At 56.1% G+C, this 282,681-nt stretch overlaps 4 protein-coding genes across 12 annotated transcripts; 2 read left to right on the top strand and 2 right to left on the bottom strand.

Annotated features, from left to right (window-relative positions):
* Positions 1-59,662: 59,662 nt before the first annotated feature.
* LOC309664208 (ficolin-1) lies at positions 59,663-78,874 on the top strand. 7 transcript variants are annotated; one of them, XR_014265678.1, is made up of 9 exons: positions 59,663-64,191; positions 65,543-65,656; positions 67,139-67,201; positions 67,668-67,703; positions 68,481-68,513; positions 68,860-69,080; positions 69,565-69,694; positions 70,248-70,463; positions 70,578-70,620. XR_014265678.1 is itself a non-coding variant. In XM_082469279.1 (9 exons), exons 1-9 carry the CDS (start codon positions 64,089-64,091, stop codon positions 72,037-72,039), a joined length of 981 nt encoding a protein of 326 aa, XP_082325405.1. In that variant the 5' UTR covers positions 59,663-64,088; the 3' UTR covers positions 72,040-78,874. The 7 variants fall into 7 exon arrangements, 6 of the variants coding, with proteins under 6 accessions (XP_082325405.1, XP_082325404.1, XP_082325402.1 ...); XM_082469279.1 differs by lacking the exon at positions 70,248-70,463 and adding an exon at positions 71,792-78,874 and having other exon boundaries at positions 67,139-67,192; positions 68,953-69,080; positions 70,578-70,712; XM_082469278.1 differs by lacking the exon at positions 70,248-70,463 and adding an exon at positions 71,792-78,874 and having other exon boundaries at positions 68,953-69,080; positions 70,578-70,712.
* Positions 78,875-82,458: 3,584 nt separating this feature from the next.
* Positions 82,459-92,548, bottom strand: LOC309664287 (ficolin-1-like). The gene is made up of 9 exons (XM_082469486.1): positions 92,291-92,548; positions 91,693-91,806; positions 90,149-90,202; positions 89,648-89,683; positions 88,839-88,871; positions 88,271-88,398; positions 87,657-87,786; positions 86,639-86,773; positions 82,459-86,072 (listed from the first exon to the last, which is right to left on the bottom strand). The coding sequence occupies exons 1-9, from the start codon at positions 92,382-92,384 to the stop codon at positions 85,825-85,827; spliced, it is 972 nt and encodes a 323-aa protein (XP_082325612.1). The 5' UTR covers positions 92,385-92,548; the 3' UTR covers positions 82,459-85,824.
* A 13,689-nt stretch (positions 92,549-106,237) lies between these two features.
* Positions 106,238-265,480, bottom strand: COL5A1 (collagen type V alpha 1 chain). 3 transcript variants are annotated; one of them, XM_082470134.1, is made up of 66 exons: positions 264,962-265,480; positions 225,281-225,448; positions 219,247-219,460; positions 218,140-218,302; positions 197,157-197,288; positions 195,817-195,954; positions 194,909-195,148; positions 193,756-193,923; positions 193,570-193,623; positions 188,965-189,006; positions 188,711-188,773; positions 183,004-183,078; positions 182,045-182,137; positions 180,517-180,573; positions 179,621-179,674; positions 179,227-179,280; positions 176,780-176,833; positions 175,398-175,451; positions 174,167-174,220; positions 172,487-172,531; positions 171,172-171,225; positions 170,523-170,567; positions 169,867-169,920; positions 169,572-169,616; positions 168,407-168,460; positions 164,232-164,276; positions 163,831-163,884; positions 160,488-160,532; positions 159,736-159,789; positions 157,453-157,560; positions 156,718-156,771; positions 154,244-154,297; positions 148,634-148,678; positions 148,441-148,494; positions 147,321-147,365; positions 146,750-146,803; positions 145,665-145,718; positions 143,005-143,058; positions 142,085-142,192; positions 140,712-140,801; positions 140,561-140,614; positions 139,145-139,252; positions 136,852-136,959; positions 135,838-135,891; positions 134,733-134,786; positions 134,544-134,651; positions 133,627-133,680; positions 133,419-133,526; positions 132,046-132,099; positions 131,168-131,275; positions 130,500-130,553; positions 130,201-130,254; positions 129,298-129,351; positions 128,699-128,752; positions 127,824-127,931; positions 127,654-127,707; positions 127,516-127,569; positions 127,082-127,189; positions 125,594-125,647; positions 124,688-124,723; positions 124,243-124,296; positions 123,461-123,716; positions 122,394-122,506; positions 119,552-119,620; positions 115,755-115,988; positions 106,238-108,584 (listed from the first exon to the last, which is right to left on the bottom strand). In XM_082470134.1, exons 1-66 carry the CDS (start codon positions 265,077-265,079, stop codon positions 108,438-108,440), a joined length of 5,523 nt encoding a protein of 1,840 aa, XP_082326260.1. In that variant the 5' UTR covers positions 265,080-265,480; the 3' UTR covers positions 106,238-108,437. The 3 variants fall into 3 exon arrangements, with proteins under 3 accessions (XP_082326260.1, XP_082326261.1, XP_082326262.1); XM_082470135.1 differs by lacking the exon at positions 119,552-119,620 and adding an exon at positions 119,422-119,490; XM_082470136.1 differs by having other exon boundaries at positions 195,826-195,954.
* On the top strand, positions 198,527-218,127 carry LOC309664298 (uncharacterized protein; the record flags this gene model as incomplete). Its single annotated transcript, XM_082469490.1, has 7 exons — positions 198,527-198,531; positions 198,742-198,882; positions 199,367-199,468; positions 203,051-203,192; positions 204,384-204,419; positions 205,231-210,488; positions 211,272-218,127. 6 exons carry the CDS (start codon positions 198,527-198,529, stop codon positions 206,149-206,151), a joined length of 1,347 nt encoding a protein of 448 aa, XP_082325616.1. The 3' UTR covers positions 206,152-210,488; positions 211,272-218,127.
* Positions 265,481-282,681: the final 17,201 nt, after the last annotated feature.

Below are 282,681 nucleotides of genomic sequence, written 5' to 3'. Positions count from 1 at the left end.
CGTCCCTCGTCCCCCATGCTCGATGCCAAAGTCCTTGGCCAGCCTTTAGCAGGAACCCTGTTGGGCCAGGATAGCAGAATCCCCCACTTGGTACCAAGTTCCTCTGAGTGACCTCCATCCACTGACACCCTCCCCCCCATACGCCCCCCGTCCTTGAGTGTCCATCCCCGGACGTCTTGCTTTGTTTGGAACTGAGTTCATTTCTACACTGGAGTCTCTCTTGCCTACTACAGTGGCTTGAATAAAGTCTGTCTTGCTATTTTTAATATGTGCCTGGTGCACATTTTTTCTTTAACAACAGACATCTGGGCTGTTTCCACCTTTAGGTTATGTTTCCACCTGCCGTTCTGAACATTCATGTATAGGATTCTGTGTGGACATGTTTCCATCTTTCTTAAATAGGAGCATAGGAGTGGAATTTCTGGGTCTTACGGCTGAAATTCAGATTTAACAGAACATCCTATATTTTATCTGGCAACCCCAGGTCCCACCCACGCACAGGTCTTACGGTGGGTGGGGGAATGACCCCTTCCGCTGTGCCCTCGTGGGCTTAAGTTTAGGATTAGGGTTAGGGTTCCAGCTCCCCAGAACTGGAAAGAGGCACATGCCAGGGGTGGTAAGTCATGGCTCTCGGTCTCTGGCTGGCAGCCTGCGTGCAGGCCCTCAACTTCAGGCAAGGTGCCCAGCATGAGGATGAGACCTCCGCCCACTCCTGGTGTCCCAGGGACCCCAGAGGACCCAGGCAAACCCCGCAAATCGGAGAGGAAACGTGCTTTCAAACATCCACCCTGGGTCCCCACACCCGAGGGCGGCTGGGCGAGCGTATGAATAGAAACAGAGACCAAGTTTCCCAGACGCCCTCGTGGTGGGTGGGATGCCTGCCCAGGCAGCCACAGCACAGCATCCCAGACGGGCTTCAGCACCAGAAGCGGATTCTCTCCCTGTTCAGAGGCTGGACGCCTCCAGCAACGTGTTGGCAGGGCTGGTTTCTCCCGGCCTCCCTCCCTCGGGGGGCTTGCAGACAGCTCCTCCCTCCTTGCTGTGTCCTCACACGGCCTCCGTCTGTCTCTGCACATTTCTGGTCTCTCTCTTTGTGTCCAAATCTCTTCTTATAAGGACACCAGTCAGATGGGTTTAGGGCCTGCTCTAAAAACCTCATTTTAACTTAACCACCTCTTGAAAGACTTTATCTCCAAATCCGGTTACATACTGAGATCCTGGGGTTAGGACTTCAGTACAGGAATTTGGGGGACACAAGTCATCCTGTAGCATGAACCAAACCTGAAAGCGGTGCTGGGTGTGTATCTGGGAGTGGGCCGTCTTTCTGAGAAGGGAGAGGATTCTTCTGGTAAAGACCCATTTAGGCACAGGAGGAAGATGAGGAGAGAGATGGAGGGAGGGAGACAGACAGGAAGGCGGTGGCAAGGATATCGCTGGGCATGGCCCACAGCCAGGCCCCGGGCTTCCCAGGGAGGAAGAAGTGGCCAGCCTGCTCCCCAGCTGCGGCCCTGGCTCCGGGGGCCCTGGTGAACCTGCTATGCGGCTCTAAATCAAGATGTAACAAGGGCAGCCCACCCCCTCTTCTCTAATTAAGGCTGTAGGGAAACAGAACTTTCCCCCCTGTAATTCAGCCCCAGCCCCCTTCTTTGTCATCTTAATTAAGGTTAGGGGTACCTCGGTTTAGGCAGTTGCCATCATTAGCACTAAATCAAGTGCCATTTTAGGATATAGTCCCCTTGAAAGTGAAGAATGGCAGGGCTGAGAAATAAATACTTGAAAAGGGCAGAGAAGCTATGAAATTGCCTGCCTCAGCCTCATTAGCATACATCTAGGCTTTGTTGTCTGCAGCCCTCGCTCTGCAGACTCCTGTGGCGGAGCTGGTGCCAGGTTGAGGCCCCATACAAGGGAGGTCAGTGCCCAGGGGGCAGGCTGGCCGGCGACAGCCCCTGGGGAGAAGAGGGGAATGGCCACCAGGCAGAGAAGCTGCCGTGAGCAGGCTCATGGACCCTCAAACACTGGCGTCCTTGTTTTTAATTGTTATTTCTTTTTAGTGTGGAGGTCATAGGCCCTTCTTGGGTCCCCTGAAAGTGGTGGCCCTCACATGCACACCAGCATTCTCATGAATAGATGGTAGGTGCCAAGTGCACTGCACATGGCATTTCAGGGGACTCTGGGCCCAGGGGAAAGGCCCCTTGCCTGGTGAGTCTACAGGAAACACTAATAATAAAATAGGTCCCTTTTGGGAAACTATAAGTAACTTGGAGAAACCCGATGAGTCCCACCTCAGCCAGGTGGTCAAGGTCAACATCAAGGGTGATGAGTTATGTTGACAGCAGGTGCCCCAGATAGGACGAGATGAAGGGGAACCTCACTTCTGTGGTTTTTCTCCCCAGAACCACCACCCCAGTCTAAACTGGAGACAGAGAAATCTGGAACAGTAACTGGAGTAACATTTTCCCAAAGCCACTGACATGAGAAAAGATCAGACAAATCCCAACTGAGGGACATCCTACAAGATCCCCATCCAGCCCTCTTGAAAACTTGTCAAGGTTATTACCAAAAACAAGGAAAGTCTGAGAAACCAAGCCAGCCCAGAGGAGCCCACGGAGACGTGGGGACTAAATGTCCTGTGGGTCTCAGGGGGGATGGCGGGTCCTGGGACAGTGGAGGACATTAGGGAAACACTAGTGAAACCTTTTTAAATTGAAGTGTAGCTGATGTACAATATAAGTTACAGGTGTACAGTATAGTGATTCACAATTTTTCAAGGTTATACTCCATTTGTAGTTATTATACAATATTGGCTATATTCCCTGTACTGTACAATATATCCTTGTAGTCGATTTTATACATAAGTTTGTACCACTTAATCTGCTTCCCTTATATTGCCCCTCCTCTTTCCCTCTCCCCACTGGTAACCACTAATTTTTTCTCTATATCTGTGAGTCTATTTCTTTTTTGTTATATTCACTAGTTTTATTTTTTAGATTCCATGCATAAGTGATATCATACAGTATTTGTTTTTCTCTGTCTGACTTATTTCACCAAACATAATACCCTCCAAGTGCATTCATGTTGTTGCAAATGGCAAAATTTCATTCTTTTTTTAATGACTGACCAGTATTCCATATGTATACCTTCTTTATCCATTCATCTGTTGATGGACATTTAGGTTGCTTCCATATCTTGGTACTTGTAAATAATGCTGCTGTGAACATTGGGGTGCATGTGTCTTTTTGAACAATGCACTATCAGAAAGAGAAATTAAGGAAACAATACCATTTACCATCACATCAAAAAGAATAAAACACCTAGGAATAAACCTACCTAAGGAGGTAATAAACCTGTATTAGGAAAACTATAAGACACTGACGAAAAAAATTGAAGATGACACAAACAGATGGAAAGATATACCCAGGTCTTGGATTGGAAAAATTAATATTGTTAAAATGACCATACTACCCAAGACAATCTACAGATTCAGTGCAATCCCTATCAAAATACCAATGGCATTTCCCACAGAACTAGAACAAATAATGTTAGAATTTGTATGGAAACACAAAAGACCCTGAACAGCCAAAACAATCTTGAGAAAGAAGAACAGAGCTGGAGGAATCATGGTTCCTGACTTCAGAATATACTCCAAAGCTACAGTAATCAAAACAGTATGGTACTGGCATAAAAACAGACACATAGATCAATGGAACAGAATAGAGAGCCCAGAAATAAACCCACACACTTATGGTCAATTAATCTATGACAAAGGAGGCAAGAATATACAAAGGAGAAAAGACAGTCTCTTCAATAGATGGTGCTGGGAAAACTAGACAGCTACATGTAAAAGAATGAAATTAGAACATTCTCTAACACCATACACAAAAATAAACTCAAAATGGATTAAAGATCTAAATGTAAGATCGGAGAGTATAAAACTCCTAGAGGAAAACAAAGGCAGAACACTTTTTGGCATAAATCACAGCAATATTTTTTTTGATCCACCTCCTAGAGTAATGTAAATAAAAGCAAAAATAAGCAAATGGGACCTAATTCAACTTAAAAAAAAAAAACTTAAAAGCTTTTGCACAGCAAAGGAAACCAGGAACAGAGGAAAAGACAACCTACTGGATGGGAAAAAATATTTGCAAGTGATATGACCCCATAAGGGGTTAATATCCAAAATATATAAACAGCTCATTCAACTCAACATCAAAAAAATAAACAACCCAATTAAAAACTGGGCAGAAGACCTGAATAGATATTTTTCCAAAGAGGACGTGCAGATGGCCAACAGGCACATGAAAAGACGCTCAACATGGCTAATCATCAGGGAAATGCAAATCAAAACCGCAATGAGATATCACCTCACACCTGTCAGAATGGCCATCACCAAAAAGAACACAAACAACAAATGCTGGCGAGGATGTGGAAAAAAGGGAACCCTTGTGCACTCTTGGTGGGAATGTAAATTGTTGCAGCCACTGTGGAAAACAGCATGAAGGTTCCTCAAAAAATTAAAAATAGAGCTACCCTATGATCCAGAAATTCCACTCCTGGGTATAAGTCACTCATCATCTTCCTCCAGAGTTGAAGGAGCCTGAGAAATGTTCCCAAAGCCACTGACATGAGTTCTACAATTGAGATCTAAAATCATCATTTATCATCCCCAACTTTTCCTATTTTTTAAAGACACGCTTCACTTTCTGACAGAGATTTGCTTCTTGTCACATCCTGGGTGTTTCATCAACTGCAAGTACAGGACCCACTAACCAGCCAGGTGTGCTCTGGTGTACACTCCGTGCAGCTGCAGGCACTCTGCCCACGGCTCATCTGATTCTCACCGTGACGTCCAGAGGCAGGTACTGTTGTTCCCCTTTAATACCCTATGAAACTGAGGCCTGGGCTGAGGGACTTGCCCCAGGGGGAGCCGTGGGAGCCTCAACCCGTGCGTGGTTTTGCCCCGGGGCCGAGACCTGTAGACGGAAAGGCCACCAGGGGCGGGTGGGAGAAGCCAGGTTCTCAGCTTCTGGAGGAGTCGGAGGGAACGAAGACACAAGACCACACATCAAACATGCAGACTCCTAGGCCACCCAGCCCTTCTGAACTGGAGTCTGGGACCCAGGAATCTGCATGTTTAGGGAGCTCCCGAGGGATCCGCACACCGGCCAACACCAGGCTGTGGGCACCAGCCGAGTGGATTCCAACCCAGTTGGCTGCTGGGGACACTTCCATCCAGCTTCGGTGCCTTAGGTGGACATCGCTCTCCAATTTCCCTCCACCCACCCGCCCCGCGTGCTCCTCCTGCTACAGGACCATTGCTGCCTGCACGGGGTGGGCAGGACCTTGGGGGACGAGAGGTTGGATGCACGTGCGCCCTGGAGAGATCCCAGAGTTCCCTGCCTGGAGAGACCACCACCAGCAGCCCTGCCAGGGAGAAACTGCCCTGCCCCTTGTCCCTCTGGGAGGGCTTGCTGCGCCCCCGTCTCTCAGTTGTCCACATCTGCCAGACTTCAGACGCACCAGTTACAAGCAGGGGAACTTGGGGACCCCAGCTAGGACCACCCCTAATGCCGTCGCCCAGAAGCACCACTTGCCTCGGAGCTCTCGCAGACACGAGGCCCCTTCCCTCCACTGTTCCCTTCAGGCCTCTCAGTAACCCTGTGCTCACACAGCCTCCCCGCCAACCATACAGATGGAGAAAGCGCGACTAAGAGGGGACGGGACCTGCCGGCAAAATGGCCGCAGTTGGAAGGTGGGCATCCCAATCAGAGCCTGGTCGTCGGGATGCTGATGGCTCTCTCTGCTGAAACCTCTCCGGCCACGTTGAGCGGACACAGAAGTGAGGGGATCTGCGTCTGGTCAGGAAGAGAGCTGTGTCTTTTGCTGCCGGAGGGATGTTAGTCACCGACCCTAGGGGAGGGACCACAGTCGAGGCTGCCCAGAGAGACAGGATATGCCCACATTCCATGGCTGCCGTGACAAATGAACACAAGCTGGGGGCTCAACGTGACAGAAATCTCCCCTCTCGCAGTCTGGAGTCTGGAAATCCCAAGTCAAAGTGTCGGCAGGGCTGGTTCTTTCCAGAGGCTCCAGGGGAGGGTCTGCCCCGTTCCTCTTCCAGCTTCTGGCTGTGGACGCATCACTCCAATGCCTGGCTCCGTCATCACACGGCCGTCCTCCCTCTGCGAGTCTGTTGTCATCCTAAGGCCTCCTTCTGTGTCCCATCTTCTTACAAGGACGCTGGTCATGTTGCATCAGGGCCCACCCTGCTGCAAAGTGACCTTGTTTTAACTAATTACATCTCTAAAGACCCAATGTCAAATAAGGCCATATTCTGAGGTACTGGGGGTTAGGACATCAACATGTGAATTTGGGGAGGGGGGTACAATTCCCCACAACGCTGGAGGGATCGGGTTTGAGTCTCCTCCCTGCTGAAATACTTCCCCGCAATTTGTCAAAGATAATTCATCTTTCCTTTTCGTTCCATCTTGGCAACCAGCAAGGGCTGATTTTAATTTCCTTTGTTAACACCTCAGTTCTGTGGTTCTGGCTCAGCTTCGGGCCGGGGGAGGGAAGCATGGCCGTGGTGGGTCCTCCTCTGCTCCCCAGTCAGGCATCCTGACTCCTCAGCCTCCCAGCACTCACCTCATTTCCATCCCATGGAAGCCTGTCCTTGTCACATAAACCTTCCCGACATGACATGGCCAGTCAAGACCGTGAAGCCCAGTCTCCATGCTCAGTGGAGGATATCTTCAGGTAAGAGAGAACAAAAATCTTTGTGAGAAGGAATTTTTAAGATCCCAAAGAAAAATAATAATTGCATACCGCACTGTTATTAAGTCTATTTTTGGAGAACTTTTCTGGGGCTATTCCTCCTCCTTTAACTACCGGTTATAAAAAGTGATGCGTATTTGCACCCGCAAAGCTCAAACACCAGCAAGATCCCGGGTTTGATTTATCTACTCAGGGCAAGTGGACCTTCAACGTCAGCTTCGCTTGCCGTTACCTGCAACTCAGCAGAGAAAGACCATTAAGTCCCGGAACTGGAGGGTGGAGTTCAATCCACACTGAGGGCAACAGCTGCTTTCGCTGCTCTGAGCACTGAAGACAGGTTGGGGGCATCGCAGGGACCGGACCCCAGCAGTGAGGGGCTGCATCCTGGGTTTGGGCGGCCTGGAGGGCGGGTCACCCTGGCTGGTGCAGACCACAGCCGAGAGGAGGTCCAGGGCACGACCAGGGAGATGCATGTCACTTACCATTTCTCTGTGAGCCTGAGGAAGGGCCAGGCTGTCTGCCGGCATCTGTGTGGTCGTGGTTTGCCTGTGGATGACCCTCGGTGGTCCACCTGCATCAGTGTTCCCCACCCCGGCCTGACGCTGCAATTACTTGGAGCTGGGAGTCACCTAAAGGTGTGGCCTGGCACTGGGGTCTCTTAAAGCCCCGGGTTGAAAGCCTGGGTGGGGTTGGGGGGGCGACATCCTCCACTATCTGGACGGTCCCTCTGGATGCCCCACTGGTATCTCAGAACCACCACGTCCGGAATATTTCTCCTGAGTGCTGCCCTCCTCAGACTCCTGTAATCCGGGGAATGGCTCCCCCAGCACAGAAATCAGGGGCTCACCTCTCCCTCCGCCTCCCCCACCCCCAACCCCACAGGGCAGGGTCAGCTTCTCCACGCTGCAAGCTTCCGTCTCCTCCAAGCACCCCGCGGGCTGGTCCCGCTGCAGCTCTGACATCCGCCCCCTCCCTGCCCCCTGGACGCTTTTCAGGACCCAACTTAGAAGCCACCTCCTGGGGGAAGCCCCCCGACCCTCTAAGGCTGAATCCCGCTCCGGTCCACCCTGGAGTGCTGTTCTGGCTCCCGAGGGTCAAGGGCCAGGAGAAGGTGTCTCCCAGCATCTGACATGGGGTGGGACCTCCAGAAGTATTTACTGAACAGACAGGTAATGGGTGAGAGCTGGTAAAATTTTGATCCCAGAAATTCAGGGGCTTCCCTGGGGTCTTGGGGTCTCAGGTGGGGTGAACAGGCATGAAGACTCAGGCAGGAGGGTTATTCTGTCCTCCGCTCCCCGCCGATGACAGCCTCGGGCTGAGTCCCTCCCGCTGGCCGGGTCCGAGTCCTCGGGCAGCCCAGCCATCTCTTTGCTAAACTTAGGCCACTTTCCTATGCCGCCTGCCCCGCCCCCCGCCAACACCCCCTTTCTGGAACTTTCCACGGGGCCAATGATTTCTCCAAACCTTTCACTGTCGGTTCCCCAGGCCGTGTACAAATCCACAAACAAACATGAGTTTGCAATGGCTTCTTGCTGTTTGTCTTGCAGATAATTACTTTATCTGTCATCTCAAAGCAGAGCTGGGACCGACTGCAGGGAAGGGGGATTGGAATTGTCCACAAAAGGCCCAGACAAAGGGAGGGCTGGAGATCTAGCCTGACAGTGAAAGGGGACCTTGAAACAGGACAGCGCAGGGCAGGGCGGGCGGGCCGGGAGCGCAGCTTCCCTGCTGCTGTGTGTCCTGCCCAGGCTGTCTGGGGCCTGAGGGATACACAGGCCCTCTGCCAGCCTCCCAAGACCCCGGGGGATGCCACAGAGCCCTTAAAGTCTTTTCTGCCAGCGGTGTCCAAACTCTGCATCAGAACCTCACAGAGTTCGTGAAAGAGAAAAACACACACCTTCCCTCACAGCCAGGGTCCCCAAATAAAAATACAAATAAAGATGCAGGATGCCCAGTTAAATTTGAATTCCAGATAAACAACAAATATTTTTTTTAGTGTGTGTCCTATAACATCTAAGATATACTTACATTAAAAAAATTAAGTTTATTTATCTGATCAAAAAAAATCTAATTTAATTAGGAGTCCTGTATTTTATCTGGCAACCCTTCCCTCAGGTCTCCAGCGTGTTCCCTAGGGCAGCCCTGAGGCCACCTCCACAGAGCTCTCGGGACCTCACAGCACCGCTTGGAAAGAAACCCCTGCCCTCTCCAGACCAACTATTCATTTCTGCAGAGTCTAATTGACCTTTCAAGAGTCAAATAGCCAGTTGGTGGCAGACAAAGGACAACAGCCAGGCCTCCTGACTTACCTACTGCTCATCCGTCCATTCATCTATCCACTATCCATCTATCCATCCACCCATCCATCCATCCACACCATCCACCCATCCATCCATCCACTATCCACCCCATCCATCCATACATTCATCCACCATATACTCATTCATCCATCCACCATCCGCCCCCTCCATCCATCCATCCACCCATTGATCCATCCATCCATCAATCCATCCATTCACCCATCCATCCATCCACTATCCACCCCATCCATCCATCCATTCATCCACCATATACCCATCCATCCATCCATTCATCCACCATATACCCATCCATCCACCCATCCATCCATCCATCCATCCACCCATCCATCCATCCATCCATCCATCCACCCATCAATCCATCCATCCATCCATCCAGCCACCCATCCATCCATCCATCCATCCATCCACCATACACCCATCCATCGATTCATCCATTCACCCATCCATTCATCCATCCATCCATCCATTCATCCATCCATCCATCCATTCATCCACCATCCAGCCATCCAGCCAGCCATCCATACAACCATCCACCATCCACCCATCCATCCATCCATCCATCCATCCACCCATCCAACCATCCATCCATCCACCCATCCATCCATCCATCCATCCACCATACACCCATCCATCGATCCATCCATTCACCCATCCATTCATCCACCATCCAGCCATCCATCCAGCCATTCACCATACACCCATTTATCCATCCATCTATCCATCCACCATCCACTCATCCAACCAGCCAGCCAGCCAGCCAGCCAGCTAACAAGCAAACATTTATTCAGAGCAAACTAGGCTCTGGGTCTTGTATAGCTGCTGGGAAAACAGAAATAACAAGGTGGAGTTTATATGTCCAGTGGGATTCATGAGCCATTGGGGAAGCAGACTCCAGTCTAACCAGCAAGTGTTCTGGGATTAGAACACTTGCTAAGGAAGAAGGGAAGTGGGGGAGGCGCTCCAGGCAGCAGGAGCAGCAGATGTCTGGAGCTGAGAAAAGTCGTAACTCAAGCGTTGTGTTTCATTCCTGAAACACGGACTGAGTTTTCTGCAGCCTTAGACCCGGGTTTCTCCTTTAGCACTGTTGACATTTTTGGACAAGCCAATTCTTTGTTTAGCTACATCTCTGGCCTCTACCCACTAGATGCCAGCAGAAGTGGTGACAACCAAAAATACCACCAGACATTGCCAAATGTCCCCTGGGGGGCCAAGTCCCCCCCAGTTGAGAACCCCTGTGTTAGAGGCTAGAGAGTCAAAGAGTGAAACAAGTGCAGTCTTTTTTGAGGGGCTTATGGTCTTCCCAGAAATGTGGTGGCACAGAAGTTGGTGGGGGAGTGATGAAAAGAAAACCTGTTACAACAAACCCTCAATTGCAATGGCGTCTGAAAGTCTCTAAACCACAAGGAAAGCCCTGGAAAGTGTACAACTATTTATGAGGGGTTAACAATATGAAGTAGATTGCTACTCTTAAATATATATCAATAATATATATGTGTGTGTGTGTATATAAACAGTCAATAGCATATTGAATTTTTTCACACTGATTATCTAGCATAATTTGCAGTTGGTCTGTATTTGATTAAATACCATCATCTTTTATGTAGGAGTTATATAAGTAAATAGAAAAATCATTTACAGCCCAGTGCCCCATGAAAAATTCATCTCAGGTCTGTCCCGCACGCCCATTCTGAGTTGAGGCTGTGTGGCTAATTGAACATGGGGAAGGGAGAGGGTGTCATCCGAGGTGCTCTGTGAACTCCATTTCTCCATCTTAATAAGCTGGAAGCTTCAAGAATGTTCTTCGAATGTGTGGATTCAAAACTGTAGTAGATGGTTTTTAATCAAATAAATCTTGCAGAAGTTTCAAAACAACAAATTACTTAATGCACTGCTAGACGGGAAGCTCATCTTGGGAAATCATTTCCTTAGTCGTAACATTACCAGTGTTTGAAAGCAAATCCTCTGCGTTGATGGCTGGCCCACCCCCATGGGCTCCTGTTACGCATCTGGGAAGGGATGCTTTGGCCTCTGTCTCTGGGAAGAGAGGGGGTGACTGTTTCCCTCCGAGCCTCGGCCCGGCTCTCAGGCCAGGAGCACGCTCTGTGCTTGCCCTGTGCCCTGGTCTCCACGCACACCTGGCTGGTGAGCCCCAGACCCGCCCCCCAATCAGCAGAGCCCATGCCTGGAGCCACACAGGACAGGCAGAGTGGTGAATGCGGCGAGAAATCAAGCTGGTCCTCTTTGCAGGAGCTTATGGAATTGTAGAGATGTTAGAAGATGCCATTACTGCCTCCAGCTTTGGCTTCCTGGGGAGCTTACTTTGCCCCTTACCCCCCATGTCAGTGGCCTGTGGCTGCCCTAAAAAAAGGCCCACAAACTGGGTGACTTACAACAACAAAAATTTATTATCTCCAAATTCCGGAGGCCAGACGTCCCAAATCAAGGTGTTGCAGGGCCGTGCTCTCCCCGGAGTCTCCCTGCAAAGCTCCCCACTCCTGCTTCCTCTTTAGGGACCCCACCATCCAAAGTCACCCCCCACCCAGCTAGCCGTTTCCATGTCAACCTGACACATTGTCTTCTAGACTCTTAATACCCTGGGAGATGACCTTCTTTACCCATTGTCGTTGTCTCTTTCCCCTCCCACCATTCTTTCCTGCCCACCCCTCCCATCTCCATCCCTCCCATCCCCCACCCTTTCCACTGCCATCCCCCCAAAGCACCACCATAGTCTCTCCCGCCTGGCACAAAGCAGGGATCCAGTAAATACTCATTATACTTCGGAGTCAGTTAAGGACAAAACTGAGAATGCAATGTGCTGAATGTCCCAGGAAAAGGCCACCGGGAGACCCTCTGAACCCACGCCCGGGATGTGCTCGTTGATCTCCCCGGGAGGTGGGTGCACCCCGGCCGTGTCCCCGCAGCCCCGCCGAGGGGACACCTGGGCAAGCTCCCCTGCTCGTCTGCTCCCCAGAGCTGCCGAGGAAAGGAACGGGCTTTGATTTGCTAAAAATTGATTGATTTGGCTCGGTTCATAGCAGCGTAAGTCATTTTAATTAGCAAAGTCTAATACTGTTTGAAACGAATTCTGCAAATGTTAGCAGCTCCATTTTTTTTTTTTTTTCTCTCCAAAGTCACTGCAATGAAGAAGCAGAAGCAGCCCAGCCAGAACCCTGGAGTGACCCCGTGGAGAGCCCGGTCCGCTGCGTGCCCTTGGAGAGTTACACAGACCCTGGCTGTGCTCAGAGGAAGGAGGGACGCTGCCTTGAGGAGCTGTCCTGGGGTGTGGCCGGCCTCACGTCAGGCTGCCAGGAAGACACTGTATCGATGGCTGCTCAGGACACCTGGCTTGGCCAGTACAGGTTCGACATGCCCGGCACTGGGTCCTGTCAGCCTGGATTTCAATCAGCACACACAGCAGCCCAGGGACCCTTGCAGCGTCCCCTCCCACCTGTGAGTTGGGGACGGGGGTGAAGGTCTAGTGCACACCGCCCCTCCTGCGGGGCTGGTTCCAAAGCACCGTGGGACCAGACATCAGCCATCTTTGCCTGTATTTTGTTCTGACTTGACCTCCTGCTCATCCTGACGTGAGCCCCACTCTGACTCAGACACCCAAACACGGCCTTGGTTGGATTTGTACTTGTCGATATTTGTGTCCTTACTGTTGGCCTCGTGCCCATGAGAGCAGGACCCTTACTCCCTTGGCACAGTGCCTGGGCCTCGGGGGGCATCTGTAAAATAAATGAACAAGAGGATTAATTCATGGGGTGATACTAAGGATTGAGTCTGATACCGACCAGGGTTCTTGGTCCCCGATCAATAGAAATTGATCAGAGGCCAGTCAAGAAATTCAGGCAAGACTTTATTGGGGGCCCTGCTGCTGCAGTGGGGAACATGAACGAGTAACAGGTTCCCTTGCTCATTCGCTGAGTGGTGGGGGCAGCTGGTTCCTTCTATGGGGTGAGGGTAGGGGTGTGTCCAGGGGTCGGGCAGGAGGGGTGGCTTAGGAGGTTTGCCCACCCCCTTGGTGGCGGTGCGTGCAGGGGGCATGCGCAGGACCCTGCTTTTGCTCCCGGCTCTTCAGAAGTGGCAGTAGGGCTTTTTGGTCTCTTTGTATCTTGCTGTCCATAGTTTGCCCCAACTGCGCATGCACGCAGTTATTTTCAGTCCGATAAGGTTTCTTTGCATTTTGTCACTCAAGGAGACATGTGTCCGGGGGCAAGCACTGCAGCAAAGGGTCCCAGGTCCCAGGTCCCAGCCTGTCTCAAGTCCAGGCTTCTACAGCCTGGCCTCCCCTTGATGCTTGACAGATACTCAGTAAGTGTTTGTTGTAAGAAAGAGGAAGGAAGGAGGGAGGGAGGGAGGGAGGGGAGGTTCTTTTCAGATGCCGTATCACACTCACCAGGGTTGCATCACACCACGTCCACTTAGCCCCACCCAAGTGCACCTGTGCTGCAAAGCTTGGGCCGCGCCTGGTTCCTGAGGTCCAGCTAAGACACCGCGTGATGCCAGCTGGCTTCTCCTCCAAAGCCACACTCCAAGCCCTGACAGGTGGTCTTTAACGGCTGAGCTCTGGAGTGGGTCACATCTTCTCCCGCCTCTCAATCCCCTCCACCCCTGCGTGGTCCACAGTGAAGGGCCAGAATGCCACCCCTGCGTGAGTGTCCCTGGAATGAGAGCGGTGCCCTGAGGCCAATGCTGGAGATGTCCTCCCCACCGACACTCCTCCTCCCCAGGGCAGACCCACGGCCCAGGCTCAGCGGGGCGGGGGAATCTGTGCAGCATTTTTCTAGAAGTCACTGAAGGCGCTCACCAGGCAGACACTCACATTCAGCACATAAAGCCCACCGTGAGGAAACCCTCTGCCCACCCCGTCCCCAGTCACGCCCTCAGCTCCGCATCCCACTGGCGGCCCCAGGAGGAGAAGAGCGCAGCCGGGGAAGCTGATCTGGCCCGGGCCCTGCCCACTGTGTTTCACCTCCATCAGCGCTGGCCCCTCGGGAGGAGGCTGGCTCTCTCTCCTCTGTTCCACTGGTTCCCCTTCAGTTCCTGGTTTCTCCCAAAGACACACGTGGTAAGTCCCCAAGAAGGGCCAGGTCCTCTGTGTTGTGCCCTCAGGCAGGTGTTACAAAGTCCAGGCACCAGTGTTAAGAAAAGAAGAAAAAAGCATTCCAAGGCTCTTGGCCAGCAGCCGGGCTGCCACGGCTCTGCTCGGCTGTCCCATCACCGAGCTCGATGGGCGAAAATCCTTCGTGATGGTCAAGGCTGTTTCTATGCTGAACGTAAAAATACACTGCCAGGGCTTAATAAGTCTATTTAATTAAGCAGTAAGTCTTAAAATTATTACGATGAAATCCATAAATCCCTTTGTACCAATGTAAATGAGGACGGCGGCTGAAGTCACTTGGACTGAAGTCCAAGTGACTTCAGCCGCCGTCCTCATTTACACTATCCAAGGCACCCCTCCATCTCCCCAGACTCCTCTAAGTGGTAGACGTGGTGCCGTCAGCCCACGGCGCTGCCCGAGACTGGGGACCACAGTCAGAAAAGCCCGCGTTTCTGCAGTGGAAGCTGAAAAGCAAGGAAATCGGTGAGAGGGGGCACTGGCCACGCCCCCAGGGCTCACAGCCCACCACCTTGTGGGGCAGGTCATCTTACCCCCGCCGAGCACGTGAGAAACCCGAGGCTCAGGGCAGTGGAATAACGCTGCAACCCTGTGTCCCAGACCCAATCCAGACCCGGGCGACGCCTCCATCTTCTTCCCACAGTTGCAGCAAGGCATCTCTGTTTCTCTAACGTGGTCGGAAAAGACAAGACTGCTCTGGCCTCAATGACCAAATCTGTTTTGCCAGATCAAAACACGGCTGGAAATGAGGAGTAATTGTTTTTCCCTAATTCTGCTCCGTCTCTAACCTCTTGTCCCAATTCTAAAAGCACCCACCCTGTTGGCGGCCTGAAAAATGTGGCAGCTGCAGTAGTAGGTGCTACAGATTAGCCACGGGCACCCCCTGTGCAGGCTGGAACCCGTGAGCAGAAGGGCAGAGCGTGCCGAGTCCCTGGCCCCCAAGAAAACCAGTACCCAAACTCCAGGGGAAGTAGGCAGCCCCGTTGCACCCCGATTTCTGAAGCAGACGGAAGGGGACCTGCGTGGGTCCCAGGTGTCCTACAGTGGAGTCTGGGAAAGCCAGCCGCACAGCTCCTGGAGGCTGGGGTCCTGGGAGTGCAGCCCCTCCTGCTGGGGAGCTGGGGGCCACCAGTTCCAGGGGAAGTCAGGTTTGAGTGCAGACCCTCTCAGTGGAGTGAGGGCTCGGCCCCATCTCAGCCAGCTCATGACTCCATCCACATACCTGAAACCAGAGACTGGAGCTAAATCACAGAAAACCCAAATTTCCAGGCTGAAAAATTGTGGCTTTATTCTGCGTGCAGTTGGCCCGGACCCTGTGAGGCTCACAGGGAGCTCCATTGCCAGTCAACACTAACAGTCAATATTCTGGGCTTTGGCGTGGAAGAGGGTGGGAAAAGCTGAGGGAGGCATCCGCAGCAGCTAATGGGCACTTGCCGTGAAGGGCAAGGTTAATGCTGCCCAGGCTTCTCAGAGCCTCCCCTGGCTGCAATGGAGGAAGAGGCTAGTACATTCCAGGCTCCCTCCCTGCATGGCCCGCTGTGCACCATGTCCCCCCCACCCATGGCCTCCCATGCCTCTGCTCTCCTGCGACCTTCACAGGCCATTTCTAGTGTGGGCATCTCACCACTCCTTCGACACTGCACCTGCGGGTGACCCCTCTCCTCTGGCAGAGAGAGCTGGGACCCTCCAGGGACTCCCCCTGTTCTAAGTCAGGGGGCTCTCTGCCTGAGATCATCTCGTTCTGTTTCTGGGAGCCTCACTCTGTCATTTCTTTTCTAACATTTTGCAATTGCTCTGCCAGCAAGGGCTGTACTCACTGAAGCTCTTCAGGCATAATTTGATTAAGATGTTGAAACGCTATTGTAGAAGCAAAGTCCTGGAATAATCCATGTTGACAGGTGGTAGAATCATGAGCTGGGGCCCCTCACACCCAGGAAGCTTGAAGCAAAAGACAAGGACACCCCCTTCCTCCTACTGCATGGCTGGGTTCCCTCCACACTGACCTCACATGCAAAGGCACTGTGGTTAGCGGCACTTCACCACTGAGGATGGTGACCCCTGAATTCCTATAACAAAAACGTGTCCAACCCTTTCCCTTCACAGCTGAGGTCTCTGTATTACTCATAAGAAAGGTGAGTGAGAGCAAACAGCTACTGATTGAGTTCCAGCTGTGCATAAATTCTCAATCCTGGATTATTCACAGTCTGGTTGCGGAGATTAGATGTATGCCCGTTAAACAACAATAAAGACAACACAGATGAGAAGGAATTAACTGGTAAACAGTGTGGCTCTTACTAGGAAGCAGAGAAGCTTAGAGAGAGGGAGACCCGTGAGTGTGTGGAGGGGGAGAGTCAAGGGATTTTCCTGGGAGGGGCAGTTTTACACCTGGCTTTGAATCAGCCACCGTTTTACTTGCCCTGGATTCTGTAGAGCAGCAGTCTGGACCAGCCTCACCTGGGTGACTCCAGCTGCAGACATCTGGCAGTTGGTAGTGCCGGATGGTCCCAGACAGCCTCATCCACGTGCCGGCTGGCTGGGACCGACTGTCAGCTGGGCCTCTCTCCCCTCCAAGTCCGGGCTCCTTCGTGTGTTGTCTCAGGGCAACTAGTTGAATGTGAGACGCTCCCCCCCCTCCAACCAGTTCCCACAGCCTTGTCTACCACTGTCTACTTGTCACAGCAGGCCTAGGGGTCAGCCCAGGTGCAAGGGGCAGGAAAACATAAGAGCTGCACAAAGCTCCACAAAGGAGCTGCCGAATCACGTTGGAAAGGGGCCTGTGCTCAGGGATGGGAGGAATTGTGTGCTCAGGGATGGGAGGAATCGTGTCCCACTGTGCAAACAATTTAATATCCTTGGGAAAACCTCAGTGTTGCAAACCACTAGTGTCAGATGGACCTTCCTGAGACTCTGACCAGATCATTACTGTCAGGGAATGGAGCGAATATCTACAGGAAGATGTATGGCACCTGTGCTATAGGATGATAAGCCACAAGTCAGCAGGGCTCAGAAAGTAAAATTCCTGGTCGACACATGGTGGTCCCAAGAGAGCACTTGGGCACCAGTTTGAGTGGAAAGCAGACAGCAGCGGGAATCACATCTAGTGTGTCATTAGTTGGTACCAAAGGGCACGTGTGATCCCCAGAGATAACTTGAAGAGCTGTCCAGGGTCTGACTCAGAGTGGAAGGGACCTCACACCTATCTGTCCCCAGCATGATGTTTAGAGTAAATGAACAAGAGAAAGAAATGAGACAAGGTCTTTTTGGCCCTCACACAAGTAAGTCCACCACTTATGGGGCATTTTATGTATATGATTTTGTGATTTTGTTGCATCATCACAACATCCTTCAATGCAGTTATTATTATCTTCTTATCGAACGCCCAGTCAAGAGCTGCTTCTCCAACCTGTGACGTCGCAACAGATAACCCCTTCTTGCACACTCCTCACCCCCTGAGGAGACAGCCTTCAGGGGTCTAGGACTCCAGTAGATCTGGGTGGGCCCATGCTTCAAAAACCAGCACATTTAAAGCTTGAAATAAGCAACAACATGTAGCAGGGAAGCCCAGCCCTACTGCTCCCTCACCCCATCTTGTCCTTGCTCAATCCCAGGACAAATGGCCAGAGGCCCTTCTGTCCCCAATCTAGGTGGACTCAAAGGACTCCAGGACCCAGTGATGGACACAGAGATGCACCAGCTAGACCCCCTTCAGGATGGCCTGGCTGCCCAGCTTTGGGGAGAGGTCAGCACACAACCTCCAGCCATCAGCTCCCTTACAGTTCTATCAGCTTTGGCTTTGTGTGTTTTTGAAGTTCTGTTATTAGGTGCATAATAGTTTAAGATTATTATGCCCCCTTATGAATTAATTTTGTTATTATTATGAAAAGATTTTCTTTATCCCTGGTGGTATCTTTGCTCTGAAATATTCTTTGTCTTATATTAGTATAGCCAAACCATCTTTGTTTCAATTAGCATTGGCATAATGTATCTTTTCTGATCTGTTTTCTTTTAGCCTGTTTCTGCCTTTATATTAATATGGGTTTCTTATAAGTCAGATATACCTGGGTCTTGCTTATTTACTTACTCTGTCAATCTCTGCCTTTTAATTGGTGGTTTTTAGATCATTTACATTTAATGTGATTATTGATAAGATTGGTTTTTGATCTACCACCTTGATATTTTTTCCTATTTATTCTCTATATTTTTGTTCTCTTTGTCCTCTTTTTAAGCTTTTTAAAGAATCAGTTGTGATTTTAATGAAAATTTTATTAAACCCCTTTGTTGGCTAATTAGCTATAAACCCTTGTTGTAGTATTTTATTGGTTGCTTTGGTATTTATAGTACACACATTTAGCTTATCAATGTCTACCTCCAAGAAACATGTCACTTGATCTGCAGTAGAAGAACCTTACAAGGGTCCTTCAGTTTCTCCCTCAGCAGCCTTTGTGTTACTGCTATCATACATTTTACTCCTACGTATGTTATAAACCACATAATACTTTTTTTTTTTTTTCTTTTTTTTTGCTTTAATAGATTTCTGCATGGTCTCATTCTCCTTATGCTTGAAAGGCTCCCTTTAACAGATATTGTAGTGCAGGTCTATTGGTGGTGAATTATTTCTGGTGTTGCATGTCTGAAAAATTCTTTATTTCACCTTCATTTTTTAAAGATATTTTTCCTGGTAAAAGAGTTCCTGCTTGACAGTTTTGCTTTTCTTTAAGACTTCAAAGATGTCACTCCACTCTCCAATACTTTGAATGGTTTCAGGCAAAAGATCTGCTGCTGTCCTTTGTTATCTGGTATGTAATGTGTCCTTTTTGCTCTGACTGCCTTTAAGATTTTCTCTTTATTGCAGGTTTAAAGAAATCTGGTTATTTTATGCCTTGGTTTAGTTGTGCTTGGGGTTTCTTGTGCTTGAAATTCATTGAGATTCTTGGATATGTGGATTTATAGTTTTCACCAAATTTAGAAAATGTTTGTATTTTATTTCTTTCAATATTTTTTTCCTGACCACTTTCTCTTTTCTCTCCATTAGGGACTTCAATTCCATATTTATCAGGATGCTTGAAGTGGTCCCACAATTCACTGACACTTTTATTTACTTTTTCAGTCTTTTTCTTTCTCTGTGTTTTATTTTGTGATGTTTCTATTGCTATGTCTTAAATTTCACTAATCTTTTATTCTTCAAGGTCAATACTGCTATTCACTCTATCTAATGTATAGTTCTTCTTAGATATTATAATTTTCATGGCTACAAGTTTGATTTGGCTCTTTTTGTATCTTCGATGTATCTATTTAATATGTTTATTTTTTCCTGTAACATCTTTTTAAAATTTAATTAATTAATTAATTAATTTATCTTTGGCTGCACTGGGTCTTTGTTGCTGTGTGCAGGCTTTCTCTAGTTGCAGCGAGCGGGGGCTACTCTTTGTTGCGGTGTGTGGGGTTCTCATTGCAGTGGCTTCTCTTGTTGTGGAGCATGGGCTCTACAACAAGAGAAGTGGGTTCAGTCATTGTGGCTCATGGGCTCTAGAGCGCAGGCTCAGTAGCTGTGGCGCACGGGCTTAGTTGCTCCACGGCATGTGGGATCTTCCCAGACCAGGGCTCAAACCCATGTCCCCTGCATTGGCAGGCGGATTCCTAAGCACTATGCCCCCAGGGCAGCCCCTGTAACATCTTGAATGTGTGGAATTCAATTAGACTATTTACTCCTTGTCCACTAATTCTATTATGTGTGTCATTTCTGGGTCACTTTCAATTGACTTATTTTCCTCCTCAGTGTGGGTTGTATTTTCTTGCTTTTTGCATATCTAGGAAGTTTTGGTTAGATGCTAGATATCATGAATTTTACCTTGTTAATAGTAAGATTATATATAATCCTATACAGAGTTTCGAGCTCACTCTGGGACATTAAGTTCCTTGGAAACATTTTATCCTTTTGGTGAGCTTTTTCAGATGAAAACAGAGCAGCATTTAGTCTAAGGCTATTTTTTCTCAACACGCTTTTGAGTATGCCACTTGATGCCCTGTGACTTATGATGTCTTATACTCTGGTTGTGGAAACAGGCATCGTTCCTAGTCCTGCATGAGTCCCCAGGGCTGTTCCCTGCAATCCCTTTGGGTGGTTTTCCCCCCGTCCTCAGGTCTTTTCCTCACATATATGTGTTGACTTGCTGAAAGCTCGTGGGCCCCTCTGCTGATGTCTGGGTTCTCTGCAGCTCTCTCCCCTGCAGACTTCCAGCTGCCTTGGCCTCCCTGAATTCCTAGCTCCAGCTCCTCCACTTTGAGAGACCTTGGGGTCTCCTGAGCTCCCTTCCTGCCTACATCCTGGACATTCTCCATGGGTAGCAAGCTGGAACAATCACAGGGCTTACTTCCTTTGTTTCACATCTTTCAGGGTGTTTTTTGTTTTGTTTTGTTTTGTCTGATGTCCAAATTCTTTAGGACCATCGTTTGATGTAGTTCGTCCAGTGTTTTCATTTTTGTTTTCAGTTTGGGGTTTTTTGTGTGTTGTTGTTTCAAGAGGGAGAATAGTTTGGTTTTTGTTACTCCATCTTGGCTGGAAGCTATGTTTATTTTTTAAATTGCTCCTTCCAAGAGGTTTTTCTCAACACATTCATTCAATAAGTATTTATTTGCTGAATGTAAATATGCCAGGCAGAGTATTAGACAAGGGGAGATGAAGCAGTGAATAGACAGGCAGGATGGCTGCCCTTAGATGTGAGAGAGAGCATTAAATGAATCTCACAATTAGCTATTTAATTATGGTGTGATCCCCGAGGGTTATGAAAGCTGACAGTGCCCAAGCAGATGTGATCAAGTCAGTGTGATCATTCATGAAATGTATTTTTAGATAATGAGTTATGATGAGTTCCCTTGCAGAACCAGGCAGAGAGAATAGAAGTGGGTCCAGATGGCCACTGGATTTACCACGTGGGAAGCAAGGGAGTCCTGGCTAAAGGGTGTGGGGCGGGGGAAGGAGAAGGTGCCTCTAGAACACCTATCCCACCTGCACAGATGCCCCAGGGACACACTGTTTTCCTGTAGCTTGTAGCTGCAGCCACTTCGTTTCCACAGTCAAACAGCAGCAGGATTCACTCACCTCACATGTGCCCAGCCTGGTGCTGGGGGCTGAGGGTTAAAAAAAAAAGGGACCAACAAAATTCTTTCATGGGGGAGGAAAAGTATGAAAGTGCTAATAAGGAAAATACAAGGTGATGAGAGTTTAGGAGATGGGTGGAGGATGTGATGGGCTCAAAAGGTCACATCAAACTGTGTGGGTGGGTGGTGGTGGAGATGGTTACAGGGGAGGGGGAGAGAGAGAGGGTGGAGGCGGCGCTCCGACTAGCATGGGGCAGGAAGGCGGGCCCAAGGGAGGGCAGCACGTGCCCTGGAGGGGCTGAGAGCTGGGCTCGGGTAGCCACGATGCCCTGAGTCTGCCTTCACTTGGAACTCAGACAAATACCCACTGAAGAGTCACGTCTAAGAGGAACCATGTGGGTGTCTCGGCTGAATGGAATGCTGGTTTGGGGCAAGGGGTGGGTCCAATGAAACTGGGATTAAGTGGATGAAACCCCCTCATTTTTTCTAGGTCAACTCTCAAAACTGGAGCACAGCTGGAGAAGCCATTTCAATGGGCTGCGTGGAGATCCTCTGCCCAGGAGACGTCTGCGGAGGGTCTTCCCTGGAGCGCCCACAGAGCTCCCACCCCTTCCAGCACTGGGCATCACCTGCCCCATCCCGGGAAGCTCACAGCCGAGGGAAGAGGCCAGAGGGTACACCTCCTGCCGTGCTGGGGAAGATGCTGACAAGGGCAGCGAGGAGCTTGGGGGCTGAGGGACGGGGAGGAGCGACTCCCCACTGTGAACAGGGGCAAGACGCAGATGCGGGACTTGGCCTGTTCAGTAGAAACCTACTGCCGCTGTTGCTTTGACCTCCCCACACCTCCCACGCCTCCGTCTCAGCAGGACGAACAGAGCAGAGAAAACTGAGATTTCGGGGACTCTGAGACTGAAATGTGGCACTCGGGGGGCGCCCGTCCCTTGGCTGTGCCCCCTAGTCGACCAGGTGGAGGATCAGGTCCCAGGACAGCACTCCCTCCCAAGGAGCAGAGAGCAGCCCTCCGGACCCTCCACCTCCAGGGTCTGCCGGCCCCACCCTCTGCCCTGGAGCTGAGCTTTATTCCTCAGGAGGGCCCAGGACCTTTGCACGGAGAAGATCGATTCTGCTGTGCCAAACTGTGCCAGACAGCTTTGAGTTGGGGCTGCTGGTGTCCAGGGAAAGTGCCTGGGGTGTGAAGATGCCTCAGCAGACACACGTGGTCTGGGCCATGTCTTTTGTTCTTCCCTCCCTCCTGCAGAGGCCAGATGCTCAATCAGAGAGAAACCAACCCTGGGATCTCGCCTTCCTCACCCTGACCTTTCAGATGGGAAACGGGCTCAGAGATGGGGAGTAGGGATGTTTCGACTGAGGTTGTATTGATATAAGAAGGTAAAGATGTAGCTGGAATTCGACACCTAAATCCCCTGATGTCCCATCCCTGTGCCTCCCTACCTGGCCCACATGGCCAGAGCGGTCCTAAGACTGGGTGTCTGTCCGGGGGGATGTAGCCCCTTCCGACCACCATGCTGGGCTGGGCGGGCAGGGGCACAGACTCACGGGCCCAGCCTTCCCCAGAAGCTGTGATGTTCCTGCCCCAAAGTACCTTGAAAAGCACCCACCCACGAACTCGGCTCTGCCAAGTGGCCCCGGCAGAGCCCACAGCCATTTATTATTCATACCAAGGTTTTAGGAGAGGCTGGGCGCTCATCGACTAGGAAGCACAGTTATTGTTTCATTAAAGGTGGATTACACGTGTGGCTGGTCATTTAAATAATGACTCTGCTGACACCATTACACATGTGTCTGGTCACTTAAATGATGACTCTGCTGACACCATTAATTGGAGGATAAACGATTCCACCCTTGCTCCTCTGGGTCAATACCAGAGCTGCTCCAAGAAACGCCGCAGGGCCTTCTCCCCGACCTGAAGGTCAGGAGAGAGTCAGGGAAGGGCAGGCAGTGCTCAGGCTACACACAAGGTCAGCTTGGGGTCAAAGGCGCCAGGCCAGACATTTCAGCCTAGTCCAGCGTCCGGGGGCATGCCCACAGCTGCCAAGAACTCAGTCCACCTTAACTGTCTCCGTGAGGAGCTTAATTTCAATTTAATAAGACAGATACTGTGTGTGGTTTACTGTCACTTTATTATTAAAAGCAGATTGATGCAGGCTGAAGGCATGAGACAGCCCTACCGGCTATGGTGATATCGGTGTCATCCTGCTAGAATTCAATGAACACCCCAGCCTGTCGGAGCCCGAGGGAGGCATCCGTCAAGGCATCCGTTCACTCATTCATTCATTCATTCATTCACATGCGGTCAGTGGATGAATGTGGAAAGAGACACAGCCTGCACCCTCCCTGGCTCTCAGTCAAGTAGGAAAAGAGGACGATGAAACGAGAACAGCCGTGTGGGGAGACCTGGGCCCCCTAGGAGAGCCCAGGTGCCGTGAGCTGTGGGAGGGCCAGCCCCTGCTCTGGGATCCGGGTGTCACCAGAGCTCCAGACCTTGAGCTGTTGGAGAGAGTGGGGAATTCCAGCCAGGGTTGTCGAGGATCATGGACCCACCTGCCTAAAATGTTGGAAGGAGGAAGGCAAAGACTGGGACTCCCGTTGGGATGCTTCTCTGCAGGTGGGGTCACGGCCTGGGATGCAGGAGTCCCGACAGGCTCCCTGGAGGAGGTGGCCCTCGGGCAGGCAGGCCAGGCAGTCAGCATGTTTTGAGGGGCACATGTCTGCTCCGCCCTCTCCCACACTCACGAGGGATGCCCTCCCCCTGAATCTCTTCTCAAGTTTAGTCTTAGGCCAGACTGTCTTCCCACTCACTGCTGCCTATTCCCATGGGAGGTTTCAGCACAGACACATGGCCTCCCAGGTCCCAGTGGCTGTCTCTACCACGAAACCCAGGGATGCTGCCCGAGCCCCCCACCTGGCCCTCCTGGCCTTCTTGCTCTGCACGGTTTTGCTTTGGGCCCTTCCCAGGGCTGACACCAATGTGCATCCACAGGGGTGAAGAGACGGGGGTGCTGCAAGCCTGTACCCCTCTATCCTGGCCTGAGATCAGAGCTGTGGGTGGCAGAGGCCACATTTACACCCAGGAGAGCTGTGCTGGAGCTTCGCCACACTCAGAATCGTGAGGATTTAGTATTTGTCAGCCGTGCTGGCTTGCCAAGCATTTCCACATTTCATGCCACGCTCCCGACCACCAGGCTCCCCTCTTATAGATGCAGACGCAGGGCTCCGGGAAGCAAGTGAAGGTCACAGCCATCAGCAGAGGTGCCGAGACCCGACTTTTCACAGGTCCTGCAGACAAGACAGGACTTGGAGGCCTCTGGGGACTGTCCTAGATCCCAGGGATGCCTTTACTCTCTGCATCCAACCCAGAGGGCCTTTTGGGGGACTGACTGGGAGACCCTGAGAAATTCTGCGGAGATCGGGGTGGGGGTCTAGCAACAGGGTGGGCTTCCGCCTCTGCTGCTCAGCTGCTGTGTGACCTTGAACAGCTTGCGTTACTTCTCTGGGCTGCACTGGGATATGTCAGTGAGAGACTGAGTCCCAGATATTGAATGTTCAGACCCGGCCTGGCCCAGAGGGGCCCTGAAATGCTCGTTTCCCACCACCTTCCTAGACGGGGTTGGGAAGAAACCTGTTCCCCGCGCCAGACATGCTCCAGGCCCAGGAGGCTCACTGGACTTCCCTCCAGCCTTCCTGGAGGTCTTGCTTCCTGCAGCTCCCCTCCACGAGGTCTTCATTTCCCTTCAGTACAGAAGGCGAGTGTCTGATTTGTTACAATTGACGAGTGGAAGCCAGTAGGAAGACCCACTTTCCGCCAGTTAGGCCAGTAGGATTCTAGCGGGTTTTGTGTAGCGCCAGCAAACGCGGCAATCAACTCCAGGGCGGCCTTGCGTTGCATTTGAGCTGGGGCGGGAGGCCGGGCCAGGCCCCACACAGGGCAGGGCGCTGCTCTGAAGTTAGGACCTGCATCGTCCCTCTACTGTGAGGACACGGGAGAAGTTGGAGACAAGTCAGGCCACCGATGTTTTGCTGAAATCCAGGCCTTATTTTCCCCTTTCTAATCATCGAGGTCTTGTCCAAAAACATTTTGCTTTTCTGGAAGTACACCTTTGAGGTCGAATAAGAGGGAATGTATATAAACAGAGAATTGTCCCAATGTGTTTCCTTGTTTTTGTTTTAAGGAAAAGGAAGCAGAATTCAGCACTGTGAAAAATTCAGATATTGAGAAAGCAGCAAAATAATTTTAGAAAATTATTATAGAAAAAATAATAGAAAAATTATAGAAAGAAATAATTTTGCCTTCCCAGCAGCCCTTCCTCCCTTGATTAATCAAATGACAGGAGGATCTGAGCAGCCTGGATGGGCTGAGGCGGCAAATCGGGGGTGGCATGAACGCGTGTCCAGCGGGTGGGCCGCACGGCCTCCAGGTCCTCGTTCTCCAGGCTGTCAGCAGCTGCCCACGCCAGGCCGCCTCCTGCCCACAGGCACGCTTTTTATGAACAGAAGGAGATGTTCTCTTTCTCTTCGTGGGGGAGAAATCCTGAGACGAGAAGACGGGCGCCTGGATGTAATCCTATTTCTCCAGCAGGGATGCGTTCGTAGGGATGAGCTCGGGGCCAAGTCGCTCCTTCAAGGTCGCGGGGCAGGGTCGGCATGGCTGAGGAACACTTTAGCCTCTTTCAAAATTGATGACGAAACGAAGTCTTACTGTATAGAGGGCGTGTGGAGCTGCGTTGGGGGGAGGCTGGAAGCCCTGCCCTCCCACCGGCTCCGAGCTGGGGTGCTGTGCTGTGTTACATTTCCCCTCCTCCCATCCTCAGGCAGCTCTGAGGGAGGCTGTGTGGCCCCCAGTCTTCTAGTTGAGGGACCCGAGACTCAGGACATCCATCAGGTGCCCAACTCTCCCCGATCTCGAGGAGGCTCGCTCGTGGGGGCTGCGTGGCTGCACTTTCCTCCCAAAGTCACTGTTCTCCCTGGGCTGAGCTTTCCTTCACTGTGACCCTTTCCGCCCCATCCAGGGCTGGGAGGCACCCAGGGGAGAATTTTTTGCTTTCCCATTGGTGTCTCTGGCTCCCAAGCCGTCCCCTGGACCATCCCTCACAGGGCATCTCCAGAGCTCACAGGTTCGCCCACAGCCTCACATCACAGAGGATGAAATGGGTCAGGATGTGAAAGGAGGACCCGGGGTCCCCCAGGCGGTGACCAGCCCAGACCTCTGGTGCCACTGCCCACCTAGCCCTAAGCCCTCGGGCAGGTAAGTGCAGGGCAGGCGGACCAGGCTCCAGGCCATTAGGAGTCCGCTGGTGCCTCCGTTCACCTCCTCCTCCCTCCGACCCCTGGACCAGGCGAGGCACAGGCCACCCTTGCACACGCTAGGCCCGCAAGGGAAATGAGTTTGGGAAGGTGGTTCTTATATACTCTGTGGCCTCAGACTGTTCAGCAGGGGCTCAGCCCGTCACAGAGCGTGGGGACCAGCCCTGAGTGGCCTTTCCAGGAAGGCCCATTAGCAGGCGGGGACCGTCCAGGGGCAGGATGGACTCCCCGTCCAGCTCTGTTAACCGCGTTTTCGCGGTTCCCAGTCCGTTTGGACTAGCTCTTCTTACCAAGCAGCAAGCCCATTTCTGCCCGCTAATGGCTCCGGGAAAACAGCCTCTGCATCCTGGGAATTAACAGGGGAGGGGGGAGAGGGTGACATGGGCAGAGCCCTGGCACAGGGACGTTGCCCAGCACCCCAGACGGCTTCCCGGGAGCCAGCATGTGGAGCTGTCACGTCACTGATTCTCTTCCTGCTCCAGAGGAATCCTTGCATCAACCCACTTGCTTTTAGATAGTTTATTCTCCCCAGTTTCAAAGATCATACACGTTAACCTTAGAAGGTTTTCTCTGCATTTCTCTGCTTGTCCCGCAAGGACGTGTTGAGGGCTCTCACTGTGCTTGGTGTAGACGTGGTACGGGGTTCCGAGAAGCAGTGGTTATGATGACTCACTTAGGCTTGTGTCCAGACTGAGGGCCATGGAATGGGACGGCTGGAGAATTGGGGGGGACCCTGCGGCAGGACAGTGAGGCAGGCCTGGGGCCACAGTTCTGCCCTGAGTGGTCCTGAGAGACCTTGGTTGGGGTTTTACACCCAGGTGGTCAGTTACTACGTCAGGCCACCTGGCCTCAGCTGACTTCCTGAGTCCAGCCAGGGGGCGCTCAGAATTCTTCTGAGTGGACACAGAGGGGAGAGAGGGGAAGGCAGGGTCAGAGTCTTGGCCCTTCACTTTGCAAAGATGGCGTGTTAGTCATCTACTGCTGCGTAATATATTACCCCCAAAGGTAGAGCCTTCATTGACAGATGTCTCTCATCTCACAGTTTTGGAGGGTCAGGAATTCAAGAGCAGCTCAGAGGAGAGCTTCTGCCTCCGGCCTCTCCAGAGGCTGCAGAAGCCACCGCCAAGATGGCACGCCACATGGCATGGGCCTCTCCTAGGGCTGTTTAGGTGAACTTGCGGCAAGGCTGCTGTCTTCCCCAGGCACAGACGGTCCAGGGGAGGAAGCAGGGAGGAGGCTGCAACTCCACGTACAACCAAGTATCTGCAGTCACTCCCCATCTCCTCTTTCACACTCTACTCATTAGAAACGAGCCCAGCCCACGTTCACGGGGAGGCGAAACCAGCTCCATCTCTTGAGGGGACGCTTGCCAACAAAACTGTAGATATCTTTTTCAATTTTTGTGAAGATCTTTCCATAATTCTCTATGTTTATGTATACCAATGGATATAAATATTTGAATTGTAAAAATCTGGATTATACTATATAATCTGTATTGAATCCTGATCTTGTCATTCAACCAATATCCGTGAACATTGATTCGTGCCATTATTTTTCTGGGCTGCATAATATGTATTTCACACAGCGTGATGTCCCAGGAAGTGTTTATGGAATAATGGATGTTGGATAAATGCCTGGTGCCACCATTAAATGTATTTAGCTCTGTTCACAGGTCACTCAAGCTGGAGTTAATGTTTAATTATTTTAGACAGACGTTGGGCGAATATTGCGTCAGATACAGCTAGTGCTCTACCTGTGTTCTCTTCTTCCAGGGCACACGCAGCCGTGCGTCCCAGGCATTCTTGGGTTGGGGGCGACCACGTGCAGGAGTCCGGCCAGTTGAACACAGGGGTGGGGGTGGGGAAGTGATGCACTCCCCTGCCCGGTGGGCCATAGACCTTCCCGAGTGCAGCCCTCACTCTCCCTTCCTCTACTGGCTGAACCGAGGAGGCTGGAGTCCTGAGGGAGGGGAGCCTGGATCCCTGAGTGACTGCGTGGATTTCCTGTTGGGAGAAGCCCCTGGAATTTGGGGGCCATCTGGTGGAGCCCATCCCACTCCTGTGCCCTTTTCCAGTTACCTCCGGAGACGTCCTCCAATGGGCTGGGTGCTAGGTCAAAGGACACGTGCGTTTTAAATGTTGGTACACGCCGTAGCCGCCCTCCACGTGTGGCACCCATCCTCCAGAGGGCTCTCTGTGGCCCAGCCTCCAGTCCCCGCCAGCTCCACCACGAGGCTGGGTGGCCACCAGATGTGCTCACTAGGGCTCAGGACCTACCTTGTTCTCAGGCCTTGGTGCCACCCCTCCATTCTGGACGGTGAACTGCCCAAGTGGGCAGAGTGGCTCAGCTCAGCATCCGCACGGGGATGTGGTTTTGAAGAAATGAATATTCAAGAGCCTGCTCTGTGCACGTCCTGGTGGGGGTGGGCATCCCGGGGGCTGCACTGCAGACGGGGCCCAGGCTGGCTCCGACCCTGCCGTGCCACCACCATTCTCCGTCCTGATGTCCACCGGATGCTGGGCTCCTGAGGGCTTTCTGTCTTGGTCCAGCCAAGCACAAAGTAGGCACAGGTGAATGAGTGAAAACCATAAGGAGTGAAGAAAGGCAGGGTGAGGGAAGTGTTAGGGGCTGAACTGTGTCTCCCAAAGTTTATGTGCTGCAGCCCTGACCCCCAGGACCTCAGAGTGTGGCTGTATTAGGAAACGAGGTCTTTACAGAGGTCATCAAGTTAAAATGAGGCCATTAGAGCGGCCCTGATCCAGTACGACCTGTGTCCTCATAAAAAGGGGAGATGTGGACACAGGCAGGCACAGAAGGAAGTCCACGTGAGGACACAGGGAGAGCACGGCCTCAAAGGGAGCCAGCCCTGCCAACACCTTGATCTTGGGCGTCCAGCCTCCAGAATGTGAGACAGTAACTGTCTGTTGTTTAAGCCGCCCCGTCTATGGTGCTTTGTTACAGCAGCCGAGCAAACCAACACAGAGGGCTTTGTGGAAAGTGCTGGCTGGGAGCCTGGCTGAGGTGGGTCTAACGCCTCAAAGCAGGATGAGGCCAGATGTCTCCGAGGGTCCGAGGAGGTCCCTCTTACAAGTTCTGGTAAACCCGCCCCCTGGGGCTGACCCCACACCCCATGCTCGAGCCCCCCCGTCGTGCTGTGTGGGCCGCCCCGGGCTGCAGCTACAGACACACGATTGTATTTCGTTTCTAAAACCTGCTGATTTGTCCTCATTACCTGCTCCGGGTCTCATATTCGGTAGTTTTATTTCTGCTCCTCTGACACGTGAGCACATTTCATTTCAAAGGCAAGAACTGGACCCTGGACAGCCAATTACGCCCCATTTGGAATCGTTCTCTTCAGCACAAAGAGCCTCACATGGAAAGTTCTTCATTTTATTTCAGGCAACTCAGAGAGCAGTTATGCCCCATGATGAGTTATCGGGAAGAGGTGCAAGCAGATGTAAGTGTGTGTGTGTGTGTGTGTGTGTGTGTGTCCCCTGTTCTCAGGGCACCCTCTCCTGTTCACTGTCACAGTAACTGTCACACTTTGGAGCTAAAGAGACCAGACTGTGGGCTGAATCTTAGCCCAGCCACCTCTGCAGAACCAAGGGTAAGTGCCTTAACTTCTCTGAGCCTCGGTTTCCCCATCCGTGTATGGGAACAATGGTGACCACATCTCAGATGTAGAAAGTGATGTGCACAGGGCCCAGGTGACAGTGGCCAGCAACGTTGTCATGATCAGCCCCGGCTGGCTTGTTCCTCTCAATAAGCCCATGAAGTCAATGGGAGATATCTAGCTAATGGACACATTATACAGAGGAGAAAAGTGCGGTTCAGAAATGTCGAGGGCTGTGCTGAGCTGGCACTCAAATGCAGTCTTCTGATTTCAAACACGCTTCCCTCAGGGCATGCAGGGGGCAGGAGAAGGCCCTCAGGGTGCAGAGGTGAGTGGGACCCAGGCATCAGGCGTCAGGCCTCCATGTTCTTGGGACGACGTCTGGCAAGAGTTCCACTCACCTCCCTGTCCTGAGAGTGGGTCCGCCAAGAGTGCCAGAGGCATTACAGGCCTCCATCTGCTTTCTTTAACAATTTTAGCTTTAGTGAGGTGTAATTGATATCCAAACACGTGCACATTTAATGTATACAGCCTTTTTCTCCCCTGTGTAATTTTTAAAATTTTTTGATCTTTCAGTTTTATTGGAGTATAGTTGATTTACATTGTTGTGTTAGTTTCAGGTGTACAGCAGAGTGATTCAGTTATACATATATTCATTCCTTTTTCAGGTACTTTTCCCATATAGGTTATTACAGAGTATGGAGCAGAGTTCACTGTGCTCAGAGCAGGTCATTGTTGGTTATATATAGTAGTGTGTGTGTGTGAATTACATCTTGATGAGTTTGGACGTATACAGACACCCGTGATACCATCACAACCGAAGCGCTAAACACACCCATTACCTCCCAAAACTTCCTTGTCATCTTCTGTTCGTTTTGTAAGAACACAACCTGAGATCTGTCCTTTTCACACATTTTAAAGTGCGTGATACCCTATAGTGAAGTGGGTACTATATCGTACAGCAAAGCTCTAGAACTCACCTCGCATACAGAAAGCTTGTACCAGTGGACCTCTATTTCCCCTGGCACCGACCAGTACCTGCAGCTCCTATAAAATGGACAAGAGCTAACAGGGTCCCTCCTGTGGGCTGAGCGTCTGGGAAATGGAGAAAAACAACAGCCCACGACCTGCCCTCGGGTGCTCGCAGCCTGGCTAGGAAGGGTAGTGCCCCGTGCATGGCCTTAACTACCCAGGAATTGCATGTCCCACTTACCGGTGCTGGGGTGGAGGGAGGTGGTGGGAAGCCGAGGTCTGGGCAGCCAGCCGGGGAGGGGGCACTGGGGGTCTGCGGGCCCAGCAGGAGCTGAGAGGTGAGCCTCTGGGGTGGAGACTTGGGGGCCATGGCTGAGGTGAGAGCTGCACCCTCAGGAGACCAGAGCCAGCATCGTCTAGATGGGGTTCCAGGGCGTCGTGACTTTGGGCTTTTTCAAAGCCACAGAAGAAGTCCTCTTGGAGAAACTCACTCCATGTCTTTGTCAGTAAGTGCTCGTGACTGTCAGCGTCTTATGTGAGCTTCAGGAAGAGCTCAGAGAACCAGAAGCCCCGGACCCTTGGTCCCGGCTTGGCCACCAGCCTCTGGGCACAGCTGCCCTTGGCCTCAGCTACCCTTTTTGGGAAGCAGGAGGTTGGGGGAGTTGGTCTCCAGGGTGGGCCAGCTGGAAAGTTCTGTGATTTGATGACACAGGGTGGTTTAGACAGAACAGGGCAGCTCGGCTGTGGGGTCCTAGATGCCCAGCATGGGGGCCGATGGCCCACTTCCCTGGAGTCTGATGTGGGTGGCTACTGGCTGCTCTTTCCCCAACTCTTTCATCTTGTGGAGCCAGGGGGGTCTGTGCAATGCTCCACGCACCTTCCAGGCAGCTTGTCCCTGTATTGGCTGTGCACTTGCCCCAGAAAAGCCACTAAATCTGCCATTGCAGGCTCTGGGTGGATTCGGGATCTGAGTCTTCAGTGGCCGGTGCCCAGGAGCAGAGACCTGCACCCTCCTTCTGGCCGAGCTTCTCGCCAGTGTCCCTTCATCCAATCAGCTGTGACAGAAGCCATTGGTGTTTCCACAAAACAGACAGGCTGTGTCACCATCCCTCTGGGGACTAAGGTCACGGCGCCCTTGTCTGTTTAGCACGGCTCTGCAGAAAGGGCCTAATTACTAATTAAAACCCAGGCTTCCCGGGTTGGATCACTAATCCTGCAGCTGCACAGGCCTTAATTACGCTTCTCCCTGTGCATCCCGAAGATCAGGGCCTGGGTGGGGACCACTGTTGGTTCTTAATCGGCTTCACAGGAGCAGCCCAGAGCGGCCCCTCTCCTCAGCCTCTCAAAGCCACTGCAAAACAACGGGGGCTTTTCCTGCTCTCTGCACGGGGTCACGTCCAGAAACGGGGTTGTCCAAGTGTCAGGGCCCCTTCCCTCAGATTGGCTCTTCACTTCTTCCCAAGGAAGCGGCTCCAGCCTGGCTGGGAGGGCACACATTCCCTCTCAAGGGTCCCGCAGTCTTTGCCCAGGTGTCCGCACCGGCAGCTTTGGGCCGTCTGCCTTGCTGGTCACGCAGCGGGTCCCCAGGCCCCACGCAGTCAGCCCTGGTGAATGAGCATCTCAGAGGATCAGAAAAGGGAATTTCGCGGGCTCAGATGTGAGCAGTGAAGTGGACACCCTCCCTCCTGGGATGGCCGAGAGAGAAAGTGGTGTGCCCCGCCCTGTGATGTCCCCACTGTCTGGATGCTTCCAGGCCTACAGGAACCCGGTCATTCCCGGCCCTCCCCACCTCCACATGGTCCATTCCAGCTGCTGGAATGCAGGCCTGGGGCAGCTCATCCCCACTTTCAGGTCCTACCCTCGTCCCCACCTCGGAGACCATCTCCCTGACGCCCATCAGAAGGGCCCTCCCTCTCGTGAGGCCTTGCCCTCTGGACTGTGTCCACGCCTTTGCTGCCCACGAAGTGGACTTACGCCCTAAATCATTTAGGGTGCATCGACCTCCCCATGGACTTGGCTCCATCATGCAGCCTCCCCTCCTGTCTTGTTCTCACTTGGCATTCGAGAACTCAGCACCGGATCCGTAATGGCTCAAGGAATGGATGAAGGATGGAGGGAACATCTGGACGGATCCCTGCCCACGGTGCGGAAGCCATTGGGGGTGGCTGGTGCTGCACGGGGCCGGGACAAGCAGCCACAGCCTCTGCCTGGAGCCGGAGCTGCTCCCCAGGGGGGAAACTTCCCGAGATGACCCCTGCCAAGAGGAGCTGGAAGGAAGGTGGCCGTGGGTCAGATCCCTTCTGCAGACCCAGCTGCAGATCCCCCGGGGCAGCCTGGGCTCCATCCATCTGGGAGGACCCAGGGCTCTAGAAACTCAATTACCCAGCTCCGAGGCATCTGCCTTCTTGAGATGCTCAAGACACCACAACTAAAACAGAAAACAACAACAGGCTAACACAGGGGCAATTTTAATGGTTCAGACACTTCGGGAAAGAAGATTTGGGTCATGCATCAGGCAAGGAACCCTGCCAGCTAAGGGGAGGGCAGAGGGATGAGGGATGGTGTGGGCGAGGCGGTTATGAATACGCACTCTGGCCACATAACCAGTGCAGGTAAGGAGGTGTAATTGTCACAGTATTTATTGCATATCTAGATATGCACGTGTTGTATACATATTAACCAAATGTTCTCCCACCTCCCGGCTCCCATGTCCCCACTTCTAACCTAAGTTGTGTTAACAGCAGTTAATTGTCTGTCTCAGACAGGGGTGGGCAGCCTCAAAGATGATCCCCTTTTCTCCATATTCATGGTCTTATGTAACCCCCTCTCCTTGAGCGAGGGCTCACGAGTGACTCACTTCCAACGAATGGATAGAATCTGGCAAAAGGGATGGGTTGTCACTTCTGAGATTCCACTTACAAGAAGATGTGGCCTCCACCTTTTTGGCCCCTCACTCTTTTGGAGCCCTCGCTCCGAGGGATGCAAACTGCTCTTTGGAGAAGCTCATGTGGCAAGGACCTGACCACTCAAGCCAACAGCCATGCAAGTGAGTGTGGGAGTGTAACTGAGCAGGACCCTCTGGGCCCTTCCTAGAACAGACCCCCTCCCCTATATCCTCTGTCGTATCTCCTCTGAAGTACCCAGCTAATAGTATCTGAGGCACATTTCCTGAGTTGTTTTACAGATGCTAAAGCCACACCAGATGGAAGAAGTTAACGACCAGATGACCATGAGCACGTAGCCCCCAGACTTACTGGAGCCTAAGGACTGATAATGTTAAGCCCTGTGACACCACCCTGTGACCTCACCATCAACTAATCAAGATTTGTGCACGAGCTGATCAGACACCCTGGGCCCCCCCTACCTTACCTGTCCTTTAAAAATGTTTTGCTGAAACACTTCTGGGAACTTGGGGTTTTTGAGCACAAGCCACCCACTCTCCTTGTCTGGCACCTTTACAATAAATGCTGCACTTTCCTTTACCACAACCCAGTGTCAGTAGATTGGCTTTACTGTATGCAGGCGAGTGGAGCCAAGTTTGGTTTGGTAACAGAAGGCCCTCCCCCAGTCCAACCTCCAGAACAGACAGCACTTGCTGGCCGCTGACTGCAGCTCTGTGGGACCACAGCCAAGCCACCCCAGATTCCTGTCCTCAGGGGTATCGGTGACGCCTCCAAGTTTCGGGGAATGTGTCACGCAGCCATAGTCAAGTAATACACTCAGTGTTTAAGTCACAGGAGACAAAAGGGTCATGTGACTCAGCAGGAAGAGGAATGAACAACCCCAGAGGGGACGAAAGGGCCCCTGTACCCACTCTAGGGAGAAGCTTAGTGTGTTTTCAATTTTACGGAGGTTGGTGGCAGCACATGAGTTCGTCAGGATGGATCTTGCTGACGAACTCAGCAAGATGGATCTTGATTCAGGCACTAAGTCTGTTTTGATGAACTTGCTACAGATGCCAGGTTGACAGGGTGGGTGGCAGTGGATTTCTGCTGTGTCATCTGCCTGAGCTGCGTTACTGCCCTTTTCTGCACATCCTTGGGTTGGCTTGATCCCTAAGAGAAATCATGGCCAGGATCGGAAGGCTTCAGTGGAAGGTTGGCACCAGGCACAGGCTGTCTCTGATCTGCTGGCGCACCTCGAGGGCGTGGGCGGTCAATTCAGCACCTGCCAACTCCTCCCCAGGCTCCGACTCCTGGGCCAGGTGTGTGTTCAGCTCCTGAGGAAGGCCTCCAGCATCTCCCGCAGGGCACCTGGCGTTGAAGCTGGAGGCCATGGCTGTGAGATCACCCTTGAGGTTCCCAGCAGTTTTCCAGGTGTCGTGCTTCTCCACTCAATGTCCATCTCTCCTTCCCGACAGGCCGCCTGCTGACCTCAGGCGCCACCAGTAGACACAGAAGCCAGAGCCTCCCGTAGACTGTGTCACCAGCTCCCACGATTGCATCAGGGCAAATTCTTATAATAAATCCTTTAAATACATCTCCCGGTGGCTCTGCCTCTTTGATCAAAGCCTCACACAGGCCTCATCCCTATACAGTGAAGCCCTATTCCCCTAGTCCCAAAGGAGAAGAAAGGTGCTCTCTGTGGTGTGCAGCCATCACCAGCACAATGGTGACAATGTCTGAGGTCAGCCAGACTTTCCGCTAAAAGAATCACACAAGGACACCCCATGAAATTCATAGAAATTGGCTCTGCCTTTTAGAATGCACAGACTAAGGCCCCTGAACCAGGGGAGAAGATGCTCTGTTGTCACTCTGCTCATAAAATCAAGACGGCAAGGGCTGGGCTTGGTGACTAGAGAACACGTGTGCAGGCACGCACACACACATGCATGAACACACACAGACGCACACATACAGAGACACACCAAGACACACACGTACATAAAGATAAAAAAGGTTACTGCAACCCCATTTTAACCCAATGCCAGGAAAATGACACCTCGAGGGGATCCTGGTGGACGCTTGTCATTCTTGTTGATTTTTTGAGACTTCAGGAGGAGAAAAGGATCTCAGAAAATATTATTTCTTGCTGCCATTGACAGACAGTGAAGGTGAGACCAGAATGGGGAAGGTCTTAGTCGGGTGGTGTGTGCCACGTGCTGGAGCATGGGGTTTCATGGGTGTGGTCTTTCCTCCTGGGGCCCACAGCGCGGGCCCACACCTCCGGGGACCCATCTGGGTTGCCTTCTCTGCCCCCCAGCTTCCTGCCCAGGACATGGATGGATGTTCCAAACCACGATGGTACAGATGTCCCTGGCTTGGGCCGTCACTCCATCCCAGCAGCTCCTTCCAGGGCACAGGCCACATGGAGACAAGGGAGGCTGGCCCAGAAGCATATGGTGGCCCCGTCTGGCTGGGCGCGGCTGTCACATTTCAGCGGCCGGCTGGCCCAGAGGGATGGGGAGGCTGCAACCCAGCACTGTGGCCGTGGCCATGGAGAGAGCACAGAGCCGGGATCCGGGATGTCCCGGGGTCGCCAGGGGTCATTCTGCAGGTGCCACACCTGTCAGTCAGCCCTGCTTCCCACGTGGGCCCTGGGCACCAGGAAACCTCACTTATCACCGCATCCAGAATCAATTTCCCTCATAATTTATCAGCGTGCGTGCACCTCCATTATCATGCTCCACGTGAAACCCTGTAGCTAGTAGTACAGTGTGAATCCGGAGGCTTGTTTAAAGACCAGATGGACAGAGCAAAATATGTGTTTACAGTTAAGGAACCATGGTTAATCTTCACCTTCTTCTGACACCATCTCTTCCAGGTGACAGAGGCCAGAGCTTGGACCCGTGGCTCTCGGGCCTCAGCTCTGGTGTCCACCAGCCTTTGTTCCAGCAAAGACCCCACTCCAGCCCCAGGCCCAGGGTCACGTCAGAGTGTAGATGAGACAGAGCATGGATTCTCCTGCTTTTCTTACTCTGCCAGCTGCCCTTCCCAAGGTCAGTGTCCAGGGCACACTAAGGCACAGACACATAGCAGGTCCCTCGTAATGCAAGTCCTCTGGCAAACCTGGCTCAGCCGGGGGAAGCCAGCCCTGCCTGGCCCAGATGACTAGTACAGAAGGTGCTGTGTCCTCAGATAACAGGCCCTGACGGGGCCGATGGATGCAAATCTCTCAACCCATGAGGTTTATGTGCCAGAGGCAAGTCTTCTGTCCGTCTCCTTCACTCCTGTTTCCCCAGTGCCTGGCATGTGATTGGTGTGTAATAGATATTCATTGAATAAATGAACTTGCATGAATTTTAATAAAAACTCTGCCAGAGTCAGTGTTGCTCCCAGATTCCGTTTCTCCTCCTGACACTTGATGGTGGTTCAGTCAGAACACATGCCCCACCTGTTTTTCATCCGTCCGTCTAGCAACGCACTCCTAAAGAATTTATACAGCCACAAGTCCAAAAGGAGGGGACATCTGAATGCCTGTTGTCGGCTTTTGCATGGTGCTCTTTCGATCCCCCAAGGAGAACCCCAATTAGTAGACTGGAGGTCCTTCTGCCTTGAGGTCTTAGGCACTAAGCACTCAGGTTGGTCCTGAGGTCGTAACTTTAGCTGAAGGATTGAGAGCAATGTAGGAAGTAGCTGGTGGGTTTCCTTTGAAATCTTGAGGAGGTAAGGACAGAGGAGGGTAGTGGGGGAGGATGAGGAAGCACAGGAAGAACAAGGGGCTCTGGAGACTCGTGGTTGCTGAAAGACTTGTTCACAGAGTGAAGGAAGACTTTGCTTTGGCACCATATAAAAATAACCACAGGGCTTCCCTGGTGGCGCAGTGGTTGAGAATCTGCCTGCTAATGCAGGGGACACGGGTTCGAGCCCTGGTCTGGGAAGATCCCACATGCCGCAGAGCAACTAGGCCCGTGAGCCACAACTACTGAGCCTGCGTGTCTGGAGCCTGTGCTCTGCAACGAAAGGCTACGATAGTGAGGCCCGTGCACCGCGATGAAGAGTGGCCCCCACTTGCCACAGCTAGAGGAAGCCCTCACACAGAAACGAAGACCCAACACAGCCAAAAATAAATAAATAAATAAATAAATAATAATTAAAAAAAGAAAAAAACTTTGAAAAAAAAAAATAACCACAGTGCCTACCGAGAATATTATACTTAAAGCAGAAAGACTGGATGCTTTTCCCCTAAAATAAAGAACAAGACAAGGATGTCCGCTCTCACCACTTGTATCCAGTGTTGCACTGAAGGTTCTAGCCAAAGCGATTAGGTAAGAAAAAGAAATAAAAGGCATCCAGAAAGGAAAGGAAAAAGTAAACTATCTCTATTTGCAGATGACATGATCTCGTACATAGAAAATCCCAAGGAACCCACTACTAAAAAAACTGGTAGAACTAATAAAGAGTTCAGCAATGCGGCAGGATACCAGATCAATATATATCAATTATATTTCCATACACTTGTAATGTACAATCCAGAAGTGAAAATAATTCCATTTATAATAGCAGTAAAAGGAATAAAATACCTAGGGATAAACTTAGGAAAAGAAGTGCAAGACTTGTACCTTGAAAACATTGTCGACGGAAGTTAAAATTAAATAAATGGAAAGACATTCCATGTTCTTGACATGAAAGACTTACTGTTGTTCAGATGACAGTACTCCTCAAGTTTACCTGCAGAGGCAATGTAATCCCTATCGAAATCTTAGCTGGCTTTGTGTGTGTGTGTGGAAACAGACAACCTGATCCTAAAATTCACGTGGAAATGCAAGGAATCCAGAATAGCCAAAACAATCTTTAAAAAGAAGAACCAAGTTTCAGGACTCACACATCCTGGTTTGAAAACCTACCGTAAAGCTACAATAAAGACGGTGTGGTTCAAGCATAAGGATAGACATATAGGTCAATGGAATAGAATGGAGAGTCTGGAGACAAACCCACACGTTTGTGGTCAATTGATTTTCTATCAAGGGTACCAAGGAAATTCAATGGGAAAGAATAGTCTTTTCAACAAACGGCCCTGGGTATCCACATCTGTGCACAAAAATTATCCATATGTTAAAAATTATCTCAAAATGTACTGAGACCTAAATGTCTATGAAACGCTTGGAAGAAAACATAGGCATACATCTTTGTCAGCTCAGACCAGGCAATAGTTCCTTTGATATGACACCAAAAACACAAGAAACAAAAGGAAAAATACTTAATTTGGACTTCAAATTAAAAACTTTTATACGTCAAAGGACCCAAGAAAGTGAAAAGACAACTGACAGAATGGGAGAAAATATTTGCAAATCATATATCTGACAAGGGGCTTGTATCTAGAATATATAAATAACTCTTACTACCCAAAAATAGTAAAAAAAAAGAAATAATCCAATTTTTTTAAAGAGCAAAGGACATTTCTCTAAGGAGTATATACAAATGGCCAATAAGCACATGAAAAGATGCTCAGTATCATCAGCTGTCAGGAAAATGCAAGTCAACACCACAGAGTGGTACCATGTGATCCCACAATTCCACTCCTGGAGATATACCCAAGAGATGCAAAAACACGTGTCTGGTGGGTCAGGACAGACGTGAGGGGCCCCAACCAAAGGCCCCAGGTCATGGACTCTGGGGTCAGGGTGGGGGGCTAGGAGTGGAGGGAGGGGTTCTGGTTCAGGGTCAGAGTCGGGGGTGGGATGCATTCAGGCTCCCCTTCCCGGACGGGGAAGTCTGGGCAGAGAGGCCTGAAGAGGACACCTGCCCAAGGCCTCAGATGACAGGACTAAGGACTAGGGTGTCAGGCTAGGGGTGCAGATACGAGTGAGCAGGGTGACTGGGGGCCTGAGCCCCTGATGGCAGCTCCCCAGAGACTGCGGTACACAGCCGTCACCAACTGTGGGACGGGCGGTGCCTCCCCTGTGAGACCCCCCAGGCAGAGCCTCTGTAATCAGCCACGCTTGGGCTCCAAGAATCACACAAGAGGCTTTAAAGCAGGAGCTGAGGTCCTCAGTACATAAATATTCACAGCAGCAGTATCCACAATTGCCAAAAAGTGGAAACAACTCAAATTCCATCAACAGACGGATAAACAAAATGTGGTAAATGCGTACAATGGAATATTATCCTGCAAGAAAAAGGAACAAAGTACTGACACACACTACAATGTGATGGACCTTGAAACCTTTATGCTGAGTAGAAGCAGCCAATCACAAACTCACATGTTGTGTGATTCTGTGTATGTGGTGTGTCCAGAACAGGCAAATCTGTGGAGACAGTGAGCAGATGGGCCATTGCCTGGGGCTCGGGAATGATGGCCAAGGGTACAGGGCTTCTTTTGGGGGTGATGAAAATGTTGTAAAACTAGATTGTGCTGATGGTTGCACCGCTCTGTGAATATAGAAAAACCATTGAATTGTACACTTTCAGTGGGTGAATTTTATGGTATGTGAATTATATCTTAATAAAGCAGTTTTTAAATGACAATGACCAAAAAAGACTCGACACTTACCCAGGGCCAGAATCTCAAATGACCAGCGGAATATAAAAGTGAATGTGCCGGTCAAAGCAAGCTCTCTCCATAAGCAAGATCCTGCCGTGGGTGACCAAGGTTGATAATTATGTTAAGTGTGCTCTGTTTTCCCTTTTTTTTTTTGCCATTTCTTTAGCTTTTTAATGACAAATAATATAGAACAGAGAAGTTAGCATAGGTGTACAACTCACTGCAAATTCATAAAATGGACAGTGTATTTCACATGTAGATCAAGAAACAAAAAATTGCCAGGAACACAGAAGTTCCTCTCATGTTTCTTTTCCAGGCACCACTCCCTCAAAGGTAGCCACTGTCCCTGATTTCTTTCTTTCTTTTTTTTTTTTTATTCAAACAGAAAGTCACAAAAATTATAATCATCCTCATCAGTTCACTCAGTCCCATGTAATTATTTTTTTTTTCATCTTGATCTTCTGTTAGCACTTTTATGAATTCATCAGTTTTCCATTAGAGTTCTGAAAATGCTTATTCATTCAGTTCAGCAGTATAGTCAGTTACCAGAAACCTGTACTTGTCAGAGTCTTTTCCATGAATTCCTTGAAGATGAAATGCTTTTATAGGAACATTTTTGCAAAAGCATCAGAGTACACCCAGAACTGTCTGTAAATGACAAAAAACTTAAAAATGACCACGGTTAAAGATGTGATGAAAGTTCATAATAATGCAATTGACAAGGAAATTTAATTATTTCTGAGATATACATTAAAAAAAAAATTGAGGAAAAGTTTACATACCAAAAGAAGCACAGATTTTGATTGAATAAATTTTGACAATCATAGACACCCATGTGAACACCACCCCAAATTATGGAATATTCCCATCACCCCAGAAAGTTCCCTGGAGCATCTTTCCAGTATCCACCCCCTGCCCCCCACCCCAGGGATACCCTCTTTCATTGACGGCTGTCATCATCATCATCAGCTGCTCCTGTGCTTAGCAATCACAGCAGGGGCATCACACGGGAATTCACATCGGGCATATTTTGCTCCTCATACAGTTTGGGAGTTCATCTCTGTTGCTGGGTGTTCCTTCTGTTTGTTGAGGAATATCCCACAGTATGACCGTATCCCAATTTGCTTATCTGCTCTTTGTGGATGGACACTCAGGTTTCTCCCATTTGGGGTGATCACGAACAGAGTCGCTGTGACTATTCCTGCCCGTGTCTTCCCACCGCCCTGGTTCTCATCTCCTGGGTGGATGTCTGAGTGTTCCCCCCACAGTGAGCGCCTCAAGGGTGGGCCCTCTCTGGATCTGTATCTCTAGAGCCTTCTTGTGCATTTCCTCATCCCATGAACTTCTGTGCGATGCTTTCCAAGGACCAGGAACTGTGTAGACCAGACCCTGCGCTCACTCTCGCGGGTCGGGGAGGCAGTGAACAAGGAAGAAACAAACACGTAATAAACATGAGTCTGTGGGGAAAATGCACAGGGATTGGGGCAGAGAGAAGCTGGGGGTAGAGTGGGGATTGTCGCATGGTAAGTCCCAGGGAGGCGAGTCCACCTGTCCCCACACCCGGTCCAGGACCCCAGGGTCGGCACCACCGTGTCCCTGCTTGGTGATCTGCCCCCTGTGCTGACTCGGGGCTGAGGAAACGGTATTGGAGGCTGCACCCCGGTCCCTGGAGGGCAGTCTGTGCATCTATGGGTTGCCGCCCTGTGACCCCAGCGTCCATCATCAGGCCCACCCAATGGGAATTTGGGGATGTCACAGAGCGCGAGAGAAAGAAAGGGAGCCCTGTGTCTAGCCCAGATGTCGATCGGTGAGAAAAAGAAACAGCCACCTACCCGGAGAGCTATCGATGGCAGAAGAAGAGAAAACCCGTCAAGTGGGGGACGGGCAGCTGGCCCAGGGCTCCCACAGCCCCTCAGGTGACCGTTTCCTGTCTCTCCTTGTCCTCGGCCATCGTTTCAGCCCTCAGTCCTGGAAGGTGAGGAGGGAGAGAGAGGACAGCCCCCATCAACTCCGGACACACAGGAAAACAGCCTCAGAAAGCTGTGCACCTGCTCGCCCAGATGTCTGAGCACCTCCTCCCGCCCAGGGGCCACGGATGGGGTCGGCGCAGGAGGCCCAGACCCCAGCCCTCGCGCCTGGCCGCCCGCGGGAGCCTCACCAGCCACATTCCCCCAGCTACAGCCTCTCTACCACCGTGAGGCTGTGCCCCTCCTCAGCAGGGCCTTTAACTCCAGGGCTGTCTGCAGAAATGAGATTTTTGTTGTTGCTTCAGCCATCTTCCCATACAGTTTGGTGCAGGGCCTCCAAAAGGCACACCGCAAATAGGTGGATTTCTAGGGAAACCTGTCACCGCAGAACACGGCATCAGCCACAGTGGCAGTGGAGGTGGCAGGTAGGGTGGCCGAGAGGTGCCATCTCCTCTGGTGATGCCATTTGCTTCCCTTATTCACGGATGCCCTGAACACGTCGTCCTCACTCAAGGGCAAGGCCAGTAGCAGCTTCACGTGGCTGTGTGGAGTGGTGCGGGGACGCCCCTGGGCACCGACAGCCAAAGTCAGACCCTGGTCTCACTCGCCCCACCTGAGCAGCCGCTCCTGGACTCGAGGAAGAAGCTTCCTCCCCAAGCGATGCCCACAGCTCACCCAGCATTTACCATCCCCTGGGCCCCAGGCGGGGAAGGCCCTACAATCCGAGGTGTTAGAGCCCAGCCTCCAAAATCAGCAGAAGGTTCGGTCACAGCTCGACAGGTGGGACGTGACCTTGGACAAGGTGTCAAGGGTGAGCTCGGGTCTCTGCCCGTACAAAGGTGCTAACGGTCGGCCCTTGCAAGGGTACCCTCAACAACGCAGGGGAGGGGTGGCAGGTGCGGGGCCCCGGGCGCCACCAGCTGTGCAGGGAAGCAGCAGGAGACACAGTCTGTGCCAGAGCCTGGCCAAGGAGGAGAGGGTGGTCAGGCGAAGGCTCTGCTCTAATGTTCTAGAACCGAGACCGCATGCTGGCAGCCAGCCCGGGGAATGAGACTGGGAAGGAGTGTGGGAACATTAACAGTGCTAGTTTCTGGCTAGTTCTCATTGTTTTCTTTGATTTTCCTGCATTTATCCAAACTTCCTATAAGGACCATGCATGGCTTATCAAAACAGAAAACTTGGCTTCCCTGGTGGCGCAGTGGTTGAGAATCTGCCTGCTAATGCAGGGGACACGGGTTCGAGCCCTGGTCTGGGAAGATCCCACATGCCACGGAGCAGCTGGGCCCGTGAGCCACAACTACTGAGCCTGCGCGTCTGGAGCCTGTGCTCCGCAACAAGAGAGGCCGCGATAGTGAGAGGCCCGCGCACCGTGATGAAGAGTGGCCCCCGCTCGCCGCAACTAGAGAAAGACCCCGCTTGCCACAACTAGAGAAAGCCCTCGCACAGAAACGAAGACCCAACAGAGCCATAAATAAATAAATAAATAAATAAATAATAATTAAAAAAAAAAAAAAAAACAGAAAACTTTAAGCAAATCCCCGTGATCAAGCCACGGGCTTCAGAGAGGACCCCATCGAGATCTGCCTGGTGCCGGGCTGCTCTGGGTTCTGCACGTGTGACAGCGTCTGTCCCCGTGCTCCATCGTACAGGGGAGGCGGGGCTCTGGTCAGGAATGCTGTCCCGTCACGCAGCTGGTCACCATTAACTTTTTTTTTTTTAAACTTTTTTAAATTTTTGGCTGTGTTGGATCTTCGTTGCTGCGCGCGGACTTTCTCTAGTTGTGGCGAGCGGGGGCAGCTCTTCGTTGCTGTGTGTGGGCCTCTCATTGCGGTGGCTTCTCTTGTTGTGGAGCACAGGCTCTAGGCAAGTGGGCTTCAGTAGTTGTGGCACGCGGGCTCAGTAGTTGTGGCTCACGGGCTCCAGAGCACAGGCTCAGTAGTTGTGGCACACGGGCTTAGTTGCTCAGTGGCATGTGGGATCTTCCCGGACCAGGGCTCGAACCCATGTCCCCCGCATTGGCAGGCGGATTCTTAACCACTGCGCCACCAGGGAAGCCCACCATTAGCTTTTAATGTGACCTCGGTGAACTGCACCCGGCTGCTTACAAGACCCCTCGGCCAGGACCGACGCTGTGCGTGGGCCCGAGTGGATTCAGAGGGTGAGCGGGACCCGGCAGGCGGGTGCTGCCCTGGGAGATACCCTCCAGGGGGCCTGTCTGCGGTTGGTGATGGGCCCCTTGAGGTCCCAGGGCCCACACTGGGGACACCAAAGCAGGTGATGGAGGCGAGGAAGCCCTCAGGGGGCACTCGGGGCTGGGATGCGACCCTCAAGGCCACCTTCCTGGGGAGGGCTCAGGCCCGACGTGGCGGAGAGGGCAGCCGACTGACCAGAGACCCCGCTGTGACTCCGTGGCCCCTGTCCATGGCCTTCGTGAGTGCCACGCTATTTTTCCAACAGCTGCCCGAGAATGCAGGTCAGCTGCAGGTGACAGTGTGGCAGGAACAGTCTGCCAGCACATTCCAAGAAGTCAAAGCCCCCTGCCCTGCTGAGCGTGCCCAGAGACTCCAGGTTCCGGGCGGGTCTCTGGCATCTGAATTGAAGAAATCTGCCGGGGATTCTGACCCACGCAGGCAGCTGACCAGCACTCCAAGCGCTGGTTCTGGTTCTCGGTCTGCGACCCGCAGCCTGCTCCCCCGCGGGGCTGTTGGCGGGGGAGGCGGTGCGGCACGTGGTAGAACTTTCTGAAAGCTGCAGGCAGGTGGGTGGTTACCCGCCCGCCCCCAGCGTCCTGGGAGGCAGATGGCGGAGCCTGTGCTGAGCGAGGGGGTAGGCTCTCCATCCCGCCTGGAGCCCGGCCTCCGGGGCCCACTGAGCCTGTGTCCCCACCAGGCACAGGCCGCTCCTGGGCACGTGGCAGCGCTGCGGGAAGGAGCCTGGGCCTCACGCTGGGTCTGCCCGGCCTAGACAGGAGGCTCCTGCTAGCGCCTTGGGCCCGGGGGTGTGCGTGTGTGTGAGCACGTGTGTCTGTGCCCGTGAGTGTGCGCATGTGTGTGTGTGCAAGATCTCCCTCCAAGGAGGGTGGCAGGGTTGGCAGACGTGCACAGCCAGGTGTGAGGGGGCCCTCCCCCCATCCCTGCTCCAGCCCTCGGGGTGCTGGTGCAGCCGCGCCAACCTCACCAGGGTGAGCTCTCCGAAGGGACTATCAGTTCAGGACTGGAAGCTAAGTTTATTTCCCTTTCCGACCCATCAGCACCCAGCACTTGCGCTGTTGTTGAACTGACAAAACCAAGCCCAAGAGTTAGAGGCAGGAGTTCCAGACCGTCCTTTCATTCACCAAGGACATCTTAATGCCGAAAACGTGGCCGTTAGAACAAAGGGCTGTCTTAGAACAAAGGGCTGTCTTCAGATCAGGTCAGGAAGGGCCCATCCTGCTGCAGACCTGGAGGAGGGTCCCGAGGACCGGCTGCCGTTCGGGGACCCCCGGGAGACCCTGGGGTGGGACGTGATGGTGCCCCCCAGCCTGACCCGGTGCTGGTTCCCGAGCCACGTCAGAAGTCATACACCACAAGTCACCTACCACCTGCCCAGCTATGGCCACCAAACAGTGGCTCCTGTCCCCAGAAGTGGTCCAGCCACGCTTCACGGACCCCAGACCATGATGTTTGGGATGACTAAGCAGTGGGACCCCAGAAGTGCCCCCACCCCCAGGCCCCCAGCACGCGTCAGCGGCTCTGCCTCTCCCCAGACAGCGGTCCAGGCCGGGGTGGGCGGGAGGTTTTGCGCTGGGGCCTGAGGCAGGCCTGGAGGTCATGCCTCCTGCAGTGGCCTATTTGGGGAGCGGGAGACTCCTATTTGGGGAGTGGAGAGAGGCAAGCAGAGGTGAGCCTGCACATACACCGGACCCCTCAACAGAGCCACACCCCCTCCCCATCCCACCAAGCGCCCACCTTCCGGCCACGAGGCCACATCTCCTGAACCCGGTTGCTTCTGAGGCATCTGTGACCTGGGCCCCAGGCCTGGCTCAGTGTGGACGCCTCATTAGAGTGTGTCGTGGGTCAGAGCCCAGCCGGGTCTCTGGCAGCCCATGGAGGTGGGGCGCTGGGGCAGAGGGGAGGGTAGGAGCTCCCCCGACCTGCATCCTGCTCCCGGGGCCCTCGACAGCTTTCCCCAGGACCAGGCTCAGCCCCGCCCCCAGGCGGGGTGAATGGAGGGACCCCTGGCCGAAATCAGGAGCCACTGCGTCCAGCCAGCCAGCCTGGGTCAATTATCCCTTTCTCACCTGTGCCTCGGTTCCCCCGTTTGTGGAATGAGGGTTTCCGTGTTCCCTGACGTCCAGGATCAGATCTTATAAGTACGAGGGCAGGGCCAGGCCACTAGTACCAGAAGCTGGGCCAGGTGTGGCCTCCTTGACCTGCCTGGCTTTCAGGTTCCCCTCCCCCTTCCCAAGCCCCACCTCCCACCGCTGCCCGCGCCCACCCACCTCCTGCACAGCGGGCTCCCAGGCACCCCCGCGCCACGTGCCAGGTAGGGGGCCTGAGACACTCATGCTCAGTGGGGCGTGCCTCCTGCGAGGGGGGCTGGAAGGGCAGTGCTGGATCAGGGCTGGGGCCTGGGCCCCCGCAGGGGCGCGCTCTGCGTCCACAGATGGCGGGCAGCAAGCAGAAGCGGGTGAGCTCAGCCTCGGGCCGGGCGGCGCTGGGCTCCATTCTGCCTGGGCCTCTGTCCACCTCACATCTCTCATGACGCTGGGCCTCAATTTCCTCATCTCGACCCACAGGGTTGTTGGGTTGGGTGAGGTGAACAGGCCCACGATTGTGTTCGTGTCTCTGCCCCATCCCTACCTGCACACCGGGCCTGGGGCTGGGGACCCGGCGTCCAGCACATTCCTCCGGAGAGCCGGGCAGCGGGTGTGGGGAAGCTCTGAAATGAATCCGTCCATCAGTCCCAGAGAGAGGCTGAGCCAGAAGTCCTGGGGACTCACTTCTGAAATCAAACAGCTGGACGGCTCATGGCCCTCTTGGCAAAGGCAGCGTGTGTGCCCTGGGGGCGGCGGGCGGCCCCGTCCCGCGCCAGGCTGCCCGCAGCGCTCCTCCCCTCCTTTCCCGTTCAGTCCCGCTAGCAGGGGAAGCAACGCTGGGGTCAGGCTGGGGCTGGGAGAGGCAGCGGCGGGGGGCCGTGTCGGCGGGAGGCCAGGCTGAGCTCGCAGAGACAGAACGGCTCCAAAGGCAGGAGCCCTGCCACGCGCTCGGTTTATTCCTTTTGTCAAGAGTCCTGTCCCTCCGCATCCGTCCCCAGTGCTGCCATGGAAACAGGGTCTCCATGGGACACCTTATTCCCACCTCCCTCGGGAGGGGCTGTGGGCTGGCGGGGGAGTGGGGAGAGTCGCAGCCCCAGGCCCGGCCCCTGGAGCCCCAGAGCCTCATGTTGAGAGCTCCGCTTCCCTGGCTCCCTCCCCGGCCTTGGCGAACCACAGAGCCTCAGCAATCCCAGCTCTTTTCCCATTGGGAAGGGTCGTCTGGGAGCCCAGGCCCAGGTAGGATCCGAGCAGGGGTCTCATTCCTTCCGGGTGGCAGGGGGATGTGAGCACAGGACAGGTCCTCCACCCATCTGGCCATCGCCCACCTGGGCAAGTCCAGGCCAGAAGGCAGAGGCAGGACAGACCTGGGTGTGAGTCCCCTGCCAGCGCTGCCCGCTCGAAGGCCAAGGTCACTCCTCCCTGGGCCCCAGCTTCTCGATGGTCCCCACGGGGACGATTTGGGACCGTGACACGAGAAATGTCCCCCCAGGCTTGAGGTGGGGCTGGGCCCTCAACGCCGTCCGTGTCTCAGCTGCCTTCAACAGGTAGCTGCCCACCGGGTCAGCTGCCGCAGGAGCAGGGGTGGCCGTCAGGCAGAGCTGCTCCCGCCGTGACGCGGCACGCGCCGGGTACCTCACTTACCTACCCCTCCGCCCCGGGCCTGGTGAGATCCGGCTGCTGTCATCCTCACTTCCAGGCCAGGAAACCGAGACTCAGGGAAGTTGCTCAAGATCCCACAGAGGGATGTGAGCCGGGCCAGCGGGGTCTGTCTACCCGAGATGCCCACGGCCTCCATTTCCTCCAGAAAGGACCCGGGACCGCGGTGCTCCCACCTCCCTGAGCCGTGCCCAGCACCCCCGGGAGAAACACTGCTTCCCAGGATCTGGGCGAGGCCGCCTGTGGGGTTGTCGGGTCGGATCCTGAGCGGATTGTGGTCGGAAACAGCGTATTTGGAAAAGAAACTCCAGAAATCTGCTCTCCACTTTAGTTTCTCTCTGTGTAAAAGGTCCAGCTTGGGCCAACAACTTCTGAGCTCTGAGGATGAGCTCCTTCCTCTTGGAAGGTTGCCCAGAGAAAACATCGACGAGAAGCCCTGATTCAGAGAGGCCTTCCCCCCACCTGCACACTCAGAACGCCCCCCGCTCTGCCCAGCACTGGCTCTGGTCTGGCTTCTGTCCCGGCCTCCGCACGGGCCCCTTTCATCCACGGCAGGTGCAGAACCACCGCTCCGTGCTCTATGTCAGCTATGGGCGGGGCTGGGGAGCATAAGAAATGTTTAATTTATCCCTCCTTCCAAGAACTGGGGAAAAAAATAACGATAATAATTCTGCCTTGAGCACTGAGAGAGTATTATTTACAGCCTCAAACTTTCACAACAGTTTGAATGCAAAGCAGGATGTGCTATATTTACAGCAGTTTGTCCCAATTGGAAAGGAAGGCATTTGAGAGCAAAACTGTGCTTTCCTTTAAACTGCTCGCTACGAAAATGGTAAGGCTGTCAGTGTTCCAAGGGAGGCTGCGAGCTGGAAATGCAGGTACCAGAGAAAAATAAGAACAAAGGCACACGCGAAGAACCCTCGATGACAGCCGTGCGAGCAGAGCCCGGAGCTGGGTGGCTTTCTTTTTATGTAAAGTAATGTCTGAATTGATTCGCACAGTCCTGCCCCGGCGAGGCTGGAGAAGCTAGCAGATGCTCCCTGGACCAGAAGCCCCCAGAGCGTGGCCCCTTGGGGCTATTTCCACTGGGTACCCAGGGGGCGTGGTGGGCACGGCTGACTCAGTTTCCCTGCTCTCGGGAAGAGAACCAGCCTTTCTCTCCCCGGGGCTGAGATGATTAATGAACAGCAGGAGGGGAGCTTTGAAGATGAAAAATACCTTCGCCTTCCTGGGGATTAATCATCATATAATGCGTGTTCCATAACTGTGCGGCGACTTAATTACCCGCAGTTGACAAAATGATTTTCCTTGTGCTCCTCTCCGGAGGGAAGGCTCCCACCTGCGGTACAGGTTCTCGGCAGAGAATCAAAGCTCTCTCTGCAGCCGCAGAAAAGCTCCAGGAGCCTTTTTATACGATGCAGACTCAGAGGGAAATGGGCCTCGAAGGCTCCGAGAGGGCAGATGGGGAAGAGGCAGGAATGGCTCTTCGTAGGTGATGAAAACAGGATTGATCCTGTGTCCTCCCGAGCCGGCTGAAAAGTATCCTTGGCCCCTCAGAGAGGCTGTCCCAAATTGGGTGGCGGGGGTGTCAGCGTGGAAGCCTCCAGATTTGTTCCCTGCGTCGAGTCCTAGTTAAGTCCCTCCGGCTAGAAGGGTCCATCCTTAGTGGATATCCTTAACACCTGCTAACACTTCCAGGGACCTCTTTCCCTCTCCAAAGTGTCCTGTCCTCTAGTTTATTGAAAAGAGGCATTCGTACTCGTCTTAAGATCAGATGGGACTTGAGGACTTGAGACCAAGGGAAGCAAGAGGGCCCCCTCAAGGGCAGGTTACATAACCGGGCTCCAGCTTGGGGTCCAGGAGCCTGGTGGAGTCTCCATTTCTGATGGTGATGGGCAAGCAACCTCCCCCGACAGAGCCTCACTTTTGCCACCTGGAAAGTGGGGATAATCACAGGGTCCTCCTGACAGGTGAGCGATCCCCTCTGCAGGGAGCTCCCAAAGCGCCCCTTCCTCCTCCTCACCTGCCTGTGACAAAGCCCAGCGCCCAGTACCACCCTCTGTGAGCAGGACGAGGCCCCCAAGCCCTGAGAAGCCGCTGGGGCCTCCCTGGGCCCGTGCAGACAGACATCTGACAGCTGGAGAAGCCCAAGGTCTGGATTTGCAGCCAGGGAGCAGCGCAGGGAGATGCTGAACTGACCGGCATGGGAACCTCAGCTCGTCCCTGTCTGGTTCCCGATCCGACCACATCTGTCACTGTCAACTCCAGGGTAGTACGGTGCGGCCCACACTCCCGCTGACAGCAGCCCGCCCTAGCGAGAGCATGAGACCTCGGAGGGACCACACGCACCCCAAACCGGCTCTCTTTAGAGGAGGGGGCCTGACAACATTCCAGAACCCCAAATGTACCCTGCAGACTGCTCTCCTCCAAACTGTGGGGTCGGGGGAGGTAGAAGGGAAGGGGGTATTGGCCTAGGGTCGGGGAGCTGCCCTGATTTAATCAGTTACCTCCCCAATTCGACCGTCTAGTTAGTGGTAGATGTATGCTCAAAGTGGGGGGGGGGCAACACCTCCCTGGAATGTTCCGTTTATTACGGAGAGTGTGGAGATTATTTTAATCGGGTAATCTTTGGGGTCCTTCCAACTAAGCTAAACCAGAGAGATTTGATTGGAGGAAGCAGAACTAACTTGAAATCTGAGCCTCACAGGATGCTAGTGATGGCAGGGCATCAGGGAACAGCAGCTGCATCCTGGAAAGGGTAAGACCCTTCCTCCTCGCAAAGCCACAGTTCAACGCCATCCAGCGCCCATCCTCTCCACCTCGGCTACCTCTGTGACCTCCACCAGGTTTGCCTCTGGCTCCTCAAATGTTAAATACAGAAGGAACTCCCCACCCCCTGCCAGGCTACAAAGATAAAGAACAACCATAGGGTCATTGGAGCCCTCCCAGCCAGCACACAATGAATGTCACCTACGATGGTGATGTCACCGTGGATTTTCTTCACATCAAAGATGGTGGAGACTTGCCCGTGGATAGTGCTACCAGCTGTGTGCCATCCACCCTGCAGTGCCCCCTCTGTGTCCTCAGTGTGCCCAGGGCCACTCCTGCCATCAGCGAGCTCACAGGGACCAGGGTGGCCCAAATGTCCTCTCCTTGCTGTCTGTGCAGGTCATGCAGTGATCAGGGGGCCACTCAGGCCTTGGTCCTCTTGCTTGAAGGAAACTTAAAATATCTAGATGTCTAGACTGTCCTGGGATCCAGGACCTTCTCCATCAGGAATGGGAGTTGTTATGACCATGTCACTGATGTTTCTTTCAGGAGGACTTGTAGGTAGGGATTGAGGAAACTGTTGTGTCCGATACCCAGGTGTGACTGACCCCGAATGTTACCTGAGCAGCTCCAGGTTGGCAACTTTTGAAAGAGGAATCTGCCTCCCTGAGAGGCTGGGGATCAGCAGGGGTTCCCAAACTGTGGTTTTGGTTTAACCACGAGATGGCACAGGGACCAAACTGTGGCACATTCTACCAAACTAAAAATCATGAGACCCACACTGACCTGGTTTCAGTTCTCATTTGTTGTCCCTTTTGAAACAATTTGTGGGGAAATTGCTCAAATAGAATGCTCGCAAAACAGGTTACAACATGCTCACAGAACTTGCTAATTGGGTTTGGAAATTTCTAGGTGGATTCTTGAGCTTAGAGTGACCTGCCATCTGGCTTGCCCAGGACCGAAGTGTTTCTGGGACCTGGAACTTTCACTGCTGAAACTGGGATACTCCTAGGCAGATGGGACTGGTTAGTCAAGGTACCCTATGGTGGCCACAGCTGTCTGTGCCCAGAAGCTCCATCGTGATGATTGGCCAGTGGCCAGCCAATCAGAGGCTTCCCTGGGATTCTTCGCTTGGAGTTGCTGGGTCATGCTTTCTCTTGCCTCCCTGGTCACAGGCTAGGATGGTGGTGACTTATTTGTGACTGTGGCCATGTTCTCTCTGCCTCTGGAGGAGGAGAGAAAGAGCCCAGGCAGAGACTACGTGGGTGTAGGTGCGCTCGTTTGAGTCTGCAAACCCACCCACCTGCCCACAGCCATCACTGAGATGACTAGGATCAGGGATGCTGGGAGGATGTAAGGCAGAGTGGCGTGTCCAGGCCTAAGCCTGGGGCCCTGTGTTCCACTCCACTGGGCAGAGAACTTGCTACCCGAGGTGACTGCATGGGAAGAGGGAAGCTGAGGAGATGGTATTTACGTGCAATAAATGTTGAATTGCACCCAGTGCTTCTCCCATGGCAACGTGTATCCAGGATTAATTTTATCCATTTCACCCACATCTCAATACCCTTCAGCAAGGTTAATCCTGTCCTAATGCAAGTTTAAACATTAAATCCACTGCGATGGACAAATGTCTTGGGCAGCCTCATCACATTCTTTTATGCAGAGTAAATATGTTTGCACAACGGCTCCGGGAACAGAGCTCCAGAGCAGGTAACGCATGCGCTCAACACGGCTTCAGGCTCTCTGCTGCTCTTTTCATGCATTATATATGACCATCCCCATCCATCTCACCAGCCTTCAAATCAAGAGCAAAGCAGATTGTGTTCTTGTTCTCGGAAACAGGGAGCCATGAAAGGATTTGGGATTTTAAGAATGAGTTTAACTTAGGTGAGAACCGGTTCCTAGATTTTTCTTGTCTTTTCACAAGCTTTAAAAATACACGCAAGGAGTAAACAACAGCCACAAACAAACAAAACAAAACAACTCCTGCTTCCTGATTTGTTTTCTCTGAGTGTCCGGAAGGTGAAATTGACCTCTATCCCTTGCAAATCAGGAGGAGGACACTGAGAGATCTGCCTTCCCCACAGTGTTCTCGGGCTTGTAGACTCAGTTAAGACATTAAACAGGACACGGGCGAGCAGGGGTCTCCCGTGGAGCTGCCTCTGCTGGCATCCTCAGCCAGCAGCGCGGTGCACACTCCTCTGATCCCGGGACGCCGAGGGTTCTCAGGGGATGGTCTGCCTTCTGAGATACAAATTCCAATTTACTCTGACATAAATGATCACCCTGTAAACTCTGGTCATCCGTCTTCAGGTTCCGGTTGGTACTCTGGCTGGTGTCGTTATCTCTGGGAAATTAAAACGCCCGAAGGTGAGGATTGCTCCCTGCCAGAGCCTGGGTATCCTGTCTCTCCCGTCCAACCTCCAGGCGCTGGGAGTGGGCAGCTGAGCTCCTCGGGATCTTGGGTCACTGGAGGCGGGGCCCGCGGAAAGCCCAGTATGGCTGCCAGGCTGGGGAGCAGGCAGAGAAGAGGCTGACAGAGCTGCAAGGGAGACAAGTAGAGAGAAGGGCAGGGGGGGATGAGTGGAGAAGAGGCCCCCGTGCAGAGCAGAAGGCCAGGGTCTCTCCCCAGCCGGCCCCACTGGGCGGAAGGGTCCCCCCGCCCCCGTCTAGGTCTTCAGGGCCCATCCCGCATGCTAAGGACCTATGTGCCAGTGTCCCCGGTCCATCCTTCACCTTCCTCCCAGAACTAACCATTTTTATGTTTTAACAGCTTTATTGAGATCTAATTCACATCGCATAACATTCACCCATTTTTTTAAAAATAAATTTATTTATTTATTTATTTATTTATGGCTGTGTTGGGTCTTCGTTGCTGCGCGCGGGCTTTCTCTAGTTGTGGCAAGCGGGGGCTACTCTTTGTTGCGGTGTGCGGGCTTCTCATTGCGGTGGCTTCTCTTGTTGTGGAGCACGGGCTCTAGGCACGCGGGCTTCAGGAGTTGTGGCACGTGGGCTCAGTAGTTGTGGCTCGCAGGTTCTAGAGCACAGGATCAGTAGTTGTGGTGCACGGGCTTAGTTGCTCCGCGGCATGTGGGATCTTCACGGACCAGAGCTCGAACCCGCGTCCCCGGCATTGGCAGGCGGATTCTTAACCACTGCGCCACCAGGGAAGTCCCCATTCACCCATTTTAAGTGCACAATTCAATGTTTTCTGTATATTCGCAGAGTTGTGCAACCTTCACCACGTTCCAGTTTTAGAATGTGGTGAATATTCTATAGTCTAGAATATTCTAGAATATTTTCATCACCTGCAAAGAAAGCCTGTACCCCTTTGCTGTCTCCCCTCTGTGCCCCCACCCCCACCCCTGGCAACCCCTGGCCAGTCTCCACGGACTCGCCTCTTCTGGACACTTTGTATCAGTGGAGTCGGGTAGTACGCGGTTTTGTGACCGGCTTCGCCACTCAGCGTGTTTTGAAGGCTCATCCGTGCTGTATCAAGTCAGCACCTCGTCCCTCTCTCTGCTCAACTAATGTCCCATTGCATGGATAGATCACAATTTATTTGTTCATTTACCAACTGATGGACGTTTGGGCTCTCTCCACCCTTTGGCCATTGTGAGGAGGGCTGCTGTGGACAGCAGGGTCACGTTTTCGTGTGGACATCCATTGTCATTTCCCCTGGGACACACCTGGGAGTGGAATCGCCGGGTCGTGTGGTGGCCCTGAGCTCTGGGAGCTGCGGGCGGTTTCCCCGGCGGCTGCCCCGCTTCCCATCCCGGCCTCCTGAGCTTTCTCTTCCCACTTTGTCTCCCACCCTCATGGGGACGAGCCACCCGTGGGCTGGACCCAATTCCTGCAGAATTTAGGATCTTTTACCCCAAGCAGAGTCCACATACAAGAGCTGGGAGACTCCTGCCTGTTCCGTGCGGCTCAAGCAGTGAAAGTATAACTGGGAGAAGGGCTGGACTCTGCTGGAGGTGGTCCAGGGATGCTGGCGTCAGCTGCAGCAGCCGGATGGGCCGGGGTGAGGGGCGGCTTCCAGCTTCAGCACAGAAGTGTCAGAAAGCACGTTCAGTCCAAACACCCCCTGGCAAACAGGGAAACTGAGGTTCTGCGAGGGCGGGGGTGTCCCTGAGGCTACAGACCAGCCTGAAGCCTCGTCCTTTCCTGGACCAGGCTGCCTCGGATGCCACGGCCAGGAGGACCTGGAGTGGGAGTGTTCATCTGGCAGAGGCATTTGCCATCAAGATCTTGCCTTTCATACCTACGAGGGTAGGTCCCCACCCTCGCCTCCCCAGGAGGAGAAACAAGGTGATGGCCGCTGAGGCTGGAAAAAGGTAAGGCAGAGTTTCTTCCTTTGCTGCCCTGACTCTTTGAACACGTGTTGCGTTTCCCCAGCCAGAGCTGAGCTGCAGGGCAGGAACTACCACCTGTGTCCCAGCATGTGCCGCCAACAGAGCATGTGCCCTGGTGCCAAGCAGGACCCAGAGGACTGTGCAGGAGAGAAGAGAGATTGGCTATTTTTGCATGCGTGCCTGCGTCTGTGTGCACATGCGTGCATGGGTATACACGTGCATGATGTGTGTGCATGGGTGTGTATGAGCAAGTGTGTGTGCATGCATGCTTGTGTGCATGGAAGTATGTGTGTGTGTGTGAGAGAACGAGTTCTCATTCTAGAAAAAAAGGGAACTGGTTTTTCTCAGCTCCATTTTTAGTGAGTCATTACAGTTCTTCCTCATTAAATCATCTCTCTAGAAAAAAAGCCAACAGAACCAGCAGTTATATTGGGTATGTCTGTTGGACATACTGAACCGACAAAAGTCAATAACGTCTATTTTCACCGGTAATGATCAATTAGAAAATATAATTTTTCCAAAGGTGCCATTCACACAATAGGAACAGAAACCATAAAGAATCTAGGAATTAACCTAACCCAAATGTGACCTGATATGACCCTAATAAACAGAAAGACACCACACGCTCTGATGGGAAGACCTAATGTTATAAAGATGCCAGCTGTCTTCAAATTAACCTATAAATCCAATGCAATCCCAATCAAATTTTTTTTTTTTTGCAGAACTCAAATGTGATCTAAGATTTATGTGGGGGTATTAAGGCCCACAGATAGCTACTCCAACTTCATAAAAGAAGAGTAGAGTATGGACTGTCCTGTGAGATAGTAAAGCATCCTGCAAAGATGCAGAAATAAATCCCACGTGGTCTTGGCACAGAGCTGTTGGCTGGAATCCAAAGTTCAGGGACGCAGCCCACCAGCCGTATGGGGGATCTTACTTCACCACAAAGGTGGCCCCACAAATCCAATAGTAAAGGACAGTGGTTTGGTAGATGGTTCCAGAAACTGGCCCATGAGATGGAGGATAATAATGAATCCCTGTGGGGGGGTGGTGGGGGGAGGTTACCTAGAGACTAGGAGGACCGCAGGGAATAAAGAACCAGATGGGAGAAACAGAAGAATAAAGTTAGAAAATGAAATGCAGGAGATTATCTTTGGGACTTCTGGGGCGGGAAAGACTTCGTAAACAAAACTTTAAAAGCAAAAACGATAAGCTCAGAAAACTTATCAAGGGCAAAGCTACTTTGATAAGCTTTGCTAAGGGGAGCTGATGGAAAGGGAGCAGATATTTGCAGCATCTTAAACCAACACGTGATTCATGTCTGGAAAGTACAATGAGAAGGCAATAACCTCAAGGCGATGGAAGAACAGGTTATGTAAGAGGAAAGCCTTGAAGCTAAAGCGTGGGCAAGCTGTTCAGGACCCCAGGCAACTGTCAGAGTGCTGGGGAGTGCAGAGGTGTGGGGAGTGGAGTGGCCAGCGTGGACCCCGCCGGGGGCACGTCCATTCTGAAGAACAGTCCCGTGTTGTGTAGTCGAATGAAGGCTCCACAGACCACAGGACCTGAAAATTCCACTCTTGGTGTGAGCACAGGACCCTGGGAGATTGCACAGTGGCCTTGGTGGCAGTGGTGGAGGGCGGGCTTAGAGGTCACCTGGGTGATCGCCTTGGGAACGTGGGCAGGTCCAAGATGATGAAGACTTGGCAGTTGAAAGCAGTGGACTAAATGCAGATAAATATATCAAGATGCATGTTCCTGAAAGTCACACAAACACACACATGCACGCACACGCAATGCCCACACAGCTGAGTGGAGAAAGTAGAATTCAGAATGAGCCCCAATAAATGCCATTTACCTATGTTAAAAAATACACACACACAAATACACTTTCCAAGAGCATCGCTAAAATCAAAAGATACCCCTGCTGGTACCTGAGGAGGAGAATGGGGAAAGGGCGTGGGAAGGTGCGCTCCTCGGGGGTTGGCCAAGAAATCAGGTCGTCTTTAGGACTTGTGACACTGAAGAGGTGGTGATTCCAAAATTACGGGGCCTGGGGTGATTCTCCCTCCTGCCCCAGAAGGGATGTTTGGCAGAAATGTCTGCTGACATTTCTAGTTGTTACGACTCAGGGAGGGGATGTTATTGGCATCTAGCAGGTAAGAGGCCAGGACGCCATGCAAGGATGGTCCCCACGGCAAGGACGGTCTGAGCCAAAATGTCACTAATGCTGAGGCTGAGTCAGCCTGCTGTAGGGGCCTTGTTCATGGTGGGGAAGGGGCTGTTTCAGGCCTGTGAGGGGTGGGAAAGAGAAAAACTTCCTTCTGAGAGCTGATAGCCTGCCTGCAGTGCCGACTCCTCCCCCACCCCCAGCTTTTCAAGGATGCTCCAGGAGGGTCCCTGGGAGGATCTCCCCTTGGGGGACCCTGGGCACTTCTGCCTTGCTAGGCCCCTTCCTCCATAGAAAATATTAAAAATTATATACAACGATGGAGGTTCAAAGATGAAGATAATCTGGGCTGAATTTTATTCATTTGTTTTCTTCTGATTTTAAAAGAATTCGTAATCATTTTTGTGGGCACCTAAAACTGTCAATGGGCTGTAGGCGCTGTGCCCAAACGCCCTCACGGACCAGCGGGGGCCACGAGTCCACATAGCCCTGCCCACCTGAGGGGCGCCGCCCTCCTGTCCTGGGTCTGTGCGCACAGCAGGGCCGGGGCCCCAGGGACACAGCTCCCGACACCCTCAACGGAGCATCCGTGGCCCAGCTCGGCTGCCGGAGGGGCAGGGAGGGAAACTGTGGGTGAGGGGTGGAGGTTCCAACAGCCACCAGCCAGCGGGCTCCACCTCCCAGGTTGTGAAACACCCACCGGAAACTGAGGCTTGGCACAGGTGGGGGGGTGGGCAGGCCCTGGAGGGCAGCCCTGGAGCAGGCAGAGATGTGGCTGGGAGGAAGTCACGGCCAGCTGCGTGGGGAAATGCAGGTGATGCCCACGTCCCTGGTCACTGACCCCTCGGTCCGTCCCAGACCCCACAATGCTCACTTATGATCCTCTTTCCACAGGGTCCTCAAACCCACTCTTATCCCGAGTCACGTGACAAAGAAGACGCAGAGAGGTCAAGTGACTGGCCCAAGGTCACACCGCTTGGGTCAGGAGAACCCAGGCTTGTGTGGTACTGCCTGGGGCATGGTTCAAGGCAAGCCCTGCGTTCTCTTCCCCCCAAATAGAAAATCCCCAGACAGGTTGGGAGGGTCCCTTTCCTGGGCTCTGGGCTGGACTGAGGTTGGCAAGCAGCCTCTCCCCCAGCCGAGGGGCTCCAGGTGTAGATGGTCCTCACAGCCAAACAAAGGTGCCTCAGGGGGATCTCAGGTGTACTGTGTGCAGGACCCTGCCAGGTCTGGCCGGCATGTGGCCCCCTTTCCTGCAGCCCTCCAGACACGAGTCCTTCCAGGAGCAGGAAGGAAGGGGGACCGGCTGAGAGACAGGGGACAGCCCAGCCCTGGGAACACGCCCTACTCCTGGGAGGGAGGGGGACACCCTGAGGCTGGCTCTGGTGGCCTGGAGTAGCCAGTTCTCTGTAGGGGCGGTGGGGGGGGCGGTTTACACCTGTTCTCCCAGGTGTCCTGCTATTCCTGGAGACTCTTGCTCAGAAAGATGGACGCTGCAAATGCCGTTGTTACTCATTGCATTTCCCCCAAAGACCCATCAACTCATCAACAGAAATCAACAGTTTGTTGGAACCCCGTTGACTCAAAGTCCTTTCTCTGCTGCATCCACCGGTCCTAAACAATGAGGTGGCACCCCCTGCCCCAGGCCCCACTGGAAGACCCACCCTAAATCAGACCCACCCTTCCTGCTCTGGAGCTCCTGAAGCTCTGGCGGCTGGTGTGGTCCTTACCCCGCAAGCCAGGACCTGGGTGGAGAGACAGCATCACCGGGTGGGCTCTGACATCCCTCCTGAATCCGTGGAGTCACGTGCAAAGCCCTCAGGAGAGGTCCACCGTGCAGCCCCTTGTCCCGGGATGGAGGGCAGGTGTGCGGAAGTCCCCGGCCCCCCGGGACCACCTCCCCTTAAATGCAGTGTAGCGAGCAGCACCTGTGCAGTGACAGCCGGCATCCCAGGAGCTAGGCAGGACAAGGGGCCCTTGCAAAATCTCTGTGCTTCCTGGGGACGGTTGCACTGCTGCAGGAAGCAATGCAGAATGACCGCGGCCTCTGCACGCTCCATTTCATTTTATTTAAACTTCCTTTTTGAAGTGAAAGACAACACCTTCTCACCAGAGTGCATGAAACGACCCAGATGAAGCCAGAGCCCAGCACCAGCCTCCGAGCCCCTTCCCAATGCCAAGGCCCCCCCTCCCGAGGGGGCTGCCATCCTGATTGGGGGCATCTTTGCCCTTCTCTGCACATTCCACTCAGCACACATCCCCCAACAGGGCTGTGCAGAGTTGCCCGCTTTTGAAATTTACTTACAAATGCGATCAAATAATGTTTCCTCCCTCGTGTGGCTTCCTCTGCTCAGTGCTGTGTTTGTGAATTTCCACGATGGATGGTTTGCAGGAAGCGGAGATTTGTCCGGGTTACCCTGTGCAGGTTTCTCCAGCCTGAACACCCCTCAGGCCAGGGGTCCATCCTGCTTTGGATGGACATTTCGGTTGTTGTAGTTTGGAGTGGGACATTGTTCTATGTGTGTCTCCTCTGCCTGGACATGCACTGCCGTGGAGCAGGACTGAGCTCCAGGTTGTGGGTCATCGAGCAGGTACACGCAGGCATTTCTCTGATTACTAATAAAGTCGAGCACCTTTTCATGTTTCTATAAGCCATTGAAATATTCTCTTTTGGAAGTGTGTGTATAAGGTACTTTCCCACTCTCTGCAGGAGTATTGATTTACAGCAATTCCTTATTTATCCTGGATACAACACTTTGTCACTTCTGTGTGTTGCAAATACCTCTTCCCTCCCCCGCCCCAGCATGTCTTTTCACTCTCTTGGGGTTATCATTTGAAAACCCAAAGTTCTTAATTTCAACGTCAATTTTCAGACTTTTCCATTACGTTTAGCGTTTTTCATTCCTGCATAAGATATCACCAAGGTTATTTGATATCTGACAATGTGGTCTCAAACTATTCCCATTTGGGTCTATAATTCTGCCAACACTGATTTTTTTTTATGATTAGGGTCAGGTTTCATTTCTGGTTTTCCCACGTGAATACCCAGTAGCTCACAGTGTTTATTGTAAGTTTATTCAAGAAGGAGAGGGTTGGAGGAGGGATAGAGTGGGAGGTTGGTGTTAGCAGATGTAAGCTATTATATATAGAATGGATAAACAACAAGGTTCTACCGTATGGCACAGAGAACCATGTTCAATATCCTATGATAACCCTAATGGAAAAGAATTTTTAAAAGAATATATACATATATATAGATATAGATATATATAACCATATCACTTTGCTGTACAGCAAAAATTAACACAACATTGTAAATCAACTATGTTTCAATTTTAAAAAGTTTATTCTTTCCCCATTCCTCTGCAGAGCCACCACTGTCATGCACCAAGGGTCTGTTTTTGTTTGCCTGAATTTGTTTCTAGACGCTTTATTCAGTTCTGCTGGTTTAGTCTGGATCCTGGAGCTGGTACCACACCATCTCAGTGACTATCTTCACGACAATTATTGACCTCAAGCAGAGCAAGTCATCCTTCCTTGTTCTAGCTCAAAACATCCTAATTATAGACCTTTAAACTTTTAAACAAATTTCAAATTCACCTTGTCAAGTTTCCCAATAAAATGGGCATTTAATTGATAATGCAGTGAATCTGCAGATCAAATAGAGAGAAACTAAGATTTTTCCAATATTGAGCATTTGAATCTATGAACGGAGAATATTCTTCCAATTGTTCTAATCTTTTTAAACATCACTCATTCACATCTGACAGTTTTCTACTGCCAGATGGAGGACTAGCATGTATTTTGCTGGAATTATTCACAGTTACTTGATTTTGGTGTCACTATTGTAAATGTTTAAAATTTAATTTTGTAATTCTTTCTGGCTAGCATTTAGGAACATAATTGGTTTTTGCTAAGCTTATTCATTCTAAAAAATTTAATTTTAGATTCTCTTGAATTTTCTACATAAATCGTATCTTCTGAAAATAATAACGGCCTTGTACCTGCCTTTCCAATTCTTTTACATCATATTTGTTTATTCTGCCTTACTGCATTGACAGTGACACAATGTTGACCAGAAGTGCTGATTTATGAGCATCCTTGTTTGTTTTCAATCTCTGAGGATGCTTTTCAATTTTCACCATTAACTATGTTGTCATTTCAGTGTATGTAGCTTCTGGGGATCTGTTTCTATACTCTGTTGTTTCTATTTGTTCTTGTACATGTTGTCTTTTATCCTCATGAACCTGGTTATCTTTTATTGTGTTCTAACATTTAATTTGGAAAATACATATATTTGCAGAAATCATTTAAGTCCTGGGGTCATACTGTTCTCCTTCCAACAAGATTTGTGTTGGTTTCAGCTCGGAGCAAGCGGATACTAGTGATCTAGGAAGATCTTATTAGAATTTCAGGAGTTGAGATTTTTTTCCTGGGACACCTAGATGTCTCAAAACCAGTTTGCAGTCCACATTAGGGCTGCCTATTGATGATTCATTCTTACTTCTAGGAAGAAATGCTTCTGGATCCCACCCCAAATCCACTCCTTTGACAGAACATAGACCCCAAACTTTGACCTTCAATGCTGCAAAATTGTCGAGGTAACTGACCAGCTTCTCAGCTATCTTTGGGGGAGTGGCAAAAAGAGACCCCACATGCTGGTTTCCCCTCTCCAGATCTCTGTTGCGCTCAAGAACATAGCAAAGTAACCCATTCCCATGTGGTTCACTTGACTATGCCTTCAGGCAAATCTCTTTTTTAATGTTTTGTCTGTTTGTCTTTATGAGGATAGATGGCCCCAAATACCTAACCTGCCATTGTCAGAAGTCAAATGACCTTGACTGATCCCACTTTAAGATATCTGAACTTGACAGAGTCTTGCATTCTTTTGTATTCTTAGGCCCACATACTCTTAGGAACATTAAAGTGACACCTGATTGTGTTGTCAACATCTCACCTGCATTCGTTCTATTGGCAGTGTGAAGAAGAGGAAGCACCCTGGGATCGGGGGCCGGGGATTGTCACTGGCAGATGGGGTTGAAGGACAAAGACCGGCTGCCTCTCTCCCTGTCCTGACTAAGGCCAGGTGAACATCCCTGAACTGGCCCCTCTCCAACAGACGAAATCCAGGCCCATGCTGGGGACAGGCTGCCCCGTCCAGTAGCTCAGGGAGGCTGAGCGGTGCCTGAGGCAATGCAACGCCTGAGGCAACGCGACCTCTTTGTTCCTTCCGTCTCCATGGGCTGGAGCCACTGCACAAAAATTTGCAAAGTCTAGTGTCATTCCAGTGCCCATAGAGATGGACCTGAACTCCTTTTGCTAAACCTCTGGTCTGGCCATCCCCTGCTTCTTTCCTAGTTGGACAGTAGGTGTGGTTGGGACACCAGCCCACGAACACTGGCCCTGAGAAATATCAAACCACAGAAGAGTGGTTTGCTCAGCTCCTCCCCTCTTGTCCTCATCCTACTCTCCTTAGTGACATTCTACACATCTGCAGAAGCCCTTTACAGAATGCCCACCACATGTCCTGGTTAAGGGTGATCATAGTACAAGATGTGGAGGATGGCCTCTGGGATTTGGGGGGAGATAAGACATAGCCTCGCCTTCTGGTGTAATGACCGGACCCAGTGGTCCTTGGAGCATTAGACAGACTCGAGGTAATGTCAGGCTCTTACTAGCTGTGTGACTTCAGTTTCTCCACCTGTGAAATTTAGATAATAGTGTCTTCCGAATGGGGCTGGCGTAAGTAGTATTTGGCACAAAAGAAGTGTTCGGGATTTTTTTCTCTTCCGCTGTGTTAAGTGCTCAAGGACTGCCTCAGTCATTAGAATATTCTGGAAATCAGGCGAGGGAAGGAGCATCTCTAGCCAACTCCTCCTTATACCGCAGTCAAGGTCTCAGAGTGTTGTTTGGGTGTAGTTGGGTAATGAGGAGGGGGTCTGGGGACTCGGCTTTCCTTAAGCCACAAAGAAGGCAGACCCTTTCTAACAGAGGGGTCCTGGGAGCTCTCTCGGCTGGGAATGGAGTATCCTGCCAAGGGAAGTGAGCCTGATTCAGCGGGTAGCATGGTGGGGTCCAGCAGGAAGGAAACACCCTTTGCCATCACTGGTACCTCCTGTTGGTGTAACCAAAGAGGCTGCAGGAAGTGGGTGTCCCTGTGGGAGCTGAGAAACCACAGGCCCAGGCAAGGGCTGGCTTCCCCTGCTCACAAGAGCAAAGTCAAAGACCAGAGGATATGGAGCTGAGCGGAGTAGCCGTGGCCCTGGGGCCCACCGGCCAGCTGCTCTTATTCCTGTGCTTCAAGACCCTGGCTGCCCAGACTGCAGACACCTGCCCAGGTGAGATGGACCTGAATTTCCGGTCCCTGAAAGCTGGTAACTACCCACTCATTGACCACAAATAGTGTCTAGGGTTAAACCCTCCATGTGCATCTTCTTCTGAAGACTCAACGGCTCAACTTCATCTTCAGACTAGGACACGACAGGCCCAAGGTCACACAGGTCAGAGGGGGAGGAGCAGGAATTTAAGCCCAGGTCTGTCCAACTCTCAAGCCTGTGATTCGCCCCACAAGCTTCCCAGCCAGGTCTCGACTCTGCCACCGAGGAGAAGGACCATGCCCATCACTTTCTCCGTCTTCTCCTGGACTTTCCAGAAAGATGTTCTAAGATGTTCTAATCCAAGGGCTCCCACACTTACTTGGGGTTTGTTAGGGCAGATTTCTGGCTTTTACCCCAGAGAGTGCGATTCAGCAGATTCGGGTCTAAGAGGCGGTTGTGGTCTCCCTCCCGATCCCACGCAGGTGGATGGGCCCCACACCCGGCAAGAGGTTGGCCCTGAGGACAGACCAGCCTCCCCCTGAGTTGAGGACGTATTTATGGGGGAAGCATAAGGCTGCTCCCGTGAGAGAGTCCCAGCTGGAGACAGACCCCAAAACGACAGCTGCCCGTGTCTCCAGTGAGAGCACAGCTGATTCCCACATCCTCTAAGTTGTCTCTCGTGAGGATATTTCAGTTTTGAAATCAACAAAATTATTTTTTTCTGAGAAGGAAATGAATCTCTGGTTCCAGTTCTACTGGAGTTTGCTCTGTGTCCTTAGATCAAGTGTGTCCCCTCTCCAGGAGACCTACACAGACCCCTTCCAGCTCAGGAATTCTATGGTCAAAAGTCCAAGGTCTGGGGGTGAAAATGTTACTTTGACCCAGATTCCCCAAGTCTTTTAAATATTTATTGTTATTATTTAGTGAAAGTACCCACTGCTTATGAGGTTCTTTTAAAATGCCATGAATTATACTAAGAAGTTTAAAATCTGCGTTATCTAATCTAATCCTCCCCACAGCCCTATTCCTGTCTCCTCTTGGGCACCGAAGGGACAAAGCTCAGAGGGGTTGAGTGACTTGCCCAAGGACACACAGCACTGAGGCTGGGGGGAGGGTGGCTCAGGCAGGGGGCACTACAAGGCCAGGGCTCGGCCCTGCATCACCTCCACGCCTGACCAGTGCCCACCAGAGGCGGGAAACTCACTGCCAGGCTGACCCTTCATCTGAGACGGGCGACTCTGGCCACAGCCAAGGGCCCAGGCCGAGGTCACCACGTGGCAGATCGCCGTGGCTCAGGTGTCCCGTCGCCGGCTCTGCAGGGCTCTCAGGCCCAGGACGAGCTCCCTGACTGGCGCTCTGTGTCTCTCTGCAGAGGTGAAGCTGGTGGGTCTGGAGGGCTCCGACAAGCTCTCCATCCTTCGAGGCTGCCCGGGGCTGCCCGGACAGGCAGGGCCCAAGGGAGAGGCAGGCGCCAGTGGACAGAAGGGTACGTGCTCTGGCTCGGGGGTGGGGGGTCACTGAGCACCGGCTCTTCTCAAATTAGACCCAGGGTGGGCAGTGCCCCCTGCGGGTCTCAGGTTGGGGGCTTTGGTCACGACCCTGCTCAGAGCTGGCGTCAGGAGCGACCCCTGAGGCCCACCGGGATCTGTCATTCCCTGAGGAGGGGGCTGGTCTCAGCTAGTCTGTGAGCTCACATTTGGGTATATTTTCATAGAACACCCGCTTCCTGGTCCTCGATCCAGCCCTAGCTTTACGTGGCCGTGGGCAACAGTTCCAAGCCTTACGTACCTCGGTATTCTCACCTGAAAACTGAGTCCCCAGCTTTTTCTGTCTGTACCGCAGATGAGAAAACTGGGGCTCAGAGCACTCAGCCATCACCAGGGAGGGTGGAGCTGCACCCCAACTCAGAATGAAGGCCCCCGAGCGCTCCACACCTCTCCCGTCGACGTGCAGGCCCCCTTGTGGGGTTTTGGGCCCCGAGCCTGGTATGAAGGGCAGGTGTGCACCCAGCTCAAGGGATGAGTGCCCCGGGCCTGGGTGTGAGTGGACTCCAAGGGCTCCGGAGACAGGGTGAGCTCGGAGGTCCCCAGCCTCTCACGTCCTAGGAGGTATCCAGCTCAGGGGCCGTGGGCACCCAGGTCAGGACCTAGGGATGGAGGGAGGCATGTGCTCACCACGATGGGCTCCAGGCTGGGGATCCTGCGCGGGGGACACTGGGAGGAGGAGCAAATCTGGGGCGCTGCCCACCAGTGGGTGTGGTTAGTCCGCCCCAAGCGGAGCCGGCGCCCCCTCTGCCCCACACCCCCACACCCACACTCCCCGGGGAGGGCAGCCTGCCGGCAGATGGTCCTGCTGCCTCGGCTGAGCCTGGGGCCGCCTCTCCTGACCCTCCCCTCAGTGCTCAGGAGGAGGGGCAAGGGCCCTGGGTGGTCCTAGCCCCCTGCTAACATCAATAATGCAGACCTGGGAGGCCTCGTGGCTCCTGACCCCTCCTCGCTGGAGGTGGAGAGAGAACCACCACGGAGGGATGCATAATTGCGCCTGACCGCGCCTGCGTCCAGGGCTGAGCACAGGGCAGGGCCCCTCCTCCCTCCCAGAACCAACGGGCCGGAGGCTCCTGTGTGACAGGGTCTCTGAGGACGTGCTCTTGGTCCCAGGCCCCCAAGTAGACGGTGGGGCTCTGTGACGGTGGCCTGGCCCTGGGCTGCTACACTGAGGTGGTCGGGAGCCAGAACGCTGGTGGTTCCCTGGGGCCCGGGCTTGGCGTGCCGGCCGGTCAGCACCAGGTGGCTGTGAGTGCTTTGTCCCCGCTGTCTGCTGTCACCCTCGGGCTGAGTCCCAGGGCAGTGATCCTGAGGATACCGCAGCTGGGATGGGAGGGTCAGGACTGTTTTCCTTAGGGCAGAGACGCTCAAGTGGAATTCTTCAGGTTGCCTTTTCCTCAAAGATGTATCTTTGGAATTTACAGGGGAACGAGGTTCTCCCGGAGTCCCTGGGAAGGCAGGACCGACCGGGCCCAAAGGTACCAAAGGTGATGAAGAGCTAGGACTCCTGAGCAGGACCCCGGGGCCAGTCTACAGAGACAGGAGACATGGAGACAGACAGAGAGAGAGAGGGAGGAGGCGAAGAGAGAGATGGGAGAGAGACAGAGAGAGGGAGGGAGGCCAAGTGACAGAGAGGGACCTGTCCTGCTTCCTGTTTCCAAAGAGCTTCGAGACAGCGTGTGAACTGGGTCCCGGGTCCAGGGCCCCAGGCCCAGAACAGCCTCTCATAACCCAGGGAAGAATCAGGCCTCTGAGTGCCCCCCGCACTCCCCTGGCTGAGACCCAGGCATTGGAAAGCCGTGTGGGCCACGGAGCACGCGTGTGCGGTGCCCAGAGCCCCAGCCTTGTCCCCCACGCCCCAGCTCCCGAAGAACTGAGCCCTTGGGTGGTTTCTCGAGCGGAGGGTCGATGTCCACTGACCAGACGTCCTGTGCATCTCCTGTCTCTCCCCAGGAGACCGAGGGGAAAAGGGCGCGGGCGGAGAGAAAGGTGAGCCCCTCCGCCTCCCTGGGGTCATTGGGCAGGCTTTGCAATGGGCTGGGGGGTCCCAGGGGCCTCGGTCACTCCCAGCACCATCCGGGAGAGGATCTCAGACCACACCCCGGGCCCTGTCCGTCCAACCGATGGGTGCGGGACGAGGGGCCTCTGAGCCCGGCTTGCTTTGTCAGCGGCCGGTGAGCGCTCAAAACTCAGCGGCTCCAGAGCTGGACCCCGGTGACTGGCAATACTGCCTTACTACATAATTGTGGACATTTTGCTCATAATTTTCTGATTTATGCTCATTTTTAAAAAAATTTGTAAAAGCAAGAAAAGGCAAAACTCCAAGACACAGTCACATGCTCTGGCTACAAATACAAAGTGCAAGGTTGGGGCCCAGACTCACATCCCAAATGCTCCCCAATACTGTCCACAACCAGAGGCTCTGGTGGAGACACGGGCTGTGGAAAGTGATAGGCCTGGGGGCGCTGAGCCTCCACCGCCGTGAGCCGTGAAGCCCAGGTGAGGTGGCCGGCACGGCGGTCCAGCCAGCGCCCCGTGCGACAGTGCTGGCCGCCAGCCCCCGGGCAGTCTGGATGCAGTGGGGGCCAAGCAAGCCCAGTGATGCTTAGTCTAGGAACTTGTCCTCAGGGCTGGAGGCTGAGAGTCCTGCAAAGAGCTGGATAACGGTTTCCATTCTCCCCGCTGTGTTCACGGAGCAACGGGGCTGAGGGGCACAGGGCGCTGTTTCCAGACGTGTGACGTGCATGTCCTCTCTCCCCACAACAGGAGAGCCGGGGCAGCTTCATTCCTGTGCCACAGGTGACCACGCACACGCTGACCCCCGGACCTCCGCCTGGACCTGCTCCTGCTGGGGGCGGGGGACGGGGGGGTCGACCAGAAGGCCAGCTGCACAGACTCAGGTTCCAACTTCCAAGGACAAAACCCTCTCTGCGCATATCCTACTCCCCAATTACCCGAGTGATAGGCAGCCATTGCCTGGATAACTCGAGTATATTCCTGGAGGAGGGCCGGTGCCCAGGAGACTAGGCGGGGGCAGCCCTGGGAGGTGGGGATGGCCAGGTAGACGGGGCCTGGCCGTCACAGCTGGGTGGCCTTGGGGGCTGCATCTCTGTCCCAGGACGCAGAGCCCCCCTCCCCCAGGCAGGTGTCCCTGCCTCTCCCTCTTCCCCCCTCCTCCTCCCCCCTGCCCTGCCCAGAGCTCCTGCCCTGGCATCTATTCCCGGGCTTCCCCTCCCAGGACCTCGGACCTGTAAGGAGCTGCTCACCAGGGGGCACTTTCTGAGTGGCTGGCACACCATCTACCTGCCCGACTGCCGGCCCCTGACCGTGCTGTGTGACATGGACGTGGACGGCGGGGGGTGGACCGTGAGTTGGGGGGACCCAGTGATGGCCGTGGGGTTCCTGGGCAGGGGCGGGCGTGCCTGGGAGACCCACCTGGTGGCAGATCACTCTTTAGTGGCCTTTGTGAGACCGTCCATCCCTCCAGGCTGAGGCTGACCCCATCCTTTCACTGAGGTCGGGAGAATCAGAAATGTCGGGGGAGGGGGGTGTGGACCCGTATGGGAAGGAGTCCCGTGGCTCAGGGCGGGGGGCTCAGGCCCGGAGGTGCCCACTCCTCTCCAGCTGTGTGGCTTTGGGCTTGTCGCCTGCCCTCTCTGAACCTCCATTTCCTCCTTGGTCCCATGTGGGTGTCCCTGACTGCCCCTGGGCTCTTTGATGAGACCCACGTTCTGGTCCTCAGCCTGTGATGCGTGTGAACTACCAGTGCTGCTCCCACGTGTGGCCGGGGTGCCCTGTGGGGGGGACGGCAGTGGGGCCCCGTCTCCCCAGCCCTCCCTATCGTGTGCAGGTTTTCCAGCGAAGGAGTGACGGCTCCGTGGACTTCTACCGGGACTGGACCGCGTACAAGCAGGGCTTCGGCAGTCAACTGGGAGAGTTCTGGCTGGGGAATGACAACATCCACGCCCTGACCGCCCAGGGTAGGCCCACGGCCGGGGGCTCTGTGGTGGGGTGCCTGAAATCCACATGCCCCTGACCTTAGCGCTGGGCCACATGAACCAGAAGACCCCACTCCTCCTCGCCCCAGGGGTGGTCACGTCTGACAGCAGGAAGGGTTATTACTCTGAGAACCTAGGACATGTATTCTCTTACACTCTCTGAGTGTTCAAATCGGAGGAGGTGGATTATTGGAGTGAAGACGACTTCTGGTCTCAGGACCGATCGTATCTAGAACCCGAGAGTCGGAAGTGAGGAGGAGGCCATCTGGATTGGGGTGGCCCTTCTCCCACTTCCAACTGTTGGTCCTTCCTTGAAACTGGGATCTTAGGCCCTTAGAGCCCCCTCCCTTGCCTCTCCTGCTCAGTGCATGTGGCGGTCCCCATGCAGGCCCCCTCACCCCACTTCTCCGTTTCACAGAATCAGCTTCACAGCTGGTCCTGAGGTCAACGGCAAACCTGTAAATCCGTTCTTAATTCTTCCACTCCCTCATGGCAACCTTGACGGTGTCCACTCATATGCCTGAAATTCTTGCAGAAGAAACTATACATACAAAGGTTTCCTGCCGTGGCATTCACAGCTATTTGCAGGAGAATTTAGGGTTTCAAACTAGAGCGAGGCTTCATTCCATCCGAGGAACACCGACCTGGAATTTCAGGCACGGCTGATGGAACAGCAGGGGAGCTATTTGAAAACAGGGAGCCATCCCTGAGGTCCTCCCACCGCACCAGCCCAGCCTCTCACACCTTCCCGGTGAATTGTCCCCAATGCCAAGTTCAGACGTCCCCTAAAACCCAAATTCCCATCCCCCCGTGCCTGGAGGCAGAGGGTCCCTTCTGCTGGGACCTGAGCTCCCACCTCCAACAGGAAGCAGCGAGCTCCGGGTAGACCTCATGGACTTTGAGGGCAACCACCGATTTGCCAAGTACCAGTCATTCAAGATGGCGGGTGAGGCAGAGAAGTACAAGCTGGTCCTGGGAGCCTTTGTCGAGGGCAGCGCAGGTGAGAGTCCGCGTGGGGCACAGCAGTGGCCTGGGCTTCAGCGCGGGGTTTGGGGAAGCAGAGAGGACCTGCTGAGCGTCCTGGCTCTGTCTCCCCTGAGTGACCCTGGGCTGGGGCTCCCCTCCCTGGGTCCAGTTTCTCCATCTTTGAATGCAGACACGATGGTACCTGAGTCCCTGTGTAGCACGGGGACCAGTGACGCCATTAGTTACCGCTCCCAAGGCTGTGTCTGCAGAGCAGTGTGCTGTTCTGAGTGGGGCTTGAGGTCACTGACCCCTTTCCCTGCTACCACCTGAAAGAGGATGGTCATTTCATATGAGCCCTTAGAGCCATATTCCCAAACTGGGCTCCACGGAACAAAAACCCTGTGGGATGTTCTTTGCCAAAAAGACCCCCCGGTCGCAGGATGTGGGGAGGCATCTCTTATGGTGCATCCTCTTGAGAATTCCCAGTGTGCACTCTTTCAGGAAAGGTGCTAGGAGCCTGTCTGCTTGTGCTGAACCAGAGCTGCAGAGAGCAAGGCCCTCCCGGGGTGTGGGGGGGGTGGGGGTGAATGCTAATGGGAGCCTTCAAACACACGCCTCCTCTGAGCCTCCAGGGAAGGAGCAGGGCAGGGACCCTCCTCTCCATGTTGCAGGTGGTACAGCTGAGGGTCTGGCAGGGGTGAGGAGGGCGGTGGGGTGCTACAGGAGCTGGGGTCAGTTGCACACCCAGGGCTGAAGATGGAGCAGGGGGCCCTGGGATGAGGCCATGCTGTCCCTCTGGGATGACCGTGCCACCCAGGGAGTGGGTATGAAGCCCGGAAAAGCGATGCGGGCTCGGGGAAGGGAGGGCCCCTCAGGGGAGAGGATGGCGCGGGTCCTGGTGGTCTTGGGGGAGCCGGGAGGAAACAGGTGAGGCTGGAGGAGGGAGGCACGCGCCCTGGGGCAGAGCTCCTGGACCAGGAGGCTCCATCTGCCCCAGGGTGAGGCAGTATCTTGACGCCCTGGGGGTCGCCTCTCTAGAGGGAGGTGGCGCTGGGCAGGTGGCAGGGCGGGCTCCCTCTAGCCCGAGCAACACCCACACTCCCTCCCGAGCAGGTGATTCCCTGACGCCCCACAAAGACCATTTCTTCTCCACCAAAGACCAAGACAACGACCAGAGTTCCTCTAACTGTGCGGTGCAGTACCAGGGGGCCTGGTGGTACAAGAGTTGTCACTCGTCCAACCTGAACGGCCGCTACCTCGGGGGGCCACACACGACCTATGCCAGTGGTGTCAACTGGAGGTCGTGGAGAGGGTACAACTACAGCTACAAGGCATCCACGATGAAGGTGCGGCTCACCTAGGTGGGCGGGGCCGGCAGCCCTACCCGACGCCTCCCCGCCCCACTGCCTGCGGCCTCCCAAAGCCTCGCTCAGTCCCCAGCGAAGGCCAGCACACATGCTCCCGCCGCCCCTTTGCTGGACAAGACCTGCTCGTCCAGCCCCTTCTCTCCCATCAGAGGGTCCGAACCCTCTTGCCCCACAGCCTCACCAGAAGAAGAATCATGTTTTAAAACCGTTTGCTTTCTGGCAGATATTTCTCCTCCCAGTTTTCATTTGCGTCCTCAAACATCAGCTGTTTTGAGTATTTTTCCCAGAGCCCATCCACAGCAGGGACTGTGGCCGAGGCAGGGAGAGTTAGGGAGCCCATTTAGCAGATGCAACCACTGATATTCCTAGAGGGCAAGTGGCTGTTCCACAGAGCATCAGCCCCCAGCCTTAAGCTCCCACTTAATTTCATCGATGGGGTTGCAGGGGAATGTCCCCTCCCTCATCCAAAGTCACCTGCCTCTTCCTGATATTGATCACAGCATCTTCACACATCTTTAAACAGGTCACTTTGAGACTAGAAAACTCTCATTAAAAAGGGGGGGGGAGGAGTTAAATAGGGACCTTTCTGCTTTCAATCAATGCAGTGGGTGCTCTGGGCCAGCTTCCCTGGAGAGCAGCTGAAACACCAAACACAGATCCACAGGGAGGGCTGCGTCCGCCCAGCGGGACAAGGGCAGCTGGCTTTCCACATACATACAAAACCCTGAGGGGCCCGGCCTCACACCGCACCATCCTCGGCTTCGGGGCGATGGTAGACCTCAGTGTGCAAAGCCGAACAGCCTGACGGGAGATGGTAAAGGAGAGTTTTCTCAATCTCTCGGGCCAGGGAGAGGTTTCTTAACTGGGACTTCAGAAGCACCAGGCATAAAGGAAAAGATTGATGGATTCAACCACATTAAATCAAAAGCTTCTGTTTATCAAAGGACAGCGTAGGAAATGAAAGGAAAGTCACAGAGGGATAGAATCCCTTGGTAACATGTAGGTTATTAGTTTTCTACTGCTGTCTCTGTTCATTACCAGCAATTTAGTGGCTTAAAAACAAAGGAAACGTGTTATCACAAAGTTCTGCTGGTTAGACGTCCGACGTGGGTATGACCGGGCTAGAAGCAAGTTGTCAGCAGCGCTGGTTCCTTCTGGAGGCTCCAGGGGAGGGTCTGTTTTCTGGCCTTTTCCAGCTTCTGGAGGTCCCTGGCATTCCTTGGCTCGTGGCCCCTTCTCCATCTTCAAAGCAGCAAGAGCACATCACCCCGATCCTGCTTTCATGGTCCCATCTCCCTCTGGGTATAGCCAGAACAGGTTCTCTGAAGGCCTCATGTGATTCGACTGGGCCCACCTGGGTATCCCAGGACCATCTCTCCATCACAAGATCCTTAGTTTAACCACATCTGCCAAGTCCCTTTTGCCACGTAAGGTGACATCTTCACCAGTTCTGGGGATTAGGGCAGGAAACCTTTAGCAGGGGAAACATTACTCTGCCTACCACAACCTATTAAAAAAAAATCATGGTCTCATACCCAGAATATTTAAAGAACTCCTACCAATCAGTAAAAAAATTTTAATAGCTCAGTAAGAAGTGGTTAAGAGATTTGAACAGACACTCCACAAAAAGTGATATCCATAGGACCAATACATTTATAAAAAGCTTCTCTATTTTGTTGGTTCTCAGCAAAATGCAAATTATAACCAAAACGAGATGCTATTACACATCCATCGGGATCGCTAAAATTTGAAAAACTGACAACACTAAATGTCAGAGATGCTGCAGGGTAAGGGGGGTTTCATATACTGCTGGTAGCAATGCAAATTGATGCCACTAACTTGGAAAAGTGTATGACATCCACTGTTAGAGTAGAAGACACGCATTCCCATAACCTGACAATTCCACTGCCTGACGTGGAAATAACTGTTGTGTGCCCCAGGGGCCATGCCAGGAATATCTATAGCCAAACTCTTCACAACAGCCATACCCTGGCATCCCCCCAAAGGCCCATCAGGAAGAAGGCAGAGAGCAATGCAGAGATAGTCACGCACTAGAATGCCACACAGCAGTGCTAATTGGACAGCTACGACCACACACAGGACGGACAGAGCACAACGCAGCAGCTGGCGGAGGAAGCTGGATTCAAGAGAATATATATTGTTGGCTTCACCTCGTACAAAACTGTTTCCAAGGTAAAAATGACCTGCCGTGTTTCGGATGCCTACTTAGGTGGTAAATGTATACCAGGAAAACAAGAAAGTGGTTGCACTTGGAGTGGGATGGGGTGGTCACTGGGAAGGGACACAGATGGCCTTTGGGGTTCTGGGCTGTGATGACAAGCATGTGGGCCACATGGTAATAAAAATACACCCATGATCCAGGGATGTGGGCGACATGCACATCTTTTCCTGACGCCCACGGTCATTGACTCAGTCACTGAGGAGAGGTCCCTGCAGCCCACCTGGGATTGACCAGACCCCACCAGGTCCTGGCCACAATCTCTCCACAGAAGTAAAGTCTGCTAGTTGAAACTGCACTTTTCTTCTTCAGTAGGTAAGCATCTTATAAACCCAGGAAGACTTGTAAGTCTAGAAATGATTAATATACTAAAAGCCATAGAATTATGACTTTCATAATTCTAAAAAGAAATCTGGGTAGATTTGGTATCTCATAGTCTCATAATGTTTAAAGAAGTTGGCCTATTGTAAAGAAGGTCTCATAAATCCAAAGTTAAATATGTCATTAACTAATTGACTTAGTCTTGTAATGTTATCTGAAAAGCTTGGTGCATTTATACACAGTATTGGAATATGTAAGAAACTCTGGGCTCCTTGTATTTCTAAGTGAAATCATTAGATTTCTAAAAATTAATTAGTACTAAGAAGGTTTTGTCCACTAGGCAATTGAAATGCCCAAGAAGGAATTGAATATATTACACTTATTATCACCATTCAAAGTTTTGAAAGTTTAATGAATTAGATTTGTCGTATTCAAAGACCCTTAAGAGTGACTGTTAAGATTTGCAGGTCTTAAGAATAGAAAAACAAGATCTGTATGCCAAACGTAAAATATTAGGCTAAGTTTTTGAATCTGTAGCTTTCAGAAACCAAACCTTAATTTTAAAAAGCAGAGTCTTTCCTAAACACAAATGCCTCTCAAACTCAAATCATCAAAACTCAGTGATGTTTCGAACAGCTCCATGCTGGTACCTGGGGGAGGATCAAATAAGCGAAATCCCCCAAGTCTCGTTCCCAGCACCCTCTCCTGAGCAGGAGGGGAGGTGGGGCCCCACCAGCAAGGTTTCAGCGCGTGTGGGGTCATTCCCCCAGCCTTGTTCTCATCACCTTTTCTCTTATTAGTGAATATTTTTATTACCCAAACTTCCCCTCTACCAGCTTATGCTGTGGACGCTCTTTCCCTACTCTTGTGGTGTCCGTGTTCAAGATGCCCTGCCCACTCCTGCCCTCTTACGGCCCAAGACAAACGAGTCCCTCTACCACTGACCTTGAGGGTCTTTCAGCCCCTGTCAGCTCATCGTCCCTCCTGCCTTCTGTGTCACCGTGTCCGGCACACACTTTATCTCTTTATTTAACACCCCGCCAGACGTTGCTCTTACAAGGTTGCACAGCCCATATTCCTCTTGACGTATCTGCATTCTTGCTTTTCTTTTTTTTTTTTGATTATATATAAGTTTTTTATATTTATTTTTTAACTTAAGTATAGTTGATTTACAATGTTCTGTTAGTTTCAGGTGTACAACAAAGTGATTCATATATATATATATTCTTTTTCAGATTCTTTTCCCTCGTAGGTTATTACAAGATATTTAGAGTTCCCTATGCTATACTGGTCCTGCTGGTTGTCTATTTTATATATAGTAGTGTGTATCTGTTAATCCCAAACACCTAATTTATCCCTCCCCCACCCCCTTTCCCCTTTGGTAGCCATAAGTTTGTTTTCTATGCCTGTGAGTCTGTTTCTGTTTTGTAAATAAGTTCGTTTGTATCATTTTTTTTTAGATTCCTCATATTAGCGATTTCATATGATATTTGTCTTTCTCTTTCTGACTTCCTTCACTTAGGATGATAATCTCTAGGTCTGCCCATGTTGCTGCAAATGGCATTATTTCATTCTTTTTTATGGCTGAGTAATATTCCATTGATATATGTACCACATCTTCTTTATCCATTCATCTGTTGATGTACATTTGGGTGGTTTCCATGTCTAGGCTATTGTAAATAGTGCTGCTATGAACACTGAAGTGCATGTATCTTTTTGAATTAGAGTTTTGTCTGGATATATGCTCAGGAGTGGGATTGCTGGATCATATGGTAATTCTATTTTTAGTTTTTTAAGGACCCTCCATACTCTTCTCCATAGTCACCCATTATGTGGCTCTTACCCCATCTTCCAACTCTTTTTCAGTCTTTCTTGCTGTCCAACAAACTCCCTTTCATTTCATATATATATATTTTTTTGACATAGGTCTGCCGGTGATGAATGCTGTCCTTTTTTGTTTTCTGAAAACGTCTTTATTTTGCCTCATGTTCAAAGAGTATTTTCACTGGGTGTAAAACCCCAGGTTGGCAGGCATTTTCTTCCAGCACTTTAAACATGTATTTCCAGAGATTCCATTCTTTCTGCTGAAAGTCTGTTGCTCCTCTGAAGGGAAAGTGACTTTTTTCCTCTGGCCGTTTACAAGGTTTTCTCTTGGCCTCGATGGTTTTGCCACGATGTGCCTGGGTGGATTTTCTTTGAATTTGTCCATTCTCTCCACTCTTTCAAAGACTTCAATTACACATATGAGCATTTTTTCCCCCCGTGTTCCATGTCTCTCATGCTATTTTCTGTATTTTTATTCTTTTTTTCCCCTCCACATTCAGTCTGGATATTTTCTGTTGACCTCTATTCCAGTTCAATAATAAAACCCTTTCCTCTGCTAAGCTGCCAAAACACCTGCCCAGTCTCCCGGGATTGGCAAATGACCCCAGGCGAAGATACCCACAAATACAGCCACCTGATTTTTATTTCCGCTAGACTTTATTCTGGGAATTCCTTGCAATTAGCCGTCTTTAATGCTTAGGAAGAGTACCTCTGAACTTCGTCCAGCTTTTTATTTATTTTCAAAGGAAGTGTGGTGCTTATTATCTAATCCATCATTCCTGGAAATGAGAGCCTGAATGTACAGTTTTATCTTCTGATGTGAGTTATTTTCTCATGGCCTTAGAGTTTGCTTGTTTAGCATTTTTTAAATCGTCACCGAACATTCATTTGAGGAAATGGTCATCAATCCTATGGTTGAATACTTCTATTCTAGCTGGTGTTTCAAGGCCACAATTTTGAATGAACACATCTAAGTACACAGCTTTCTCTCATCTGTGGGGTTTTCTAGAAGTAAGTTCCTGGTGAGCGTACTGATTCAAAGTGTGTGCACTTTTCTTTAGGACATGACACTGTATGTGAAAGACTAAAATCATAAACCACTTCACCATAAAATGATCTATTTAAGCCATGTAAAAAGTCACTGTAATAACTAGATCTTAATTCAGCATTTTTTTTGGACACTTGACTTCCCTTTTCATCTGGGTCACTCCTGTGCTCTGAGGATTGACTGAGAAACTGGGGACATGTGGCTCCACGGAGCCTGGACATGGTTTGGGGACACGCTTGGTTGTCACCTCTGTCCACTTGACATGCTGCCACGCAATTCCTACCATGGCTTATCTTCAGAATCAACAGGAAACTGCAAAAAATACAGGCTCCAGGAATCACCACTGAGATTTTGGTTTCGCAGGTCAGAGATGGGCCTCCTGAATCTGTATTTTTTAAAATTTATTTTATTGAAGTATAGTTGATTTACAATGTTGTGTTAATTTCTGCTGTACAGCAAAGTGATTCAGATACACACACACACACACATATACATTCTTTTTATGGTCTTTTCCAATATGGTTTATCACAGGATATTGAATATAGTTCCTTGTGCTGCACAGTGGGACCTTGTTGTTTATCCATTCTATATATAATAGTTTGCATCTGCTAGCCCCAAACTCCCACTCCAACCCTCCCCCAACCCTTGGCAACCACAGGTCTGTTCTCTATGTCCTGAGTCTGTTTCTGTTTCGTAGATCAGTTCATTTGTGTCATATCTTAGATTCCGCATATAAGCGATATCATATCTGTCTTTGTCTGACTTAACTTCACTTAGTATGATCATCTCTAGGTGCATCCATGTTGCTGCAAATGGCATTATTTCATTTTTGATGGCTGAGTAATATTCCATTTTATAAATATACCACATCTTCTTTATCCATTCACCTGTTGATGGGCATTTAGGTTGTTTCCATGTCTGAATCCATATTTTAAGAGCCTCCCCAGATAGCTCTGAGGGACAGCTGGGCTTAGGACCCACTAATATGCTAGTTTCAGGGCTAAGTGTGCTGTTGGATGATTTCAGGGCAAGCAAATGAAAGTCCTGGGCCCTCTGGCCCATCAGAGCAGAGCTTGTGTGACAGGAGACAGTGGTGCTACAGGGGATCAGAGCTGAGCTAGTTAAGAGGAAGACATTTGGGTTAGAATCCCAGGGACACAGGAGTGGTGGAGCCAGACGGGTTACCGGCTGAGTGACCAGGAGACACCCAGGCCGCTCACAACACTCAAGCTTGTCAGACCCAGAAAGTCCTGCTTAGTTACTCGGCCACTGCACCGAGAGCCTCCCAACCTGCCGGATAGTCGCAGTTTTTGTTTTGTTTTCTGGAGATGCGTTCTGCCCTTGGCTCCCACGCCTCGGCCACCAGCTGATAAGGCCTTTCTGAGATGGGTGGGGAAACAACTTGGACATCCTGCTGCCCAGGGCACCCGGCCCCCTCCAAGGAAGGGCTCTACGGAGAAGAAGGGCCAAATCCACAGGAGGAGGGGCTCCCGGGGTCGCGACAGCTGCCCCTGGCCTCACTGCACGAGTTGTCCAAGGCGACGGCGAGCTTCCCACACCCGCAGGTGTTTAGGACCAGATGAAACGGGCATCCATCAGGGGCTGCAGAGGCGCTGGTTCTTGCCCCACGTGAAAGCGTGGACCGGAGCAGCTGCGCCTCACTTCCAGTGCCAAGATTTGATGATTTCTATTTCCACCCCAATTAGAATTTAGGACACCCCTCTTGCAGGCGCAGGACTCTGGGAGGGCCGTGTTCGCTCCCTTGGGACAGATGGACGTTTCCAGATGGTGCCTGGTTCTCCCAGCTTCCTGGCTGGGACTTGTGCCACATATTGGGGTGGGCGGGTGGAACTTGCAGCCTCCCGCGAAGCTCCAGGAATCAGATAATTGGCCGCCCCCCACCCATATGGCTGATGAGTCACCGTGACAATGACAACCAAGTTGAGTAGCTCAAGGGTGGCGGAAGAAATGGATAGGAAATTGACGGGAGGCAAAGTCGGCTCAAAGCCCAGAGTGGGATTCAGGATGAGGATGAGATTGCGGGTTCCCCCTCTCCCCTCCCTGCACCCCATCCCTCACCTAGGCCACCTCTTTGTAAAGGAAAGTGACAGCTGACTATTTAATACACAACTTCATATCTCAGGGCTGTAATGCAATGCAAACTTGTCTTGGTCGCACAGGGCGTGGGGGGGCGGGTCAGCCCTGCAGTGATCGAGACACCCCCTCCCCCGGACTGCAGCTGCTCCTTCCTGAGGCACGTCTCAGGTTGCATTTCTTGCTACCTCACCTCCACGCCTCCCTGTACCTCTCATCTTAGGGAGGCTTGCTCAGAGCTTCCAGGCTTGGGCAGAAAGGCTCTTACTCCCAAGGCTGAGTAGCTCTATTCCGAAAAAAAATACTTCACCGCTCGTTGGAACTCAAGGACTTTCAAAAAGTCCATCTCTTATTGTCTGGGGTCTAGAGCTGTTCGGGGATTTTCCAACTCAGTAAGACCCCAAATTCCTGGACACTTTATTTTTTGCTGCTTGCAAATGGCTCAGGTCTTCCCTAAGCTCTTTTCTTGTAACGCCTCCTCAGACAGCCAATACAGAAACACACGCCACTGAAGTTCTGGATTTGCAGGATCTTTCCTCGGAGCACCAGAGGACGCTCCATGGAACTGCTTTCCAAGTTTTCAGAAACAGCACTTACATCAAAAAAAAAATGTTCGCCCTCTACCCCCTGCTCTGGCTGCCAGGCTAATGCCACCAGTTGAGACTTTGTCGCAGACGCACTGCTCTTCTGATGCAACTTCTGTTCAAGACTTCTGGGTTGACAGCTGCTGTAACAAGCAGCCCTCACACTGCAGTGCAGGGCACACGCAGGTGGGCTGAGGGTCTTGGGCTTCTCGACTGGGAGACGGCCCGGGGGTCCCTAGGGCTGGTCCAGCCAGAGGCTGCATGACGTCTGTCAACATTCCATCTGTAGCTGTTATAAATGTGGAAGTCCAGCCAGGCCGGGCAGGCAGTGAGGAGGTGATGGAAGCCTGACTCCTGTAAGGACTCAGAGCTTCAGGCTGGGCCTGGAAGAAAGAAACACAGACGTCCCTTGCGTGTCACCCACTGCCTGAGTCTTTAATTTATGACGTTTGTAGGATGCCCCCTCTAGACCAGGAGCTCCTTCAGAGGGCAGATGGCCTCACCTGCCCGCCAAAGGGGGCTTTGTGGTCGGCAGACACCTCCTGACGGGTGGCGAGGTGGGGGCTTGATTTTGTCTTTCTTCGTTAAGCAATTAGAACTGCTCTAGTGGAGAAAAGAGAAGGCCTTCCCTGGCCTTGAGGGAAGGGGGTCCAGGTTTGGGGTTTTTCCTCTGTTGCTAGTGCCTGGGCTGCAGTTTTAATGGCCACTGAGCCTCCTCTCAGGATGACCAGCCCTCCTGGTTTGTCCAGCTCTGAGGGGTTTCCCAGGATGTGGGAAGTTCGGTCACCGGGAAGACCCAGGGTGACCAGGACAAGGTGGTCACCTCACTCTTCCTGATCAGAGGCTACGGGGAGAGGACAGAAGCCACAGGGCAAAGGGCACTTTGGGTGCAGGGGGAGGAAGGGATGGGAGAGGGGCTTGTGAGCCCCAGGGGTCCAGGGTAGTGATATTCCTCTGGGGATGGGGTCACGCTCCCACAATGCACAGCTCTTGCTTGGTGGCAGGCCGTCCTCTTCTCCCCCGCTTTCAACCGTTTCTAAGAATGTCGTTCCCAGCTCTTCGATCCCATCCTAGGTGATACCCCCTCCTTGGTTGCTTTAAGGTGCAAAACTCAGACCCCAGGGCACAGGTGTGGACAAACCTGTGCAGAGGGAAGCCCGGCTCTCTCCTCCCTGGTTCCGGACGCTATGGCTTCGTGAACGCAGCCCCAGCAGCACCCCATCTGTGGTGAGTAGTATCGCGCTCCGTCAGGACCCAGCCGAGCCTGAAATTCACCAGATGGCCCCTTGCAAGGCCTTTTCTTGTAAACAGCTCTTAAGGTGTGGGATTGTTGGAAAAGCTTGTAACCTCAGGGTGAAGGGAAGGCGAAGGGGCCCGAGACCAGTGGATTCCAGTGGCCAGGGCAAGAGTGTCAGGCTGGTTTCGGGGTTTGGGGCCAGTCCCAGCTCCCAAAGTTCAGCTCTGCTGGAGGGAGGGGGTGATGCCCCGGACGCCAGGAGGGAGGGGGAGGAAGCCAGTTCTCCCTAGAGGATTCTGATGGCAGAGAAGGCAGACAGCATGGCTTCAGTGCTGACCCCGCAGAACACACCCTGGGCGAGCGTGAGCAGAGGCGACAGAGGGACAGAGCCTTTGCCAGAGCCCTGCCCGCCGAGGGGCGCTGCCCTCCGGTCCTGGGTCTGTGCGCACGGCAGAGCGGGGCCCCAGGGACACAGCATCCGTGGCCCAGCCCGGCTGCCCGAGGGGCAGGGAGGGAAAGTGTGGGTGGGGGGTGGAAGTTCCAACAGCCACCAGCCAGCGGGCTCCACCCCCCAGGTTGTGAAACACCCACCGGAAACTGAGACCTGGCATAGGCTGTGGGGGTGGGCAGGCCCTGGAGGGCAGCCCTGGAGCGGGCAGAGACGTGGCGGGGAGGGTGTCACGGCCAGCTGGGGAAGCGTGGGGGATGCCCACGCCCCCGGTCACTGACCCTTCGGTCCGTCCCAGACCCCACGCTTCTCACTTATGATCCTCACTCCACGGGGTCCTCACACCCACCCTGTTATCCTGAGTTACGTGACAGAGAAGACTCAGAGAAGTCAAGTGACTGGCCCACTGTCACACCGTCTGGACCTGGCAGAGCCCAGGGAGTCCAGGTCTGTGTGGACACAAAGGCCTTGCCCTTCACTAGCTGAAACAGAAACTTACCAGTTCTTGAGATCGGCCAGGTCTATTCCGGGACCCCTCACCTTGGGAGTCCCGAACCCCAGAGCCCACAGACAGTAGTGGGTGGCCAACATGGGCCCTGTAAACCCGTGTTGACAACTGGCCAGGGCAGGGAGCCCAAGGTGCCAGGTGGGCACCAGTGCCAAGGCCAGGGAGCCTGCAGAGCCCCGGGCTCGGCCCCCCAGCCTGGCCTGGACTGGAGCGGAAACTGGGTGGGGGCCAGGCAACAGCAACAATTGAGTCAAGAGCCCCAGAGCCACTGGGTGCGGGGATGGGGGTTCCTAAGGGTTCTATCCATAGGGCCACCCCCGCGGGACGGGAGAAGGGGTCTTCTTCCCGGGGGAGAGTGTAAGGTAGACAGAACCAGAAATCAGACTGGAGTCTGGGAGGAATTGTCAAGGGACAGAGTAGAAAGGGGAGGGGACAGGGGTGTATGACGCTGTGCGGAATGGAAATCCAGGGGAGGGGGTGCACCCTGTCCTGGAGGCGCTCTCACTTCAAGGGAGGGGGGCGTCTCTTGGAGATGGAGGCCAGCCTCGCTCACCTGCATCTGGACGACCGCCCTCCCCCTTGCAGCCGGGATTTCTGGGTGGGCTGTCAGGAACTTCCAGATAAACGGTGTCTCGGTGGAGCGCATTTCTCTACCAATCACCAGGGGTCCCTGCCACCAGAGCAAGGTCCCCCCCAGGCTGGGCCTGGGCCCTCCCAGACCACAGAGGTCATGGCCACAGTGAAGAATCTGAGGCCTTTGCTCAGGACTCCCCAGTCCTATGCCTCCCTTTCTGCCAGCACAGACACCAAGCCCTTGGAGGAGCAGGAGGGCAGGGCAGGGCCAGTAGAGGGATGGGGAGAGCCCAGCCCAGGGGACACGCCTGGCCTGGGTCCAGGCTCCAATCTTGCCCCAAACCCCTGCTTCCAGGGGGCAGCCTGTGGCCCTGAGACAGCTCTGGTGGCCTGCAGGAGCCAGCTCTCACAGGAAGCCAGAGGAAGCAGGACCAGAAGCTTCTCTCCCCAGGGCCACCCAGAGCCAGCCGGTCCTACAGTGGCCTACGCAGCCTCATTCCTCAGGTGCCCACCAGCCGGTTACACCTTCCCATGGTCCCACATGTACAAGCACGCACTGCATACAAGACGGATGCACATAAAATGCAAGTGAATTATTACATGAGGTCAGTTCCCTAAGCCCCCTTGCTCTCCCGAATCCCTTTGACCTCATTTTCATAAGTACTTAAAAAAAAAAGTCTTATCAAGTCCCAAAAGCAAAAGAGTATTTGTAAATAAATTACAGCAATGGTCAAATTAAATGTTTCTAAAAATTGTCTTTTTTAACTCTTAGCCCATCTCTCAATTAAGCAGATTTTAAACATAACACTTTAAAAAAAATTCTGGTTTGCCAAGCAAAGCCTGTTTCTGTATTTAATAGTTATATTTTTGCCTTCCGCAACAATGACAGGGCACTTAAGAAATTAAGTTTTTTCTCAAGAGGAATTTCTCAAGATTTAATTTCACAACATGAGTTATAACTTCAAAGTTAGGACTTCTGGAAGGGAGGGTCCTTTCCGGTAAAATCTTGGTTCTAGGACTGAAAGGCTGAGATACAAGATCAAATGGCCTGTCCTGCCTTTTCCAGCTGAGCCAGTGGGCACTTCTCCACTGCTGAAGGCTTAGTCCCTGTGAAACGGAGTTAGTAGGGGCAAGTCAAGGTGCAGAGTGCCTAGGAGAGTTCCCAACACCAGATCACGATCCTGACCGTGGCTCCTGGGGCGTGTAGGTGAGGTCTTTGCTGCTCTCGAAGATTGGGCAGCAAAGCCTAGGGCTGACGTATGAAGAGTTGCATTATGTGTTCCCTGGCAAAGAGACCGCACCCGTCCAGGAACTGTCATCCTGCCAAGACGTCAAGGAACCAGGTCTTCAAGAAAAGAAAGAGATGATTGGGTATAATTTTATAGCAGCAGAATCCTGGATCTAATATTAACCATTGTATTTGACAGTTTGACAGTTTCTGTCCTGGGGACCAATCGGGGCCCCTGGGTGAGAGGGTGTGGCCCCATCCTCGGGCTCGGGGGGAAGGAAGGGCCACGCCCTCTCTCCTGAGCCCACTCCCCAGGCCCGTCCCTCTCTGTCCTGCACTGGCTCGTCTCAGGCCTCTGGGCCAGCATGAGGAAGGAGCAAGGGTGGGGATGGATTCCAGGAGCAGTGGCTCCTGGTCCTCAGGACACAGCACCTCCAGGCAAGGCGAGACAACCATGGGCCCTCTCCCAGAAAAAACCCAGACATGCCACGTTCTATGTGGCTTTGCACCGTTCTTAGACCAGCTAGGACCCATCTAAGGGACCCTTGGGGAGCAAGGATGGTAGTAACCACCTTGCACCTTTCTAGATTCTCTCCAAGTAGATGATGCTGCCAGAAGAGACACAAGAGGGCTTATGAAGACCCAGATAGTCAGGCAAGGGTTAGGGACCGGCCAGCGCCAGGACAGGCTGGCCACCTGAGGATGGGTGGCTTCTTGGTGTATGGCGGTGGAGGCAGCAGGAGGAGAGAGTGGGACCCTCTTCAGCAGATACAAGTACAGGTGCTGAGGGCACTGGCATATCTCTCAGAGATGGCTGCCTGGAAAGCTGGAGTCTCCCCGCCTGCAGGTCTGTGCCGGCTCAGCTGTGGGGCGCTTTGCACTGAAATCACTCTCTCCTCTCCTGGAGCGCTCCAGTCAGCCACAGCGGCTCCTGTTCCGTTTCCTTCTTTATTGGTGGTGAGGGATTCCCAGGCCACCATCACCCTTTATGGGTAATGGGGACCCAGGAGCCTGGGTGGTGTGGATTAGCGGGGACAGCTGGGGCCAGGAGGCTGGGACTGCACTTCACCTCTGAGCCCGGGGTCAGAGGACACTTTCTTGAAGGGCTAAGAGTAAAGACTTTAAGATGTGTGGTCACACGGCTCGGCCTCTGGCCCTCTACTCAGCCCGAGCTTGAAAACTGCCTGGAGGCAGACAGCTGCCCGGCCCGGCAGGGAGAGCGACACTTGACTGGCACGCAGCCCCACGTGCGGGCCGCGCTCTGTGACTCTGGCCTCAGACCATCGGAAACACCTTCAGCCCAAAGGGCACCTGCAGAGCTAGGTCACGGGGACAGATGGACAGACAGGGGCACAGGTCAGAGCATGGCAGTGATGAAGGAGTCCCATGTCTGCTGTCGGGTAAGCAAGCATCTTTATTGCGAATATGTGTGTCTGGCAAGATCTGGAATAGCATTTTCTCTTATCCTCGTGAGTGGGACAGAAGGGTTGGAAGTCAGTGGAGGCACAGAGCGAGAGCCTCCTGCCCAGGGCACAGGATGCGGCTCTTCTGCTCCCATGAGGATAGTGACGTGGAGGTCCGCAGCCCCTTCCTGGGGAGGGCTCTGGACCAGCTGCCCCGCCGGGCTGCGTGCAGAGGGAGCTGCTCCCAGACGCTCTGGCCGGCCGGCCCCGCCCTAGGTGGCCCGCACCTTCATCTCCGACACCTTGTAGCTGTAGTTGTACCCCTTCCCTGACCTCCAGTTGATGCCGTTTGCAAAGCTCTCGTGGGGCCCCCCAAGGTAGCGACCGTTCAGGTTTGACACATGACAATTGTTGTACCACCAGGCCCCCTGGTACCGCACCGCACAATTTGCAGTATTTTTGTCGTTGTCTTGGTCTTTGGTGGAGAAGGCGTGGTTGTTGTGGGACGTCAGGGAATCACCTGCTCAGAAGGAAAGGTCGCCTAATTGGCACACAGGGCTAGGAGGTCCCCGACGCTGGTCCAGGTCAAAGCTGCTGTGTCCGGGTGTGCAGGTTGCACACTGTGCAACTCCAAGGGTTGCCACTCACATGACCCCAGGAAGCATCCCTCTGCTGATGCAGTGGCCTTGGTATCCCCTCATCTGGTCTGCTCCTGCCAGCCAACAGGCATCCTCTCACTTAGGGGGAGAACTCTTTCATCCTCAGGGGAGAATTCCAGTAACAAGAGTGGGAATGGAGCCTTCAGGGAAATGGGCTAAATTATCATCCTTCCCCGTTTTTCATCAGTAATGGTAGTTAATAATAATGCCATAGCTTGTTGGACTTTGTCATGGGTCACATCAGCCTTGTGGGTACACTTAGGTGTGTGTAGTATTACCTCACTGTGTGGATAAGAAACTGGTGAGGTTAAGTCCCCAGGAACATCACACAGAGTAGGCAGAGCCAGGACGCTCAGCAGGTCCTCTCTGCTTCCCCAAACCCCGCGCTGAAGCCCAGGCCACTGCTGTGCCCCACGCGGACTCTCACCTGCGCTGCCCTCGACAAAGGCTCCCAGGACCAGCTTGTACTTCTCTGCCTCACCCGCCATCTTGAATGACTGGTACTTGGCAAATTGGTGGTTGCCTTCAAAGTCCATGAGGTCTACCCGAAGCTCGCTGCTTCCTGTTGGAGGTGGGAGCTCAGGTCCCAGCAGAAGGGACCCTCTGCCTCCAGGCACGGGGGGATGGGAATTTGGGTTTTAGGGGACGTCTGAACTTGGCATCGGGGACAATTCACCGGGAAGGTGTGAGAGGCTGGGCTGGTGTGGTGGGAGGACCTCAGGGATGGCTCCCTGTTTTCAAATAGCTCCCCTGCTGTTCCATCAGCCGTGCCTGAAATTCCAGGTCGGTGTTCCTCGGATGAAATGAAGCCTCGCTCTAGTTTGAAACCCTAAATTCTCCTGCAAATAGCTGTGAATGCCACGGCAGGAAACCTTTGTATGTGCAGTTTCTTCTGCAAGAATTTCAGGCACGTGACTGGACACCCTCAAGGTTGTCATGAGGGAGTGGAAGAATTAAGAACGGATTTACAGGTTTGCCGTTGACCTCAGGACCAGCTGTGAAGCTGATTCTGTGAAACGGAGAAGTGGGGTGAGGGGGCCTGCGTGGGGACCGCCACATGCACTGAGCAGGAGAGGCAAGGGAGGGGGCCTTGAGCACCTAAGATCCCAGTTTCAAGGAAGGACCAACAGTTGGAAGTGGGAGAAGGGCCACCCCAATCCAGATGGCCTCCTCCTCACTTCCGACTCTCGGGTTCTAGATACGATCGGTCCTGAGACCAGAAGTCGTCTTCACTCCAATAATCCACCTCCTCTGATTTGAACACTCAGAGAGTGTAAGAGAATACATGTCCTAGGTTCTCAGAGTAATAACCCTTCCTGCTGTCAGACGTGACCACCCCTGGGGCGAGGAGGAGTGGGGTCTTCTGGTTCACGTGGCCCAGGGCTAAGGTCAGGGGCATGTGGATTTCAGGCACCCCACCACAAAGCCGCCGGCCGTGGGCCTACCCTGGGCGGTCAGGGCGTGGATGTTGTCATTCCCCAGCCAGAACTCTCCTAGCTGACTGCCGAAGCCCTGCTTGTACGCGGTCCAGTCCCGGTAGAAGTCCACGGAGCCGTCACTCCTTCGCTGGAAAACCTGCACACGATGGGGAGGGCTGAGGAGACGGGGCCCCACTGCCATCCCCCCCACAGGGCACCCCGGCCACACGTGGGAGCAGCACTGGTAGTTCACACGCATCACAGGCTGAGGACCAGAACGTGGGTCTCATCAAAGAGCCCAGGGGCAGTCAGGGACACCCACATGGGACCAAGGAGGAAATGGAGGCTCAGAGAGGGCAGGCAACGAGCCCAAAGCCACACAGCTGGAGAGGAATGGGCACCTCCGGGCCTGAGCCCCCCGCCCTGAGCCACGGGACTCCTTCCCATACGGGTCCACACACCCCTCCCCTGACATTTCTGATTCTCCCGACCTCAGTGAAAGGACGGGGTCAGCCTGAGCCTGGAGGGATGGACGGTCTCACAAAGGCCACTAAAGAGTGATCTGCCACCAGGTGGGCCTTCCAGGCACGCCCGCCCCTGCCCAGGAACCCCACGGCCATCACTGGGTCCCCCCCACTCACGGTCCATCCCCCGCTGTCCATGTCCATGTCACACAGCACGGTCAGGGGCCGGCAGTCGGGCAGGTAGATGGTGTGCCAGCCACTCAGAAAGTGCCCCATGGTGAGCAGCTCCTTACAGGTCCGAGGTCCTGGGAGGGGAAGCCGGGGAATAGACGCCAGGACAGGAGCTCTGGGCAGGGCAGGGGGGAGGAGGAGGGGGGAGGAGGGAGAGGCAGGGACACCTGCCTGGGGGAAGGGGGCTCTGAGTCCTGGGACAGAGATGCAGCCCCCAAGGCCACCCAGCTGTGATGGCCAGGCCCCGTCTACCTGGCCATCCCTACCTCCCAGGGCTGCCCCCGCCTAGTCTCCTGGGCACCGGCCCTCCTCCAGGAATATACTTGAGTTATCCAGGCAATGGCTGCCTATCACTCGGGTAATTGGGGAGTAGGATATGCGCAGAGAGGGTTTTGTCCTTGGAAGTTGGAACCTGAGTCTGTGCAGCTGGCCTTCTGGTCGACCCCCCCACTCCCCCGCCCCCAGCAGGAGCAGGTCCAGGCGGAGGTCCGGGGGTCAGCGTGTGCGTGGTCACCTGTGGCACAGGAATGAAGCTGCCCTGGCTCTCCTGTTGTGGGGAGAGAGGACATGCACGTCACACGTCTGGAAACAGCGCCCTGTGCCCCTCAGCCCCGTTGCTCCGTGAACACAGCGGGGAGAATGGAAACCGTTATCCAGCTCTTTGCAGGACTCTCAGCCTCCAGCCCTGAGGACCAGTTCCTAGACTCAGCATCACTGGGCTTGCTTGGCCCCCACTGCATCCGGCCTGCCCGGGGGCTGGCGGCCAGCACTGTCGCGCGGGGCGCTGGCTGGACCGCCGTGCCGGCCACCTCGCCTGGGCTTCACGGCTCACGGCGGTGGAGGCTCAGCGCCCCCAGGCCTATCGCTTTCCACAGCCCGTGTCTCCACCAGAGCCTCTGCTTGTGGAAAGTATTGGGGAGCATTTGGGATGTGAGTCTGGGCCCCAACCTTGCACTTTGTATTTGTAGCTGGAGCATGTGACTGTGTCTTGGAGTTTTGCCTTTTCTTGCTTTTACAAAATTTTTTAAAAATGAGCATAAATCAGAAAATTATAGCAAAATATCCACAATTATGTAGTAAGGCAGTATTGCCAGTCACCGGGGTCCAGCTCTGGAGCCGCTGAGCTTTGAGCACTCACCGGCCGCTGACAAAGCAAGCCGGGCTCAGAGGCCCCTCGTCCCGCACCCATCGGTTGGACGGACAGGGCCCGGGGTGTGGTCTGAGATCCTCTCCCAGATGGTGCTGGGAGTGACCGAGGCCCCTGGGACCCCCCAGCCCATTGCAAAGCCTGCCCAATGACCCCAGGGAGGCGGAGGGGCTCACCTTTCTCTCCGCCCGTGCCCTTTTCCCCTCGGTCTCCTGGGGAGAGACAGGAGATGCACAGGACGTCTGGTCAGTGGACATTGACCCTCCGCTCAGGAAACCACCCAAGGGCTCAGTTCTTCGGGAGCTGGGGCGTGGGGGACAAGGCTGGGGCTCTGGGCACCACACACGCAAGCTCCGCGGCCCACACGGCTTTCCAATGCCTGGGTCTCAGCCAGGGGAGTGCGGGGGGCGGACTCAGAGGCCTGGATTCTTCCCTGGGTTATGAGAGGCTGTTCTGGGCCTGGGGCCCCGGACCCGGGACCCAGTTCACACGCTGTCTCGAAGCTCTTTGGAAACAGGAAGCAGGACAGGTCCCTCTCTGTCACTTGGCCTCCCTCCCTCTCTCTGTCTCTCTCCCATCTCTCTCTTCGCCTCCTCCCTCTCTCTCTCTGTCTGTCTCCATGTCTCCTGTCTCTGTAGACTGGCCCCGGGGTCCTAGCTCTTCATCACCTTTGGTACCTTTGGGCCCAGTCGGTCCTGCCTTCCCAGGGACTCCGGGAGAACCTCGTTCCCCTGTAAATTCCAAAGATACATCTTTGAGGAAAAGGCAACCTGAAGAATTCCACTTGAGCGTCTCTGCCCTAAGGAAAACAGTCCTGACCCTCCCATCCCAGCTGCGGTATCCTCAGGATCACTGCTCTGGGACTCAGCCCGCGGGTGACAGCAGACAGCGGGGACAAAGCACTCACAGCCACCTGGTGCTGACCGGCCGGCACGCCAAGCCCGGGCCCCAGGGAATCACCAGCGTTCTGGCTCCCGACCACCTCAGTGTAGCAGCCCCGGGCCAGGCCACCGTCACAGAGCCCCACCGTCTCCTTGGGGGCCTGGGACCAAGAGCACGTCCTCAGAGACCCTGTCACACAGGAGCCTCTGGCCCGTTGGTTCTGGGAGGGAGGAGGGGCCCTGCCCTGTGCTCAGCCCTGGATGCAGAGGCGGTTAGGCGCAATTATGCATCCCTCTGCGGTGATTCTCTTTCCACCTCCATAGAGGAGGGGTCAGGAGCCACGAGGCCTCCCAGGTCTGCGTTACTGATGTTAGCAGGGGGCTAGGACCACCCAGGGCCCCTGCCCCTCCTCCTGAGCACTGAGGGGAGGGTCAGGAGAGGCGGCCCCAGGCTCAGCCGAGGCAGCAGGACCATCTGCCGGCAGGCTGCCCTCCCCGGGGAGTGTGGGTGTGGGGGTGTGGGGGTGTGGGGCAGAGGGGGCGCCGGCTCAGCTTGGGGCGGACTAACCACACCCACTGGTGGGCAGCGCCCCAGATTTGCTCCTCCTCCCAGTGTGCCCCCCTCAGGATCCCCAGCCTGGAGCCCATCATGGTGAGCACATGCCGCCCTCCATCCCTAGGTCCTGACCTGGGTGCCAACGGCCCCTGAGCTGGATACCTCCTAGGACGTGAGAGGCTGGGGACCTCCGAGCTCACCCTGTCTCCGGAGCCCTTGGAGTCCACTCACACCCAGGCCCGGGGCACTCACCCCTTGAGCTGGGTGCACACCTGCCCTTCATACCAGGCTCGGGGCCCAAAACCCCACAAGGGGGCCACCACGTCGACGGGAGAGGTGTGGAGCGCTCGGGGGCCTTCATTCTGAGTTGGGGTGCAGCTCCACCCTCCCTGGTGATGGCCGACTGCTCTGAGCCCCAGTTTTCTCATCTGCGGTACAGACAGCAAAGGCTGGGGCCTCAGTTTTCAGGTGAGAATACCGAGGTACGTAAGGCTTGGAACTCTTGCCCACGGCCACGTAAAGCCAGGGCTGGATCGAGGACCAGGAAGCGGGTGTTCTATGAAAATATACCCAAATGTGAGCTCACAGACTAGCTGAGACCAGCCCCCTCCTCAGGGAATGACAGATCCCGGTGGGCCTCGGGGGTCACTCCTGACGCCAGCTCTGAGCAGGGTCGTGACCCAAGCCCCCAACCTGAGACCCGCAGGGGCCACTGCCCACCCAGGGTCTAATTTGAGAAGAGCTGGTGCTCAGTGACCCCCCACCCCCGAGCCAGAGCACGTACCCTTCTGTCCACTGGCGCCTGCCTCTCCCTTGGGCCCTGCGTGTCCGGGCAGCCCCGGGCAGCCTCGGAGGATGGAGAGCTTGTCAGAGCCCTCCAGACCCACCAGCTTCACCTCTGCAGAGAGACACAGAGCGCCAGTCAGGGCACCCGTCCTGGGCCTGAGAGCCCTGCAGAGCCGGCGACAGGACACCCGAGCCACGGCGATCTGCCACGCGGCGACCACGGCCTGGGCTCTTGGCTGTGGCCAGAGTCGCCCGTCTCACATGAAGGGTCAGCCTGGCAGTGAGTTTCCCGCCTCTGGTGGGCACTGGTCAGGCGTGGAGGTGATGCAGGGCCGAGCCCTGGCCTTGTAGTGCCCCCTGCCTGAGCCACCCTCCCGCAGCCTCAGTGCTGGAGGGTCAGCTCGGCAGTGAGGCGTTCAAAAATGTGCAGTGTCCGCTTTTGAGAAGTGATGACTGCAACTCGCTATCATGAGGAATATGGAAATTGTCCAGAAGGGCTTAGCTCGGGGCCCAGCACAGTTGGCTGTTAGCGCACGGGGCCTGCGGCTTTCAGACCCGACCGCTGTCATGTCCTACTCACCTGGTGTCTGACTCACCTGGACAGGTGTCGGGGGCGGAGGCTACGGCACCCAGGAAGGCGATGGCCAGCACTGCGGGCCCGATGGCCATGGCCACTCCACGCTGCTCCATCGCTCTGCTCCTTGCTGCCCGAGGAGCCCCGTGCTCTTATAGGGCTGTGGCCACGCACTGTCACCTCTGGCCCTGTTTCTCCTCCCGGTGGGGACAGCCAGCTCCTCCCCCGGCTTGTGGCGCCAGCTGGAGGTGGAAGCAGCCTCAGCTGGTTCTCTTCCAGGGCCCAGATCTTCCTTACTGAGCATCTGACTTCCGTGCTCCCTGTGGACCGGCCCCGCTTCCCCTCGGCAGGGACACTTCCCTCCAGCCACCAGGCCCCCTAGGCCCTGCACAGGGAAGGGCCAGCCCCCCGGCCCCCCCCCAAATCACCCAGCTCTGCCCAGGCCACACCTGAGGCCTTCTCAGGGGGCAGGGTTTGAGGAATTCATTTGTATTTTATGGGCTTCAAGTCTACAGAACTTTAGAAAGTTCTCCTGGAGTCTAGGGTGGTTAGAGGGGAGGGGCGAGGAGAGCAGGATGTGTGCGGTGGAGATTTCCCGGGGCCGGTGTGCCGTGGGCTTCCGACTGCAGTGGACACGCAGCGGGAGAGAAGCAGGGGCGGCCAGGCCGGGAGCATCGCAAAGCGTGGCCCTGGGGCCTTGACAGAGGCGGGACGAGCACCTGACTGCAGCAGTTCCAGCCTGGGGGGCGTGGAAGCGGGGCCAGGCGTGGGCCGGGGTGGGGGAGGGCATGAAATTGCTGGGGCGGGGTGGGGGGGCATTCGGCACCCGCCCCAGGAGGGAGCAGGCCAGATGCTTTTCCCACGCCTCCCAGGGAAGCGCCACACGCTGAGGCTAGCTGTCACCGGGACTCCCGTCAGAGACGGAGGTGGCAAGTCTGTGCCCCCAACCCCATCCCAACAGCCCCTGTCCAGGTGGGGTGCTGGGATCACGACCCCAAGTCAGACAAACTCACGTGAGTCTCGAGGGTCCATCGGAGACAACGTCAATGTCCATGGGGGGTGTGGCCTGAGTCTCTGACCACTGCTCAAAGACCTCCACTCTGCAGGGGAGGAAAAGTAACGTTCTCCCCACCCTCTGTGCTCTCAGCCGAGACCCCTGTAATGCAAGACAGAGTAACAAGAGAAAAGCACAGAGAAGGTTCTTAGCACAGGTACTCTGTCCATATGCGAGACACCCCCGGGGAATGAGTAATTCCCTCAGGTGGCTTAGAATTCAGGACACAGTACCATCTCAGGAGGGGAAGGGGAGGGGGGCAGGCATCTTAGACAAGAGGAAATGGTTTTAGGGAAGGGGTCTGGGCCTCGCAGGGCAGGCGGAGGTAGGCTAGTTTGTGACAGTTTGAGTGTGGTGTCCACCTCTGGTCTCCTCTCCTGTAAGGAATCAAGGGTCAGTCTTCTCGGTTGATGAAATCCCCCGGGAGGGGCTGACAGCTGAGTTTCTTGTGGAGGCTCTGTCTTTAGGCAGAAAGAAGGAGTGCACAGAAAGCTCGCCCTGTATTTGCTGGTTTTCAAGCACCCACAGCTCAAAATAATCAATACACCAAAGTGTCGTGTCGTGCGGCAGGTTGACGGGGGTGTGTTCTGCTGCTGGGATGTAAACTTCACAAGAGCAGGAGATGCCAGACCCCATCCATCGTGGGGCAGACTTGGCCGGCAGAGGTGGGCTCCCTGGGGATGTGCAGGCAGAATGCGAGAGAGAGACCCCCCCGAGCTGGGGCAGGAACAAAGCCCCTCAGCACCTGTGCCATGTGGGTGAGGGCTGCCCTCCTAGCCGGGGCTGCGCTTCTCACCGAGTGTAGACGGGGCAAGAGGCTGACGTTCACAGTGTTCATACTGTAGCGTCAAGAAACTGACGTCCATTTGGCATTTGGAGTGTTGGCTTTATTTAAGAGAATCTGGCCTGTTACAGTAACAGCCTGATAATCCAGTTGAAAATGCCACCTTGAATAATGGAACGAGTTAGTGATTTTATGTGGAAATCTTGCTGTGTTTATAGTTGATCGTTGAGACCCCTAAATTCATCACATTCGTATGTTTACATTAGCAGATTTCTAAAAATTAGCTTCTACTCAGAAGGTTTTTTTTTTTTTTTTTAAATCCTAAGTCAAATGGTAGTAAGTTGGAGACTGTCAGTAGTAACTCATTTTTTTTTTTTTCAAATTTATTTATTTATTTATTTTTGGCTGTGTTGGGTCTTCGTTTCTGTGCGAGGGCTTTCTCTAGTTGCGGCGAGCGGGGGCCACTCTTCATCGCGGTGCGCGGGCCTCTCACTATCGCGGCCTCTCTTGTTGCTGAGCACAGGCTCCAAACGCGCAGGCTCAGTAATTGTGGCTCACGGGCCCAGTTGCTCCGCGGCATGTGGGATCTTCCCAGACCAGGGCTCGAACCCGTGTCCCCTGCATTAGCAGGCAGACTCTCAACCACTGCGCCACCAGGGAAGCCCCTACTCAGAAGGTTTTGTTAAAGGCAGACAGCTGAAACGTGAAAGCACAAATGTGAATATATTCATTTTGAAAATGCAATTAAAACGTTGAAAGCTGTTAACTTAGTGAGTGGAACAAGAATTACTCATAGGCCCCTTAAAGGAAGTAATTCAAATGGGCCTGTTATATATAGAATAAGGTTTAAAAGTCCAACTTAAAAGCTTAAGGAATCACTGGACTTTTGAATTTATAATTTTAATAAATTGAACAAATTGCATTTGAATTAATTGAAAAAGACAGAAACACACTGAGAAATCTTCTCTGTGCCAGAAAGGAAACAAAAGTTAGCGATGAAGCACCACAGAGGAGAGAAAGACCCACACGGCGAAGATCGGGCACTGCTCAGCTGCAGTGCCTTTGAGGGCATCTCTTGTTAGAGATGGAATACTGAGACGCAGAGAAGGAAAGATGCTGTCTGGGGGCCACACAGCCTGCTAGTGGTGAGCCAGGATTAGAACTCTGTTCCCCAGAGGTCCATGGGACGCTCATGTCCTGCCCCCCACCCCCTCCCATCCTCCTCCTCCTCCCCCATCCTGACTCCCCAGCACCTGCCTTCTGGCTCCCGGTGCACATCTCCACCCCCCACGGTGAGGGGCTTAGGAACCTGTGCTCAGGTCACTGGTCCAGGGCACCTTTTCCTGCTCAACCCTCATCTTTAAGGGCCCCCGCACAGGAATTAGACATTCCCAGCATCCCTGCGAGGCTCCCTGCTGGAGCTGAAAGGCTGCTCACACAGCAAGCGAAGGATTAATCCAGGATGATCCGAAAGGAAAGTCCTGTCATTGGCTGCCTTGCACTTGGGCTATTCCTGCTCCAGAATTTCAGAACTCGGATGCCGCTGGCGCTCCATGAGCATCCCCTGGGCCAGCGCACAGGGATTTGCCTTCCCGTTCAATTGGCCTCACCAGCAAGAGAGAAAGGGATGTTTAGTGAACACCTGCTAGGAGCCCGGTGCTCCTCTGGGCCCCGTGACACAGGGGGAAACAGAGCAGACGGTCCCTGCACGCTTGGAGGGGATTGTGTGCTATTGAGGGGAGACAGAAAAGAATCAAAGAGACAAACAATTACATAACACGAATACAATATGAACTATGATGTAATTTGAAAGCAACGTGCAGTACAAGGAAATACATGCAGAGCGTCTCGTTAGTGGTTAATCAGACTGAAGCAGATAAAACCTGAAATCTCTGTGACCTCGCATACAGTGGTCCTAACAGCTCAACGAGTTGGGGGCTCCTGGTCGGCACCCCGCTCCTAGCGGTGACTTCAAGACCCACATTCCTCCGGCACGTGGTCTGCCACCTTCCAAAGACGGCTGCTGTCCTGAGGGTCACCTTCATCCCAGCCAGGAGGCTGGGAAAGAACACGGAGGGCCCCACGGGGGCAACTTTGGGCCTGGGGGGAGGCACCTCCCTTCCACCTTCCTTCCTTCCGCTGGCTCTGGACCACGGCCCCATCTGGCCACCAGGGTCCTGGGGAAGCAGTCTGGTTGTGTGACCAGGGAGTCTCTTCCGGCATTTGCTGCCGAGAACACGGGACAATGGACTAAGACTCCGGAGGGTGCATTTTTCAAGGTCACTGTTTGCTTAGCGTGTGTTTTTCATTCATCAGCTTCCGCCCTGCTGTCCCTTTGCAGTGCGTTTCCCGCAAGCAGTGCATCGCAGATTGCTGCTGTTCTTAACCGCGCTCATGGGACTGACACTTGTGTGATTGCTGATGTCCCTGTGTTGGGTCTACCCATGTCCTCTTCCATTTACATCCCGTCTTTTTTCCCTTGTGCTTTGCTTCCTTTGTGTTGGTCAAGCATTTTTAGTATTTCATTCTATATCTGCCTTAACTTTGGGGTTCTTCCTCTGTGTTACACTGAGCGGTTGCCCAGGGAATACATTATAAATGAGTAGTGCCCCCCTCAAGGGACTTCACCCATCACGTACCAACCCTTCCACAATCCTTTTTACTACTGTTGTTGTAGAATTTGCTTCTACCTATAGCTTAACCACACAATGCGTTTTCATTATTTTGGTCTTAAAAATTCAATAGTCTTTTTAACAACATTTTTAACTGAAAAAAAGAGTACTTTACACCTATCCTCGTATTGACTTTCTGTCACCCTTTGCCTCTTCCTAAGAATTTGCTTTTTCAACTGGGATCATTTCCCATCAGCCTGAAGAACTTCCTTCCTCGTTCCTGGTTACGTGGATCTGCTTGCAACAAATAATCTTTTTATTTTTTTTAAAATAGTTTTTTGAAGTATAGTTGATTTACAATGTTGTGTTAGTTTCTGGTGTACAGCAAAGTGATTCAGTTATGCGTAAATATTCTTTTTCTTATTCTTTTCCATTATAGGTTATTATAAGATATTGAATATCATTCCCTGTGCTATACAGTAGGACCTAGTTGTTCATCTATTTTATATATAATAGTTTGTATCTGCTAATCCCGAACTCCTAATTTATCCCTCCCCCCGCTTCCCCTTTGGTAACCATAAGTTTGTTTTCTGTGTCTGTGAGTCTGTTTCTCTTTTGTAAATAAGTTAATTTGTATCATTTTTTTAGCTTCCACATATAAGTGATATCATGGTATTTGTTTTTCTCTGTTTGACTTACTTCACTTAGTATGATAATCTCTAGGTCCGTCCACATTGCTGCAAATGGCATTATTTCATTCTTTTTTATGGCTGAGTAGTATTCCGTTGCATATATGTACCACATCTTCTTTATCCATTCCTCTGTCGATGGACATTTAGGTTGCTTCCGTGTCTTGGCTATTGTAAATAGTGCTGCTATGAATGCATGTATCTTTTCGAATTAGAGTTTTCCGTAGATATATGCCCAAGAGTGGGATTGCTGGATCATATGGTAACTCTATTTTTAGTTTTTTGAGGAACCTCCATAGTGTTTTCCATAGTGGCTGCACCAATTTACATCCCCACCAACAGTGTAGGAGGGTCCCCTTCTCTCCACATCCACTCCAGCATTTATTATTTGTAGACTTTTTAATGATGGCCATTCTGACCAGTGTGAGGTGATACCTCATTGTAGTTTTGATTTACATTTCTCTGATAATTAGCGATAATGAGCATCTTTTCATGTGCCTATTGGCCATCTGTATGTCCTCTTTATCCAATGAATTTTTTATTTCAGATACTGCAATTTTTATTTCTAATATTTACAATTGGTTCATTTTTTAGCTTTCTTATCTCTCTTGAAACCCCCGTTTCTTTACTCATTATATCCATCTTTTCTCATATATTATTGAATATATTTATCCTACTTATTTTGAAGTCCTTTTCTGTAAATTCCAACATCTGAGGCAACCATTCATTTGTTTCTATTGACTTTTCCCCTCTTGATTATGGGTCATGTTTTTCTTCTTTTGTGTGTCTAGTGAATCTTGATTCTGTGTCAGACATTGTGGATACTGTGTTACAGAGACTCTGAATTCTGAGCTCTTCCTCAGAAGAGAGATGAACTTGGTGCTGGCAGGCAGGTGGGTGGGATCACTTTGAGCCTGGGGGTCTTGGCTCTAGACTTGTTATAGTGGCTCTATTTTGTCCTTAATCCCAGGGGAGAAACTTCAGCCCTGGGATACTGTCCTTCTACTTAAGGGTTGGGCTCCCTGGGGGAAAGCCTGAGGTGTTTATCAAATCCATCCAAAATGATGGGACTTGAACTCAAACTATACCCTGACACTGGGCCGTGCTGAAATCTCCACTCAGCTGTGTCGGCCTCCCAGCCGGTTCCCCCAGTGCATCATGGGCATCTCACCTCACACGTGTTCAGATCAGCCATCAGCCAAGGACAGGAGAGGGTTTGTAGCAGGCTTAGGGGCTTTCCTGACGTGGCTTCCTCTTTTTTAGGATTTCCACCCCACTCCTCCTCACCCGGTAGCCTGGATCTCTTACCCAAGTCCCCAGCCCAATGAGACAGCCTCATCTGCTTGAATGATGGTATCCCTGCATCCCATGGACCGGGAGGGCCCTCAGGAGAAGGTCAGAGTAACTGTCGATCTTACCCTGCATCCAGTTTCTATCTGCTTTTAGTCCCTCTCCACTGCCCTCTAATAGTTGTATTTTCATAGATACTCTAGACTTTATTGTTTTATTGGCAGGAGGGTTAATACAATGTATGCCATCTTCCAATGATTAGACCCTAGAAGTCTGGAGGGTAAGTTGTTTTAAGCTCTTAGTTCCACAAAGCCTCTCGGAAGAGGTGGCATTTGAGCAGGGAACTGAGAGGCATGGGTCGGATATGCAATGTTTCAGGTGAGAGTCTTACAGCAAGAGGAAGAGATCTTGGTGGATTTGAGAAAAAGCAAGGAGGCTGGGGTGTCCGAGACAGTAAAGAGGAGATCACTGGTAGGAGATGGCGCAGTAAGACTGACATCACCCCTGCCGCAAGCAGGACGTTGGTGCAGGGCATGGGCATCCCCTCCCTCAGTCACGTTCTTTCCTCCCCACTGCACTGCTGAAGGACCTTGAACCAGGCCTCTGTGCCTTCCAGGCCTCCCTCCACACCGAAATATCAGGTCCACATCTCTACCGCTCAGCCCTGATCACGTCCATCTCCTGCTCCCCAAACCTTTCCCTGGACGTCCATCCTTGACTCCAGGACAGACTGTCCGCCCCAGAAAGTGTTCAGAGCCTCCATCACATCTGGGCCAGGCCCGTATCCTTGTCACCTTCGTTATCCTTCTGTCCCCTGGCCAACCTGGGGATGCTCTCTTCACAACACACGGCACATGTGTCCCTGTCCCGTGACTCTTCTCACGGTGACTGCTCAGTTGCAGTGCCCCTTCCTCCCTCCCTCACCTGTAAACCTCTTCTCACTGGGTCATTTCATTCTCTTCTGCTTGAGCCCCATTCATGTCATCCCAGAGGGAACGTGAGGTCAACCAGGGTGGAACAAACACCATGTGCGGCCCTGATGTTCCCCATCCATGGTCATGTCCACTGGGGTCTCAGGCAGGAGAGAAATACACCCTCGTCCTCTGACAAGCAGTTTAAAGAGGTGAAATCGACCCCACACTTATCACCTCCACCCGTCAGAAGGGTCCTGCATCCTTTCCTTTCCTCCTTAAACTCTGTCTTTCTGCACCAAATTCCACTCTAAATCAGGTTGTCAAACTGATTTCTATCGAAGGATCACTAATAAGAAGAAATACCGCTCAAGTCTTTGAAAGACTTGCATTTTAAAGAGATGCACTTTATACAAAAGGAACAAATTTCTTTACAGTGGAATTTTAGAATCGGGGGAGCCAGGGCTGGAGGGGATCTGGGTATATGCTCGAGCCTTTGTAAAATCCAGTATGCAGGAGGCACCTGCCTTTTCTGTGGCCAGACTGGGTTGGGATCAAGACCGGAAGACTACAGATGATACTAATTCTTGTGTGTTTCCAAGCAGCAGCAGGATGCCTGGGAAATTTTGGGAATTACAACTTCTAAGCACCATCCAGAGCTGCTGAATCACCAGGGGAGGGAGGGGCCCAGGAACCTATGTTTTAACAAACCTTCCAGGTGGCCTAGATGCAGGCTTCTGCCAGCACTTTCCAGTGCCTTCCAGGCCCTGAGCTCTGACTACACAGGCTTTCTGTGCGCATGGCGAGGAAGCACCGCCTCCCTCCCATGACAAACCTCTCTTCCTTCATTCTGAAGCTCTCATATTGCCTGGTCCCAGAAGCCCCAGGCATGGAGCCCTGGATTGACACCGTCTGTGCCACCAGGAGCCTGGCTATGGAGCCCTGACGGACAGTCCACTCCAATCCCAGCCAACTGTCACCAGAAGCAAAGCCTGGGCCAAGCTGAACTCTCGCTGACAATATTACCAGCCTCTGCCTCTAAAGAGTGTGCAGTCCGGGGTGATCACAGCACACTCACTGTACAGCCTTTGTGACGTGCCAGGCACCACACTGAGCGATTCCCAGCCCATCGTGAGGGCTGGTGAGCAAGACCGCAGGACCTGACCCAGAGCCCCAGCCTGGGTGGGGGGAGACCCGCGTGGGGGAGCACGTGGTGGGATTCGTGTGTTGCCCATGCAGAGATGAAGCAGCAGGATTGAGAGAAGCCTGAGCCCCAGGGCTCCAGGGATGGAGTGGATGTGGTGGGGGTGAGCTGGGATGTTTGCCAGCCGCCCCAGCTGGCTCCGCGTACACTCCTCCAGGCCCAGGAAGCCCCTCGGAGGGAGGGACCCAGCCCAGGCGGGGCTTCCCCTGAGCCGAGCGGGGACAGGCAGGATCCCGGGAGTCAGATCCAGCTCATCGTCCCGACCTGGCCCCAGTCCTCTTCACCGTGAAGTCTCCTGCTGATGGGGGTTCGTGGGGACCCCACCCTTCTCCATGTCTGGCCCCCTTTTCTCAGCTTGCTGGTGCCTTCCAGGCAGCGCGGCTCAGGAGACGAGCAGTGAGCACCTGAGGTCCATGTGCGTGTGGACCTCCGCCTGCATGGGAACACCCGAGGTCAGGGCCTGCATCTCCTCCGTATTCACAGCCCTGTGGCCTTTGCTGCGGGCCAAGGAGGCAGCTGGATCAAGGTGGGCTGGTGGTATGCGCCCCAAGCCCCCCACACAGGCTGCTTGGGCTCCAGTGGTGGAAAGTGGGGTTCCTTCTGCCAAGCCATGGACCCTGTCTCTCTGCACTTTTCTCCCTCATCTTCTGGAATGTCAGTTGCAGAGGATCAGCTCCAGTATCCAGCCTTCAAGTGCAAAGGGCCCTCTCTATCAACGAGCATTCCAACGTCTTTTGACAGACAGACAGACAGACAGACAGACATCACAGAGGTACACACAAGGAAATCCAAAGGCATCTTCTGCACGTCTCCAAATTCCACCTACTGTCCAAGGCTCGGTCACACCTCCTCCTGCTCACTCCAGTCGACTCTCAGCGGACCCATCCCTCAGCCTGTGGATCTGATCACCTCTGGATGGTTCTCTGGAGTGGCGGCCGTTGAGTCTGGTGTCTTCAGATGCACTTAAGCTCACGGGAAGCAGGATGTCCTTCTCTTCCCTCTATCTGCTCACTTGCCAGCCCAGGGCTGCACACCCCGCAGGTGCTGGGCACTTAGAGATTGGTCAATGATAAACGTCAGAGGCGTGCTGCCCTGTATCCTGAGATCACTGGGCTTATGCACAGTGAGCGCACAGGTGGGGTGGGTGCTGGGAGTGCAGAGCTATCACACGACGTGGATGCTGAGGCCCCAGGACGAAGCGCTTCTCATGCATGATCACATTTGACTCCACAGCCTGGCAAAGCATTTTACAGGTGAGGAACACCTGGACACCTCACTTCTGACCTGTCCCCACGCATCACGGTTGGAAACATGCCTGAGGCCTCAAAGTCGACGAGGAGCACACCCAGGACGTGCACACACATCTCACAAACACACATCTCATGGGATCTTTCCCCAGTCGGGTCTCCAGATGAGACCTTAGTCACATGATACCTTGCTTGTAGATTTGTTAGAGACCCTGACGTGAGGACCAGACAGCTATGTCCAGGTTCCTGACCCACAGAAATGTCAGACGATGCCTGTGTTTTATTTTCAGCTACGTTGTTATGTGGCAATAATCGATACAAATGCTGAAAGTGGTGTCCCTAGTCCATCTCCCACAATTAGAGTCTTTTAGATCGTCCTAACCATTGAGGTTTCTAGTTTTAAAATGAATTTGAGAAAGTCCCTAGTGAAGCAAAATTCTTGCACCATCAAACCCGTCAGCTCCCAACAGAGGCCTGGGAATTGGACTTCTCTCAAATCTACGTGATCTCCATTTGTCAGTTTGGAAAAATAAAAATAAAAAAAGAAAGCAGGATGTTTTGTGCATGTAGCTTTTGTTGACGTCTTGACTCCTGGGGGATTACTGGAAAGTGATTATTTTCCTGGCTGAGGCACAAGCTGAGTCCTGCCTTCCCTTCTCCCTGGACTACTTCTCAGAGGAAATCCAGGCAGATGTGTACCACTTCCACGTGGGCATGCCTCCCTCCTGCATCCTCCCCAGGCGCTGGGTAGGCCTTGCACCCTGAGTCCTGACACATCATCATCAGGCTCTGTTTCCCCTTGTTCTGTGTTTCCATGTTACTCTGTTTTCAGGTCAGTATGTCTACACTGTATCCATTTGAGGTCCTTGTCATCCCTCTTTTGGGTACTAGTGCCTGGCACAGAGCAGGCACTCAATAAAGCGTCATTGAATGAATGAATGAATGCCTCGTAGCAGAACTTTTGGGGGGGGGGAGGGGTAGGTTGGGGCAAGGAAGGCAGGTGGGGAGCACGCTTTCTGCAGGAGTCCTTCCCCGAGGGAAAGCACCGAGAGCTGAGGCTGCCCCTCCTCCCTCCCTCCTTTCCTCTAAGAAGATGTAGGGCACTCTAGGCAGGGGGTGAGGAGCCGGATCTCCCAGACTCGGCCACTTATCAGCCGCCAGCCTATCCAGGACCCAGAAATCAGTAGGATCCCGGCCCTCCTGGGCCCCAGTCAGGCAGGTCGGCTGAGACAGACGGATGTCTCCACACCTATCTACTATCCAAATGGAGGCGCTGCCCGAGGCAGGCTCAGCTCTTGGAGGCCAAGAGCCCTGGCAGATACGAAAGGACTCGTGCCCCAAGATCTGGAGCCCAGGAGCCCCAGCTCTGCAGCAGCAGAAGCCTCTTAGCAAAGCCCCCGCCCTCATGCCAAATGGGTGTGCACACACTTTCCTCCCTCCCTCCCTCCCTCCATCCCTTCCTGCCACTCCAAGGGCACCCTAGGACATGGGGCAGCAGTGCTAAGATAAGGGGCACTAAGGACATCTTTTCCAACATGGGAAGCTTGGATTAATTCCAGCTCCAAATGGTGAACAATGGCCTGCTTTCTCCTTTGTGGGGACAGGTGTTTCCCCTCATCCAGCAAGAACTAATGCAGCCCCATGGGAATGCTAAAAACCAACGGCCAGCCATTACCTAGCTCCTGTGGGGGTTCTAGGCACAATCTCTCCAGGGCTCCTGAGACAGATGCTGTGAGCTGCAGATACTCAGCCGCTCTGCAGCCAAGACCCGGGCTGGCACCCTCATTTCCACGGATCTCACCTCTCCCAAGATGGGCAGCAAAGTCCCGGTGTGAGGTCTCCATTCACTTCTCCAGAAGACCCAGCCCAGGCATGAGTGGCTGCAGGGGCTTGATGAGCTCTTGCGGACCAGTCGCTGGGGCGTGATGGACGGTGCAGGGGCGGGGGTGGGCCCTGGGGCTGGGAGAGCGGTACCCGAGTGAGTCTAGCTTCACTGCTCCCATTCCCGGGGATGGAGAGGTGGGAGTGCTCGGTGGGTTCTAGGCTCCAGCCATACCAGCACCTGCAGGCTCTCATCCTCTGGCCCAGCCTACGGGCAGGTGCTTTCATCTGCAAAGTCTCCAGGATGAGGAAGGAGGTGCAGGGTAGTGGGGGCTCTGCAGGGCCTTGCCCCAGATGGGTCTCACTCAGGACACTACGATCTTAAACGTTAGTCTCCTCCCTCTCCTCTCCGAGGCTAAGCATGCTTACCTTTGAGCACCTGCCTCCAGTGCGGAGAGGCCGCCCCTGGTATTCCCAGGCCCCGTCACCCAGCCCCGCGGGGCACCTGTGGGCCAGTGCAACCCCTGGAGGCCTGAGGGTCACTCTAAGTCTCGGTCATGGACTCCTCAGGCCAGGCTGGCGGCTCCCCCTGCAGGACACCTCTCGACCAGGTCATCAGCTTCCGGCCCTTTGGATCTCATTCGGCTCCAAGGACCGGCGCCCAGGCCCGTAGCTCCTACACTCCCCGCCTGCCCCGCTCCCTGTCTTGACGTCGGTGCAGCAGCTTCCAACCTGTCCGGCTCTGATGGGAGGGCCACGCTGTTTCCTGAGTCACTTATCAGGCGCCACTGCAATCCAGGCCGAGGTTTCAGACAACAAATGTGTTGCTCAGACCTGTGATGAACGAGCTTTAATTGGCGTTTGTCCCCCAGAGTGTTTCTCGATTTCATCTTTAACCGCTGATGCCGAGAAACGGTTGCCTCTTCCAGCCCTGAAAACCCTCGAATCTGCGGACTCTCTTTCCTTTCGTGCCAAGTGCAGCCGAGAGCAAGCGGCCTGCACCACCGTCCTGGTTCCGACCTCTTCCCAGGTCACGCGCTACTGCTCGTGATCGGCCTGTGCGCTCGTCCAGGTAGCCAAGAGCGATCTGACCGCACGTTCTGCCCCTGGAGACAGGGAGCCTTCCATCTTCTGACAATGGTTCCCGCCTCCACGGCCTGGCAGGGGGACCTGCCAACTCGCATCGGTGTGGTAAAAGGAATTGCCCGCTTCGGGTTTCACTTTCCCATCCGCTCCGGTTTGTCCAGCCCGGTGGATCTCAAACCCGAGCAAACCCTAGAATCACCTGCGGGCCTTGTCAAAACGCAGATGACGGGGCCTCCCCCAATGTGTCTGAGTCAGCAGGTCTGCCGCAGGGCCCAGGAATCTGCATTCCTAACAAGGCGCAGATGCTCGTGCCAATGGTCCGTAGACCACACTCTGAGAGCCACTGGGTCTAGGTTCTGCTGCAGTAACAACAAGCCCTGACATCAGTGTTGGCTGAAAGCAACATGTTTCTCGCTCATGCTGTAAGCTCATCCCTGGAGGGTTGGCTAGGGACTCCCTCCGGGAACCCACTCACTGGGGACGCAGCCACTCTGGGAACGTGGCTGGTGACACGCAAGAGGGAACCAGTATGTCAGACTGGAAGAGCCACGTGCTACTTCCGCTCAGGGTCACTGGCCAGGACGAGCCAGGGGGCCGGGTACTCTCATCCCGCTCTGTAGCTGGACAGCAGAGGGGGAGCCTGGGGACCTGCCACCTCCGCAGGGCGAGAGTGAGGCCCGCACACTGCCAAGGTCGGGATGCCCCAGGATTGTGGAAACTCCCCCAGGAAGCCTGGAGGGCTGGTGCCTGACCACAACTCAAGGGCACCCCAAGGCACAGCTCTGTCTCCGGACGCCCACTGCCACTTCCTCCGAGGAAGAGCTCCCTTGGCGCATGGCTTGGGCAGTGGCTTCCTTCCACTTTCTGTGACCTTGGCCAGGATTTTGAGAGTTTCTCCTGTCCTGAGACTGGGGTCACACACTGGTTTAATGCAGGGGAAGGCCCTGGTCACACTTAAGAAGACAGCCGATCACATCTGTTTACGGTGGAAACATTAATCTTGATTTATTGAAAAACGATTACAATTATTCCTCTGTTACACAGGTTTAAAATATTTTAAAACACCCTTTCCTGGACTTTACAGTTAAAACGTATGAACACGTCTACTGGATTTTTAGGAAATGTACAACGTGTCACTCAACATTCTAGTTTTAAAGGGCCTAATGTCCTAGAACCTTTACCATAGGCTTTCTTTGAACCGTTTTTTCTTTTCGCCAACATGTGTCCAATTATGTAGATGAGGGGGAAAAAATAAAATTACGCCAAAAGAATTTCTGCAAATATAAGAAGTAATTTTATTGCAATATACCATAGCTAAGTGGTCTGGGGAAAACGGGACACATTTTGACTTCAGTACAAATTACAACAGCTTTGAAGGGTCCAATGGAGGAAAAGATCGACAGAATAAAAGGAGAACTCGGGCAGGATGAGAAATCAAAATGGAATCACATGACCTAGACAAAACCCACAGGGCGCCCTACGGCAATGCTCCGATATGGCTTTTCTTTTGACGAGATGAAGGAGAGGGTCGTTGGCAGATGCTGGCATCCTGGGTTCGGAAGAATCTCGAAGCCAGACTTTTCTTTGACCAGAGCAAGACTCAGTTTCCGGGGGAATTCCGGAAAGCCTCGTGGGCGGCGTGTTGTCACCCTTGGCTTTGCTCCGCAGTGGTTTCCTAAGCTGGAACCACAGTCCAATGAGGCGGGGTGGGCGGAGAACAGCACCAGAGCTGGGACCTGTCACAGCTCCTCCAGAGGAGGCAGCGCAGGGCCCCGGGGCCTGTCTTGCTTCTCCCATTGTGGAAGGAAAGGGCATTGCACAAGGGCAGCTTTTCACAGTAAAGGGATCGCCTTTCCTCGCTGGCCCTGACAGTCCTCATCTCGCTCAGGGAGGAGGACCAGTCTCAGATGGAACCTGGCCGGTCCCGAGCGCCCGCGCGGCTGAGACCCGCACCCAGCACATTTGCAGATGGAAATCCAAATCACTTTCACGGGGAAAAGGCACCGCTGGCAACCCCGGAGGGGCTCACAGAGTTCATTGCACATTTGTCTGTCTGCTGAGGCCGCACCCAAGGCAGCCCAGCTGAGAGGCCACAGGCTGCTTCAATTCAGTTCTTGCAACAAACGCAGAAATTAGCACCACAAACATTCGGCAACAGAATACAATCTGCCATCGTTACACCGTGGGCCATGCAGAAAGCGACCATGTGTTTTGTGTGTGTGTGTGTGTTTTCAGATCACAGATGCACAGCCTAAGATTGGTACCCGGACTGGGGCGGCTTCACTGCTGTCTGGGAGGAGAACGGGGCCGTGGGAGGGAAGGTGACCCGCATTTACCTTAATGTCCTTGGCAAAAACCCAGATGGTGGAGGCAATAGCCAGGATGGAGAAAGATGGGAGAACGAGGCCCGGCAGCTATCCCCAGTGTCACCTTCAAGGAGATCTTAACAGATAGCACCACGAAAGAGAAGTGTAAAAATAAGCACCAATTTTCATTTAATTATCATCTAGAGAAAATGTGGTTTCCCTGCCCTGGACATCCTCCCATCAGGCTCTGCAGGAAGAAACATGGAAAAAGGAAGCAATTAAAATTAATTTAAGCCTGCGTTTTCATCTAAGTGCATGTGGAGAAGGCAAAGTATAAAATCCTTTTTTCTTTTTCTCCCTGTTAAAAAATAAAATCCAGAGCTAATCAAAGACTTGTCTGAAAGGGGCACTGGCACCTGCTTTTTAAATGGTGGGGTGAATTCTTGCTGCCCTTGGCAAACTTCTAATTTCTCACACGTCCTTGAGCGGGCAAGGGTGCGGACTGCATCCCACAGTGGACACCCCACCTGTTTTTTCAATTCTCCCAGTGGGACCGAAGCGGGGTTGACAGGCATGATTGAAAGTCAGGGACACTGAACATTTATGACAATACAATACAAATATTTACTTAAAACTCACAAAAACAAAAGCACCTTTAATCCATCGGAAAGGCACATGCAGGATGACATTTGGCCTGTGAATGGATCTTGTAAAAACAGAGGCTCTGGAGGGTGAGGTGACCTTTACAAGGCTTGCCTCGGAACAATTTTTGAAGGTCAGGGGAAATACACATCTTCAAGTTGAATTTTTTCCAAAAAAACCCAAAAAACAAAACATGATCTCCAAATACTGCAGCCACACCCGGGCCCCTGTGGACTCTCCGTGAACGAGATCCACGGGCTCGGGGGCAAGACGCGTGGGCCCCGTTCCCTTCCCTGGGGAGTGTGGTGTAGACGGAACGGAGCTGGAGGAGGCGGGCGGCTGCGGGGCATCTAGGTCATGTGATTCGTCTCCGGGGCGGGGACTCGGCTCTTTCCCTTTGCTCTCTCTGGGTGTGGGGTGGGCCCCGCGTGGTGGGGAGGGACGAGGGGCCTTCACCGTCCAGGACACCCACGGGCGGTGCGCTGAGGTCACGAGGTTGCTCTTGGGGCCGGGCTCGCGGCTCCTAGCCCAGGAAGCAAGCCGGCCCCACTTCAAATCCGAATTTCTGTGACGCTTCACCAAAGTCGTTGAACATGATGTCCACAATGGGCACTTGCTCCACCTTGGGGGTGTCGATTTCCAGAACGGTCTTCTGATACCCTTTCTTTGTCTGGGGGAGGGGAGGGAGGGGGATGCGGGTCAGCGGGGGCTCTGAGATGAGCCAGCCATCCACGCCCGCCACGCCCACCGCGGCTCCGAAAACCCACCCACAGCAGGACGAGCTGTGGGGAGCAGGCAGCGCACCCCAAGACGTCCGCCTCACCCCCCCATCATCCGGGAGGGGCACGGGCGCCCGCGTAAGGAGGCTGTGCAAGGGTCCCCTCCCCGCCAGGGGGCACATCCACACCAGGGAGCACATCCACACCAGGGACTCCTTGTTCAGAGATGAAGAAGTCTGAGAATTCCAAGACAGCGACAGCTGACCGCAGGCCCTCCCTGGGGCCACCAGCAGGCTGGGTCATGCTCGGAAGTGAGAGGGATCTGCGTTCCCAAGTTCGAGGAGAGGGAACCTTACCCCCGCCCTCAGAGGAGTACTGGGTAAACTGAGGTACGGAGGGACAGGGCGAGCTTGGGGAAGGAGCACCTGCTGGGATGAGTCAGGCCCTCCCTTGCTCCGGCCACCTGTTGCATCCCCGTGAGCATCTGAGTTCATGCTCAGCACCACCCTGGGGGACGTGAGCCCCACGTTTCCGATTAGGAGAGTGAGCCCCAGGAAAGGGACAGAACTGCTCCAGGAGTGGTGTCACCCCTCCCAGAATACAGGGGGTGAAGGTGCAAGTCCACCCTGGTCAGACAGCACCTACACCCAACCCTGAGCATCAGGACACTTGTCAGGGATGCACTGGCCCCATCCCCCGGCAATTCCCCCAAGACGAGGGTCCCGGATCCTCGTAGACACGGTCTGCCCACCTGTCTGGGACCAGCAGCCTTCTCCACCTCGCACTGGACCAGGCACATCCTCAGCTGGATCTGGCCCCGGGGAGGCCCTCCCTCCTGTCTGATCCCCAGCGAGGCATGTCCAGCTGAGGGAGAACGCAGTGCCTCCCGGGGCCTCGTTCCCCTCCCGTGGGACAGCGTGGGTCCGTCCCTCTGGGGGAGGCCGTGACCATCACCCGGGTGACCACATAAAGCCCCTGGAGTCCTGCATGGCCCTGGAGAGGCGCTCAGTAAGTCCAGCTGCTATGAGGTGGCCTTCACTCTCCGGGTGGCAGCGTCCACGACGGCCCCAGCCCCCATCTTCCCCATGGATCCCTCCCCAGGGGGAGCCCACTTGGTGAGGAACAGCCCGCACGAGGGCACCTTCACGTGACAGCAGCTCAGCAACCTCACGGCACCATTAGGGACAGACTGTGTGTGGCCCCCAGATCCAGGTGGGGAAGGCTTAGCTTAGTGTGACCGAGTTGGGAGGCGGAGCCACTGGGAGCCAATTAGGTCACACTGGAGCCTCATGAATGGGATTCGTGCCCCTTTAAGAAACAGCCGGAAAGCTAGCTCTTAACGCCACGTGAGGACACGGCGAGAAGGCGGCTGTCTGTAACCCGGGGGGAGGGCCCCCACCAGCGCCCTGCAGCTGGCTCCCAGCTCAGACGTGCAGCCTCCAGAACCGTGAGAAACAACTGCCTGTTCTTGGTAAGTCCCTGGTCTGCAGTGATTTGTGACAGCAGCTCAAGCAGACCGGCAGAGATGCTGGGCCACAGCCATTCAGCTAAGCTGCCCCCAGAGTCCTGGCCCTCGGAAACTGAGTCAAATGACAAATATTTGTTGCTTTAGGTGCTAACTTTGGGAGGTAATTTGTTACAAGCCATGGATAACTAATATGCTCTCTGCGGCTCATCTTTCTCAACTGGAGCTCCACGGAGGTGGAGAGGATGGAAGGAAGCCTCATGGGGGCAGGACTCCTGGCCAGGCCTCCACGAACGCACCGAGCCCGGGAGGGACCTGCTCTGTGAGTTTCTAGACGTCGCCTCCTGAAGAGTCTCCCTGACCCCGCGAACTTGTCCTCCCCACAGCCCTGCCTTAACGAGAGCACTCACTCCTGCCCGCAGCAGGCCGGGCTGGAAATACTTTAAAGCCAGGACTCGCACTTACGAGCCAATGTGCGTCCCCTCGGGAGCTCGTTAGCACCGCGGGCTCTGGCCCATCCCAGAGACGGGATTCAGGAGGCCTAGGGCGGATGCAGCGTCTGCATGGTTTAGACGCATCTTGGGCAATTCGGACACACGTGGGTCACGGCCATCCCCTGAGCGACACTGTCTGAAGGACCTGCTCCGGCGGCCAGGAGCTCAAGGGCACAGATGCTACGAGCTTCCAACACAGGGGCCGCGGCCCGGCCTGGGGGAGCACGGCCAACTGAGCTGCCAGGGAAGGGGCTAAGGACCACTGCGGCCTTGTAGCCGCTGGGAAGCACTGGGCGGGCAGCAGGGCTGGACGCAGGGTCCCCAGAGAGGATGCCCACCCGTGCCCCTTCAGGATGGAGCCCTGGGAGGAAGCTGAGCCCTCGCCCTCCCTCGGCCAGTCCAGCGAGGAGGGGCCAGAGTCCACCCTGCCTGCCCCAGCTCTACCCCCTCACCGGTCCCAGCAGGGACCGCCACCCAGCAGGGACTCAAGTGAGACGTCTGGCCTGGCCTCCCCTGGGCCACTGCTGTCATGGGGAGCTGTGCGGCTTCGGCCACAGGCGGCCTGAGCCTCGCAGGCCAGTGGGCTGGGCAGCCCGGCCTTCTCCTTCCCCACAGGGAATGGGGCAAATAGGCCTTGGCAGGGCCAGCGCCCGTCTCTTCCGCCCACAAGGGACGGCGGCACGTGCTCAGCTGGCAGGGTGATTTCTCCCGGATTGATGGGGCCCCAGCGCTCCGATGATCAGAGCGCTTAGAGGGGGCATCTGTAAGCTGTAAGCCGCCGTGTGCACACCGCTCCATTACCCCGTTATTCCTGAGGCATAAATAACCATTATGGGCTGGCAACGGCCCCCGGGGGTGCGCAGAGCTGCACGAACAAGGGGATTTATGTGGCGTGGCTCCTTGGGCCTCCTGCCCGGTGATCTGTGCTCCTCCACAGGGCCGGCCCTTCTCGGTGGCCCACCCATCAGGCGACAGAGCCGCACCATGCCAGTGTCCAAATCCCAGTGTCTCTGGCCCTTATTTTTTATTTAATAGATTTATATTATTTATTTATTTTTGGCTGCGTTGGGTCTTCGTTGCTGCGCGCGGGCTTTCTCTAGTTGCGGCGAGCGGGGGCTACTCTTCGTTGCGGTGCGTGGCCTTCTCATTGCGGTGGCTTCTCTTGTTGCGAAGCACAGGCTCTAGGCGCGCGGGCTCAGTAGTTGTGGCACATGGGCTCAGTAGTTGTGGCACACGGGCTCAGTAGTTGTGGCATGTGAGCTCTAGAGCTCACGCTCAGTAGTTGCGGTGCACGAGCTTAGCTGCTCCGCGGCATGTGGGATCTTCCCGGACCAGGGCTCGAACCCGTGTCCTCTGTATTGGCAGGCGGATCCTTAACCACTGCGCCACCAGGGACGCCCTGGCCCTTATCACCATGTGAATCAAGCAGGCCCCCCCCCCACCCCGGGGGAGGCAGCTAGCATGCATTCCTTCTGGCCTCCTGCAGGATTACCTGGGAGGGGTGTGACTTTTCAAACCGTGGCTGAACTTCTGGTGGGCAGTGGAGTTGGGTGGGGTGAGCAGAGCGCTGACTGCTCCAGGCCGTTCTGCAGAGGCGCCCCTACGCCCCACCTCCATGCTCTGCTCAGCCCAACCCTCCCCCGAATCCCGTCTCCTGCCTGCCTGCTGGGCCCATGTTCTCCATCAACAGGATTATTCTGTTTAGAGCCATGATCTCTCCACCTCCTCAAAGGTAGCATCGTTTCCAGAAGTAAAAATGTCAAGCGCCAAATCCAGATATTCCCATGATGCTAAGTCTTGCCTCTGCATTGGAGATGCCCAGAGGACCACTACAGAGCTCAGAAATGACTGCCAGGATTCCTGGCGTCGGGGCAGAAAATTGGATCTGTGTGGTTGATTTTCTCAAGGAGAAGCTCACGGTCGGGATGTCACATGGATCTCAGCTTCGGGGCTCCTGGGCAGCAGGGCTGGCTTCTTTGGGTGGAGGCGAAGGAGCCCGGTCCTTCCAGCCTTCTGAGCGATCCCCAAATCTTTGACTGTCCTTCCTGTAGACTGGCAATTTTGTTCCCCGGGGCGCATGTGCCAATGTCCGGAGGAACTTCTGGTTGTCACAACTGAGCGGGTGGAGGCTCTAGCTGGTCAAGTCCAGGAATTCTGCTCAACATCCTACAATGCACAGGACTCTTCTACTCCCCTGCCACACCCACACACAACAAAGAATCATCCGGCCCCAAAGGCTGAGAAACTCTGGTCTAGAACCAGGTTTTCTCTGCATGCCTTAAGGGAGCAGAACAGGAACGACAGGTGGAAATAATGGGCAAGCGGGTGCCAGCTCATTTCTCAGAAGAGCTTCCTAACACTGAGACTTCAGAACCGTGGCCTGGGCTGACTCAGGAGGTAGTGAGCTCCCTGTTGATGGAGGCATTCAAGGTGCAGCTATGCCAGGAAGGGACTGCGGTGGGAGGAATGCTGGAGTGGGAATTAGGAGACTCAGCTCCGCCATACCCTGAGGGTCTTGGCAAGTCACTCACAAAATAAAGCGAAGACCCTGATCAGCGGTTCTCGCCCAGGAGTGGGGAGTGCCCCTCGCGCCTTGGGTGCATGGATGCTGGTGATGTCCTGAAAGGCCCAAGCAACGGGCAGCTGCCCCAGATGCTGACAGCACACCCACGTCATCAGGAGACGTCGGGCCAGAGGGAGAGGACTTTGGATTGTAGGATTAAGGAAGGTCTGAGCTTGCCCTGTACTGGGAGCCTGCAGAGCTGGGAGGTCGGGTTCTGAGTTAGACAGCAGCGCTGGAAACTTCTGGGCGGGGAGCTTCGAGAGGAAGAGGCATGGGGGCACTTGAATCTTCCCAGGAAGCTCTCAAGAGGGCAGGAGCCTTCTGAGCTGCATTAGGGGGCCGGGGGCATCTGCCTTTTCACCCCAGTCGGTTCTTCACAAGATACATTTTCCCAGCATCCCTTCCAGGGAATGGTCTCTCTTCCAGAAAACCAGTCTGCACCCTTTACCAGATGACACGTATGGGGCCACCCAGAGTGTTTCCCTTTCTGCCCTGGAAGCCAAGGAGCTCCAAGCCCCGCCCCAGGCTCTGTCTCTGCTCTACGAGAGTCCCTGTTTCTCCTCACATCTCCACCTTGACTGCCCTGTGCTGTGAGCCCGTGTTGCCTAAAACCATCACAGGAACAGGGATTCTTCTGGGGCTCATGGCAGCTGAGCACGGCTCTGAGCTCTTTTTAGGCACGTTCCCGCTGGAACAGCCCTGTGACGTGGTGCTGTTATTACCTTCGTTTGTAGGAGACAGACATGAGGGATGATTTTACTTGGTGCCTCACGACCTTCTGGGAGCAGCCTGGGGTTTGCGTCAGGAACGTGAACAAATGCTGGATGGCTGAGGCTTCCGGAGGCTTCTGGATCCCTTTCCACAGGGAACTGCATCCCTATCTGACCTTAAAAAGGGACCAGTTCTGCACATTCCATGGACAGGTCTGAAGGACTGACCCTCACCAGTCCCGGGGGCCAGGGCAGCACGGAGGGGAGGCCCAGCTTGCCGAGGAGGTTGCCCTTCCGGGCACCCTGGCCTCATGCCTGCCCTGCACTCGCCTCTAGCCCCGAGGAATCCCTTGGGGGTTACAACTAGATCCTTTTGTAGGGAGAAGGACTGGAGCTTCCCACAGCTGAAGGGTCCATCCCAGTCCCGGCGGGGCAGCCAGGGGAGGAGGCAAGACGTGAACTGGGTCCACCCGAGTCCTGCTCTCAGCGGCTACGAGCGACCCAGTGGGCCAGCACTGCCCCCCCGCTTTCCCGCCTGGCCGAGCCTGCCCTGCAGGACCATCCAGACACTCTGGCTTGGCCAAGTAGCCAGACCACCTGAGCAGGGAACCCTCAGATCCCACGCACGCCCCGAAAGCACAGGACAGGAACGCGCAGCAGGGGAGACGGACCCACAGGCAGGAGCACTGGCTGCTCACAAGCACGCAGAGACAGCTCAGTGCCCGGGACGCCTGCCCCTGGCTGCGGACACCTGTGACCAGCTCTGACACATGCCCTGGCCACTCTGTACGACAAGGGTGTTGGAGCCAAGTGGTGAAACCTTCTGGAACCAGGAAGAACCAGAAGGGACTGCAGATGGTTCACTCAATGTGGAAATCCACGGGAAGGGCCCTGACCGGAACTGGGGCCTGGGAATTAGGGAAGAGCTTCCCGACCTCGAGACCAGAGGCACAGTGCCTTCCAGAGGAGGGTGTCCACAGGCACCGGCACCGCGAAACTGGCCCTGGACACTAAGTGGGGTGGACCCCCGACTAGCCCTGTCCCCCAAGGGAGCCGGGCTGGGTGGGGGCCTCGGGCAGGGTTTCTGGGGAGCAGGTGGTGAGAGGCCGGGGGTCTGATGTCAGATGTGACGCTAAGACCCGCAGAGGCGGTGCTTCCTGCTGATACCCCCATCTCCAGTCCTGGAAAGGCCACAGGAGGGACACGTCCGAGGGTTTCACCAGGGCTGGGCCCCGTGCACGGCCCAGGACAGGAGAATGCAGCTCAGACCCGGGCTGCCCAGGGCAGACGCAGCCCCGGCAGGCACAGTCGAGGGGCTGACCCTGGCAAGCACAGGGGCCAGGGGCCAAAGAGTGAAGCAACCCCAGGCCTGACTGGCTCCTCGGGCCTGAGCAGAACGTCCCTCCCAGAGGGCGGCACAGGGTCCAGGGAGGTGACCCAGCGAGGGCTGGGGGTGCCACAAGGGTTGACACTGTCACCGCCCTCTGAGCCTGCAGGACACCTCCCAGCATGGCCACACTCTCCGGAGAGAACTCAGACTCAGCTCCGGCCACTCCCCAAAAAGTGGAGGCGTCTCAACTTCCGAATCGGACCAAGAACGCTCCATGTCACACCAGGCACGGGGTCAGGGACCCAGGCTCGGCCTTTGCCACCAGGTCTCAGCGTGGCCTTCCCGACGCCAGCTCCGCGGGAAGGTCCCCACCGCTGGCCCGGGGATTCCACGTCCGCCAGCCACGGTCAGCGGCACCGTGCCTGGGCCCTCGCTGCACCCAGGGCCCGGCACACGGTAGGCGCCCGGGAAGTTCGCGGTGACCGAATGAACTGCGTGAGGCACTGACAGACGCCGCCCCCCGTCCCCACCCCCAGGCGGGGCTGCGGGCAACACTCACAGCACAGCCGTCCACCAGGGCGCGAATGTAGGGGCTGTTATCGTAGGACATCTCCTCATCGTTGGAGCCCAGGAAGCGCATGGCCTTGTCGTAGCTGCCTGTGGCGGCGTCCTGCCAGGCGACCGACTGGTAGCAGTTATAGGTGATGTTTTGGTGGGCGGAGGCGCTGAGCAGCCGCAGGAAGGTCATCTGGACCACGCCCACGGGGTTGCCCTCAGTGTCCACATAGGAGAGCTGCAGGGGGACAGGAAGGGGCGCTCAGCAGGGAGGGGACCCACGGCCGCGCAAAGCCCCTCGTCCACACGGCCGGGGCTCCCAGAGCTCCAGCCACTCGCTGTCTCCTCTGGAGCGTGCTGGGGCCAAGAGCCCCACCTGGAAACCTGCTGCACGCCCGGGCCCCAGGGCCCAGGCCAGCGTGCACTGGCCTCTCTGGGGGGTTCCCTGGAACACTGTGAACCACGCCTCATTCCTTTCAGGGACCTAGATAACCCACCCACTCCACTTTACCTGGTTGGTCCCTACTCAGCCTCCAGGGTTCAGCTCATGTGCCTCTGCCTCCAGGAAGCCTGCCGGGGTTATCCCGGCAGTGTCCATCTTTCCTACCGGCTGTAAGGCCCTCCACACCAGCACTGGACTCCTGTGTCAGAGGCACCTGGGGCCTGGTCTGCAGCCCTCCCTGGACCGTGAGGACCGTGAGGACCCTGAGGGCACGGGCTTGGCATGTGCATCCCCGTTACTGTGCCCCGATGCCGGAGAAAAGAAGGTGCTCATTAGATCATGCTAATACATGAAAACCACTGGCTGATCTCTGTGACGTACAAGGACCTGGCCCGGGCCATGAGAATTGGAGACAGAACAGGCAGGTGGCTTTAGGGAGGAATGGGCCTGAGGCATGGGGTCTTGGCCAGAAAACAGGAAGGCCGGCCTGTGAGAGGGTCACAGGACATATGGCCAAGAGCCAGAAGCCTGGAGGGACCAGGCACCATCGTGGAGGCACCGGGGAGGGGCCCTTCTTGCCCCTTCCCGGGCGTGGAATCCAGGGGAAAGCAGAGTGGGCCGTGCTGTGGCCCGGGGTGGTCAGCCTTGCCCACACTGAGCGAGCAGCCCAGGGCGCTCTGGTGGCAGGAGCCTCGCTGAAAGCCCCGCTCTCTGCCAGCAAACCCAGGGCAGCACCCGGGAGAGAGTGCTGGTTCTCAAGTGGCTTCTCAGCGTCATAGGTCGGATGCACGCTGGGCTGAGAGCTCAGCCGGGCGCGGGCCAGTGCCAGGCGTCCCGAGAGACAGATCAGTTTCTGCGTCTTCTGAACTGCAGCTTTCTGAGCTGCTGGACACAGCAGGGGCGGGGACAGTCCTTAGCCCCTGGGACGAGGCGGGTCTCTCCTCTCCCTGAAGGCCCTCAGCGTGAGAGGCCAGGCTCTCCTCACACACCCAGCAGAGCAGGCTTGGCCCATCACGTCTCCCCGTCAGACGATGCACAGACGGACGTCAGGATCTGAGACCCGCGTTTCTCCTCCCTGCACACGGCCGCTCCCCCGCTGCTCTGTCTCGGACCCTAGCCCCCAGCCTACCCTAAAAGAGCCGTGCTGAACACACGAGGGAGAATTTAAGTTGATGTTGTGCACGTATGTATAGAGATATCCATGTAATTAGAGCTGAAGGCGGTGAGCCAGGCCTGGGATCCTGCCCTTCCCACCGGAGCGGGGAGAGCGCAGAGCTGCTGGCCAGCTCCCCACACAGCCACCAGACACCGACTTCCAGCCGGACCTTGAGGAGAGAGAGTGAGTACCAACCGCAGCCTGGGCCGTCAGGTGCTCCTCCTGGACGGAAGGTGACTGACTGGAGGAAAGACGCATGCACAGACAGAGGTGGGGCAGCGCTGGACGCAGAAGGACCTGAAGCCCCCAGTGCCAGGCAGGCGGAGGAGGACCAGGCACGGCCGAGCCCCGCCCCACGATGGAGTCCCAGAGCCCCGTCGTGAGGCCCCGCCCTCCTGCGGGAAAGCAGCTCTGCAGTAGCACCTTCACGTGGGATGCCCAGGGCAGCCAGCCCAGAAAAGCACCTACTTCTTCGGGGAGGGACCTGTATTTACGCCCGGTCCACTCTGATGGTCACAGGCTGCTAGAAATGATGCAGCAGGAAAGTGCCGAAGACGAGCTGATGCTTCCCCTAGACTGTCCCTTCACCTCCATCCTTGGTCAACTGTCTGCGAAACAGGACCCAAGCAGCAGGCAGGCTCTGGGCTGGCGGCTGAAAGTGGGTGTTCTCTACCCGCTTCCACAGAGCAAGGGGGTGGGGGTGCGGGGCCCTGTCTGGAGAAGGCCGCCAGCACGGCTGCAGAAAGGACCACGGCCCCGGCTCCTCCTGACCCCCGTTGCCCACCGCCCCGTCTATCCACCTGGCTCAAGTGCCCTGGGCACTGCCCCCCCGAGTGGGCGTCCACTTCAGGTCCTTCTGCCTGCCAGCGGCTCCTTCCCGAGGACAGCACCGAGGAGGTGAAGGAGAGGAGAAACAGCAGGAGAAAAAGGGGGCGAGGGTGCCGGAGGTCCCCACACAGAGACGAGAGGAAGTCCCCGGACGTGGCAAGGTGAGCGCAAACCTTCAGTGTCTGGAAAGAGCCGCGGTGACTGGGAATCAAGGACACAGGGCGTGAGATATTAATTGTGAGCACGGAGCCCCTCCGGGCCTAGCAACGGGGGTCTCCAAGTGCAGTGGGCAGAGGCCGCTGGAAGGCCCTACTCTGAGTCCTGGGGGAATGTGGCCCTGGGACCCCCGGGGAGCCAACTGAGGGCAGAGGGTCGGGCCCGAAGTCGTGGACCCGAGAGCTGGCTTCTGAGTGAGAAGGACGTCCTTCAAGGATGGCCCAGGTGGGACACTAGCCGAAGAGTGAACGCAGGAAGCAAAGGGAGCTCTCGTGGCACCTGCAACGCGGCCACATCTGGAACCTAGTCCTTGAACTTGCCGGGAGGGAGCACAGAACTCTGCACTTGATTCCAGAAACGGGCGCAAATCAAACTCCCGAGATGTTCAGGGAAAACACCCTGCCGCATGGAAGCAGTCGCTGGCCCCATACGATCGGGTCCAAATGGCCTCGGCCTCTATACCGGCTAGAAAAGCATCACATCCAGATCTTTAGAGGGATGCCAGTTGCCTTTCACCTCCGGGATGGCCTATTTAAGACTGGCTCCCCAGAAGTTAACACAGGGACCAGCATGGTCGTGTGCGATGCAACGGAGAAGCCCAGAGTCCCGTCGGCAACCGGAATGGCCCCTCGGCCCCCAGCCACAGCAGGGGCGGGGCACAAGTAGGACGGATCCTGGAAAGAATTGGACGGTTTAATGGTCCAGGACCCACTTCATCCAAGCTGCCCGCTAGGACTTAGCAAAATAAACCCTCCACTCCTGGTGTCTCTGGTCTCAATTCCTGGCGGCACCCAGCGGGGGCTCTGAATGCCACCTTCGTGTCCTCCAGCTGAACAGACAACCATCCAGCTGCTCCCGGCTAAAGTGAACCCTCGTCAGGGCGGCAGGAGGGGCCGGCCTGAGTCTGGCGGTCACGGCCGTGGAGCAGTTTGGCCGAAGGGCAAGAGCAGGTGCGGCGCTGGGGGCGATTAGTCCCATGCAGAGCCGAGCCAGGCCGTGCCGCAAGCAGGCAGCCCCGTGGCCACTTACCAGGGACCCTCGCTTGTACTGACTGTACCAGGTGGAGGGCTGCTCTTTGGGCCAGCGGGCCATTTTACTCTGCAAGATACGAAACGGGTGGGTTTAACCGACACTGCACACAAGTCGGAGGCCGTCTTACCAGTTTGCCACGCTTGAATTCACTGAACCAGGAACCCGGGTTTTCTTTGGGCCAAGAAGTGATTCTGGCCTAAACATCGAGGCGGGAGGTGGGGAGGGAGAGAAACAGAGAGAACGACAGTGTTACTTCTGCCTTCACGAGAAATGCTCCCACGTCCTGCAAACACGCCTTCTCCCCGCCCAAGCGGGCCTGCGTCCTGCCCTCACGGAGATGCAAGACGGCCGGCTGGGAGAAGATCCCTTAGGTGCACCTAACTCCCCCAGAGACGGGCACTCGCTCCAGGACGGACCCATGACCGCGATGGGGATGGGGGAGCCCTGATGCTTTCCAGGCGCGAGCACCTGCTTCACGTGCAGGGTCAGAAAAGTCTGCATCTGATCAGTTCTGTGTATCCAGCACCTAGGACAGAGCCTGGCAGTTGGTGACTGCAGAAAAATGCTCGTGGAGTGAATTAATGACAGGGTGAACGGCTGATTCTCACTCATCTCGCCCAGATGACGACAGTAATGATAATAAGACCATTTACTACTGATAGGCTGAGAGCAGACAGGTGGGCATTCTCTGATTGGATCCCCTGATCTGGGGGCGTGGCTCCATCTCCAAGGCCTCTACCTGGGGACAGAGTGGGCAGGAGACCCTACTGAGGTCCAGCTGGGGGTGAGCTGTGCGTGTGTGTTTCTGCGTATGATGCGTGCATATGTGGTGGTGCGTATGTGGTGTGTGCGAGTGTGGTGTACAATGGTGTGTGTGTAGTGTGCGTGCCGAGTGTGTGGTGGGGCTTTCTCTCTGGGGAGAGTGCCCATGGCTCCAGTCTGTTCCCAGCTGTCCCTCCGGTGCTCTGCCTGGGCCCCAGGTCCTGGTCCCCATCCCCTGACTTCTCCTCTGAGCTGGCCTCGTGCAGGGGAGCCTGAGAAGCGGCCCCATTGGAGGAAGAGCAAGTCCAGCCTGCCCCCCGCCCCTCGGGACTCTCCCCTCTGGTTCCAAACCCGCCGCTGTCAGCGCTGTGCTCGAAAAGCACGAAGGCCGCCTCCTGCCAGAGCAGGACCAGAGACGTGGGCAGGTTGGCGCCTCGCCCAGACTTCTGCCCTCCATCCCCACCCCTTCGCCACCAAGGGGGCCCTGCAACCCGGGAGACGGGGCAGAATGCCTCAACCCGCCCGAGGCTCCCAGCCCGTGGGGCCCTGGCGGTCAGCACACGTGCAGAGGAAAGGTGAGGAGCAGCGGGGGTCACTCAGCGCCCCAAGCCCACCGTCCGCCTGGCTCCACCACCAGCGAGGGCTCCTGGGGGGCGTCCTACTGGTTCTCCAGCAGCGAGGCCGTTTGCAGAGCACAGACAGCAACAAAAGAATGTGAGCCAGCATTTTTCCACTTGAATTTCCTCCTGGGCCTCTGCCAGATGCAAGGGTCCTGAGATTTGAATTTCCTTGTGAACCACAGGGGTCTTGTTGCCAGGAGTGTGGTTTCCCAAGGATTTAAAATCCCAGGTAGGGAGAGCGTGAACATGAAACAGGGGTCCCCAAGGCATCCACGTCAGTGCAGAGCCCCTGTTCCTGCCGGCCCACAGGAGTGCCGGAGCTCCCCTCAGTGACAGAGAGATTTAGGGACAGGGCACCTCTCCCTCCAGAGGAAGTGGCTCTGGGCGCTGAGGCAGCTGGGAAGCCGAGGACCACAGGCTGCCCGACTCCTGCTGTGCCCGACCCTGAACCTGCACAGGTACCATGGCTGCGGCTCCAGGAAACCACTGCCCTCGGTGTGCGGCACGGGATGGGGAGCCGTCTGGGCGGGACCTTATGGAGGAGAGTTTGTCCAGGCAGATGCAAAGGGCACTGCAGCCAAAGTCTCCACCATCTTCCCAGGTAGAGACCTCACCCCACTTCCTCACCTGTCCTGGGCCACAGTGGGCCTGGCCTCCAACGCATGCTTGAGAGAAAGCAGCACACGCCTGCCACACACGCCTGTCCCTGCACACCACCCACACGTCACCCACACGCCACCCACACGCCATCCACATGCCACCTGCACACCATCCACACGCCACCTACACGCCATCCACACGCCATCCACCTGCCATCCACACGCCACCTACATGCCATCCACACGCCACCTACATGCCATCCACACACCACCCACGTGCCATCCGCATGCCACCCACACGCCATCCACGTGCCATCCATCAGCCATCCACACACCATCCATACGCCACCTACACGCCATCCACACGCCATCCACCTGCCATCCACACACCATCCGCACACCACCTGCACACCCATCCACACACACTGGTTCACACCCTTCCGCACACGCAGAGACCCCACCACAGAGGCGAGGACACTGATGACTCAGATCGACGCCCCACAAAATCTCCATGGATCAGACCATCGCTAAACAGACTGTAAAGGAACGCAGGGCACTCAGGAGCGACTACCCAGGAAGCTGACACTACGAATTTCAGCCAACGCCAGCTTCTAAAAGTCGTATTTGGGTCACTTTCGCTCCCAAAAGTCCTTCCATGGGTTTCGGGTTGCCCTGAGGTCAGAACTGTAGAGTCATCTTAGGAAGGATCTGACCAACTGGTGGTGGAAACCCCAGCCCCGGAGGTGGTGGTGGGAAGATAGCCACGAGCCAACCACCCCTTCGACTTCCACAAATGAGGCTGCACTAAGCCCGTCCCATCGCTACGAATTTCTTCCTAAGGCAAATTCAAGTCTGCTTCTGGAGGAAAAGCCTTGATTTTAGATCTGGCCAGTTTCTGGGTTTCATTCTTAAGGCTGCATGCACGTGAAATATCTGGAGCCCTGGCCCGGCCCCACCGGGAGAGGAGGCGATGGAGGCGGGTACTCACCCCCTCGGACTTCTTGTCGGGGAAGACGCACGTCGACCCCCCGGCTGTGAAGTTGCAGTAGACTTTGAAGGAGTCCCTGGAGCAGCCTTGGTTCGGATCCACCCAGTATTCACCTGGATCGCAGGGTTAGGGTTGGGGTTAGGGAGGGAGGCGGGTCGTGAGAGCTGCTCCTTGGACAGTTCCAGAAGCAGCTGCCACATCTCAGTCCAGCAGTGACAGCACACAGCCCAGGCACGTGCCGCAGCACAGCCCTTTCCGGGCTTTGCCCAACGGCGTCCTGCTGTCCCTGCTGGGCCCACGGAGTGACAGGGACAGACGTATCACCAAGAGCACAGCTGGAGCGTGAGGCCCACGGGGTCCAAGCTCTGGGGACCCGGGAGGGTGGCTCTGCCTGCTGGCGGGTGGATGGGAACCCAGAGGTGCTCCAGGAAAACTCCTAGAAGTTCACGTACTTAGGATCAGAGTCAACTGGAACCACAGGCACCCCTTAAGTCTTGCAGAAGAGTTCATCCTTCCCAGAGCAAGCCAGCCAGTGTGGTCTTATTTTCTAGTAGGTAGGTAGTGCTTGGTTATTAATGGTGACAACGGGACTGATTTGCATTTTTATCATATTCTGGAGTCTAAACAGTGCTTTCCCAAGTACAACATCAAATACCAGCACGAGGACTCGTGTTAACACTGACAGCAGCTGCGGCCAACATCACGTCAGGCCCAAAGCATCTCATACATCATATACACGTCCTCTGATAGGTACGTGTTCTAATTCCCATTTTATAGATGGGGATCATGGGACTCCGGGTAGAGCAGGTTACCTGCCAGACGGTGGCTAAGATTAGACTCGACCCCGGCTGTGTGTGACCTCGCAGCCTTGACCTCTCTCCCCGGCCTCCCAGGACGGCTTCCCCTCCTACTAGGATGCCTCGTCAGGTGACAAGGGGGAGATGCCCCTGCATCCGGGGACCTGAGGCCGAGCGAGGCGCGTGCCCGCCCAGGCCTGGGTCCCTCCCGCCACACCGGCTGCTCAGCCCCAACCCCTCCGTGTGTCCCCGGGCCCCCAGGTGCCCTACCGTCGGGGAAGTCAGGGTGGCAGAGCTGAAGGTCTTTGCAGGTGCGCGCGGGGTTCTGCTGCGTGCCCAGGGGCCGCTTCATCTGCTCGATCTCCAGCTTCAGCGAGTTGAGGGAGCCAAAGATCTCCTCCATGCCGTCCGCGTAGTCCATATAATGCTCGCCCTCTCCGTCGCCCATCAGCTGGCTGGCGTCGATGTTCCGCCGGGTCCTGGACGCCTGGATCGGCAGCGGCTGGATGACCTCGCCCGGGGGACCCTGGGTGCCGAAGGGGGACGGCGGTGGGTGGGAGAGGACGAGGCGGCCCCCGGTGGGGGCAGGGCCGGGACCGCCAGGGCCGCGCCTGCAGGGTCCTGGGCTGCAGACACCGGCCCCCTCTTAGTAGTACAGTCTTCTTCCCTCTTCTCTGTCTCTGAACATTCCACACCCATCCCTCGGGGCCTTGTCTAGGGCTGCCTGCTCCTGCCACACACACGCATGCGTGCACACATGCTCACACACACGCATGCATGCACACGTGCGCACACAGAGGCACCTGGGCATACACACACGCGCACGTGCACGCACGCACACACACAACCCTCCCCCTTCCTCTCCCTTCAACCAGATTTCCAAGGCAGAGGCGCCCTGGGCTGACCTGTGTCCCGGGGAAGGGGACAGGCCCCGCCCCGCCACACACGTTTCATAACGTTTTGGGATTGAACCACACAAACAGATGCTTCCACGATTCCCTCGGTGTTAGGAGAACCCCCATCTGGCTCCCAAGTCCTCAAGGGCTACTCACCGGCAGGCCAGGGGGTCCTGGCTGGCCTGCTTCACCCTTCGGGCCAGTTGGACCCTGGGGAAAAAGAAAAGAGAAGCAACCTTGGTCACTGTGGCCTGATGTGACTTGAGTCCACCTTGAGGTCTAGAATGATCCCCGGAAACACGTGGAGAAGGTGGAGGGACAGACCTAACATGCTGGGGCCCCTTCCCAGTCCCAGATGTGGGAACTGGACACCCCAAGGAGGGGACTTAGGGGGACAGAGCCCTTTCTGCAAGGCAGGGAGCCTCGGTCTGAGATTACTCAGGGTAGAGATGAGCTCAGGGCAGCCCAGCCACAGAGGAGGGGTGTGAACGACCGGCCCCATGAGTCAAGGGGGAAGGGGGACCCCAGGGTGGTTCTCATCCAAGGGGATGCACATCCCTCCCCCGGGTGGCGTGGGCCGGTCAGGGGCAACACCACTTACTGAGGATCCCTTAGCACCTTTTGGACCAGGAGGGCCCTGCGGAGAGAGGGGCAGAGCGTCAGCTGGTGGGCGGTCCCTTCCCCTCCCGGCACCAGCCTGCTCTTCACGCCCTCCTTGCGCCCGTGTCCCCCCTCCAAGAGTCTACGCTTGTACCTGCTTGACAGGGGAGGTGGGCGGGGGCAGGCGCTCACCCACACGGAGGCCAGGAGGGTCCCGAGTGTCCCGGGTCAGCCTCCCACCCACCCCAGCAGGGAAATCACAGCTCAGACAGCCAGAGTCAGACGTGACAAGGATGTGCTGGCCTCAGAGGCCCTGACACAGAGCCGCTCCAGCCCTCGCAGCAGCCCACAGCAGGGGCCAGCATCGGATCAGCCGGGGCCAGCTTGGGCCACATGCACCCAGGCCCAGGTGGGGCTCGGAGGCTGACTGGTTTCGGGCGAGAAGAGACTCAAGGCCGGAGGATGTCCTTGCAGTCCTGGGTCTCCCAGCTGCATGGGGGGGCCCCAGGCTGGTGACTAGAAGATGGGACCCCAACTCCTCACGTCCGGGCCAGGCTGGCCCTGCTTATGCTGACGGGGAGGGCCGGGGGGCCAGCCACCGTCTTCGCCGCCCCCAAAGGGCCTACAGTGGACTGTCCACACGCCCTGCAATGCCCGGAGACAGAGGCTCCCCCCTTCTCCTCCCCAGCCTGAAACCAGAGTCCAGTGACCCCATTTCCTTGTTCCCACTGCTTGGAACCCGGATGTGAATTAATGAGCAGATCAACCCGTGGTGCAGGGCACCAGGTCCACCTGGGCTGTGGCCCAACCCCAGGGGGGGGTCCCATGACTTCCCTGTAACTCTGAGGCCCACCCCCCACTCTCCCAGAACAACCCAGGGAGCCGCGCGCCCCTCCCAGATACGCACCGGCAAGCCAGGGGGGCCCGGGGGGCCAATCGGGCCGGAAGGACCAGTGATACCCTGAAAGGAGCAGAAACGGTCAGCAGCGTTCGGATTGGGAGGGAGCTTGTCCTGTAGCCACGCCCCTCGGTCCTCGCTGGCCTCCTCCCCCAACCCGGGCTGGCCACGTGCGAGGAGAGCCCTGGCTCCCTGCTGGGCCCGGGGGGCCTGGACACCTGCTGTGAGGCTGGGCACCCGCAGGGCTGTGGGTGTGAACGCTTCCTTCCGATGTTCTAATGTGAACTGTCCCTGCCTGGTCCCCTCTGGCCGCTTTCCGCTCCCGAAGCAGGAGCCCCGGGGCCGGGGGCGGCGAGTGTCCTGGGGTCCTGTCTGTCCAGCCAGCCTCCCAGTGGCTTTTCCCACACTCGGAGTTTGCAGCCTCTGAGCCGACCCTCTCTCCAGGTCTCGGTGCCACGGGGAGACACCGTGGACGAGGCTGGGTTGGGGGGGACACCATTCCCACGAGCTTCCTCCCCGCCTCACGGCTCTGCCCCCTCCAGCTCTGTCTCGGGCGTCCCGTCCTCTTCCAGGTCAGGTGCAGGCCAAGGTGGGCAAAGCACAGGGGCACGTGTGAGCCTGTCACACCTGGCTTGGGAAGTGGTCATTCACAGGCTGGAGTGTGGCCCCGTGGCCCTGACATGGGGACGGGAAAGACCGGCCTGCCAGGTCCCCCCGCCCCCTCCCTCCACTCGCTCCCCGCCTCTCCTGGCCCTGGAATCCACTGCAAGAGGCTCCCAGGTGCAGGGTAGGCGAAACTTGCAGGCTAAGGTTTCCTTGGCTGTGGTTTCCTGGGGGCTTCAAACTCCAATTAGCTACAGGGGTTCCCAGGGAAGTCTAGGGTCAGGTGCGCATATATGGGGTCAAGGTGGGAGCAAGGATGTGGCATGTATGGGGTCAAGGTGGGGGCGAGGATGTGGCATGTATGGGGTCAAGGTGGGAGCGAGGATGTGGCATGTATGGGGTCAAGGTGGGAGCGAGGATGTGGCATGTATGGGGTCAAGGTGGGAGCGAGGATGTGGCATGTATGGGGTCAAGGTGGGAGCGAGGATGTGGCATGTATGGGGTCAAGGTGGGAGCGAGGATGTGGCATGTATGGGGTCAAGGTGGGAGCGAGGATGTGGCATGTATGGGGTCAAGGTGGGGGCGAGGATGTGGCATGTATGGGGTCAAGGTGGGGGCGAGGATGTGGCTGAGCAACGCCAGTGACCTCCTGGACAATTAGCTGGGTCACAGGGTCTTGCACAGAGTGGGGGGAAATGACCTTCACGTCTGAGGTCACCAGGACCATGAGGGCTAGTGAGGGTCCGGGCTGGGCTCCAGTTCTGCCCCAGGTTGCTGCCACCTGGGCGAGCCCGTCCCCTCAGCTGTTCCCATCTTGATTTGAGGGATGTGGGGACGTCCTTCCGGCTCTAACGAACCTCGGGTCTTTGGACACAGAGCCAGCATCCCACGCACCTGTTCTCCCTTAGGGCCAGAGGAGCCCTGGGGGCCGGGGAGACCGCGGTCACCCTTTTCTCCCTGTTCGCCCGGAGGTCCGATGAGCCCGATCAAGCCTGGATGCCCCTGTGGGAAAATGAAGGGGCATTTGCGGTGGACACCTCACGTCCAGCCACGTGGGCCAGCTAGACATGGCGGCACGTCTTTGCCTTGGGGGCTGCCGTCTCCTGGAATGGAAACAGGCCCAGGGCAGGTGCCGTCCACGGGGCCTCGCAGGCCCCCGACTGAGGGCAGGGGCCAGGTCTCCAAGTCACATGGATCTGTTTTCCTTGTGTCCTCACCCTGAGCACATGACAAACGTGGGGGAAGAGGAACAACTTGCTGAGTTTGAAACCACGGGCACTTGAGGGGCCTGAGTTTCAACCACAGAGTCACCTGGAGCCCCATCTCACCTTTTCTCCTTTGGGTCCAGAGTCTCCTTTGAGGCCAGGGAGTCCTGGGGGACCCTGCGGGGGAGGCAGCGGGGTCAGAATTCTCCTGCCCAATCCCGCCTTCCGCCACCCCCGGGGGCTCCTCGATCCGTGACTCACCATGGGGCCGGGGGGGCCATCGGGGCCTGGGGCTCCTGGGAGACCTTGCTCACCCTGAAACACAGTTGACCCTCCGTGTGAGCCCCGCCCTGGCCATCCCCGTTCCCGTCCCCATCCCTGCGCCCCTCCCTCTGTAGCCACGCCCCCCAGGCCTCCCCGGGGCCACTCACCACAGGGCCGGGGATCCCTCGCAGGCCATCGGGCCCGGGCTTCCCAGGGGCCCCCTGGGGGCCAATGGGGCCAGTCTTCCCAGGAGGGCCTTCCAAGCCGGATTCTCCCTGCAGGGCACCAAGGAGGACACGGTGGGACCCCAATGCTTGAGGCTCCGGTCACCCCAGCGCAGAACCGCTGCTCAGAAACCCCAAGGAGCCTGGGAGAGAACCCCAGATGCCCCCAGATATCCAGGGGCTGCCCCCGATTCTCCACCTTCCTTATTGCGGCCGCCCTGCCCAATTCTCCACCCACCAACGTCCACAGTCAACTGTGCTCCCAGCCCCCCAGCTGTCACGGCCAAAACGGCACTTATGGCTGGCACGGAACTCCTGGTGGGCACGGCCGCCATGTCCTGAGCAGACGTGGGGCTGGACGAGTTCCATCCCTGTCTCAGGCAATGCCGGAGCACCTCCAAGAAGAGGGGGAGCACCTCCCGGGGGGAGTGGCCTCGAGGGCTCTGGGCACAGGGCTGCACCCTAACCTCACCGCACGGGCACCCCACCCTCTCCTCAGCCCTGACATGGGCACCGTCACCATCTCTGCTTCGCAGGCAAGGCAGCTGAGGCCTGGCCAGGTCAACACCAGGCCCGAGGGCACCCAGCACTGGCCTCCCCTCCCTCAGGCTGGCGGGGCAGACAGAATGTGACAGCAGTCGGGGACCCCGGAGCCAGAGGCGCAGCCAGCCCGCCTCCCTCTGAGCCCGACCTGCCCCTCTCCGCATGGTCATATATGTGTCCGGTCCCCACCCTTGCGGCCACCATGCCCTCGGCATGCTCTGTAAGGTCTATGCACGGTCACGGTCATGACCACGGCCGGGCTGAAAAGCACTTACCTTAGCTCCTTTCTCTCCCTGCCTGCCTTCGGGACCTAGGGGGCCAGGGGGACCCTGGAAGGAGCAAGAGGGCGACACGTGACAAGTGGGTTCACAGAAGCTCAGTGAGAAGCTGAGGAGGGGGCGTGGAGGTCACTCCCAGGCCCTTAGCACGAGGCCCAGGGCCTCCACTTCCAGAAAAGGCCCCTGGTCAGGCTGGGGAGAGGGCACTCCAGCTGCCTCCTTTCCTGGCCGCACACCAAGCGGCCAAGTTTATTGCAGCCCCAGAAAAAGACTGGATTATTCAATTAGCTTGTTCTGACTTTTGCAAAGGTCTGACCCAGGGGAAAAGGGTTTTTTTCAGCTCCATGGGTGCTTTTCTCCCACGAAGGCCGTTACTGATGGTGTCAGCAGTGGGCTTATCCTAAATGGAGCGGACCATCGACCTGGTGGGTCTGAGATTTGATGACGAGGCAGGAAGCCGAGCAGGGAATGCACTTCAAACAGAAGCACTTTCCTCCTCGGGCTGCCTAGGGCCCCAGGGTCCAAGCCGGGGCGGGGGCGGGGCACACTTCATTCAGGAGGTTTGACGGGCAAGGGCGCCTTGCAGTATCACTTACCCTTTTTCCCGGAGGCCCAGATGGACCTGGTTCACCAGTAGGGCCCGGGGATCCCTGGTGTCGGAGAGAGAACAGGGCATTTAGGAATCAGGGACAGTTAAGCTAAGACGTGGCAGGGCTGGGTGGGTCTGAGGCTAAGAAAAACGCAGAGTTTTCAGTCTGATTTGTCCTCGGCCAGCCCTGAAACTGCCTGTCTCTTCTTTTGCAGAATTAGCCCTAAGTGGAGGTGGTCCTGGAATCCTCTGCTCTGACCTCTACACTCAGCCCGTGGGCTGCAGCGGCGTAGGGGACCCGCCTGCCACCTGCAGTTCTGCTACATTTGGGGAACGTTCCCACCACGCCTGCCAGCATCCCTTCTGCAGAAGTGGACCCCGAGGCACACAGGGAGGGCAGGTGTCGTCCTGGGTCACCGGCTAGGAAGCGGCAGAACAGCAGACATCTCTCCAGGGGAACTGGCCCCAGAGCCGGTGTCCCTAAGCTTTCTGAGCTCGAAGCAACATTTCAAAAACCTTGACATCAGGTGAGAGGCAACATCTAATGTAAGCTCAGCTCCAGGGGCTGATGCGGAAACAGCCTTCTGAGGAGTGCATCCAACTCCAATCGGGCAGAAACAGGTAATCCTGACGTCCCGGGGTGGGCTTGTGGGGTGGGTCGCGGGCGCCGGGCTCTGTGTGCAGAACCACTCTCGGGACTGTGTGTGCATCTCCCCTCCTGGGAGGAGGGTCCCAGCTTTCAAGGGTCCTCAGAGGGAGCTCTCGGCCCCCTGCGGTGGTTGAATCACTATTCTAAGGTAACTGGGTGTAGGTTTTTCTCAGAAATGAACAAAGCAAGTTGTAAACCCCAAGCCCCGACACCTCCCCGAGGAGCTGCGTCAGGGTCCTTAGAGGTCCTGGGCGGACTCACCGTTTGTCCGGATTCACCGTCATCTCCTTTGTCACCAGGGGGACCGTCTTGACCCTGTGGGACCAAAAGCAAGTTCCTTCTGCCTCCTGGATGGCACCCGAGTTCAGGCACCAACACACAACGCGTCCCCAGTCCTCACCCCAGAATCAAATTCCATCCCACAGGTGCCGGCGCCTAGGGCGCTCAGAAGTGGGAAAAAGGAGATTCCTAACAGACAGAACCAGAAAGGAAAAAATGGGGCCAGCAAGGCAGGTCATGGGCTGTGGGGACCCAGGGGCTCTGCCACCTCGAGCACCTACCGCAGGGCCAGGCTCTCCGGGGGGACCGGGATCTCCGGGAAAACCGACCGGGCCCTGAAACAGAGGAAGAGAGGCATTGGGGCCCTCAGCAACCCGGCCTGGGGCGCGCTGCCCTGCGCGGCTGCATCCAGACTGCCGCCCTGCGCCGTCCAGCCCCAGAGCGTCCCACTAGCTCTGACACCTCGGTGCCCTTCACAGCAAGAAGGCCCTTCCAGAATATCCGCTCATGTGAGCCACACAAGCCTGAAAGCAAAAGGTGCGGGCCAGCCCTCTCGACTTCTGGAGGCCCTCAGAGGGCAGACTCTTGCCCACACTTTTGCTCCTGGAGCCCCCGGCTGACACCGGAACCTGGACCTTTAACCTCTAGAAGGCGCTGCTCTGCAGACCCTCCTGATGCAAAGCCGGGGAGGGCTGCAGGAGGGGAGAGGGGCCACACAGAGCCTGTTCCATCCAGAAAGCTGCCTGGTCCACAGACATGGCCTCTGAGGTGTCCCCCTCGCCCCACGTCTCCCCCCTTTCCCACCTCCACTGTTTTGGTTCAGTAGCTGGTGCGGAAACCTCTACACCTTAGGAAATCACCCCAAGACCAGCGATGGTCAGGCAGCCTCAGCGCACTGCCCGTGAGTGAGGATGATCTAGGGGCCCCTTGGCATCTCCCAGGTACTCACGGGGCTGCCTTTGGGACCGTCGTCTCCGGGAGGGCCCTTGGGTCCAGGGGGTCCAGCAGCACCAGAAGGGCCCGACTCACCCTTCTCTCCCCTTTCGCCTTTGGGTCCCTGCGGGGGAAAGGCGGGGACCGTGTTCCCAGAGCCAGCCTTGCGGTTGCCTCGAGCAAGAAGCTGGCCGGAGGTGTGCTCCTCACTGGCATTGGGTGGGAAGGGAACACCCCGACTGTGGCCGGCCTTGGCCCCCGTGGGCGCCAGCAGCTTCCCGAGCTCCGCCAACCCGCAGCAACTCCCTGGGGGAGTCTGGCTCCACTGGTACCGTGAGGGGGCCTGAGTAGCCCACTGGCTTCCTGGGGCCTCTGAGGCCGAGACTCGGCTTCTAGGTGGGCAGGGTTGACTCCTGACGAGATAGCAGGCAGCGTGGACCCCAAGGGGCTGCAGGGACCCAGGCCGCCCACCCACTCAGTGGCCCTCAGGTGGAGGGAGCCCAGGAGACCTCTGTCCACCAGCCGTCTCCTGGGCCGGAGGGCCGCCCTCAGGGGGACCTCAAGAGACCGCTCATCCGACCTGCGAAGGTCTGAATGTTCCAGGTCTGGGCTGACCAGGTGTTACGGAAGCCAGCGAGAGGGCCTGGAGCACCACGGAAGGCTGTCCTGGGCGTCCATCACTAACATCCACGCACACACACGGACACACACATGCACGCACACACGCTCACTCCCCACGGCACTCCCTCTCTTTTCCAGCAAGACGGTGAGGTAGGCACAAGAGGAGACGTGACTCCCATTTCAGGGATGGGGAAACTGAGGCGGAGCAGAAGCCTCCCACCCAGCACCCACCCACGCCACATCCTGCTCCTCCCCCAAAGCCCACCCACTCACCGGGGGGCCCCCTTCGCCGGGAAGGCCAGGCTCTCCAGCTTCGCCGGGCTCACCCTAAGGAGGAAACGTGATGTGATTACAGCAGCGACGAGAACAGTGGTTCCAGCGTCAGGCATTTAGCAAATCGTCCCTGACATTGGGCTGGTGTGGGGGGGCGGGTAGGGGGTCGGGGGTGAGACGCGGTCACTGTCCTCTGACGGCTCCCCAGGAATGGAGGAGAGACAGGTGAGGGACCCAGGGATAAAGCGGTGACAGTGACATACACAGGCATGTGACAAACGCAGGGCGGGCACGGAGGGTACGTGGGGGCATTAAAGATGGCTTTCCCCAGGAAGGGATGCTGCGGGTGAGTTCTGGAGGACGATTGAGGGAAACCAGGTGAAAGGGGGAGGGGGACAGCTAGGGGGAGGGGGACAGCTAGGCGGAGGGGGACAGCTAGGGGGAGGGGGACAGCTAGGGGGAGGGGGACAGCTAGGCAGAGGGGGACAGAAAACAGCACAGCATCCTCCGTTTGCCGCAGGTGGGACAGAGCAGGAAGGGCGAGAGAGGTGGTGGCCGAAGCTGGGACGTGCCCTACGGTGGGCGGGGAGGGCACGGAGAGGGCACGCTGCTCTGAGCAGAGGTCGCACACCATTCATGGGTGGTCTCAGCAGTCATGTTTCTCTGTGATTTTCCTATCGTAAAAAATGAGCAGCGATGGGAGACTTCCTTCAACTGAATGGCCTGATGTCAGAAAAAAAGTTCTGGAATGGTGTGAAAGGAGTGCAGACACAAGGGAGCACATCCATCACCTTCCTTTTACCCCCAAGGAACTGGGATAAGTGCTTTAAAAGTAGTGCAACCTCCTGGGCCCAGGTGGAGTCAGACTCTGGCACCGTCTCGCCCGCCGCACACACGCACGCAAGTAAGGCATGTACACACGTGTGCACGTACATATGTCCAATGTGCTCGCGTCATCTCCAGAGCCCAGGCCCTAACATTAACCAGATCAGATGAAGGGGACCCGAGGCTATGAGAAAACAGGATTTGACAGAAACAGGAGTTGAAAAGGTAGCAACTACGCACTTCAAGGAATAGATAACCATGTCTATCAGAGCCAAATCTCAGAGGAGGAGGTGGCGGGGCCTTGCTGGTGGTTGTTATCATTTGGAAAATCTCCTGGGTAAGGGCAGGGCTCCCAGGTCCATTGCACACATCTTCTAAGTTTCCAAACGCATCTGGCAGGAATGGCCCAGCAGTGCACCTGGACGCCTCCGTGTACGCGGTGGACACATACACATGGGTACGTGCACGTGTACACGCACGCGTGCGCGCACACACACACACACGTGCTCGCACGTCATACAGCAGGACGGTGACGGGGCGTGAATCACCTTCTCTCCCACTGCACCAGGATTGCCTATTCCACCTGGGGGGCCTTGCGGCCCGTCAGCACCTGGAGCTCCGGAGGGTCCTCGGGGGCCGGGGGGACCTGGGGGACCCTGAGAGAAGAAGAGCCATTGAGACCAGAGGAAACACAAACGTCTACCAACACAGCAACCAGCCACCACGGCCAGGTCTCCAAGAGCCGGTGCCACTCACCATCTGCCCCACATCTCCCGTCTCGCCCTTCTCTCCTGGAGGTCCCGGCAGACCCTGAGAACAGGAATTCATCAGAAACTCGGCACGTGGGCGCGGCTCTATCCCCCCAACACACAACTTTCACTACCTCCCCAGCAGGACCCCAAGCCGAGCATTCAAAAGCCTCAGGAATGTGCTTTTCAACATACAGCTCCATATGAGCACGTCCCCCAAATCCCAAGTTTCAGAATTAGCGCAAGGAAAGCATTAGAGAAGTATGCAAAGATTTATTGACAAGGTGCTTATTGAAAGTGTCCCATAAAACAATAAACCCTAATGAGCCACCAGCAGGGAAATGTTTGAATCCATTATGTCACCACCATATGCTGGGACACAAGGCAGTAACTGAGAGTCACATTTTCAAAATAAATAAAAAGTGATGTGTTCAAAGAATATTTAATGACATTTGACGCGACGTGTAATATAAAAGGAAGTGGGAAAAGCTGGATCCAAACTTTCTATACATGCAGCACGATTCGCAGTTTGCAAAAATCAAACAGAATTATGCATGTGCATGTGTGTGTGTGAACACAGGCGTTTAGGAGGTGTGGAGGGGCACCACCACGCGCTGAGAAGCCATTTTTGTTTCCTTTTCTAACAGTTTATCTGTAGTTTCCAGCATTTCTACAATGAGCAAATTCACAAATGTCACCGGTTAAGAGAAGTGAATACGGGTGTGTGTGGAATTCTGAGAATTCACAGCACTTCATGTATGGAGAAGCCCCTGAAGCCTCGCCTTAGCTGCCCCATCCTTCAGAAGACAGGAGGGAGGAGACAGGAGGGCAGGGCAGGGCAGGGGAGGGGAGGGGAAGGCGTCGCAAAGATGCGGGAATCAGCTGATGTGGACCCCCAAGCCATTGTGCAAACTCTGTTGTTACCTGCAGCCCCACGGGTCCTGGGGGCCCGGGAAAACCTCTTGGACCTTCATCACCTTTCTGCCCAAAAAGGCCCTGCTGGCCTCGAGGACCCGGCTCGCCGTCAGCTCCCTACAGGGAGATCGTTGAGCATGGTGAGGGCCAGGTACGGGGCCCCGTCAGCTCGAGGGCTGGGGACTCTCTGATACTCACAGAGGGGCCTGGCTGTCCGATGGGGCCTTGAGGTCCTGTAGGCCCAGGGGGACCCTGTGGGGAAGAGACACAGACAGTTGTTTCCTGAGTCACAGCTGAGGCCGAGGGAGAAAGGCCAGTGTGCGCAGGGGCCCTGCAGCCAAGGTCATCGGGGCTGCACCCACGCTTGGCCGTCCTGGGCCAGGCTGCCGGCTCTGGAATGCGTGATGCTCTCTGTTCAACCCTGAGCATGTGCTGTCAGGGGCGGGGGGGGGGGGCGGCCACACCGACGTCCCGCCAGAGGCCATCATGCATCATCTCGGCCCCCACCACACACCCATGACACAGGCCCCAGAGGCCCCGTCTAAAAACCAGGACCAAGATCACGTGGCTCATCTGTGGCCGAGCGAGGGACTGACTCCAAAGTCCACACCTGGCACGACGATGCCTGCCCCCAAGTGTGTCCCCAAGCACATTTCACTGTTGGCACAGGGAGCACGTGAGAGAGGCCAGCATGCTGTCGCTGTCCTGACTGGCCCCGGGTCAACAGGGACGTGGTCACTGTCTGCCTGGGAACAGACACGCCTGGCGAAATGGTCCGCAGTGCAGGCCTCCTTCCATGGCCCCCGGGCGGAGCTGCCAGCCAAGCGGCAGGGCGTTTGCAAGAACGCACCAGTATTTCTAAAGCAGAATTTTTTTTTTAAGGGAAAATTAAGAGGTATTTGGTCAGGGTGCTGCCTCTGTTGGAATATCCTGCAGCCCTCAGCATGGGAGGGCGGTGATTATGTCTGTGGGGCCGAAAACCTCAAGGACAAAAACGCTGAATTTGCTTTACTTCACAAAACCCATGAGTGCTTTCTGCTCATCTGTTAATAAGGGAGTCTCTTACAGATACATGTTACATGCATACATGTGCACCTAACACGCACAGAGGCACATGCACACACACAAGATTTCAACAGGGAAGGAAAGCCCAAAGCCCAGCTCTGTCCCATCAGGTACCGGTGTGAATGTTGTTATATTATAATGGTTGTTCACGTCAGTGATCTGTGCGTGCCACACCGAGCACGTGGCCCTGTGCCGTGGCTCCACTGGTGGCCCTGCATGTGACTCGTGTGGCCCTTACCTGTTCGCCTTTGTCTCCCTTGCTCCCCTTCTGTCCCGGCTCCCCGATCTCCCCCTGTGGGAACATATGAAAGACCCGTCAGATGGTCCAATAATCATTTGCACGTTATCTGCTCCCCTGAATTAATTTTTCCTGGAGAGTAAGAATAATCTCCTCTCCAGGGAGCACTATAACTTTCCTATGAAGAAACGTTTCCATATATTAATTTGATTTCTTTTTTAATAAGAGAACTAAAAGGGATGAGGCCTTGATCTTACGCTTTGCAGGACTGTACCAGATTTGAAAGTGTGATAAAAAATCATAACGGAAGTATTTACTTTGTCAAGTTGGATGACATGACAGTATAATAAAGACAACTCAATTACTATGCTTCCAAAGTTATTAAAATCTCTCCAGTGTTTCTGCTGTGCAGGGCTGTCTCCCACCCTGAGAGGCAAGGCATCATGGCTGCAGAGGTGACAAAGTCGGAAATGTCACCGGAGAGTTCTCATAAACAGAAAGTTAAACCGAAGAGAGAAATTTCACTGTCTTCATTAAATGGAGGATAAAATACAAGCTACGGCAGTAACGGTGTCAGGATTATAAAGCATGTTCTTAATGGAAGGGGGCCTTGATCATTGGAGACATTTAAAAATAGACATTGAGTAAAACCTCATTAAATCGGGCTCCACAGATTTAGAATTTGAAATGATTGAGAGCATTTTCCCTTGCTCTGGCTGCTACAGCAAATGTCTTTGGCAACACCAAAACTACACAAGAGAAAAGCAGCATCTAAGTCCCCTCAAACATGTCGGAGATCTCATTTATTACCATTATTTGTGAGCTATTCCGAAATCATCCACTAACGCCAAGAACGTTGGATGGCAGCATGGGGTCCCTCTGTCGCCAGAGCCCCTACATCGCCTGCATCCCTTGGTTTAAAAGGAACGCCCCCCGCTGGCTCTGACCTGCCGGCACTGGCCAAGCTTGGCTGTGCGTGGTCCAGGTTGGGGGACTTCTCCGAATTCTTCTTACCTTATCTCCATCTTCTCCAGGGGGACCCACAGGGCCAGCTGGACCAGGGAGCCCCACGGGACCCTGTAGACCGTCTCGGCCAGCTGGGCCTTGTGGACCTTTCTCGCCCTAAAGAGGAGAGGAGATCCCTGTTCAAAGGCAGCTCCATGGTGGGAACATTCTGCCACCAGCTCATCCCCCACAGAGAGGCCCACAGGCAGGAAGTGGGCAGTTCCTGGGCAGGGACCATCACCACAGTCCTAATGGATTTCCCTCAGATGCACCGAGGGTGGCTCCGGGTCCGGCCCTGTATCACCCCTTCCCCTGCATCTCTGCATTTAATCCTTGCCCATCCTAGGAAGGGCTACCCTTTTACAGATGGGGAAACTGAGGCTCGTTCGTAAGCAGTAGAGCTGGGATTCAAACCTCGCCAACCAGATTCCTGGGTCTGTGTGCGGGATCGTCCAAGCCAGTGGCCAGGAGGGCCTGAGCTCCGGCCTCGGCCAACTTGCTTACTCTCCCGATTCCCTGCAAACACCCTCCCTGCAAGAGCACACGGACCTGCACATTCGTGCGCACACATGCACACACACACACACCCCTATCTTCCTTTCCTCATGGTTTTGGTTCATTTTCCTACTTGCCCCCTTGGTCATCTCAAATGATCCTTACTGAGTTCTTGTTCAATTTTACCAGCCACGTTCCACCCTGTGAGTGGCTGGAACTTTCTCACCCAAGCCAGGATTCCCTTCTCCCAGGAGAGGCACAGAACGAGGCGTGGACGTCGGGGAGGGGACACGGGTGGGAAAGTGCACAGTCACACAGTCACCGACTTCAGCTGGCATCCCCTCCTGCCCCCTCTTCCCCTCTCCTCCTGCACAATTCACTTCCTGCTCCTCGATTTAGTTCGCCCTGATTAAAGTTCTTCCCCAATTAAGCCAGAAAATGTCCAGGCTGACCGTGGCTCACAGGGAACCTTCCTGCCCGACATGACACCTGACCTTTGTTTGACCTTTTCTTCTGCAGCTATTCTGGAAGCATGACAAGCTTTTCACAGGATGATGCAACCCTGAGAAGTTTCTGCTCAAGTATTTACTCTCTTGAAACAATGAACTCAACCGTTTCCAACCTCATTTGTGTGTGCTCTACATGCACCCAGCGCCCGACAAGAGGCAGGGTTCTGGGGCAGAATTCAGCGGGATCCGTGTCCTGGGAGCCTCACGGGAAGGAGCAGATGCCATCAGAAGTGCCGATGACACACTGGTCGGATTCTCCGTGGTGCCCACGTGTCCAGCGTGGTTCCCATGGGGAGTTCTCGGCCGGGGAGGCAACCAGGGCCCTCTTTCTACCCATGCGCCATGAACAGGGAAACACATAAGAAAACCCACCCCTTCTAACAGAAATCAATCCACGCAGGTGTCTTAACTCAACGGGACACCATCCACATAGCCCGTTCCCCTGGAACTCGGGCTCCTATGACATTCAGAATTCGGAAGGGAGGTCTGAGCTGGAATTTATCTCCACGGCTGACTGAATGCAGGGGCAGGCGGGCGTTTCCAAAATCATGTGGCAGACGTCAAACGTGGCCGGGGTGAGGGTACGTCCAGGCAGGAAGGGGCGTTCTGGGGAGTCGTTTGGGGAAGGGGCTGGCGGTTGGCTTCCCAGGAAGTGTCTACACAGGAAGGGTCTCTCTAACCCCCTTCATGGAAAGCAGGACTCCAGACCCCCTGCCCCTGAGCTTTCACAAAGCCTCCAGGTTGGGGCGATCACACTTGGGGTTCACTGGGAGGTTGGCTGTCAGGGGTCTGGGTAGAAGCTGCTTATCTGCCGGTCATGTCTCCCATCCCTTCCTTTCTCCATGTCTACCCCCAGACCAACAACGCAAGCACCAGCCCAAATATCCACCTTTCCCAGACACTGACCAGCCGTGGGCCCAGGCCAGGGCACAGGGGGCTGTGTACACAGCAGGAGGCAGTGGCCCGTCCACACAGGGCACCCAGAGCCTGGACTGGGGCCAAAGCCACGTTTGGACACACTGTCTCCACCCCTCCCCGTGCCTGCACGTGCTGGGGCCCAGATGCGTGGGTGTGACCGGCCGAGCCTGGCCCGGACACTCCCCGAACACCCCTCCAGCTCAGGCAACTCCGGGAAAGAACCTGGCCGCCACTGTGATCGGCCCTTGGACCTCAATCAAGACAGCTGGGCACACACCACAAACTGCCCCCACCTCCCCGATCCCGCAAACCCCCAGGGAAATGCCTGGGGAGGGGACAGCACAGGAGCAGGGACAGAGCTCCTTCGAGGCAGTACTTACAGGAGTTCCTTTCTCCCCAGCTGGTCCGGGAGGTCCCTGGGGCCCAGGTCTCCCTGGAATTCCGATGGGCCCAGCAGCACCGGCCGGACCTCTCTCCCCTGGAGATCCCTGGGGCGAGGCAAGAAAGTGGTTTATTTCAAAGGCTCTCCAAATGCATGGATACAACTTCCTAAAGCACCGCCTGGTCATACCACTCACCCTCTCACTCTAGAGCCCACAATAGCTCCCCAGGGCCCCTTGCAAACACAAACTATCTGGTCTAGCATGTGAGGCTGTGTTTCTGACCCCCTCTTCACTCCCCAACCCATAATTCCACGTCCCTCTACAGTGTCTGAAAACACATCGTCCCTCCGTTAAGTTCTGTCTTTGAATGACCTCTTCTGGGACCCTGGCACCCACTCTGCCCTTTGGGGTCTGCCTGCCACAGAGCATTCACTTGCTGCCCTGCCCCTCCATGCTGTAGGTTTTACAGGCGAGGCTCTGGCCCAGGAGCGGGGCTGACAGGTGGGCACCTGGACTAATTCTAGGGTTCAGCATTGAGAGACCACTGCTGCCCGGGGCGTCGTCCTGCTCCTGGCCCTTATCACAAGGAAAGGCAATATTTTCATTTCCACCTGACTTCCCCGTCATTTTCCCTCTCAAATGGCCCATAACTCAGGGGAAGAGGGGGGCATTTCATGGTCCACCCTCAAACCCAGCCAGGGGCCAGGGGAAGCTCCTGAAGCCCCACAGCTGTAGGTGAGTGAGCGGGCTGTCAGATGGGCTCATTTGAAGGGCAGGGGGAAGTAACGCAGATGTCGCATTTCCATAAAGAGTCAGGCAAGAACAGGGGGTCCATGGGCGTGTCTCTGGAGGGTGGGCACAGCCTCTCGCGGCCCCCGATTCCCCCAGACCACAGCCCAGGGTCTGGAAACTCTGGATCTCCAAGCCTCTTGTAGCTAGACTCAAAGTTGCGGGGGGGCACCTAGGTTAACAGACAGCACAGCTCTGGGGGACAGGCCTCCCACCTGTGCCGGCTCACCTCTGCCCTGGGCAGCCCCAGGTGTGCAGACAGCCCAGCTCTCGAGGCCGTGGAGCTGTGTGTCCGTGCCCCTCCCGGCTGCTCCGGGACCAGACCCACACGAAGCCTCCTCCACAGGCTGGGGGGCCCACGCAGCCCTCCTCCAAACCACCCGGCTCTCCGGCTGTCCTCATACAACACGCCCCCGCCCCGGCCCTTCGTCACCGGCTGCCAGCTCGGGCACACTGTCTACGTCCCTCCCAAGCCCAGCTCCTCCACCACAGCTTTCCCAGGACCCACGCGGGGCCAGGGCAGGCGTGTGTGCTCCCCGGGCCTCGGGACCCCCGTCTTGCCTGCAGAGCAGGTTTGGAGGCAGAGGGTGGGAAAGAGGCTCTGTGCTGAGCCAGCACACTCACCGCGGGGCCTGGCGGGCCGGGGGGGCCTTCGCTGCCTTTCAGTCCAAGCGCCCCCTGCAAAACAACAAGATGTGGGCAGGGCACCGAGGGGAGACCCCCCCCGGGCTGGGCAGCCTCCAGCTCCATCCCCCCCGGCTGGCCCCTCACTCACCACTGGACCAGGAAGCCCTCGGTCCCCGGGGAAGCCACGTAGCCCTGGGGGGCCATCTTTTCCAGGAAGGCCGGCGGGGCCTGGGTCACCCTGAAATCAGAGCCATAGATGAGTTTCCGAGCGATGCCGGGGTTAATGGGGAGCTGGGCGGGGCCTGGTCTTCCAGATCCGCGCGGGAACTGGGTTGGATGGGGGGCTTCCCCGGGCACTTGGCTTTAAAAGGAACCTCTGAGTCTTGACTTGAATCATTGGTTGGCAGGTCCACGCGCTGGAGCGCAGCCCAAGCTCACACCCGGGGGCCTGTGCGGCGGGCTGGCTCTGCGTGTGGCTTGGGGACAGATTCCGTCCGGGAATCCAGCCGTGCTCCACGGACTCCCGGCCCCCCACCATGTCCTTCGGGGCCACGATGGCTGAGCCGGGGCTGAGGGCCCCACGTCTGCCCTTCTCATGTTATCTGGGGATCCTCGAAAAGTGGGCTCAGGGGGAAGGAGTCCGTGGCCGAAGCATGGGAAGCGTTGCCTTGAAGAGGACTTGCCGCTCAAGACACTTGTCTCAAGCCTGAAACCACATATTCTGAAAAGATTCTCCACCTGAGCATGTACCTTCCCTGAAGTTCACTAAAGCTTTGACATCTTCCAGAATTTTCTCTGGGGTCCAACATGGCAGCATATCGGTCTTCAAACCAGCATGCCCTTGGCTTCCTTTCCAAACTCAGAGAGCTCTCTTTGTGGCCAGACACCTGCTTCTGTATTATACACACACATATGCGTGTAGTTTTTCAAGCACATACATATGTACTCAAGCATATATGCATGCATGCATACGTACGTGTTTGTAATTTTTTCACTATTTGATTACTTCTCAAGTTTAATCTCTTGTATGTGGTCACACAAGGGGCTGGAGAGCTTATCTTTCCTGTGTCCCTCACTGAAAAGCTGAAAAGGGGAAGGCTGTTCATTTTTATGCTAAAACACAGAAAGTTATAACCACCAGCTTGGGGTACCCAGAGTGAGGATAGATATTTTTAATATTTATTCTTTCACCTCTTACAGTGGGCAGTTTTTTAAAGGGTGGCTTTCTGCTAAATCCCATTTAGACACATGAATTGTCAGAGTTTTATCCATTTCTGGGAATGGGTGTGGGCAGCCCAGGGAAAAGGCGGTCCCCAGCCCCTGTCACATCCATCCGGGCGGCAGGTCTGCTCAGGCCCTCCTTCAAAGCGGGCAAAAGCTGAACTAAGTTCCTGGTTTGGGGGATGGATTGGCACGACGAGCATCTGCTTGAGAATTACCCACTCCTCAGAGAAAAGCAGACCAAAGGCCGAAATGGTTCCTTGGGAAAGTCTACCTGGCACAGAGGTCCCGGCCACTCACCTTCGTCCCTTCTTTTCCAGCCAGGCCCGGGAGCCCTTGTTCACCAGGGGGGCCCGGGGGCCCAGGGTGGCCACGCTCACCCATGGGACCAGTTTCTCCCGTGGGACCCTGTTGGGAAAAGTGTGTCAGCCATAAACCGTGTTCAAGGGACACGCAAGGGAGTAACCTTCTCTTCCTAACTCTAAGGACAGCCTGGCCACAGAGGCAAAGGGCCATTGCAAGCCCACTAGACCTCCACATTCCTCTGAAAGTCACCTCCCTCCGGTAAAGATCCAGAAAGGTCAAAGCGAACCAGGTGGGTGATGTTCAACAGCCACTGCCTGGCCCTGTGGTCCTGTGTCTCCTCCCCAGTGAAGTGGGGCAGGGCCTGCGTTTCCCAGGGTGTCACGGGGAAACCAGTGCAGAGAGGGGGAGCGGGGGGTGCGCTCGCATTTCCTGGGTCAGTATCTCATTCACTGCCACGTTCGGTGGGAACTTTCTGAGAAGCAAGGTGACTGCGCCCTGTTCTGCGGCTCTGAGCCTGCAAGCCCGTCCTCACGTTGATCTGCGGGCGATTAGAACAGCAGCCCTGGGTACTGGATCCAGGGCGGGGAATCAGGCTGCATGAATACCTAGGGCTGGGCTGCCCAGGGGGCGGAAGTCAGACTCCCGAGCCAGCCTGGTCTGCCCACGGGGCTGGCAGCCCCCATGGTTCTGCCTGCTCCGTTTATGTCTGTGTCAACAGATCACTCCCCTGCTCTCTGCACCTGGTTCCCTGCACGGAGCACATCTCTAAACAAGTACTACGGGCCTTGTGATGCCCTCTTGGCTGCAGCCAGACCTTGAGAATGGTGGGGAACTTCCGTCCCGAGCGTGGCTCTCTTTCCTGTGTGGGTGGGGACCCAGGACGACCAGTGACACCAGGGGATGCTGTAACTCACCTGAGGGCCGACCACACCCGGGGGGCCTGGGGGGCCGGTCTTGCCTTGGAAACCCTGCGAAGAGAGAGTTGGCACACTGAGATGGCGAAAACGGCCCAAGAGAAGGCTCGCCCCCGCCAACCCTCACCCCACCACCAAACAGTGGACGTCCCAGCCTTCATTTAAAAGGACCATTTGTCTTGTTTCATTTTGCATGAACTTCAGGAAGGTCGTGAAGCCAGACAGGTTAGTTTCACCAGCTGCTTCCCATCGCCCTGCTTTGTGCTGAGAAGTATATTTTAAAACCGTTCATCTTTCTAATGTCACTAAGTGTTCATTTTCTGAGCAGACTTGGTGTCCCCTCTCAGGAGCCACCTCTGGGCTGTATCTCGTCAGTGACTTTGTAGAGACTGTCCTGCTTCTGTCACCAAGGCTCCTGGGGCCGGGCAGGTGGTTTCACTACCATGCCCCCCTGCACTGGTTGAAACCGGGACGCGGTGGGGACTTGCAGCTTTCACAGTGCGGCAGCTGGGAGATATTCTTAGCTCGGTTCCAGAGGAATCTCTTGCTTCTGCTTTGCACAGTGGCACAGAGGCACCCGTCCGGCTGCACTGCACACACCCTCCTCCAGAGGAGACGGCTGACAGCAAAGCAACGCGAGTGTAATTTCCGGCACGTCTACAGAGCACGGCACGTGCCGACAAGATGCTATCGGCAGGTGCCACACGATGCTGGGGAAGACGGCAGGTGCTGTGCCCGGGAGGATTTTAGCGGAAACCCTTAGAGTCTGGAGAGGGAGGTGGTTCGTTGAAAGCCACAGCGAGAGCTGCAGGGTGAGCTGCCCGCGGGGCTGATGAGCGAGGGCCTCTAATTCACTGCACGACGGCCAGCGTGCAGGCGACGGAGGCTTCACACTCAGCCGCCGGACCACACAAACCCACAGCCGACTCGGCTTCTCGGCAGATTCCAGGAGGGCTCCCTTCTTCAGGCCCAGCTGAGCTGCATGCAATGGACTAACACGGCCATGGTCAATGCGGCGTTCCCCGTAGGCAGCCTTTACAGGGTCAGAAACAAGGAACGGTGGACAGGTCGAGGGCACCCCCCGCTCGGCGGGCCGGGCAGCAGTGTCCAAGTGGAGGCAGGAGCCTGGGTGTAAGGCAAGAAAGGCCCCCCGCATGGTCCACTGTGGGGACCGTCCACGGCTGCTGAGGCCGGGATCCGTCTCTAGCCCCTCCTGAGAAACGGGCTTTGCAGTTGCACTTAGGAGATGCCATGACCTCTTGTGTTTCCAGCCTCTACAGAAAGCACAATGCAACACCCCAGGGAAGACCTTTCTGGAGGCGTCTGGACTGGCCCGTGGAGGACATGCCACCCCAGGTGGGTCTGGATGGGGGTGCCCCTGAGCCTACGGGGGCAGCCGGGCGTGGCAGGTGGAGCCGGGAAGAACCTGTCCTACTTTCCCAGCAAAAATAAGCAGCTTAATTATTTTGCCAGCCTCTTCCCAGAACAAGGCAGAGGGGGAAAAGCACACACTATGCAAAACCTTCCATCTTCTCTCCTCAGAAAAGCATTAGAGAAAAATATGCAAAGCTAGGAATGTTTTCATTTTTCTCTACAAACAAAAGAGCAAAGTAATCTCCATTTATCAGCCACGGAGCGCTGTGCAGAATGCCAGGATGGTACAATTAGAAGACGTTTCATCAGAATGAGCCAAAAAGGGACAAAGGGATTTTTTTAAGCAGTCACCAAGAACATATTCAATGTGCCATGCAAAATGCACTTTCACGAGGGGACTGCTCTTCCTGGGAGAGTCCGTCAGAGACCTTTGGCCACAAGGACACCGGGTGCAGAGACAAGGGGGCCTCTCGGTCACTCTCCACCAATCTGGTGACAGGGACGTCACCAGGCGCTGTGAGTCCCCAACTGTCCAAGGCCTGGAGCCCCAAGGTCACAGGTTTGCCCACGCCCTTCCGGGGCACAGGCCTGGAGGGGACACAGCGTGAAGCTGGGCCCAATCCCCAGTGGTTCCCGGGACCAGAACGTGATCACATTTCCGATAAATGCTTTTCCTAGAACTAAAAAATGCGGGTGTCCTTTAAGTCCAGCTGACAAAGGCTGGAACGGGCAATGCTTCAAGTCAGGGCAAGGTCAAGGAGAGCCTGTGACAGCAGAGACGCTGGCCCTGAGCACAGCCAAGGGCCCAAACTCCACCCTGACCGGCCACCTGTCCTCCTTCCTATAAAAGGGGACTTGGAAGGAGCCCTCCAGGCCCCCAGTCGTCAACCCCGAGGCCGGAAGGGCCTGGACAGACAGAGCTGGGAGCGGCATAAAATAACCAAACGACAGACGGAGAATCTTCCCAACTACTTTTCCAGATCAGATGCACATAGAACAAACCGGCCACACTCAGACTGCTGCGGGAGGAAGGACAGGCGGCTGCGCTGGGTTTTTGTTTGTGTCACGATGGTTTCACGTGTGACCTTGGACCAAACTGGCCAGGATGAACTTTGCAGCCGGCGCCTGCCTTTGCACACAGAGGTGTCACAGGGTTGCTGCCTGCGCTGGGCTCTCCCCGAGGCCACAGAAGATGGCCCGGCCCTCAGGGCCTTTCCCGAGGCTGACCGCCTCCCATAAGCTGATGGGCAGCGAAGGCCAGGTCCTCCGGCCCTGCCCATACTCACCGTCTCTCCTCTCTGCCCAGGGTGTCCCGGGAGCCCATCCTTGCCTGGAGGCCCCTGAAGAAAACAAAGGAAGGGAGTTTCATTTTGTTCTGAGACGCACACACCTTCAGGGTTTTGTGCTACACCAGGCAACAAAAGCTACCATTTCATTTCCAAGGTAATGACGGCAAAGTCACGGTGACAAGTACCACGTGGGACCCAGGGTCTGGGCAGCGTCCCCTTGAACGCTCACAACCACCCCGAGGGTCACCGTCATCTCCCACGGGGAGAAACCAAGGCAGCGAGAGGTCAGCAGCTCCCTGAGGTCCAGCCAGTGGGAGGTACAGGAGGATCAAGTCCGTCCGTTTCAGAAGCCAAACCCCTCCCTAACCCCTGCCCCCAAGCCAGCGCCGTTAGGCAATAACTCCAATCATGAGGGGTTTTTCTTTCTCAGAGGAAATATATTGTGTCTGTTGTGAGTTGAATTGTGTCTCCCCCGAAATAGGCTGAGGTCCTAACCCCTGGAAGCCGTGACCGTGGCCTCGTGTGGAAATAGGGTCTTTGCAGATGTGATCAGGTCAAGGTGAGGTCCGAATGCATTAGGGTGGCCCTGATCCAGTGACCGGTGGATCGAGACAGAGCATTGGAAGACACAGACGGACAGAGAGGCCAGGCGAAGATGCAGGCGGAGATCCGGGTGAGCATCTGCAACTCAAGGGCGGCCGGCAGGCGCCAGAAGCTGGGCGAGGCCTGGGACAGATTCTCCCCGAGAGTCTGCAGAGGAGGAACCAGGCCTGCCCACGCCTGGATTTTGGACTTTGGCCTCCAGACTGTGAGAGAACACCTTTCTGTGGTTTTAAGTGACCGGGTGTGCGGTCATTTGTTATGGCAGCACTAGCGCCCTAAGACAGTACCAACTAGAGAATCGTGATGGTCTAAGTGAAAGAGGGGTCCGTGCTCCCCAAAAGCAGCTCCCTCCAGCCAGAGCTTCCGGGCAGGTCTCCCTCCCCACCCGCCGGCTGCCAGGAGGCTGCTGGAGCCTCGGGGAAGGACCAACATCTCTGGGAAATCCTGGGCCAGCCCCACAGGGAAAATGCAGTACTCACCGGGGGACCCTTTGGTCCAGGGAACCCCGTGGGTCCTTGGGGTCCGTTGGGTCCCTGAAGACAGAGAATGGCCAGTATGAGGACAGACAACTCCCCAGCACGTGGGGAGCCCAGCAGCCCTCACCGTCGGCTCTCTGAGCACAGGCACCAGGCATGATTTACCACTGCTCCCCATGACTTTTTCTCTATTTTTTCCAGCCCTTGCCCTCACCGATGTGAAAAGAAGTCCAGTCAGGGGACGAGGAGGCCAGGTCACAGAGCAAGGTCCCTCGGGGCAGCACGGGCCCAGGACCCAGTGTCCTGACATCTCAGCCACTGCCCCCCCCCAAACCCCAAGGCAAGGGCCAAGTGGATGGGCTCTCCATCTCCAAATGACAGAAGACTTTACTCCCAGGGAAGGCTACCTCTGACCCCCTTTCCATTTTAGGAAAACCCTCTCCTTCGGCAGAGTCAAAGGCTAGCCTCCCTCTCCCCCGCCCACTGAGGAAGAAATGCAGGGGGGCTGTTTAAGGCAGGCTGCTCTCCTGCAGATGTTCCTGGAGATGTTTCTGGGATGTGTCCAGATGCTTACCCGTTCACCCGGAGGGCCGGCCGGGCCATCGCCTCCAGAGTTGCCCTGGGAAGGGAGGGAAAGATCGAGAAAAGCTTATTATTATTTCTACTATTACTATTTTTCATGAAAAGACTCTGGCCCATGACATCATCAGAAGTTCAGGGTCACATACAGCATGTGTGCCCTTCTGGAGGTTCACCCCACTGGATTCTCAGTAAAAAGCCAGGCCGTGGCTCCCAAAGGCCACCTGTCCCCTTGTTTCTACAAGCACACCTGACACTGAGCCGGCATCCCCGGGGCTGTGACATTCCAGGAGAACACTCTCCCGCTGTGGGACAAAGGCCACGCTTCCACCAGGGGGTGCAGCCCAAACTCATGAGAAGACGGGACACAGGCCCCATCCCAGGGCCCACCCGGCACCGGGCAACGGCTGAGCGTTAAGTCAGCCTCCGGCGAGCGTGATCGTGGCTCAGAGCTCATCAGGGAAGGATGTGTGTAGCCCCCGGGCTGGCACATCTGCCTGGCTCTGCACCTCGGCCAGCAGCGGGCCCATCTCCTTCGCAGGAATGCACTTTGCAAATCACATCCTGGACAGGACAGGACAGGACCAGCCTGCCTGGCCGAGGTTTGTTTCCACACTGATGGTGGCCAGGTCGGGGTTGGGGTGGGTGGTGGATTGGCTTCAAGGCCCCAGGGCGGGAGGAGGGTATCGAGAGGATCTTTCACCAGGGCAGGAAGAACTTTCTTTAGAATCCCAGCAAAGATGTCTCTGCAGCTTCCAAACCCCTTCTCAAGAAAAGAAATGAGACCTCCCCATCAGAACTAGGGCGGGGGGGGGGGAGCGGTGCGGAATCTGTCCAAAGCCTGGCTGGGCCTGACCTCCTGGAGCTGCGGGGCTTCTGGCTGGAAAGTTCCACGGGGGGATGGCCCCGGGCAGCCTCTGCCACATGACTCAACCTGACCTAACTCATCCAAGGGCTGGTGGAGGAGACCAGCTCCATCTTAAATACCTCCAAGAAAACTTCTTTCTTTATCTTTTCAAGTGAGAAAGGCCATGGGGCACCCTCTGGTGCTTGACATTTTGGTGCATCAAAAACTTTGGTCCATCCCGGGGCCACAGAGGATACTGAACACATACCTTGGGGCCAGGCTTCCCAGTGATGCCTCGGGGACCTCTTTCACCCCGTGGACCCTGGACAAACAGGAAACAAGACAGGTTGGCTCCAATCCTCGGCGTCCTTGACGCCTCCTTCCCCCCCCACCCCCCACACCAGGCATGCTCCCCACAAGCCACTCCCAATCTGGAAGATGGCCCTCACGCCCAGGGTTACCGTTGGGCCTCGTTGCCCCCGAGGTCCCGGCTTCCCAGGTGTGCCCTGGAATCAGAGAAAAAGGGCGTCGGTCAGTCACTTGACACACCTGTCACTGTCTGGGCGGTGGCCCCTCTCCTGGGTGATGGAGAGACCACGCGAAGTCAGAAGCTAGGAAAGACCACCCTCCTTATCTTTATTTTAAAGGAAGACTTTTCAGGGTGACAGAATTCACTGCACATCCAATACACACAGCTTTGTATTTCTGTACAAGGCCTGTTGAAATCCAATTTTCTTCCTGCCGCCTCATGGCTGTTCACCATGCTTATCTGGTTTCCTTCCCTCAAAGCATCTACCCCTCCCTCCTCCCCCTTCATCCCTCTCTCTCTCTCAGCAGGGGTGGGGGGAATCATTATTACAAGAAAAGAGAAGGAAGTCAACCCCTTTCCTACATAATTTACTTTTGCTACAGTTAAGGATATTAGCCATAAAATTTTCAACAGGCTCTGCAGACGAACAAACTTCTAATTTAATACATAAATCATATATCCGAGAGTCATTTGCTTCTCTTCTAATAGAATTTAGACTCCTTCTTTCTCAGTGGTTTTGCATTTTCCAAACCAAGGAAAACAAATGCACTGCGTTGGTTTTTTTCTAAAGCAAATATATAACAGCCGGTAAGTGCAGTTTACCTACAGCACATGGAAGTAATGGATTGATCACGGCTCCTGTATCTCCACCTCGTCTCCATTCATTTTCCAGAATTATTTTTTTTTTCTGGTTTCTAACGATAAAGCCCAAGATGGATGTGTATTGCTAAAGGCCACCTGATACATTTCCTCTCACCACCTTTCATTCATTCGCTGCCAGAATCAAAACTGCTTTCTAGAGCCTCCACTTTGAAATGAATTTAATAAAACCTGTTATGATAATGAGGTAATTATGATGCTTTTTAAAGATGCACTCTGGTCTCGCTGCTTTCATTAGATGACGATATCTTTTGGCTTCAAATAAATATTTGCCTACAAAAATTAATGAAACGTCTGCTTTCTTCAAATGATGGGCTTTCACCAGCAGAGACACTGTGACCCACCCGGGTGACTCCCTGGCATTTGCGGGCGAGTCCAGCTGGCACGTCATCTCACGCCCAGCCTCCACCCAACACCACGACCCGGATCGCAGTTCTGACCTTGTCACCTGAAAGGCTCTGGGTTCCAACCTAAACTAACTGTGCCCCGGGCACTGGGAGCAAAACAAGAGTCTCAGCCACGGAGTCTGTCAGGCCTCCCAGGTGGTGCCGTGCTCTCCAGGTTTCCTTGTAAACGAACCCAGAGTTTTGCATCCCGGTGACTTACGTCACTGAACAGAAGGTGCCCCATCCACGGCTTCCTTAACAGAATCTCCCGTGAGCACTTGTCCTTGTGTCCTTGTGGGGGAGGCACGGGCCATCCCAGAACTAGCCTCGCTCGAGCCAAGATGCCCGACGCAGGTGGCAGAAGCCTCCGGTCGCTGGTGGTGTTCCTAAGGGGTTGGCTCTTCCCAGGCAGGGCCGGCTGGGACCCCGCCTTGGCCCGGGGTACAGGCCAGTGACAGGGACTGACTGTCGATTGCTCACATGACAGCCAGCTGTACGTGGAATCCACAGCCAGCAGTCCCCCAACCCAGCCAGCGCCTCCGCAGAGGATGAGGCGGACAGAAGGGAGGCACACGCGTATCGGCACACACGCCACCCGTCACGCTGAGCTTCCTAGCACCTGGAAGTATCCATCGGACCAGCATGTCCACAAGGAGAGTGAAACGACCTCTCCAGAGAAGCACAGCCCGCCTGCTCCCTTCCCATCCGCTCCCCACACCAGAGCGGGGACCAGAGCTACTCTGAAAACCTCCCACGTTGCTCCCCCGATGAAAGCCTGGGTGGGTCCCCAGGGCCTGGGATAAAGAGCACAGGTCAGCTGTTCACCCCCCAGGCCTCGGCCTGCAGGGGCAGCCATGGCCAGCCTTCCTTCCCCTCCTCCCTGCCGCCCTCCCCACTTAACCCACACAACTTCTGTCCCTCCTTGGGTCCCAGGGATGTCACCGCCCCCAGGAGGCCTCCCCTGACTGCCGGCTTAGGCTCTTCCTCCTGGGAGACACCCCGATTCACCTGTCTTTCTTCACGCTCATCACTCATGAGCGGGCCTCTGGGTGCCCTCTCTGGGCGGCAAGGTGCCCAGGGCCCGGTACTTCACAGGATGTTAGAAGCACCTGCTGTAGAAGTGAATGAGCTCTCTCCAAATGGCCCCAGTCACTCTGAATTCCAAAGCCAAGGAAAGGTGGGGACAGTCACACCAGTGACCGCCGGGAGAGTCCTCCATTCACCACGGCTCAGGAGACCAACGGCGCCAGACAGATCACCAAGCAGAGGGTCTGGCTTCCCTCATGATGTCGGCAGGGGTGAGGGGCTCCCGTCCGGGGCTGGGCTGGCTGCCTGGCTGCTCTAGACTGGTCTCAGCTTCTGTGTTTCGCCTCCAGCCTCTGGAGTGCAGAAGCGGCCTGAAGACGGACACCTGGGGCCCCCGCCCCAGGAGGCCTGGAGTCTGACCTCTATGCTCTGGGTCCCGCCGTTGTCAGCCCACAGAGCCGTCCCCCTCCTCCTCAACCGTGAAACAGGATGGGGGACCACCGGCACCGAGGGCACAGAACTTGTGCTTCTCACCACCTTCCCCACTCTTCCCGTGGTTCCCATCCAAAGTGTGATCATCGCCACGTGGAATTCCCGTGGATGACGTTTCAAATGCAGCGGCGCCTTCGGTCAAGTGCTCCATAGGGATGCTTGGCATCCTGGGGCCTCGGCCCCTCTCACCTCCACCACCACACACCCTGGTCCCCGTCCTCCACCCCTGAGGCGGGTTTCCTCTGCCCCCTGCCCCTCCCAGGCTCTGCCCCTTACTCAGGCCTCCTCCTCCAGGTCGGCGCCGACCCCCTACCTAAAATCGCAATTTTCCCCTGAATTCCCTCCCTGCCCATCCTGCCTTATTTTTTGCCAGAGCACAGACCAGCATCCGCCTCGCCATCTGCTTCACTTACTGATTTGTCCACAGTCCCGGCTCTGGAAGGTGAGCTCCCCCAGGGCAGGGATTTGGGCTTTTCCTGCAGTGTCCCCACCCTGGGCTCACAGAGCACACGGGACACATGGGCAAGGCAGACGCTCAACAAACAGTTTGCAGGAACAGACAGACACAGCGACATAAGAACAAGCCTGTAACTCAGTTTGACGAGGACGAGAGAGCAGGACGGGCACCGACGCTGCAAGTTCAAAACCACGGGGAAAGGGCTGCAGGAAGGCCACCGCCCCTGGAGACACTTCCCCCTGGGTTCCTCAGGGCCCCCACACACTCCATCCTCTGAGCCAAGGACGGCGAGGGTGCTTGTGGGCAGACAGCCTCGGAGTGGAGACCTGGGGAGATCTGGAGTCCAGGGCAGGAGAGCCAAGGTGGATTCCTCCTTCCTTCCGTGGGGAAGGTTCCAGAATAAAGGCATCTGTCTCTCCGGAGGGAAGGATGGGCAGACGTGCCGTAAGTGCTGAGTCTCGTGACTCCAGGGTCCTCTCCTGGGTGCAGGGACACGGGGAGCCCACGGCTAAGCAATGAATGCTCGGGGTCTCAGACCCGGGGGCTTGTCCGTCTGCCAGGACGTGCACTAAAACGGTGGCACTAACTTGTTCGCTGCAAGCAGGGTGATCTCAGACGCTTCCTGGGGACAGACGTGGCCATTTTCCCCTGGATCCTGGGGGGCACTGAGCCCCCCCGTGCCCCAGGCACATTTCTCCCACAGTGAACAGCCGTGTGCGCCTGTCATGCTTGACCACGGCCCAACCACTCCCTTCTGGAAGAGCTGGCAACTTTGCCATCCCAGCTCTCTCTAAATGCTGGCGGCCACGCCCACCCACGTGGCCACGATACGGCCACAGGCAACTCGACAATCCCTGTAAATCCCGGAGTAGATCGCTTCCTCGGGGTGTCCAGGTTTCAGGCCCCAGGAACCACGTCCGAACCTCAGAACAGGAGGAAGTCTCCTGGCCCCAGGCCCCCCTGCTTTCCAACAACCCGTTTTCAGTGGTGACCCTGGTGACCCACGTGCTGACGCGCTGGAACGACGGCCCGTGAGGGCCGGGGGGCATTCCGGGCATCTGCCCAACCTTCTCAGCTCGGGAGCGGGGAGGCGGAGAAGCGTGAGGGGCAGAGGAGGGGAGCAGAGCTTGGACCAGAGTGCCAGCCTGGATCTGCAGTCCAGCTCCGCCACGGCAGGGCCTGTGGTCACACCACGTGACCCCCTGTTAACCGTCATGACCCCTTTTGGGGGTTCTCACGGCAACGTGGTGCGGAAAGCCCTGTGCTCTCCACAAGCTCAGGGGCTGCCCACCCTGTCGCCCCGCGGTTCCCACGCCTTTACCAGACCCTGGACCACTTTTCTCAAATGACAGTCTTTCCCTAAAGACACTAGTCAGACTGTCCCTACAAGGAAGAACTAGACAGACAGGTAGGCAGGTAGATGATGGACACACAGACAGTTACAGATACAGACACAGACACAGACATGATATAGACAAGACATGCATCTAAACACTGCAGATACAGACACAGGTGCAGACACATCTAGATACCGATACAGACAAATAGATAAAGGTCGCCCTGTGGTTACGCTGTTGACTTGCACTCAGCAAAGTCCCCGTTTTTCTCTTTTGTGAGCCTGGCAGACACGTTCGTGTGCGTGGATTTTGGATGGCTGAGGTCTTCCTCCCTGCTTTCAAGAGCTCTCACTGTCTCTGCTCAAACGCAGTAACATTAGTTTGTAGCAAGCGCTCCGAGGAGGGGAAGCCCGTCCGTCTGTGTGTGGGGGGCCAGCCTGGGGCGGAGGGGACCGGGCTGGGCCCAGCGTCTTCCCCAGGCCTGCTCTGCACACACCCCACACGCCTGCGGACCAGGCCGCCCAGAGTCCAAAGGCCCAAGAGGACCCTTCCTATCCTGTTCGGCCGCGTGGCAGCGCTCAGGCAGCCTCCCGTGATTTCCCTAAGCAGCGCTCAGGGCAGCTCCTGCAGGAGGGCCTGGGCCGGCAGGGGGCTGGGAGGACGGCTCCCCCAGCCTGAGCCCTCAGATCACCTTCCCTCAGGGGGACAACAGAGGGAAGCAAAGCGCGTGGCACCTGGCGGGGTCCCGTGACAGCGGCAGCGTGGGAAGAGGAGGAAGGAAGCGCCTTGACCCTGGGTGAGCAGAGTCCGTGAGATACACAGCAGAACTCCTTTCCTTCCTTTTCAACTTAGCCCGGAGGGAAAGTCACTTGGGCTGAAAGAGGAGAATCTGGGTTTCGCCAGTGACCCCAAAAGAGCTGTCGGGATGGAGGCTGTGCATGAGAAAGCGCTGTTTTCTCAGCACGCCTTCCTCTCCGGCCCGCTGCCCTTTCTACTGCGGCACTGCCCCGCCCAGGGGTCCAAGAGTCACCAGCGCTCAGTGGACAGGCTTAAGGTCAGCTGTTCCAGAAAGCAGTTTTGGCAGCAAAGTGGGTGCGAAATAAACAGGATGCATTGGAGAATATACCCGCGAAATACCAAGGCAGCAGAACAAGCCGCCTGAGCAGAGGCCAGACCGTCCTTACCCGGCCACCCTTCTCTCCGTTGGCGCCAGGAAATCCAGGAAATCCGATAGAACCCTGAAAGAGAGTTAATTAGGGAAGAAGTCTGAGAGCCTGATCAGGAGGACAAGCTATGCTGCCTGTGCCAGCAGGAAGAAGAGTCTGTTAGGGGTCATAGTCTCGGACCGAACCCATCCGCTGCCCACCACCCACCATCCATCCACCTGTCTACCCACCCCCCACCCATCCACCCACCATCCATCCACCTATCTGCCCACCCACCATCCACCTATCTACCCACACCCCCATCCACCCACCATCCATCCACCCACCATCCATTCATCATCCAACCATCCACCCACCATCCACCCACCTATCTACCCACCCACCACCCACCTATCTACCCACCATCCATCCACCTGTCTACCCACCACCATCCACCTGTCTACCCACCCACCATCCATCCATCCACCATCCACCCATCCATCCATCCATCCATCCACCTATCTACCCACCCACTATCCAACTATATACCCACCCACTATCCAACTATATACCCACCCACCCATCCATCCACCATCCACCCACCATCCGTCTATCCATCCACCCACCCACCCAGCCATGCATTCATCCAGCAAATCACCCACCATCCATCCATCCATCCATCCACCATCCACCCATCCACCCACCATCCACCCATCTACCCACCCACCACCCACCATCCATCCACCATCCGTCTATCCATCCACCCATCCATCTATCCATCCACCAAACCACTCATCCACCCACCCGCCTACTCAGTATTTCCTGAGCACCTCACAGACTCCAAATCTAAAAACCAGAACTGAATCTTAACCAGGCTTCCCCTTTCTCCCTCTCTCCACACCCTCCTCTCACACACCCATCTCTGCAAAACACTGGTGTTTTGGAAGAAAAGGGAACATGTGCCACTCAGATTAACTGGAGATGACGTGTGAATGTCACGTTTATGACATTTGTTTTCTGCACCTTGTTGCCATGTTTTGTTATCTTCCCAGAACACCTCTAAATAAAGCACGGCAGCTTATAAAGTCAGAAATGAATGCAAATTTATGCACCGACTGTGGCCTCGCACAGCTCTTTAATTCTAGAACTTTACAAGGTGCACACAGGCAGGGATGCATTTAAGGGCTTTGATTGGACGAATACCCAAACACTTACCACGTGAGCTCCCAGTGACACCGTCTAAAGCATTTCTTCAGCACGTCTCTACTCTCCGCGTGACTTAAAATCCTGACCTGAACGTGTGCTTAGACCCGGAAAAGTTGACCGATGTTCAAACCTTGAACTTCTCCCAGGGTGCTGAGCTTTGCCAAGCCACCCACGTGCCCGCCTGCCTGCTCCAAATAGGAGACTGTACCGAGCTTCAGGGCGGGAAAACCTGGGATGCAGGCTTCACAGTGCTCGGCTCAGGAGCTGGGTCACCGCCCAAGGACTGTCCAAACTGCCTGAGCAGCTTCAAGGTTCTGCCCTCATCTTTCCAAAAAGCTGCCTGAATTTGATCTATATTCTCTCCCTACTCCCGTCTCTCCCAAACTCGTCCTCTCTCTCCTCCCCCAAAAGGACACGCATTTCAGGAGAGCAAATGGGTCCATCAGCCTCTCTTCCTCCAAATACAGTGGACAGCACTGCAGTCAGTGACTACATCGCTGGCAGATACTAAACGAAACTCCTGTTTCACAGCAAATGATCTCCCCTGCACGGTGGCTGTGGATTCGGCTGCTGAGTGGGGGCCTTCGCGTTCCACAGGAAGGACTGATGTTAAGCATTGCCATCAGTAGCAAAGAAATACCTAGAGCTGCAGCCCAGTCCACGGGGCCTTTCCTCTGTTAACAAGCGGGGTGTCCAGAGGCCTGAAGCCCAAGGAGGGCAGGACGCACGGACGCAAACCCGAGAGACCCACGAGTTCTCTTTTGCTGTTAATTATGTCTCTAGTGAAGGCAGCTGGTTATTTTTTAAGGAAGAACCATGAATAATAAAAGGTGAGATTTAAAAAAAAAATGTTTTAAATGATTTGCAAAGCCTCAAGGAGCTGTTACACATAAAATAAAGCATGATTTCCTATAAGAAAGGTTTCATCTTTCTTTTATGCTCAGTTATGAGCAGATAACTTCTGGATCTGCAGGGTGAGTTAAATCTGAGAGAGGTACACAAGTTCTGGGTGTGGAGAAACCAGTGCACAACGGTCCCCCCGAGGCCAGGGGCACTGAGGATACGAGGTGCAGCCCACGCTCAGCTGGGTGGTCCCCTTCTCTGAAAAGGCTCACCTAACTGTCCAGGCCCCTCCTTCTGACTTAGCCGAATTACCGCAGACGGTGGTGAATGGGGCAGAACCGAGACCCAGCTACTGTGCCCTTCTGCTTTGTCGCAGCAGCTACGCCAGGGAGGGCAAAGGGGTGATAGTGTGCGGGGCAGGGAGACGCCAATTGTCACATCTAACAAGGTAGTTAGTACGTTACCTTTGGCCCTTGTCTTCCTGGGTAGCCGGGCAATCCTGGGACTCCGAGTTTTCCCTGGGGAAATAAAGGAGGTGCATTTCACTGCCAGCTCTGTGCTTCTCTTGAGCAGAGAGAAAGCGAGCGTGTCTTGGCAGGAGACTGGAGCAGGCTGGAGTCTCCAAAGGCCGAGGACACGGTCATCACGGAGAGCGCCGTGCCTGGTTTCAAGCAGAGGACCCTCGAGCAGGGATGAACGCCACTGCTGAAATAATAGTGGGTGCAGGCAAACGCTCCAAATAAAGGAAAAGAGTTCTTTGTCTGTGACATTTTGTTCAATCCTTCTGTAAAAGAGTTCCAGCCTTGGGGCAGGACAGGGCGGGATGTTTGGGCCACTCAGAGCCGGTTCCTGTTCGGGGGCTGAAGGTAGGGGGTAGGGGAGCAAGACAAGGGTGGGCGGCCTCCTGCAGGTGTAAGAGCAGCTGTCAGGAGCCCTAAGCCCGGCCCGCCCCGCCGCAAAACAGGGTGCACGTGGTTGCCAAGCTCAGACCCCGAGCTTTGTGACCAGCGGGAGGAAGGAACTCTTCCAGGAGTGGATTTGGGGACGAGGGTGCTGGGTGGAGTCAAGGGGCAGGAGCCACGTCAGGTCTCGCACCAGCTCCCACCCGGGGCTCAGCCTGACCAAGCCACCGCCTGGACGCCCAAGACCATCGGGAAGAGACTGTCCCCGGGAAGCGGTCAACCTCCTGTGTCACGTACCTTCTCCCCAGGGGGTCCCAGAGGACCCGGGTCGCCATTCGGACCTCCACGACCCTTGGGGCCTTCGGGACCGTCCTCCCCTCTGGGACCAGGTGGGCCGATCTCCCCCTGCAGTTCAGAAAGAGAAGGTGAAGGAGACCCCCAGAGTCTCTAGCCCCCCAAGGTCCCCCCCACCGTCTGGGAGTGAGGGGCCGGATCCCAGGCCAGGACGGTAAGAGCCGCTGGGCCCCCTCAAGCAGACGGACCCTCGTCCTCGCACTGAGGAGACCAGGGCTCTGCTGAGCGGCCGCTGCCCCTCGGGGCCCACACTCAAGCCCCCACTCTCCTGTTCCCAATGACCTTCTCCCAATCAAGCACCTCTTGGCTAAAATAACTTCGATGACTACGGTAGCCCTGAACTGCTACTTCCCCAAAGAGGGCAGAAGTGCCGTGCATTGCGGGAGTTGCTTTCTTCTCCTGAAGCCCCAGGAGGTATCAAAATGGACCACAAGGCCTGGCTGGGCCACGCCTGGGCGTCATGGCACAAGGGAGACCCACAGGGTGTATCCAGAGACGGAAGAACCGAAATGTCACCTCATCCAACTTCCCCAAGGAACAGGTGGGGAGGCCTGAGCCCACACAAGGAAGAGGGCCTTGGGGGGTGGCCAAGTGCAGCAGCAGGGGCCTGGCCCGGCCTCGGAGTGCCCACCCTGGTCCTCTCTGTCTATTGCTGGGTCCTCCTCTGATCACTGGTTTCCAGGAACAGCTGCAGGACAGCTGCGCAAACCCGCAACAGAAATGTGCGCTGCACGGATAAAGAAAGCTAATGACTCCCTTATTCCCCAGCCCCAACGTGTCTACAGGTCGAGGACTCTCCGTCCCTAAGAGGTGCTTTTTTCGTTCAACAAAAGAATCCTTCCCGTGTTTTCTGAGCACTCAGAAAATTAGGAAATGCCAAGCACTGGGCAGAAATTCCTCTCTGGGAGAAATCAAGACTGAGGAGCCTCGCTGCCCAGCTGAGGAAGTGTCCCCTCCCACCCCACCCCCGTCCATCCTCATCCAATTCCAGCCAGAGGTCCACTCAGGGCACGGCGTGCAACTGCGGAACGTCTTTTGAAAATGCACTCTCCTAGTATGGGCCCAAATGTGTGCATCAAGTCGTTGGAAAGGATGATAAAAGGGACTTTCACCAGCCAGACAGAGAGAGGCCCTCAGAAGTGGGGAGTCGTCACCGCAGAGAAAGTTCTAGAAAGGCTGTCTTCAGCAGCAATATAACTGGGACAGGACTGTGCAATGAACCCCTCTCTTTTATTCCCCTCCCTTCTGACAGAGCGCCAGATCACGTCTGCCTTTTCCGCGTGGGACAAAGCGCCAAGTGTGCAGGCTCTCTGGTCCTGGCAGGTTCTGGTAAGGCATCTGCTTTGTGGGGCACAAGGCGGGCGGCCTGTACGAGAGCACTGTTTCCACGACGGCGTCCGTCCAGGCGTGCATGCCGCTGCCACCACGGCGGGCTCACCGGGGGTGTGGGCACCCCCTCCCTTCTGCCTGGCCTCCGCTCATTCCGAACTTGTCGGGGGAACTTCCAAGTGTCCCCGCGGCAGCAGGCAGCTGGCCCCCTAACCCCACTTCCTGAAGTGCCACCTGCATCACCTTCTCCTCATCTGCACAAAAACACCACCAGTGGCTTTCTGTGGGGCACCAGCCGTGTGGCACACGCCATCCCGCCCCAGCACCCACCAGCTTCCCTGGAGCTGAGGTTAATCATTCCTTAAAAACCAACTAGGTTGTTGCAACCTCTGACAGCCCAGCAGGAGGTCCCGGAACTCAGGGGTTGTCTGGGGGTTCGAACAGCAGCTGAAGTGTTCGGGGGCCAAGACACTCAAGGCGCTGGTCAGGGTGCGGCCCTGCCAGTGACCGGCCAGTGGCCGTGGTCAGGCTGCTACCCTCCCTGGTGCGCTGGGTCGTTTCTGCGACCCCTTCTTCTCTCCCAGACACCTGTCACCCTTCTTGACCCAAAAGAATTGCTCTGCAAACCAGGGTATCAGCCAGAAAAAAAAACAAGTTCCCACTGACCCACTAATGCAGGGCAAGGACACAGGGCAGAGGGGCCAGGTGACCCTGTAAGCAGGGGTTTAGGACCAGGTGCCAGCTGCCATGGCTCCGAGCTGGAAGCTGGGGAGGGGCTGGAAGCTGCCGGCGGCCCAGGAGCCCCCACGGAGGCATCACGTCTGTCCCGAGAAGCTGCCCTGTGGCCCCAGCAGGGCCTCCCGCCCAGCCCACCTTTCCCTGCCCCCAAACACTCACCCGATCTCCCTTGATGCCCATGTCTCCTTTGAAGCCCGGAAAGCCGTCTTCACCCTGCACGGGGGACCGGAGAGAGCCTCGGTCTGTATGAGAAAACCCACCGCCCAGGTCCCCCAACCCAGAGCCTCTGGGCCCCAACACCAGCGCCAGACGTGCTGGGCAGAGGATTCTAAGTGCCCGGCCCCCTGTCCCTTGCGAGATGTGTTCCTGTCAACCCTTTGCATTCTGCGGTTCTGGCTGGCTTTGCAGACTGCAGTGGGAGTGCTGCAGCCCTGGTCACCCTGTTTGAGTTCAAAAGCTCTGCACGGCCGGGCGGTGGGGAGCCCAGCACCCAATCTGTCAGCATCCGTTTCTCGGAGCGTCTCTGTCTCGTCCAAGCATCACCGTAGGCCCAGTAGCGGCTGACGGGCAGATGTTTGAGGAGGGGGAGCCAGTTGGAAGAGCCCCCAAGGGGAATGGGACTGCTGCTGATGGCCTTACGGGGGGGACCAGGAAGAGCTCTCTGGAAGGGACAGGCATCGCCGGAAGGGTCTGGGGACGTGCGCTGTCCCGCCTGCGGGCTGGGCCGAGGACGGGCAGGCGGCCGGCGTCTCTCAGTTACCTAGTCCCGCATTTCACGGGGGAGCTGTACACATTCATGCTATTTGTGAATTGGGGGATTCAAAATGTCAGTGGCCTACGCTCACTCAAGTTCCCAGGGTGGACCTTCCCGGCTCTTGGCCAAGCCCCTGAGGGAAGGAGGGGACACTCACCTTCTCGCCCTTGGTGCCCTTCAGACCTCGGATGCCGTCTGCCCCCTGCGCAAACAGAGAAGAAAAGTGAGCAGCCACAAGCCCGAGCCTCTACGGACCCCACAAAAAACGGGCCTGACCCCCAACACCATGGGAGCCTGAGCGTCCCACACAGACCAGTCCCCTCCCACTGTCCCCAGTCTCGGGAGAGAGAGCTCTGCGGGTGTGCGGGGCGTCGCCCACTGACACCCTGCCCTCCTCCAGAAACATCTCGGTCTCTGCTTGGGGAGCAGAGGGGGCGTGAGGCCTGAGCTCGGGCTCTGGAATCAGGCAGACGGGGTCAGGCCCCCCACACGTGGCCTCGGACGAGGCCCCAGACCTCTGCTCACTTGGAAAGAGCGGGTGATGACAACCGTCCCCCCGTCACTGCTGGGGGGAGGGGGGGGCTCAGGAAGCCCGGGGACAGCGCCCGGCAAATAGCAGGTGTTCAGCGAGCGGAGCTGTGTGCTGTCGGATGATCTTCATTCTCTATCGTTACTAACGTATAATCATACGCTACAACGGTAGTAATAATAGTTACCACTTAACGACACCAGCCACTCCCACTGCCCTCATCACGTCGGCTCGGGACGTTCTCATCCCCGTGCTGAACAAGAGTGTCAGGGCAGGACCAGCCCCCTCCCTGTCTCCCAGGTAAAACCACTCCATCCCTGGAATGGACTTGACAGCCGTGCCCCCCACCTGCCAGCAGGCTGCAGAGCCTGCCCCCGACTGACTGCCAGAAGCTTCCTCAAGCCACCAGTCCAGGGGGCCCCAGAGAGGCCGGGCCTCCCATTCGGGTCCAGCTGAGGCTGCAGCCGGGTCCCTCGGGCTGCCAGCTGCCCTCTTGTAGCAAGAACCTTGCACAGAATTTGCAGTTCTGAGCCTTTTCTCTGAAGCCCAGGAGAGCTGAGAAAAGCTGTGGAGGGACAGAGGGACGGGGCCGGACAGACACAGAGAGCTGGGCTTGGCCTGTGCCCTTGGCTCCATCGGCCCAGGCCATGGTCGGCTTCAGGACAGAGGGGAGGCCAGTTACCCCGAAACCCTGATGTCGGGGTGGGGGGGCTCTGGCACCAGGTCCCCTCTCCCTTGCCAGGCAGGCCAGGTGGGCTTCCCCTGCCCACACACTTCCAGAAAGAAGAGGGTAAGATCCCTCCCAGACCTAAAGTTCTACTGTCTCATGACCCGCCCGAGGCCAGAGGAATGGGGCCAAGGAGACAAACAGACCAGGGTTTCCCAGCCTCGCGCTGTCGCCTTCAGGGTCTGGATAGTTTGTTGTTGCGAGGCTGTAGGGGGTTGGACAGCCTCCCTGACCTCTGCCCTGCCTCTCCAAGCCGAGACGGTCAGAAATGTCTCCAGGCGTCCCTGGGGGAAGACTCTGCCCTGGGTGAGAACCCCTGGGCTAGAGCTCCCGCCATGGCCCTGGTGGTCCAGCGCTCAGGGAGCGAGGTCAGAGGTCACAGAACAGCCGAGTGGAAGGAGTTGCTGGGCCAGTGGCTGTGAGGGCACAGAGGGGGACAGGGCCTTCCCAAGGCCTCCAGTGAGTTCGTACTGGGGGACTTTCGCCAGCCCACGCAGCTCCCGTAGGCTCAGTAAGCGGGTGATTTGATTTGCTGACAGTCAAGCCCAAACAGACCCCTGAGGAAGGGGCAAGTCAGGGGGCAGCCTGGGGGATGCTTAAAGGTCAGTGAGATCAAAGAGCTTGGAGGGGCACTTTTCCCAGGAGGAAGGCAGGGCTCCAGTGGAGGAAAGCTAAGGACCTTGGTCTCTGACGGTGACACCAGGACTTCCCATCCCACCTCCGCCATCAGCGCCCTCCGGGGCTCATCACGCCACGGGCTCTGCAATCTACTTCTCCAATGAAAATAGCGTTCAGTCTTGCTTTTCCTTCCACCCTCCACTTGCCCGTCTAGTGGGACTGCTCATATCACGGATGAATTTTAATCAGACCGACAAGATAAGAGCATTCTCCACAAACATCTCAGGGCAGACACCGTCCCGGCTCACAGAAGCGGCATCATGCGTTGGCCGTGTACGGTGGCTGGCACAGGCTCTTTGTGCAATGGGAATTTGTAAAATAAACACGCACAGAGCTCACACAATCAGCACAGTTGCTAAATCACCGCCCTTATAAACTCACTAGGCAGTGCGTGGGGCGAAAGTCTGCTTCAGAGAGAAGCCGCCTGTCTAAGGGTCCTGACCTGGGGCATCTCTCTGCCCTTGACCTTGGAACATCCCAATTCTGGGAAATGGAAGTCGGAGCCCCTTGGGGTCAGGATGGGGTACTTGGTTAGGAATAAGCAAGTCCAGGGTTGAGTCCTGGCTTCTGCATGGATTTAGGGGTAATTTGGGGTAAGTTACTAAAAACTGAAGTCTTGGGGTTCTGTGTCCTCCACACAGAACCCTGATGTGGAAAAATGCTTGAAAGTATAAAGGACCGCGGACGACACAGGTGGGGACTCTGGAGCTTATGGGTGTGTTCCTGCAAATCCCCCAAGATAAACCAGATGTTTTATGCAAGTTCGTATATATGATACTTCACATCAAATTACAGTCATTTTGAAAGAAAGACCACCCTTAGCTTTCCTGCGGGTGGGAAGCCTGAGATTGAAGACATGGCAGCATCTCCAGCCCAAGAAAGAAGGGCTCTCCCCACACACACCCCTGGGGGCACATCCTTCTGCGTGTGAATGTCCAGAGGGCAGCATCATTGAGACTAAATCGCACAGCTCAAAGCAAACCCAGTCAGCTCAGGGCAAACAGACAGGGCCCTGTGTCTGGAGTATTGCTCTGGACCTCTGCGCCCATTTAACGCGGTTCCAGGAGCCTTTCAACACGATGTGAATAAATGGACGTCTCCCACGAACGCATCTCCCAACAACGAGGTCTGCCCAGATGCGATCGGCCTGGAAGAAACAGCTCCAAGCATCCCAGGAAAGGGCGCCCAGCTCGTCCCCTGGGCTGAGATCCGCTGCCTCTGAGGGGCTCCAGAGCAGCAGGTCAGTTGGCAGGTGGTGACAGTAGAAGGAGCCCGGGGCAGAAGGGTGCCGCCCCGTCCCGGCAGACGGCCACCACCGTGTTGCTCGTGCTGTCCTAGACGCCCCGGGGAGCGTGCCCTGCTCCACTGCAGCCCCTCCTGGCCCTGCGGGCCCCTCCCTCACCTGCTCCAGCCCACATTCTGGGACCCAACCTCCCAGACCAGGGCCACCCCAGTTTTTGGGCAGGAGGGAGGTTAAAGCACAGAGGAATCTCTAAAACCGGCCCAGCCGTGCCCCGCAGTCCCGACCTTGACCTCCAGGAAGACCCGAGACTGTAAGACCCTCACCTTGACTCCACGAGGGCCTGGGTAGCCGATGGGGCCCTGGGGGCCGGGCGGACCCTGGAACCAGAGGGGAAAGCGCGTTAGGCTTATCTCAGGTGGAGGGCGCAGGGCTCACTCTGGGCCACCCCTGCATCCTTCCAGAACAAGCCGGAGAGCTTGCCTGCCCCCAGCACACTGCCCTCGTGCTCCAAGCAGAGCGGATGGATGTCCCAGGTCGGACCGCAGGGGTAGGCATGCGGGCACTGCCCAGCCCCACGGGGAAGGCGGGTCCGCAGGGGTGTCTCAGGATGGGTGAGGACAGGGCAGGAAGCCCCTTCTGGACTGGGGGTCCCAGAACGGGGGGGGCCAGCCCTGCCCATCCCGCAGGAGATGCTGGAGGGGCCGAGGGCACGGCCGGTACCCACCTGGCCTCCCTTCTCTCCCGGAGGGCCTTCTTTGCCAGGGTGCCCCTGTCAGGAAAGAGAAGGCTGGCGTTAGTCAGTGGCCTCTGGGAAAGCAGGCCTGGCCATGCTCCAGCTCCTCTGTAGCTGTCTTCAAAACTGAGGGTCAGAGCCCAGGTCCCTCCCATTTCCTCCCCATCCCTCCCCACAGCGGCTTGGTCACCCCTAGTCCTTTAGTCCCAACCCTCGGCTGCTTCATCTGTAAAATGGGAATAATGCCGGGCCCCGGCAACAGCAGAGGGGAATGTGCTTCAAAACCTACAGATGGGCTCCAGGCCCCACTGTGCACCAGTGTCCCCTGACTCAGCCAGAGCCCAGCCTGCCCCCAAGTGCAGTGGGAGGGGACAGCAAGGGTGCTTGTTCAAGGCCACCCAGCAAAACCGAATTGGGGGCCAAACAAGGACAGTGAAGTGGGACCAGACCTCCCGGGTCCCAACGCAACCTAGGTCTTCAAAGCCACCCCCCAGGTGACACAGAAGCTGAGCGCAGGGGAGAATATACATCCCACCCCACAGATGCAGAGCTGAGGCCCCGCGGAACTGCTCATGGCCCCTTGGTCACTGCCCCCTCCACCCTGGCCCCCATCAATTCTATTCTCAGGAACTTGACATTCTCTGACTTTCTGACCCAAGCTGGTGACTAGGTTCAATGCCTCTAAGTTCACGAGCCAAACACAGATGATAAAAACAGAAACAGAAGTATTCATTATCTGGAAATACAGTTCTACCCCCAAGGATTCCAGTAAAGAGAGGCCATGTGGTGTGGTGAGAATGCTGGCAGGGCAGGGAAGGGCGGTCTGGTTCTACTCCTGGTAACACCCAACCCGCTGTGTGACCTTAGGTAAGTCACTTGCCCTCTCTGGGCCTCCACTTTCCTGTGTGTAAAATGAGAGGGTGGGTTGGCTGCTCATCCAGCTTGATTGTTCTAAAGTTCTAGGACGCTACTTGTAGAACACAGCAGCATTGTGGAGACCCAGAGCTCATCAACTCAAGTAAAGGATATGTGTGTGTTCTTTTCAATTTGTATTAGTCGTGAACTGGATCTGATGCCACTGCAAATAGCCTATCATGGTGGCAATGCGAGGGGAAGAATGCTGAAGTTCCTTTGCAGGGTGGGGTACGCCAGGGAGCCCTTGAGGACAGTTAGGCACCGGTTGGACCACGCCAGCTGCCCAGGCCTGGAAGGGACACACTGCCCGCCATCCCCCTTCCCAAGGCGACGCTCACAGCACCGGCAACCAAGGCCGGCAGGGCTGCACCCAAACGGTGCCCAGGAGAAGATCCTGCCCTGGGGAGGGCTGGGAGGGAGGAGGGTCCTGCTCCCTTTGCCATGTGGGCTCTTCGTGGGCCTTTTTTACAGTTTCCATCAAACCCAGAATTTTTCTGTGAAGGAACTGAGGTGATGGACAGCTGTGGTGAAAGCCAGGCCCCAGGGACACACACGGAGGCAGACCCCACACCTCACTCACGTGGGGAAGCGAGCTGACCCCTTCACGTGGCAATGACCTCACTTACATGGTGGCGATAAAAATAGACCTGACTGCAGTGTTTTGGAAGAGATAAAAAAGAGGGACTGATCGTCACCATGATTACTGTTTTTTGGTTTGTTTGTTTGTTTTTGGCCACACCAGGCAGCCTGCGGGATCTTACTTTCCTGACCAGGGATTGAACCTGTGCCCCCTGCAGGGGAAGCATGGAGTCTTAACCACTGGACAGCCAGGGAAGTCCCCACCATGACTACTGTTGTTTGAATCAAGGCCAAGCTTCTTAGATGCATTCTAAATTGTAACTTTCTGGGGGGGAGCACAAAGCTCATTTATTTTAAATGTTTGAACAGAAAAAGATGGAAAGGAAATACATCAAAGTCAGAGCAGCTGCTTTCCCGCGGTGAAAGGCCAGGCCGTTTCCAACCTTCTTTCTACTTGCTGGCCTTTCCCCAGTATTCTATAACCAGCAAGACTCTATAATGGAAAAGTAATAAAACTTAAATTATGTATATTTGATATTTTTCTGATTAAAAAAGTAATATATGTTCATTGTAGACAAATGGAAAAATAATAAAGCTGAAATTATTTGTATTTGATATATTTCTGATTAAAAAAGTAATATACGTTCATTGTAGACAATTAGGCAAGTGGAAAAGAAAATTAAAACCCTTCATAACCTCACCACTCATAGCAACGGTGGCCAAGGGTGTGATATAACACAGCTAATCTATTTTCTCTGCACATTTGCATGCAAAATTGGCATCGGAAGATGTATTTTTAATTTACTATTATATCATGAGCATTTCCTCATGTCACTGAATATTTGTTGGAATTCAATTTTTCCTGGCTCTGTAATATTCCCATGAGCCGTGATTCACAGCCCGCATCCTTGTTGTGTGCTGCCCAGAACAACCTCACAATGTATTCCAGACCACCGAGTCTGCCCCGAAACCCCTCACACTTCTCAAAGGCTCTGAAATCTATCTTCCTTTCTTTCTTCAGCCCAAGCCACGCCAAACCAACCCAAAGGGGGAAAGGAACAAACCCTCTCTTTCAGGTTGATCAACCGTGTGATGCCTCTGCAAGGAGAGTATTCTTAAATCTTTTGCTTCCTCCCGATTCACCTAAGACAAGGGCTCCGCTTCCCTCAGCCTGTAGTGTTGATGTTTTCCCTTTTTATCTTTTGCTTTGAGCGTCTTCAGCGTTGACCCAGCACAACCACACTCCCTCGGGTCCTTCGTACACTCATATTTTAAAGTGTGATGGTTGGTTGGGGAAGAGAAATGGAGAAGCAACCTCCTGGCTCCCTAACCCTCTTAAAGGTCCCTCTTTCCCCACAGAATCTGAAAGGAAACTGGTGACCCTTTAGGGACCCTAGTGACTGGAGTTTCAATTCAGAGAAGGGGATTCCAGGGTGTGACCGGGAAGGTCAGGGAAGCGGGGGCCGTGTAGGCACCGCCCCCTTCCTGACATGATGCACTGAGGGAAATGCCCCATTGACACCCAATATTGCAGAAGATGAATAGAAAAAATGACTGACAGGATGTACATTCACCTGCTATCAGGGTTTAACCCACAGGAATGGGACCAGAGGTAGTTTTCATCTTGTCATTTTATTTATTTTCCAGAAGAAAATATTTTATCATTAGAAAATGCAATTTTAGGTGTCAAAGTAAATGAAAGGACATAGAAGACATATTGCAAAATATTTATCTCTCCATATCCAAACTCACTCCAGGAGACTGAGTCCCCCAAAGCAGTTCAAGCAGGAATAGGATTGTAATCTGCTGGTTCAGACAAAGATGGGACAATGGGTGATGTGTGATTCACGGGACCAAAGGATTCTCAGCCATGAAAATGGAAAGACACCGCCCTATGCCGATCACCAATCACCAATTAACGGTTGACAGACTGAACTTCCTTGCTTCGTTTTTAATGGCGTTATTTACACAACAAAATAACTGTGTCTGAAATAATTTTGCTAATCTCATTTTCTGAAATAGGCTCTCTATTCGGCATCAACTGGATATGCTAAAAATAACCAAAAAACACAAAACCCACTGGCAACTCACACAAGGGGGGGTGGGTGCAGATAAGCTCACGCAGAGAGGTCCACACCCAGCGTTTGTCACTTCCCCGCCCCTCCCCCTCACAGCTTGGCCACAGATGGATTTGTCCCTCACTCCCTATTTCTAGGCAGCATCTACTTAGCTCCACAGCTGCGTGTTCACACCCCCCTTCTCCGTGCGTGATGGTTAAAAATACACCCGGCACTGGTGACACACACGATTGCTCGGAGCCCAGCCCAGCCCTCCTTAGAGCTAAAAGTACGAGGCTGGGCTCTGATCACGGGCAGCAAACCCCAATAAATAACCCAATAAATAACGGACGTTCCGACTCATGCAATCACCACCCTCTGTGACTGAACCACATTATGGAAAGTGTGCCCAAAACCCAGTAAGTAGCTCCTGAGCAATCAAGCTCGCCATCGGAGAGGTCTTCATCGAAGGAGCTGGAAAAGGAGACGGGGGCCACGCATGCGTGGCCGTCTCGAGAGCAAGGGGAGGGGCCGTTTGCCCGGATTCCCAGTGCCCACCGCTGGGTGGACACGGGCAGGCGGGATGTAAAGGGTGAAGTGGGCAGTGGTACTCACCGGGGGTCCATCAGCACCGGGCATTCCTGGGAGGCCTGGTTTACCCAGGGGGCCCTAGAACAAACCACAGACTCCATGAGCAGATGCCCCAGGGGTCCCCTCAGCTGCCCACCCTCTCTACAAGCCCCCAAAGTTACTTTTCAACATTTCTGCTCAAAGAGCATTTGTTTAAAAAGGTTGCTCACAGGCACCCTCTCCCACTGGCTACAAAGCTTCCAGCCACGGGCAGCACCCGAAGAGAGTGGACCCTTTGCTGTTTCCAGAGCCTTCAGTTTTGCTACCGGAAAAAAATCACCCGCCAAGTGAAGTCAGGAGCAGTTCTCAAACAGTGGCAGCCAGGGGCTATGATGCACTGAGAACCGCCCCTCTGAGGTCATTCTGCTGGTGCCGCCCCAGGTGCTGAGCTCACTGGACTCCTGGGGCTGAGCCGAAAGCCGCGCAAGGACTCCGGCTCCGGTTCTCTCCCCAGCATGTGGACTCGGGGTGCCGAGGATATATTTAGGGTTGCCAAATTTAGCAAAAAGAAACAAAACAAACAACAACAAAACGAGATGCCCAGTTAAATTTGGAATTTCAGACAACAGAGTTCAAATTTAACTGAGGGTCCCATATCTGTTTTTCTTCTCAAATCTGGCAACCTTATACATAGCTAAAGAAGGAAGGGAGGGAGGGAGGGAAGGAGGAAAGGAGGGAAGGGAAGGAGGGAGGAAGGGAGGGAAGGAGGGAAGGAGGGAAGGGAGGGAGGGAAGGAGGGAAGGAAGGAAGGAAAGGAATGAAGGAAGGAAGGAAGGAAGGAAGGAGGGAAGGAGGGAAGGAAGGAAGGAGGGAAGGAGGGAAGGAAGGAAGGAGGGAAGGAGGGAGGGAAGGAAGGAAGGAAGGAGGGAAGGAGGGAAGGAAGGAAGGAAGGAGGGAAGGAGGGAAGGAAGGAAAGAAGGAGGGAAGGAGGGAAGGAAGGAAGGAGGGAAGGAGGGAAGGAAGGAAGGAGGGAAGGAGGGAAGGAGGGAAGGAGGGAAGGAAGGAAAGAAGGAGGGAAGGAGGGAAGGAAGGAAGGAGGGAAGGAAGGAAGGAGGGAAGGAAGGACAAAGGTCCACACCACAAGCTGGTGACCAGTGCTCCTAATGCACCCCACAGGCAAGCACCCCTATCCCCAGCTCAGCCCACCTACCTTTTCTCCTGGAGGTCCGATTGCACCCTGGGGGCCCGGAAGACCCTGGGAGGGGAAAGAGTGAGCAGGAAAGGTCAGGGAACTTTTTGACGGACTCAGAACCCCTCCCTGCCGTCTGCCCATCTTCCCCCGACCCTCTCCCTCATCTGGGTGCCGACCCCATCCTGGGTCACCTCCAGGCTGCGGGCCCCTCTGGGCTGACTGGCAGCGTGGGGCTGCACTCAGCGGCCGCTCACGCCCAGGGCACTGCAGACCTACACCTCCCGCTGCCCACAAGCCCGCCCGGCTCACTCACCTGGGCGCCTGGATTACCCTGCTGTCCCGGGGGGCCGGGCTCTCCCTGGGGACCCTACAGGAAACACAAGTGAGGCACTGAAGGGGGCTCTGGAGGGCGAGCAGGGGGTGCAATCGGCTCTGGTGCCCAGACGGGAAGGCAGGGGGCCCCAGGGCAGGCAGGGAGCCAGATCCAGGCCCCTCCGGGCCAGAAGCACATGCCTATGTCTGTGCAGGCACGGCAGACAGCTGGCCAGGAGGAACAAGACAGGATCTACCAGAAAATATTCCATCCGGCTGAACATTCCCAAATCATCGCGCCAGCTAAATTCTCCCGGGCCCTTACAAGAGACCCATGAGACCCCTCTCTCGCTCAGTGGGCGTTGTCACAGCACCTGGCCACCACCAGCTTGCCACGCACAGCGAGAAAGAGGTTTCCCTCCACACCTGTGCTGACGCGGTCAGGCTCTGGACGGAGCAAGCACCGACGCCGGGATCTCACACGTGCTCTCCTGCTGGAGGCCTGCACCTCGCGGGGCCGGGGCTCAGAGTCTGCGCCCTCCCCGTCACATCCCCATCTGGTTTGGTGGCATGGATCCCCCTACCCTGCCCCGAGCAGCTGGGATTAACCCCAGGGGTAACCGCCATGAGACCGGGGCACGGGACCCCCAGACTTACCACATTGCCCTTCGGGCCTGGTTGGCCGTCCATTCCCGTCACACCCTGGATGAATGACATTGAAACAAAAGAGACTGAAAATGAACAAAGCTCAACAGGAAAAGTCCACTCAACACAGCTTGGTCCCTGCCCGCAATGTCAGAGGACGCCACATCCTTTAGGGGAGGGGAAAGGCTTGATCCCAAATAAATCCCGAGATTGGCTAGGGTTTAGCGGGGCTGCCAGGCCCCAGCATCGTGTGGGGCAGCCCTGAGTTCTCGGACAGCTGGGCAGAGGGGCCAGCCCTGGGGAAGCCGCCCCCTGGATGGAGCCCTGCCAGAACCATGGGCTTCTGTCTCCCTCCAGGAGCTGCCAAGATGCTACTGGAAGTGTTTTCAAGGGGGGGAAATGGGCGTCCCGGTGACTGTTTATAATGGCAGATGCTGTGTGCAGGGAAGGATACAGCGAACCCTGCATCTCCACCTGCAAGCCCACACCTGCCGGGGCTGCCCTCCCACGGGTGAGCATCAGGGCCCTACAGACACCCAAAGCAAGCACGGGGCAGTGTGCACAGCTGTCAGCGCGGAGAGGTGCCCGCAGGCCCGAGTGGACCACAAGCTGGGGGCGGGATCTTGAGGGCAGGGATGGGACAGACACGCAAAGGACTTACAGGAGGTCCAGGAGGGCCTGGGGGCCCCTTCGGCCCCAGCAGACCACGAGGCCCCTGCGAGAGGAAAGAGCAAGGATGGTTCAGACTCGGCCAGGAATCCCAGCCCCCTGCCCTGTCCCCAGCCCCCCTCAGCGACCCCTCTTCCCAGAGCCTCTGCTGCTGAGGCAGGTCTCCCGGGGAGTGTGGCCAACTCCCCCTTCTCCTCTGCTTCAACTCCTCACCGCAGCCCAGCTTTCCACCTGGGCTCTCGGAACCAGAGGCAGGAGTGGCTAGAACTGATAGGGGCTCAGTACCCCCTCCCTGGCCGGGAGGGGCTTGTGTGTGGGAACAGCCCCATGCACAGGGGGAGGGGCCACAGAGCGGTCACTACCTGCCATGGGAAGGACCCACATCAGGACCGCTCCCTCCCTCCCTGTCAGCTGGAGAACTACAGAGCCTTTCAAGGCACCGCGATTTCGAGTGCCTTTAATTTTGATAGAACCTTCTCAGATGCACTAGAAGAGAAACCCTTCCCACGTTCATTGCCACTTAAATGTTCCCTTCCTTCTTTTAATACCTAGTCACATAAATGTTTTTCAGAAGTTAATAACCCAGAAGGCATCGCCTAGACCCGTGTTAAGGGGAGAACTGTGTTGATGAATCCCCCTTATGGCTAACCAGACACCTAGGGTGTAACTTAGTCCCAAGTGGAGGTGCAAACGCCGACCCCGGGCGGGCTCTCCTCCACGCAGCGCCTGCAATATTTCTCCTCAATTAACGTCCCCAGATGTGTATGGCCACGTTGATGTGGGTAACAAAAATGAGACGTTTGAAAAGTAACAGTAAGTGAAAAGCAATTAATGTCCTTTTGTCACTGAGGAAATTTGCTCTGGTCTTAAATAGAAGTCAGCTTAGGGAAAAGAGATTTTGGAGGGCCAGGCAGGGGCGCCCTACTGGAGGACTCTTTATTTGGAAAATGTAGCCATCAGAAAGTGTGGCAGGTCAAGTGATTGCCCCTGGACACCTACCCTGATGGACCCAGGACACCCACCATCATGGACCCTGGACACCCAACATGGTGGACCCAGGACACCCAGCACGTCTGTACCTGGAGTCCCAACCACGACCTTCAGGGGCCGGGGCTTCCTCCCTGGCAAAGGCTCAGGCTGACTCCGTAGCATTGTCCGCTAACCTCACCCGTTCCTTTCCCGGGAGATCCCCAGATTCGTGTGTCTCCAGGCTGAGCCCCTCTCTCATCTCTGCTCTGAGTCGATCCCTGATTCTGACCAGAGCATCAAGGAGGAGACACAGAATCCCACCCAGTCAGTGGACTTACAGGCTCCCCGGGCAGCCCTCTGGGCCCGACTTCTCCATCGTCACCCTATGGGGGAGAAAAGAGGCAGGATTTTAGGGATAAGCCATAAAACCTGGACACGAGAGAGACAATTTTTCCTTCATCCGTGCAGGATTCTTTGGCCTGGGGCTGCTTCAGCATACGCCAGAGTTACTAGTCCCCGTGCCAGCAGGAAAAGCCCGGAGTGTCCCCACTCCCAAAGGCTGCAGGTAAAAGGCGAGGTTTGGGGCTCAAAAACCACAGCCCCAATGAGGGGAAAGCTGGGCAGAAAAAAGTCAATGGTTACCTGATAGGTAAAGATACAGGTGAAAAATAGAATGGCAGAAACTAGACAGAGATAGATGGTAGATAGGTAGAAAGACAGCGAGATAGAGAGATAGATGATATATAGATAATAGATAAATAAATAGATAGAGGATAGATAAATAGGTAGGTAGGTGGCTTGATAAATAGATAATAGGTAGATAGAGCATAGACAGATAGATGATAGAGATAAATAGACATAGATAGATGATAGATAGATAGATATGTGATAGGTAAAGACATGAATGATAGAAACTAGTGAAGGGAAAGATCCTGAGAGAATCACCAGATGCCCTGGGCCAACCCCAAGGGGCCCTAACGTCTTAAACACAGCCAAGGGAGCAAACCAGGATGAGTCTTTTCCTTCTGGCTCTACAAGGAAAGCTGCCTTGGCTTGCCTGGTTCACAACCAGGAGCTGCCGGTCCACACCCCGCTTCTCTCCATCAAGGCACTGCCCCCTCCTCCTTCCTTCACCACACACATGCACACACACACCCACACATGCACACAGACACACTGCAAATGCACGCACACATACCCACTCACAGTGCACATGTACACACACAGTCCTGCACACGCATGCACACACACACATGCGTGCACGCGCGTGCACCTGCATGCACCTCTTCATCCCAGAAGCACAGACATCTAGGGGACCCCTCTCCCCTCTCTCATCTTACAGTGGACCATGCAGGCTGAGGCCCCAACAGGAGACAGTGCCCTGATGATGCCAGCCCAGGAGCTGTCAGGAGAGGCATGCCCCTCTTTCCCAGGTACTGGGGCTTCTAAACCTGTCCCCAAAATACCCCTAACACCCGAAGAAATTGTCTAAGTGACTGGGGCGCACGGAGGGAGAGGGGCCGCAGGCTTCCCTGCCACAGGAGGGCTGTGCTTCCGTCTAAGGACATCGCTTAGTCTGCAGCCCCACCGAGACGCACCTGACAGAACCAGGACTCGGGGCAGAGCCCGCCTGAGCGCCCGACCTAGCCCAGGCCCCGACCTTGGATGGCAGCATCGCCCCTCGCTCTGTCCACACGCTTCCGTCACCTTGTCCCCACCTCCAGGGCCAAGGAAGGTCATTTTCTGGACTCTCTGCACCTCACTCCTCACCCCAAATCCCAAGCTCTGCCACTCGCTGCCTCTGTCCGCCCCTCACTCAGACGTGGAGCTTATCGGCTCCCCCAGCATCAAGGTCTGAGATCTGCTTCTACAGGAAGGAAGTCCTGTGTGGCCGTCTGTCCACTCCCATCAACTCCCCTCCCCCCGATGCAGGTGCCGATCACCGCTGCCAGCATCCTGTGCAGTTTCCACCGAGGAGACGGGCAGCAGGTGCGGCCCACACACAGCAGGATACGTACCCTTTCTCCGTCTTCCCCTGGAGGTCCCGGAGGGCCGGAAGGACCAGGGTCACCCTGGGAAGCCAAGCAGGGTCAGCGTTAGGCACGCAGGCAGACACGCACGGCTGTCTCAAGCCCCCCATTTCGTCTTTCTCTGCTTCTGAGACTGAAAATCCCAACTCCCTCCCAAGACTTTCCCAGAGTCACAGAGGACTTTGGAGACGGGGCCTCCTGGCATGACGTGCTGCAAAGCGGGCTGGCGGGACTCTCACTCCGGAACTCGGTGTCCTGGAGAAGGGCTGGCTGGACTGGCACCCAGGGACTGGTGGGCACCCCAGGACACCGAGGCAGGGTCTGAGCTGCACCCTATTGACCTCTCCGTGTGAAGCAGGGGCACACCCCAGCCCCGCACCGCCCCCTGAAAGGGCCACCGCTCTGGACTGTGAAGGTCAGCGCTGGTCCACCTGATACCCCTGCAGCTTCAGGCCTTGCACACCATCGGTGCTCAATACGTGCTCATCTGTCAGTCCCACGGACTGGCCCTTCCCTCCGGTTTCCCCATGAGTGTCGGAGAACGTGGGCGAAGCAGCTTTGGCTAAGGCGCAAGAGCCACTTCTCAGGGCGGCAGAGACATGATGGGTGAACGTTACGACAAAATCAACAGCGTGTGTGTGTGTGCCTGTGTGTTCACATGCACACATGCGTGTGCCTGCATGTCCAGGATATGCCAAAACATGAAAGAGGCATCATCTACATCAAAGAAAACAGGTAAGGGCCGCAAAGAGCATCTCATGGGGACACGTGGGACCGGGCAAGGTAACAGGCGGGCCCCCGGCTGCAGCGTGCACCCCGACCCCCATCCGCGGGGCGGCCACGTGGGACCAGCCCACCTGCTGGAGTCGCCCCTTTAGTGGTGAGAAGGGTCCTCGGGGGCTCCCAAAAGGGCAGCCACTGGGTTTCCTGAAGGTGTGGCGGGCCCCTTAACAGAGTGGGTTTCCCACGGGAGCTCCACATTCCCTGCCTCTTCCCCTCGAGGGGGCCACTGGCTCTTTCGCCATCAGCTGCGGGTGCGAAATCGGCTCTCCTTGGGCTGATCTTCCATCCCCAGGGATGTCACGCCCGCGTCCAAGCCCACTGCCCCACCCCCATGAGGCTCATCAGCGGCCACTCTGGATCGAGTGCCCAACCCCCCAGGAAGCCTAAGGTTGCCAACAGTACCTCCCCCAGCAGCTCCCAGAGAGGAAACACTCACCCGGTGGCCCTTCTCTCCCGGCAGCCCAGCCAGGCCATCGAAGCCGCGGTCGCCCTGCGAGGAGGACAGAGGGCAGCTCAGCCCGTGCCACACGGCCCCTTCACTTGCCTCGGGCCGCGGTCTACGCAGCGCCTGTGCACCCGGGGCCCCAGGACCCCGCGGTGGGGCCCCTGGCCGCCGCCCCATCACACATTCCACAGCCTTGGGTCCATATTCCCAACGCGTTTCCCCAAAACACCAACAAAGGCTGCAAACAGAGAGGTGACATCTGTTGCAGAGCCACAGACAGTGGCCTGGAGGGTCCTGAGACCTCAGTGTTTGGGGTCATGGCTGCAAAGTCGGGGTGTGTGTGTGTGTGTGTGTGTGTGTGTGAGTGTGCGTGCACCTGCCGTCTGCCTGTGTCTCTTATCACGACACCCTCGGGGCTCAGAGTGCCGCCCGCACACAGCAGGTGCGCCTACCCATCTGGCGGCTGGCCCAGCTCCGCCCACCCTCGGGCACCCCAGCTCCCCGGCCAGCCCTCCTTCTGCCACCCAGGTGGCCTCCTGGAGTCCAGCTCCCCGCCTCATGGGTGTTGCAAGCCATGTGGGGTTGAAGTCAAGAGAAGGCTAGTTCAGGCTTGAATACTTTTGTTGTTGAAAGACCATCATCATCTACTGGGACAGATTCAGGAAGCTTCTCCTCCTCTGTCACCGCACGTCCCTGAAAACCAGGGCCGCTCGCTCGCTCGGGACTCAGAGGGGCACCCGAGGGCCAGTCCAGGCCACTTACTGGGGGAGCAGGTGCAGTGCCCCGTGGTGGGTTTGGGGACCCCTGAGAACAGCCGCTGTCTCCACTGTGGGCTCCTCGCTGGAGAAAGTCGGCACTTCCCCCAGCACCTTGTGCGGGCTTGGACAAACGCTTCCGGGGCCGAGAAGGACGGGTGGACCAAGAACAGCGGGAGTTTCATCCCAGATTCGGGGACAGAGGGACGGGCACACCGAACCTCCGCAGACGGGAGGGGTGGGGCTCCCCTGGGCTCCAGCGGCTGCCCCCGGGGCACACGCACACGCCTCAGCTCCACAGTCACCCACGCGCAGTCTACTCGCTCCCTGCAACTCCGGAGAGCTCAGACACCCCAAATCTAGGCAAGAGGACTTCCTGCCCCGTGGACTTGTGAGGGACCCATGAAATTCACCCCACCAATCCCTGTCTTTGTGTCAACGTGCCAGAGGAGCTGATCCAAAGTGAACCTTCCAACCCCCAAGGTCCCACCCCTGGACGAGAGCAGATGTCCGAGTCATCACGTGTCATCACAACCGTATCCGTCACATAAGCACGTGCCGATGCCGTGGTGACGCTGACCGAGGAACGGGCACCAGGAGGCGGTGAGCAGCACCTACCTTGGGGCCGGTCTGTCCAGGCATCCCTCTTGCTCCGTCGCTGCCAGCTCGCCCCTGGAACGGAGCGGGGCAAACGGTCAGTACAGAGGAGCGGCCGGCTTACCGAGACCTCTGAGCGGTGGCTTCCTGTGACACCAAGCAGAGGTTTCCACAGCCCCGGGGGGCAGGCTGGCCCAGAGGACCCCAATCCGGAGTCCCGGCCGCTGTACGCAGGTTCTGGTCTTCCCAAGCCTCGCCATCCTGAGCCTTGGGGCGGGGCTAACATGCTCGCCCCTCTGTGTTGGTGAGGACGTGGCATGCACGAGACGGTGTGACGGGGGGCGACCGAGGGGCCGTGTGAGTCCGTGGGACCCGCTTCACAACCCAGGAGAGAGCCCGCCCCTGACATCTGCACATGTCCCGTCCACCAGCTGACATCAAGGGAAAGCCCAGAGAGCCACAGGGCGAGAGAAAGCATCTGGTTAGTGCGATGGATGGGGAGGAAAGTGAGGCCCAGAGGGGTGGCCTGGCTCTCGAAGGCCATACAGCCACCCCCAGGCGGGGTCTGGATGGTGAGCTCGACCCTCCGTGCCTGGGGGCCACTCCCACGGCCATTCCTTCCAGCCGGGGCAGCAGGCCCACGGTCCCCACCTGGGGCTGGAGGACAGGGCCTGGACCTACCAGGGTCCCCGATAAAGGCCGCAGTCCCCCAGGAGAGCCTGCCAGGCGTGAGGCCACCTAGATGGGGGCGGGGACCAAGGCAGATGTCCACTCGCTGATAAGGATCACCAGGCAGCTGAGCATAAAACGCCGGCCTGGATCAATAGCACCTCCTCTCCAGGCCACACGTGCCTGATCCAAGAGGCCTCGCCAGGGGCACCGGGGCTGCGCCGACAGGCAGAAAGGCCTCACAGCACAACCAGGACAGGGAGGGCAGCGCGAAAGCGGCGAGGGTCTGGGGGGGACCCCCAGGAGGCGGCCTGCGCACCCCAGGTTAAAGGTTACAAGGAACCGCCAGGAATGAAAAGTCATCTCGGAACATGCACCCGAGCAACGCAGCTCCAGGCCGAACGCAGACATGACCCCGTGAACAGAGGGGCCGACCGGGAGCCTCTCCTCAAATTTCCAAACGCTTTCAGAAATCAAGAGAAATCTGTCAGAAGGGTTGACAGGATTTCACTGCAGGACATTGTGGGCAAACGGCCGGATGCTTCCCTCACGCTGACGGGCTCCACACTGCACAAAGAACTAAAGGGACAGCCCGCCATGCGGCCTTGAGTCCCTCCCATCCCCTCCTGTCCAGCCTCATTCCTCCAGCACATGCGTATCCACGGCCCTGATGCCAGTGGTCACTGCCACGAGTCACACTACAAACCATCACTGGCATCTTTCCCTTTTCAGTTTTCACCTCGCCCTGACCGAGAAACCGTTTCCACTGAAACTTGACAATAAGTGTTTACAGAGATACAAAAGACCCTCAAAGAAATAAAATGCTTTTCAGAACCAGATCCAAGATAAACCACCTCACTGTCTACCAAGAATCACTGAATTCCGGCATCAGTGGCCCTTTTAGAATCATCTGTGCACCCCTCTGCCTCATGCCTGGGTCCCCTCCACGATCTGTGAACCTGCAGCCTTGAGGGGCCAGCGTGAGACAGCCGTGCCTGAATGCTGCTCACTCCATCACTTCCCTTGTAACTACAATTAACTCCCGGGACAGAGGTCCTGTAACCACTAAGGAATTATTCATTTTTGCCTTGTATACTTTGCAGCTAAAGCAGGAACTGGCAGCTCAGTGGCCACCCACCATTCCTTGCAGGGGTTCATCTAGGTATAAATGCAACACAAGAACGAGTAATTTTTTCATTCAGTAGAAAGATTCACTTGATGAAAAGATCCACTAGTCAGAGTCTGATGTGGGTTAATTAAGATTTCCCAAGCTCGTCTGGATGGTGTTCATTAATTTATATTAGGTTATAAATGCACACTCTCTGTCAGTAGCCACGGTCGTATGGAAGCAAAGCAGTTCCATCCACTAAAATTACAACCCAAACAGAGAATCCAGGAGTCTAGGAGCACAGGTAAGGTGCAGGGGGCCCGAGCAGCCGGCCGGCCATTTCCCCCAAACCAAAGCCATTTCTGGAGAAATGAGGCTGCCCCCAAAGAAAGGATCACTGATCATTTTGTCTTTTCCATACTTGCTCCCAAAGAGCCTGGGAAATTGCTTTAATTAAACATGTTTGTTAAACTATGTTCACATGCTCGGGACAGAGGCTGGGGGCAGGGGCGGGGGAGCTCGCTGCCCCTGTGGACCGGGACCCACCCAGCCTTGGACACAGACACGCCCTCTGAAGGGAGGGGAGCAGCTGGGCCAAGCCTAGCCGGCAAGATGCAACATGATCGGGGCAAACGCAACCCAGATTCCCGCCCCATCCATGGCCCAGCCGCTGTCGCTGAGAACTACTCACCCTTCTTCCAGGCTTTCCTGACGGGCCAGGTGGGCCCTGCAAACCCCGGGGACCCTGTCGGGAATCAGAGGACAAAGGTCAGTAGCGTGTCTGTTTTTCAGAGGGAAAAAGCAAAGCCTGGTCCCCGTGCTCGTCCACCTGGCCCGTGGCTACTGTCCCAGCTGCCAGCACGTGGGCAACGGCAGGACAGGGTGCAGGACCCACTGCCCTGAGTGAGGGCGGGGACCGAAAACAGCCAGCTCGGTCCCCTGCTGCAGACACCACTGCTGTTCCGCATCCAGCTTTGCATCAGGTGATGGCAACTCCCGCTACTTCCTTGACGAAATGCAGCATCGGGGGCACCTCCTTCCGGGGGGCGCCCCTTCAGACAGAGGAAGGTGAGGGGGGTACGTACCTGAGGCCCCATGTCTCCCGGCTCGCCCTTCAGACCTCCGCTCCCGGGAGGGCCCTGGGGAGACATGTCTGGTTAGGGGACGCCCGGAAGGTACCGGCTGTAGGGGTGACTGGGGAAGGGCCGGGAAGCAGAAGGGACACGGGACTGGCCCGTGGGCAGGGCTCCCACAGAGCCCGGCTGGCTGCCTTGGACAGAACCCGAGGGACAAGCAGTAACTTTTGCATCTCGTCCCAGGTTTGAGGGAAATCCTGGACCGTGGCGCGCACGAGGGCCAGGAGCTCAGAACACGCTCGCTTCTCTCCAGGGTGGATCTGACCACAGTCTGTCACAGCCCGTACCCCAGGGCCGTGTGTGGACATCCTCGCCCACTGCAGGGCAAGATCCCCAGATGCTGGGAGGGCACCGATGCAGACCTGGGGCCAGGGGCCAAGCCCACCCCACATGGGGAATGGGGATGGGGACACCGTGCGCTTCAATCCTCCGGCTCCTTGCAAGCTTCAAGGGCCATGCACACCCCCGGGGGCCCCCTTCACTGCCCCGAGTGTGCCTGGCTGCCCGAGGCTCGTGCAGCAAGGGCCGGGCAGGGGGCTGGAATCGGGGTCTGCCCCACACTGAGGTGGTCTCGACTATAAAGAGGGATGGCGGCCTCAGAAGAAAGAGGCTTGGAGCCCCCCAGGGTCACGAGGTAAAGTCGTAGCCAGGGCAAGTGTGAGGGCTTTCCAGCCCCCAGGGCACCACAGGCCCCACCCGCCCAGGCCCCTCCTGTCCCAAGGTCCCAGTGATGTAAAGTGTGCTCTGACCTGGATAAGCTGGGAGCCTGATGGGCTGGTGGTGGGGTGGGGGGGGAATGGCACCCCACCCCCCAGGTTCCCCCAGGCTCCCCTATGACTACTTACCATGGGGCCAGGTCTCCCAGTAAGACCCATCGGGCCAGCCGGCCCCCTCAACGCCAGCTGCAAGGGAAAACAGGACACGCTGAGAAATGGCTGGTTTACCTGGTTACCGACAGGTGAGACGGGCCAGGTGGGAAGGGGGGAGGAGCCTCTGGGGGAGGAGGTCACATGGACCCCCCAGACCCACTTTCTCCGATCCTCTGGGCTCCCGGCGACAACCACAAACGGAGCGGCAGAGGTGGGGTGGGGGCCGGGGGGGTGCCCACTCCCCGCTTTGCGGATGGGCGCTCCACTCACATGGATGCTCAGAGCCTCTTGCTGACTGCTTCCTTCTCCCCAGCGGGCCTCGCACAGGCAGGGCCTGCCCTCAGCCCTGCGCCCCGCAGAGTAAGCTTGAAAAGCAGCCCCGCTTCCGGGCACTTCCAGCGACCGGGGAGGTATCGGGGAGCCCTCCTAGGGTGAACTAAGTCATCCCCAGAAAAGGCAGCCAGGGAGCCTCAGCCGCCCAGGGCCCCACCTAGATACCTGTCCAGGTGGCTTACGCCTCCCAGCTGCCACCACACAGCTCAATCTGCTTTCTTAAAGGGCTTCCTCCACGCCACTCTGAGACTGTCTCCCCTGCATGATGCCATTTTAATTTTGGAAGATTTTGTGTTATAAAATCTTCTTGGGAGCCCATCGCCCACTTGACTTCAGTCAAAACACACACAGATTCAAAGGCCAGCCAGGCCGGCCCGTCAATAAATCCCGTGGCAGGTGATGGGGTTTGTTACCGCTGATTGTATCACACGGCAGTTTGTTCCATAGCAACGACTCAGTACCCACCGCCCTGTAATTCATTATCCACACGTTCTATCATTAGCATCTATCTGCTGCGCCAGAGCTACATAAATATTGCCAAACAAGGGACTACTTAGCAGCTTATTGCAATGCGCCATTACGGGCACTCCACTGAAGGGTCACCCACCCCGCCGGGTGGCATTTGCTCTTATCACAGGCAGTCAGCAACCTGCAGCCTCGTCAATTAAAAACACAATTCACTAATCAGCTCATTTGCCAAGAGCAGAGCAGTAATGGGGCAAGTGCTCCTCGGGACCCCCAGGCTGAGCGAGGGGCTTTGGGGCCAACGGGCTCTCTCCCCGGGGCGTCGGGCTCAGCCCAGCCCATCGCAGGGAGCCCCTTCCAGGAGTACATGGGGGGTCTCTCCATCCCCATAGCCCAGGGGAGGGCAGCAGACGGCTGAATCTGGGCGCACAGGGTCAGCAGGTGCCAGAGGGGCTCAGCAGCCAAGTCCTCATCCAGGAACCTGGACCCTCGGTGTGGGCAAGGAACCCCTAAGAAACCTCCCCCACCTTTCCTGGTGCTCACCCGGGTCCCCCAAATGCACAGGGATGACTGGAGCCCCGCAGGCTCCTGAATCTCGGGCAAGCACACCCAAGTCGGCCAGAGGCACTTCCCCTCCAAGCTGGGCTCTGAGCCCCATGGGGCCGGGCTCTGTCCCCCCAGCCCCCTGGCCCCAGGCACCACTCACCCGGGCCTGCTGGAGGATGGCTTGAGCTTGGGACTCCTGGGCTGAGACCATGGGTCCTTTGGAGCCCGCATCGCCGCCCCCTCCGAACCGGAACTGTAGGTGTAAGGCTGGGGTCACCAAGGGCACACCGACGTGGTGCCCACTCTGGACCCCAGGGCTGAGGCGGTGCCCATCGGCCTCTCTGGCAACAGCAGAGTCTTGGAGAGTCTAGATGGGCAGCTTCCAGCCCCAGACCCCGTCTCGGTCACACCACCCGGCTCTGCCAGCACAGAGCTGCTCCAGCCCCACCGGCCAATTTCAGCCCTGGGGCCACCCGGAGAGCCTCCCTGCAGCCGGGAAGCCCTTTCTGGCACCTGCGGCATCTCACCTGAGACCCCACGGCCCCCACTGATTACAAGGAAAAGCCCAGGGCCCAGTGCAAACCCCGCACCGAGGCCCAGCAGGGAGGCGGCAGGTCCACGCAGGGTCTCCCGAGCTGCACCCAGCCTCCCGGGCATGCGGGCTCACGGAGAAACTGACATGGGCCCAGACCAGCCCTCCACACACTCGCCCTCCCGGCCTGGGCTCCCCGTGAGGACCCGCAAAGTCATGAGCAGGTCAAGTTCAAGGAGGGACCGGCTGGCACGGGGGTCCGAGTGGAGAGGGCAGGTGTGTGGTGACGGAAGCAGACACCACACAGTTTCCCGCAGAGCTGGACTCCGTCCCCTTCGGAGGGGCCAGCCCTGGACGCCAGCAGAGGTGGAGCCCTTGACCCCGGTGTCCACCCTGCCATGTCAGCAGAACAGCCCCAAGGAGCCTGTTTCTACAAGACAGTCGGCCCAGGTTGGAGCTAGTCTTCGGCCCGGTGATCGACCCCCTCGGAAACAGCCCAGGGCCCCACTCCCCCGTCCGTCGCACCTGGAGCCCCGAGCCCACCCACCCGGCCACCCGCCCCCCAGCCCCCAAGTCAGGACACTCACCGGCAGCATGAGCATGGTTCCAGGAGGGCCGGGCAGCCCGTCAGCCCCAGGAAGGCCTGGGCGTCCAGGGGGACCCTGTGGACAGAGGGGCCAGGAGAGTGGGTCAGCGCACGGGGCGGAGCTGGGCTGGGACGGGGTGACAGGGCGGAGTCAGGGCCCGCAGAAAACGCACTGCACAAGCACAGCGCAACGCAGGACCCCAGGAAAGGGATGTGCGGACCCCAAGCCCAGAGGAGGGGGCTTCGCTGTGGGCGGAGGACAGGGAGGAGGATGGAGGGAGGCCTGAGCGGATCCAGAGGAATCAGAGACAGGAAGGCTGGAGCCTGCCACGGGGCGGGGGGTGGAGGGCAGAGGCCACACTGCGGGAGGTGGTTGGGGGCAGGGTGCTGGGGCTTCCACGACCCCAGGAATAACCCCAGGAACGTCCCTGCCAGGTGTCCCACCTGGGCGGGGCAGCCCAAGGACACCTGCGCTGGCTGCTCAGAGGGCCAGCTCGTCCGTGGTCAGCGAGGGGCCCCTGCCCACGCGCCCTCGGCTCTGCGGGTGGGGCAGAGGCCAGACGGAAAGCGTCCACTTGTCTGGACAGACGTGCGGGACCGGAGTCGCCAGGAGGACAGTGCACGGGACACCAGTGCTCTCAAGCAATTCAAAGCCCCACCTCTGTACAAACATCATACCTCCAGCTCATCCTAACAGCACCCCACCCCCCCGCCCCCCGCCGACAGAGTCTCTAATTGATCCTGGCCCAAGTCAGGCCTATGTGAACGTTAACACGAATAATACAGCTTATTGACAAAAAAGCGTTTTATCGCTCAGCTTTTCACTAACGCAGGCAGACTCCCAACCAGCTTGCGGGGGACGAGGTCTGTCTGCAGAAGATGAAGCTTAGCTCCCCCTCCTCAATGAAAGAGACCACCATCAGCCCCACTGCGAGGGATGCTGGGTCCAGCCCTCGAACCGAGTGTGCAAACACCACCACGGCACGATGCTCCCAGCTCAGACACAGACTGACTCCCCGGCCCAGAAGACCAAGCACCCGGGGGGTCCATCCCGGAATGACCCAGAAGGGTGTGCACTGCCTGGGCCGGAACTAACACCGTCTTTTCTTCAGTGGTTATGTTTACTCCAGGACCGACCCCCGTTCTTGTGAAATGTGGTATAACACAGATTCACCCAAAGGGAAAAGTGAAAGTTCCCTCTCATTCCTCCAGAAGTAACTAGGGCTAAAATCCTGTACGTGTCCAGAGAGGCCAGAAGCACAGGCACCGAACACCCGATGTGTATCACGTCCGTTAGTCTAGGGGTGCGTGGCCAGGGAGGCGGTTTTCCTCCTTTTTCACGAGGTCATCTTGTCCATATTGTTCTGCAATTGGCCCTTTTCCTCTGCTGCACATTGTGGCCTATTTATGAGCTTGGCCGCATTCATTTTAATGGCCACACATTGCAGACTCATCATTTATTTAATCCGTCCCCCTCTGATGCACGTTTAGGTCATTTCCAGTTTTCATTAGAACACAGGCTGCCGTGATGAGTCTTCAGGCATCTTTCTTTCTTTCTTTTTAATTTTTTTCTGGCCACGCTGTGTGGCATGCGGGAATTAGTTCCCCGACCAGGGATCGAACCCGGGCTTGTGGCAGTGAGAGCATGGAGTTCTAACCACTGGACCACCGGGGAATTCCCAGGCATCTTTCTTAGGTAGGTCCTCAGAAGCAGAACTGCTGGGTCAAAGGATTCCCGTTCCCCTTTTTGCTAATGGATACAGCCAAATGGTCCTTGCCTGCCATTTCAGAAAAAAAAAATTCTCAGAAAATAAAACTTGCTTAAAAAAGAAAAATCCAGAACGTGTTTTGCCACCCAGATTTCCTCCTGGAAATCCAATGCTGATAGCGGTTCACAGCTGAGCTTGCTGCTGCTGAGTCGATCCCAAATCAAACCCCCAATTCAAAGCTTAGGGTCCGTGTCTCCCAGGGACAAGATGCCGTCCATGTGGTGTCCACGTGGTGAGCGTGTGCCTCTGTGTGTGTGTGTGTGTGTGTGTGTGTGTGTGTGTAGCACTGGAAACCAGGAAGCATACTGGGGCGGCCCCTCATCCACTGTTTCCACTTTCAAAGACCCTCCTCCTGCTCTTTTTAAGCCATGGAGGGTGAAAATTCAACCTCAGGGGCCCAAAAGCTATTTCACCCTCACGCTGGCAGGCTTCAATTACACCCAGCGTGATTCCCAAGAGCGTAGGCATAGATGGACAAGGAAAACCTGGAAATCCTGTGAGAAAGAGAAGGTTCGCAGGAGAAAACCACCCCGTGAATCCTTCTGACACTTTAAAATGTCAGTCCCGCGTGTCCCCTCGCCCGCACCTGTATTTACCACGGCTTGAAAAAATCGTCAGCCGAGCTTTGCCAGGCACTGAGGTCTGTAACTCAAAGACTTTGTCCCCTGAGCCAAAAGATGGGGCTACATCACAGCCGCCTTCCCACCCTTCAGGACACCGAACGCAGGCTCAGGACATGTCTCACTCTGTCCACGGCCTGCCAGACACGGGGCATGCTCCAGCCACCAGGCTCAAGGCGAAATAAGAAAAGTCACCCGGCCTTTGTGTGTTTTCTGATCAGTGGCCTAAGTTGGTCAGACGGAAATGTTTTAAAGCACTGGCACCGCAGAGCTGGTCACACGTAGACCAGGTAAAGAAACAAGGCACCCCTTCCACGGTTAACAGAGGGTTTTCCTGAGGCCATCCTGGCGTCATTCTGGCATGGAGATGAGGGGACAGAGAGCTCAGACCCTTTGAAAGTGGCTGTAGACTCAGGCCCCAGGCTGAACCCAGGAGCCCGGGGCTCAGCACCAGCTGCAAAGCCGAGCTGCTTCTCATAATAAAAGCAGCAGGGTCGGGGAGGGAGCTGCAAAGACCAGGGGAGTCTTTATGCTGAGATATTTTTGCTTCTGCTCTTAGAAAGACCCAGAAAAGGAGAGGAACACGCACCAATCCTCAGATCCTCAATATCAGTGGGTTTTTCTTTTCAGGCCAGCTCCTGTGCAATTACAGCTTGCGAGAGGCCAGAGAAGTTCTTAGGGGTCAGCTCCTGCTCTAGATCGAAAACTACAGATCTACTACATCTGGCTACACCTGCGGCCGGGGCCAGAGCCCTGGGGGAAGCTGGCACCATGCACGCTCCCACCCCACCAGGAGCCTCAGCTGGCCCTACAGCAGGAGGAGGCCAGGAAGTCCCAGCGGAGCTCACTGAGGTCTTCTGAGCCCGGGAAGCCCGACAGGCCTGGAGAGAGGCACTGAGGTGTTTCTATCGATACTTTCAGCCTTGTCCCAGCTCAAAAGGTCCCCCCCATGTGCTCCCTAATATGAAAAAGGGTCTTTCTGGCCTCTAGGGGGTTCAACAGGTTAACAAGACGACTCAGGTGGCCCCGGCTCAATCCTAGTGATGCCTCATTGATAGCACCGGAGGGGGGACGACCAGGTCAGAGAGAGGACATGGCCCCAACACACCCAGGGAAGGCCCGTGTCACTGTGGCTTGTGGCCAGGACATCACAGAGATACCTGGCTGTGTGGAACAGGTGAGTAACCAGGTGTCCCAGGTTGGATGGTCCCATAAAAGATGTCCTGGGCACACAGGGGTACTGGAAGGCGGAGCCGCCTGTCCTGCCCCCAGAAGGCAGGAGATGGTCGGACAACCTTGCCTTGTGGGCATCGGCGGTCACTCACCACGGCCTCTGCGAAGCTAAAAGCTTCCTATGAGAGACTCTGCCTCTCAGCCAAGTTGCAGGGACCCAGCCTGTGTCCGTTCCCCTGGCCCCGAGTGTAAATCCAGCCAGCCGGGGGGGGGGTTAGGTGGTGACATAGCTGGGCATCGTCCCAGCTGGCCCTGGGGAGCAATGCAGGCACCTGTGAACCACGCTTTCCGTGCGTGTAATAACGGGGGTTCTTACAAGCCTTTTAAAGGACAGAAAAGACCCTCAAGCAAAATCCCGAAAGGATGCCCAACCCTTGAAACCTAAAGAGGTGGGGGGGAGAGGCTGAGGTCTCAACAACCGGGAGAAGGGGCTGGAGAAGCTGTGCCCATGGCAGCGTCATTACCAGGCTGCGTGGACATGATATAGGGTCATTGACCCTGCTGCTCTCTGGCCCCGAGGGTATCAAGTGCATCCCAATTCTGCAAGGAGGGAGGCACCCCCACAGGAAAGGGGGCGACCTTCCCTACGTCTAAGAGAGAAGATGTGTGCTATGGCCGGCCGGCCTCTCTCACTGACATCTGGACTCAGTCACACCCCTGGGTCCATCTGAGGACGGCTCTGTGGGGGGACACGGCTGTCACCCCCCCAACCCCTCCCAGACCTTTGGAGTGAGCTGGGTTAGAGACTGCAGCCCCTGGGGCAGAGCTCGACTGGTGTGGGTTCAGGGGTGGGCAGAGGACGGGCCCCTCACTTGCTTGTCTGGAATTTCAACTGTGGCAGAGGCAGGAGCGGCATGGGAAGTATGGGAAGGCCAAGCATGTCACAGGCCAGCCACGGAGCAAGGCCCACCTACTCTGCCCCCAAAGCCACTGGCCACAGGGAAGCAACATGGCGGAGAATCCTGTTTGGTGCCAGTCTGATCCGGCTGCCCTCAGAGGTCACGCGGCCGCCTGCTTTGTCTGCGGGCATCACCTCACATCACCCCGATCATCACCCCAAAGCCCCCAGCACCTGACAGCCAAACACCCCCTGGAAGCAGACCCCAGCCGCCTTTCCTCAGGACCAGACCCAGGCACTGTCCACCCCAAAACTGTGAGGTCTTTGCTCTGGGCAGTGTGCCAGGCGTTGGGGATAAAGGTCTGTTAGGATGCACACACGGCCCCAGTGTCTCTCACCTACAACTACACCCAATTATAGCTCTCAGTCTGACTGTGCTCACATCGATATTCATTAGACCAGCAGGAAAAACAAAAAGAAAAGAAAGTCAAGCTGGACGAGAAGCCACAGGGCTGCAGTACCCCCAAACGCCCACTAGGAGTCGGAACGAAATTGCCGCGAACTGGGATCAGCCTGCATCTCTCCGGCAGCCACCCAGGGCGATCCGGGGATGGTCCCTTTGACCAGTGTGACCCCCAGATGGTCCCTTTGCCCAGGGAGACCCCAGGATGGTCCCTTTGACCAGGGCGACCCCAGGATGTGTCCCTTTGGTCAGGGTGACCCCAGGATGGTCCCTTTGGCTAGGGTGACCCCAAGATGGTCTCTCTGACCCAGAGCAAGTTTTCTGTGTCTGTTGCTAGATTTCCAACAAGGAAGCTGGAGCGAGGGGGTCTTAAGGCCAATGAAGTTCTCGTATTGAGGGAGGATAATTCGGATCCTGTGGGATGCCCAGGCAGCACCAGAGCTCTTTGGCCACTGCAGCTGTTGTTACTGCTACCCTAATGCAGGGCCGCCACCGTGAGCTGGCCCCTGGAACCCGCCGGGGGACCCAGAGCCAGGCTGAGGCTCACTTTTGCAGGGGTCTCCTGCCTCCAGCTCAGGGCCAGGCAACAGTCGGCCCCCTAAACATCTGAAGAGAGTGGACGCACTAAGGGGTGGCGTGAGATGCGGGGGGCAGGGCAATTTGGGGAAGGACGTCAGTGTACTGCGGTCACCCACACAGGTGAGGTCAAGGCTGCTCCCCGAGCAGGGAGGACGCCCGGACGAGGCCACAGAGCCCGTGATCCGAGGGGACTGAGCCGCCCTTACCCTTTCTCCAGGGTCACCCACTTGGCCAGTGGGACCCATCGTTCCTGGAGGTCCTGGGAGACCCTAGAATTAGAAACAAAATCAGGCAGAGTTAAAGATGCAGCCACAGGGAGGTTCCCGCCTGGCCAGGAGAGGGTTCGAGAAAGTGCCGGTCCCAGGGCGTTTACCCCTCTTTTCCATCTGGGAGCTTTAAGGGGTCTCCCTCCACCCCCGAGCGCCTCCCACAGTCATGGGAAATAAAATGGGAAACTCACCGCGGGGCCTTCGGGGCCGGGCGGCCCCTCCAGGAGCATGCCCTGGAAGAGACAGGGAGAGCGTCTGAGACCCCAGGACCCCTTCCCTCCATCCCCAGACCCCGAGTGGGCCCGGCCCCTAGCAGACCCCCGCCCTGAGGAAGCCCTCCATGCTGGGTGGACCAGAGGACCACAGTCTCGGCCTCTGGGTCTGCACCCTCCGTCCTGGGAGGGGTCCCCAGCCTCTGGAATGGGGGCCACGGTGACCGTCCTTTGAGCGTCTCCAGGGGAGCCACAAGCCAGACAGCAACCAACAGGCTTCCCTCAAGAACAGCTTCCAGAGGAGTGAGGGGTCCCAGGACTCCCCGGCCACGCCTCTGGCCCTCCTGTGCCCAGGGGGCAGTGCCCAGGCAGGCCCTGGTGATGGCGGCCTGAGGGAGCAGTGGACCCCAGGACCAGGGCCCAGTGAGGGTGGAGAGACGACCACCCGGTGGATTCAGGGGGGACAAGAGGAAAGGGCGCCGCAGGCTGAGGTCCCCACCTAGAGAACCTTTAGGACCAACTGCTCAGACAAGCCACGCTGGGGTCTCCACCCCCTCCTCCCTCCACATGGGAAACACAGCCAAGTCCCCTGGACACTCAGCTGCCCTCCTCTTCTAGCCCCTCACCCGGCGGAGCCGAGGTCCACGCTGCCTCTGGCCCCCAGGCCTCACCGTCTTTCCCCCCAGATGAGGACAAGGCCTCCTGCCCCCTGTCAGCCTGGGCCCTGGAGTCGGCATGGGCAGCGGAGGGGAGAGCAGGCTTCAGGTCCCTGCAGACAGAGCTCCCGGCCCGGGGGCTCCGGCTCTCGGGCCTCGGCTTCAGCCACCTTCCCAGCGCGGGCCTCCTCTCTACGCCTGTCCGGTCAACACCAAGGTCAGGCAGGCCCCAGTGTCCTCTGTGTTCCATGCCCACTTCGGGGGTCAGAGGCAACGCGTGGCCTTCCAGGGAGGGAAGGACCTCTGGCCCCTGCAAGGGTCTGCATGCTGAGAACACCGTGGTGGATCGTTTCTGGGGGTCCTGGGACCCAGTGGGTTCTGTCCGGCCCGGCTGGGCAGGCTTCAGCCTCACGCGGGGCGCCTGGCTGCCGTGGACCCCTCCTCCCAGTGAATTCCTGTGACGGCCGAGACAGCGGTGAGAGGGCTGGACACACTTGGCCCCCAGTGGCAGACCTGCCTCCTGTTTCCCCGGAACACAGCAGGCTCGGGCTGCTTCTCAATGCTGCTGTGCCCTGGGCTTTTCTTTGAAAGTGAACAGTCCTCTTGTGAAACCCGGAATTGCCTCCTAGGAGTAAGAGGGTGTGCCCAGGACAGGCACCAGGTCAGCACAGGTGTCGGACACCCCCCAGTGCGGGGCACCCAGGCCAGGGGCTGCAGGTCCCCTCCAAGCCCCTCACCCTCCCCACCGGGGCTGCCCAGTCGCTGGGAGGATGCACCCGGTGTTAACACAGATGTGCACTCAGGGAGACGTGTGTACACGAGATGCGCACAGAGAGTTCATCCAAATGACCTCATCGGTCCCACTCTCCTGTTTCCTCCTCTGACAAAGGCAGCTGAGGAGAATCAGAACTGAGCGAGGGTTAAGAGAGAAACCCCTGGCTGCCGTGGACCCTGCAGGACTGCAGCTGTCTTCCCGGACACACGACCGCTGCTCTCAGGGAGTGGGGGCCATGGTGGGTGGGCTCTCACGGGAGGATCATTCCAGGTCGGCCCGGGAAGGGCCGGAGGCTGCTGGATGGATGAGCCCAGTGGAGGGGTGCCGGAGCTTTCCCAGGTACAGTGAAGGGATGGACCCCTGGCCACCACCCCAACGAGAAGTGCTCCCAAGACATGGGAAGCCATGGCCTTCCTTCACTGGCCCCGCTCCACACCCCACCAGGGTGGAAGGTCTCAGCCTCAGCTGAGAACTCGCAACAATCCTTAACGGGGGCCCATTCATCGGCTACATAGCACAGACCAAGAAAACCTTCCTTAAGCCACAGTGGAAGGCAGACATGCCTGTTGCGGGCCTTTACCAGATGATACAGGACGTTGAATCTGGAGATGCCTGGTCCCTGAGGTCCCAGGGCAGCCAGGAGCACCAGATCTGTTGACCTGAATCCGCTCGGCTGAGGGACTCCTGTCCTGTCAAGGAGCCACTGGTGTTGCTGACCCATGACACAGGGTACCAGGTCTGAGTGGGAAATAGCCCCTGTGTCCCTGGGATGGATGGATGGAAAGAGAAGGAGCCGGTTCCCAGAGCCCCAGGCACACTGAGCCACGCTCCCCAGGAGGAGGTCGCCGGGGCAGGCTGGGGAGAGGTTGGCCTTCACGGGCCGTGACGCCTGCGCGGCCGAGGCAAGACCACGTCGGCGGTCATCCAGGACTCGGCCATCTGTTTATAGGGAGCTAAGGCTCTGAGGACATCTGGTGAAGCTCCAGGTTGAGAAATTCCAACGGTTTCCATGATGTCTCCAGGGAGACCGGCCTCAGCCCCTCGGACACCCCAAACAGGCTGGGGGCTGGGCGGGAGCGAACGCTGGGGCCAGAGGGGAGGGCATCCTTCCCTAACTGCATCCAGATGTCTCACTTCTCCCCGAACAAAGATGAAATGCACTTTCTGGAGACATGCTATTTGTGCTGGACCACTTCTATTTTCTCAGCCTGCTCCCCCAGCCCACCCTCGCCGCTGGAGCCTGGTGGAGCCTGGCAACGGGACACCTCATCCACTCTCACCCCCCTCCACCTGGACCTGGGATGCTACGGCTCTCACACAGGGGCAGCCTGGTCTGGGGGACGTGTGAACAGGAAGCTCGTCCTGACCGAGGTGCCGGCCAGGCCGTCCCAGAGCCAGGACCAAACCCAGGGCTCCACAGAGCCTGGCCCCTGCCTGCCCGAGGGTTCCACTCTTCCCAGGCAAGATGCCCCTTTCACCAAGCGATGGGGACACCACGGAAGGCACCCGAGGCAGCGGCAAGTCCACCGGGGACCAAGGCCATCTGGACTGTGGTCTGCACACAGCTGGACCACAGGGAAGTCACGCGGGGTGTGGTCCACCTTCTGACACAGCCCCTCAAGGACTGGAGCAGGTTCCCGGCAGCCCCGTGTCTTGAGGTGGCACCACTGGCCGCACTGCTCTTCCCCGACGGTCGCCTTCCTCCCTGAGTCTGGACGTGGTGTGAGGATTTTACATGTCGCCGAGCAAGGGACCACCTGGTGCTGGTGTCTCCCTTCGGCCCCTCTGCCCACTTCCTCTGCATCCCCATCTTTCGGCCCCAGACAAGCCCTGACTCCCGTGGACCCTTGGAGAGCACCAGAAAAGGAATGTTCTCAGCCCGAGAGCAGGATGTGTGTGCCCAGTGGCCACAGCCCAGTGGGAGCGGATGCGCCCATCCCTGGGACAGGCCTGGGGGGTGGGGCAGGGAGCACAGAGCAGGACAGTCATCTAGTGTCCCCATCCTGATGCCCCAGCCACGGGCTTCAGGTGCCTCTAAGGTGGATGAGGTTCCAGAAGAACCTTCCCAGTCCCACGGGAGGATGGGGGTCACCTCAGTTCTCCGTCCCAGAAGCCCCAAGACCAGAAGCGCCCTGGAGCCTCCAGGTCGGGCAACCAAGTCCTGGCAGTAGAGAAAGCTGGAACCTGGCCCAGCCTCATGACCCGTCGAGTGCAGGACGCTGGTCTCCTCCCTCTGGCTCTTGGAGGATGTGGCAGGGGTGGACCTTGGCAGCCAGCCCCTCCCCACTCTTAGAGCTGCTTCCCAGCCCGTGATGCCATGCCCACCACGTGCAGCTGCAGGGCACTCCTCCCCCACCTGGCTGATCACCTGGCACCTCGCCCGCCTCGGCTCAGGGCCTGGACCTCGGCAGCCCAAAGGCCACAGGGTGGACCCTGGTGCTCCCGGCCAGGCACGGCTCCCTGAGGGCAGAGGACACGCCAACACAGAGTGGGGCCCCCGCCAACACCCACCGACCCACGAGGTGCACGTGGGACCTCTTGCCTATGATCCCAAGGTTAAGACGTTCTCAACAGTCATTTTGTTTAACTCGCCCCCAGCCTGGCACGGTGCGGTCTCACTCAGTGGGAGCTTCAGTGCAGAGCTGTTTTATTAAATCCCCTCGGCGTGGCTGACGACCAGGCTTCCCTGTTTCACCAGCTGCAGCCACATGGCTGCACGGCCCGCGCGGAGAGCTGGGTCCGTGGCTAACGCTCCCTGCCTCAGACCAGCCGCTCCTGGTCCACACTCAGCCTGCTAAGCCCCTCTGCCCTCCAGGGGAGCTCCCTCCTTCCCAGAAGCCGAGTCTTTTTATCAAGGAGAAATCGACACACTGTGATGTGCCCGGATCTTAAGCGTGTGGCACAAAGGGTCCTGGCCCATTCGAATCCCAGGTAGCCACAAACTCATTCGAGGTCCAGAACCTTACCCCTGCCCAGGCGCTTTTCGAAGCAGCGTGTGGCATCCATGAGGTCACGTAGCTCCTCGTGGTAGCCCCAGGCATAGAGGCGCAGGGGTCCCGCAGGTCCAGCCACGTCCTACCTAACCCGCCACGTGCCCCAAGCTTCGACCCACCACCCCGCCGGTTTCGGGGAGACAATAAGAACGTGTCTTACTGGTTCGATGATGGCAGGTTCTCCCTTTTGACCTTTCTCGCCCCGTGGTCCGATCTGGGGTTTATAAGATGCAGAGGGAGGAGAGGGAGAACAGGAAGAAGGTACAGATTACACCAAATCCATCCGGCTGATGAAGCAGGGGTCCCCCCGCAAGGGCCCGGGGAGGCACCCTCCCTAGCCACTCACCCCTTCGTAGATGGTGTCCTGGTTGGCGGGCATGCCCGGCCCGATCTCCGACGGGGAGACGGTGGGGTCGTAGTAAGGGTCGTAGTAGTTCTCATCCAGGTTCTTGATGGTTTCTTCTGTGAACTCTCCCTCCAAGTCGTCCATCCCCTCCTCCGGAGGCGGATCCGGCTGAGAGGGAAGGCGGCAGGGGTCACCCAGAGGAAGCCAAGTAACGGACACGCACAGGCCCCCAGCCCTGGGACTCCAAGCACCGTGGCATCCGAGGTCACAGAACACGGGTAGCCTGGGGTTTCACTTGTTGGGAGTCATCGTCTCCCTCTCACAATCGGGAAACTCACCCCAAAGCCCCCAAGACCCCGTGGCAAATCAGGGCTGCAGAAGGATGGGCACACGGCACCAGGCTGCACCGTGTACTTGGGGAAACTGGGGCCGCCAGGCCCAGGGTCTCGGGGTAACATGCCCCTAATCCCATGCCCGTTGCCAGAGGGGTCTGGACCCATCAGAACCCCGTGTGTCTGCTCTGTGGCCGTCAAGAATTCAGCATCACATGATGGTTGTTTTTAAGCATTCCCTATGGGCTGAGCTCAACTCCTCTCCAATCTGAAGACGTGGCAACAACCCCAAGAGGCGGGCAACACTGGTGCCAGGTTGTAAATGAGATCACTGATTTTGAGACAGGGGATATCACTTTCCAAGGTCACTGGCAGAGATTTCAAGTCCGGTCTGGTGATGGGAAAGCCCATGGTCCTACCCGGCCTCACGTCTGGCCTGCTTGTCCAGACCCCCAGCTCATGTACCTGTCTGGCCTGTCCCCACCCGGGCCACAGACAGGAACAGTGCCTGTAAACACGCACGTCCTCTTCCATGTCCACCGAACCCCAAGAGACCTGGAGGGCGGGGCTCATTCCACCCATTTTGCCGATGAAAAACTGACAACGCTGAGATCCACCCAGCAAGTCGGTGACTGAAAACTCAGCGGGCATCCTCGGCGATCATTTAAAACGGCCTGGCTGCAAAGGGCTGCAGGGCCAGGTGTGGTGGGCAGGGGGGGAGGGCAGCTGCCCCAGGACAGCAAGGTGAGGAGTAGAGAAGGAAGAGCCCGGGGTCCGGCCCCCTCCCCCGGACCAAGCCCACTCGCCGGGGAGGCAATTACGTTAGAGGCATTGGCGGTGAGGACGGTGCTGGTGGGAACTTCGGCCCGGGCGCCCCGGTCGGGGTTCTCGTCAGGGTTCTCGATGCCTTCGCCGTAGTTGAGGTCCTCGTAAGGGGGTGGGGTGTAGTAGTCCTCGCTGGGCACGTAGTCGTAGTCACTGATGCCGGGGTCCTCCTCCTTCCCGGCCCCCTCGCTGGTGTCGGGCACCGGAGGGGCTTCCGTGGGGGGCTGGGTCAGCTCCTGGGAGCCGGGCAGAGACACGCAGGGTTAGGGGGGCGGCCGGCGCAGCGAGGACCGGGTCAGGGGTCTCCTCTGCGGCGTGAGAGGGAGGCTGACGCATCGGCCAACCGGCCCCTGTGGATCGGGGCACCGGGGCCCCCTCGGAACGGGGGCGACCGCCCAGCCCGGGGGAGTGCTATGCACGACGAAACCCCGCAATCACGCGCTCGGACAGACTGAACTATATCTCAAATTTCTTTTAAAAAGTAAGAGAACAGGGAATTCCCTGGCGGTCCAGTGGTCAGGACTCCGCGTTCTCACTGCCGAGGGCCTGGGTTCAGTCCCTGGTTGGGGAACTAAGATCCCGCAAGCCACATGGCGACCAAAACAAAAAAAAGTAAGAGAACATTCCAGACTCTTAGAGCCATACGGGCCAGTGTCTCGGTCACCCGTTGGGGAGGGGACTGGATTCCATCACAGGGGTGTCCCCCGCACCACGGAAAGCCCTCTGCCCCACACTCCCCGTGAGGACAAAGCACATACGGTCCCTGGTCCCCCATTTCCCTGCCAAGCTCCCGCCCACCGGCCCTGCTCTCCACGCATCTCCAAACGGCCCCCATGCTCGCCACGGCCCCCCCCTCCCCCCCGCCAACCACGGCCTCCAGGGCCCAGCAGCCACCCGGCCAGACCTCGGCCACCTCCGTGGTCTCTCGAGCAGCTTCCACGGGTGTCTTGGTGGGGGTGGGCTCCTTGCCCGCGTCGTCCGTGTCCTCGTAGTAGGGGTACTCGTAGTAATAGGCGTCTCCTTCACCCTCTCCTTCCGGGTACTGAGAGCAAACAGGGCCACGTGAGGAGGGCATGGGCCCCCCACCCCGAGATGCCAGCCTGCCATCTCCCTCCCTCGTGGGCTCAACGGGGAAGATCGGACCCCAAAAAGCCGTGCCCAGCTCCAGGCACCAGCCCCGTGGGCCCTGAAAGGACTCCTCCCCCTCCATCCCCTGGGGGAGCAGAGCCAGCCCCACGAGGAGTCCAGGGGAGGAAACGGGGACCCCCGGTGGCCTTCAAGGAGACATGAGCCCTAAGAGGTCCAAATGTTCTGAGCCTTTGGCACCCGAGGGCCAGGACAACCAGCCAAACCAAGGGCCCTTCCCGACCTTCACCGAAGGCCCAGGCCTCACGGGAGGGACTTCACAGCGACAGAGATGGTCTCACCCTCAGACCCATTTCTGTATCGGGCATCGGGAGGGGGAGGCGTGGCCAGGAGGCCTCGGCTGCAGGAACCCAGCTGGGAGCACCGCCCACCCTGTTCTCGGGGTGTGAAAGACGTGCCTAGCCCCGGACCCCACAGCTTCATGGGCCACCCCCCTCCTTCTCTTCTGACTGCTCGTGAAAGAAGGGAAGCTCAGAGAAAAAGAGCAAGATTGAATTTTACTTAAAAGAAACAGGAGTCCAATCTGCGCAGGGGCTGGGAGAGGATTTTCATTTGGAAAGGGTACAAAGAATTGCAAATCAAATTAACCGAGGTACTGCTGGGGCGTGAGGGCGGGTGGATGGGAAGGGTTGACCCACAGACACACGGGTCACGGTCAGAGGACAGAGGCATTGGACATGCTCCTGAAACTCTCGGGCCGAGGCTGCCCCTCAGAGTCGCTGCCGCCCTAGGGGTCAGAGGACCATCATTCTGCTCCGACAGCCCTGAGCCCCTCCTACCTGGCAAGCTCCAGACAGCCCGCCAGGGGCACCTGTGGCGTTTCCGCTCACAGTACCACACCCAGGTGTTGATCCAGAGGGCGCATGGCTCTCTTCACCCAGAAACTTGTGTGAAAGATTCTTTACCAACATCCTTTTTGACTCAATTGCTTTGGGAGCACAGAACCCTTCGTAAAGTGAGTCAGGAGTCCACCTTGCCCCGGGGATCAAATATAGTCTCAGCCAGTGGGTTTACTTAAGACGGGAGTCCCACAGCTTCTGTGTCCCTCCACGCCCACCAGCCCCAGACGGTCTGTCCGCGGCTCCCACCAGGACTCACATATTCATCTGGATTGGGGTCCTGAGACTGGGGCTTGTCGGGGACCGCAGTGTCACAGTCAGGGCTGTAGTGCTCGCAGTAATCGTAAGCTGCCCGGTGGTCCGAGACGAAGAGCAGCTGCTGGATGTCTCCCTGGAAAAGGACGAAAGCCCTGAACAGGCAGCACAGACGGCACCCACGTGGGGACCCAGGAGAACTGCCTGACGCCTGAGAGCTTGTCCTCAGGGCCAGACCTCCTCTGGGGAAGCTGCCACCTCCAAGAGCCATTCAAGCGACCTGGCCACCCACGCATTACTGATCCATCCATCCATCCTTCCATCCATCCGTCCACCCAGCCGTCCACCCGTCCACCCAGCCATCCACCCACCCATCCAGCCAGGCAGCCAGCCAGCCATCCATCCATCATCACCCACCCATCCACCCACCCATCCACCCATCCATACACCTATCCACCCATCCATACACCTATCCACCCATCCATCTGCCCATCGATCCATCCATCCACCCAGCCACCCGTCCACCCAGCCATCCACCCACCCATCCAGCCAGGCAGCCAGCCATCCACCCATCACCCACCCATCCAACCACCCATCCACCCAGCCATCCACCTATCCACCCATCCATACACCTATCCACCCAATCATCCATCCATCCACCCATCCATCCATTCACCTACCCATCGATCCATCCATCCTTCTCTCCATCCACCCATCCACTCATTCAATAGCCATTATTGAGCACCTACTAAGTGCAAGCTACTGCATCACACATGGCAGATGCACCCATGGCCCAGAAACCACTGCCTAGTGGTGCCCACACCTTTCCTAACACCTTGGGCTTGCCCTGTGCCCCACGGATAAGACCCCATCAGACGGTGTATTCATCAGATTTTCACCGATTCCTCCACCAGCCCCACTGCCCCTTTCTGGCCAGAAGCCTGAGGCCGCCCCTGCCCCTGAGCCTCTGCTCCGCCACGATCCAGCAAAAGGCACGCACCACTCCCGAAGGGCAGGGCCACGGGTGGCGCAAGGACACGGTGCCCACCTGTACACATCAGAACCACAGGCCCGGGCAAGGAAGCCGCACCCTCCCTGCCAGTCATTTGGGGAAGGTGCATGAGGCCCTCCTCTGTGCCAGACCCCAGGAAGAGAGAGAGACGGGCCCCCAGGCAGGGGCCAGATGTGGCCTCTCATCGCCGGACCATGGCAGGGCTGGGGTGATGCGTCACCCAAAGTCACTAAGCGCGGGTCCACGGATGGCCTCTGGGATCTGTGAAGCAAGATGCCGGCCGTGTGCACAGCTCTGGGGACAGGACCCTCGCCCTCCTTGGCTTGGCTTCCCAAAGGCTCTATGGGTAACCTGACCTAGAGATGGCGTGACAGTCCTGGAGTCCAGCAAAGGCCCATTCCTACCCGATCCCTGAAGCACAGTTCCAAATACGCGGCCTCCCAACCCGGGTTTGAAACCGCCCCGTGACGAGCGAGGACTCGGAACTACCCCCGGCAGCCTGTCTCCACGCAGGGGGCTCGGAGGAGTGGAGCGTGGCCCTCCCACCCCGACGTCCAGCTCTGTCTCCGGCACACAGATGGACCCTCACCGTCAGCGTCTCCGACTGCAGCCTGGCCGCAGTCCCCCGGGGCTCGGTCTGCAGCCCCTCTGCCTTCCTGCCACCGGGAGGAGTGGGCGTGCAGGGTGGGCAGCCTGCCGCTGCCACAGCCCTGGGCCCGTAACAGCAAGCGGGGCTGTCATGGGGGCGGAGCAGGAGAGGGGCGCCACCCGCCCACACCTCAACACTCCCCGCCCAGCGCCCACCCCCTCTCCCTCCCTTTGGACGTCAGAGGCTCCTGGCCCACGTTTTAAACTCTCCAGCAAACAGGAACCATACGACAGGCACAGTGAATCAAAACCACACATTTTTATTAAACAACATGACTTCTAGTTCAAATTTCATCCAATTCAAATAAAGTATTTCTCCCTGTGACTGGCAGCTTGACACCTGAATATATGTTCTCCAAATGCAGTTACTGGAAAAAAGAATAGGCTCGGGGCATTTGGGGGGCAGCTGTGACCCCGGGCAGGGGGGGGCGCCCCTCGAAGAAGCAGTCAGCACACTCGTCACAGTGGTCTGGCGAAGGGCCTGCCTCCCCGGAAAGCCCAGGTCCCCGGGGGGCGGACGCGGCCGGTGCATCTCTGTGTCCCTGTACCACAAGGTGTCCGGCCCAGCGCCAGGCCTCGCAGGCCCCACACAGGGCGATGAGCAAGGCCAAGGGCGCGGGCATCCGCTCCCACGAACAGGCCCAGCCGGAGCGGAGGTGCCTCCCACCCCTCAGCCCAGGCTCTGGAATGTGCCTGCTGACCCGGCCCCCGGACAGGCCTGGTTCCCCGCCTGCCCACCCATGCCCCAGATTGCAGCAGTGACCACGTGATCAGTCGAGGGCCCTGCCGGCAGAAAGCCCCCTTCATTTCCGGCACCCACCCTCCCCTGCAAACGCCCGTACATGTTGAAAACCATTTTTCCCGCCAAATCCTCAAGTGGGTTTTCACACCAAAAAACATGCCTGTTTGTTGTGTGGGCGTGTCCCTCAGAGGGCAGGGGTCTACTGTCCCCCACCCACTATGGAGAAGGGGAAACTGAGGCATGGGTGCGAAGCCCCCCAGAAGCTCTGCACCCAGATCCTCATCCAGAGCTCCCTCCAGCCCACCCCCTACCTCTTCCTGCAACAGGGAGGAGGCTCACATCCCCGGGCACCCCATCAGGGCCAGGAGCTTTGGGGCAGGACCCTGGGGTGACAGATGTGGCACTGGCTCTGCCTCTAGGCTCCCAGACGGAGCAGGTGGCTCCCCCGCCCCCAAACCACCCAGCGGTGCCACCTCCCGAGGGCAGGGCAGCGTGGGGAGGGAGCCGTCAGGGTGCTGCCCCCAGCCCCCCGCAGCAGACCCCACTGAGGACCGGGAGGAGGAGCTGGGACTCAGGGAACAGCTGCCAAACCCACCTTGCACAAGCCAAGGAAACCCCTCCCTGGCCTCACGGGAAACACCAGGTCTGCACAAAGCTAGGGAGGACCTCGGCCCCCCCTCGGGGGTTCTGACCGCTCTCACCTGGGGCGGTTGGTCAACGGTTCTGACCAGAGTCAGGATGGTTCCTGGACCCCAAAGCACCCATGGGGTGCTGGGGGCACAGGCAGCCCTTGGGGTGCCACGGGGACGCTGGGCGACCCTGGATGAGGTGTCCTGGGGACACCACACTCAAGCACGCCCTGAAAGCCATGACCTTAACACCCCATAAATACCCTGAGGCATCCAGGGCAGAGGGAAGTCCTGTCTCCCCCTGCCCCACACCCAGCGGGGGCTCCCGAGGAACCCGGGCCCCTCAGACACTCTGCCCTAAAGGGCTCGGGGGCAGGGCCTGGGACTTGGGATCCTTAAGGCTCTGGTCACTGCGAGGGGCAGCCAGGCCCGAGAGCGGCCCCTTAAGTCTTCAGACAAGCTCTGATCTTACACTTGTGTCAAAGGCTGCCACCACCCCGCACCCCAAGAGTACCCCTCCTTCCGTCCCCAGTGAGGCCTCAGGAACTCCTCTGCCCCTTCTGGAGCATCCGATCAGAGCCAACCAATTTCTCTCTGCAGCAAGGGGGCATGTGGGCGACTGTCCTGGTGGCCGGCGACCCCAGACAGGACGCAGCCCCTGGGCTCCCCATTTAGCCAAAGGAAACCTGGGGCTCCCTTGCCCTCCTCCACCCTCGGGTGGTCCAGGAGGAGGGCTCTGCCAGAAGTTTGGAAAATCAAAATAGACCCTGCCATCGAGAGAGGCTGGAAGCCAGAACTGCAATTATTCGAGTTTGCGCTTTAGGTTGGGGACACTGAACACCTCGCATGCCCCTCCGAGAGACCTCGTCTCCCGCTGTGCTCTGTCTTGTTGAGACCAGAGGCAACTCAGAATCCTTCTCAACACAGGGCTTCCGGCAGCACCACCCAGCGACTTGGAGACGTCGTGCCCCCTGGCTGCCCGCCCCCCGGCTGCCCTAAGCGGGTGCTTGTTGCCCTTCAAACATGCAACAAATGATCACAGCTTGATGACTGTGTTTTGAGAGCATTTTCACGATGCCTCGTGGGATGGGAAGCCAAGCTCCAAACTCCAGGCCCAGAGGCCCATCACGGAGCCCCTGCCCTGGCAGAGCCTTCCCAGCGGCTGCCGGGGGGAGATGCCGGAGCCCAGCGAGCATCAGCCGGCTGGCCCCCGCTCGCCGTGCCGGCCCTCGCCGACCTCCTGGGACGTCCTGCCTCCTGCCTCCCTGCCCCGCGCAGGTCCCTCGGGACGTGGGGACCTGGAGCTTGGCCTGGCCAGGGCTTCTCAAAAGGGGTTCCACGGAGGGGCCTGGGGTCCTAGCAGGTTTTACACATCAGGCTGCCCCAGAGGAATGTTAGTTAAGAAAGGGTTTACAGGTTTCCTTAGAAAGTCAAAATCCCCGATGTAGTAAAACTGTCTCATTTTACAGATGGAATCTGAGGTCAGCGGGGGTGGGTCCCGCCAGCCTCAACAGCAGATCAGCCCCAAGGGCTCCGAGTCCGGGGAACTGTGACGCCGTGACGGGGGTCCAAAGTGTGCCTAGCCACTGCTGGGCGTCCCCCATGCATCTCTCCTGAGCCCCACTGCAACCGCCACTTTACAGATGGGGAAACGGAGGCCGTGGGGTGGAAGAACTTTCCAGAACCAGGAAGGTCCCGCCGTGTATTTCCTCACCCCGCAGCATCCGTGCTGTCTTACACTTGACCAGGGCCTTGGCCCCCTCATCCATGATGCAGCGAGCGCTCACCGAGGGTCCCCACCGTGTTATCTCTGCTCCCCGAAATCCCCACCTTGATACGGGTGAGGCCGCGACCCCCCTGCACGGTCGCCTGCCCAGGCTCACTTCTCCCCCGCTTCGCCCTTCCCTGCCCAGAGCCTTGCCCTCTGAGCCCCGCAGAGCCTGGAGCAGTGGGTGTGGACCCTGCATGGGGAGCTGCTGACCGATTACCACCCGCCCTGCTCCTCCCACACCTACAAGCCGACAGCAGCATTTCTCGCTGCGACCCACAGGGGCACGTGCCCCGCTCCAGCCCCTGACGGTGGGCCTCCTGGCTCCCACGGACGACAGGACCCACGAGTCACATACGGCCCAGCCCAGAGCGGGCAGCGGACCTACGGAGGGCGCTGGGGGGACACCCGGCGGCTGGGGCTCCGTCTCCTCCTTTAGCAGCAGCCCAGGGCCCGGGGCTGCACGCACCCACCCTGCCCCAGCTGACGGGATGGCTTTCTGGGCACCCACTGCCCACCGCAAGCCTCTGCCTTTCCCCTTTCCAGCCCACCGCCCCCCAGCCCCTCCACGAGGGAGCTGGACCTCGTTTCCTCCCTCTCATCCCCAGGTCACAGATGCACCCACTGAGGCTCAGGGGGTGGTCACTCTCGCAAGGGCACGGAGTGGGGGCTCCCTGGAGCCGAGTGTTATGTCCCGCACACACGTCAACCTGCGCTTCCAGCTCCCGTAAACGACACCATCACCTCGTCCAGGCAGCCCTCTGTGGGGCAGGTCCCCGCCCCACCCGCCTCGTGGATGCTCCTGACACCAGACTCCACATCTCCAATGCAGGCCACGCCCTGTAATCGCTCAGGCTAGCTCTAAAAGCAGAGTCCCAGACTCGGCGCCCCACGCAGCCTGCCCTGCGGTGGCCCACGTCACCTGCCCAGAGAAGCAGGTGCGCTGCTTTCACTGCATCCCTCGCTCCGATGATGCCCAGGGCTTTCTCGTTTTGCGTGCCTTATTTCTGCCCCCACCAGGTCAGTAAAGCTCTACAGACCCCCTAGAAGCTTCGGCACCAGCCCGGCGGTCACCACGGCCATTCCACTCCCCACACAGCCCCGACGCCCGGCGGTCACCACGGCCATTCCACTCCCCACACAGCCCCGATGCCCGGGGTGGCCAGTGGCTGTCCATCTTCCTGCCGAGGACAGGCCAGGCGGCCCGCGAGGCCCCTGCCATCGAGACACACAGGACACAGGTGGCCTTGGCTGAGCCGGGCACTTTGCTGAGGGAATCAGTTCTGCCTTTTCCCATAATGAGATTTTATCCAAGCTGCGCTCCTGCTATGAGCTGAGGAAATTGCAAAGTTTTCGTTGGAGAGCTTTGCAACCCTGAGGGCTGTGGACTCGGAAAACATCTTTGCCCAGATGAGGGAGGCCCTCGCCCCGTGCTTCCCAGCCTGGAGTGTCTGTGCCGCTGTTCCCTCCAATCACGCGCCCGGCTTTTCATTTCCTCTCTCCAGTGCTATTTAATCCTGCATCCCTCCTTCCAACAAAAAGCCGTGGGTGCCCTGGGGAAGCCAGCCCTGCAGGGACTGCCCCGCACCACGGGCCCCTCCCTGTCCAACCCGAACTGGCCCCGAGGGGCTCCCACTGCGCACTTGGCTTTTCCTGTGGATTTTGCAGCTGATTTTAGCCAGAGCACGTCACACTCGTAAATGGAGACACACGGTCTTTTGAGAGGACGGACGGACGGATACTTCTTGTCCCAGGCTGGGGGAGGAGCGTGCAGTCTACGGAGCAAAAACAAGAAGGAAGCATCGACCTTCGGTTGCCAGGGGTCTGGTAACAAATCTGCCCCCGGTGAGGACGGCCCAGTCTGGGTCCACTTCCCAGCAAGTGACACAGAGCAGGCACACGTGCGCACAGGGCACCGGGGACACGCAGGCACACATGCGCACAGGGCGCCGGGGACACGCAGGCACACGTGCGCACAGGGCGCCGGGGACACGCAGGCACACGTGCGCACAGGGCGCCGGGGACACGCAGGCACACGTGCGCACAGGGCGCCGGGGACACGCAGGCACACGTGCGCACAGGGCGCCGGGGACACGCAGGCACACGTGCGCACAGGGCGCCGGGGACACGCATGCACACGTGGTCACTGCCCACCCTGCAAAGCTTTCCTCCCCAGGGGAGCCTGGTGGGTCTGACACTGGGACCAGCCTGGGGGACACAGGGCAGGGGGCTTCTATGAGCCACCTTCTTGATGTCCCAGGAGACTTCGCACATGAAAGACCTCCCGAGTCCCCCTTCCTATTCAAGCTCTCACGGCCCGAACAGGTCACACTTTACATCTTGTTGTGACATTTTTCATCGAAAGTCACACAATGGAAAGGGAAGGGCCCAAGCCAGGGGGGTCTAAGTCACTTTTTCTATGATTTTCGCAGCACCCACAGCGTGAGAAAGAGTTCAACACCATTCAGGTGAGTGAGTGAGTGCTAAAGAAAGATTTCCGTGCAGTTGGAAGCCACTTCCTGCTGCCCCCCAGGTCCCGCCTCCATGGTCCATGTCTGTGGCCTTCCCCCCACTATGTGGCCACCACTGGTTCCAGCCCAATTCTCACCTGCGCCACCCGCCCCTGGTGTCTCCTCACACCTGCGCTGGTGCAGGCGGTGTGTGCCACACCTGAGTCTCCACGAAGGGGCCAGGGGCAGGGATGGTGGGGGGATGGTCAAGTCCCAGCCTCATCAGACCTGAAACTAGCCACAGTGACTAAAGGGTCACCTTAGTGAACTCAGAGAGTGGACGCCTCGTCCCCAGACCAAGGGACAGGGCAGCAGATCCAGCGGCAGGGACCAGGCTGGCTCACGGGCCCACCGGACCCTATAAAGGGCATGGGTCTCACATCCTTTCCCCATTGGCTACGCGGCCCTAGATATTTCACTCCAGACATTCAGGTGAGCAGCCCAGCCTAGGCAGCATGTGAGTGAAGCTGTCCCGTCCTTCTCCCACCCCAGACTTGAAGAGCAGCAAGCCTGTGGGCACTGGACTGACCACACGGCACGGGGACACATGTGTCGTGATAAGCTCCACAGAGGAAGGAGCAGGACCCTGGGCACCACCGCAGGAAGGGGTGAGGCAGTGACCACAGGTGGCCTGGGTGCAGGATTCCGCCCCCTGCCGGCTGTGGGGCCTTAAGCACATCACTGAATCTCCCCAGGCCTCCGAGTGTGTATTTGCAAAGGAGATAACAAGATCTACCTCACTGAGGACTAAGCATGATGGTACACGTAGGATGCTCGGTGGGCCTGGCACGTGGTGAGGCCTAGACAAAGTGGCAACTGCCATCCCTGCCATCACCACCACCATTTCTACCATCACCACCACCATCACCATCATCACCACCATCACCATCACCATCATCACCACCATCACCATCATCACCACCATCACCGTCAACATCACCATCACCATGATCACCATCATCACCACTACCATCACCATCATCACCACCATCACCATCAACATCATCATAATCGCCACCATCACCACCATCACCACCACCATCACCACCAGCACCATCACCACCATCATCACCACCACCATCATCATCACCATCACCACCATCTTCATCATCATTACCATCCTATCACCACCACCACCATCATCACCATCACCATCACCACCACCACCATCACCATCATTACCATCACCAACACCATCATCACCATCACCACCACCATCATCACCAACACCACCATCACCCTCATCACAAATATCATCACCCTCACCATCATCACCATCACCACCATCATCACCATCATCACCACCACCATCATCACCACCATCACCACCATCACCATCATCACCACCACCATCACCATCATCATCACCACCACCATCACCATCATCACCATCACCACCATCATCACCATCACAACCATCACCACCACGACCACCATCATCACCACCATCACTATTACCACCATCACTCCCATCCCCATCATTAACATCACTACCATCACCACCACTATCATTGCCATCATCATGACCACCACCATCGCCACCATCATTACTATTATCACCACCATCATCACCACCACCATCACCATCATCACCATCATCACCACCACCATCACCACTATTACCACCATCACTCCCATCCCCACTATTACATCACTACCATCACCACCACTATCTTTGCCATCATCATGACCAAACCATCACCATGACCACCATCATCACCACCATCACCACCACCATCACTATTACCATCATCACCACCATCATTACCACCACCATCACCATCACCATCATCACCATCATCATCACCACCATCACCACTATTACCACCATCACTCCCATCCCCATCATTAACATCACTACCATCACCACCACTATCATTGCCATCATCATGACCACCACCATCACCACCATCATCACCATCATTACTATTATCACCATCACCACGAGGACCACCATTGACCACCATCACCATCACCAACACTAACATCACCAACATTGTCATCACCACCATCACCACCACCATAACCACCATTACCATTCCCACTCCCATCCCCATCATTAACATCACTACCTTCACCACCACTACCATTGCCATCATCATCACCAACAACATCACCATCACCACCAACACCACCACCTCCACCACAACCACCATGACCGCCATCACCACCATCACCATCAGCCCTGGATCCCTGACAAAGGCTCACTACCCTCTCCCTCTGAAGGCAGTCAGCTCTGATTATTCATTCTTTCACCCTTTCAACCAGCATTTTTAGCACCCCTATGATAAGCTTATTGACACAAAGACAAATAAATCAGTGTCCTTGACTGCAAATCTCAAGCTCTCATTGATTCCTCAGGAGGTGCCCAGGTGACCTCCTCTGCCTGGCGAGGTCAAGGAAGGCATCCTGAAGGCAGTGGCCTCGGAGCTGGGCCCTGGTGGAGGAGGTGGATGCTGAAGGTTCATATGTGTGAACGCCCTGTTCCGTGGTCCTCACTTTGCCACTGCCTCACCCCATACCCCTGGACGAGACGCTCCACCTCAGGCACCGGCTCCGTCTCCATCCTGCCGCCCCACTCTAGGCGCAGACCTCAGGTCTTAGTTCAGCCTCCGCCGCGCACGTCCAGCCCCTCGATCATCCCACCCTCTGTTCCGAACGCATCACTGTGACGCCGCATCACACCCATGGTCGCTAACGGGCTTGCCACGCACAGACCCCTGCACCTCCTCCACGGGAGTGTCCTACACCCGCATCTCCCCATCCCGCACCTGCCAGCTGCTTGTTTTGAACCCAAGTGCAGAAATACACATTCACCTTCACTGAATTTCACTTCCTTGGTTCTAGAACACGGTCCCAACCTGAAAGACCTTTCTGCGGCATCTTATTCTGTCAACCAATGAGAGTAACTTGGCATCGTTTGTGACAGACCCCACGCAGGTCTTTCTGCAGGTCCACAGCCATGAGAAGGACTCACTGCATGCAGAACACACACTTCCCCGCGGGGGGGCCAGGCAGGGGCGTGGTGGGGAGGGGTTGATTTTAGACACTCAGGCCGCCCCACACGCTCCAGGCCAGCACCCCCGTTCTGAGCAGACTCTGTGCCATAATCCAGCCTCACTTCAAGCACTGAGGCCATGCGGCATGACGCCGGCCAAGGTCCCAGGCTCTGCCCCAGACCCGGCAACCTCGACTGCAAACACACACTGCTGGACGTGGGAAGGACGGGGTGACAGTGTGGCTGACTCATGGGGACAATCCACACGACCCAATCCCTGAGAAGTGGCCTCAAACACAGCCTCCTGGGGGCATTAACTGCAAGCAGTGGGGCTGGGCTCTGGAGAAGGTGGTGTGTGCTCAGGGAAACTAACTTGCAGAGTTATTTATATTAATCGATTTGTAGAATTCCAGGCCTCCACGAGGGTCAAGAGTCACTGCAGTGCCCTCAAGTCCCAGCTGCCGCCTGGTCACTCCCTGGACCTTTTGGAAAGACCTGCTTGTGGACAGACTCTGGACCGGCCGCAGCTGGATAGACATCGCCTGGAGGGGCCTGGAAAATGCAGCTCAGACTAGAGAAAACAGCGATTCCGGGTTGAAAGTGAGCAGGGCCAGGCCTGGGGGGGAGGGGGCTCACTTTGAGTGGAGACACTCATAGTCCTTGGAGCTCAGGAAGGACTGAGAACCAGGGGCCGGCTGGAGGGTCACCCCCGAGAGGGGAGTGAGCAAACAGGGGCTCCATCAGGCTGGAGGGTGTGACCCCCAAAGGGACAGGGACAGAAGTCTGACACTGGGGACCCAGCAGCCCCCATCTGATCCAGGGAATGCTCCAGACCTGGGCCCGAAATCCAGCCCTGCACTTCCCTGCTGTGTGACCTTGAGCAGGTGGCTTTACCTCTCTGGGCTCCAGGTTCCCCACATGTGCTACGGAGCCAACACTATGCACATCCCCTGGGCTCTGTGACGACTCATCAGGAGAAGGAGACCAAACAGCGCAGCCCGCACACACACCTGACCTTCCCGGTGCTGACAGCTTCCAGGAAAATCCACGGTGGCACAGTCAGAAATGAGCTGAGATGGGTTTTCTGTGTCCTCAGAGATCAAGACCATCAAAGACCTCTGACGAATGCTCCGGACGACTGTTGTCGGGTCCCCCCGCCACCGGCCCCTCCAACCCCAGAGCACCCTCGAGAAGGGGGCGCCCAGCAACCTCGTGCGCTGACCCCCATCTCGGAGGCTCTCTTCCCGGAGGCGGTGGAAGGGGTCACAGGGGTTCCCAGCCTGGAGGCACGGCGCTGGGGGCCAGCCCCTCCCCGCCTTCCCCTCTGCCCCTCGGGGGGGTCTCACTGCACCCCCAGAGCCGCCCAGCTATAGCCCACGCCCAGGGTTTGCAGGTGAGGATCGAATCCCCGCTGCTCTCCCTGCCAGCTGAGCCTGCAGACCTTCAGGCCCCCCTCCCGTCTCGGAATCCGCCCGCCTATAGCACGGGGTGGTAACAACAGCTGCGAGAATCCATTATTATCATGAGAACCGTCATAAGAAGAAACTCCCTCCCCGAGAATTCATGTGACGCCTGTGTCCCCCCCACCTCCAGGGGCCCTCCACCAGCATCACTGACAGCAGTGGGACGCCCAGTGCTGGCTGGCGGGCCGAGGGCTCTGTCAGGCACTGTGGCCGTCCATCGTCGCCGCAAGCCCAGCAGTCCCACCTTCAGGGCGAGCAAGCTGAGTCCCGGGATTGCCCAAGGCCCTGCGGACGGTAAGGGAGGCCAGGGCTGCCTTCAGCGGCTGGCTGTGGTAAAGAAGGAGGCCATGCACCGGCAGGACCCCCTCACCCTCCAGCCGTCTACGCCGGCAGCTCCCTGGCTCAAGTGGGTGGGCTCCCCTCGGCCACTACCCTCACCTCCCCATCCCACCCACTGCCACTGCCGGTGGGACCGCGGGACTCAGCATCCACAAGCTTCGGCAGCAACGGCCCGACCCTCCGGGGAAGCCATAGACCCCTGACCCTCCTCCGACACGACCCAGTCCATCCCCAGTGCCCTCCTCTTGAGCCGCTGCTGCCTGCGGGTCACCGGGCACCACCCTCCCTGGGGACCCACAGGTCAGAGAGTCCATTGTAAGCTGCGTGACGCCACAAGGCCGGCCTCCAGCACTGCGCCAGCCTGTCGGGTTGGGACATGGGCCTGTAGCTCACAGTTTCCATGGAACAAACCCGCAGCCCTCTCGGGCCAGGCAGCAGGAGGAGCCAGGTGCCGAAGCACATGGGCAAAGCAGGGCCTGCTTGATGCTCTGGGGTCTCTCTGGACCCCTCCTTGCCGGGCCCAGGTAGAGAGGTGCCCCACCCACTGTCGGGCTCAACACAGATCATGACCACCCGGCACGACCCAGGACAGCACCCCAGCCCCTGAAAATCACTGCCCACCCGAGGAGCGACTCCAGGCGAAAGCCCCTTGGCGGAGACATCCAACGTGAGACCATGCGACGCCTTCACTGTCAGCCTGCTGCCACCAGCCTCTGCTAAGTGGTCACACCCTCCCCAGCCCACAGGCTGCCGGCCACCTGCCCCACGCGGAGTCCTGGCCCCGGCTTGCCCACCGCCCAGCCTCTCCTGCACCCGAACTGGAGACAAAAACGCACTTCAAGCTCCCTGCCCACCGCCTTCACTGGTCAGTCAGCCGCCCATTCAAGCCGGGAGCCGCGCACAGGGCTGGCCCCCTAGCCCCTCCAGCCGGCAAGAGCTTACCCCCCGGCCTCCTCGGGCAGACACAACTCAGCAGCCTGAGACAAACCTCGATTTGAAAACAAGCAAATGTGCATATGCCCAGAGACGCGCTTTTAATCACCCGCACGTGCCCTGCAGGCATTAATGGGTAGCAGCCCCTCCCCACGCTGGCCTGGGCAGTGGGCTGGAGAGGGACCCCCCACCCCAGGGCCAAGTCCTCATCCCCGGAACCTGGGAATGTGGCCTTACTGGAAAACAGGGTTTTCACAGGTGTAGTTAAGTGACGGGTCTCAAGAAGAGAAATCAGTGGGAATGTAAATTGATACAGCCACTATGGAGAACAGTATGGAGGTTCCTTAAAAAACTAAAAATAGAACTACCATACGACCCAGCAATCCCACTACTGGGCATATACCCTGAGAAAACCATAATTCAAAAAGAGTCATGTACCAAAATGTTCATTGCAGCTTTATTTACAATAGCCAGGACATGGAAGCAACCTAAGTGTCCATCATTGGATGAATGGATAAAGAAGATGTGGCACATACATACAATGGAATATTACTCAGCCATAAAAAGAAATGAAATGGAGGTATTTGTAGTGAGGTGGATGGAGTTAGAGTCTGTCATACAGAGCGAAGTAAGTCAGAAAGAGAAAAACAAATACAGTATGCTAACACATATATATGGAATCTAAGGGAAAATAAAGGTCATGAAGAACCTAGTGGTAAGATGGGAATAAAGACACAGACCTACTAGAGAATGGACTTGAGGATATGGGGAGGGGGAAGGGTAAGCTGTGACAAAGTGAGAGAGTGGCATGGACATATATACACTACCAAATGTAAAATAGATAACTAGTGGGAAGCAGCCGCATAGCACAGGGAGATCAGCTTGGTGCTTTGTGACCACCTAGAGGTGGGGGACAGGGAGGGGGGGAGGGAGGGAGATGCAAGAGGGAAGAGATATGGGAACATATGTATATGTATAACTGATTCACTTTGTTATAAAGCACAAACTAACACACCATTGTAAAACAATTATACTCCAATAAAGATGTTCAAAAAAAAAAAAAAAGAAGAGAATCAGCCTGGATTAAGATAGACCCCGAATCCAATGACTTGTGTCCTTATAAGAGGCAGACAGAACAGAGACGCAGGGAGGAGAGGAGAGGCCAGGTGAGCACAGAGCAGGGACAGGAGTGAGGCGGCCACAGCCAGGGACACCTGGGCTTGTGCTTCCCCAGGAGCACCTCCCTGCCCTGTCAGGCCACCCGAGGCAGCACCCTTCCAGATTATGCCACCTGCTGCTGGGCCTGGCCACGCCCACTGCCCTCCAAGCTGGAAGAAGCAGGAAGGACCCTCCCCTGGAGCCCCTGATGGGAGCTCTGCCCCACCCATTTCAGACTGCAGATTTCCAGCTTCCAGAACCAGGAAATAATAAACTCCTGTCTTTTTAAGAGACCAAATTGGAGACATTTGTTTCTGGGGTCCCAGGAAACACACGGAGACTGCAACATCCCTGTTCTTGCCAGGAATCAGGGAAGGTCCCTGTGAAGTGGGCAAAGCTGAAGCAGAGGGGCCTCCTCTGACCTTGACTCACTCACGCCCCTCTGCTTCCCTAGGGTCTGCCTCGCTGGGCGCAGGGCTGCCGCCTCACGTGGCCTGACGCAGCAGGGCACGGCTCCCGGGCGATGCACGGATGGACGTGAAGGAGAGGGCAGGGACCAGGGTGGACATGGTCCTCTGCCAGGCCCTGCCCAGGACGTGCGGTTTGCGGTAGGAAAGGCTGGGTCTGAGCTGCCCCCTCGGGGACTGGGACCCAAGACTTAGCCCTGGGAGCTTCCGCACCACCGACTGAAGTCCGAGTACACGGCCTCGACTGTGATAGTTGCCGCGCAGACACTGGGCCCTCCACGGCGGCTCTGCGTGCCAGGGCAGAGCATTCGTCAGGGGTCTTTGATGGTTCGCTCTGAGTCTTGATCTCTGAGAACGTGGGGGGCTGTGTGCGCAGCGGGCCGACCTCGGCATCAACCTTGAACGCACTGGCCCGATTTCCAGATACAGCCGTGCTTCCCACCCGGAGAGCCCAGGTCCTCCTATTCCCAGCACCGGTCTATCCGGCAACGCCAACTGGAAAAACACCTGTGGACCCAGGGAGGGGCACCTGGCCAGTGAACACTGCCAACTAGTGGGGATGGAGGCGCAGAGACACCCCCAGACAAGCCCGCAGAGCTGCTCGCTGCCCGCAGATGCCCTCTGGCCGTATCCCCATCGTACCCACCTGTGTCTGAATGGACACGAAAGTGAACCCAGAGTGGCCCCACTGGCCCCGCAAATGCACCACCTTCCAAGGAAGGGACAAGCGCACTCTAGAAGTTGTCTGCAGCCCCTCTCTAGAGAGACGTTGGCGTCAAATTGACAAAGCCGTGGGAAGGCAGACAGAAAGGGAGTAAAGTGCAAATGAGGGTCATGCTCAGACCCAGCAGCACCAGGCTCAACGCCACCGGCAGGACGCGTGCTTCCTCCAGCACCGTCCCCGGGTGCGACAGGACACCGGAGGCCTCATGCTACCCGGCCCTGCAGCTCACCCATCACCACACCCCTCGTCGCCCAGGTGCACGTCTGTCTGCTCTGTGGCCTCTAGATCAACCAGTGTCCTGCACCCCAGGGGGCTCCGGGCAAGTGATCAATGATGGGATGTTCCCAGAGTCAAGGGTCACAGGTCACAGCCTTGGCCTCTGACACCAGCTCACTGCTGCCTCTCCTTCGAGACCCTGATGCCAGGCACCCCGCACGTCGAGGAGGGTGAGTCGGCGCTCCTGAGAGCCATCCCGGGCCGGCTCCATGGATCGCTGGGAAAGCGCCTCCCCGGCCGTGGCCCCCTTCCCGCCCCGGGAAAGCTAAATTCCAAGAAAGACCGTGTCAGTGGAAAAGACAGGCCCCTGGAAAAAGGGAATCAGGGATTAAGTAAACCACTGGGTCTTTCCAAATGGCCGAGGAGAGCAGACAGATGGCAGGACCGTTACTTGAACGCAATGCCGTTCTTTCCCTGCCAGCACCCGGGGATTCCGCGGAGAAAAGCTCCAGTTTGTCGTCTGTTCGGTCTTGCTGCCCCTTGAAACATGCAACAGCTTAAAAGCAGACTTGGCTCCTGGCTCAGAACTCACCGGCTCCCCGTCCCCCAGGGCAGGTGGTCTCCTCCACATCCCCCTCCATTCGAGGACCCAAGAGGAGGGTCCTTCCCCTGCAGAACCCAGAGCAGACGCCCTCCCCCAGCCAAGCACCAGGCTCTGGCTTGCCCCCCAGTCCCACCCTCCAGACCCCTCCATCTGGAACACCCACCGGCTCCAGGACCGCAGGTCAGCCCAGGGCGGGTGCAGGGCCCACCAGTTCAGTCCCATGTTTGAGAGCCTGGCCCAGGGAAGCGTGTTGTGCAGGTCACCAGTCACGCGGGGAAGGCTAGCTCTGGCAGCCACTGCCCCTGCTAGCAGCTCGTGCTGGCTCTTCCTGGAAGGTTCCAGGGCTTCAGACCCCACAGGCCAGGGGACTCCAGTGTCCCCGGGGCCTGTGCAAGACGATGGGAACCAAGCAGCCTGGAGCAAGGCCAGGCACCCACCAGCACCATCGGGACCACCAGGGATGCGCCCTGGCTGGGGACGGTCCTGGTTTCCCTGGTCAGGTGGATAGAGAGATGCAGAGGTTGCCGTGACTGTCACACCCGCCATGACATCAGGACAGGCCATCGGCTCTCAGCAACAACAGACCAACCCCACTGCGCTGCAGTTTTGCTGGGTGACCTTCTGTAGGTTACTCAACCTCTCTGGTGCGGGGAGGGCAGAGCACACAGGCGGCGTGTTGTCACAGGGCCCTGTTGATGGCCCTGCCTGGCTTCCCACTCAGGTTTGCCACTGACGAAATATAGCCACTTCCCCCTCCTGCCAGACACACTCGCTCTCCTGGCAGTCTTGTCTGTTTCCGAAAACACAAAGCTTGTCCTAAGTCCGGGGTGAAAACAAGACTTTCTCCTGCACAGGGAGGCCCGCAGGTCCCCGCTTCATAAGGGTCCGAAGAATACCCTCCACTTCCCACGACGGCGGGCCCTTGTGGGGTGGGACGAAGCCCCGGGACCCCCAGCTGCTCACTGGTCCCAGGGCACGGGTACACCCCAGGAGAAGGGACAGGACACAGGACACGCAGCTCCCCAGGAATATCACTGCGGACGCCCCCCACAGGCAGGTCCTCAGGCAGCCCTGTAGGGCACGCGCTCCACCTGGAAACAGGTGGGCAAGGATGGGGGCTTGGCCAGGTCAGCGAGGTGGGCGGCAAAGCAGTGACCAGGGAGCCAGCCCGAGCCCCTTCCAGAGCACACCACGGCACCCTGAGGGACAGTCCCCGCCTGGGGGCTCTGGCCGGGAGCACGCACCCTGCCCTGGGCAGCACGACCCACAGCCAGCCCCTTCCCTTTGGGTTTCTGGGCACAGCAGCGGGGGGCCCCGTGAGCCCAGGCGGCCCCACCCCCTGCATGGCTCAGGGCCCTCACCTCTAAGGCGGAGGTCCAGCACCTAACTGGCACGGTGAGATAAGGGACAGCTCGTGACCCTGTGCCACCACAGAGGAAGCGGACGTTGGTCACAGCCGCTACCGTGGTTGACAGGTCAATGCAGGTGGATGCTGACGGTGGGCCACCCGCTCTGACTGCCAGGGCTCTGGTCGGTGTGGTTCGCTATGGTCCTCACAGGTGCAGGCATTTTACAGAGATTCCATCGGGCCACCCCACGACCCCTAGCATTGGCCCCGTCACGCTCATTTTACAGATGAGGACATTGGGCTCGGACAGGTTCAGTGTGGGCTCCAGGCCATCAGCCGGAGAGGATGAGCATGAAGGCCTGGGGGACCTTGCTATGCACCTCACTTCCTCCCTGGGTGGCTTTGGAAGGACGGGATGTCCAATGTCCCCGTATAGCGGGGCGACCCCATCAGAGCCAGGCTCAAGCAGGGGCTGGGGAGGCCGAGGGAGCGGGGGCTGCTGCCACCTGCCCCAGCCACACACCCAGGCCAGCGGTGGCACCAGGGAGGCCCTGGGCACGGTACAGTCTGGCTAAAACCGGGCGCTGCACTACAGGAAGTGTTTGTCTTGGCCTTGACGGTCTCCATCCCCGGCTCTCTCTGTGGATAAAGGGGGCCTCTGTGTGCCCACGCGCACCCCAGGAAAAACCCCAGTGGCCCCAACAGACTCTCTAGAGTTCAGTAAATCCCTGTTTGGAAACAGCACACATCACAAAACCCAGCGTGTGCCAGTGGCGACTTGGCCCTCCACCAAAGTACCCAGAATCCTTCTGGCTCCCCCAGAGCCTCCAAGAGCTTCGGGACAAATTGGCTTTTAATGAGGGGAAGTCATCCTTCCCGGGGAAGAACGTGGCTGCTGGGAAATCGTTTTCAATGGTGCTGGCCCCTCCTTTTAAAGAGACTTCTCCAGAAACCAAAGTGGTTAAAAATGGCAAGTGTCGTTATTTGGAATATACTGGAAAGTCAAGAGTTAAATCACTTTTATTTATAAAAATTCTGTTTCACTCGCCACGAGACAAAGGGGGGGCTGGGGATATGAGGCCAACCCACCCAACTTTATCCTTGCTCTCTGAAGGAAAAAAAGCAAAAAATGATGTTCTGGGGCCCCCGAGGGCATCACCGCCTCTAGCTCACTGGTCTTCATTAGGAAACACAGGTCACATTTTCCGATGTGGACACATCCAACAGCCAGGAAAGTCCAAGGCTACGGAATCACCTCCTTCAGAACGTGAATAGCTTGTGGTCAACAAAAATCTCTGCTGCCTGGCAGACACTCTCCCTCAAATCGAAAGCCACGACCAGGAAGAAGGGCCCCCCAGAACGCTGAACATATTTCTGAGCTACGGATTCAATCAAACGCCTGCATGCTCTCAGCCGCAGAGCAAGACCTACTCAGCTTGTTGGGAGGCTAAACAGAGGAGGAAACCAGAGTTATCCGATTTGAGATCCATTTCTTTTTTTTTTTTTGATTTGAATTTTATTTTATTTATTTATTTTTATGCAGCAGGTTCTTATTAGTTATCTATTTTATACATATGAGCGTATACATGTCAATCCCAATCTCCCAATTCATCCCACCACCACCCTCCACCCCACTTTCCCCCCTTGGAGTCCATACGTGTGTTCTCTACATCTGTGTCTCTATTTCTGCCTTGCAAACTGGTTCATCTGTACCGTTTTTCTAGATCCCACATGTATGCGTTAATATATGATATTGTTCTTCTCTTGCATTTCTTTTTGATAATTATAAATTGTTTTCCTTCTCTAATCATAAACGTGGGTAACAGCTACGGAATGCTGGCCGTGGGCCACGCATATGCCTCGGTGGTCCTTAAACACACCTCACCCACACAAGCATTTCAGAGAGGCTAGGCAATCACCCAGGATCTCACAGCACATAAACAGGGCAGCTGGGACTTGAACCCAGCCCTGACTTTCCTAGTGCTTCCCTACAGCACCGGAGTCTTAACAGATTTGTGCTCATGGGAAAACTGGCTCAGAAAATCAAGGAAGCAGGATTTGGTTCAGGATCCTTATTTTTTTAAAAGACAGATAAAGCTTTTTCCTGAATCGTTACAATAAAAGGCACACCATCAGCACACAAAAGGCACTAGAAATCAGGAAGATTTGGCAACAGCGCAGAAAAGCTACCACGCACGCGGTACATGCATTCAAACCCCAGCCTCGGCACACGGACCCACCTCCGCATTCAGACCTCGAGCAAGGGCGGCGGCAGTGACCCAGGCTCCCGGGCGCTGAGCAGGTACCCAAGCCCAGCGCTTCTCAGATGAGCCCAGGTGAGCCCCCGGCACCTCTCGAGGCAACACGACTAATACCCACGTTTTACAAATAAGTCCTAAATCTCACCAAAGCCACCTGCTTTACCCGGATCCTCCCGCCAGCAAGAGGTCTACACCGGCAAAAACTTAATCCCAGTCGGTGCGACCCCCAAGCCTTTGACAGTAGCTCCCCGGGAGGGCCCCAAAGCCGCTCAGGCCTGGCTGAGGACAGCCCAGCCGTCTGCAGTTCATCCCGGGTCTCTGGGCAACTGGGGTCAGAGTCATGCTCGGAGGGTGTGTCGCCATAACTCGCAAAATTTGGCAGCGCCTGCAGAATCCAGGCACCCAGCCCACCCTGCTGTGCACAGGCCTAGGCCGTCCTGGACCCCTGCTGTGCTGAGCAGCTGCCAGCTTCGGCAGGACCCACGGACCCACCTCCACACACTGGTTCCCCCATCCCCCCAACCCCCGCTTCCATGGAGAGGTGGCTGTTCTGATCTGTCCTTGCTCATCCACATCTGACCAGCTGGGCTCTGTCCACCTTTCCACCTGCCCCAACGCTGGGCTGCTATCAAGGCTGACACACGTCAAGCGCTTACTATGAGGAGGCCATGGTACTTTACAGCATTCAGCCCCACGTAATTCTTGCCACGTTCTATGAGGGAGCTGCATTCGTGATCCCATTTTACAGATGGAGAGGCTGAGGCTCAGAAACGTCAGAGCAACCTGCCCAAGGCCCGGAATCAGCAAACGAGACAGTGGAGAGTCCGGCCCCGCGGGCCTGCACCGCGGCCAGCTCCCCCGCCCCCGAACCTCTCATAGTTACGCACGTGGCCCCAGGAGGACCCCCGAGAGAGGTGAGACCCCAACCTCATCCTCCCCACGGGCGCAAAGCCCGAGGGCCCGTTCGAACGCCTGCCCGTCTCCACGGGCAGACATCACTCCTGCCGTTCACAGAAGCAGGACCATCAGTAGGCGTTCCCTCCCCCGCCGCCCCCAGCAGAGCGCCAGGATCCAGGCAACGTGGCGTCGGCCTGGCTGGCCCCAGGCCCCCGAGGAGAGGACAGGCATGCGTCCCAGGTGCGCGAGACAGCCCAGCCCCCGGCTTACCTCAAACACCTCCTCATCCAGAATTCGGGTGCCAAACACAATGATGCCGTTAACGTCTATCACGGGGTGATTGCTGCGGTCCAGGAATGTGGTCATCTTCTTTTTACAGTCCAGGATCAAGGTGACGTTCTTCCTGTGGATGCTGAGAGCGATTCTGTGCCACCTGCAGAGAAACAGACAGCCAGGCAGGTGAAGGGGGGCTGGTGTCACGAAGTACCAACACGAGTGCCTCAACCGCAAATCCCTGGGGACCCAGGAGGACATCTCTTTCCTGCAGTGTCACGGGACTGAGCAGTTCAGAGGCGAGCCTCTGTGGGCGGACAGGCGTGGGCACAGGTCCACACCGCGTGCCACGTGAGACCCACTGGACTCAAAAATCAGGTCTCTCATCTCTGGGATGAGACCAGCTGTGCAGCCCGGAGCACAGCCCTGAAACCTGGAGTGGGCTGGTCAGTGGGTCAAGGGCGGGGAGACCTGATAGTACTTCCCTATGTACCATCTCAACCCCCAACAGCAAATGCAGGCTGCCGGAGAAACCAAGTCTGACGGGAAATGGTGGGACTGATGGATCTATGTGAAACTCTCAATTAGAAATGCAGAAATCATGTCCTGAGGTCTTCAAGGATCACAGCACGTAGCCTCAGACGTGTCAGCCAATTAATTTCAAACTACCGGAGTTTAGGGATGCATCCAACAGAGAATTCTGGAAAGACCTTTTTTTTAAATCATTCACTCTCACATCTGTGTCTGTATCCTTAAGGATACCTTAAATCCTTTCTGGAAGAAGTTGGGTATAACTTCACAGTCTCCCGTGTCCCTTCGGATACTAAGAGGCTAGCATCTGATACAGCGTAGTGTATTTTACAAAGGGGACATGGAGGCCCAGGGAGAAGAAGGCCTCCCCAGAGCCACAGAGGATGAGCCCAGACCAAGACCCAGCTCCCAGGACTCCAAGCCCAGTGCTCTCCCCGACCTGCGGGCATGTCAGCACCATCCTGCTATAAAGCACATTCTACTATAAGGTCCCCAGTTCAGCCGGGGGCTTTAGGTGACCTGCCCCGACCCTCCAGCAGGAGAAGGAGTGGGTTGCTGAGTGGTGCCACTTACTTGCCATCTGACAGGTTGATGCCTCTGAAGAGGGGGTAGTCCTCCGGCCCCGGTTTCCCTGTGTGGTCCTCATAGAGGAAGACCGGAGAGCGGCCCATCTCCAGGCCGATCTGCTGGATGCCCTGCTCATTGTAGATGGAGACCAGGAAGGCCTGGCTGCCTTTCTTGGCTTTCACAGTGGTTAGAATGGAGAAGTCCTCGGGAAATGCAGATGCTGGAACAGAGGACAGAGATAAGGCAGTCGGGAAGCCCCCAACCATGCCCAGCCACAGCTCTCTGCAAACAAACCAGCTCAGGGACCTGGCAACATCTGCTGGATATGGTGGTACATTTGCTGCACATCTGCCCCTTGATCAAACTGTTCCTGCAGCCTTCCCCTAACACCACATGGTCAAACCTACCCCCTTCGAGGTTCAGTCCAAATGCAAACCTGATTGGTCCTTCCAACTGTGAGCCTTCAATGCTATCTTTTTCAGTTCCCACACCTCAATACATCTATGTATAAATCCTTCTTAGAACTTTCTAGAATGTGAGCTTCCTCTGGGCAGGCGCTGTTTCAGATGTGTCTTTTACCCTCCGCAGTGCCTAAAGCTGTGCCTAGCAGACTGTGTCTCATTTTGCGCCCTCTGGAGGGAGGGAGGAGAGAGAGAAGAGGGGAAGGAAGGCAAGAGGCAGCGGATCATGACTAGAATTGCACTTTTTGACATTTCCTGGTTGACACGCAAATCAGAGAAAAAGTAAAATAAATCAAAAGACTACAAATTTAAAAGGAAAACCCAAACCCTGGTATGTTGGTAGGAGGGAGAGTTCCTTACAACACAGGCCAGAAACAATTTGAGGCCATTAAAAGCCAGACCCGCGCTGGCCCTGCCGAGGGCACAAAGTTGCTCCAGAATCCTCCACACGCACGCCCTTCACGCCCTGCCTCCACGGACGGGAGAGGAAATCTCAGCCCCCTCCTTCCATCCATCCTGGTTCTCACTGTGTGCAATTTGCAGTTCCCCCGAGAGCGAGGGCCTGGGGCTGACAAGAGAGCTGGGCTATCGATGCACAGCCAGGAAGGCTCAACCCAAGTCAGTGTGCTTCTCAGAACCAGGCCGAAGAAGCGAGCCCGAGGGGTGTCAACGGGGACACCCGACAGAGGAAGGACAAGGCCCTGCGGCTGAAGCTGCCTCACGCCCAGCATGCTGCAGAGCGCTGAAGCCCAGCCCACGGTCCTGGGCAAGGATAGAGCCCATCATCAGACCCACCCTTTCTTTAGAACTGTAACAAGGTCAACCAGATGGCCCACGTGGCAGAGCCGGGGGATGGGGGGGGTCAGTGCAGCTTCCAGTGGGGATGCTATCCTTGGGCTCCCTCTGCTGGCGGAACTGCTGCATGGCGGGGCAGCTGGGCTCTGCTTCTGGTCCCTGTGGTGAACGCTGCGGATGCCCTGCTGACAGCGGGGGGAGGGGTGCCACGAAAAGAACTGCCCCTGCAGCCCCTGGAGGACCCAGGGTAGACACACGGTCTCTCTAGCGTGAGGACATGAGGGGTCACGGCAGCTTCAGGCAGAGAACCCAAACCCCAAAGGCCAACAGAGTTGTGTGAGTTTTCAAGGCCGTGATGGAGAGCAGGTGGAGAAATCCATCCCACGGCCCCCAGAGCTCTGGCTAAGGTGCGGATCTGGAAAGGCCCAAGGCTCACAGCCCGGGTGGGATCTGGCCCCGTGTTAAGGAGCTAGAAGTCGGGGTCTGTTTGCTGTGCTCAGCACCGTGGTCCAGCCCATCCCCCGGGGCGGGAACCAGCCGGATGCCTCCACTCCCGGAGAGGGGGTAGGTTTAGCCATGTGCTGTTAGGGAAAGGCTGCAGGAACAGTTTGATCAAGGGGCAGATGTGCAGCAAATGTCTGAGCGCCACCATATCCAGCAAAGTTTGCCAGGTCCAAGTGGAGGGTAAGGTGGTCAGTGAGGTCATCTGTCTGAGGAAAGGCTGGCGTCACTGAGGAACCAACTCAGGCTGCCCTTCCACAGACAGGAAGCCATTTGGAAAGAGGTCCGTGGAGGTCACTACCGTCACAGCTGTCCCTCCACGCTGCCCTCCAAACGTGGGATGTGAGAGGGAATCAGAGATCCCAGCCTGAGTGAACGGCCGTGGTAGGGGAGGGGGTTTGCATGCAGGCCCCAGGGGGGAGACCCCAGCCAGGCCAGTGGTAGGACCTCGGTGGTGGCCCTTTGGTCCCTGGGGGTGAGCGGGCACTAAGGGGCCCAGGGTGGTGTCCGACCCCAAGCATCTCAGAGGTCCCTGCTCACGTCCAGGATGGACTTCAATCACCATGTGAGTCCGTCACCCCCTCACTCTCATCTCAAAGGGTCGCCTGCCTCCCGTCCCCACCCCGTGATGACTCCACGCCTCTTAAACTCACCCTCCTGCCTCAGATAACGAGAAGAGTGGACATGGGAGGGCCCCTCCCCGTCCCTGCAGCGTGACGCACCCCCCAGGACCACGAACCCTCTTGCTCCCGACTCACTCAGATGCTGCCTCCCAATTTTTAAATCGCTACAGTAACACACATTCTCAGCTCAGATAAGCTGAAAGGAGAAATTACGTTTAATATTCATCTCCCTCCTGGCAAAATAACAAAGGATTTGTTGTCACTTTAGAAACCGTTCATTCTCATCTGGACATGAGCCGGACGCTGACACGCTTTATAATCTACACTGTCTGGGAGAAACTCACCTGCTATCCAACGCTTCATATTTTATTTCTCAGAGAAGAGTCAAAACTGAGGGGTGAGCTCAGCAAGAGGCCCAGTTACTTCCTTAGACCATTTCCTTTCCACCTGGGCTGAAGCCCAAAGGCATGGAGCAGTTTAGGTGTACAGTGGGCGTTTAATAAGTGCATTTGCTATTAAACTGAACCCTACTAAGCCAACAGTTATATGTTCCGCTGGACAGAGGCTAATTCTGGAGGTCCCACCCCACGGTGGAGGGCAGGCCTGGAGTGAAGGCGGAAGAGTGAGTGGGAGACATAACTATGCCAGGCCCCGTCTCAGACCCTGAGCAGGAAGGGAGTCTCAGCGGCCCCGAGGTTACCAGAGGGAGGGCGAAATGGGGAGAGGACCCCAATCCTAGGCAGGAGAACAGAGGAGGGGGCCGCGTGACCACGGGGAGGCTGCCTTGCCTGGATGTCTTCAGAGGGCATGGCTGGACCTGGGTGATGGCAGCAGGCCCGTGGTTCCGGGACACAGGGGCACACCCCCAGGGGCCGGGGCAGCCTCATGGGACACGCCTGCCTCCTGCATTCAGGGAGGGCCCATGACGGCTTCTTCTAGGGTCTCAGGCCAGCCTTCCCTTGACGTGCTGCCCCCCACGCCCGCAGGCAGAGGGTGATGAGGCCCAGGAAGCGCCCCCCCTCCAGGCAAGCTGTGCAACCCTCTCTGGTTTGTTGGTGGTCTCCACTTCCCACAAAGCATCACCGTCCCGGGTTCTGTGCTCTACCCAGTGTCAGGACCACCCAGCGCCAAACATCAAGGTCAGTAACTTGGAGTTGCACTCCTGCTCCTGCTGATTCAGAACCCAGATTACAGGCTCTAAGCAAGACCAGAAAATCCTCTTAGGATCGGGGAGGAACACTAGGCCCGTCTTGCTGGCAAGTGCAGAGAACACCGAACTGCTTCTCTTCACCTGCTGGGAAGGGGGCAAGTCCTCTGAAGAACCCCAGCCCAAGGAACCGTGATTTCCCCAAAAGAAACAGCCTGGATCGCAGGCGATCTGTACAAAGCGGGACAATCAATGACTGGGTGAGGCCGGCGTCTGGGCTGGGGAAGGGGGGCAGGTCCTGCAAAGGCTCCCAGATACCTGCTCAGCTTTGGCCCCCAAGTCCGCATCCAAGACCCAGACTCACCCGGCCTGCACAGGGGCGCCTGCATCCCCAGAGAATCCAGGTGGCCTCTCGGGAGAATGATGGGGGTTTTCTCGTTACCGAGAGGTCACCCGGACCCGGACCTCCTTTGCACTGAGACGTTTAAAACGTTTATGCTCAACTCAGGCCACCATGGCCTCGGCCTGGCTGGGGCCACCTGACCACACCACCCCTTCCCTCTGCAGCTGCCCAGCAGACACAGCGTCTAAAACGCAGCCAGACGCCACGGCTCCCCAGGAGGCCAGCATCCAAGCAAAAAGCAAGATAGGTGGGTGCCCCTTCCGAGGTTTCCAAGAGAGGAAAGGCCAGAGAGGCTGTGTGGTTTCATCAACCCTGGGGCCTGCGGAAAAGACCCCCTAGAAGTTCCCGCTTAAATCATCCCCAAGGACCTCCAGTTTTATTTGGCATTAATGAGACAATCATTATATATGGACCCATTGTACCCCATAAGCTAATGATGGCTAGAAGGCCCTGTAACGGCCTTTTAAACTCTTTGAGTATCTAATCAAGATCCTAATTTGAGAGGTTAGGAAAAATGTGGGCTTAAAAAAAAAAATCCCTGTCTGGCTGTTGAGGAATTCATACCAGATCTCCAATAATTGGCCTGTATTCTGAGACCCTCTGATACTTCCCGCCCCAAGATAACCGGGGTCGTGGGGGGCGGGCAGGGATACTAACCCCGATGAATTGGTTGTGACCCTGAATTGGGTGGCAGGGATCAGATTCAACTAATTGTCAGCAAAGCCACTACAGATGACCTCGAGGTAGGACACCTAATTCCACAGGACGACCTTGGAAGGTGACCACGTCACACACATGTCAAGCAGTGGGTGTCTGTCCCAAAGTGCAGTCACCATTGTCTGGGGCCGTCAGCTCTCACAAGCCTCCCCTGCCCCCAGCCCCTCAGTCCCCCTAGGACAGGAATTCTAAACTGGGGACTCGGGGCAGGAGAGCAGACAACTTCTGGGTGATTCTAAAAGATACACTGGCCCCAAGAAAGGATAAGAAACACTCCTCTGGCTGTGCGGGAAAGTGAAATCCCCGCGGTTCTTTGTGGCGAGTCACCCAGGAGCCCTGGCAGTGACCCCTGTCTTCAATGATGGTCAAACGCTCTGGAAGGGGGATGTCTGGCTCCCAAAGGTGGTAAAGTGGGGGGCTCTTTAAGATAGTGAATGGGCTCAGGGCCCCGGACAGATCTCACCAACCCCAAATGACATTCCTGGAAAGAGCAGACCCAGCCCCTCTTGCAGAGACAAACCCTTAAAAGTCCCCATTGGATTTAAAGGAAAGCTGAGAAAAGAGCTGGGGTGAAGCAGAGAGTTATGAGTGAAAGGGTTAGAGGGAGCAAAATGCAGCCCCTGAAGGAGTGAGTCCTTCTGGGACCCAGTGGGGATGTGACAAAACAGAGACACCATTACTTGTCAAAAGATTGCCTGATTCAGGGTTCAACGTCCAGGGTGCATGCAGTCACCAAAAAGATGATGTACGGTCTTCTAATTATTACAAAACATCTCCTGAGGTGAGTTCATCTGCCCAAGGTCCCCTGGGCCCTTTCTGATGTGAGTCAGGAAGAAGAACTCCTTTGAGGTGGAGGGAGAGGTTATCAAACCTGGGCCTAGTGAGCCGGTCCAGATATAGGCCCCAAGGGTGTGAAGGGGGCGGGCCGTCAGGGACCACTCGGATGCCGCATCCGAGCAGCAAACATCACTTCCCGCTCTGGGTACATAATTAAAAGCAGCGATGTGACACTTGGCAATTGATTCTCATTAAAAGCCTGCACTCTCTTGCTGGGAGCCATGACGTCTGATTCATGTGTCCCTTAACGTCCTCGCCCCAGTTAAGCTTCTGTCTGGAAGCGTTTCCTTTCCCGTGACCCCAGGGTTTCTCTTAACCCCGTCACCCGGGAACCATCTGTCTCCTTTTCGCCTCTGGAGTCCTGACAGCCTGTCCACAGCTGGAGAGACACCTGCTCGGAGAAGCAGTGTGAACAGACGAGGCCCCGCTGTCCCTTTGGTGGTGGACGGTGAGGGGTGCCGGGTTGTGTTTTCACTATCCTGACCTCGAACCAGGCTCATTCGCGGAAAACCAAGCACGTTTCTCCACCCCGCCATGCACACACGCCGTCTCTTACCAGGGTACAGCTGCTTGGTGGGCGCGCTGAGTTGGGCATCTTTCGTGACCCTGTAAGCAACATCCGGGCCTTTGGAAGATCGCCGCGCTGCACAAAAGCCTGTGGTCTTGGTTATTCCGTCAGGCAGGTTGTGAAAATCTAGAACCTTCAGGAGATCTGCTGGCTGAGCTGAAAGGACAAAGAGGAGGTGTGGGGTTAGCCACGGGCAGGAAGGGAAGGCACACGGGGCAGGCCCCCCTCTGGTGAGCCCCCGGAGGGTTTAGATGAACTGGAAACCAACCTTCACCACCTCCCTTCACCCGCACCTCAATCTCTGACACTCAGAAGATAGATACCAAGGGATCAGCTCAGAAACCGGGTGCTCTTGGGGGCAGGACACCCCACTTTGTAGAAATGCACACGGCCAGAAATGTTCCCGACCTGGTCCCCGCAAGCAGCCGCCCACCAGCAGCAAAGCCTCCCTGATTTTGCATTCGCGTTGCTCTTTTTTTTCCCCAAGTGCCGTACAAGCCCCGGGTTCCCAGACACCTCTCCTCATTAGTGTCACAGAAGACCTACCCCAAACACAAGCTGAAAGGCGGTGTTAGATCCCACAGCTGATGGAAGCAGCTTTACCAAGGCCGGTCCTACGAAACGGGAGTGACTGACAGCTCATGAAATCTGTTATGTAACTGCCGGAGCGCGTGCCCCTCCTGGGTGCCACGGAGAACAGCGGGCATGCCCCTGGCACATTTTATCCCCCATCCTCATCCAATTAAGACGTAATTTTCCCATAACAGTTTACACAGATAGCCAGATTCTATTTGCCCCCAGAAGACCGGCGCATACAGGGCAAGACAGCGCAGAACCAAGAGCAAGAGAGGGGCGGGTCCCTGCATCCCTTCTGGAAAGTTCCTGACCTCCCTCCAGGCCCCGCAGAGAAGGGAGCAGCCCCTGATGGCAGGGAAGAAGCTGGCATTCTGGTGAGCTCAACCGTCCCCCACAAATGCAAAACGTAGCCTCCATGTCCCTGCACATGCCCCAACCACATCAGAAAGACCCCAGACCTCCAGGCTGTGAGGACGGACCACAGGCCTGCGATCCTCACGCCCCCACCCCCGCCCTAAACAAAGCCAGTTTCGCATGGAAAGTTCAGCTCATGTTACTACAAACAAGAGTCCTGGGAGTCCAGGCATAGAAAGTAAACTCGAACTTGGAGTCAGCGTGACAGGACATCTGTGCAGCTGGGCTTTTGGGGAACCCAGTGGCCAGCACCCGCCTATCCATGTGGGTGTGGGTGGGGCTGCCACACCCCCTCCCCTGGGGCACGTGGGCCTCCCTGGCCAATCAGAGCACAGCACCACCCTGCCCCAGGGGCTTGGTCCAGGGCTGGGCATGTGACAGGACCAGGCCAAGGAAGCTCCATCCTGGGGCTTTTTCCTCTCTGCTCTGCTGGCTTCACACACAGATGACGAACCTGCAGCTGCAGGTGGCTGTCTTCTGGGGTGTGGCGAGCGCCTGTCTGAGGATGTGGACCGACAGACTCCCGCCACACAGCTTGGGCTCCTGGATCAAGCTGTGCCTGAAGAAAACTCAGCTACACAAACCAACATGTTGTCATCATGCTTAGGCCAATTTGGGTTAGATTCTGACACTTGCCACTAAAGTCCACACCCACTGCTGGGTGCAACAGCGGGCTGACACAAGCTTGCCCCTGGGATCTCTGGGCTCCTTAACTATTCAGTTCCCCGGCCCACTGACCCTCCTCCCCAGAGGGTCATTACATGCCTGGGACTCGCTCAAGAGGAAGGTTCCACCTTTTTAACAAGGGTGAAAGCTTTGGAGGTGAGAAAGGACCACCGAGGCCGGTTTCCCCTCGGCCAGGTTCTGAGCAATCCTGCAGCCAAGCTGTTGAATGTGGAGCCCAGCACAACCGTGGGGGATGGGTGGCCATGCAGCCCCGCTGCTTGTCCAGGCAAGTCCTTAACAAGAGAATCACCCAGATGGAAGCCTGGAAGGGGAGCAGGTGCCAGGCAGGGCGTTTAGCGCAGGCATGGTGGATGGTGCCAGAGGGAAGGGGGGACGGTGCCCTGTAGGCCACTCCAACCCTGAGGAGCTGGGCATGAGGGTAGGACGGCAGGTTGGGCCAGGCTCTGAGGGCGACCAGGGTGGAAGCGAATTGAAGCTGCTCTCCATCACTAAACACACGCCAACCCCCGGCCCCGTCCACAGTCCCCTGCAAGGCACCGTACTGCCCAGATTTCAGGGTTCTGAGGGCCCCTGTTCCAGCGGTGTCATTTCTACAACTCGGCTTTGCTGCACACCTCTGTCACTTTAATCAAGGGACCAGAAACCTGCGGGGTGAGGATTTCCCACCTCTGCAGAGGGAGGGGCACGGTAGGGACCCAGGACACCCTTGGTCCAGGCTGGCGTCCACCACGAGTAGAGCTGCTGCTTCTCAGGGCCTCTCTGATTCCCCTGGGTGGCTTCAAGCTCCTGCCCGGAGCCGTCCCCCCACACTGGGGGGTCAGCCCCTTGCGCGTGGGTGGCACCTCCGAAGCGCTCGGCACCAGCGACCCCTCCCACCCCGCCCCCCCCTCCACCGGAAGCTTGTCCACTTGACATCAGAAGCAGAGCCAGACGCAGGTGCCTGGCACAGCCCAGGGCCTCGACTTGGCCTATGGGGAGAGATGGCCGTGCCAGCCGCTGGCTCACCTGCCCTATGACACAGCCAAGCTCTGGCTCATCTCTGAGATGGTCGGCTCCAAGATCGGCTGTGGCCAGGAGAGGCATCAAAGATCTAGGCTGGGTGTCTGGGACTCACATCCCGATAGCCGTGATGCTCTTCCCAGATGCGCAGGCTTGTGGACCTGCGTCTTCCATGGCCAGCAGAGAGAGCTGTTTCCCAGAAGCCTTCCAGGCCATGTTTATGGACCTCTGTTGCAACAAGCTGAAAAGGCCACCGACATTTCCAGGCCCAATGCCACCCCTCCTGCTTGTGCCAGAGCTAAAAAAGTATTTTTTTCATTTTATAAAAGGTGTAGTAATGGCTTCCATGGTCTCTCCTCCCTGGTGACGCCAGAGACCCCCTCTTTGAACTGGGAGCCTTGGTTCCTCTATCAGGGCAAGAATTCTGCAGGGAGACAGCACCAGCTTTGGGGACAAGTGGGCGGGGGCTTGAGCCCAGCATCACCCCCCCGCCCCCAGGGAGAACATCTCAGGGCCACTTCCTCTCTCGAGGTCAGTGAGAGAAGCTATAGCAGCAAAGAGCCCAGCACAGTTCCTGGGACCCGAGAGCCCAACACCCAGAGCCCTTCTCCTGGCTCCTCCCTCCGAGCAAAGAACGTCCCGGGGCTCCCTGGGGATCACCGTGGTCCACTGGTTCAGGGAAGACAGAAAAGGAACTGACCGTGCAGCCCATGCACCCTACCAGGGGTCCCTCCCCACCTGAGAACCACAGGTGACGTGAACAAGGCAGCCCCAAGGGCTTCGTGGAAACAGAGCCTGGTGGCTTCCACGTAACCCTGGTCGTGACCGGGATCGCCCCCGTGCTGGGAGTCCCCAGGAGCGGTGGGCACCAGGCCTGGGCTCACTCAGGCTCTTCCAGTGTCTTCCTGTTCCGCGGAGCCTGGGCAGCTGAAAACTACATTTCCCAGACCCCTCTGCGGGAAGGGCTCGGGATGAAAATTATGTTCCACACTCAGAGGGGAGCTGGAATGGGAGGGAAAGAAACCCTCTTCTTGCAGAGTCTGGGACCAGGTCACGGGGTCCACTGATATTTGCAGACTTCTTGACGTCTGGGCGCCCTCCCACTCTGGTGGTGTGACCATGAGTCGGGGGGGGGGGTCTGGTGACCCCACCTCTCCTGCTCTGCCAGTGGCTGTGTAAGCCCCTGATTCCTGCACTCGTCTCCTTCCCCTACAGTAGCCTGCTGTTCCCTTTCTGCTTCTGCACTGAACCTGCCTGAGACCGCGTAGGTGTAACCAGGTATTACACCCCCAGACCCGTAAAGGAATGGACGCCAGAGAGGTCAGTTTTAAGGCAGAAAGGGGGAAGCTGAGAAAGAATCTGGAAACGCAGAGTTGAGTTCCAGTTGCCCTATGCCAGAAAGGCAGCATGAAGGCCCTGAAAAGCAGTGGCACAAAGGAGGAGCTCAAATATAGAAGTGTATGCTGTACACCTGAAACTAACAACACTGTAAAACAACTAGACTTCAATAAAGATATATATATAGAAGTGCAGGATGGATGGATGGATGGATGGACAGATGGATGGATAGACAGACAGATGCATAGACAGACGGACGGATGGATGGATGGAAAAATGGATGGAGGGATGGATGGATGGGTGGAAAGATGGATGGACGGATGGACAGATGGATGGATGGATGGATGGATGGATGGATGGATGGATGGATGGACAGATGGACAGATGGACAGATGGATGGATGGATGGATGGACGGATGGACGGATGGATGGATGGATGGATGGATGGATGGACAGATGGACAGATGGACGGATGGATGGACGAGTGGATGGATGGATGGACAGGTGGATCGACGGATGGATGGGTGGATCAACGGATGGACAGATGGATGGATGGATGGACAGGTGGATGGACAGATAGATGGGTGACGGACAGATGGACGGGTGGATGGACAGATAGATAGACGGATGGATGGATGGAAGGAAAAATGGATGGATGGACGGATGGATGGAAAAATGGAAAGATGGATGGACAGATGGACGGATGGATGGATGGATGGACGGACGGATGAACAAGCAATACACATGTGAATGGTGCAAATCAGGAGGTAGATGTCCCAGAGACAAATTTTACAATTGGCCTGCTAAACAGTCAAACATTCCAGCTGCCAATGGCAATGTCTCCACCAACCACACAAAGATGACCTCTCTGCCTCCCCCAAAAGGCATTTCCACAATCATCCCTACACGTCAGCTGCCCTGTGCTCCTCTGGACACAGAATAACGGAATAAGGGAGCTCCATGTCACCCAGGGTCCTGCCGGCCCTCATTTCACAGCTGCAGGACACGAGATGCCAAAGCAGCCATGCAGAATGACTGCAGTGCGCTGCATGCCCGGGGCACTCATGACCTGGACCACCGGTGGGTCACTCTGACCCAGCATGTGGAACCAGAGATGGCAGGACTGAAACCACGCTGGTGAGCCTGGAGGACATGGCACACAACCCCGCCGAGAAGGATCAAGCTCCAGTAGCCAGCTGGCTGGTGACACAGCCGGGGACAGCGTCACCGTGTCTGCCCAATGCCCCGCTCCCCTGCCCAGAACTAGCAGGGCTGCCGGGGCGTTGGCGAGGGCACCCAGCACCTAGGAGAGCAGAGGGAATCAGGTGACTGCTTTTAGCAGGAATTTCAATGGGCAGTCAGCTGGCCTCCGGACACCCCTCCACCGTGCTCAGAGCAAGGAAGGGGCCGCTGAGGCCAGGGCGCCAGCCTGCCCAGGCTTGAGGGTCCATCTCAGGCTCAGCAGCTCCTCTTTTGCGAGGGGAGCCCCTCCTGGAAGAATGTTTCTCTGCCAACAACGCCGGGTCACAGCCCGCTTTCAGGAACGGGCGGAGGAGGGGAAGTAGGGAGAGGACTTGGGGTCACCACCCTGAGCTACAAAGGACGCGTCCTCAGAACGGTATCAGAACGTTCCAGCCGGGCGCTGCCGACCCATGCCACCAGTGTTCTGCCAGCCCCAGGGCACAAGAACACCCGGGGCTGGGGGATCCTCACCAAGTCCTGACATCAGCACCTTATCCCCCCGGCCCTCCTCAGCCCTCAGAGCTTGATGTGGGAGGTGGGGTTCAGAACAAAAGTGACTCAGCCAGAAAGACCCACCTGAGCCCAGAGGCCCAGGGAGAGGGAGCCATTTCCATGGTTCAACGATTCACCAAATTTAATGTCCCCAGGTCTCAGTGGGGACGCCAGCATAGCAGCGGGGCGGGGCGGTGGAGCCACCAGTGCGGATGGAGCTTAGTCACCAGCTGCGCAGAAGCTGCCGCACACACCGGGCACTCAGACGCGTTTGCTGACAGACTAAGCGAGCAAACCCACAGCTCTTACGTATGCCAGTGGGGACGCCAGCATAGCAGCGGGGCGGGGCGGTGGAGCCACCAGTGCGGATGGAGCTTAGTCACCAGCTGCGCAGAAGCTGCCGCACACACCGGGCACTCAGACGCGTTTGCTGACAGACTAAGCGAGCAAACCCACAGCTCTTACGTATGCCAGGCAGAGAGCGGGGGACTCGACAACTTGAACACTGCCGCTACCTCACCTTGGCGCGCTGTCACCGCATCCCATTGGACTTAACTCTCGGAGTGACATCGAGCTGCAAGCAGGGGACACACTACCGTTCCACGTGCTGGGAAGGAGCTGGGTCGAGGTCCTGAGAGTCAGGCCTCCTGAACGAGGCTGGCTAGGGTTCGCACTGGCTCTTGCTCAAATTCCACCCCTGTTTCTGCTTTTCCCCCAATAAGCTATGAATATTCTCCAGCACGTGCTGTCGGGAAAGACTGCCTTTGAAGCCCATGCCAGGCAGTGTGTTTGGTCACCGTCCCCTCCATCCTAGAGGCTCGGGCAGGAGTCTGTGATGCATCAGAACTGCTTGCCGTGCGCCTTGAGATTCCACCGGGTAACCCATGACCGAGTCCCATGGGGAGGCGACCTCGTCCCCAGCTCCCCGCGTCCCGCTCACCGTCTGCACAGCCCCCATCCCATACCTGCCTTCGCTGGTCTGGGAAGGCCATGGCCCTGGTGACACATGCACAGGACACTCCAGACCCCGGGTTCCAGGCAGCGCTGCTGGGTAAAGTGAAGCCAGCTTGAGGCCCCGGCACCCCAGGGGGAGCGGTGCTGATCCCAGCTGAGGGGACTCAGTAGCCCCACTGGACTCTCCAGGCATCCCCGGCCCTGGAGCTCCGTGGCCTGTCCTCCCAAGCACACAGACCGACATCTGCCATGCCGAGCCCTCTGGACCCGGAGCCTGAGGCCAAGTCCTGCAGTGTCTGGAGGCTGCTGGAGAAGAGCAAGCCGGACGTGCATGATGGGGGGGCTGACAGAGGGGCGGGGGTGCAGAGGTTTTCACTCACTCCAAGGTCAACGCCATTATGTCTTCAAAATTCTCTGAACTGCCTAATTTCAGAGCTAGAAGGGGTCATAAATGACACCCAGGCTGATGACGTTTCTTCTGAAAGAGGAGCTGTGTGGAGAAGGGTGTGACCATCTCGAGATCACACAGCAGGCTGGTACAGAGACGTCCTCAGCTTCTGACCCACCCCAGCCCTGAACTTCCTTCCACTCGGCACCAGCAGGTGAAAGACGGAGCTGGTGATGGGCCCCGAAACCGCAGCCTCACTGCCCTCACTGCCCTCGCTGCCCTGGTGTGTCTGTCATTCCCTAAGTATAAATACACCTAATTCCCTGCGTGAGACGGGTCTGCCTGCCTGGGCTGCGAGCCTCAGGAGGGCAGGGGCCCGGCCTGGCGTGTCCCTGCTGAAGCCCTGTCACCCGGCCGGCCCTCACGGTAATTGCCACCGCAGCGAGCATCTGTCCTGCATTTGCGGGGCGCCCAGCAGGCGCACCCGGGAAACACACCTGCCCTTCCTGCTGTCCCTGTTAGATCCCATCTTACGATTCCCGGAAGCAAAAAAAGAGTCAAGGCTCTTACAGGACCGAGGGACGGCCAGTGAGTGGGGTGGGGGGAGCCGAGGCCCCCCTCACCCCCGGCCAAGGTCTCTCCCCACCAGCCCTCCCCGCGGGGGTCCTGGCACAAAGCACGTGGCCCTGTCGGGAAGGTCAACCCAGCAGGTTGGAAAATAAACAGGCTGCTTTGGAGGCTCCGAATGAAATTCTTCTTCAATGACCCAACTGTGGGAACAAAGCAAAGGGGAGGGCTGGGGGCAGGTCAGGCAGGACACTGGGTGGCCATCCCCTGCCGGACCTTCCCCGGCTGCCACTCACCCAGGGATGTCACAGGGGCAGAGACCTGAGCCCAGCGCAGGGGAACTCGGGCCGTGGCCACAGGTTCACAGGCTCCTGCGCTGACAAAAACCACCGCCCTCAGCTCTCCTCGGTGGGTCCCCTAGAACCTTCCTCTCCTCTGCCCGGCATCAAGGGCACCCAGCCCTCTGACCCCGGCCCTTCCCAGGGGACCCACGCTCCCCAGCCAGCTCCTCACCCATGCCACGTGTTACATGATGCCCAAGCGCAGCACCCCCGGGGTGTGCGGTACCCAGCGCACCTGCCTTGCTCAGGCTGGGGGGCCGCCTGAAGGCCTCTGAGGCTCGGCAGAGCAGAGAGCTGGGCCTCTGAGGCTCGGCAGAGCAGAGAGCGGCGGATTGGAGGACGGAAGGGCTAGACTCGAGCCCAGCTCTGCCTGCCCTGCGCCAGGGGGCCCAGCGGGAATGGACGTGAGGGGCCTGCCCGCCGGGCAGGGGAGCCCCTCCATCCCCTGCTCAAACCCCGCCTGCCTCACAGCATCTCTGACCTCCTGTCCGTCTCTGTCGCTTCCTGGGGACGAGGAACGGCCGCCAGTGAGCCCAGCTCGGGCCCACGGGGCCCGGTGACGGTGCATTTGTCCCTTGCCTCTGGTCCATTTTTCCGTTTCTGAAGAAGGGCTGCGGACCCACCAGCAGGGCTTCTGGGGGGATTTTTACCAAAGGAGACGGCGCCATCGGGTGTCATCATCCCCGCAGACCCGCCTGACCTGGCCTCCCCCGCACCCCCAGGGGTGACACAGAACACCTGGGTTAGGGTGCAGTGCACGTGACGCTGACCCAACCCCCTTGTGGGTCACGTGGCCCTGGGCAAAGTGGGTTCCATCCAGAGCCTCCCTGTCACCACTGGTGACAGGGAGGGGTCACTTGGCAAGGAGGCAGCCCCAGGACAGTGGCTGCAGGGGTCTGGGGCAGGGCTGGCGGGCGGTGGTACCCAGCCTGGGGGAGGGGCAGCTGGGCCCTGAGCTCCCGCGGTGCCCACACACCCTGGGCTCTCCGCTCCCTTAGTCAGCAAGACGGCTCACCAAGTAGGCACCTGCCTCTGCAGATGAGGAATCTCAGGCTGGGAGAGGTCAGGTGAGTCATCCCAGGTCCTACTGGGATGCAACAGCTGTCTGGCGGCAAAGTCTCCCTTGTCCCCCGACACTTCGGGGAGGAGAGAGGGCAGGATGCTCTCCGTGACACCTCCAGAGAAACCACTGCCGCGCTCACTCTCCTTCCAGGGAGGGAACAGCAGAGAGCACGGCAGCAGTGATGAGGTGGACAAGGTCGCTCCAGGGCAGAGAGAACCTGCTCCTTCTAGAGGCTCAGGACCCTGGGGAAGCCTCGGGTGGAGAGAAGATCCTCAACCTCCCCCGTCAAGGGATGGGGGAGAAGCTCAAAACCCCGGGCTCAGAGAAGAACGACAGGTCAGAGGATGCCTCTCCTGTTTTACTGTCTCCCTCATCAAAATACTGGTCTGAACATCAACTGAGAAAGCGTCTCAGAGACACAGCCCTCTCCTTTGTCTCTTCAAAGTACCACATGGGATGCTCAGTAAACCCTCACTGAAGGATGGACACGTGGGCACAGGGACGAAGTGAATGGAAGAATGCAGAGATGGATGGATGGATGGATGGATGGATGGATGGATGGATGGATGGATGGATGGAAGGAAGGAAGGATGGATGGAAGGATGGATGACGGATGAATGGAAGGATGGATGGAAGGAAGGAAGGATGGATGGATGACGGATGAATGGAAGGATGGATGGAAGGATGGATGGAAGGATGGATGGAAGGATGGATGGATGGATGAATGGATGGATGGAAGGAAGGATGGATGGAAGGATGGATGATGGATGAATGGAAGGATGGATGGATAGATGGACGGATGGATGGAAGGATGGATGATGGATGGAGAGATGGATGGATGGATGGATGGATGGATGGATGGATGGAAGGATGGATGGAAGGATGGATGATGGATGAATGGAAGGAAGGATGGAAGGATGCATGGACAGATGGAAGAAAGGATAGAAGGATAGATGATTAATGGAAAGATGACAAAAAGGAAGGACGGATGAAGCATGACTTGACAGATGACTGAACGGATGGATGGATGCATGGATAAATGGATGGATGAGTGAGTGAATGAAGGAAGGAATGCCGTCATCTTGAAGATTCAGTTGATAAACTTTAACTTCTCAAAGCTTTTAGATACCAACCATTCACCTGACCACTTCCCTGCCCCAGTGGCCTCACCCTCCCTCTGGGCCAGAGGTGAAGTCCCGGGTGATGCGTGTGTCTTACTCCATGGCAACCTCCTCCCCAAGCAGACGCAAAAGCTGCACCCTGGCTCCGCACCCTTGAGGAGGGCCTGCCTGGGGGTAACGTGGGGTATGTGCTCAGGGCTCCAGGTCCTCCAGGGAGTGAGGCAGTGCAGAACGGACCACAGAGAGGACTTGCCGCCCAGCCCCCGTCACCAGCAGGCGCCTGGCGTAAGGCGGCAGACCTGGCAATTGGGACACGTTGTTGATCACCCTGCTCCTGGTCCCCTCCCAGCCCGACGGCTCTCCTCTCCTGGCCAAAAAGTCAAGAGCTCTGAGAAGCTTTTGACAGGTGGTTGGGAGATTTTACGCTGAAATGTCAGTTGGCGGGGGCATCGCCCTGCTTATAAACACAATGTTACCAGGGAGCGGCCACAGTGGGGAGGCAACTCCCCCATCCCCGCGTTCAGAGATGGGATGCGTCTGCAACTTGCTTCCCCCGGGGTGTGATGGCCGTCTTCCACTTCTCGTTGAGGCTGGCCTGAGTGTCTGGACACCTGGCACCTCCACATCATCCCACACTAAGCCCAGATGCTGGCGGTGCCTCTGCAGGTTTCAGAAGGATGCAGGCGCCACCACCCAGCCTGAGGGCACCTACAGCCCAGCCTGGCCGCCCCTCAGCATACACATGGTTACTTAGAAGTAAGTCACGTCGCCCACGAGGACTCACTCGAGGGCCAGGTGACCTGCAGAGCCCTTGGGAAGGAGTCCTGCAGCAGGAGCAGAGAGGAAGACGGGGCTGCCCAGAGCTGGCAGAGGCCTCTCCGGCTAGTCTGGGGCCACGCAAGGAATGTTCCAGGCTCAGATGCTCCCACACCCAGCAGGGCAGCATGGGGACATCCAGGCAGGATGGAGCTGGGCCACACAGAGCAGGCTCGTTCCCACCGTCCTGACGGCTGCGGGTGCTGCAACCAGACTGAGACTCCACTGCGAACTGGGAGGAAATGTCACAGCCGAGGGGCCGGAGCCCTAAGAAGTATGGAGGTGTCCAGCTTCTCCCTGCGTTTACTCTGCATTTCTTCCTCTCATTGGTCATCCCTGCTTTTCACCTGCCTTTATAAAAACGTGTGAGTATATACGTTCCTCTCCCCTGTCAACCCTCAAAGGTTATGAACAGAACAGACACGGCCACAGACATCAATCCTGCATCCGACTGCCAACGATGGTGCAGGGCAGAGGGGGCCGGGCGCTGCCAGCAGGGGCCGGTCCAGGAGCGGAGCCCACAGGCGTGATGGGGAACCAGCTGATTAACCTCAGTTTCCTCAGAGGTAATTTATCTCCTTGTTCTGGAGGAAAGGGGTGCAGATGGCACCCAGCGCCAGATTCCACGTGCTGGGGTTGGCTGGGTTTGCTCGGGCAGGCTCCACACAGCCCCACCTGCTTCCAGGAGGCCCAGAGGGAGGGCTGGCTGCCATCGGGCCAGCTGGGGTCACACTGGCAGAGGCCCCTCTGCATCCAGGGCCTCGCCCAGGCGGGGCACCCGGGGAGCCGTGCTAAGTAGGGACGCGGGTACGGGCCAATTGCAGAACCGCACCAGCTGTGGACCAGACCACCCCACCCCAGACAGCGTCTTGAAAGGGACCAGCAGGACCTGTCCCTGAGGCTGGCCTGAGCTGCCACGCGGGCTTCATTCACTCAGCGATGCTCTATGAGGCCTACTGCGCCTTGGCACGTGGGGAAGGTCCAGGCCGTTTCTGGACTCACCCTCCCATCACTGCAGAGGCCAGGCCGGGCCCTGGCTGCGCTGACCTGTGCATTTGCCGCCGGTGGGTCCCCAGGAGGAGGCTGGGCTTCCTGCACGTGTTAGTGGAGTTCTCAGGACCCGGGACTAGAGACAGTGACACCCACGATGGAACAAGTGCTAGCACACCCCAACCAACAGCGGCTCCATCACCCCCCCAGGCCTCCTGCCTCTCTTGGGAAGCCGTGAAAGGCCTCTGGAATTAACAGCACCGAAAACGCTGGATTTCCAGACTCCTTCCCTCCCTCGAGAGTTACAATGACAAGTCAAAGTGGTGGCCACAGGAGACCCCTTTGCTTCATGAAGGCCCAGGAGAACAAGAGGCCACCGCACACCGGGGCGGGCCTGTGCCTCCTCCGTGTCACCGCAGCTCCCCACCACAGTCTGCCCTGGACGGCAGCAGGTGCTCCTGCAGCCCTGCCACTTCCCCACCTGTGAGCCCCCTGAGAGAAGGGACAGTGGTACCCTTCATCACAGCAGAGGAGAGAACTTAGCCTGAGGCAGACACTCAGCACAGTGAATGAAGGAACATCCAACCAACCGGCCGTTTTGAAACCAACCAACGTCCAAAGGGAACGTGCCTTCTGGGGATCCAAGATAAACGCCAGTGGGAGAGAAACCTTTTTTGGCAGGGGGTGGCAATTTTGCAGCATTCCAATTAGGCTGTACACATAGATGGACCTGGTATCCCCCCCTTTGAGGGGAAATCCTGCACAAAGGCTTGTATACAAGCAAGGACATCCAAGGCAGTGTCGACTGTAATATAACTGGAAACAAGGTAAATGCCCATCAGTCAGGAGGTTCATCTGTGAAATACTCTGCAGAGGCCGCAGGAGGGGGGATGATCTAGATGGCCCGACACAAAAAGACAGCCGAGACATGTAATCAGGGGAAAAGAGCAAGTTACCAAACATTCACAGAGCACCATCCCTTGGATGTTAAAATAAAAGACGTCTGTATAATCTGAAAACACACCAGGTAAATGCACACACGAAAATGCCCAGAACAGTACCAGCCAAATAGTGAAGGGGGTACACCTGGGAAGGGGCTGAGAACTGGTAGAATGGCAAATGGGAGGGTTTGCTCCTCTCTGTGTACCTCTCCTCCCGAAAAATGTTGTAAGTCTATATCCACCTAAAATGTGCACCATTTTATTAACAACAACAACAACAAAAAATGCTAAAGCATATGTTTTAAGTGTGGCAGTTTAAAAATGGCCACAAAGTCTTTAGCACAAGTGCCCATGAAGAGGTGGTATCTGTGCCTCCTCCCTTTAACGAAGGTGGGCTCTGTGACTATGTGACCCATAGAATGTGGTGGAAGTGATGAGTGCTTGTTAGCTTACGGATCTAGGCTTTACGAAACTGACACTCTCTACTTCCTGTGTCTGGAATACTCTTCTTTAGAACCAGACACCATGCGGTGAGGAAGCCCAAGCAGCCCCTTGGAGGGTCCCATAGGAAGAGAAACCCAGGCCCCCAGCCAACAGCCCCAGCCAAACTCCCAGCCAACAACCAGGACCGACTTGCCAGCCGTGTGGGAAAATCATCTTAGAAATGGACCGTCCGGCCCCAGCCAAGCCGCTCAACCTGACGTCATGGGAGCAGACAAACCATCTCTGCCAGGTTCTGCCCCAGGTGCAGACTCACAAGCAAACTAAGATTGCTAAAGTAAAAGATTGCTTTCGACTTTAGACACTACATTTTGGGGTGGTTGTTATGCAGGAATAGATAACCACGACAATGGCAAGCAATAAAGAGGAGGAGATACTGGTAACAGAAATACAATTTATATATATATGAAACTCTTGTAACTAAAAAAAAGAGGGGGCAAACAAATAAATAATATTCAATGTCACTAGAAGTTAAATAAATCTAAATCAATCAAGACTCCTTTGTCTCCCATCCAACTAGCCAGGGGTTGGGGAGAGGAACATGGGAGACTTTTCGAGGTAAGGGAAATGTTCTGTATCCTGACTACGGTGGTGGCTACAGGACTATACATTTGTCAAAACTTACGTCCTTCTTTCCACCCGCTGGCCACTGGCAACCACCAATTTTTTTCTGTTTCTATAGTTTTGCCTTTCTCCAGTGTCATATAAATAGTATCATGTCCTATGCAGTCTCTTGTGCCTGCTTCTTTGACTTAACATAATGCTTTTGTATCCATATTGTTTCATGTATTCATTTTTCTTACGGCCCAGTAGTATTCCATTGTATGGATGTGTCACAATTTGTTTATCCATCTACCAGTGGATGGACACGTGGGTTATCCCCAGTGTGGGGTGATAAATGGCATATGAACATTCACATACATGTCTTTGTATGGACATATGTTTTCACTTCTCTTGGGTAAATACCTAGGAGTGGAATTGCTGAGTCCCCCTGGCAAGTGTATGACTAACTTTACAAAAACCTGCTAGACTGTTTCCCAAAGGGGCTGTACCAGTTTGCATTCCCACCAATAATGTATGAAAGTTTCTAAAATCACACAGCATGAGTCCCCCAGTATTCTTCTTTTTCAAAACTGTTTTGGTTATTTTAGGTCCTTTGCATTTCCATATAAATTTCAGAATCATCTTGTCAATATCCATTTTAAAAATGCCTGCTGGGGGCTTCCCTGGTGGCGCAGTGGTTGAGAATCTGCCTGCTAATGCAGGGGACACGGGTTCGAGCCCTGGTCTGGGAAGATCCCACATGCCGCGGAGCAACTAGGCCCGTGAGCCACAACTACTGAGCTTGCGCGTCTGGAGCCTGTGCTCCACAACAAGAGAGGCTGCGATAGTGAGAGGCCCACACACCGCGATGAAGAGTGGCCCCCGCTTGCCACAACTAGAGAAAGCCCTTGCACAGAAACGAAGACCCAACACAGCCAAAAATAAATTAATGAATTATTTTTTTAAAAAAATGCCTGCTGGGATTTTAATTGGCATTACACTGACTCTGTGGATCAATTTCAGAGGAAAATGATACCTTGACAATATTAAGTGTTTTTGTCCATAAGAATGGTATATCTATCCAATTCTTCAGATCTTGTTTAGTATCTCTAAGTGATGTTTTATAATTTTCAGGTATTTTATCATATATATCTCTAAGTATTTCGTATTTTTGATGCCACTGTTTAAGTTTCTATTTCTAATTGTTCATTTCTACTATCTAGACATAGGGCTGATTTTGGTATACTGATTTTGATTCCTGTGACCATGCTAAACTTACTTATTAGCTGTAGAGGCTTTTGGGTAAATTCCTTAGAATTTTTAACACAATCATGTGGTCTTCAAATAAAGACAGTTTTAGTTCTTCCTTTACAATCTACATGCCTTTTATTTCCTTTTCTTACCTTATTGCACTGGCTAGGATTGCCATATAATATTGAATAGGTGTGCTGAGAGCAGACATCCTTGCTTTTTTCCTGATCTTAGGGGGGAAAGCATTCAGTATGTGGGTTTTACATGAATATCCTTTATCAGATTGAAGAAGTTCCCTTTTACTCCCCATTTACAGAGACTTACTCGTCATATTTTTCATTTAAAACTATTACAAAGGAGTATGTAATCCTAGTTTTGTAAAAGCAGGTGTAGAAAAAATACTGGAAAATAAATACATCATAAATACATCAAAATGTTCAATTAGTAATTTATTTGGCTGCACTTAACAGAAACCACCATAGCGTCAACATCATTAGCACCACGGTTTAAACAAGTAAGGGATGATGATGGATTTTTTATTTTAACAATTCTATGATGGACGTGTATTTGTATAACAAATTAATGGCATCATAAATGCCAATCGATGTCCAGCAGGAAATGGCATTATATGATTAAATAACTGTCCTCTCTCCATGTCTACCTAAAAATGCAAGATAGTCACAGATCTCTTGTTCTTTGCCTTGATAATGGGCAACGTTTAACTGGTCTTTATAAGACAAAACTGCATTTGCACTTCTCTGGACTGTCTATGCTTCCCAGAGTCTGACATTTGAAGTGGGCCACCCCACACCAGAAGTCCTCACGGGGCCCCCTTCGTCAGGCCTGGCCAGCTCGCCCCTACCCTTTTGCACTAACATGTGGACAAACGCAAGTGCATCTGTTGGCTCTTTCATTTTCCAGCACTGGCATCCGCTGGGCTTTGCCTTGAAATTCTCATTGGAAAAGCCAGCTTTGGAAATAGAACATAGTCTAACACCTATTAAATGTCACAAAGCAATATTTCCTGCTCCAGATTAAAGCCACTGTCTGGACCATCAACGCCTTCACACACTCGCCCAAATGTGCGGTTCCTCACACAGCCCCAAATGGAGCTGCTTTCAGAGCACAGGCTGCAGAATGATCCTGGTGTCTAGGTGGTTCTATGTATTCGGCGCTGAAATGACTTTATTCAATTATCTGATTCAAGGAAAAGAACATTGCACTGGGTCCCTCTGACCTTTAGAGAAATATGTCACAGTGCTTCCCCCGGGACCAGAAGGCATCTTTCAATCACTAGAGCTACGAAAGTCTTCAAAACACTGTAACTAGGCCTCAAAACCAGCCATGTGGACACAAAATGAACTGTGCATGGACTTCATCAACTCCCCTGGGAGGCACCACATACAGGGAGCGGGACCGAGCCCTGACTTCCACAGTCACTACCCACGAGTCCGTACCACCAGTCCCGGCTGAATTTCCTAGGCCCCACACTCAGTGGGGTAACGAAGCCAGGTTTCAGAGTCCCCCCCCTCCACCGGGTGGACAGCCGCAGGCTCTCCAGGGGTCACGGTCACCGTCTCAGAAAGCTCCGTCCACCTTCCGGAAGTGGGTGAAGGGCAAGAGTGCAGAGCTACACGGAGCCCGTTTCCACTCTTGGAAGAGCCACGGACAAGAGCCCATCCTCTGCCCCAGACCCGGTGAGCAGACTGCTGCCCTTTCCTCCACACCTGCCCCAGCCCAGCCCAGCCCAGCCCAGTCTTGCACCCACCTCTGTAGCACCCCCCAGATGTGAGCCCCACCCTAGTCCTCCAGTGTAGACGCCAAGCACACTCATTCGATGTGACCTCCTTGGTGGGGAGAAGATCCTACCAAGCTGGACCCCGATATCACTGTTCACTCAACCAGCCACGGCAGGCACTCAGCAAATGCACAGATGGCCCGAGAGAGGGAGAGAAGGGGAGGGGAGACAATTCGCATCTATTGACTGTCTAGTAGGTTCTAGAAGATGCCCTTAGGTTTTCTGACTACATGAGAGGAGGTGTCTAAAGCTAGGCATGCACATGAATTATAACTGTTATTAATCACCCAACTTCTGCCAATGACCCCGTAGAGTAGGAAGTGCCACTCCATTCTCCAGACGAGGAAACGGTAGTGCGCAGAAGGCCCAAGTGACCTGGATGAGCCACAGGCCCAGCAACGGTCACGCCAGGTCCCAGGCATTAAACGACAGCTTCCTGCTGCTTCCCAGGAGGAGAAACGGGCGAGTGATTGGCTTACAGGGGGGTGGGTAACCCCAGTTCTATCACATGGGGTCCACCTGGGTTCAGCACCTGAGAATAACAGTGCCCAGGGCACAGTAGCTGGGGCGGTAACTGCCCACCCTTGGCTGGAATGTAATGCTGCAAAAAAAGGGCTTTACAACATTCTTGTGCTCAGATGCAGTGAGTCAATGTCTAGGAATCCACCCTAAGGAAACAATCAGAGAGGATTCACCAGAAGATGTCCATCCAAGTGTTATTTATAACACAAACAACTGGAAACGACCCAAATCCCACATGAGAGAAACAGTTAAGTGAACTCCAAGGCAAGCCTCCGATGGAACGTCGGAAGCCATGAAGATACTTACAAAGAGTTTGTAATGAATGACACGGGAAGTGTCCACAAGGAAGGCACACACAACACTGTTTCTGTACATGAGCTCAGCCATGAAAAGGGGAAAATGTGAGGAAAGTCTGTGTCCCCCCGAAAATCCAAGGAGTGAAATCCTGACCCCCAAAGATGATGGCTCCAGAGAACTCCCTTGCCCCTTCCACCATGTAAGGACATGAGAAGGCACCAGCTATGAACCAGGAAGAGGGTCCTCCGCCCACCACGCTGGCATCTTGATCTTGGACTTCCCACCCTCCAGAACTTTGAGAAATAAATTTCTGTTGTTTATAAGCCACCCAGGTTGTGGTATTTTATTATAGCAGCCCAAACCAACTAAGACAGAAAGGAAAGAAAAAGGCATTTTTATAGTTTCCTATTTCCCAAATTTGCTAATAAGTATGCTTTATTTTTAGAGTCAAGAAAAGTTAACAGAGGTATTTGGAGAATTAGTAGAAATCTCTGAATGGACAACCAAATATCCTGAAACATGAACACTCCACCTCCGGGTTCCCAAGACGGAGTTTATCTCACGTTACTGCCAACTGGAAGGCTTCCCGCGCTGCTCCCCACCTGTAAACGCCCCGCCTCTGCTGAGAACTCCAGGTGACCTCCCACATCCCCAGCTGCTCCAGAGCCACAGGCTTCCCTTCTCTCCTAAACTCCTAAAAAGCTGGCAGCACCTCATTGCTATCCTGACTGCACTGCCCTCTGCTGCTGCAACTGTATTTATCCCGTCTCTGAGTTCAGGCCAACCAACGTGAGGAGGATGTCGTGGTGCCTGGCACTACCCTCGGCACTGCAGAAGCTGAAGTGAGTCAGCCATTCCTGGCCCTCAAGGAGCCCTAGGTAGAGGGTGGGAGTCTGGGGTGGGCATATACACCCTGATGCAAAAAGAAAAAGTGGTTCGGTGGAGGGGGCAACCCAGAACTGTGATGGAAGCATGGACGGATCGGTGGGTGGGTTTAAGGTCTGGGTCATGGGTGGGTGGGTGAATGGATGGATGGATCAATGAATGGATGCTTGGTTGGATGGATGGATGGATGGATGGATGGAGGGATGGATGGATGGATGGACGAAGACAGCAATACACCTTCACCAGTTTAAACTGAATTTAGGGACCCAAAGCCTCATCTCTTATAAAGCCCCACCCTCCGCCACCATCCCACTCACGCTATGCTCTAGCCAAGCTAAAGCCTGCATTCAAAGCCCAAGATCACAGAGTGCCAAGGCCCTTGCACATTTTGTTCCCAGTACTTGGGAGTCCTGTTCCCCTGCCCTCTCCTCCTGGTGAATCCCTTTCTCCTTGAAGACCTCAGCTCAGGGATTACTGCCTCTGGGAAAGACTTCCCCAAGCCCCCCTGCTGGATCAGTGGTCCTCCTCAGTGTCCACTCTTATGGAATGAGATCGAAACATGTAAGATGACCGTTTGACTATTCTGGCCCATGAAATGGCAATTCCACGTGATTCAACCAAACAGACCTATCACCATGCTAAGGCTGTCCATCCCACCAGGACGTGGGAGTCGAGGGCAGGGAGCCTGTCCATCCTTTAGTTTCCAGCACTGGTGTCATGATCAACCCAACGCACCTGGCGCACCCATGGCACCATCAGATGAACAGGTGAACGAAGGGCTCTCAGCCCCTCCCCCACCCCCACAGCTCCGTGTTCCAACAGGACAGAGCAGCACCCCGGTGGGAATAATAGTGACTGAAACTGGGGGAGAGCTCGCATTCCAGCAGAGACCTCAGGGAAAGAAGACACGGAGGGCCCTGGGAAACAAGTGGGGACTTCAGTCTCCATCGTCCCGTGATCCCACGAAGCCCCCTCCCCTGACGGTCAACACCTGAGGTCCTCCAGGAGCGGGACCCCCAAGGCCTCTTGTCTGGGCTGGCTTTCCAGGAGGCAGGGCACCTCTCAGCTGGCAAGGGAGGCTGGAAGGACCCTGTGACTCACAACCGTGGAAAGGGACAAGCCTCATGACAGCTGGTGAGGGAGTACAGGGCCATGATGCAGGGTCGTGAGTGACCACAGAGGCAGGATGGTGCTCACGGGGTCAGAGGTCACAGGGCCACACCCACCACCCGCTACCACATGCTGAGCCCCAGCCTCTCGGCACAGAACCTGTCCCACGAAAAGCTGTCATGTCCACGACCCTCTCATGCTTTCCCACTGACACCCCGAGAGCCCCGGCTGCAAACGCTTCTGTGGCCCCTGGTCCTGGGAGTGCCTGGTACCTGAGAGGCTGTTACCTGAACAGAAGGTACAGTGCGTGAGTGTTCAGTCCACAGGTGGGCACCAGGTACCGGGCAGGGTGCCGCCCTCAGAGTGTGCAGTGCTGGGGAAATCACGCAGACTGGGCTGAACCTGAGACCCACTCCCTGCCCTGTGGTTCTGGGCAACATCCTTCATGCCCCTTTTTATAAAGTAAACACATTATCAGAACCTACTTCTGAGGGTTAAAACAGACAAAGTCTGCAGGGCTCTGCCCCCTGTCTGCTATGTGACACCAGGTGATGTGTGTACCAGCCTCAGTCTCCCACCTATAGAAAGGGTGGATGGGGGGTGACGAGGACAAATTCAGTTCTGCAAATCGACAGGTGCACGTCCCTATTTTCAAAGGATCACTGAATGACGCGTGCTCAATCAATCCAGTCCCTCCCTTCCAGAATTCGTCTATTGGTCTTATTTCTTTCCTTTACTTGTTTTTCGACCATGAACTTTTTTAACTGACCAAGTCATTCCGGCCAAGAGCATCTGCCTATCAGCAGGAAAGGCACGCAGCTCCCAGGGCAGCCAGCCCACACTCCCCTGTCTCGTGTCTCTGTTACCTACACACCTGCCCACCTTCCAAGCAGCCCACCCGTTTTAACAACACATTCACCCAATTCAAAAGACGCCGAGAGAACTGCACCCCCATGCACCCAGACGTCCCCTCTAGAGAAAACCATGTGTCCCAAGTTTTGTGTGTCCTTCCTTGACATCTACGAATATGCAAGCCTAGATTTCTGTGGGTTTTTTTTACTAGAGATGGATTCATACCAAGAAGAGCATTCTTCACCTTGCTTTTCTTTACTTACGTATCTTGGAGACTGATCCATTTCAGGAAATGTAAAAGCACGCAGACCCCACTCTTGCAGCTGCTTCACTGACTCTCCTCCACAGTTGCTCAGTGACTTATCTAAACAGCCCTCATAATGGGCACCTGGTTGTTTCGACCCGCATTCCCTTCTTGTGAGTAAGGTCAAACATCTTCCCACCCGTTTAAAAGCTACTGGTGTTTCCTTTTCTAAGAATTATTCATGCCTTTTGTCCATTTTTTTGGTTTGATTCTTGGCCCTTTCTTATTGATTTGTAGGAGTTCTTTGAATATTATAGCATATCAATCCCTTTTTATAAATTTTTATTAGACTATAGTTGCTTTACAATATTGTGTTAGTTTCTACTGTACAGCAAAATGAATCAGCAATACGTATACACATATCCCCTCTTTTTTGGATTTCCTTCCCATTTAGGTCACCACAGAGCACTGAGTAGAGTTCCCTCTGCTACACAGTATGTTCTCATTAGTTATCTATTTTATACACAACATCTATTAGTTAATCTATTTTATGTACAATAGTGTATATATGTCAGTCCCAATCTCCCAATTCATCCCACCCCCCTTCCCCCCTTGGTATCCATACATCTGTTCTCTACGTCTGTGTCTCTAGTTCTGCTTTGTAAATAAGATGGTCTATACCAGTTTCTTCAGATTCCACATATATGCGTTAATATGCGATTTTTGTTTTTCTCTTTCTGACTTACTTCACTCTGTGTGACAGTCTCTAGGTCCATCCATGTCTCTACAAATGACCCAATTTTGTTCCTTTTTATGGCTAATATTCCACTGTATATATGTACCACATCTTCTTTATCCATTCCTCTGCTGATGGACATTTAGGTTGCTTCCACGTCCTGGCTATTGTAAATAGTGCTGCAATGAACATTGGGGTGCATGTCTCTTTTTGAATTATGGTTTTCTCTGGGTATATGCCCAGTAGTGGGATTGCTGGGTCATATGGTAGTTCTGTTTTTAGTTTTTTAAAGAACGGCCATACTGTTCTCCATAGTGGTTGTATCAATTTACATTCCCACCCTTTTCTCCACACCCCCTCCAGCATTTATTGTTTGCAGATTTTTTGATGATGGCCATTCTGACCGGTGTGAGGTGATACCTCATTGTAGTTTTGACTTGCATTTCTCTAATAATTAGTGGTGCTGAGCATCTCTTCATGTGTTTGTTGGGAATCTGTACGCTTTCTTTGGAGAAATGTCTACTTAGGTCTTCCACCCGTTTTTTGACTGGGTTGTTTGTTTTTCTGATATCAAGCTGCATGAGCTGTTTGTGTACTTTGGAGATTAATCCTTTGTCAGTTGCTTCATTTGCAAATATTTTCTCCCACTCTGAGGGTTGTCTTTTTGTCTTGTTTATGGTTTCCTAAGCTGTGCAAATGCTTTAAAGTTTAATTAGGTCCCATTTGTTTATTTTTGTTTTTATTAAAGGGAGAGGACTCAAATCAATAAAATTAGAAATGAAAAAGAAGTTACAACTGACACCACAGAAATACAAAGCATCTTAACAGACTACTACAAACAACTATATGCCAATAGAATGGACAACCTGGAAGAAATGGACAAATTCTTAGAAAAGTACAACCTTCCAAGACTGAACCAGGAAGAAATAGAAAATATGAACAGACCAATCACAAGTAATGAAATTGAAACTGTGATTAAAAATCTTCCAACAAGCAAAGTCCAGGACCAGATGGCTTCACAGGCAAATTCTATCAAACATTTAGAGAAGAGCTAACACCTATCCTTCTCAAACTCTTCCCAAAAAATTGCAGAGGGAGGAACACTCCCAAACTCATTCTACGAGGCCACCATCACCCTGATACCAAAACCAGACAAAGATATCACAAAAAAACAAAATTACAGGCCAATATCACTGATGAACATAGACACAAAAATCCTCAACAAAATACTAGCAAACCGAATCCAACAACACATTAAAAAGATCAATCCCTTTTCTGTGATACACGTATTTTCATATTCTTTTTTTATAGTGATGGGTTGTCTGGGGGGGTTTGTTTTGGCCAGAGAGAAAATCTTGACTTTTATGGGGTCAATTTTTTTTCTTTCATAACTTCTAGGATTTATGTCATACAGAGAAAGGCCTTCTCATCCCAAGATCATAAAACCCAGATCTCCCGTATTTTCTTCTAGTAGTTTTATGGTTTCATTTTCAAGTTCACATCATTGGTCCATCTGGAATGCATTTTGGTGCAGGACTGAGGCAGGATCCAAGTTCTTTCTCCCAGATGGCTTCTTCCCTAACCCAGCCCATTTCAATGACTAATCCTTCCTTTCCCAGCCAACTTGAAAGGCTGCCTTTATCAAACCCTAAATTCCTGCGGGTGCCAGGCCTTAAAAGCCACAGAGCAATGCCTATGCACCCCCTTCATGCCCCCACGTGGAGGGGAGGTTCTGCCGCTCACCCAGCACCCCCGCAGGATGCTTTCCTCCCCCAAGTGCAGCCCAAGAGGGTAAGGGTGAACCTCCACAGCAGAAGCGGCTCAGGGAAAATCCAAGTCAGCATGCTTCACTGACACACAGATACTGACAATATCCAAAAAATGGGAAACAGCCCAACGTCCAACACTAGGGCACTCTTCAAGTAAATCAGGCTTTTTACAGGCCGTCATGGATGTGAACAGAATGCCTTCCTTTCCAAGTGAAATGCGAACATCCAAACCAACTGTGCTGGGGTCGGAGGCCTTCCCATTCAGGGAGGGAGTGCTCCGTGGGGGACAAGGCCCCTGAGTAGGACTGACCAGCCCCCCCAAGAATTTCCAGATCAGCCACCATGAGGTATTTCCTTCCGTTCCTTATTTTTTGTACTCAGACCCAGTGGAGTTTGAGCCTGGGGGTTATGGGTGATTTTTATTTTCTTCTTTATACTTTTCCTTATTTTCCAAAATGCCTATAATGAACATGTATCATTTTTTATTTAAAAAACATATATACATATGTAACTAAAGAGGGAAGAGAAGTAGGGGGAAAACACTCCAGGAGAGGGACACAGCTGGACAGTCAGGGGCCAGCCTTGCCCTGGCTCCACCCATGCCATCAGCACGGGTCTTCAACTGACCTCTGAACCCCAGGGTCCAGAACTGCTCTTCCTCCTTCGGGGTACTGTTGTAAGAACAGGGCAGCACAAGGAAAGTGACACTTGCTTGGACTGGGAAAAGCCAGGGGCCCTGACTCCAGGACGGGAAGCCCCGGTTTCCAAGGCCTCAGCGTCAGCCCATGTTGGGCAGGGGCTTCCCCCTGCACCCCCCCAGGGCCAGGTTGTGAGCCCTTCCCACTGGGCTGCATCCGACTGCCCTGGCACAGCCGTGTGCAGACAGTAGGTGCTCATTAAATGCTGAATTGCATTTTAGGAAGGCGGTCTCTTCAACCAGCCCCTTGGCAAAGCCATGCACGCTTCCCACAACGCTGTGGGCGCCCACAAAGACATTGGGAGGGTTGAATTCAGAAGCAGTGTTTCTAGAGCGTTTCCCACCATGCGCCTAACTGGCAGCAGGGCACACGGAGATCCGCAGACACAAGTTCTCCAGGCAACAACTCCTCCCATGGCCAACAGCTCCGGAGTTTCGGGTTACAGACTTGGGCGCAGACATGATGAACACCAGACCCAGGGCCCCGTTTCCCAGGCCAAGAGAGCGCCCCAGCCTGGCCGCCCTGCCCCTCGCCCCGTCAGGGAGGCTGGGAAAGCCGGGACAGAAAGCGCTGCACACCTGGCCAGCATCAGGCCGGATCTGGCCCCTCGGCACCGGCTGGGTGACAACACCAGCACAGAGCCTCCCAGGGCGCTGGGAAGTCAAAGTGGAAGGAAGGATCTGGGCTGCAAGAGGAGAGAAAGCAGTGAGTCGTCAGAGAAAAATGCGCTAAGCGTGCAGCTGACGGACCCCAGAGCTGGGTGAGTGCTCAGAACAGCACAGATGTCAGGGCTTTTCCTGGGGGCAGCTATTCATGGCTGCTTCCACTACTACAGACATCAGACCAGAAAACATTTTAGTAAGTGACTACAAAGAGACCAGACTACCCCGCTTCAGAGGATTTTTTTTTTTTTTTTTTTTTTTTTTGGCCAAGATATTGACCAGGCATCAAAGTTTATGGGGAAAGGCACATGCCTGGAGCCCAGTGCTTTTACTGGGGCTTAAATTCAGCACAGAAGGGCAGATCGCGGAAACCCAGAGGCGGCCCGGGCTTGGCAAGAGCAGCCGTCCCGGGGAGGGCAGTTCTGAGCACGTGATGCTCGGTACCCGTGCTCGGGGTGGGGAAGAGCAGGACGCGGCGTCCTGGGACAACGTGAGTGATCCCGCCACCTGCCCAGAAGTCCTGGAGGACGGAAACAGGTCAAGGTCAGGGCTCGGAAGTGAAGAAGGGCAGGCAGAAGCTGACAGTATTTAAAGAATTCCAAAACACGGCCGAAAGAGTTTCTGGACATTATTTATAGGGTAAGATGATTGATCCTGGAATGAAAGGGGCCTGAGGTGAAAGGGACTGGACAGATTAAAGACAAGAAGCAGGGTGACAGCTGGGGAAGTGAGCAAGAAGACGGAAGAGTGGGTCTCCGCAGAGGAGGCAGCCTGGGGTCCCGCAGGATCCACGTTCTAATCCCCGGCCTCTTCCTTGTTAGCTGACTCACCCGGACAAACCCTCACACGACTGACCTCACGGGTTTGTTGGGTGGCGTAAGAAATCGTGAGTGTAAGGCACCAGGACACAGCGCATCAGTGCTCACGGGGCAGGGGACACTAGGAGGACGGTGCTCACGCCTGCTTAGGTGCACATGACGTGCACGAGTGTGTGCACACACAATCACACACACTCACACACACGCACCCTGTTGCCAACGGGTCATTTGCTTGGGGATCCCGTGAAAGATCTGGGGTGGCTCAGATTGCTCTGTGAAGCGTGGTGGGCAATGTCAGTGTGGGACAATCCCGCACAGCCCTGAGCCCACAGATTCCAACCTGTACACTCCCTGGGCTGTTCTTCCACAGTCGCCTGATTGAACTCCAGCGGGACCCTGGCAGATCTCCTGCTTCCTCTCTCCTCTGGCCTCTCCAGGGGCATCAAGCCCAGAATACCCGCCTCTGCCAGACAATGAGGGGCCCCCATCCTCCGCCCAGAATAGCCCATGCCCCCTCATGTCCGCCCACCCTGCTTTGGAGAGCCAGCTCAAAGCACGTCGGCCGACTCCCTCCAGGCTCACCAAGCACCTTCAGCTCCGTCCCACAGCTCCTGCAGACACGGTGGGACGTGACATATCCAGAGACCCTGTGTGTGTGGAGATCCAAACTGCGCCTCCTTAAACTCTCTACGAGGAAGACATCCCCGGCTCTATTTTGCACGTGAAGAAACAGAGACACGGAAGAGAGATGACGTTTCTGAGGTCACAGCTCAAGAGCGAGGCAGCCCCAGCCCCCCAGCCTCGCCCGGGTTTCCACGGCAGGTAGAGCTGGGCTGCAGTACCTCCCTCGGCCTCTAGGTGACCACGGCCACACCTGGTCTTGAAAAGTGAGGCTTGGATGTCAGGACAGTGAACTAGGGCCTTGCTTCCCCGCTGCCTATCGTGACTTCTGCCCACTGACGTGACCTTCAACTAGAAATGCCTGGGACCACATGTGCAGGATGAGTGCTATTCCCTTGGTTTCAAGTAAGCTGCAACCCCCTAACTTTTCCCAGTAGAACCTGCCTGGCCCAGTCAGTGGGGTAGGTGGGCCACCCGAGTAGCAAAATTTCGGAGGGCTCTGACGATTCTCTAGAACACGTGATCCATCCTAAGGGAAAACGAAGAGCTGAATCCTTGAGTCCAGTCCTCAGCAAGCCTGCTGACTCTCCTAAGATAAAGGGCGGGCTCAGAAAGCAGGCCTCTGGGCATTGCTTCTCTCAGGGTGTGTTACTTTTCTTTTCTGATATGCTGATGGTTTAAAGATGTGGATTCTGCCCTGGTCCAGCTTCCCCGACCCAGAAGAGGTGATGGCTTGGCTGCACCAGCTTCACTCTCGGAACATCTCATGGGCTGCTCGGTCCCCACCTCGCCTTCAGAGGGGGAGCGGCTTGAAGCATGCCCTACCCTTATCTTATGCAACATTTGGCTGGTGGGCACCGAGCCCCACGTGTCTCTCTCATCTGTGTGAACTGATATTAAACAGGCAGGACCTCCCTGGCTATAATCCTCTCCTATCACTCTTTCCTCCCCACTAAAATGGAAAAAATGACTCATCCAGGGCAGCTCACCCCTGTATACAAACACAGCTGAATGCTGGGCTCAAGATCTAATCCTGTAGATCTGATCCAAGAAGCATGAGGAGGACCCGGAGCAGCCCAGGACTCAGGGGGGCTTTGGAAAGCGGGTGCCGAATACAGCACTGCTTCCTCCTGACACCAGGCAGCGCCCACGCCCAGCCTGGGCCCCCGGAGGCAGGGGGAAGGCAGCCACCAGGTCTCACCAACCCCCCCCTCTCTGCCGGGATGAAGACCCCAGAGAAAAAGATGGGGCTGAAACCCCACCTCACAGCGATGTCTGCTCTCGGGAGGCCCTGTTCCCAGGAGGCTGGACGAAACCCAATATCCACAACTCAAATGCTATTTTAAAGGCTCCAAATCTGCCACTTACTGGCTGTGGGGCTCCTGTGAGCCTCAGTGTTCTTGCCTGTAAAATGGGGATACCTCTTACCTAGGAAAGATGTCATCAGGACATCTTTCCTGATGACAGGAAACAACGTGTGAAAACACTTAGGATAAGAAAGGAAGGGAGGGAGGGAGGGAAGGAGAAGGAGGGAGGGAGAAGGAGGGAGAAGGAGGGAGGGAGGGAGGGAGAAGGAGGGAGGGAGGGAGGGAGAAGGAGGGAGGGAGGAGGGAGGGAGGGAGGAAGGGAGGGAGAGATCTCTCTGACTCTTCACCTTCCAAGAAAATTCTCAAGCAGACACTCCTCTCTCTTGTGTCATATGCTCTCTGAACATAATTCACATTTCAGTTGCTGGGTTAAGGAAAGGCCTCGAAGGGGCAGTGACCCCAGGGCCAGAGGGGACCAGCTGCCCCTCATCCTCCAGTCCCAGAGGCTGACCGTCCCTCAGTTGATCCCCACCGGCTCACAGAGTGGCGGGGGGCAGCTCTCTAAGGAGCGGACCCCCTCCCATGCCTCCCAGCCCTCGACAACAGCCCTCCCCTGGGTTCGTAAATCCTGCATGCGGGCCAGGCAGCTGTTTGTAATCGGACAGGCCCTGGCCAGGAAGGGGAGGTGGGAGCCTGTCCACGCCGAGGGGCCCAAGGCGCTGCAGGGTGTGTGAGGGTGTGTGAGGACAGGCCGCCTCCTGGCAGGGATACCACAGCGGGGAAGGCGCGAAATGAAAGAAAAGAGTGAGCGTCTCCACTTGGGAGCAGCTTTTGTTTTAGTTCTGCGAGCAAGGAAGCTTGAAGAGGCTCATAAGCCCCAGGTTTGGTGACATAAAGGTTAATAAAACCATGGGCTCTGGAGGCCAGACTCAGGCACACTCCGTCTGGGTGCCTTCTGCCTGCACGGGGTGAGCTCCCCGACGGAGGCGCCTGGCAAACAACGGTCATCAGGTCCACCCTGGACAGAAGGAACCCTGAGACTGGACACCTGAGTTCCCTTGCGGCCTCGGAATCTCAGAACAAGTCTTCGAGGCTCAGACACCGTCCCCTGATGGCAGAGCTCCGAGACCACCGGGTTCCCCCAGCCTCAGGACGCAGAGCACAGCCCACCAGTGGGTGACGAAGCCGGATGCTGGGGCCTGCTCCCCCTGCCGCCCTGCTTTCAGCAGCCTGTGACCCTGGAGACCCCCAAGTCCTCTAGGTCTGAGTTTATTCATCTGCAAAATGACCCCAAGGCCACAGGCCGGACCACTGACTCTGTGAGCCCTCCCGGTAAAATACCCAACTCCTTCCCGGGGCGCTGGGCCTGTGCACCGTCAGAGCCCCACACTCCTGGCAAAGGAAACGAGCCGGAAGTAGCTCCCACATTAAATGCAGTGGAAGGGACTTCCCTGGTGGCACAGTGGTTAGGAATCTGCCTGCCAATACAGAGGACACGGGTTCGAGCCCTGGTCCGGGAAGATCCCACATGCCGCGGAGCAACTAAGCCCGTGCGCCACAACTACTGAGTCTGCGCTCTACAGCCTGTGAGCCACAACTACTGAGCCCACGTGCCACAACTACTGAAGCCCGCGCGCCTAGAGCCCGTGCTCCGCAACAAGAGAAGCCACCGCAATGAGAAGCCCGCACATGGCAACGAAGAGTAGCCCCCGCTCGCCGCAACTGGAGAAAGCCCACGTGCAATGAAGACCCAACGCAGCCAAAAATAAATAAATAAATTTATAAAAATAAATAAATAAATAAACACAGTGGAAGGTTCCACAGAGCCCCTACCCCAAGTATTAACTGCACACTGCACCCCCTGACCCACCTGGCCTCACTCCCCGCCCGGGGCCCTAACTGGGCCCTTTGCACTGACAGTTCAGCCTCCTCTGAGGCCCAGCTGTAGCCCCAAACCGGCAAGTGGCAGCTTTAGTCCTACTTTCAAGCACTTTATAGAAACTTTATATAATTACTGCCTCTGTGAGCTCTGCCAGTCATAATAACAATACAAAGTAACCACAATGATATAGAATAATTAACAAAGGCAGTTACTGTTATCAGTATGATCTAGCATTTGCTGTCCTGCATTGAACGTGGGATGCAGGACACCCCGGGAAGGGCCCTATGTCCACACGCAGGTCACCTCCTTCCAGGTGGTGCCAGTGCCTCTGGTTTGGAGATGAGCTAACTTGGATCAGAGAGGTTAAGTAAAGCGTTCGAGGTCACACAGCCGGGGGTCCTATTCTCCATGCGCTGATGCATCACTGCTTCCCAGCCTCATCTCCTGAACTTTCCTTTCGAAAGTCAAAGGAGTGGCTGACTGTCCGCTGGCCACAGAGGCTGGACCCACACAGGGAGAGGGAGGGCCAGGAGGCGGTTCAGACCTTCCCATCTGGTACACCCCACGTTTCCCAAGGTGCCCTCGACTGGTCACTGGCATCAGAACTCGAGCGGCAGGCCCCAGGCTCCACCCCAGACCCTTGGAGCCCGGATCTGTGAGGCGGGGCCCCACAGCTGCTGAAGCTCTGGTCTCACCCGGATCCCTTGCTGAAGCCCGTCAAAGCCCACCTCGCAGGAAACTGGACCTGCTCACCAGCCTTCTATGATCCCAGGCAACCCCAAGCCAGCGCCCCACACCCGGAGGACTCCACCCTCTGCAAAATGCCAGCAAAGCTGCTGTCTGGGGCGCAGGCCTCTGGCTGGAACATTCCTGGGGGTTCCAAATGCTGACGTCGTGGCTTTAACACATGGCAACATAATGACAAGAGCCTTTAGTCCTCCCAGCAGGCCTCTGAGACAGGTATTAGTTTATGCCCACTTCACAGATGGGGTACTGAGGCTCCGAGAGGCTTTCTTCGGTGCCTCGGCACCTGTGCTGAGCCCAGGCACACCGGGTCAGGCAGGAAGCAAGGGGCCTGCCCTCTCGGCTCACCAGGGAGCTGAGAGCCTGGGGGTCGGCGGCGCCCACCCTCCCACTCAGGGCACTGGACCTGGCTGAGCTCCTTCTCTGTGTCCCTCGGGTGGGGATGCCCACCGTCCCTCCCTCAGAGACGGAAGTACTCGCTCTTGATGTGCGGTGAACACAGAGGAATAGTTGCGTGAGACCTGACGTCAGGGATCGGCTTCAGAGTAATTGGGTAGACGGGAGTGGGTGGCGGCTGGACCACGAGAGTGTCACTGGGCTGATCCTCATCAAACCCACGAGGATCGTGGGGACCTGCTGTGCTGTGTTTGAAATGTCCCCTAACAACAACAACGACAATAATAATAACAACATTCTCAGAGACAAGCCCGAGTAAACCTTTCCACTTGAGGCTCCGTACGGCGCTCTTACAGAACAAGAGTCTCTCCTTAGGAGAAGGGCAAGCTTGCCCCCAGGCAGGGAAGGAAGGCAAAGCATCATTGCTCCTTCCAGAAAGTGGGGCCACCATGAAGAAAGCGGGGAGGACACGGGGGTTGGGGAGCATCTGCCTCTTCCTCTCTTCCTTCCTGGCACGCCTCCCCTCGGAGGTGCCCCCCCCCCATCATTTACGCTGACAGCTGCAGTCGACCTGTTTCAGGTGAGGGAGGAGGTCCTGAGAGAACACTGGCCACCCTCCCATGCCCCCTCCTCTCGGTCGGCTCCAACTCCTCCCCCGGAGATCCTGGCATCGCTGGGCAGAGCCGCCCCACCGCCTTGCCCGGGTGTGAGCCCTGCATCCCCACCCCAGGCCCTCCCGAGTGCCAGCGCCATCACACTGAGGACCCCAGGATACTCCTCGGGATCCCAGAGTTAACTGACATTAGCCATTGCCCAAGCAGCGCTTTCTGAGCTAAACGGCCACAATTTAAACTATGAAGCTAAATAACATTAGTAATAATTCCCTGGAAAAGAATTACATTTAGAGGCCCCGTTCCCTGCACTTCCATCCAAGAATGAGCTATTCGCCCTGCCTTCTCAATGTGAACATTTTCTGGTCTAAAAGGCATGGAAGGCGCAGCACCCCTCCCTCCCCCCTGCTCAAAACCAACCGGGACCCCCTCTCCCTAGAAGAGCAAGGTCTACACAGAACACTGACGCCGGAGGCTGTCTACTCCACCCGCATCCCAGGAGAACACAGAACAGCCTCGAAGGAGGAAGCCAGAACTGCCCGTCAGCATTTCAGATTCTCCCCAAAGAAAAAAAGTGCAAAAGAAGAGAAGTAACGGTAAGGCGGGTCCCAGAGACTTCACCCCAGCGGACATGAGGACAATATCTCCCCAGGCAGGGCCCTTGCAAACTGAACCTGGGGGCCCAGGGCCAGAAATGGCCCATCTTTCGTTCTCGACTGCACCCTCCCTTGTGCAGGGCTCTGGGCCCCGGCCAGCTCTCCCCTCACCTGCCACCCAACAGGGTCCCCTAATGGACCCCCGTGAGCCAGGGCCCCGGGTCCCACTGGCGCACAGCTGCTCACCATTCTCCCAAAGAAGAAGACCTTGACATTTAGCAAGACAGGACTGTACGTACACCCAGTTTTATGCATCAGAAATGAAGGAGGAATTGAGGCCGAGGTGCAGAGCCTACTCACAGTTGGTGGAGGCCGTGGACCTCTTTCTGAAGCACAAGGACCCTGCCACCAAGGGACTGTCCCACGGCAAAGAAGAGCTGGAAGCTGCTGGAGCCCCCCTCACCTGGCACCTAATATCAGTTTATATGCCGGTAATGACCTACACCAAGGTGGGGGCGTGCTTTTCACTGGGATACAGAGGGCAACCATCACTCCTTTGTGCCAGCTGGGCCCACAGGGCCTCCCCTTGCACATCTGCAGGAAGAGGCCAACCGCACCTGGTCCAGGTGCACCCCAGAGCAGGGCACTCCACAGGTAACACCCCAGAGCACGGTTTGGTTAAATATGAACAGGAGTCAGAGGACAGACACACATGGGAAAGTGCCACTTGCCTCCACCAAGGGACTCCTCCCTTCAAACTCATGGGGTGGGACCCCAAAAGCCGCAGGCCCTGGAAAAATGGGCTGGTCGCTGATTGGCCAGAGCCCCACTGGGGCTGGCAGGTACCTCCCCCTGATTGGCCAGTGGCCCACTGAGCTGGCAGGTACCTCTGTCTGAGTGGCCAGAGCCCCACTGGGGCTGGCAGGTACCTCCCTCTGATTGGCCAGTGGCCCAGGGGCTGGCAGGTGCCTCCCTCTGATTGGCCAGAGCCCCACTGGGGGCTGGCAGGTACCTCCCTCTGACTGGCCAGTGGCCCAGGGGCTGGCAGGTGCCTCCCTTTGATTGGCCAGAGTCCCACTGGGGCTGGCAGGTACCTCCCTCTGATTGGCCAGAGCCCCACTGGGGGCTGGCAGGTACCTCCCTCTGATTGGCCAGTGGCCTAGGGGCTGGTGGGTGCCTCCCCCTGATTGTCTGGTGGTACCACTCTACTAGCTGATGAATGTTTCACTACCTCCCACTTTGCACTTCACTGGATACAATCGCCTGTTCACAGGTCTGATTCCCTCACTGCACCGGAAGCTCCTGCAGGGCTGGGATGCTCACCTACTGCTCACCTGTGCACCTGCTGCCTGGTGCCCGGCACAGGTCTGCCTCGCATTAGAGGTCTGCAAACGCTTCAAGCACAGCCACTGTCACTCCCGAGTTCTCCACAAAGGACCAGCCTCTCCTGCGTTTCCTCTGCACCCGCACAGGAAAGGATTCCACTAAAGCCTCACCCACCGCCCTCTAGGTTACCCTGCCAGCACAGTGGAAGACAATGGCTTCCCACCGTCCATTCAGATTAAAATGCTCACTCTTTTTCATTGTTAGGTCACTATTTTTCCAATGCAAGAGTCAGAGTTTTTAGTTAAATCACTCCCGTCACATACGCACATTCTGATGTCATTTTATAGCATTTATAAAAAATAAATAAAGAGACCAATAAAATCCCTATTGCCAAGGTGCTGGCAGGAAAGAACAGGACAGAAGAGTGAATTTCCCCCAAAAGAACACAGGTCTAGGAGACAGGAAATAAAGGAATCCCTCATTTCATGCACAGAGACATCGCAGGAAACGGGCCCCTGGAGCTCTGTGTAATGAGACGTGGAGAAAAGTGGGTCAGACTGTGGTTCCGTTTCTTAGGTCTGAGTCACCAAAGAGTGGCGACATTTACTCCTACTGTGGGTTATGACACAGGTTGGGAACCTGCCAGAAAAACTACCGGGTGAGTCTAAGCTGATGGGATGACGGCTCAGACAGCATGACATATATAACACGGAGCGACCCCCCCATCACCCCACCACAAATCCCCACGCATCCAACGGAACATTCATTCATTCATTCTATGGACTTTGTCCCAGACGCCGGGACCACGCGGGTGCAGGAACAGCGTCTGAGTTAGCAAAACCCCCGCCGCGCCCACCCCAGATGTCCTTCCAGATCACCAGCCATCACCCACAGTCATGTCTCAGGGGCAGAAGACCAGAGTCTTTGAGGTGGGACGTGGGCAGGTCCATTCCCATCCCTGGGGCCCCCATTCCTCCTCGTACAGTGGCGGTGGCCTGAGGAAGAAGGGGAGGGGCGTCCTGCACGTGACCCGCGCCACGACTGCTCCAGGATGCACGCGCCTCCATGCTGGGGCTCGGACCGCGAAAGGAGCAGCGAGGGCTCCAATAAACCCACCGGGGGCTGTGTAACCCCTTTTCATGCTCACCCGTGAGGGGGCACCAGGGTGACTGTTCACAGGACAGAGGGGGTGACTCATACAGCCAGCCAGTGAGCAGAGCCAGGAACTCACCCCGGACCCCAGACCTGCTGCTGCCTGGGGGCCCAGGGAGGACGTAACAGTGACAACAGTGACAGGGGCTTGCTCTGTGCTTTGGACACGCTATGCACTGAACCCTCTCGAAAATCCTGCAGGAGTCACAGCCATCACCCCTTCCTGCAGATAGGGAAACTGAGGCAAAGTGCACCGCTGATGGGGGCGGGGCGGGATGTGGGCCCAGGTCGTCCAGCTCCAGGCCGCCGGCCCCGAGCCGTCACCCACACCAGGTCTCCACGCCGTGTCCTGTAGCAGGGGCAGCTCTGCCTAGGAGAAGGGCCAACGCAGGCTCCACCTTCAGGACCTCAATATCTCCACGAGCCAGGCCAGAAAGCTTAAAACTAACATTTGGCCAAGTGCTGACACCAGATGAGTCGATTACAGGGGAGAAATAAACAGAGGGAGAAGCAGAAGCTATAATATAACATCGCCCTCCTGTGAGCAAAAAAAGACTCATCAGATTATCAGACCCAGCTGGACTGAGCTTGTCCTGGGGCTGGACCCAACGCCTCGTGGCTGCCCAGTGCGCTCCGTGGCCACAGGTCATCTCCCCGTCTCCAATCCCGCAGGGGTGGGGCACGAGAAGGAGAGAGATGCGGCCTTGCCGTGAGCACCTCAAACACACCAGGCCCTGCCTGGGCAGACCCTGAAAACACATGGACCTGTGCGTGGATGTGGGTGTGCACACTCGTGTACACGTGTACACCCACAAACACAGACAGACACGTCACACACACAGGCACACACAGGCACACGCATCCACACGAATACTCACATAACATGCACACACACGCTTGGACACATACACACAAACGCACACACAGGTGTACAACCCTCCAATGGGCTTGTAAAGCATTTTCACATACGTTACCTAGGGTGACCTCTACTGCGACCCCACGAGGTGTCGTGGGAAATGGACCCACCGAGCATATGGGGGTGCTGAGGAGAGTGAGGGGGGGCCCGGGCTGAGTCACTTGTGGATGGCAGAGCCCTGGGAGGTCTCACCAGCCCCCAGAGCCTCCTTGGACGGACACGCCTCCCTCAGCTGGGCTCCCGCTGGAATACTTGCATTTAAAGAGGACTGTGGCAACCCTGCGCTTTTTCCTTTTGCAGAAACACCACCCAAAACAGTAGCCACAATAAGGCCCTCCACTCATCAGGGGCTTCCTGTGCCTCGACATGCCACACGCGGTCTCTGTAGATCGCCTCAGTCTCCATAACCACCCTCAAAGCAAGAAAGCCATTTCCCCCCGTTTTCCGGAGGGGAAAGCTGAGGCACGGTGGCTGGCCCCCGCCCAGCCAACCCCTTAGAGGCAGAAGAACCGTCCACGCTGCCCTGGGTTCAACAATCTGACTGCCAAGGACTGTCCCCCCACGCCCCTGCCTCCCCAAACAGGGGACCCAAAGTGTGCAGGACCTGCCCAGGCCAGGGCAGGCGGCATCCCTCAGATCATCTCTTAACCCAGAGAGGGTTAAGGAAGGCCCCGGCCTCCCTCCTGTCCCCTCAGAGGCCCCCTCTATCTCACAGCGGCCACTTCTGCTGGCACAGCACTCCCGGGGCAGGCGGTGCTGGAGGCGCCCTGCCAACCAAGTTAATGAGGGGCTTTCCAGCCAAGGGAAGCAGCTCCAGGAGAACAGTGAAGCGGCGGGGTGGGATGTCCTGCGGGGAAGAAGGCACGGAGGAGACAAAAGCCAGAGGTGGAGGAGGGCACCTGCGAAGGAGGCCCTTTGGAACAAAAGGAAGGGGAAGAAGAAAGGAAAGGTCAAGTTTAGCATCACCTCCTCCAGGAAGCCGCCCCAGATCTCCCCAAGGGGGCCAGTCCTCCAGACAGTTTTCAACGACGCTCGGCAGGAGAATGAACGGTACAACGAACGGTGTCCACATGCGTACCTCGCACCAGCCTGTGGGCCCTGGAGCCAGGAGCTCTGTCACCTCAGCCTTCCCACAAGCAGGCCCAGCGCAGGCAAAGCCCCCAGGGGTCATCGGGTCACGCCAGTGAGTGAAGGGCCTGGTGAAAGGGGAGTGGAGACTGCAGGCCCCGGGTGCCCCTTGATGGCATTCGGATAAAAAGCGGGGATGTAGGGAGCAGGAAGGAACCGAAACAGTCTGCTGGGGCCAAATGGAACCCCTTCCTGGTCCCAGGGCCGTGTCTGGGCTGAGCCCCAGGCTGACAGCAGCTCCAGGCACTGGGCCTCCCCCGGGGAGAAGCTCACTCAGCGCCCAGGCGCAGAAACCAGACAGACCCAGAGTGTGCGGTCCCAGCCCCCTGTTCCCTGGGTCTCTCAGAGTGCCAGCCCCCCCTCACCTTGCAGGCCGGGATGAGGGTCCACGGAGATGATGTGGGCACAGGGCTAAGAGCAGACCAGGCAAGTGCCAGCAAATTCATTCCAATCAGTACCACGGGTGCGGGTGTCCCAGGGGCCAGGGACCCCACCCTGCTTCTCACTGCAAATCCAGGGCTCCACTGTGGGCACAGCAACGGGGCCTCGGGGTGCGCGTGACTCATCCTCGACCCTCGGGGGCTCAGAGCGAGACCGCGCTCACTGTCACCGTTATTAAGTGAGGGGCAGGGGGCAATGGGTGTCTGTTCCCCTCACCCCCCTGCTCCACCCAACAATGTCCGTGACCCAGGGAAGAGGCAGGGGTGGGAGATGGGGCCGGACAGCAAGAGGGCAGGGGCGGGGCAAGCGGGCATCAGCTGTGCTCGGCTAAGGGCGTTGCTGTGTGAGAGTCCAGAGATATCTGAAGGGTGGGGTAACGTGGGGCAGGCTCTGGCCAGCACCCCAGGAACAGCCATGGAGCGACATCATGGGACAAGGAACTTTGTGCTTCCGCACAAGGAAGAAACTCCTGCCCGTGGCCACTGCCGGGTGGTCACAGCGCTGGGCAGCGACCCGAGCTCCAAGCCCTGCAGCCACTAAAATCTGGACCAGAGGAGACAGAGGCTTCGGGGAATCAGCTTGGCTTCTGAACTCCTCCCACTGACTGCTCTTTTATGGGGAGGAGGGGGAAGGGGAGGAGAAGATGGAAAAGGCTGTCTTTTCAGCCAACTTGATTGAGTCAGAGGAAATTTAACCATTTGATGTCTGTCAAGTCCCACAAAATTTGGACAACTCTTCCCACCAAATTATTGCCAACAGCGATCACATGACTGGCGTCAACCAATGATGTGCCGAGGAGATGACCTCAATTTCCAAATATTGGGGTCATGTTTCATTTCACTTACTCTCCTTTGCCCGTTACAATGTTAAACGGCCCCAAATGCAATCTGACTTTTCATTCCTTCACACGCTTGGCCAAGAAGAAGGTAGGAAAAAGAGCCATGTTCAGAGGCAACTCAAAAAACATCTGGTGGATCTCAAAATGGAGAGGAGAAGAGCTGCCTGAGGATGGCCTCTCCTGCCCCCCCCCGCCCCTGCATGTCAGTGGACAGCCGTTCCCGCTGGCCACGCACTGAGAATGACTTCCAAAAGGGTCCCACCCTCGTGGCGGTGAGGGTAGGTCTGTGAAACCCACCCAGAGAGATGGCTTCTTCACAGGCTCTCAGCGTCTTTTCGACAAGAGCAAAACGTCCAGCTCTACAGCCACGGTCCAGGCATCCGCTTCACACTCAGTTAGGAAGGGAAACCGGAGACGGGCGGGGGGCAGAGATGGGGAGTGGGATAAACAGCCGACCCCAAACCCAGGCGAACACATGCTCTGCGTGCTCCCCAGCCAGTGCCCAGCCCCGGCTTTTTGGGGGTGGCGACTCCCCTGAAGGATTCCCACCTGCCTTCCTGGGGGAAAGCCCGGCAGAGGAGCCGGGACAGGGCTATGGCCTTGGGCCTACAGGGGTCCCATGACCACATCCCCACCCTGCTCCGTGCCACTTTTCTGGAGGCCGCTACTGTCCCCCACCTCCAGTGACCCCGGGAGAAACACAAAGCCAGTTAGCCTGGGATCCAGAGCACGTAGGTGGTAGCCCAGGGCTAAGACCCCAGGTCCCCAAAGCCAGGCCAGGCTCCCCTCCGCTCCCCCAGCCCCTGACTGGCTGGACACCCTGACTCCTGCTCACCCCCTTTGGCCCACCGAGCACTCACTGTACGAGGAAAAAGAGACAGAATGTCTTAACTGGCAAGTGGAACACGGAAGTGATTCTTCCCACATGTCTTCAAATGACACAGCGGAGGAGAGAAGAGCGAAGGCAGGAAAGCGGTGTCTTCTCACAGGGGACCCTTGGCTGGTCCAGCTGTCCACTAAGCCACTGTCCCACCCCTCTGCCCGCACTTTCCTTGACCCTGCACTAGCGGCTCTGAGCCTCGTCTCCGCATCTGTTAATGGGGCCCCAGAGGACTTTCGGGGCCTCGGGCTCCGACGACTGAGGCTTGTGAAGACCCATCCCACAGGTAACCACAAAAGGTGATGCTTAGAAAACCCACTGTCCCGTCAGGAAGCTGTGTGGGAGAGAGCTGGAGCTGCAAACATCCAAGCAGGCACGCTGTCAGTGCTGGCCTGGCGGACGCCATCCACTGGAGACAGCTCCTTCTAAGGGCAGACCTCTGGCAGAAGGAATCCCACATCTGTGTGTCATCTGAACCCCTCACAGCCAAGACTCCGAGAGCATCTCCCGCCTTTGCTCCAAGAATCCCGTCTCTGGGCGGCTAACCCAAGAAAAACTGCCTTCCAGGAGGTCGAGAGGTGGGATTAGAGCAGGGCTGCTCCACCACCCCCCCCCGGGGCTCCCCAGTACCACTCACTGAGTACTTAGATGGTGGGGACCACAGGAAGCTCTGTTCCCTGGGAAAGGGAGAGTCAGCCGGGTCTGGAGGCAGAGGAAGAGGGTGCTTGGAGAAGTCCTGGGCTGGGGGCTCAGCTGCTGGGATTCTCCACAGTGGCCCCCCATCCCAGGAGGCCCGGCCGGAACTGGCCCGCTGTGACTCTAGGGGGCGACCCTTCCCGGGTTTCAGGAAAGGAAGTTCTGCAGCGAGGCTGTGTGGGCCAGAGCTGCGCGCTTGCGATGTGGGACAGAGAACGCAAAGTTTCGGGACAAAAGTTTGCCTGCCTGGTGGACAAGCCCTCTGGCTGATCCAACACAGAGCCCTTCCTCGGCTCCCCGACAGCCCCACCCGCCGGCCCGTTTGGCGTGGGGAGTATTGTGCCGGCGCGTTTCCCTCTCCGGGGCCCCCAACGAATGGCATTCGGAGTCCCGGCCCGTGCATTCCACAGCCCAGGGGGGGAAGGTCGTGCACGCGCGGAAGAGGCCGGGCGCCCGGGGATGACAGGCGCCCCGGCCCCCGGTCCCCGGCCCCCCGCGCCCGAGCGCCCCGCGCCCTTACCTGCGCGGCTCGGAGGCGGCGCCCACAGCAGCAGCAGCAGCAGCAGCAACGGCGGGGACAGCAGCGGGGCGCCCGGGAGGAGCGGGCTGCGCGCTTTCCAGCGGGTGTGGACGTCCATGCCGGCGGGGCGCGGGCGCGGGTTGGGCGCGCGGGGACGCACGGGGCGCGGGGCACAACTCAGCGGGGCCGGCACAGCTTTAGGAAGTCATGGGAGCAGCCGCCGGCCCGTTCTCTTTGTGGCGGTGGCTCTCGGGAGGGTCGGCTGGCGCGCTCGCCCACGGGCGGGAGGGCTCGACCTTGGCCCGCGGGGCGGCCGGGACCCCGCTCGGCTCGCTCGCCCTGGCCTCCCCCGCCTCCTCCGACTCCTTCTGGCCTCCTCCTCGCCGCCGCCGCCGCCGCCCCGCGACTCGCTCCCCGTGGGCGCTGCGCTCGAGTGAGGTCCTGCGCCGGCCGCGGGGACGAACGAGGAGTGCGGACCTCGCCTCGGGCGCCGAGCACTTTTCCCCCTTCCCCTCCCTCCCTCTCTCCGGGAAGGCACCCGCGGAGGCCGTGGCTCCCCCGCGCCCGCAGCAAATCAGAGGCGGCGCTGGGCTCGGCCGGGCCGGCCCCCGCCTCCCACTGGGCGCAGCGGGCGAGGGGGTGGGGCCAGCGGGCGAGCGGCGGCGAGGAAGGGGCTGGCCCGGGGCGGGCGGGGACTCGGCGAGGGCCCGGCGTCTCCCCCCCACCGCTCTGCCGGCGAGCGCGGGCGGACGGGGCCCGGCGGCCCACGCTGGACCCCGCTTTCCCCGCCCCAGGTGCCCGCACCTGGCCGAGCCCCAGAACCAGCGTGGAGGGGCCCCGAGTTCGATCATTTAGGGTTGAAAAAGGACGTTGCAGCTTCACCCCGCCTAACTTTTTCGTTTACTTGGAGTTCAGAGCTCCTCTTCTGGGTGGAGACTGAACTTCCAATCCAGCCAGATCGGGGCGCCCAAGACTGTGGCAGACATGTCCACCCCGAGAGAGACGACCCGCCCTCCACCTTCCCCCACTGCAGATTGGGCATCCGTGCCCAGGCTGGAGTCTAGGCTCCCAAGAGGTCTCCGAGGGAGCTCGGATGCCACACATCGTGGATATTAATCAGGCGAAGTTGGCCAGCACCCCCTCCCCACTCACTCCCTCCTACTGCGTGGAGACCCCTCTGCCACAAAAAGGAAACGCAAAGAAGACACCCCTTTGGGAGGTGACAGCAGGCAGAGGGGTGAGGGGTTGGGGCGCTGCTGCCCTGGTACTGCCACTGGGCACTGCCTCTCTCCCTCCGCTTCTTTAAGCCTTGGTGAGGTCTCCCTGGAGCAGGAGGCGGCGTGCCAGGCTCCGGTGGTCGGAAGCAGTCCCTTCCACCTGGCTCCCCACATAACCTGCTGAAACCCCGTTCACACCCCTTCCTCGAAGAGCAACAGAGCTGCTTTTTAAAGAGGAGGGAAGGTGGGTCAGGGGGCTTTTCAAACCCTAAGCCATCCGCATCCCCTTTGAACAAATAATTCAGCCAGTGATACTGAAGCAGTGCTCCCTGTCTCCAGTTACATCTCCAGACTGGGCGTGAAATTCCCCAGATGCCCTTTAATTCCCATCATTCTGGAAACAGGAAGGGAGGGGAGGTGGGTAGAGGGTTAGGTAGAGGTAGAGGGTTTGCTGGGATGGCCACATGCGGCCTCTTGAGCCAGGTGGTGGTTCACTGGTGCTACCCTAATGGTCCACATCTGCCCCACGTGCCCTTCGCGGCACTAAATGTTGCTCGGGAAAAGGATGAGACTCACAAAGTAAAGCGAAATGGTCTTTCTGGTTTTTTATAGTCCTTTGTTGTTGCTGTTTTACAACCTGTATAAATCACATATATGATCGGGGAAATGTGTGTGTGCGTGTGTGTCTGTGTGTGTAAGTTGTGTGTGTTGGTTCCGCTGGAGCTGGTCCTTTGTGCACCTTCATGAGAGAGAAATTCCATCAGACACTCCCTGAGCCCCCAGCTCCACCTGGTGCCTGGAACGCCCCCCCACCAGGGGAAGGCCAGCTTCTCCCAAAGACTTGGGATGCTACCATAGGTCAGGGGTCTAGTTATCAGAAGATAGTGCAGACTCAGGGCTCCAGTTTCCCCCAAGGACACAGGGTGCTCGTCTGTGACAGTTACAGGTGCCTCTGTGCTGGCCAGCCAGCCCTCCCAACACCTGGAACTCAGGACGGGCATCTGGTCCCTCAAGAGCTGGTAGTCAAGGGACACCCAGGGTCCCCCAGAGAGCTGACCTCACAGTAATGAGAAAGCTTGAGACAAAGGTGGGCTCATCCACACCTGCACTTGGGTGAGGAGGTAAGTTTCCATCCCACCGGAAAACTCGAAAAAAAATCCCCAAACTGAGCAGCCTGACCTGTCTTCCCAGGACTGTAGGAGAGTAACCGTGACGCCTGGTCACGATTGTTATTCTAGTGGGAACAGCAGGAGTACCAGCCAGCCACATGTGTTTCCCACTTTAAAGCCACTCTTGCATCAGGTCACACACAGCAGTAGGGAATACTGTCATTTCTCCCCTCTACAGACAAGGAAATTGGGGATCAGGGAGGGTAAAGGACTTACCCAAAGTACCAGCCCATCCATCCGTGGCCGAGCCTGAATTTGAAACCAGATTTACCTTCGGGCGGGAAAGATGCTGATCGCCTTGCCCAGATCCTCGCAACAATGCCCGGTGGCGGTTGACCCCAAGCAGCGTCCCTTGGCCCTCCCATAACAGATTAAGTTGGAGAGTCCTTCGAAAACTGTTTATTTCCCTCTGGGCTCTAGGATGTCAGCAGTGAGCAAGGCACCCACCCCCCTGGCCAGCGCCCAGCCCAGTCTCTTCCCCTCAGCTCCTGTACGGTGAGCAGCACCTGCTTGCCTGTGTGCCTCCCTCCTCTCCTGTAATTACTGCCAGTTTCCCACCCGGTCCCTCCCTGTGCGTGGACTTCTACTCATGGTGCTTCACCGTGGGAGGGACTCACCACCATCCAGGGCTCTGCACACCCCTGGTCGCCCATGGCTGTGTATCTCCCACGGTGCCTGGCAGAGAGTAGGGCAGGCCAGGTGTGCCCCCAGCTTTGCACCTGAGATCTGCTGCCCACCTTCTCCTTCCTCTGCTGTAAGTTCTTCTCAATGATTTTTTTTTCTTTTTTTTTTTGGCTGTGTCGGGTCTTAGTTGTGGTACACGGGATCTTTTCATTGAGGCGTTGGGGCGCATGGGCTTCTCTCTAATTGTGGCTCACGGGCTCCAGAGCACATGGGCTCTGTAGTTGTGGCACGCAGGCTTAGTTGCCCCGCAGCATTTGGGATCTCAGTTCCTAGACCAGGGATCGAACCCGAGTCCCCTGCACCGGAAGGAGATTCTTAACCACTGGACCGCCAGGGAAGTCCCCCCTCATTGATTTTTCTTAAGCGGCAGAGGCGTGGTTCTCAGTGCCCATGACAAGCCCCAAGTGTTACTCTCCTGTGGGTTGTTTCATTTCCCACCCTCCCACCTGAAGGGGCCACCCAGCCTCCCAGGGTCATCGCCTGGCTGAGAAAAGCCTGGGGAGGCCCTCCGGGACAACTGGGCTCCTTCTCTCCTTCCCCCTCTCACAGGCGGGAGCTCACAGCCCGACAGAGGAGGTGGAGGAACCCGGTAACCTGCTCGCCCTACAAGAGTTCATGGTCCACCTGGCCCAGGAGGGAACGGGGGAGCTGCTGCCTGGCGGAGTGAGGGGCTGGAGCCGCCCCCAGTTACTCACAGCAGTGGAAGTGGCCTCGAGGTGCCCTCAAGCTGCCCAAGGAGGACGCTGCAAACCTGCACCCCGCACCCGTGGGCGCAGCTGCATCCTGCAGTGGGCGTCTGGGGCCAGGCCAACTCCAGAGTCCCAGGCTCGGCTGCAGCCCCAGCGGCGGGCACCGCCGGCCGGGGCACCTCGGGCCCGTGAGTCCTCACCTCTGCTCCCCAGTGCTGTTCCCTGGGAAGGGGGGTGAGGAAGCCGGCCTCCGGGGGTCCCTGTGGAGCTCGGAGGAGAAGCCAGGCAGGAAGGCCTAAAAAGCCCTGCTGGGCCTGGGGAGGCTCCGGTGCCCCCTCCCTCCCCCTGCATCCTGCAGCTGGGCGGTCTTCCTCCGACCCCTCTGAGCCTTCTGCTGGATCCCTCAGGGCTTCACCCCGTTCACCTGCAACACTGGCTTAATAGCGTAGAATCGCTCCCTTGGGGGCAGGAGGACACGGAAGCTGGGAGCGGTGAGACTTGCTCCAGGTCCAAAGGTAGGGGGAGGGGGAGGGGTGGCCAAGCCTGAGCCCAGAGCTCCTGCCGGGACCCCCAACCCCGTGTGAGCCTGCTCTCCAGGACGAGGGAGACCGTCGGTCAGAGGGTCGCCGGGCCGGCTCCAGGGTCCCCCTCCTCTGCCTGCACTGCCCCCGACAGACCTTCCAGCCCTGGGCCCTGTCCACTGCCCCCCGCAGTGCTGGGGCTTCAGCACACCAGGGGCTGCTGCCCCGCCCGCCCAGTCAGCAGGGCTCTCCCTCCATGCTGGGGTGGGGTGGCTGTTAATCCCAGGGGACTCTCGCAGCTACTAGGAGAAATCCACCGCTTTAAGGCCTAGGGTGACGCGTGGCCTTCACCTCCTCCACTTTGACACAGTGGAGGCGCTGGGGAGAGAGCCTAGCCAGGCCGGCCAACGGCCAAGGGCAGCTCCCGAGATGCCAGGCTTCTCAGGGTATCAGTTTCCTAGGGCCACTATAGCAAAGTACCCCAGACCGGGTGGCTTGAACAACAGAAATGTGCTCTCTCATCCCGGAGGCTGGAGGTCGAGCTCAGGGTGCGGGCAGGGCTGGTTCTCCTGAGGCAGCTCCTGGGCTTGAAGACGACCCTCTTCTCCCCGCATCTTCCTTCCGTGCGGGTCGTGTCCTAACCTCTTCCTATAAGGACAACCAGTCACGTTGGACGAGTTCACCTTAAAATGAAGATGGCTTCATTTTACCTTTGTCTCTTCTTTAAAGTCCCTTCCACCAAAGACAGTCACATCCTGAGGCGCTAGGGGTCAGAGTTCAGTAGGTGCATCTGGAAGGGGGGCACATAATTCAGCCCACAACACCTTGGCAACCCTAGTCTGTGGGCCTTTTGGAGACACCCAGGCATGGGGGCTCTCTGTTCTCCAGAGCAACAGGGGCATTCTGATGCCCATGGGGGTGGGGGCAGGACCCCGCCCAGCGGGAGGGACCTGGATGGTGGCTCACCCTGGCTGTTGGTCCAGGCCTGCCGACAATCTCGCCCCTTCTGCACGTGGAGCCAAGTGTCTTGTCTGTGATGCTGTCCACACCGGGCAAGGGACTGCGGGGGCGGGCGGCGTGAGGGGGCAGAATGCGGCTAAGACAGAGCCACTTCCTGTAGAGGCTCCGTGCCGGGGTCTCCTCTCTCCATCCCTAACCACAGCTCCTTGCCCTTCCCGAGGAGATGCCCAGGGCTGCAGGGAAATGCACCGCAGTCCCCGTGACAAGTGTGGGCAGGTGCAGCCCAGCAACGTGGGTGGAGCCGGGCCTCGGAAGGCCACGTGGTCATGCCACGTGGTCCCTCCCTCCAGGGACCTGATCTCGGCACCCCGGGCCGGCCCCCAGCCGGTGCTCCATTTGCTGGGTGAACCAGTGAGTGGGGCTGTGCTGGAAAGAGCTGGCACAGGGAATCAGGAGCCTGTGCTCTGGTCCTGGTTGTCACACTGCACTCCAGGGCCCCGTGATTGCACCTAAAATTCTATGGGTTTTCTCTAATGGTTTACCCGTGAAACACCCCTCCACTGTGTCGAAATTTCCACAGCTCCGAGAAGTGAAGGCCTCTTCACCCAGCCAACCCAGAGTCCAGCAAAGGAGCTATTTCCCTCCCAGAGCTCACATCCAGGACCAGCAGCCCGGTACAAGTAAACCAGTCAACGCTCAGCCGCTGGTATCGCGCAGACCCAACACTCAGGTCCACCTGAGGCTGGAGTTCTTCGTGGCTGCAGAGCACCAACCCAGGGCCAGGCAGCATGGTTCTCAACGGCCAGGGAGCCGCCCCCCATCGAGGGCAGGGACAGGACAGCATAACTGCCAGAGCCACCCACAACAGATGCTCCCAGGACCGGCTGAGACGCGATGGGTGAATCAGGCCTGTCGGCCCCTCACCGCACGGCCCTCTCCCTGCTCCGTGCGGCCCAGCAGTTTCCATGTCATGCCCTCGAAGTTTCTATCGGGGGCCAAGTAAACTTCACAGAATAATGGAATTTCCAGACAAAACTCACCATGATGGGCACCAGTCGGACTTTGCACACATAGAGAGAGTTTGCGATTATTCAGACAACAGGATGTGGATCTACCTCTCCCGGCCTCAGACTCGCTGGGCGGGTTACCCTCCCGGAGATGTTTTCTAGACCAACGTTGAGTTCGCAGCCCAGAAAAACATCAATTGGGAAAATCCCTGTGGACTCTCGTAAAGAGCAGTCTGTGAGGGCTTCCCTGGTGGCGCAGTGGTTAGGAATCTGCCTGCCAACGCAGGGGACACGGGTTCGAGCCCTGGTCCGGGAAGATCCCACATGCCGCGGAGCAACTAAGCCTGTGCGCCACGACTACTGAGCCTGTGCTCTAGAGCCCGCGAGCCACAACTACTGAGCCCGTGTGCCACAACTACTGAAGCCCGCGCGCCTAGAGCCTGTGCTCCGCAACAGGAGAGGCCACTGCAGTGAGAAGCCCGCGCGCCACGGCGAGGAGTAGCCCCCGCTCGCCACGACTGGGGAAAGTCCGCGCGCAGCAGCGAAGACCCAACACAGCCAAAAATAAATAAAATAAATAAATTTTTTTAAAAAAAGAGCAGTCTTTGTAAGTGAGAGCTGCCCAGAGGTAAAGGGCTCCGTTCCCCAGACGCAAAGGGCGTTTCTAGACTGGCCGGGACAGCGTCTGCTGAGCGTCAGGATCTCATCCCATCTTCCCCGCCGGCCCACACGGGACCCCACCTCAGGAGGTGAAGGCACAGGTGTCCACGGAGCCCGGAGCCAATGGCCCTCTGTGTGCATGGAGCTGACTCAGACCCCAGCTTCCTGGTCTGGAAAATGGGCCAGTAGAGACCCCTTTGCAGGCTGTGTGATTGCTTTTGGGTGATGATGCAGGGACCGTTCCAGGCACAGAGCACGTGCTCACGATCAGGGAACAGAACCTCAGAGGGGTTAAGGCGCTGACCGGTGAGTGGAGGCAAGGGGGGTGCCCAGCCCCACATCTGAGCTCTGGCCACTCCCTGGCCGCAGTGCTCCGTGTGCCTCTCGGGTCTGTGGGCTCAGGCAGAGGAGAGCCGGCAGAGGTGCTTTGCAAACCGTGAGAGGTTCTCGCTCTCAGCTGCCGCGGGGGCTGAGGTGCCCTCGGGGATCCGCACTCCTGTGGCCCTGCAGGGCGCGGTGGCTGCCGAGGCCCTAGCTGGGTCCCCCGAGCCCCTCCCTGCAGGGGAAACCCACTCCCACGCCTGGTTGGCGCGTGGGCTCCTGGCCCTTTTGCCTTGCGTGGATTCAAAGCAGCTCGGAAGGGCCTTTGCCGTAGCTCCGTGGCCCCCTGCCTGGGCCTGCCGCCCTCGCCCTCCCTGTAAGGCCCTGTGTGCGGGCCCCGGGCTCAGAGCCGGGAGCCTGGTCAGACAGCATCTCCGAGGCAGTTCTCCCCGCTGGCAGCAGGAGCTCGGAGCCTGGGGCTCAGGGGCTCAGGGCAGGGCAGGTGCCCTGGTGGGGGAAGCAGAGACAGCTGTGGGCTAGCATCCGAGGGCTCTGACCTCTGGGGGGCTGGGGGTTCCCCGAGGAGGTGACACTGAAACTCAGACCCCAAAGTCCCAGAGGAGTCGCTCAGGGCCTGGTGCCACCTCTCAGGGATGTCCTCCCTGGATGGTCCCCACCAGCAGAGGAAACACACGCAGCCAGGCCCAGCGGAAGACTCTTGGGGCGGCACTTCAGGCCGTGATGGAGCAGAGAGTGGAGGGGGCCGGAGCCTGGGGGCCCTGCTGGTCCAGGCAGGGAGGGTGGACTCTTGCCAAGGAGAGCGGGGCCGCGTAGAGGGTTTTAAGAGGAAAAGGCTACATCAGAGTTGTGTTCTGGAAAGTTCTCTGACTTCAGGGTGGAGAATTGCTCAGAGAGGCAAGAGCAGATGTGGGGAACGCAGAGGCCAGAATGGGGACGGAGGTGGGAATGGGGAGGCAGGGGCCGGGGTCAGCCTGGACTTGCCAGGAGCCCAGGGCCCAGCCAGGAAGCCGACCCGCCCGTCGTGAGCCCTCGTCATGGATGCCGTCAACTGCAGCATGTGAGTCCGGGGCCCGGCACCTCGCGGGGGCCCCCAGCATCCAGGGGGCGAAGTGCTGTCTCCCCGCCCATCCACAGATGGGGGAGCGAGCTTCCCCACCGCGGGGGCCCTCGACCCACCCAGGGTGGGTCTATATTCTGTTCTCCATACAAGCACCCCCTTCTCGTGTCCTCCTACACAGCCACCTCCCGATCCCCATTCGCCTGGCCCTTGGCATTTCATCAGCTGTGTCCTGTGAGGAGTCAAAGGCCAGTGCACCCATTTCACAGGTGAGAGCACCAAGGCCCTGAGAGGGGGGCGCAGACCCCTGCATCTACCTACAGCGTCTCTGCCCGACTGGTGCTCCCCACAGGGCAACCACCACCACTAAGGGATCAGATGCAGACACTCTCTCCCTCCGAGAAGCAGGGCTGCCTGCTCTTTGAGAAGTCCTGGCCACGGGACACGTCCACATGGCCCCATGCTCCCACCAACGCCACTCGCAGAAACCGAGGGTGACACCACACCAGGAGCATGTGGTGCGGGGGAATGGAACATGGGTGGTCCTAAACCCCTCTCCGCCCGGCCCCGAGGACAGCTGCATGCTGAGGACCACAACTCTGCCGCTTAACAAATAAACAAGAAGATAAATCAACTCTACTTCAATTTATAAAAGGGAAGTCACAAAAGAATTCACGAAGTGAAAACAAAAATCTGTCACTAATTATAGGGAATGTGTCTGAGCCCTGTGAATAAATACATTAATTAATCTCTTAAAAAATAAAACTAAAAAATAAATAAATGAGAAGAACTTAACAGCAGGGGAAGGAGAAGGTGGGCCCTAAATTAGCACAGCCTTCGTGGTGGGATGCCTATTTTTATGCTTATTCGTATTCCTGAAAAGTAAACCAGATGCTAATTTAGGGCAAAAACCTTCAGATCTGTTTTCTTCACCTCTCAGGGCAGTGGCGTGATTCTGGGTGGGACAGCATCCAAGCAGGGCAAATACACTGTGCCCATTCCTTGAAACAGCCGTGCTTAATTTTTAAGAGGCTCCTGGCCTGTGGTCGCCATCTTCACCCTGATCCTCATATTAGTGTCCCAGGGCTGCTGTAACAAATGACCACAAACCGGGTGATTAAAACAACAGAAGTGTATTCTTTTTTTTTTTTTTTTAAGAAATTCACGGTCTTTTATTTATTTATTTATTTATTTATTTATTTATTTATTTATTTATTTATGACTGTGTTGAGTCTTCGTTTCTGTGCGAGGGCTTTCTCCAGTTGCGGCAAGTGGGGACCACTCCTCATCGCAGTGCGCGGGCCTCTCACCATCGCGGCCTCTCTCGTTGCGGAGCACAGGCTCCAGACGCACAGGCTCAGTAATTGTGGCTCACGGGCCCAGTTGCTCCGCGGCATGTGGGATCTTCCCAGACCAGGGCTCGAACCCGTGTCCCCTGCATTGGCAGGCAGACTCCCAACCACTGTGCCACCAGGGAAGCCCCAGAAGTGTATTCTCTGAAATCCAGGTGCCAGAGCTGCCCTCCCTCTGGAGGCTCCAGGGAAGGGTCTCCTGCTGGCCTCTTCCAGCATCTCGGGGCTTCCAGCATTCCTTGGCTTGTGGCCGCATCACTCCAGTTTTGGCCGTCATCTTCATGTGGCTCCTCCTGTGTGTCTGTTCTTTAATCTCCCTCAGCTCCCTCTCTTATAAGGATCCTCGTGATGGCATTTAGGTCCCACCTGGGTAATCCAGAATGCTCTCCTCCTCTCGAGATTCTTAACTTCATTACATCTGCACAGACTTTTTTTGCAAATAAGGTCACATTCACATGGACCACCATTCCACCCTCCGCCGTCCTGAACACAATAAAATAGGCCTCCGTGCCTGGAGTTTCAGGTACTCCCCAGCTCGGAGACTGAGAAGACACTGCAGCCAGCATGGGTTGGAATGCCGGGCCAGTGGTGCAAGAGCAGAGAACCCACTACATACCCTGCGTCCTCAGGGTAAGGTCCCCAAGGGCAGGGGACAAGGCCAGGGACAAGGCAGCTGGTGAGAGGACATGCATCTCGGTGGAGCTGTGCATGCGGCGGCACGGTGCCCAGGGGTGCCAAACACCGCCTGGGATTGTTTTTTTTTCCAGTAGGGGCTAGTTTTATTTGTTTTCATTTTTAGTATGAAACCAATATTTTGAATGGAAATAGCTCCCAGATTAGATTTTCTTCCATAAGAGGAAATAGAAGAGAATATAGAATTTAAAATGAACGTCCCAAAGTGGAGTTCAACCCAGACACCGGATTCATTCATTCCTCCACATCTTTGAGCTCAGTTCCTGAGCTGAGCCACTGTGGAGCTGCAAGTGACTCAGGGTTCCTGCAGAGGGGGAGGAGTGGGGGGGAGGAGGATGGCAATGTTGGCGGGAAAGGACACAGCAGCTGCGTGACCTTCTTTAACCCTCACTCATGCTGTGACACAAAGAGCATCCCCAATTCGCAGGTAAGAATTCAGACTCAGAGCATTTAGAAATGGGTGCCAGGGCTGTCAAGTCTCCAAGTGGAGAAGCCAGGATCCCACCCATCTACCCCAGGACGCATGCCCTTTCCCTGCTGCCCTCCAGCAGAGACAGTGCCAAGCAGACCCACACTGACCCTCAGGGCCTGATGCGGGGGTGAGGGGGCTCAGGGCACCGAGAAGGAGGGGGTGCAGAGCTGACGCTGGGGACCCCCGACAGGTCTAGCTGTGGGATACTGACAATGGCTCCCAAAGACACGCCCACACTCTGATCCCCAGAACCTGCGACCGAGACCTTATTTGGGAAAAGAATCTGTGCAGATGTGCTTACTTTAAGGACCTTGAGATAAGGAGATCATCTTGGTTTACCCCTAAAGCCCATCGAAATTGTCCTTAGAAGAGGAAGACAGAGGGAGATTAAAAACAGACGCACAGAAGAGAAGAGATAGGAAGACGAGGCTGGGTCTGGAGCGACACAGCCACGAGCCAAGAAACCTCTGGACCCACCAGAGCTGGAAGAGACAAGGGAGGCCCGTCCCCTGGAACCTCCAGAAGGAGCGCGGCCCTGCAGACCCCTTGGTCCTGGACTTCTGGACTCCAGAACAGGGAGAGAGCGAAGCTCTGTGTTTTAGCCACCTGGCTCGTGGTCATTTGCAATAAGAGCCACCGAACACTAATATGCTGTTCTTCTGAGACCTCTCCAGAGGGTGGGGCACCTGGAGGGGGACCCGGAGGGAGGTGGGACATATCAGGAGGCAGGTCCGTCTTGAGCCCAGGCCCCTTAGCTGACATGGCCCAGTGGCACCTGTCCCCTTGCTGGGCCGATGGGGTGGGTATGGGAGAAGGCGGTGGGCCTGGGGCAGCCCTAGATGGGCTGAGGGGGCGCCGCTCCAGGCTGGGTTCCGAGAGGCGGGGGTGGGCCTAACTCCAGTGACAAGCGTCCTTATAAGAGATACGAGGAGGGGAGACACGAGGAGAAGAGGAGAGGCCACGTGACCACAGAGGCAGAGACTAGGGTGATGTGGTCACCAGCCAGGGGATGCCTAGAGCCACCAGCAACTGGAAGAGGCAGGAAGCCCCCTCCCCTAGAGGCTCCTGCCCCTGCGACACCTTGGTTTCAGACTTCTGGCCTCCAGAACCGGGAGATGATAAACTTCTGTATTTCAAAGCTCCCCTCCACGTCCCCCGTCTCTGGTGCTTTGTTACAGCAGCTGCAAGAAGCGAATAAACTGGGCAAGCCAGGATCCCCATGTCCCCATCAGAGACCCAACGCTCAAAGATGTGGGAGACCAGCTGATTCCCACCCGACCCGGGGGGACGTGGGGCCCCCCTGCCCGGGTACGCGGCCCATCGGTGGCACCTCAGGCTCACCAAGCTGCCCAAGCTCAGAAAACGCTGGCTCTGCAGCTGAGCTTGCCAGGACCATCCTTTCCGCACTCACATCCCACCTCTCAGCCTAGGAAAATGCAGACATGGTGCCAAGGAAAATGAGACAGAAAGTGTTGGGCGCTAATGAGACCCTGGGCTTGGACATCTCCAGACCGCTCCCCCCGTGGGGCACTTCCATTCCCCAGAACACCCCGCCAAGGCCCCTGCCCGCTTTGGAATTTCCCCTTTGAAGCCCGTGGGCCTGTGCCAGTTTGGAACACGGGATCCAGCTTCTTGTGGGAGAATAAAAGCAGCACGCCGACGGCAAATACTGGCGTCGACTGAGTTCTTTTTATTTTTGTCAACAAGGAGATTTGTTTTAATGGGAACCAGGAGCACCGAAGCTGCAGATTTTCCACTCCTGCAGGTCTTAACAGCAGTGGCCTGGCTTCCCACCCCAGGCAGGACAGCTGCGAATTCTGTGGGCAGAGGGGGTGGTGGGGGAGGGCATCCTGGAGAGAAGGGACCTCAGCTCCACTCTGTCCCTCACTCCCTGCTGTGGGCTCCCAATGCCACCCCCAGGCTGCTGCCCCCTCACTGCACTGACCACAGGGACAGAAGCTGACTCTTGTCCCCGACTCGTGACAGGGAGGCACCAAGAACAGACGTGCTCCGAGCGAGCGGACTGCACATCTTGGTCAAGATACTCAGCCTCTCTGTGCTTCAGTTTCCTCATCTGTACAATGGGAACCTCACAGGCTTTCATGAGGATTCAGTGGGATGAAACGCGCCCTCCTGGCCAGGCAGCAGAAGTGCTTGGTCCACGTCTACTAATGTCAATCAGACTTTGGTCTGGATTGGGGAGAGTCAAACTGGCAAGCCCTTGGTGGTACGTTTGTTTCTAAACTGGCCAGCATGCAAACTTCAGACACTCCAAGGTCTAGACACTAGAATAATTCCCGGGCTGGTAGGAGCCTCTGCCCCACCATCCCAGGGACCAGGCCACACAGACTGCCCCTCTCCTTTACCTCTGCAGACCCTGGAAGATCTAATCTTGACCCTGACTCTTTCCCCTGAGGCCTGTCCACTTGTCAGATGTTAGCAGAGGTCCAGAGGTGGGCTGGAGCTGGCTTGTACCAGCTCACAACAGCCAGTCACGTACTTCTTAAAATCAGCCATGGTGGGAGTATTTACACCGCAGAAATTGGCAAACACTACAAAGCTAGGCCTTTTCCTTAAAGAGTTGGTCATTACACATTTACCAGCACCCCACTGGTTTCACCCTAAGTGGCTGTCTGACCCTGATCTGCTTCCTTGAGTCCCGGGTGGAGGCCAGCATCTTCCCCTGAAATCTTTCGGTGATGTCTCAGGGCTTTAGGGGAGAATGGGAAGTCAGATCTTCCCCTTTTCCATTTTAAAAGCTCAGATTTCCTGTGGGGCAGCCATCTGCTTTTCTAAGAAGCTGTCTTTTCTAAACAGCTGTCCTCAGATATTTGAAGGACTGTCATGTGCAAAAGGAGTCATTCCATATGGGCCCTGAGGACAGCAGAGACACCACAGGGTAGATACTTGGGAGAACGGTTCTCCTTTCGCTCCAGATGTATCTTAGAGCCACAGGGAGCCTTCCCAGGGTTTATCCTGTCTGAGGGCCCCTCAAAACTCAGCTCATTTTCAGAGCGAGGAGATACTTTCATTGTAAATGAATCCCTCCCATGCCCACTTAGTAGGTGTACCTAACTCCTCCCGTTGTTATAACCTGGATGTCTTCCCAGGAAAAGGTGACACATACACAGCTCTTTGCACAGGCCTGGCCTGTAGCAAGAATTCAATGCATGGTGACCAAGAGGCCCCTTATTTGCATCAAATCACGGAACTTCAAAGCTGGGTGGGCTCTCGGAGGTGGGCTAAGTGCCAGCACTGTCACTCAGCAAACACCCGAGGAGGACGATGTCTCCATCATAGACCCTGAAGCAGGCACCCTGGGACAATGAGGCTCCCGGTCCCCTGCCCTGGTGGGACCTGGGGCTGCATTTCCCAGCAGCTGGATGATTGGCTTTCTTTCAGACCATCAGCTGGACACCCCCGATACAAAGTATGCTGTCTTGTTTTGTTTCCTTTTTAAACAAATTTAATTGATCACAATAGATTTTTATGTTTTTTTTTTTGGCCATGCCATGCAGCATGCAGGATCTTAGTTCCCCAACCAGAGATTGAACCCGTGCCCCCTGCAGCGGAAGTGTGGAGTCTTAACCATGGGACCAGCAGGGAAGTCCCCACAATAGATTTAAAATTGGGTTGACTAATGGTCTTTGGGGGGCCGGGAAGGGAGTGATTGCATTTTCCTCACATCAATCTTAAGTTAGTGTCATGGGAAAAGGATGGGTATTATCCAATGAATGATAAATATTTCCTTCAATTTGCTTGTTGTTTACAGTTTAGGCCATGCTTTCAAACACATCCTTTCTTTTGTCCCCCGTGAGAAGCTCACGAGAAGAATAAGGAGACTGTGGAAGCCAAGTCTTGCCCCAAATCATAGCACTGTGCATGGCAAAGCCCAGGTGAGAGCTCTGGGCCCCTGGCCACCGGTTCAGCCTTTGTTCCCGTGCGGAATGGCTACTTCCAAGGTACAAAAATGACAGCATTGTCCAAAGAATAGGTCCCAAGAACTGAGTGCCTGGTGCCTGCCAAGCACTCTGGGGGTACTTGAGACACAAAATCATATTTTATCCTTGCAGCAAATCCTGGAACATGGCTGCCATGCCTTTGCTTCGTAGATGAAACCTGAGGCTTAGAGAAGGGAAGGGAACATCCAGGCTGGCATTTGGGCCGAACCGCTCCAGCTCCAAAGCTGTGCTTCGAGGCTCCGTCCTCACACCCCAATGCCCTCATTGCTTAGGACCCCGCTAGTTCCCTCCTCTGCTGAGATGACTTGTTGGCCTGAGCCGGGGCCAGGGGAAACCGTGCTACTTGATCAGAAGGAAGATGTAGGCTTATGTGCAAATGCCCACGGCAGTGTGTGAGAGGCTGCTGGGTCTGTCTGAGAAAGTGTTGGCTTTAAAGGCAGGAGGGTCTGGGGGGTTGACCCACTGCCTGATCTAAATAGCTGACCTGCTCCTCATCCTCTTCTTTGGGATGAGCCTCACGGCTCCAGAAAGACTGAACCACCCACCGCAGCACCCAGGCCGAGTGAGTCCATTGGCAGGAAAGCGTCAGTCACCCTCAGTGATGAGCGGTTGCGCTGGGGTGGGAGAGGATGTGTGGGTGGGGAGGTGGTATTGGAGGCACCGAGACGGCGCCCGTCCTCTGCAGAGTATGGGGACGTCCACAGACACGTCTCACGCCCCAGCCCCACTGGCAGGCCAGCTGGTGACTAACGAGCTCGGAGCCATGCAGATCGTAAGGTAGGTGGACCCTGAGCTGGGAGAGGCTGGTTCAAGGTACTGTAGGATACACGATACAGAGTCAAGTTGAGCAGAAGGCCAGAAGGTAAGCCTGGCATTGGCCTTTCTGAGACCATGCAGTGGCTGCAATAGGGCTCCTGGAATATCATGGAGGCTTCTGGAAAGTTCACAGTCCCTTTGTGCATAGATGCTGCACGAGGTAGACCAGATGGCCAGATGATGCTTCGGTTTCATTCTTTCTCATGGGGTATGGAGTTTCCTTTTCTTTTTTCTTTTTTCTTTTTTTTTTTTTTTTTTTTCCAGTTCTGAAGGCTCTCTCTGAGAGAATTTGAAGGCCCAAACATAAAATAGCTGACTCTTTTATTCGTACATCACAGTGAAAATCTTTGAACAGTTTGAGAGACAGACTGACAAACTCCTGCCTGGAAATCCTGGCCAGTCTCACACCGCTGAGCAATTCACTGGCCCCTCTGAACTTAAGCTTCTGCCTCCTAGGTTCTGGTGATGAAAAGGAATAATGCACACTATGAGCTCCTCTGCTGCTACCAAGCACAGAGTATGCTCTCTGCAAGTCTCGGCTGTAAAATTCATACCTGACCTTTGTCTGGTGCTGCATGGCTGTGGGCCTAACTAGCTCGGCGGTTCCAGAACTGTGCTGTACACCATCCTAGCCACTAGCCACACTGGACCATTTAAATATCAATTTAAAATCCATTCACATTGAATAAAATGTAAGAGTCAGTTCCTCAGTTGCGCTAGACACGTCGCAAGTGTCCGATGGCCACAGGTAACTAGCGGCCACAAATTGCAGATGTAGAACGTCCCCATCAGTGCACCGAGTTCTTTTGGACTTCGGACAGCACTGGTCCAGAATCTCAACAGGCCCACAATCAGCCAGGACATGGGTTAAAAACTCTGATCTACTGCACGCCTGGAGAAGCTGCTCAGAGGAGCCCAGGATTTGCACGTATAAGAAGCTGTCGGGTGATTCTGATAAGCACTCTCTACTAAACCAATAACAACCCTTCGTACCCATGAGGCCACTGAGGCCCAGCATCTTGACAAAACCCCATAGCTAGCGAAAGGGCTACCCATCCTTGGGGCTTTTGCTCCAGGGTCTCTCTCATGTGTGTCCCTCATCAGCTGAGCAGTCCGGCTGGCCCCAAAGGCTCAGTCCATCCTCCATGTGCATCTCCGAGGCGTCCATGTCTGCGGGTGAAAGGGACTCACTCCCTCGGCTCCCTTGGCCTCTCCAGATTGCGGTCTGCCACACTCCAGGCACACAGCGATAGAACTACTCATCTCATCGTTAAAACCAGTGGCTCAAAAACCCTATAATTGTCATAGAGCTCATGTGTGAGCCCAATCCACTGAAAAAGTATCCTCTACCCTCCAGAATGTTTTAATGGAAACAGCTTTCCAAAGGAGAGAGAACAGGCCAGGGAGCCAAGAACTAGTTTCTTGAAAATGATTCATATGGTGTTGGCCTGAGCCCGGCCCTTGGTCTCTCCACAACTGATGCTGATTTCTGTCTGTTCAGAGTTTGTAAAATCTGCTCCGGATTCGTTCGCGTTCTGGGAAATTCATCAGCGTGACCCAGAGGAGGGCTCTGAATGTCCATTGCCGCCCCTTCAGCCGGGGCAGCCCTGCCCTTCCTCCCCTCCACCTCCTGCCAGCCATCACCAAGGAACTGTCCTCCGTTACCTGGAGCCCCCGGAGGCCCCTCATCCAAAGCCAGCCTCTCTCACGTGACTGCTGGCTGATTCCATGTGATGTCAGATGGCTCCGGGCCCTCATCCCGTCATCAGAGAGCTGAGGCTCGGCGGCCTGGGGCAGGTTTGGCGTGAAGCCCCGCACTACAAAGTGGGACAGACAGAGCACAGGCCCTGCCTGTAGGGGCTCCGTCAGCAGCTTCCTATGGTGCACCCCAAGAGCTCCATCTTAGAAGCTTGTACAAAGCGGTGTGTAAGCACGGAGTGTGTGTAATTCTGGGTGGGGAGGAAGAGGGAGGGAGGGCAGCTTTCAGAAGTTCCAGTTGCAGGCGAAGCGCAGAGGGCCTTCCAGGGACGCCCGCGAGGCGAGGATGGAGAGGGTGCAGGGCTGTTAACCACAAAGGGCCTTGTCTGCCATCAGTGATGTGGTTCCTCTCCCCCAGCTT

This window comes from Balaenoptera physalus (assembly GCF_965194825.1).
Source record: "Balaenoptera physalus genome assembly, chromosome: 7".
NCBI classification, from domain to species: domain Eukaryota; kingdom Metazoa; phylum Chordata; class Mammalia; order Artiodactyla; family Balaenopteridae; genus Balaenoptera; species Balaenoptera physalus.
The sequence above is the reverse complement of the archived record's forward strand: the minus strand, read 5'-3'. Positions and strand labels throughout refer to the sequence as shown.

Excerpts from the sequence above, each read along its gene's own strand:
- COL5A1 (XM_082470134.1), bottom strand. The coding sequence starts at position 265,079 with ATGGACGTCCACACCCGCTGGAAAGCGCGCAGCCCGCTCCTCCCGGGC. Across the intron at positions 171,226-172,486 it reads GAGGGCTGCCCGGGGAGCCT|GGGCCTCGTGGTCTGCTGGG; the intron begins GTAAGTCCACTG and ends TTCCTCTCGCAG. Across the intron at positions 134,652-134,732 it reads TCGGACAGCCAGGCCCCTCT|GGAGCTGACGGCGAGCCGGG; the intron begins GTGAGTATCAGA and ends ATCTCCCTGTAG.
- LOC309664208 (XM_082469276.1), top strand. The coding sequence starts at position 64,089 with ATGGAGCTGAGCGGAGTAGCCGTGGCCCTGGGGCCCACCGGCCAGCTG. Across the intron at positions 64,192-65,542 it reads GACTGCAGACACCTGCCCAG|AGGTGAAGCTGGTGGGTCTG; the intron begins GTGAGATGGACC and ends GTCTCTCTGCAG. Across the intron at positions 69,081-69,564 it reads TGGACGGCGGGGGGTGGACC|GTTTTCCAGCGAAGGAGTGA; the intron begins GTGAGTTGGGGG and ends TATCGTGTGCAG.
- LOC309664287 (XM_082469486.1), bottom strand. The coding sequence starts at position 92,384 with ATGGAGCAGCGTGGAGTGGCCATGGCCATCGGGCCCGCAGTGCTGGCC. Across the intron at positions 91,807-92,290 it reads CGCCCCCGACACCTGTCCAG|AGGTGAAGCTGGTGGGTCTG; the intron begins GTGAGTCAGACA and ends GTCTCTCTGCAG. Across the intron at positions 87,787-88,270 it reads TGGACAGCGGGGGATGGACC|GTTTTCCAGCGAAGGAGTGA; the intron begins GTGAGTGGGGGG and ends CATCGTGTGCAG.